Source organism: Falco punctatus, assembly GCF_963210335.1.
Source record: "Falco punctatus genome assembly, chromosome: 5".
NCBI classification, from domain to species: domain Eukaryota; kingdom Metazoa; phylum Chordata; class Aves; order Falconiformes; family Falconidae; genus Falco; species Falco punctatus.
Genome location: NC_137584.1, coordinates 86,484,899 through 86,687,478, shown reverse-complemented (window position 1 = coordinate 86,687,478; position 202,580 = coordinate 86,484,899). Strand labels below are relative to the sequence as shown.

The 202,580-nt window shown below is 44.5% G+C and overlaps 3 protein-coding genes and 1 long non-coding RNA gene across 7 annotated transcripts; 2 read left to right on the top strand and 2 right to left on the bottom strand.

Moving 5' to 3' along the window:
- Window positions 1-1,456: 1,456 nt before the first annotated feature.
- Window positions 1,457-5,497, bottom strand: COX20 (cytochrome c oxidase assembly factor COX20). The gene is made up of 4 exons (XM_080390490.1): window positions 5,199-5,497; window positions 2,996-3,110; window positions 2,799-2,862; window positions 1,457-2,218 (listed from the first exon to the last, which is right to left on the bottom strand). The coding sequence occupies exons 1-4, from the start codon at window positions 5,229-5,231 to the stop codon at window positions 2,077-2,079; spliced, it is 354 nt and encodes a 117-aa protein (XP_080246616.1). The 5' UTR covers window positions 5,232-5,497; the 3' UTR covers window positions 1,457-2,076.
- Window positions 5,498-27,314: 21,817 nt separating this feature from the next.
- Window positions 27,315-82,112, bottom strand: DESI2 (desumoylating isopeptidase 2). 3 transcript variants are annotated; one of them, XM_080390487.1, is made up of 6 exons: window positions 42,741-82,112; window positions 36,048-36,158; window positions 35,734-35,806; window positions 33,712-33,805; window positions 32,861-33,002; window positions 27,315-30,981 (listed from the first exon to the last, which is right to left on the bottom strand). In XM_080390487.1, the coding sequence occupies exons 2-6, from the start codon at window positions 36,108-36,110 to the stop codon at window positions 30,748-30,750; spliced, it is 606 nt and encodes a 201-aa protein (XP_080246613.1). In that variant the 5' UTR covers window positions 36,111-36,158; window positions 42,741-82,112; the 3' UTR covers window positions 27,315-30,747. The 3 variants fall into 3 exon arrangements, with proteins under 3 accessions (XP_080246613.1, XP_080246614.1, XP_080246615.1); XM_080390488.1 differs by lacking the exon at window positions 36,048-36,158; XM_080390489.1 differs by lacking the exon at window positions 42,741-82,112 and having other exon boundaries at window positions 35,918-36,789.
- A 180-nt stretch (window positions 82,113-82,292) lies between these two features.
- On the top strand, window positions 82,293-122,843 carry ADSS2 (adenylosuccinate synthase 2). Of its 2 annotated transcripts, XM_080390479.1 has the most exons (13): window positions 82,293-82,599; window positions 101,571-101,673; window positions 104,146-104,214; window positions 104,958-105,008; window positions 107,213-107,279; window positions 109,675-109,782; window positions 110,069-110,150; window positions 111,967-112,093; window positions 114,839-114,993; window positions 115,397-115,521; window positions 116,570-116,667; window positions 121,160-121,309; window positions 122,068-122,843. In XM_080390479.1, exons 1-13 carry the CDS (start codon window positions 82,432-82,434, stop codon window positions 122,118-122,120), a joined length of 1,356 nt encoding a protein of 451 aa, XP_080246605.1. In that variant the 5' UTR covers window positions 82,293-82,431; the 3' UTR covers window positions 122,121-122,843. The 2 variants fall into 2 exon arrangements, with proteins under 2 accessions (XP_080246605.1, XP_080246606.1); XM_080390480.1 differs by lacking the exons at window positions 82,293-82,599; window positions 101,571-101,673; window positions 104,146-104,214; window positions 104,958-105,008; window positions 107,213-107,279 and adding an exon at window positions 108,655-108,805.
- Window positions 122,844-168,379: 45,536 nt separating this feature from the next.
- On the top strand, window positions 168,380-201,599 carry LOC308065042. Its single transcript, XR_013928632.1, has 2 exons — window positions 168,380-183,663; window positions 186,211-201,599. It is a non-coding gene; the product is annotated as an uncharacterized lncRNA (long non-coding RNA).
- Window positions 201,600-202,580: the final 981 nt, after the last annotated feature.

The window sequence follows — 202,580 nt, the reverse complement described above, 5'->3', positions numbered from 1 at the left end:
CTTTACACTTTGCACAGTGGAGCAGAAGTATTAGATCAGTTATCTGTGCAATGCAGATACATCTGGCATGTCAAAGTTACTGGCCAGAATTGCTAATACTGTAGTTAAGCTGCTGTTGAGCTAATATCCTTAAATGCAGTAGCTTAAACCAACACCAAACAACACCGGAGAGTTATGCTGCAGTTTTCCCCAGATTTTTTAAATTTACAGAATCTCACGATGCTTCTCCTTTTTTCTCATCAGTCACAGTACTTGTGCATTTTGAAGGGTGCCATTATGTGCATGCTGACTTCTTTCCTGTCAGTACAAAACAGCATTCTCTTCTTTCTCTACAACTGCTCTTTGCCAAAGAGTAAATTTTCATCTGCCTGCTTTTGTTTCCTAAACTCCCCGGCTGAACTATGACCTCGCAGCCAAAAGACCCCCTGCTTAGGTTGCAGTTCCTTTTCTTAGGTCAGATAGGAAAGAACTCAACCATGTATTAAAATAGGCCATTGCTAAGTCCTGGTTTGTGGCTCGCTCCGTTCCCCACTGCTGCTCCAAGGTCTTTACGAGGCAACAGCTCCCACCCCAAAGGGAAGGAGCCTCCCCCCACCCCCAGCACAGAACCAGGGGAAACATTTTGCTCTTCAGATTTAAGTTAGCTAACTGTTAACTTCTGAGTTTAGACTTTGCAGTGAGGACAGGAAGTGTTTCACTGCACTAGTTCAGGTTTTCTGGAGTCTTTACACGTAAAATTATTAAAATGAACGGCCTCCATAAAAATCTTTTTTTATTGTTTTCTCCAGAAGAAACGAAAGGAAGAGGGGGAAAAAAGGAAACAGAGTGTACAGGTTTGTTTTCCTCTTGTAAGAGGCTAATCCACAGAGGGTAAAAGTTTAATTATCTCAGTGTAAATAGCATGTTTGTTTAATGCTTTCAAGTATATTTCCAAATTAAATAAGTAGAGCAACGCTGCTGTTCACAACTGGATTCCCAAACCTCCCCACACCAACCTGAGTTAACAACAGATCACAAACTCCCTCAGACAAAGTATAAGGTGGGGGGAAAGGACTCTTTTTGCTCAGTGAATGCCTGACCAAAAAGTGCTTACAGCATAATACACTATAAATCATTTTGTGAAAACAATAAATACATTGTGTCACGGATGTAAACAGAAGCAAGGAATGTTACACCCATCACTCATCTTTTTACCAATATGCAATTAGATCTAACACTGTATTTCCAAGTAAGATGGTTTCCTTAAAAAAAGTACCACTATATAATTTCAACTGAACGTGTACCGTGAAATATACAAGTAGAATATGCCTTTTTTAATTTAAAACCCCACAAAACCTATTGACCATCAGTACTTACAAAAAATACTAAAAAAAATTATTACTCCACCAATTGTAAAGCAATGCCCTAAACAGAAGCACAAGATTTTTAATCGAGTAAAAAGATCAGTTACATACCTTAGATTGCTTCTGAAATTTGGTTTTATTCTTGGTTTCACACAGAACAAAGATGGAAATCCTTCAACTTCACAGTGTATACACATTATCTGAAGTTATTTTGCAGCTGAAATCTCACAAAGGCTACTGATATCACCCATCTTGCACAAACAAAGAATTCACCTACTGTTCAAATATTCCTGGTTTTACAAACAGCACAATTAACAGTAGCACTGAAGGATCCATTTACTCAAGACAACAGCTGATAAAAATACTTCTCTGTATTTGAATGAGATCTAATTAGAACTTTGCTAAAACGAACCATTCAGTTTATAATGGAAGTTAACACAGTCCCAAAACACTGTCATTAATCCTCCGAGTGCCTGCAATACACCCCATCGGTTCCCAAATGTGTGTGGTAGGAGGTAATTTCTCACTGTGTACATAGTCATACACATACACGAAAAAAAGGCAAGCTTGTACACCGACTTCACAGATTTGCTATGAATTTCTTGCTTGGATTTGCTAGGAAAACCAGCATGATTTATCAGGTTCAGGCACCTCACCCATTCACAGGGAAGACTGCCATTCTTGGACCACCTTCTCCCACGGCTGTATTAGCCCACAATTCCTCCATAGCAGGCTATGAATCACTTCTTTCATTGCCGGTTTGTTTTCTTTCTGGATCAAGAGAACTGCCTTCAAATAAAATTTTGTTTCTCATTCCTTCTTTAAGCACTCTTTGGCGGATCCTCTGTTGGGCCAAATTGTACCTGCAGTAAAACCTAGAGGAGGGGATGAAAAGAAAACATAATTCCCTGCTTAATACGTGACAAATCAGAGTTACTCAGCCAGCTGAAAAGTTGAAACCACATATAATAACGGTAGTAAAAGTCATTATGAAATGATGCACCATGAAAATACTTGGCTAACTGCTATTTCTTTAAGGCAAACATTACGCAGCCACTGAGGAGCAAGATATACAAGCCCAATGGAAAATGCTAATTTCTGCAATATGGAAATTAATTTAATGACCTTGTAGTATGCTGCCTTTATAATTAGGACAGAAGGATGGCATATGTGAAGGAAAAAAGAAAGAATTAAGAAAGACTGAAGTAACTGGGTGGCTTGACCTCTTAGGATTCAAGAAACAATAGCAAGTTTTTTTTAAAAAAATAACAAAAATTCAAAGACATTGAACTCTCTTCCTTTAAAAAAATAAATATGTGGGGGAGAAGGAAGAGGATGCTTTGCTAGGCAAGATTTTTATGGAGTTTCTAAAACACTGTGAAAGGTCACACGGGGATCACATTGTACAAAGCAGCCAACATAGGCCTGTGAAAATTCAAGAAGAGTTTTACATACCAGTATCCTAACATTGTGCAAATAAAGCCACCAACTGCAAAGTCACAAGATCTTCTAACTCTACCTGAAAGAAAAACAAAAATCCTCAGAAAAAACCTTGGATGACTTCCCATTATTAACAAAACCTAACAGCGCATACAAATTAATTTTTCCTTGCAGAAATATATATATAAAAACTAGAAGGAGTAAGTACTTACTGGTTGCTAAAAAATGTCCAAGACCCACAACTAAAGATCCCAGGGATCCATAGAGCACTGACTCTCGTGCACATGGGACGCTTTTGACATCAAGAAATCCTAGGAGTTTAAAGGACTGTAAGAAAAAAAACACACCATAGATTTAAAAAATTGCTTTTGTAGAAGTCTACGATACCAACTCCACAGTAAAACTGACTCGTTGTCTGAGGACTCAGAAATAATCACTTGAGGATTTCCTACTTCCAGGGTTATATCTGAGGAAAAGGGAACATACGCAGCTGCGTCAGGAATAGTTTCCAAAGAGTTAACTATTGATTTAGGCAACACCATTTTGTACAAACCTGTTGATCCATCCTTTCTATTGAATATTATAAAGGAACAATTTCATTTTTTCTTTTACATTCCCCCAAAAAGGAATGGAGAAAACCTTTAAGAATCCAGGATCTTTATTCAAAGCCAACAGACATCACAACAAACAGGCAAGGTTACAATCAATTATGCCATTAGTTATGCCACATAATTTTAGTACCTGAAAAGGTAAATGTGCTTGGGGAAAAAAAAAAGCAAAGTTACTGGAGATTGTTCAAGTAGCAGAGAACCTTATACTGAACACTGAATAAAAACATTTATAAACCAGTAATTTTTAGCCTAATCCTACGTATAGGCAGGGGCTGTACACAGAAATTCTTCTATATACAACAGATAAGGTTTAAATGAACCTACCAGTAAAAATTATTTGAACTATTTCACACTCTGTCGCACATCTGTGACCTACCCTAGCTTGCATCTATCAGTTTTCTATTTAATTTTCAAATGGAAATTACATGTGGCATTCATAAACCCAAACGTGAACTGACAAACATGTTTTTCATTTCAGAAGTGCCTACGCTGGCTCCAGCATCATCTAAATCTTCTAACTTGGAATACAACTCTTATTTCCCACCTGACACATCCTTGCAAATGCACCTTGGTGCCACAAGCAGGAGTGAGAAACTACATACAGAAAAGCCTCAAGATAACATTGGTCAGGGTTAATGTGGCTACACTGTAGTAACATCTGCACATCTTTCTGCTATTAATTCGCTAGGGCATGAAAATTCATCTACATTCTATCGCGTTTAAACCCTTAGACCATTAAATACCACATGTGCAACTGTGCCAACTGAATCCTTGTGTAAGATGCTTTTAAAATGGTTTTATTTTTTCTTGGTAAAGCTACGTACTTGGACAAAGTATATTTTGAAGATGAAGTATGATAGTTAACTATCTGTGGAGGGCTGATGGCTCTGTGAAGACACTGTGAGAGGTCTGACTGGTAATGGGGATGGCAAGCATCTGACAACAGCTGGATTTGTATGCAAGCACGGAAATCCCCATCAACAATTTTATCCATGTTCCCTATGGACACCCATCAGCTGTTTCCACATAATCCCCGCGTACAAGTGAGACAAACAGGATTTGGTCTAATCTCCTAATGAGTAATTTCAAGTACTCTCATATGGAAGAAGTCATTTGATATGTTGCTGTTGTTGGCTAAGAAGGTATCCCTGCTACATCCATGCAGCATGAGGCAGCCTTTTAAAATAGTATTTCACCTGTTGCTATACTTGAAATCACTGATTGCGACGCTAACTGCTGCCGTGATATAGGCTCAAGCGCCATGGCAGTGTTTCAGCCTGGAGAAAGCCTTGAGGAGGGTCTGTGGGGAAACGTGCACACACACACCCCTTCACTTGGCCCTGCGTGGGTTTCTGTGTGCTCTTCCCGTTATTTCTTCTGGAGAAGAAAAACCCTGCGGGGCTTCAAGACTGGTGTGCGAGAGCCCCTGTTCTCCTCAGCGCTGCTGGCGCCACCGACACGCGTGGGCGCGGGGAGCTCCTCCTCCTCCTCCTCCTCTTCTTCCTCCTCCCGGCGCCCGGCAGCGCTTCAGCGGGGCGCTCAAGGAAACCTTCAAACGCGTGGAGACCCCCACGCACGGCCACCCCCCTGCGCCTGGGGGGCTCCAGACCCGGCCCTGCCGCCTCCCGCCGCCCGCGCTCCCTCAGCCGCCCGCCCGCCCGCAGCCGGCCCGGCCTGAGGGGCTGCTGGCGGGGCGCAGGGGCAGCGCTCCGTAGAGGAGGGAGGGCTACGGCCACGTTCGGGGCGAGAAGGGCCCTCGCCGCACTGCCCCCCCCGCCCAGTACATCCATCCAGCCGCCGTTACCTTCCTCGGCTCAGAGTCGCCCTCGCCCGCCATGATGCGACAGCGCCTTTCCCGGCCCGCGCCCCCTCCCCCGCCGCGCACCAGCAAGGCCGGACTACGGCCGCGTAGAGAAGGCACGGGGAGCGGCCGCTCTAGCCGCCCCGGCCCGCCCCATCTCTATGGTGCCCGCGGGGCGGGGAGGGAGGGGGACGGCCGAGCGTGCCGGCGCCATTTTAGGTCTAGCGCTGAGATTCCAGCAAAATCCTTTGTTCAGTGAAATGGGTCACGGAGCAGGGCGCGCGCACGCACGCACGCACGCCGGGGCGGGAGGGGGAGGGGGGATGAGGAGGAGGAGGCGGGAGCGGGCGGGCGCTGGCGCTCAGCCCGGCCACCCCCACCGCTCCGGCCGGGCCCCTGTCTGGCCCAGGCCCTGCCGTGCGTGGGGGGCTGTTTGCTGTGGGGGGGCTGTGGGGGGCAGCCCCGGCACCCTGAGAGGCCGGTGCCGTGTCACTCGTGTCCTTTATGCGTGGGGGCCACAGGCGGCCTGCACAGGCCTCCCTGCTGGTTTCAGGCCGCAGCGCCCCGCCGCGGGACGCAGAGAAGGTTAAAAGCAGCTCCCTGCGCTGTGGTGTGCCATAAATCCCCGAAGAGAGGCCCTGCCTGGTGGCCTAGGCCCCGGCCAGTCTGAGCCGAGTTATTAAAAGCTAAAAGAGTAATAACACGACTAGGAGACGTAAATGCACTCAGTGAGTAGCCCTCAGTGGCAGAGGGAGGTGGTGGGTCCTTCCCCTGGGGGTAGCCAGCCAGCGCTGCACGGCGTGGCAGGTGGGGTCTCCAGGAAGGTGCTGGAATGGGGTGAAGAAAAGGGCATGTGCAGCTGGGAGAAGGCGTCCTGGTGGCAGGGAGAAGGAGACAGAGGAAGAATGATTTCAAAAGCAAGTGCCCTTGAGGATGGTTCGGTGCGGGATGTCTGCAACTAAATTAGAGAAAACCCTAGTGGGTTTGTTACCGAAATCTCAGAATGAAGAACTTATCGACACCAATGTGATGTAGATAAGCAGACACTTCTTTATTGATGGCTGGGTGCGTGAGTGAGGCCTCTCACGATCAACGCACACCATGGTTCAAAATCATGCACCTTATATAGAACTTATTCATGCATATTCATTAAATATTCATGCAGAATCATGATATTTCCTGAAAATCATTAACATACTCTCCTCCCATATCCAATTCTGCGCAGTAAAGGTTAGAAAGGTCTAGAAATGGGTCTGGGGTATTATTCGGGTGGGTGGTACGTGAGTCAGTGGTCGTGATACTCCCTGCCGGAATTACCTTTCACTTAAGGTAACTGTTTCTTTGCAGGTAACTATGAGTTGCTTCACTTGACTCTCCCCAGTTCACATTAATTCTCATTTTGACATTTTAGTACATTCTCCTAGGTTACATATAAACAATCATCTTGAATCTTAAGTCCGTTATCTAAGTTCTAAACATTCCTACTAGGTGATTCTGACCAAATCCTTCGGCCTCGGTACGGGGTTATACAGAGGATTTCATAGCAGCTACTGCTGTACAAATAGAAGTTTCATTAAAATATTTCTTATAACTCTATATTCCTATTAAAATAACTGTGTAAAATCAAATGTGGTTAATTAATTCTAACTTATTAGCAAATCTGTGACAGGTTCAGTGAGGGTAAGTCCTGTGCTAAATCAGGTAGACATCCTGAAAATGGTCCCTGAGACACATAATTGTACCTGTAGTGATATCTAAAGAGGTAAATAGTGCTAAGTAACATAGGACAGAGTTTTATAGTTCTGCAAGATACTGTAACAATAATTTTGCTGCAGGAAAACAAGTGCCTACCTGCTGAGTAGTTAAATTTAGAAACTTTTCTATCTTAGCAGTGAAGTGTAACAGGGATGAGAAATGCTCTTTGGTTTAAAAAATGGTATGTCTCAAAACAGCGTTACTTTCCTAGGGGAAATGAGATCTCTCCAGACCTTGCTAAATATTATTTTTGTATGAGGTGTGATTTTTTTTAATCCTGTGGTCTTTTTCACAAAACAAAATTTAGGCCTATCTTGGGTTTTTTTTCTGTCATTATGTGTTTTCAGGATGTTGGAAACAATCTGCTTTTACACATAATCAATTTTCATGTATCATGAGTTGAAAAGTGCTACTGTACATTTACAGAAGCTATTTTAAATTTCTGTTGGATTAGAAACAAGTCTCAATCCTTCCAACAGTCCCAATCTAGCACCATTTTATCATCTTTGTGGACTTTGCAGGCAATGCTCAGAATTCATGGAACACTGATTTATTATGTTTACTACCCATTTTTAAAAGATCAGTGAACATTGCTTGAACTGTGAGTAGTTTAGCCTGTTAAATATATATTATATATGTAGTGCTGCAAACGCAGGATGTTTGCTATAATACGTGAAAACCAAAATTGTTGGCATGATCTTTCTGTGGAAAATTTTGTAATGTCTCTTCTTATCTTAGTTGGCCCCCAAAAATGTAATAGCATTTTATTAAGCAATGATAAACTTTGATGACTATAGTGAGAAATCCCAAGAGCATACTGATATGCCTGCCATTAACAAGGCCACAGTGGTGAAAAGTAGACACTGCTTTTACTGCCGATGAGGTGGCTTGGCCTGCAGAAGTTTGTGTTTTTAAGGAGAAGAATGGAAAGATCTTTTTTTGCTTTGAAACAGGAAATTGATTTTAGAATGAAGGTGCTGGAGAGCAGAGCACACAAACTGAGCATCTTCTGGCTGGTAGTCAAGAATAGGCTAAGGAGAAGTGTGTGGTTTTCCCTACGTGTCAGTTATCCCTTTTCCAAATACCTGATCCATGCAAATTACACAGAAATATCCATTGACAATAAATGTATCATTCTAATTTTTTCGTCTTCTCTTTGGTACTCATTGATCTGCTTTATTGCTGCACCTCACAGTTCTGCTTCATCTGTTTTAGCAGTTGCTCTAAAGGTAGTAACTGTTACCCTTGGAGGAACTGGAAGCATGCAGAGGGCTGCTTGGCAGTGCTTGGGAGCAGTGCAGACACTTGAGCTGGAGCCTCCCTAGCTTAAAAGCGGAGGGGCCACTGGCACAACACTTTAGGATAGCCTGAAGTGTGTGGCTGGCTTTCCTTCATGGCCTGTAGGGACCTGAGATGTTGGGGTGTTGGGGGGCTTGGGGCGATGTCCTCAGGCTCTTGAGGAGGGCAGGGCTCTTGAAGCAGGGGCCTCGTACTTCTGCTTTTCTCCTGATGTGTTTTGAAAGCTCTGGACGTAGGATGTTCCTTTTCACATGCAGGATTTGAATAAAAATGCAGATAACTAATTCTAGCTAGCTAAAATGCAGGTTTTAGCCTGGTAGCTGATGAAGTGGGATGAGGCTCTGCGGGCATGCGGTACTGTTCCATGTATGAGGGTGGTAGTACAGGGAATGCGCCTGCTGCCTTGCCAGCATGATTTGCTACAAGGGCTGGACCAACCTTTGGTTAAACCCTTGGTACAGCTGGCCCAGCAGAGGCACATCTTGGAGCATCTCTGTTGTATCCCATCAGTGTGTCCTACAGGGAAGGTGGCTGAGCAAGAGCCCTGGCCTACGTGCCTTTGGCCATTGACAGGGACACTGCGCTGTTTCTGGAAGCTGGGCACCTTGTGTATACCTTTGGGATTGCTGCCTTGGTTTTCTGATGCTAAAGGACATGACTGATACAGAAAGATCTTTCCGTAATGACATTATCTGGAGCTGCAGACCCTTGGAGAAGCTGCCTATGCACGCTCAGTTTTCCCCATCGCAAAGTGGTGACTGACACTCGCTCTCAGTGGTTTGAACTTTCCCTATATTTATGCAGTCCTTGTTTTTATTAGTGGTGATCAAAAGGGTGTAGCATCCTTCGATGGGAAGCTGCATGCCTGTCCACTCCATCCTGAAATTGCCAGCTTGGGAACGGTTTGGATTGGTCTTTGGCAGCAATCCTTTTTCTGTCCCATCACCCTTCACCTCCATGTTTAAAGGTCAGGCCAGGCAAAACTCTTGTCAGTCCAGCAGTGAGAAAGAGGTGACCGCGTACAGGACATGGAGCAGTGGGCAAAAGGCGCTCGTGTCACAACAGCGCAGAAGGGAACCTGGCTGGCTGGCTGACTTGTCCAGTGCTTATTTCCTTCATCACACAGAGCACTTTCATGAGGAATCTGAACCTATGTGCAAGGATCTCATCACTTGTGAAACAGTTCAGGCTGTACTCCCTAGAAGGAGCAAGCCATCACACAAACACGGAATTTCCTACCTTTAGCAGTTACTCCTAGACCACGTAGCTTTGTGGAGAAGCAAGGACCTGAAAAAGGTGTGACAGCCTGTCCTAAGAAATACATTTAACAGGCAGTATGGATGATAACCACTTCAGATTGATGGCTACCACAGACTTTCCAGATAATAAGCCTCCAGTGAGATGAATTAATCTCCCCAGGGGTTGCGTGCTCTGCCCGGGTAGGTTGTGAAGGCAGTCCTGGTCTGTCTGTAGCAGTTGTAACTGGCAAGTAGGGGCTGCTCTGTCTGTCAGTATCGAACCACTCTCAGCTTTGCCTTTCAGCTTAAAATGTTCCAGACTGGGCTCCCGGCACCAGCAGCAGTCCCAGCCTTCCTCTTCTTTGCTGGGCCATCCTGCCTTCTCCTTTGTACCACCAGCTCTGCCACCTGATGCAGCTGAAAAGTAACGCTACACAAGAAGCTGTTTCCCGGCCAGTGTGAGGGGAGAAATGCTGATCTTTCAAGAGCAGTGCAGAGTGAGATCAAGTGCTGCAAGAAATTGCTCTGCTGAAGATGTTGTTTGCTAGGTACCAGGCTGTTAGGTTCCTGGGCTAGTAGTTGAGGCATGGCGCAAGACAAATTTTGGAGATGTCCACAGAGTATTTTTTATCTGTCTTCATGGTCACCCTGAAGCTACTTAAATAGCAGCCCAGCAATTGCTTGTGGTGATCATGTGCTGTTGCGTAAGCTGTGAAAGCAAGGGGGACACAGAATTGCCAGGAGGAGGATGGTTATTCCACACATGTCCTCAAGTTGTCATGAGGGTGTTTGTCCTCCAGGAGAGGAACATTGTGTTACTGGATGCAGGTGTGTAGGAATTACATATTTTGATAGTTTTGCGGCGTTAAATGGTTATTTTGATGGCTTTAGAGACTGCGCAGTAGGTTATGTCTGAGTAAGCACCCTTGTGGGGCCGGGGCAGGCAGGAGTGTGTGCAGGCTGCTGTTGCCAAGGCAGTCAGCAAGCATGCTTGTGCAACTGAATAAAAAAAAATTACTTTTTTCCCCCCCAAGCATTAATGCTAATGCAAATTAAATTTCAACTGCAAGACAGTTTTATTCTAGGTTTGCTTCGCTGATGGTTTCTGTGGGCTGACTTTTGCCTAACTTATTCCTAACTGCCTGTACAAATGATCGTTTCAGCTGGAAAATGTAAGAGATGTTAATTCAACATACTCTTCTAAAAGCTGAGGGAACAAGGGCAGGCTTCTAACGGCTTTATTTCTTCTGCCAGATCTTTAAATCTGTTTATCTTAGTCAGGCACTTGATTCAAAAAGGAGGAGGGGTTTGTCTTAAAAAAAGAGGCTTTGTCTTAAAAAAAGAGGCTATGAAACATAAGGGTTTATAATTGTAGCTATTCTGTTAAATGTAGAGCTACATTTAGAATTTCCTGACTTATTAGCAGCAATTGGACTTAACATGCTTCTAACTAAAAATAGAACAGTTTTTCTTAATGTACTGAAATTTTTGATATATTACAAATTACTTGTATTTTATCTTTAAAGTGTGTCTTAAATGTGTTAGTGGCAAATACTGACAGATAACTATGCTTTCTTGTACATCACTGTAATTCACTTCAAGCAGATGATGGTAGTATTTATTTCTGCCATTTTTTGGTCCACTTTTTAAGTTGCAACTGTGTAAGAGGTAGAACTTGTTTTCTGTAACAGAGGACATGAGGAGATTCATGCTGTTTCTGAAACAAGTCTGAATAATAATGGCCTAGAAACCATGGGGTTATAGAAACACGAGTGTGGAGGGGAGCTCTTCTCTTGCCTCAAAGCTACTTTACTTAGGCCTGTTTCATTCCTAACATGTTTATCTTTGTTTTAAAACTTCCCCTTCCATTTCATGTCTTAATTTTTCAAAATACAGTAGCTGTCTTGAGGTTTCTATCACGAACGGTGTGGAGGACAGTTATGAACTCTGAGCCTCGAGTTCCATGTGTGTCGTATGAATGTGTCAGGCTTTATTAATTCCTGGGAGAAAATGGGAGACCAGAATGAGTAAGATATTTGTATGGTAATTGTTTCTTTTGGGATATGATTTCTGAGAATTCGTAATGAACCAAACAGGGTTGCATCAATAAGAAATTTAGACATAAGCTGTTTAAACACGCACACGACAGAACTAGAAAATTCATTGGAGGGGAGGGGAAATAAAGTCTCTTGAAGGCTTTTAAATGGTCAGGTGCCCTCTCATGCCCTCAGCACAAGTTGCTGGGGGCTGCAAGGGTATTCTGAGGAAGTATCATGGTGTGCTTCTTATGTCCTTACGCTTTTTCCTATAATCCAACACTAGCTAGATTAACTTTTTGCATTACTTGCTGTGGCTCTTGCATTTTTACCAAGATTAGGCTAAAGCCCAGATAAAGGAAAGAATATTAATATTTCTTTAATGTACTATGATCTGGACAGCTGGTTCATTTTTACCACAGACAGTGATAGAATATAATGATATCACTGAACTGAAGGGTAAAAGAGAAGTGGTGTGCCAGGAGCCACTTTGATGATGTGTTTTGCATGCAGTGTGCCGTTAAAGTAGATTTATAATTAGCAGCATAACAGGGAAAGAAGAGTCACATTGAAGGAGCAGAGCATATCAGTGTAGACACCCCAATCAGGCAACTGGAGAGGATGTTCAGAAATGATGCCATGTATCCACTAGAAAGAAAGTATGGGGCATCAGGTAGATCTCATTATATCTTGGGGGTTTGGGTTTTTTTTTTCTTCCTTTTTTTTTCTTTCTTCTTTTTTTTTGGGGGGGAGCAGGAGGTTAAGGGGCTGGGGTTTTTATTTTAATTTTATAATCAAGTACTGAACACTTTAGAGTAGGTTTTGCTGACTTATCCCCACCTCACTTTGTCTGGTGACACGACTGTCCACTAGCACCCTGCCAGATGCAAGGTGTGAGGTAACAGTATACTCCTAAGACAGCTGCCGTCCAAAATACATGGAAAGCTTCAGACAAGTCAGGGTGTGGTTTTTTGTCATGCTGCAAAGGCTGGTTTCAGTATGTTAGGGCAGGATCTCCTGTGCAAAATAGTGCACCTTTGGCAAGGGGCAAGGGAAAGAAAGCTTTTGGTTTCAGAAGGATCTCGTAACAGCCAGTCTGCAAGGCTGAGATTTGAGAGATCAAAGCCAAGCACAGCATACTATTTCAAATCGGTTGTTCCAGATTTGCAGGCACCTCAGGTGTCCTGCTTTGGTGTCCAGATTTGTTGGCAAGGATTCAAGGTTTTTCCTGTTCGTGACAGGGATGACTTCATGTCTTGCACACTGAGAGTGTTGATTTAACATATAAATATTTCTGTACCTGGTGTGGTTTCTGCTGCTTTCTGAGAAGGATCAGATATCAAAAATACTTTGTGTCTTGTTGCTTGTGTTTTCGAATCCAGTATTTTTTGCTCTTTTCCTGGTGCCACACTGTGACCTGGCCTGAAGGCTGAGTCCGCCTGTTGGTAACTGGCTACCGAGGGCTACAACCTTCTGTCATAGTTGGGTTTTGGAGGATCCTAGTTTCTCCCTAAAACATCAGGTGCTGGGCTAAAGTCACGTACATCTACGAATTAACTCTATAGAGCACCTGTTGCAAGACAGCCAGCAGAATTTGGTGGGGGGCAGAAGCCGAGCTCTGTTGTTTTGGAAGATAGTAGGGCAGCTGGAGCTCTCTGGGCTGCTGGGGGAGTTGTTCCCGGGTGGACCAGGGGGATTTGTGTGCACCTTCTGCACTGAACTGTTTGTTAATTATTGTCCCCCTCCATGTGCCCAGTGGTGCTGCTGAGGAAACCTTCAGGAGTCTCCCTTAGTGGCGAACCCACTGCTGTTATCCTCACCAGTGAGATAGCTAGCTGCTCCCTGAATTCAATTTCTGGCCTCCTGGGCATGGGCATCTATTTGGTGGCTACTGGTCTATGCAGAAAGGTTTCTTTATTGATGCTGGTAATCCTATTGTCCCATACATTTTCCCATTCTGATAGTTTTATTTTGCCAGTATGTCAGACTTGTGCCTTCTTGGTACCTCTGTGGGAGCAGAGACTAAACATGTGCTTAATTACCTCACTTGTAAACTGTTTAAAATTCTTAGAGAGCTGGATATAATTGATGTCTAATAGATTAGATTTTCTGGTCTGCTGAAGCTAAAATAGCCTAACACAAGCCAGAGGTAGCTGGTGAGCTATTCTTCAGTCCTGGGGAAGTCGGTGTTGGCAGGAAGCTTCAACGACAAGCTTCACGGACCTGGTGCTTCAGAGAGGGGCCATTTCTGAGGTGAGGAAGGGAAAGGAGTGCTTATTTTGATGAACAATCCTTCAGAGTGCTAACTTGGGATTACGATAGTATAATTCTCAATAATAGTGTCAGTTCCATCCGATTCCCACCTCGTCCTCGCGCTCGGGAGCGATAACGTATGTTCCCGTATTTTATGGTTTCCTTTTTACGTTTGTTTACCTCCTGTGAGGGTACTTTAAAGTCGTCGATCAAGATGATCGTTGCGATACAGCAGTTTTTCTTAAATTCCCCATCTTTTTTAACTGCTTGTAATGAATATTAAGAAAACTAATGCTGTTCCAAGGGTTTGGGGTTTGGGTTTTTTTCCAACCTAACTTCAGGCAATCCTCAGATTTATTTGTAACATATTAGAGGTCTCTGTAAAATCTTATCTATAACTGGCATAATTATCTGCTCAGAAGAGAAAGACCAATCTTATCTTGTGGCAAAAGAGCAATGCCTAAGAACTTCAGGCATTACGCTGTTATTTTTAAGTCAAATCATGGAACAATACCCAAACCCTCACTGTTTCATTTATTAGGTCTTTCTCCAAAGAATGCAGAGCTGCTGTGCACTCAGAGGAGTAGAATTTAAGCATTTTGATTTTATTTAAAGCTCAGTAACCATCAGCTCCTTAGTTACTAGGGGTGTGTCTGCTAAGAGCAGTCTGTCACCTGTCACTGGGCTTGTGAGTGACTGTGATTTCAGATCCAGAGTTAAGACAGGTAATTAATGAAATCGTGCAGGCTTCAGTTGAGAAAAGTGCTAATTTTTGATATTGTTATCCACAAGAGTGCTGCTTTTTCAGTTAATTTCACATTCTTATGCAATTTCAATCTATAGTTACGAAGAATGACATATGGACCAATTTTAGCTCATTTGCAGAGGTGTCTGAACGTCCCTACAAACTGTCCAGAATCTGTGAATGTATATAAATGCTGGTTAAACTTATTTTTTTTTCATAATTAATACAGCTTAGTTCCTGGAAACTTTCTAGAATCCATTTTGATGCACATACACTGATATTTCACCAAAACACTAAGCTCCCTATTTCCTTAAAGCTTACTTGTAACTTGAAATTTACTGAGGTTATTAGTTTGATTTTGGGGGAAAAAAAGAGGCCAGAGTACAGACACTGAATTTTTACAAGTGCTAAAACATCATGTAATCAGTGAAGAATAGCATCATTAAATAAAACAACAAAACCTGTTTTCTTGTCCAGAAAGATAGGAAATTGTTATTGGGCCTCTAGCCCAACAACAACGAAGTTACCATATTTAATGGCACTATAAACTCAGGAAAAATAGGGCTGGAAGGGATCCCAAGGTGTCACTTTGTCCAAAATTGCGTAGGAAATAGGAACTAGATGAAAACCGCACACAAATCCTTTCTGCCTTTAGCATCCTTCTTGCAATGTAACACCTTCAGGTCGTCATTGCGAATGAATGCTTCCACAAAATACTGATGTGAAGGGAACATTAAATGACAGGTATTTAATTTTTAGTACCTGTATATTATCCTGTTGGTGCAGCCTGCTTTTGAATCCAGTGAACACGTCTGATCAGAGTAAATCAAACATCGGGGAGGGCTGGGATTTGGAGAGACAGGTACCTTACCCTGTATGTCTTCTGTCGGGAGTCAGGCTGGTCGGGACTGCCCGCATGGAGTGGGAGCCTGAGCAGTCTTGAGCGAAATAGTTGGCAGAGCCCCAAGAAGTGACATCTCTTTTGGGTTTTAGAGCCACAGTAGAGCAGCTGTCACTGTGTTCCCTTCTCTCCTGGGGAGGTGCTGCTGGCTGCTGTGTTGGTCTCCCCTCTGCCTTCCAAGCCCAGTATTTGCTACAGCTTTTGTAGATTCCTGGGAGATCCTGGTGCTAGCGGAGCTATGGCCGCCTATGCTGCATTTGCCTCTGGCCTTACCGTGTGCAGTGTGGAAGCTGAACACGTATTTGGCTGTCTCCCCGCAAAAGGGTGGCCCCTGGACAACAAGCAGAGTGCCAACATTCCCGACAGCCTCTGAATTGCCCTGGTGAGGAAGCAAGACTCTTTCTTCCCCAGTTGGCTTGGGACCCACCATCCCGTCCTCACGGGCTGTGTGTCCTTTTGGGCTTTCCTTGTGTCACCACCTGGCTGGGGGCTTTCACAACCATCCCGAGAGCCCTGAGGACCATCCCATGTTTCTCCAGAGCTCCGGGTAACCTGCTCTCGCTAGCTTTGAGTGTGCTAGCCTGTTAGAGGGAAGGAGGTAGCCACGATGACTTGTGTATTCCACCTTGTAGAAAGCAGTGGTGGAAGACTGCGTTTGTGTTGCTTTGTGAAGAGGTGACAGGAAAGGGGAAGGAGCTGGTGTGTGATCTGCTTAAATGCTCCTTTAAAAGGAGTTGGTGGGAAGTGGGGTGGTTGGAGGGAAGCTTGGTAAAGGCTCTGCAGGCAACAGCCACAGATGGGAAATTTGATAAAGGTTAGGGAGGTCAGAGGTGGAGCTGGTGGCTCCTGTCCTGGAGGGTTTGAAGGAATCTTCTCAGCAAGAAACGTCCTCCACCCCCTCCATGATCAAAAGCTTTCTGTCTTTGCCCCGTTTCAGCTCTCTGGAGAGATCACCTATCCTTCCACTGACAGCTTCACGACCATACATGCCCCATGCTCCCTCCCCAGCAGGGTCCCAACAGGCAGACCTCCTCTGTCCCAGAAACTCTCTCTCCTGTAGGAAAAAGCACTGAGTCATGCCGCTATCTTTCTTCACCTTTGTCTTCCGTGGGCAGGTTATGGGCAGCTGGTCATCCAGGGCCAGGAGAGGCCATCACCAACCCTTGGGCCGTGTCCTCTGCGCCCTTCCAGTCCCCCAAAGAACACAAGTACTAGGAAAGTGGGCAGCTCTAGGCAAAGATCAGACATGTAGTTACAGAAACAGGTCAGCGAAAGTGTCCAAACACCACAAAGGCTTCTTGTTGCCACCATGCTGTTCTCACTCCATCCCAGCAGTGCTGAGCACCCCCTACACATCTCCTCATTGACCTGCCATGGTTGGAAGGTAGTACACCATTGCTAAGTTGATCAGATCAGAAATACTCTGAAATTTCACTGCCTTTTTGAAGGTCCCTTCCTGCTTCAGAAACTATTTTAAAACCATATTCGGAATTTCCCAGGCTGCTTGCCAGCAGATACTGACCAAGGATGTTCCATCTGGGGGAAAATTCTTCCAGTTATTGGAAGCAAAGGTGTTCTCACCTACGTGTTGCCCTCAGACAGAGGAAGTGAATGCATGAGTCAGGTTAAAAAAAAAGTAAAATGCCTCTATTGTTTTATCACTCGTCAGGATACATGGATTTCATATGTGTCATTTGCTTGACTCACCTGCAGCAGTTCTGGGTGTGTATACCTGCCAGTCCCAGCCTCTTCTCACATTGCTGGGGATGCTCAAGTCATCACAGCTATAGGGCGGCAGAGGCACGGCAGCATCAGTGAACTGGAAGAAAACTTTGGTGTTGCAAGAGAAAGCTACCGAGAAAAACTCGGTGGTGCTGTCAGAAGGCCCTGCTATTGTGATTCGGGATGCAGTTCAGTTATTGCTGTGGGATTAAATTGCATTTTGTCAATGTCCCAGACAATTTCCAGTTAACAAGTTGCACTAGATGCTCTTTACAAGGCGGGGTGGGGGGTGATTTTCCTGTACTTTGTGTGCCGCTATTGGAAAAGAACACTGGGAACCAATTCTGAAACTCATTGTCTCCACTCCCATATGACTGTGGGTCAAGCAAATTCTAGACTGAAAATGTGTTTGCAAGTTGATGTGTATGGCTGAACAGAAGTAAGAGAGACCAGCTGTGAGCAATCTGGGAGTCAAACATGAGCATTCCTATCCTCATCTGAAGGTTTGACTCTGAGGGGCAACTAGAGGCTTTGACAGCAAAGAAGAATGTAGGGACTGGCGCCCTGAGCAGCCAGCGTTGCTGCCTCTGCTGGGGTGGGCCCCCCACGTGCCCAGCTGTCCTTACACTGCTCTTCTCCACTTTTCTTCGTGTGGCTGTCCAAGGCTTTACTCAGCGGGTCCTTACAAGGCAGGTAGACTCTCCTCTAGGGTTTCCTTGCGTCCCTCTCGTCTTCTGTCCAGGCTCCTGCCTTGTCTTCTCAACATCAGCTTAACTTCTGACCAAACTTCCTCCTTAAATCCTTGGTTTGATGCAAAACCTGGCTTCTCTGATTGCTGTCCAAGACCTTTATTTACTATGGGACTCATCTCCTGGCTCTGTTCTGGCCCTAACCATTTAGGCAGCACCCTGGCACTGTATTTTTCCTAGCAGCTCCCAAGTGCTAAGCCATGGCTGGGCCAGCTGGAGCACGAAGCCATGCAAGCTCATCAGGAAATGAGCTGATCCCTCAGGGAACGTAACCCATGTGGGCGAGGGGGTTTCAGAGGAAGGAGGTGGAGTACTCTGAGACAAATTATTCATCCAGGAAGAAAGGTGGTAGGCTGGAAAGCTGATTTCCTCACATCAGCCTCTACCTTCCCTGGCAAGGCTCCGAAGAGCATCTGAGCCTCTTCTGACATGAGCTGGGAGGAAGGGTGAGGAGGAAATCTGTGGAAGGCTGCCTGATGGAGATCTTATTCAATCCTGCCAATCCTGTCCATGCCAAACAAGTTCCTTTCAACTATGTGTGTGTCCTTATTCCCATTACAGTACTAAATCAGCTGGAAAAGCACCTTGTGTTTGGCTGGCTGAACCGAGAGAGACCCAGCGCCGCTCTGTAGGCAGCTGGACTGTGCCCTGACTGCCCAGCAGCTTCAGCCTGAAGAACCCCAGCCACAGCTCCCCTCTGCACATTTAATCACTGCCTTGTATGCCATATAATGCATCCTTCTTTTGCTGTCTCATTTATGGAGTGACCATCATGTTTCTTTCAGCTAATTAATCACTTTATTGATAGGCTAAGTATACACGTAAATTCAAGTCATTGGCAATACCATGTGTCTGTTCACTCTGCATCTTCAAATGCCACAGTGAGGCTCCTGAGCTACACGTTTCTTCCACGAAATACCGTGTCTGTCTTCTGAGGGGCTTTGTTTCTCCTTTGATGGACTATAGACCATCACGTTCTGCTGCTTAATTTAACATCTAATTGCTTGTTAGTTGTACTGTAAAGTCCTTTATGACTTTGTTACATGGTTGCAGTAATTAGTGTTTATATTCCCGAGGCCTGCGTAGCAGCGCTTTAATGCTGCATAAGGAGATGAAACACTCTGCAACAGTACAAATTGCTCCCAGGATTTTTAATTTTACATCCTCCAAGTTTTGTAGAGCCTTCCTGTGAGAGTCTCTGCAGAAACGGGGTCATGGGTAATCCAGTATAGTCATTTTGAGTGGATTTCGCAGCAGAGATGCAGAAGTATATTTATGGGAGGCCTCTGAGATCGTGGAGCTTTCGCTGCACCGAGGAACACGGGGACTTTTCAAGAACGATCACTTGTTTGTTATCGCTACGACCGGCTGTCATTTGCAGGGCGTGAACAAAAGTGTTTGATTTGATTGCCTTCAGCATTTCTGTATTCTTGACTACATTTTTGTGCAATGTTGGACCAACTTCCAGAAACATCCAAATTCATGCTAAAAATGAATTCCACCCTGCTAACATCTGTTTCCAGATGTTTTCTCTGATCTGCCTGATTATTACCCAGTGGGGAGACTTCCCACTGAAGTTCTTCCACTGAAGCGATTCCCTGCAGGTGCTCACGCTGTGTTGGGTTGACCAGGCACAGGGCACGGTCCACACATCTGGGCTGCTGCTGTCCTGGTTTCAGCTGGGACGGGGGTTAAACCACGACAGCCGCCTTTCCAGGAGCCGCGAGTGGCTGCGGTGGCGGTGGGCACAACTTGTCCTCACACCACCCGTCCTGAGCCTTGGCCCCAGGCCTCCACTGTGCTACCCAGCCTGGGCTGTGGCATTTCTCTCATCAGGCTAAAATGCCTTTATATTCTGGTGGACTCTTTCCAAATGAAACTTGATCGAGGAATTAATAGTATGGAGGGAGAGTTAAGCTTTTTAAGTTTTGCATGGGTTTCTGCCAATGATTCCACCAGAGGCCGGCTCGCTTTGTTGCTGCAGAGCTTTGCGAGGCGTGACTTTGGTTTATTCAAAAATACATGTATTTCTGAGAGCAGCTTACATAAAAGCTGGCTCATCCAGACTTTGTCTTCATACAAGGCTGATTTTTGACCACTCGGTGGCCATGTCATATGTGAGAGCAGACACTGAATGAGGTGTCCCCCGTTCAGGATGTGGGTAAGAGGGACAGGCAGCCTAGCAGTGACCACCCCTGTCTCTAACCCACCATTGCTGCCTTTACCCTTTCCACTCAAGGCGCATCGTCTTCTTGCAGCCTCTTGGAGATCTTACCACATGATCATCCATTGCTGCTACTTCTGCAGGCTTGCCTTTCGTAGAGCAAACGATAGATTTCAGCCCTCAGAGATGGCAACAGCGTGGCCTCTTGTACCCACCTGTACGGAGCTAGTGGGACCTGGAAGTCCCTGCTCCTTCCTCCTCCTCCTCTCCCCTGCCTGGGGCTTGGCAGGCGACGCAGCACGCGCTGCCCGCAGCTTGCCTTGGGGGTACCTGCAACTTCTCTGAAACTGTTTTTACGCAGGGCAATACAGCGACGAGTCCCTTTACTCTCATTAGAGCAAACCCAATCTGTTAGCTTTAATCTGGGAAGTCATTTTCATAACATGATTTCTGCAGCAGCCAGTTTCTATGGGAACTAAGAAATGACTCGCGGTGCATACAGGACAGACTGCTGACCTGCTTGTCCTTCCCTGGCCCATGCAGCTGGGCTTCCCTCCACTGTCACGGGCACCACACTGCTTATTGCTGTCAGATGGACAGGCCTGGGCTCGGAGGCTTCAGATTGTTCCAGCAGCACCCTCCGAGGGCAGCGCCTTTCTGGGCTGTCAGCCGTCCCCCTCAGCCTGCCTCAGGGCAGCTGGTCCTGCAGCCGGGGGAGGAGGGCAGAGGGAGGAAGGGTGCTGAGATGTCTTCACCCCCTCCCGCCACTGTGATGTTCCCAGGCCCTAGCAGCAATGGAAGGATTTGTGCTGTGCTTTGAATGTACGTGTGCCCCTTCCTTTTTGGACTCTACGTGACATGTTTTACTCACTCCTTTATTCCACTGCTCCTAGCATACTCCTATAGGTTAAACAAGTATATTTAGAATACCAGTCCTACATGTGTTGCACTTAATTTACAAATATTCTTGGAATTCTTCCTAACTCCCACCAGAAATATCTGCTCTGGCTAAGTCTCGTCAGCTTGCCTGCTGGCATTTCCAGGTTAAGGTTCCGTTACCAGATTCTCTTTAAATGCACCAGGAGCAAACGCACCGTTGCACCTTTTGAGGCCAGCTTTGAAGAGTGAAGCTGTTGGAGCAGCGTAAGCATCAGCCTGTGCCTGTGGTGTGTCTTCGTTGAGATGTCCTGCCTGGAAAGTGCTCTTTTGCAGCCACAGACCGTGAAGGGATCGGCAAGAAGAAGGAGCTGCGCTCTTGTTGGGAGTTGTGACTGGGGTGTCCCAGCACTGTTATTCCAGCACTAAATGCGGTGGTGCCAAGTGGGTGCTTCCTTGGAAGCAGCCATGGGTTGACTCCAGCATTTCCATAATCCAGACTTTGACTTGTATCAGGAGAATTAACACCTGGCACCAGGTGATATTTTTTTAATTGGATCGTGGACTTCCTTGAGCTTTCAGCAGCCAGGCAGCTGTTGATGAGATGCTCTTTCTCTGGGTGGCTTTTGGAGTCAACTAGCCTCGAAGGTAAGCTCTTCCAGCCAGCCAGGAGCAGCCACCCCCACTGTCTCAGCCTGTCTGCCCGTGGCTCCTGCTTTGCCTAGCTACCCGAGCTGGACGTGCCTCAGGTGCCTGCGGTCTCTGAACCCAGTCCCTGTGCCCACAGGAGGAACGAGTGCCTTGAGCCTCTCCTTTAGCCCCGTGGTGGCTGAGCTCTCCCATCCCCACAGCCAGGGGTTTACTACAGAAAAATCAGTTTCTACCTTTACTCTTGTTCCAAGCCTCGTACAAGCACGGCGAGGCAAGCACAACTCCAGCTTTTTGTTTAAATGGGAATACTGCATTATGCAAACATCAGAAGAGCCCTTGCTTTCCTCACGAAGCATAAAAGCCAGGCCGTTCATTTCTGCTGCTTGTCTAAGTGAACCGCGTTATTGACTGAGTGCCTTAAGCATGGCCCTGTACTAAAACCTGCAGTAGAGCCTTACCAATCCCACCCCACCTCATCCCATCCCACTCCTTCCCATTCTGTCCCATTCCATCACATCGCACCCCATCGTGTCCCATCCTACCCGGTCCTGTCCCCTCCCGTCCCACCCTGTCCTGTCCCATCCCATCCCATCTTGTCGCATCCCATCCCATCCTGTCCAATTCCATCCCACCCCATTCCATCTCTTCTCATTCTGTCCCGTCCCACCCAATCCTGTCCCATCGCATCCCGTCCCACCCTACCCCATACCATCCTGTCCCATCCCACCCCACTCCACCCCATCCCATCCCTTCCCACATCCCCCTCCCTCCCGAGGCAGGTGGCTCTGAAGGAGCCACAAACCCTGTCACACTCTGCCATGACTAGAGGTTTTGTCTGTGCAGTTGGGTGGGGAGAGGAGACTTGTCCGACCACTGACAGCCACCGTTTTACATTTAAAAGCAGCTTTAGCCCTTGGTCTGAGTGTCCCCATGCTGAAAGGTCACTTAGCCCTGGAATAATTGCAGGGGGGGCTTTCAAAGTCAGAGGAAGGGGACGTCATGGGGAGGGGGGAACCGAGATGGAGCCCTCGAAATCCTTTGCTGGGTCTCCAGGAGCCTGTTCTGCTCATCGGTGTGTGGCTCTGGCTCGGGCCCCGGGCAGGGTGCGCTGTGCCTGCTGCAGCACCCCCATGGCCGGGGCTAACCCCGTGGGCAGCGTGTCCCTCCAGCTCTTGGCCCAAAGGCGCCCAAAGGCAGGGTGGTGTTGGGAAAGGAGCACCGAGAGAGCTTCTGCGGGCTGCTTGGACGGGAGGGCACAGGGTTCTGTAGTCTGCAGTCATTGTGGAGGGGTGGTGTCATCAGCTTCCACAGTTAGGCTGGGAGAGCTGTTAATTGAGTCCTTTGGCCCCTCCAGCTGCCGGCGGACGGGGGGTTTCTAATATTTCTCAAAATCAAGCTGGCAGTCACTACAAGTGTGCTTTTAGGGTAAGGTTGTTTTTTTTCCAAAGCCAAAAGATTAAAATTTATGAAGGTGATCAGCTGAGAAGTAACCTACATAACACTTTTCTCCAGCTTGCAGATATGGCTTAAAGGCAACAGCAACAGCCGGCTCGGAAAGATGGCATGAAGTCACCATGGAGCCTGCAAGGGGGAACAGACCCGAGCTGTTCCAGGCAAACGCTGCAGAGGTCACCGCTGGTGGGCACTGAACAGCAGCCCCTGCCTGGGGGGTCGCTGCTACCTCAAGACATTCTTAGTAACCCCCCCAGAAGCTGAAGAACTCTAGATTGGTCGTGACAGTCAGGGAAGCGTCAAGACCTGCAGGGCTACCTGGTCTGCAGGTAAGAGGTCCCCAGAGACCACGTAGGAAGTTGAATGTCTGTAGAGGACAGAGTGAGGGAGAAAAGGTGACTGAGCTACACACAGGCTATGCCACAGGCCAGGGCTGGGGAGGTGCCTAGTCTAGCTCCGTACGGATTCCTGTTGGTACTTGGCTGCATTCTGTGGTATTGGTGTATTATCAGTCGTTACACATCAGTATATTTAGTGTAAATGTAGATGATGTCTTTCGGTTCTCATTTGAAGATAACCTCGGCGACATTAGCATCAGCCGTTACACCTTTGAAGCGCGACCTGGAGAGGTGCTCGAGGCTGCTCGTCTCTCCGAAGGATGCATCGCATCATCCGTACCCTCTGAAGGCGCGGGGCGAGCGCGGCATCCCCATGCGTGTGCCGCAGCGTGGCTGTTTCACTGGGGGAGCGCTTGTGATGGGAGCAGAGGCAGCTCGAGGCCACAGAGACTCTCCTTCTCCTCTTCACAGGCACGGGCTCGTTAAGGCTCCTGGAAGGGCAAAGCAGCTTAAAGCGATGGCAGAGATGAGGGCATCCTCACAAGCTGGGAACTCCCCGAGGTGTTTCTCTGCCCTGGACTCCGAAGTACTGGAGCTGAGAGCCACCCCGAGCGGCCCCCGCTCAGCCGGCCGCCCTAATGCGCTTTTACTGAACTTCCCAGGTCTCGCTTTGACTTAAAAAAATAATTGACCTTCCCAGTTGCATTTGAGCCAGCTACGTAGCCATCAGCTCTTGCTGGCCTTCACTTCTCAGATGATATTTGCTTAATGGCATGTGAATTAATTTGTTGGAAGTTGACGCTTCACTGCAGGATTAGTTAGTGCCTCTAACACAGGGCTGGTGCACAAAATTTAAGATGCATAGCATCTTGGGGGGTGTGTGTGTGAGGGAAGCAGGGAGATTCCAGTGCTCTTGGAAATCTTCACTTTTAGGATGCGATGACTGGAGTAATGAATGAGCTGAAGTACAGAAGAAAAATAAACTCAATTCCAGCTATTTAAAGGCTCAGCAATTCCTTCCAGGCAAAAAACAAGCAGCTATTGTGTGGCTGTGCTGAGAGGGCTGGGGGGAGGCACACTTTCCCACAGGCAAATTAGGAATGGGAAAAGCAGAACAAAGCCCGCAAGGCTCCGAAGCCCGAGTAGGGAACACAAGCCATTTTCTGTTCGACATGATTTGTGTTGTCATTAGGTGGGTTTAATGGGGCTTTATTCTTATTCTGGGAGGAAAGCCCTGGCTTTGCTTGAGCTAACAGTAATGACCGTTCAGACCTGGGAAACGTGAGGGAGCCAGCCAAAACCGCATTCGCCATGTCACTCAGGCGCTCGCTGGGAATGGGGGGGGGTCTCCTCCTCCTGCCCCCCGTCCCTTCCTGGTGCTGGAGGTTGGCCAAGTTTCACTAGAGCCTGATAAAAACCTGACTGTGCCCCATTTGGCAGGGGGGTGCTGACTGACGTCATTGATCTCGCTGTAAAGGAAGACCCTATCGGCCATCAGCCGCGCTGGGACCAGACCCCAATGCCCCTCTGCTGCCCCCAGTCACCTGGGGCAGAAGCCGAGGCCGGCATCGTGGCTGTGGGAAGGGCTTTTCTCATCTGAGAAGGATTGGGCCCCTTCCTACCCCTCCTTCCAAGTTATCCCCAGCACAGAACGGTTCAGCGACACGGTTGCGGCTTCTTGAAGCGCAGTATTTGGGAACCTTGTGTCAGGCTGCGCAACAGTGAAAGGGGATGGAGATAAGATCTCTTTTCAGGCAACCTTTTTTAAGAGTTGAAACCCACAAGCTTAGTCTGAACAGCCCCTGTAGGGCACGCGTAAAGCCCCTCTTTCACCTGCCTGCCTTCACTCGGAAGACACGGACGGAGATTCCCCTCCTCTCACGGCCGTGGGCTGGAAGCACACACAGGGAGGCAGCAAGCGCAGCGGGCCGGCTGCTTTGAGGCTTCCAGGACTGACAAACCACGCGAAGGAGAACAGAACCACCGGCCACCCATCGCCCAGCTGTGGAAGGAGTGGGATTACCTTCGCGCTGCTTGTCCTGGGCTGCTGCTCAGAGCTGGGCAGGGACGGAGAGCCGGGCTGGTGGGAGTAACGTCCCACTCTAAGGAAACCGGGGGTACACGTAGTCCTCTGTCACCCCCAAAGCGGTGTCAGCGCGGGAACCTTACGCTCCTTTATGGTCCTGGTTCACTTTGTGATAAGCTCATTTCAGCAGAGCAGATCACATGAGAAATATGGGATTCCTTACTCCAGCCCAGCAGGAATTGGGAGCTGGTGGTGGAGTACAGCTGCTTCCCTGAAGCGATGCCATGGCTCCCTGAGAAGTTGTTACATTGGAGAGTTTGAAGATTTTTTTATGATCTCATTTAGATCCAACCAAAGGGAATCAGAGAATGCCGGGAACCATCCAATACCCATTTTCATTGCGTTATTTCAAGCACTGTGAAAGAAAACATTAATTTTGGAGGAGTGATATGACTAAGGTGCCTTTAGCTGTAAAAAACCTTTGCTCATTGAGAAGCTGTTCCGATGACAAATTTGCCACATAAGCCCTGCAAGCCTGATGAAATGTCATTTTCTAAACCCTTTTTATTTGAAACATTTCTGTTTTCTTCAAGAATGGTTCAATTAAACTGGGCTACGCACCCACTAACAAACAATGCACTGTATAGTTTTTGTGTGTCTATCTCCCTCCCAGAAGTGGACAGGCACTCAGCCATCAGATGCCCAAACTGAGTTTTTCTGGTCATCATTAACCTTAATTGATGAACTCTGTCAAATTTTTCAGGAACTTCAAGAGGGTAGAAGTTCCTCCAACTCTCTTGCAGCTTTGCTAGTGATTAGGGTCCACTAGCAGTCGGAAAAGGGAACGCACCTGTTATCTTGGCAGCTTCTCCATCGGGTCCTGTCCCACCTTCATTAGCAGCACACAGGGGGACGCCAGGCTCCGCACACCAAGCGAGCACGTCCCCTCCCAGCTGCGGGGCGAGAGGGGCAGAGACCCCAGCTCTGACAGCCACAGGGCACTGCTCCCACCTGTCAGTGCCCTGAAGGTGCACAGAACTCGCCTGTTAAAGCACCTGCACCCACCTGCGTTTTGCAAAGTCCGCAGCCACCACCGCCGGGTGCCGGCAGAGCCCATCCTCGGGGGATGCTGCCAGCTCTGCCCGAGCTGGGGGTGCTTGGGGAACCTGCTCTGCAGCTGCCAGTGAGGAGCAGCCAGCACAGCAATGCTGCCCAGAGCGACCACAGCTTCCAGCAGAGGTGCCACCGCCCCACAGAACTGCACGGGGCAGGGGGGTCAGGCTGCAACCCAGCCGCTGAGCTGCCCCCTGAACTGAAATAGCTCGGCAGCTTTTTAACGGAACAGCCGCCTGGCTCAGCGCTGGGCTGTGCCACCCGCAGCAGGCGCAGGTAGCAGTGGCCGAGGCCGGGGTTGCTGCTGGTACTTTACGTAGCCTGGGTACTCCTGCTCTGCTCAAAGGAACTGGCGAGGTGCAGACGTTACAGACTGCCCGTGCCTCGTAGCCTGCGTTGGCAGCAGGTGAAGCAGCCAAGGTCGGGCTTTCGAGCAAATCCGTAGAAGGTGGCACGGAATATCTGCACCGCATCCAAGGCGCAGCTGGGTGTCTCGATACCCCAGCCACTGCAGGCAGCACACCACACCTGAAAACGTTTTGAATTTAGTCTGTTAAAAACTGAGGCTTTTAATAATGCCTCAGACAAACCAAACTGCAGCTCTTGATGCTCATGTCAGAAGACAATAAGAATATTATGTCAGAATAAGCCTGTAATTTAGCTAGTTTCCTTATCCAAGGAAACCCTCAGATAGTTTACTGCTCTTTGAAAGCATCTTTCAAACCTACCGATCAGCCTGGGAGGCACTGGCAGTGCAAGCTGTAGGCACCAGGGCAGTAACACACACAGCCAACTGTCTGGTTTTTTTTTTATAAAAGTATTTTTAATAAACTGATGGATTTAAGTTTAAGATGCTAGACAACTTGTTGCCATGTACAGGTAACAAAAGTCAAAATTCTTTGAATTTTATACAAATACTATGTAGTACAGTAAACTTGAATACAAGTTTACAAAAAATGCATCAGTGAATATTCAGCTTGTAACCAACTTCCAACAGTGAAAATTACCATGTATCAATAGTGATCAGAATTGCATTGCAAATTTTAGAAGTAATGCAACTATGTTTTTACCAAGCCACTCTGAAGTTACTGGTGCACACTGACAGTACATTGGATTTTTTTTGGCTTGCTGAACAGAAAATGGCATTTAAATAAAATGAGTTAAACAACATAATATGTATCAAAAGTACTATCTTACAGAAAATTAAAGAAGAATGAGAAAGTAAACAGAGCAGAACCCTGAAGTAGTGATATTTTTCTACCCGTTTTGATGGAAAAGACTCCACAGGTGTCCAGCCTTCTCACAGCATTTTGGAGTGTTCTAGTCCTAGCACAGTGTGGTTGTTAGTAGACTAAAGTAATCCCTGCTTGGCAGTAATGCTGGTGAAAGGTAACTTGCTCTATTGCTAACAAATCGGAGTAACCACTGGCAGGGTGACTTCTTGGAGGCATCCAGTGGAGGCTGAGTTGACAGCACGCGATTGAAGTTACGGTACCGCCTGCTTTGACACGATACCCAACAGCCTTCAGGGTTCAGGTGTCAGTTTCCTCACAGGATTTACAGATGTATGGTTTTGAAACAAACAAAAAATAATAATTACGGAGCATAAGACAGTATTTTCACCTGTACAGCTACCAATAAAATGAACGTTTGTTACAAACTTTCCAGTCTGCTTTATAAAAAATAGTCTCAGTTTTACTTCTAAATAAAAACTGTGCTGTGATCTGTCACGTTCTTGCATTGTACATGCTGTAGTTGTGTGTGTTAATGAAGGTGTAGAGATTTGTGACCTAGCGCTCTGGATGTATCACAAGCCTAAAAAGCTGATTTTGGTACATAAAAGTTAGGTAGCAATGAAAAGTCATTCTATTTATTTTTTCCTAAAACTTAGGAAAAGCTACAGTACATTGCTAGATCAGTGGCCTCAACCCTGAGCTGAAATAAAGGACCTGCCTTGGCCAAGAGACTTAGTCACATTACTACCACAGCTGCACGGCAGAGACAAAATAACCTGTCCGTGGCCTGTTGTCTGAGCTGTAAGTAGTGTGAGATGCAGTTCTGTAATGCTTGAGAGTTGACTGGAGACCACCATGTTCATTTTCACTACAGGAAAAAAGAAGAACTCAAAAATTCAGAGAGTCAAGTGAAAAACCACTCGACAGGGAGAGTCAGCATGTCCAGCTTCTGGAGACCACAGAACGGAGCCAGCGGGAGGCTTGTCAGTCCTAGGTGTTTCCCACTTGGTAGATTATTAAAACACGTACCAAACTGCAGTTAAAGAGACTTCTGCTGCTACCCCGCTCTTTCCAGAAAGAGTCTCACATGATTTTTCCACCCCTCCCAGAACCAAGCGCCTCTCTCTCTGTACCTACACTGCATCACAGAAGATGAGCAAAAACTGAACAGACTGTCTGACAAAGGATTCAACCCAACCGCCAGCAGAAAAACTTCCACTCGTTCCCAACATGAGTTGGAGCTGGCGATCGCTATGAATTCATATCACGACATAGCCTACTGCACTTCCCTGGAGGGTCCCATGGCACCGACTACCCGTGGCTGGGAGCATCCGTAACGCGAGGCGTTCTCGCCTCCTAAGAGGACTTTTTTTCCTTTTAAACAGCAGAAACCGTAGAGTCAGTGTTTAATTTCATGGAAAAACTAAACCTGGCAACAGACTGAAAATAAAGCTTGTAAAAATCAGTTATACTTGTAGTAATGCACACTTCTTTGTGAGCTGGTCGTGTTATGGATGGCGTGGCTTTTGGTAGTTTAAGGCAGCAAGTCTTACAAAATACACAAGCTCACCTCCCTCATGTTTGTGCTACTGTATCCTTATGTGCACAATAGAACCTCACTAATTTACACTAATGACTGGAAGAACCATTAATTCTCTTGGTAAATGAACAAGAATAAGGCATTCCATTATATATTCTGATCACTAATTATAATTTAGCTCTAATTATAATCTACCAGCAAACATACTTCTGTGTTTTAGAAAATAATCTCTCTTACCTTCAGATATAATTACGTGTGCAGATTAGTGGGTTCTGCTGTGTAAACACGCAGGTGCATAAGCAATTTTCAGGTTTTTCTTCATTACATCTGACAAGAAAGTTACTGCCACAGATAGAGACTGTGGGAAAATAAATTAGGATTTCTCTGTAATTTGTGCAGATATGCACAACTGGGCAGTAATTTATAGCTCAAAAAAAAAAAAAAAAAAAGGCATGAATGTTTACAAACTCAAATGAAGCAAAATCAGCAGCAGAAAGCAAGGCCATTCCCCAACCATAAACGGCTTGTATTACACTATTCCAAACTATATGAAACAACAACAACAAAAAAAAAAACCCCGAACAAAAAAACCCACAAAAAACTAGTACTAAGTTGTATATACAAATTTGAAATCAGGGAAAGCAAATAGTGGAAAAGTTGTTGATGCTTCTAACAGAAGATATTCACGCATCTAAATCCTGGTTGAAGTAGACTGTAAATACAGCCAGGAGACAGGATGCAAACTACATGGCTGAGTTAAAAAAAAAAAAAAAAAAAAAAAAAGAAAAAGAAAAAGAAAAAAAGGGATCGATGTGCATTGTAAGATAGAAATTTCCCTTCGTATGTGCAAAAATCCACAGTTTCGTTAATGTAGAGGTCATACTTCTAGTAACAGATCTCAGACAAAAGCAGTCTCCCTACATCCTGGAATCTACCTGTTTACATCAGCCACTTTAAGTGCACAGTACCCTGTTCACATATATAGTAATCAGCAGTTTCTGGCATTTCTCAGAAATTTAACGTTCACCTGCCTTAAATCTTGAAAACAAAGGGGAGAGTTCATCCAGGGCATCATACCACTGCTTTTGAGTTATACCAACAGTTAAACCAAATTCTCTCTTCTTCCATGGTGGTAGGAGTCCTTACAGGACTTGTAAACAGCAGTACACAATACTGTAAACAAATAATTTAAGTTCTGCTTTATACAAGATGTTAAGTTAACCCAGGTCTACCAGACAGGTGAAAATGAAAAGGGTGGCTTCACACAAAATCCTTCCCTTTTCTCCCAGCAATTCTTTTCACTACAGAAATAATCCTGAGCTGAAACAGGGGTTGATGAGAGCCTTTTTTGCATATTAAAACAACATTCTAGAGTCAGCTCTCATGTTCTGTCAGGAAGTCAACTGCTGGAGAGATTAATCTGAAGTATTTCAAACCATTTGTTACTTTGGAGGAGGACTTATAATTTGGTGTGGCGTCCAGTTCTAGCCCCAGATGCCGAGCTTGCCAAGGAAGCCGATGCTGCGGCATCCTCAGCCTCCTCCAGCTCGTCGTGTAGCTCCTGGCTAACGCTGGACTGGAGGGCTGCGGGAGTCAGCCACTCCTTCGGCAGGCAGCTCTGGAGGAACGGTATGCAAGAGCTGAAGTAGGCAAGGCGATTCACCCACCGCGGAATCTCTTTTCCGCACAGAATCTAAGGGGGAAAGGGAAAAAGAAAGGATTAATTTGTCTTCTAGACTCAGCAGTAACACAACTACAGCAGTGTAAATGAAAAGCAAAGGCCGCAGCAGCCTTACGATCTCCGTATCACCAAGGCATGTCAGGAAGCACTTGAGTAAATTGCGCCAAGACAACTTTCTCCATCAGTAAAAGCAGCATCCCAAGTCACGCAAGGAGGCTTGTTGTCCACTGTGAGAGTTTGACACATGGTTCTACGCTTTTTTTAGAAGCCCTGAACAGCCCAACCACCTCACTCTTTTTGAATAACTTCTACAAAAGGCAGAGACACGAGTTAAGGAGCGCTTTCTATTCCCTGCTAATTCCTCAGAAACAGAAACAGCAGGAGAAACCTCACCCTTACAAAAAAGCACCCCGAAATCAAGTGGTCAAAAAGACATCATCAGTGCTCCAGTTAGGTGGAGCTACACACACAGCTGAGGCCATTTACTGTGACGACCTCTGAGGGCTTTGCACAAGACATCGCTGTCTTGCAGCACACGGGCCAAGCACACACGTTTAGGTTCACGGCCACACGAGAAGCTATACAATGCCAAGCTGGCTGCAACTCCTCTGAGATATATAAAGCTGCATTAAATACTTGTTTTTACTGTACATCAGTCAATTAAATGGTTTCGTTGCCACTGTTCAAGGAGTGAGCTGTTCTACCTAACTACCTCCATATTCACTTCTGGTATTACTTACTCCAGTGGAAATCTGGAGAACACCATAGCTAAAGGGGACACTACTCTGCTGTAACTGAGCAGCATTTAACTTGTAGTCATATCCCTGTATTATAGTCAATTTGAACACTAAATAGGACAAGACATAAAACAGAAACAACATGACCATGCAGTTGAGAAGTACAGCAAAAACCTGGCCACAGAGGCCAGATTTCACGCCAGCTGCAAGCTCTGCCGGTGTCTCACCCTACTTACTCGTACCAGCATTACACATGAATCATCACCTTGATACAATGTTCCAGTACCACTGCAAGATCTCACAGTCTACGCAAAATACAGTCTACACAATAAGTATGCCATTAACTATTTTGAAAACAAAACCAAACCCCAAATAATTAAACGTTATGGAAGTTGGAAGTTCAGCACGGAAAAAATAGCTATCCCTTTTTTTGGAGTCCTTCAACAAAACATTAGAATAAATTCTGACAAGCACAGGTTGCCAACCACTGAAAAAACTGCCATTCCCCTCTTTGTCCTGGGTCACTTGTTCCTGACCCTATCCCTTGTGTTGACACACATGTGCACGATCAGGCATTCAATTTTATCGGTAAACTGATCATGTTCAAATAAAGCTGAGGGGAAAAGCAAAGCCCATTCAACTCCAGGGTCACATCCAGCACGACCACTCGGGTATCTACATGACCAGCACACAGAGCAATAACTTGACAAAAGCCTCTCAAGGAGATTAACGTCGGCTGTGAAACTTCAATGCCTTCGTTATTCTTTAACAGTAGGTCATAACTTAAAAATTCTTTTCAGTGTGATGGTTCTGTGGGGAAATACTGATAAAAATAACACGTGGTTCTATCTTCAGTAGTGATCTCTGGAGCACCTGAAACTATTTTAAAATCCTGTTAATACTCTATTTACTAGGTCTCTCAATTAAGAATGCACCCCTGCTCAAACACAAACTATATATGACAATGATATTTAGCATTTTTGGCAGCAAAATCTTGTGCTTTGGACATAAACACAAATAAAACCTGAAAAAGGGTGACATTTGCCCAAGGTAACAGAGATGGGAAGTTGGAAATTAGGCCAATCATTCCAAAGGGCAGGAAGGAGATGACGCTCTGTAGCCACCTGGGAAGCACCTTTCTATAGTTTGTTTACCTCAGATAAAGCTGAAGAGAAGTGATTGCAGTTTTTGTGCATTAGGTGATAAGCATTTCCTTTGAATTCCTTTCCAAGCTCTTCTACTATTTTTTCTATATCATCTTCCATAAAATCCGTGCTGCCTAGAACCACAGCCTCTCTAGAAGAGAAACAGAGAGTAGAAGGTGATCAGGCTCCCGTGATATAAGTGGGTTACTGTTCATACATTGCTCAAAAGTCACCCCGCTGTGGATGGTGAGATCTTTTTGCCCTCCCAGAATAAAACAGATTCTTTCTATTCCATTTTATGGCACCAATTTCATCTTTATCATGAGAGATTATTTCCTTGCCAATTGTCCACCTGTAGCTCACTTCAATTTTTTGCATCTTAACTCTGACAAACGCTGGATGCAATTTTCCCCTCTTCTCCAAAGGATATTGTTTCTAAGAGACAGCTGAGAACAGGTAAGAGCTCATAATGCAGGGAAGGCAATCTCACCGAGAAAGCAGAAAACAGACATGGGGAAACCTTGGAGAACAACATTTTCCTGCTTTTTCTTGGAATAAAAATTTCACTACCTTGAAAAAGTTACCCCATTGTATATACTGTATGAATAACACAAGCTAGCCACGTAGTTTGTACACATTTAAGGAATGTAATAGTAGGCTAAAAAGAACATTCTTTGCTGTAGACACTTTGCTGTGTCATCACCTCTGTCCATCGTTCACTGCTAAGTAAAGAAACCACAGTAATTTCTCAGAAAGTCAGGAATCCTGTAGTATCATTCAACACATCTATCCTCAAAAATAAAGGCAACAAGTTGTCTTTTTAATATCCCTTCTCAAAAACAAGAAAATACATCTCTTACTTAAATTTAAATGTTTCTCCTAGCTCAGAAGCATTTCCTGGTGAAATTTCAAATATTCCAGAAAATGGGTATGGATGACCACCATAGGCAAATTCTGAAAGAGAAAGCTCAGATTTAACAGCAATGGCATACACCACAGTAAAGAACACCTGATGTCACTGACTGCAAGGTCACTTCACAGGGATCTCAAGCTAGGAAGCAGACATCTTATTTTTGTAGGTAACAAACGCAAGGAGCTGGAAACAAATAGTTTTGTTAAGTTACTAGTCAACCTGAGTAAAAACTGACAGGAAGTTTCCTGTATCAGTGTACAGGTTTAACTTGAATAACTTTACGCTAAGTATATATTGTTTTCATTGCGTAAGCGAGGATTTCCAACTTAAATTGTAAATCCTACCGATGTTCTTTACACATGCTCGTCTTTATAAGTCCACTTATAGATTTATAAATTAGGGATTCAAAGGACTGCACCCTTAAAGGTCTGATGGTGCTTCTATTTGGTGCGTACTACAGTTGTAAGTGTGGCAGCGAACAGTGGCCTAATAGTTGTGGGGTTTTTTAATTTCTTGATTTGCAAGAGTTCAACTGTCCTGAGTTGTTCACTATAACATGAAAGTAAACCGGTGCATCTGCTGGCATAAGCGCTTACACTCCCTGAGAATATCATGGTGTGCTTTAGCTTCCTTCTGTGTCTGCAAGATAACACAGCACGCCTCACCCAGAGCGCAATAAAAAGCTTAAAACATGACTTCACACTTCCTTTCCTCAAAACTCGTAACACGTCATCCAAGTCTAGCATTCGGTTTTGTAGATAATCTTTTTTACAACAGGTTAATAAAGTTTGATGTGCTTTGAAAAATGCAAGTCATTGTTCTCGCAGGGGTATGACCTGCTGTACGCAAAAGCTGCTATAATCTGAGCCGGAAGGGAGGCACATGTATTTGGCACAGCTCGAGAACTGGGTTTCAGGCACAGCACTATTAAGAGTCAGGTCTTTCTGGTTTGGATTAAAAGAAATCCAAAAAGGTATTAACAATAAGCATTGTATTTTGTCAATGCCTTGCTTTGGTAACACTTGCAAACCCAGTTACAATGTGACCATTATGAAACATCCCTATGTTTCAAAACTATAAAATTACATAAAAACTTTTTTTTATATTATATATATATAAACTCAAAATGATTTGTTTTGACTCCAAAACCAAAAACTATGCACTGTGGCCTCTGGATTTCATGGCATGCCTTTTGCCGCTTCCCCACACCTCCAAACACATTCAAAAAAAAACCCCAAAAACCAAACCCCAAACCTGAGGTAGATTTTTCTTCTTTAAATGGACTACTTTTAGCAACACCATCACCTCAGAGCATCGTTATACTGCTAGGCAGGCACACCTCAGACCTGAGCCTGTGCTACAGCGTGCTCAGAAACACCTCGTGAGAGCAAGAAGGATGCCTGAACAGATCAGGAAGCTGCATTCCCAAAGCACAACCTATTTAGCAAAATCAGAGTGTATTACTGCATTTATGACAGGTGTACCTTTTGTAAGCAGTATGCACGAGATGCCTTTTAAAGAAACTGTCTCTTTAAAACAAACCAACCTACCAGTAAGGCACAGATTGTTTTTCCTGCGCATCATGCACTTCTGGTGCAAGTTAACTACAGAAACAATAGTCTGTTGCAGAGAGGCACCTAGGTGCTGGCAGAACACCGAGGAAGCGTGATTCAACCATGCTTACACGAAGCATACATTTGTTTTAACAACAGACATTACAAAAACTAAAATAAAGATTTCTATGCCTAGCTGAATAAATCGCACACTTGTTCATAGCTGCACAGCTTTATACAAGGATGCAAGACAGCTACCGGATTATTCATACCCAAGGTTTTTTCCAGAGGCAGAAGAGATAAGAAAACTGATGAGCAGGCTTCAGAAGTCAAGTCTTCTCTCACTACCTGAAAAATGTTTTTTAAATAACAGCATTCCCAGAACAAAGAGTAAGTTACAGTTTTGTCGTACTTACCTCGGCCGTACACCTCTATACCTGAATGGAACACGCCAATTCCAAGGGAAGAAGTATATTCATTCATCCAATACTAAATGGAAAGAAGAAAACAAGGACTCTGCTTAGTTTCCAATACAGATCTGTCTTCTGATAGCAGACTGGCACAGAATTTGTCCCCCACCTTAAAAGCATAAAACCCTACCGCAAAGTGAAATGGCACAACCCATTTATTGGGAACAGAACATGCCGTACTGCACGCAGTGAATTAATTCCATTAGGTTCTGCTCCAGTGTTTTAGTGCTGTCGATGTCCGTCAGCCAAGGACACTGTACCTGGGAGAAATCCCGATCCAACTCTTGATTTGTCAACAAGTTACAGGTTGTAAAGTTTTCCATTAGGTGGAACACATTCTAGAATCAACTGCAGTAATTCTGCAGGAGTGCCTATTTTTTTAAAAAAATAATAATCAGGATGTAGGACTGTAATATACACACACCAACACTCATTTATAGCCACGATGACACTTTTGTTTATCACCAGGTGAGCATGAGGCACATTCAGAGATATATGATGGACTGAAATTACCTTAGTGTACTTTGTCATATAATACTCGGTGGTGACCATACAAGGGACTAAGCTCTCTCCAGGCTCCTGATGTATGTCTCGCCATACATCAGGTATAAAAGTCTTTTGCATAGGTCTAACACCCGTTTCTAATTACCACCAGTATTGTAGCCAACAGATAATAGTTGTGTCTCAAAAGGAAACCAAGAAGCAATCTTCAAAAAAAAAATAATTAAAAAAGGTGGGTGTTGGGGGGGAACCTTTCCATAGTAATTTCTCTTTTTCTTTTTCAAAAGTAGCAGCAAGTGCCTACCAGGTTCTATCACCCTCAAGGCCTTAAAGATGCACAGAGTCCTGGAAAGGGAAAACCTCAAAATTACTGTCTTTCCTTGGCTACAGTAGCACCCTCAAAGTATCAGTGTCTAGCAGTAACAACTCTCAAGTGACACATAATTTAAAAAGGAATGTCAAACAAAAGCTTTTTTTTAAAAAAAAAGAAAGAAAGAAGGAAAGAAAGAAAGAAAGAAACCTTAGTAGTTTTTCTTACTAGCCAACTTAAAAATCCAAGGAAAACATTATTTCATCAGTTACTCCAGCAGTGGGATTTTTCCTTCCAGGTCATCTGGCCCCAAAGGGCACCACTGTGACCTTCTGCCATGCAGGCTTCCAAGTCAGCTGGCAGGCAGGATACGGACTGAAGCAGCACCCCCAGCAAATTAATATTTGTTTAGCAAACGGGAAGAAAAAGAAGCCATCTTCACAGCCTGTTGGCATAATAAGTGCTTTCTGATGTGAAGTCACCATTAAACCAGCCTAACCGATGACAAAAATGTAAAAGGTTACAGGTGTCACGCTTTGTTAAGACATGCTAGCTGGAGTTCCTGCATAATTTACAAGGCCATTACAAACACTGTGGCATATAATGTGCATTTCTGAAAGCTAGTTTTCTCCCAATAAAAATGATACACTCAACTTTGGACTGAGAAGCTATTCATGAAGATCACTACAAGTTAAACGGCAAAAAGGAGCAAGTCAGGCCAAAAGTTACAAATTGAGTATGTTTGGCTTTTGCCATCATCCTTCTTTTAAGTATCATCAAACCTAAAATAAATAGTCCCCCAAATTCAGTTACCAGCAGGTGCCAAACATCAGCACATTATTTTTCAAGCTCGACGTTCACAATTGTGTGAGCAGGCACGGCACACAAATGACTATCTGGGTAACAAGATGTTGAGGATTTGATGTTCTCTTCTATAGACAAGTTATTTGTCGGCAATTTTGCCAACATGAATTCACAGAAGATGGATTTTGCTCCTTGTGTTTATATAAAGTTAAGGCTCCTTGAGATCTGCGGATAAATCTTGCTTGCGATTAAACTTTACCCTTTGCTTTAGTTTCTGGCTTTGTCAGTGCGTTGCTGTGTCAGCCACTGGGCTATGGATGACTCCACGAAATCATCACCTTAGTCTATTCAAAGGGCTTAGCAGTTCTTTCCTTCCTCCCCCCAGAAAAGGGAAGAGTTAGTCCATATCAAGCAGCTACATCCAGAAATAACACTGGGTTAGATTTACTCTGTACAGACAGACACAGAACAGGGATAAAGCAAGAGGAGGGGAAGCAAGGAGAATGATGTTAAGACTATGCAACTAACTTTGGGGGTTTGTGAGCATAAAAATAATCACAAAAAACCAAACAAACAAAAAAAAAGGATTCTGCTCAATGAAGTAAACTCAAAGCCCCCAGGAAAATGGAAGAACTACTTCAGCATAAGCCTGTTTCAGTTCTGAAGCCAGTCCTATCCCACACTTTACCAGCTGACCATTTCAAAATAGTTTCAGGTTTATATTTATAGTCAAAACCGTAGGCACATTCAGCATACAGCTTGCCAGCACAGGAAGAAAGTATGTTTGCCTAATGAGAAGGTGTATCCAAATGAACCTAATCTAGAACTGAGCTAAACAGTGTCCCTGGTGCTCTACTGTTTCATCTCCTGGACACCCATTTGGCCAGAAAACTCTGGGTCTGGCCTCTGAATTCCAAATAATCTACATACCATATATGCATCGGATTTGTAATGCCAAGCAAGGTTATCGCTGCTCTCAGAAAATGGAACAAAAGTTACACAAGATATCCCTTAAGCAGTAAAAGTAATAAAGCCTGGTTTGCTACTAGGCAAAGAGAAAAAAAATTATTGATGCTCCTCCTCTCTCATGAAACCGAATGCAAGGTATAGGGAGAGGACAGAAAAGTGGGTCACCAACCCTCCTCATGGATCCGTACAGCAGCAGACGACCGGGATGGAAAGCTGCTCTGACAAGGTGTTGGGCAAGACCAGCGCTGTTCAAGTACGCGCTCCTCCTTACTGCTGCCACCTACACACCGGGCTCACCAGCCTACCAAAACAAACGTTCGCGGCTTTGGAAGAAGTGCCTAAAGCGAGGTGGCACTTCACTTAGAATTTCCAGTAAGAACCGAGCAGGTTAATTGAAGATAAAAGAATTTCAATAAGGCAGAATTACTTTCCCCCTGGGAACAGTAATTATATCTAATTATTACTTAATCTGGATCAGCTATTGGAAGGTTGGTCACATTTTTTCATTGAACAAAATGCCTTATCTCGCTGAAGAAAGAAATGCAGGACAAATGCAACTTAAAAATGTGCTGAATTTGGCTACAGCTGAAAAGATTGTATATGACATACAATATAAAGATTGCAAATTAAAAGACATCTGTATAGCTCACTGGTTTGGTAACATGCTGTAAGTTCCAGAATCCCAAGCTGATCCCAAAAGCTACATCCTTGCTTCCATTACACAAACTGGATTCCCTTCATTTCTGCCATTGTAGAAGGCACAGAAGCAGCACAATCCCATATACTCAGGATTTTGCAGTAAGTCAGTCTTGTAAAACAGGAATTCATGTTTAATGCAACTATCAGAAGGAAAATATTAGAGAAGTATTTTTCTATGTGCACAGTAAAGTCATGCCGCTGAAATGAAAGAAAAAACACTAATCCCAGTGCTTCAAAAATATCTTCGTGACTTTCTTCAGAGCTTGCATTTATGTTAATATTTTGGATTGTTATAGCCTTATTTGACAAGGGAAAAAACAGGATGCTACTTTGGGCACAGGAAAACTAGACTCCTAAAAATAGTAGTTAAAACGAAACTACAAAGTACTCTGGCTCTCAAGACACAATATATCAAAGTCTTCACCCTACTCTTTCAATGATCATAAAAGATTTTCAAAGGCATGAACTGCAGCGCATAAATATGCCCTTAAGCTTCTCTCACTTCGTAAAGCCACCAGTACTTGAAAGTCCACTTTCTTGCGCAACACACATCCACACACCCCCCCCCCCTCCTCGCCCTTTGGTATGATCAAAGAATTTTGCTTTTTCAAGTGCTAAGGACATTGGAAGGGTATATGCTCCAAAACCAACGAACTTCAGTCCTGTAAGGAGTTTCAAGAGTAGCAAGGTCGCCTGGTATTCCCCTGCATACCTAAGCAGCTGCCTGGGAAATGAAGCTACAGCTAGCACTCGGGTTAAAATAAAGCTGTTCATACGACTGTTGCAATTATAGTAGTGTTGATTCTGTCAACCAGGTGACCAACAGCGGTCTCTTGTTCCAAAAGAGAAACAAAAAACCTCGGTCCCAAACCTGAACTACAGAAAACCCCCAAATGCACCACCAAGCAACACGGAATGTCAGAAGCAAAGAGTAAACCTGCTAGTGCCTCAATACACAGTTGACAGGATTCGATGAACACAGAATTTTACTGTTACGAAGCTGTTAAGAAAGATGCTTCCCTTCTCCCCCCTACACCACAGCATCAGTGACTTCAGCAGGCTGTCTGCATGCGGTAATGTAACTGCTGTGCAACATGAAAGCGAGGCCTGAGTTTAAGCTCCTGGTTCAAACAAGTTTAAAGTGGACTGAGACATTGTTTAGCGAAGAGTTCAAGGCAGGACACACAGTGACAGTGCCTTTCAGACCCTGTGGGAACCTCGGTTTCTCTTTCCAGTTTAAGGAAATCTTGTCCTCTGATGGTCAAATAATGTAGACATTGTCACAAAACAACACACACAGCCAAAGCAGGAAATAGAAACATTCTGCTCCGTGGCCTCAGCTTACACTACACATAATTTGTCGTGATGTACAGCTTCAACAAATACCACAACTGCAGACCAATGCACAAAAAGCCAGCCTTCCATGTGATCAAACATCTGCAAATAAACATGTTGCTTGCTTCTTTTGGAGAGCAAGTTCCTTCCACAGATGGTGGCTTTAGAAACTATGCTACTTCTTGACGTAGGCAGAGCCCCACTAATCGCAATGGGACACCCATCATGTCCTCAGGAAAAGTATGACACTTGTTTTTATGAGCGCAACCTTCCCATTGCTTCCCCCTACCCCCCTTCCCTCCTGTCAACTGTCAGCCTTCCCAGAATGGTTGGAGTAAAACTGATCGCAGCAATTCAACTCTGGAGGAAAAAAGGAGGATATGGGCTGCAGCAAAGAAACCTAAGGAGTAAGAGACGAAGGAGAACCGTGTGAATGAAGGAGTAGAACATTACAAGGGAAAAAGAAAAGGAGTGCTGAAGTCACACCCCACTGATGCTATCACCACAGTGAGAATGGAGGCTCTCATGGAGGCCATGGCATTGCTTTCCAGGCAGATGCTTACACAGGAGACGGTCCATTCTGTCACGTTCTTACAGCCTGCCTGTGCACTGGGCCCAGGCGACACTTTGCAGAGCTAAGCACATCTTCGTGAGAACACTGGGGCTTCCATCTTAGTGAGTCACAAGTGCATCAAGCCTTGACTTCAAAGATACTATCTTATGTAAGAGTCCTGAAACTGAAGTCCTACTTCCTCCTCTGTACAAATATTTATAGTTAATATATGTAAAACCATCTCTTTTCATGCTGAAAGAGCTTCTCTGATGCATATTTTTGAACTGTAGTCCAGAGAAGTCATACATATGCATGCGACAGAGCATCCTTCCCTCTTTAGGTCTAGTATAAATAAGGCACACTGGCTTTGTCATATCAGCATCACATACGAGCTCAACCAGGTGAGCAAAGACCCCTTCCCCCAGCCGGCCCCTCAGAAAACAAAATCGAAGTGAATACACTGCTCCTGTCTCCAGTCTCCCCTCATTCTCTACAATGAAGGGAAAACAACGTAGAAGTAACAGGTTATATTTGCTGGAGATAGAACCTGGAAACAAAAGGGAGGTGGCAGGGAGAAATCCTTTGACAGGGCCATTGATCTCTATGATAAACATTAGGATGAAAGACAATAATGACAAGAATCAGGCTGGTTCATATAATCTCATATATAATTTTAGTTTCAAGCCACACTGCTCCCTATTGATTGCTATCAAATATTCTAGCGCTTGAGCCTGAGTACTCCCAAGCAAACAAGCTGCATTTTCTCTGTGCCAGCAGTCACTGACTCTACACTATATGCCTTCACCCTTTTAAAACACCAAAAGTTCACTTGAAAATGGTGGTGGCAGGAAAGCCTACCCAAAATAAGCCAAGTAACACAAACACAGCTACCTGAAGCTAGCTGTCAATCTTCCCATCCCTCCACCCGTAGGCTCAAAACGTGGTCAGAGAACTGGTGCTACTCGCTCTCATTTCCAGAGATTGAAACGCATTAACAGATAATATTTTCTTAATATTACTTATCCGCACCTCCTGTTCTACGCAGGGACTTACACCTCATTTGTTACCATGGCACTTGAGCAGCTTCCAGCTGAAGGTAAGAAAATACAACAGTTGCTGTAGGTGTCACAGCAAGATTACCCAGAAGGGAGGGAAGGTGAGCTCGAAGGACGACAAACCAAGTGGGAGCCATCCCTTTATTTCTAAGTCGCAGCCATACCAGAACTGTTCAAAAATTCAACGTTACCGACACAGCACTAAAAATCTCTTATTCCTACAGAGACTCTGGTTACCCCCAACTACTATCCTGCTGGAAAAGCAACCGTTTTCAGGGTGTTCAGCTGCAGGAAAGGCAGCTGCCGCCCTGCCCGCTGCGCTGGGCCCCGGGGCAGTCCCAGAGGAAGGCGAGGGGCCGGGGGACACTCGTCAGGGGCACAGGGGCAGGGGAAGAGCTTCCCCTGCCGCCAGGGACAGCAGGTCTACCCGTCACTGGCAAGCCGACGCCGCAGCAAACTTTTGCTGCGGGTCACAAGTCTGTGGGCACCGACGGGCCCCCCCGCGCTCTCGCCCTCGCCCCCCGCCCTGGCTGCGCTATTGCCCCGCTCCGCCGCCCCCACGGCGCCAGCTCACGCGTGGGCTGGCAGGGGACGGGCAGGGAGAGCCCCGTTTGCCCCCCGCCCCCCAGCAGTAGCCGCCGGGCGGGCAGCCGGGACCCCCGCCCGCACCCACCGCCAAGCTGCGGGGCCCCCGCTGCCGGCCCGCGGCGCCGGGCCGGGCGCTCACCATGTCGTACACGTTGAGGATCACCAGCTGGTTCGCCATCGCCGGCGGCCCGCGGGCGCCCCCCGCCCGCTCGGTCGCTCCGGCTGCGGCGACGCTGCTCAGGCCGGCGGCGGGGCGCTGGGCACCCCCGGGGGCCGCTTCCTCCTCGTCCTGCCTGTTGCTGCGGGGCGGCGGGGGGCGGCGGGCACCATGGAGCCGCCGCCGCGGAGGGACGGGGCCTCGCCCCCGGGGGCCGCGCTCAGCCCGCGGCCGGGGGGAACGGGCGCGGGCCCCACCCCGCTGGGGACGGCGCTGCCGGGAGCGGCGAGCGGCGCCTCACGCCCTGCCTGGCACTGCCGCCGCGGCCGGGGCGGCGGGACGGCCCGGCGGCCCCTCCAATGGGCGCAAAATGGAGCCGCTGGAGCCCGCCCCCGGCTTCTATGAGGCGCGGGCGGCCGGGACTGCGGCTCCCGGCGGGCAGCGCGGCAGCTCCCGGCATGCTGAGCGGCGGCTCCCGGCATGCTGAGCGGCGCCCGGGCCGGCCCGCACAGCCGTGGCGTGGGACGGGGCGAGGTCCCCGGTGGGCATCGCGCCGCCTCCCGGCTCCGCCCCGGGGGGGTGAGGTGGTCGGAGGGGAGCGGCTGGGCCGGCGGGTGAGGCCTGGCGGGCGGCACGTCTAGCGGAGGCCGGGCCCAGGCCCCGGGATCAGGCGCCGGGCCCGGCCCCCAGGCCCTGGAACCAGGCTTCAGGCACCGGGACCAGGCCCTGGAACCAGGCCTCGGGTCCCAAGCCTAGGTGCCGGGACAGGCCCTAGGTCCCGGAGCCAGGCCTTAGGCCCCAGGCCCAGGCACCGGAGCAAGCACCGCCACGCCTTCACACCTGCCAGCCTGCGGCCGGCAGCCCTCTTTGATGCTGAACATGACACGTGTATGTTACGACTCCAGGCACCCAGTGGTGGGAAGGGCTGTGTTTTTTGAACTGCGTTGGTATTGGTGAAAATTATAACTGGGAAAACTCACCTAACCAAATGACAGATCAGAGCGCTGACGTTGGTTTATTGCACTGCTGGGTGCATGGAGGTTTTTTCTCCTGACATGCACACTGAGCTACTCAAGGGTGTGCAGCGTATGCAAGAGTATTTGTATATTCATAGCACATAACATACTCATTTTCATTCACACACAGGGTTGGTTACAAGTTTCTTGCTTCTAATGCAAATTAGTACATGTTCTCAGACAGCTTAAGCTTTTTATTGACTACATATGCTCCCCAAGTGGAGGTTTGCCTCCCTGGGGACTATTGGGAGTTGGAGGAGGTCACTGTCTCCCAGTGCCACAATTACCTTTCCCCTACTTTTTGCTGAGCCCATTCTTCATGGTGTGCTTCCAGCAGCCCATCTATCTTGTGGGGGGCACTTCCTTTCAAAGTTACCCTCTTGGACAAAGGATTTATCAGTGCTTAGCAAAGCACTTAGCAGGATACACAAAAATATTTGTATTTTGAATTAACCATTAGCAACCACTTTGTTTCAATTGTCTCAAACTTGTAACAATACATTTTATTGATTCTTCCCTTCACCAGTTGATGTCACTTCCCCTTTTTGAGGCTGTGAGATTTGGTGACTTGGGGGTTTAGACAATGTGGGGAGCAGCCTCCAGCACTGCCATTTTATGTATCTGTTCAGTGGAGAGCAGGAATTTGAGCTAGCGTTACAGAAGTAATGTTCAAGCCTTTCAGACCTGCATACAGCCTGCATGTGGATACTGGTGGATGCGTGGCCATTTCTAAGACTGCAAACACCTCTGAGAGTAACCTTGTTGTACAACCTGGTGGTAATGTAACCTCAATATAACCCTGTCAAGCAATAGCAAACCAAAAATCCAGCTGGTGAAAGCTTCAGCAAGAGAAAAGATGCTTTCTCTCTTCCAGCAGATTCAATTTTATAAGGGTGGTGACTGCCCCTTTATAGAACTTTAAAAAAAAGGGTGCAGTTCACAACAGGCTGTGGGTGCACCCTGGAGAGGAAGGTGCTGCAGGAAGGAGGATGTACCACCCCAGGGGTATTCTGGTTTTCACTGTCCTTACATGCTGCAGATGTTTAGATGTTCAATGTTTAGCCCCTCTTTCTCAGCTAAAAGTCCTTTTGGCTCCTGAGCTCTGCACCCCTGGGCTCTGTTTTGTGTGAGAACAGCTTTGTCCCTCCAGCACAGCTGATGCAGGCAGCTAAAAAAAGCATCGGTTTATTTCCTGCTCTGGGGAGTGGTCCTTGGTTAGAGGAGATAAATACTGTTTCAGTAACATCCCAGAGGTTTGGCTGCTGGTTGTCAGAATATGAAATTCCAACACCTGAGAGACTGATATGTATGAACCTGTGGATCACCTTAGCCACAGAACTTCTGGCACTAATGCCTTGCTTTGCCAGTGAAACAGTAAACCTGTGGGCAGGGTGTCCGTAACTTCTTTGGGTCGTGCTCTTCATCTGATCCTTTGTCTGGCAGCTAGGAAACAAACTGGTAGTTATTAAGCCAAGAAGTTTTGTGGGGAAAAGTGCCTTCTGCATCAGGGAATGCTGGTTTAAATTGCACGGGTCAAAAACCTTACCCAAAAAGGCAAGGACTCCATTTCCAGCTAACAGCATGCTTTAACTGGAAAAGAGAAATCCAGAGTTTTGGAACGACTTCTGGTGAATCACTTATTCTTCATTCTGTCCTGTTTGTTGCCTGCCTACAAGATGCACTGTGAAGAAAAAGGAGAGAAAAGCATAACTTCTAGCCTGTAGGGACAGGCAAGAGAGATAAAATTTGTATTATATGAATAAAGCTGAAGAACAAAGCCTCAGAGTGTCATTTATTTGACTTAAAAATTCAATGTTGGCATTTAACTATTAGACTGACTACACAGGGTAGTAGTAACACAATACTATGGCTCTGACTTCCTCAGTGATGCAGTTTATCTTTCCATGCGGTTGTCTGCAGAAGACAGGAAAATCCTTCTTTTGAGCAAAAAGACTGTGACTAGCTAGGTGTCGGAAGCAACGTCAGGCATGCATGAATATTGCAGAAAATTATGCCTTATACGGTATGTTTTATAGCAGTTTGCAATTATCCCAGTAGTTTGGAGACTGAGAAAATACAGTATGGGGATACTCCAAGGTACACACCGAGATCAGTTTGGCAATTCGGTAGGTTGTGAACAGTCAGTAGTGGGCACTTGCCACAGAAGAAGTATAACGTGTGTAGCCAAGGACTTCTGCCTTGTCAAACGGAAAGGCAAGCTGTGTGAGCCCTCAACATGAACACAGGAAATCTCAGAGAAGAACACAAACCAAAATCATTGCCTACCGACCTGTACTACATTTGCTTTATGGCACAACAGTCTCCTTGTACGGGAGAAATACGCTTGAAGAGCAGTTTGGTTTCTTGTCTTTATGGGAAATGACATCTCTTTAGTTTTCGAAGGGATATAAATAGGATTAGAGGAGCACCAATTTTCAGCCATAAAAGAGAACGGAGAGGAGACTGAGGCACCTTAGATTCACAGAAAGATGGAGAGCACCCCACACAGATGTTGCATACCTCCTGCGTGTCTCCTGCATTTGGCAATACCGGCGGCTAAGGTGGAACACAGATGTGCAAATGCTCCCGAAGGAGCCGGAGTGCTCTCACCTATCCTTCAGCCTGTGGGACCACGCTCTTTTAAGGGAAGGCTGCATTAACGTTCAGTAGAAACAGTGTTTTCACGGGAGGTGAAATTTCAAAGTTGAGTTCTGATTTTTTCTGGTTCCTGTCTTGGTACGAGCTGTACTGAGGTAGATGGGATATGAATCATGCGAAATGAATAGGTAGCAAATGATTAAAAATGCTGATGTATTCTTTGTGCCAGATTTCTACAGCTTTTATAATCTTTATGAAAATTTTCATAAACTTGTGAATATCAAATGAAGTGATTATGAGAAGCTCAATCATTTATTTACCAGTGGGGCTGTATTGAACTAATTTTAGGACATACAGAATGATTGCCGTTAACAGTATAAGCTTTACAAGGTATCTTAACTTGTGAGTAAGAAACTTCTGGCTAGAAGTGCAAAAATGTCTTCAGCTGGAATGAAAAAATGAGATTCAAGTAAGACACTTAACTGTTTTAACAAGTACTGTAACTCTGACATTTGTATGTTGAAGGAGAGAATAAGCTTGAGAGGATATATAATCCAAATATGTACTTTAAAGATAGAATTAATGTTTGTTAAGAAGTAAAACATAGTGTCAAGAAAATACCTTCAGGAATGTATAATATTTCCTCTGTGGACTGTGCTCCTCATTATGAGAACTGAATTGGCTGCAGCCCCTTGGATAGAGTAGAAATTCTGTGTGCATTTTTCTATCTGAAAATATATGCTAATATATTTTCATATATATAGCATATATATAATATGCTAATAGGTTAGGTACGTCAGCGAAAGCTGTGTGATGGTGAGGCTCACCCAAGCATGAGGCTCACCCAAGCATAAGGCTCACAACTAGCTTCTCTCTGTCTGGCTTGAAAGGTGCCTGTTAAAAGCTGTTAGCCACACTGACCTGCACTCGCAAATCAGTTAAAGTTGTATTCAGTAGCATGTCCTGTATATTTGAAACTACATACATTAATTGGTATTATAGAGATACTAAAAGTGCTTATAAAAACTTTAATAAACAATATTTCAGTGTCTAAAATGACATCGTATTTTGACAATTTGTTTTATGAACGGTCATTAGTATGACAGATAGTAAGACACTGGTATTTTAAGTCTTGCTCTAGTTCTCTTGAAAGGTGAATAATATTTATATGTTAGTAGTAGTATATTTGTAGCTGATGATGAGGATGACCAAAAAGATGAAGAGCATGCTGACTGAATAGAGCGTAATTCTAGGTTTACCTGACCCAAAATGAAATAGGATTAAAATACAATTACTTTTTAGATTCCTGCCTTATTTACTGAAGAATATCTCAGATTTCATACTAGCAGTACATTCACTTGGTACAGTAACTCATGACAATATATGTTTGGTTAATTATTAGGGATTTCTTTTAATCTGTATGGTCATAATGATTCAGAATCCAATAGGAATACTTAAATTGTTTGCCTTTTCAATCAGTGGCAATTGGCTTTTTCAGCCAATGGCAATTCCTTTGATTAGGGAACAAGAATAAAGCCTTGTCGTAGTAACGGGTGACTGTACTGGGGTCCTTAGAAGTTCATTTTGTTTATAAAGCTTTCCAGCTCCAGGTATCCTTTGTGCAGAGCACAGAAAATAAAATACCACAGAAGTTGGAATAACAAGCAGGTAGTATCCACTAGTTTACCAGGCTGAGGCCTGCAGATTGGGATCCAATAATATCTCTGAACGCTTTTTACCTAGTCAAGTAAGTGGTAAGGCTGGCTAAAGGCATTCTCTGAAGTTTCTGGGTATGTTGGAGAAGTGCTAAGGGGATGATGTTAAAATACTTTTTATTCCCATCCATGCAAATCCTCTTATTTTTACCAGGAGGCTGCAGAAACGTGATTTCTGCAATAGTAATAACGGCTAGAAACGAGCCTAAGCAATTGCAAGGGATGTGTCTAGCTCTGTGGATCTTGTAAGAAGACTTGCATTACAGCAAGTGAGGTTTGACAGGCTGGCAAACTTCCCGTTCACTTTCAGAGATTCTGGAGAAACTGCATCATTAAAAATGTATGGATAAATTCTTCTGCCTTTATCTGTGAATCTTCTGCACAGAACAAGATGGTATCTTGTCTTTATGCTTTTGTAATACCAAGTTTCTTTCACACAAATTTCAAATAATAATAAAACTATAAGAATAATTTAGTAGATTAAATAAAAATAATGTTTAGAAATGTCTGCTAGCTGTTACCTTTCAATTACACCATATGTACGGACTGCAAAGAATGCTTTCAAAACACAAAACCATAAAAAAGCCCTGTTAGCTTATTTTCACAGCTGAGAGCAAAACCAGAGAATCTTACGAAACTGGTCGGTGCCCAGAATCACCCATCCTTACATGTTTAATGAAAAATTGATAAGTAGATTAGAATTATTTAATTATTAACATTATTCAAAACCTTCTAAAGTTATAAGTAACAGGCAAAAATAAGTACATAGTCAAATTTTAATATATTTGCAGTTACAATTTTTTTTTCAGCAGTAAAGCCAACTTTTGTGAGCATTCAGGCATATGAATACACATTTTTTATGTGTCCTCTGCCTTGGAAAAAGCACTTTCTGCACGAGTCATCCCAGCAGTATCAGCAGGGCTTGCAGAGTTTAAAGAGGTAACGTCTCTCTGGGAAGATCAGGATCCAGGGGAGTATTTATGGCTTTGAGAGAGGTTAGAAAAAGTTTGAGAACTGTTCTCTTTATGGTAGGCTTAGCATAAGCAGGGAATGCTGCAAGAATTCCGGTGCATTAACCAGCCCTTACTCTTTTCCATCTGACCTCTGTGCTGGTGGTTCAAGCAAGCAGGTTTGAAAGCAGGAGAGGAGAAAAGCCAGAGCTCTCTCCTTTTTTTCAGGTTGTGAAATGTTACACTTGGTCATTTCAAGCGTAAGGTTGGCTAGTAGAAGCAAACCACCAGGAAATGTGAACATACCAGTTTATTTCATTGAATTCTTATTGGAATTTATCTATGTTCCCAAAATATATGGGATGTGGGGTAGTACACTGAATATTATACAGATCAATTTATTTAAAAAAATAAATTGGCATGGATAAAAAAGTTGAAGTATGAAATTGTTAATTTGAAGTGAAGACAAATACTCTTGAATAAAAGCAATATTCCCGTAAGTTCTTGTAAAACATAAGTTAGAACATTTTCAAAGATTTTCAGATAGCCTATGTTTATTCACAAATAGTATGGGGTTTTTTTTGTAAATGCCTCATTGTTTTCAGATTACATACTCAGTGTATATGTGTGGATTAGTCTGAAAATGAAAAAGTCAAGGATTCTCAGAAATTGTACCCTTATTTCTAAGTTAGAGCTAGGCAGAAGCAAAAATAGCAGTAGCACCCAAAGCCAAAGGATATCCTGAGTGAAAATATGTAAAAATATCAATGGGATGCTTTTAATGCATTTTTACCCCCCATCATTACATTTTACCACTTAAAAAAACCCAGACAATAACCTGTAGTTTCAATCTAATATCCTCACTGGGAACATAAATGGCATTACAACTAGTAGCCCAAATGATATAACTGTTTGAAGTGGGGTTTAACATCTGATACTGCTCATGCAGTCCTTCGTTCGTACTGTTCTGATGAAACACAAAACAGGATTTCTAATTCTGAACAGAAATAATAAGAGAGTTACTTGGTTTTGAACTTCAAAAAGCAATTAAACACAAATTAAACACAGATTCAGTGTGGTGCGTTTTTTATGTGCAAGTAGTGGCTGAAAATCAGTAATAGATTCTGCTACATAAATGTGTAACTGAGCATAAATCAAATACCCATGTGAACATAAATCATATAATTCAGTCTCTTGACAGAGCTATTAAGAAACTGCCAGTAATTTACCAAACACATTTATCAGTCCTTACAGTAGCTGTATTTCTACTAAAGTAGCTGTATCTCTCCTAAAGTCATCATCGTAGAGAACTTTCTGATCTTACAGTTGTAAGTCAGTCAGTATTCAGTTTACCCTGTTCCTCTATTGCACAGATCTCAAAGCTACTACTAGGCAGAAAAGACAAAATATAAAATAGATAGAGAACTTGACAGATGCCTCAGAATTTATTTCTGAAAATCATCAGAGATACTTTCCTCAGTCTGAAAGGGGCATGAAGATAATTATGGCCAAAGTCCTGGACAGGACAAAGCATTAGTTGTGTGGATATTACAGAACACAGACGCTTTTCCCATCCAGCTGCTTGAAGTTATAAACCCCAGACACCATGGTTCATACATGCTCTTTACATTCTTTCAACCTCATCACACTTGTGGGTTCCTGGCATGGCTTCCAACGGGAATCTGATCAATCAAACAGCAAAAATAGAAATGGGTTCCTTCCTCTGTGTTTCTCAAGATGTATTGTCTAGATGTACACGTCTACATTTGTACCATTGGTATGTGTATGTAAGCTCTGTTAGTCAGAAAATTGTCCTGTTATTATAGACAGAGAAGGCACACTAACATAAGATGTGAAGGCTTGCTTCTGCAGAAGAATGTATTTTAGGAAAAAAAGATGCATGCAAGCATTTCCTTGGCTAAATACAAGTATAAGAAAGGCTTGAGTAAGAGTTTTCTGTGCATTTTAGAAGTCATGTTATTTTCATAAAAAACTAGAAAAAAGGTCAGCCATGAGGAGCTGACTCTCACCTACACTAACGGGCCAAGGTAATGGTGATTGAAGAGGTTGTCTTAGTGGACAGATTTGGAAGAGGTTGGTAGTCCCGTACTCAAAGGATTTTGTTATTAAAAGATGCAGAAATTTAATTAAGGTTCCATTAAGAGAACAGTCTGCTGGCAGGAGAGCTGAGTCTGCTTTGCTTCTTCAAAAGTCTGCCATCAGGAGAGTGGGAAAAGCAGATTAATCTTCACACAGAATAATCTTTAACCTAATTGTGCAAGGCTAAAAAATGGCATGAAGTGAGCTGTCAGAGCTGTCAGAGCTCTAGCAGAGCTGACAGAGAGACCAAAATGCTTCAATTTGGATAGATAGTAAAGAATGGCTGCTTGGAGGAGGGCTCATACTGGAGAATATGATCTTCATGAACAGTGAGCTAAAAGCCTTTTCAATTTGCCTGTCTCAATAGATCTTCTGGATTCCTTTCTCCTGTTTACAAGAATGTTCCTCACTGGTAAGAGCAAGATTATAGTAAACCCACTAGCATCCACATCCAGGTAGATGAAAAGGATTTAAAAGGAAAAAAATATTGCAAGTTGGAAGTGTTCTGGTGTTCTGGACTGAAAGTCTCAGAAGATCCTGAAGCCAGAGTTGCTGAGGGAAAGTCAGACTGCTGAAGGCCAGCAAAACCACTTGGTCCTCATCCTACCTTACCTTGACCATCTCCTGTGAAAGGCAGGAAACTGGGGGAAATGTGTACACCGGCAGTTCTCACCATGCAACTGGGAACCAGTCTGATGCTGACCTGAAAGCCAAGCCTCCCCTGGAGCACAATATCAATAATATTATTGATACATAAGGCAAAAAGAGCAATACTGTGCAAAAAGAGCTCTCTTCACAGGGAGCCACATGGAGAGGACAAAGGGCAATGACCACAAGCTGCACTGGGAGAGGTTTCATCTTGATGTAGGAAAGAATTGGTTTACAATGAGAACAATCATTCAGTGGACACGGTAGGGTTCCCATCGCTGGAGGTGTTCAAGATGCGACTGGACACGGCACCAGATAATCTCATCTAGGCTCCTTTTCCCATGAAAGGTTGGACCAGATATTGTTTTGAGATTACTTCCAACCTGGGCTGATCTATGATTCTGTGATTTGAAACTATTCTACAAAGATATTTCAATTTATCTGGAGTTATACTTGTGATTAAGATTAGATTCTAGCAATGAGGAGGGTACCAAATAGGTCAGGCTTCTTAAAGATGAATTGATGCATAAAAGCAGCATTGTTTTTATTAGAACTATATTCTAATGGTAGGAGGATTCTAAACAGACATATGTAACTGTAATAATGAAACAGAATTCACCCTAAATTTAACTGTAGCTGCGTTTCTAGTATCAAGACCACAGACACTACTGAAAATGCTTATTGAATTGTAATGATGTTATTGCCCCTTGGAGCAAAAGCCCAGAGCTGGGGGTCTGTGAAACAATTTTATTTAGGTGGGAAATAAATGCTGTATGAGGTTGACCTAAACGCCAAGGAAACTAACGATAAATAGGATGTTCAAATGGAATCCTTTCCAAACTGGCATTGGTAAAAAAGCTGTCTCCGTCTTTGATGTGGAGAGGATTTGAGACAAATTTCTGTCTCTCTGAACAACACAATGGAGAGAAATTTTTGCCAAAATTTCAAGCCAGACACTCCAGCCTTGTAGGCAAGAAATAACTCATTCTTTGGCTTTATTTTTTAGGAGGGATGAACACAATTTTTGTTGCTTATTCTACTTCCACTGGCTTGAACCCACTTTTCTTCTGACAGCTTCCTGGTGTGTGTTTGCATTCTTTTAGTCCTCTAATCCCCCTCTGGCTTCCTGTCTAGCATTCTTCTTTGTGTTCCACTCTTCTGTGTTACAAGAGTTTCAATTATTCCTATTGTGGACCACAAAGAATGCTTTACTGCCTATTAAGTGATACCTTTGTCTTTCTTACAATATAATAACCAAAAATGCTGATAATATATTTTCAGCATGAAATTAGCCTTTTAAATCATTTTATGGTTAGACCAGTGCAGTATTGTCATATAAGCTTTATTCTATCCTGTCAATGCTTTACCATGCCCTGTCCCTGCCCAAGATACGGTAATGCAAGAATATGAAGTAAGATAACAATAGATTTTATTCACGCTATCACCAGTTGTTTCTAAATATACATTTTCATGCCTGTGATTTCCATATTTTATCCAATGTAGAGTTTTTACTTTGTTCAAGCACCATGGGCCAAGACTTTTATACAGACAACCTGCCTGTTAAAAATAATAATAATAATAATAAAAACCCCAAACCCCTACAGATTAAAAATGTGAATTTTAAATGTGCATCATTTGGAAGTATGTGGTACATGAAATGGCATCATGCTTCAGTATATTTGATTTACTTGTCTTTAGGAGCTAATTGTGTTTGTCAGGTTGCAAATGAGTAAGTAGGATCATGTGCAAACCTCCTGCGTAGCCGTATATGTATACATAGAAGCGTGTCAGAGGAGGTGTATTTGGTCTGGCTGAGCCCCGCAGCAGCCCCCACAGTGCTGTGCTGTGCACTGGGAGCCAGGAAGGTGCTGATAACACCCCAGGGTTCTGGCTGCTGCTGAGCGGTGCTGGCACAGCATCGAGGCTGCCTCTCCAGCATTGCCCCCTCACCAGTAGGTGGGGGCAGGCAAGTTCTTGGGAGGGGCCAGGGCCAGGGCAGCTGACCATCTTCATCATCCTCCCTTGCTAATCGATGATATGGACCCGCTGTTCTTGTTCACCATTTCTTTTTCAATACCAGGGCAATTACTCTGTTTGTTGTTTGTGTCCCTATCTCAACCATGGTGTCCTCAGATGCAGTTTGGGTCCCTGAGTCAACCACAGTCCTCTGAGAGTACTGAACTGCGGCTTGATGGGTGCAGGCCAGGACCCAGTACAGCGCTGGAAGCTGCTGGTTTTCACTGGGGTAGGCAGGGCACCCTTTTATCAGGTGCCGTGTCAGTGTGCCAGGGTTGCTTGGCTGTTCAGGTGTAAAGTCCCAGGTTATGGGTGGCGATAACCATCCTGGAAATCTGCCCAAATCCTTCCACACACCCTGCCACGCCGGGACCGGCCACCTCAGGGCACATTTCAAAATTGCCTCACCCAGAAGCTGTCATCTCTTACACCAGGACAAGACCAAATTCCACAAAACCCATAACGGGCCAACGGTAGTAATTAAACAGCTCATATAAGGATGACCAAGGACCTCAGGAGCCTGCATAACAAAACCACCCACAGCAGTCCTGGGCAGGGAGAGGGAGATGTATTCCATCATCTTCTCCATAAGATAGCTCCCCAGCAAAGCCATCAGTGCCAGGGCAAAGCACGTAGTCATTGTTTGTACCAGCACGTTCCCCAGTTCCTTCATCCTCCCCACAAAATAGCTCCCCCAGCACAAGCACCTTGCTCTCCCCAGCCAGAGAATCAACGCCAGGGCAAAGCACATAGCCATTATTTCTATTAACATGTTCCCAAGCTTAGCAAACCAGAGAGAAGCAGTTCAGCCAGCAAATTCCATGACTCACACAGGAGCTTGCTGCTTAATAACTACTGTAGCTATAGTACACTTAATATAAAATGCCGTTGTCTCGTGTCCCTGAAAGAAACGTGCACCAAAAAGAACTGTGGTGGGCTGACCTTGGCTGGACACCAGGTGCCCACCAAACCGTTCTGTCACTCCCCTCCTCAGCAGAATGGGGGGCGGGCAGGGGGAGAAAATAAGATGAAAAAAAAACCTTTGTGGGTCAAAATAAAGGCAGTTTAATGAAGCAATAGCAAAGGAAAACAAAAGATGTGATTCTCTACTTGCCATCAACAGGTGATGTTTGGCCACTTCCCGGGAAGCAGGGCTTCAGTACGTGTAGCGGTTGCTCTGGAAGACAAATGTCATAAATAACAACTGCCCCACCCCCCCCTCCCTGCTCCTTTCTTTTAGCTTTTATAACTGAGCAGAAGTCATATGGTACAGAATGTCCCTTTGGACAATTTGGGTCAGCCAGGCCCAATACAATCTCCACCCCTTATTCCATACCATTTGCGTCATGCTTAGGTTGCACGTAACTTGATACATATATGTATCTTCTAACCCTTCTATTGTATTTAATTCTGATTACTGAAATTCCTCTTACCACCACTTACAACTTAAACTACATACCTAAACCATCTTTATAGCCAACATACAGCTTTATACATGCTCATTAACTCCTACCCTTTGTCCTTTAACAGACAGATATTACTTTTTCATTCCATGAGCTTCCTCTGCTTCTTCAGATGTTCACAAAAGGCTGTGACTTTGGCCCATCTGTCAGTATGGGTACTCGGGGCAGGAGAAGCAGCATGTTTGATGGTTGGGCACCAGCACTGGCTTCGTCTGGGTCATCATTCCGTTGTATGGCTCCTTGTGAATCTCACTCTTTGTTGGCTCGGGTCACTCCTGCTACATTACTTTCTACAACATACAACTCACATCACAGATTATTTCTCCCCCGAGGTGAAATCTCCTTGAGGCACACACCGAGTCTCCCCTTCCTTCCGCATTAGCCACCAAGTACACTCAGGTCCTTGAGCAAAGACAATCCCACAAATGAGTTTGCCTGTTCCCATGGGACGGGGACCTTACCTCCCCCCACAGTACGCAGTTTTGTTTGGGCAGGGACGGTTAGGAGATCCTCTGCTCCGCTCTGGTGAGACCCCACCTGGAGAACTGTGTCCAGCTCTGGGGGCACCAACATAAGGGCATGGACCTGTTGGAGTGGGTCCAGAGGAGGGACATGAAGATGGTCAGAGAGCTGCAGCACCTCTCCTGTGAAGACAGGCTCAGAGAGTTGGAGTTGTTCAGCCTGGAGAAGAGAAGCTCCAGGAGCACCTTATAACAGCCCCCCAGTATCTAAGTGGGGGGACAAGAAAGCTGGAGAGGGATGTTTTACAAGGGTATGTAGTGACAGGACAAAGGAGAGTGGCTTTAAACTGAAAGAGGGTAGATTTAGATTAGGTCCTAGGAAGAAATTCTTTATTGTGAGGGCGGTGAGGCTCTGGCACAGGCTGCCCAGAGCAGCTGTGGATGCCCCATCCCTGGCAGTGTCCAAGGCCAGGCTGGACGGGGCTGGGAGCAACCTGGTCTAGTGGCAGGTGTCCCTGCCCATGGCGGGGGGTTGGAGCTTGAGGATCTTTAATGTCCCTTTCAAGCCAAACCACTCTATGATTCTATGATTTCAACCTGCCAGTCTTCTCCATGCCTTAAAAACATAAGCAGCAAGTCTTTCTTTGAACTAGTTTGAACTTCCTTATGTTACTAAACATCAGCTTTACAATGACACTGATTTCTAAAGACCCGTAGCAAACTATTGCTATCAGCAGTATCCGGAACTAGTAACTAAAAATTTCAGTCCCCAGGTTCTTTACACTGTTCATTTAACAGCACAATGGGTGAAGCTGCAGCAAATGCCCATTAGCCGGTTGGGATCAGGTACAGATAATGCTTTTGCAGATATTTCAGAGAGTAATCTGAAGTAAGCAAAAAAACATTTGAATAGTTTTCTGTAACAATTCAATCAAGCTATTCTGGTAGAGAATACTTACAATACTTGTTCACTTTAAGTTTGTAAGTACTGTGCCTGTACTGTAACAAGAGAGAAAGATGGTAGGAACATTAATATCAGAGCAGCCTCATTTTATATTAAGTGATATATATTCAAGATATATACCTCAAAAAAACTCAGTTTCATGGCAGTATGTCCAAAATGACTAGTCTTCTTTGGGCTGTTAGTGCAGTGTCTTTCCCAGGTATTTTGTAGGTAGTGGAATTATGTTTTTCACAGACTACGTCTACAGGTCTAAAAGACACAAAACAATCTGTATAAATTATCTTCATTTAATACTTAAGCAGGGCACAAATTTGTAAATGATTTTTCATTGTTCTACACTTGAAGAATTATCATTATTTGTACAACAATTTTCCATCTATTATTTTGATATTCTGAACACTAATCACAAAAACCCCTTTCTCAGTAATTTCAGGATGTTACGGAATTTTCTAAGGATATGCATTTTTAAAGAAAATATGAAAAAGCTGGCTTTGGGGATGAATTTTAGGCTAGTTTCAATTTAATTCTAAAGGTAAAAGACATCTATTGGTTATGCTTTTACTTCCCTGAACTCTTTGATATGTCAGAAAACTTGGTACAAGAATGAAGTCTGAGTTACTAATGCTGCAGTTCCAATCATGGGTGTAAACAGTGCAGAGTTACAGGAAAATAAGGCTGAACAAATCACAGACGATCATCTTCTCCATCCCGCTGCCCCAAGACAGGGTAGAGGATACCTACATTACGCTGGCTTTCTCAGGGATGATAATGAGAATTGATAATATTATGGAAAGTTGGATATTTTATTTTATTTTTTTAAATAATTTGCTGGATTTTTTTCCTCAGGAGTTCTAAGCTATATAAATCTGTACATAATTCTAAAAGATAAGCAATCAAATTATTTTTATGCAGTTACACAGCAAAAGAAACATTTTATAAATTTAATAAGTGATATATATGAGGCTAAGAATACCACTATATTAACATCTATTTCAACTAGTTACCCAGAAGTAAACGAGTGATTAAAACTTACCTCTCAATATCCGTAGGCCTTCCTGGAGGGCAGCCAGCATAAGATACCAGAAAAAATGACAAACTTGAGTTTACCCAGGAAACGTTCCAGAAATGAAACTTGTCCATGTGCTTTGTGAAGTCTGGTCGCTGCTAATGGGCACGACGGCCACTGCAACGGTTCTGCACGCTGCTTCAGTGCCGCGGCTGCCATCCTCTCCCCAGGCAGCTTCCTACCTTACTCACCTTGGACACCTTTTCATCACTACGGTGCTGTTCCTCTCTTCCACATTTCTACTTAGACAACGTTTATATTTTATAAAATCATTTCACATGATTTTAATTAATTGGAAGGATATGAATTGGAGTGAAATCCTCATGGCAGTGCATCAGGATTTGCTTATAAGAATCTAAGAAGCATTATTACTGTAATTATTTTTTTTTTAAATTACCTTATCAAGCTACAGTGCCTACCTGATGCTGTAACTTACATGCATTTTCAAAGATGCTAGGCTGCAGTTCAACTGAAATAACACTGCTGTTAATTCTCTACAAAAAAATCCCTCCCACAAACCAGGAATTTTTGTTAGAATTTATTTTGAAATAAGTCAGTAACAGCAAAGAAATGAAAGGCAGCAATACCAAGGTCATTTCATTTGGAGGCAAGAGGCACTTATCATTGTTATTACTATTATTTCTTATTTTATTACTACATCACCTACAGTGTCAGGGTCCCATTTTACTCTCACTGTACTAATGCAGGTATCGTTGTGGTATTGCAGGTGGATGTTTGAGGGACTCTGAGAGCTGGTCCTGGCAGTCAGTGATTTTTAAGTGCTTATTGATTCCAGAGAAAATGTTGACTTTATTAGACCTCCTGGTTACTTTTTGGTAACACAGCAGCTATCCAAGGACAGACTACATCATTCAATCTTAGTTTCAGGACTAATATTCTTGGAATGCTAGAATAAATACTGCTTTGGGAGGATGGATTAATGGTTGCTATGAAATGGGTCTTTACAGATAAACACAAGTGCAATTAAAGTGAAATAGCAAACACAGGTTAGAAAATGTGAAAAGATAAAAGATAGATTTTTTTTTAGTTTGCAGAGAAAGCACATTGTGAAGTGCAGAAAAGTCAAGTTTGGGTGGGAGGTTGATCACTGTTGGAGATTTGGGCTTATTACTGAACCCATTAACAGGTGCGTTATCATCTGGAATTGGGAAGATGGAAGTAAGCAGAATTACAGACATCCTACCTGAATTCACTTTTTGCAGAACTCTGGCTTGTGTTGAGATAAGATGAGCCCCAAACCAGAATACTTAGCTGCTTGCTTTTATCATAGTTTTCCATAAAGAGATCGATTTCAGAAATTCATCGGTCCTTGCAAACAGTACTGAGGACAGCTGATTGTATTTCCCATCTTGATACAAGATTCTGAAATGGCAAGGTTTGTTCGCTAGCATTTTTAGCACTCCGTGAAGGAGAATATTAGAGTTGAATTAGAAGCTTGATTCAAAACTTGTAAAGATCAACAATTTCTGACAAAAGACTAATCAGGCTACTTTTTCCTTTGATGCAGAGCTTACTGATCATGTCATCAGATTAACAAAAAGACCTTTCTCCTTGAATCCTGGGCTAAAATCAGCTGCACGAATTCTGTAACTTGCCAAGAAGCAATCGATGTTGACCGATTTGGATGGAGTTAAAAAGGGGTGGAATGGCATATGCACACAGACGTTTTGAGGATCCTGCCACCATTACAGGTACGAGCTGATACAGAAAGAGAAACTGAACGGTGTGCTGAGGGGAGGGAGCAGAGAGGAGGAAGTCTGAAGTAATCAAACATGCTTAAATGAAGGGCTCAAAGATGGATTCACATCACAAGAGTGACTACGGAAGTTACCTGCCTGAAAACAACCAGATTTGACTGCCTTGGAATGCTTGAGCAAAACTCGAGTGGAATTATCTCCAAAACTGCAAGTAATAATTTCTGCTCACAAAGTAGGCTTGGTAAATTTGCTGATCTGAGTTAGAAGGAGGCGGAGGAATATGTGTGCTAATTCTGGGCATCCAGTCCCTTACAGTCCTTCTCCTCAAGTGCATAGAGCAAACTGAAAATTTGTATTTGCTTTTTTATGCATCACTGTTACTATCAATGGTGTAGGTGATTACCGTTGTAGCTAAAGAGAAGTACAGTATTCCCTGCCAAGACTTGGGATCTTTGGAGGTGGGGATGCAAGATGTAGGGCCTGCCAATGACAGATTTAATGATAAGATTGCTTCATTCATTGGCAGTGAGATTCTTATTGGGTCATAGTTGGCAGAAGAATCCAGAAGTCTACAGGACATATACCAGAGTATAAAGTCTGTGCTAATTTTTGAAGAAGGCTTTAAAATCATCTGGTATCCTAAAGCAATGGTGGACTTCAACAAAATGAAGAAGCCATTAACAATGTCTGATGGTTCCCGGTAAACGAATGAATAACTGGATAAAAAAAAAGGAATGAACCCTGGTGTAGGAGCCTCAAAGCCAGATTTTAACGTGGGTTGCAGTACTGCTAATTCAAAGATGAAGTCAAAGAAGAATGGCCATTTGGGGTGTTTAGCTTTCTTCATGGATCATTTGCCAAGATCTTTGGCTGGATTCTCCACCTAACTGAAAATGTAAAAATCTTGGCTTGCATGGAAAGCAAAAGAAGTTATTCAAAACAAAACACAATACAGAATCTGAGCTCGTTACCAAATGTCAGACCAATTTAAAAGGACACTCGAGACTGGCAACATAACTTCTAAAATATAATGAGTGTAATTATGGGAACAAATAAAGGAAAGCTGATAGTAAAGCATACAAATCACAGTAGTTAGGACTACTAGGCATCTACTTTTGCTTTCTGAGTATCTCAGGACATTTTAATTACGTCTGGATTCTTCTGAATAAAGAACTAAATTTAGTTAACTAAAGCATTTTAGCTCTAAGGTGACTAATTTGTGATACACAAAGGTTTGAAGCATCTGAAATAACAGGGAGCTGTAATTAATTTTAAACGTAAGGATGAGGTCTGACAACCCATGCATCTGTGGAATAACATTCTCCTGACTAGTCTATCTGATACATTCATCTGTTCTCAAAATAATGCTTCAAAGGAGAGTGAACACAAACACACCTTCACCTCACAGAGAGTAATTTGGCCATTGTGTACTGGTGAAACCATACCTTTCTAATTCCTGCAGCATACCTGATGGAACACTTAAGCCTGACATTAAATTACATTAATTTTCTTGTGCAGAATTGCAAGCATTACAAAAATGTTGAAGGCAATGGCCACTTTCTTTTATCAAACATGAAACAAATGGATTTCTCAGGCATCACACTGCAAAATTTTTCTGTCACTTACCAGATTATTTTTGTGATCCTAAAACCACCTTAGTATTTCTACATTCCTTTTGAACAAAGGGTATTAGAACTAGACACAAATATATCAGTCTCAGCTTTATCAACACTATGCACCAAAGCAAACTGATCTTCTTAGTTCTTATTCATATTCTCTAATACATACAAAACTCCTGTTCGGTCCTTTGCCAGAGCACTGTACTACCTGTTGAGGTGCTTATTTTAACAGTAGCTGAAGTCACCTCCTTCAAAGAATGAGCATGGTGGTACATTTTACCCGCTTCTCGGGACTGCTCTATGACCTCAGGAATTCCCGTTAGGCCATGGTGTTTTGAGTAATGAGTTGGGTGGTTAAGCATCCCTTGAGTGTACCAGCAACTCTTGCATGACTAAGGTGGGTAATGGCACTGTCTGTACCAGGAACTCTGTCGACCAGTGAAAGTGGGGGACGAGAACAGGGACAATCAGGTATTCCCCAGCCCTGGGACATTCCTCACCTGGGTCGTAGCCTGAGTGAAACAGTACCATTGTTATTGGAACTTTGAAAAATTACCTACTGGTTGCAGCCAGGATGGAATTTTAGAGATGACTAAAGCCAATCACCTTGTGACCTTATAAACTGCTGTCCTAAGTGCGACCCTTTGAGCTCTCCTGGACCTCAGTGGGCTGCAACCAGCATCTCCCTCTGAGTGGAATGCTGCTCAGAGGTCGAGAACTCCTGAGTTTGTGAGATTAGGAGGACCGTTGCTGAAAGGTGACGATGGGGCCTGGGCTAATACCCCTGCTCCCTGAGGCTCAGCCCTTCGCCTATTGAGGAATGCAGTGGCATTCAATGTAGTTCACTGAACTCAAGGGGAACTTGTAACAGGTATACCTTTGTACATTGGTACATATATTTCTATAGATTGATTCCTTTGTGCTTGTGTGCATGTGTGTGTGAATTGATTTAGGTACTCATAATACGTATTGTATAAGTATTACCATTTAGAATCCATAGTTAAATCACTTTTGTACTTGAAGTAAATCCTATTGATCTACTTTGTAAATGTTAAATTAGTCATAGATTAAGCTCAGCTAAAATCTTATGATCTACCTTAAACTATGAATAAACCTGAGACATCCTTTAGATATAAACTGTTGTTTGAGGATAATTTTGACCTAGCCACACCTAAACTCTAGGAAGAGTTTAGAAAGCAAGGGGGTCCACTCTGAACCTCATGACTCAACGGGAGGGTCTCCCTTACTCTTTTGTCCTACTCTTTATACGTCCTCCATTAGACAAAACCCATTGACCGGGTCTGAGACTAAGATTAGACCTAGCAGCACCCAAACTCTATCAGGATTTTAGAAAGCAAGGGGGTGTCTACGCTGAACCTCGACTCAACAGGAGAGCCTCCCTTACCTGTTTTCATCTTTGGTCTCTGTGTAAATCATTCTAACTCGATTCTAATTTGGTCTTCCTTGGTATGTTTTATCCATGTGATCAGTAATAGAGTGAACCTTTTCATCGAGCTTTGTGAAGTTGCACTCCCACAAATTCATATTAAAATCATTTCGCTTATACCATTGATGGTGATTCTTGAAGTGACCTAACCTAAACCACTCATTCCAACAATGAGGTGGCTCAGTCATGTGCCACACAGTAATCTGTTGTATATCTTTCTAGGAGAAATAACTCTTAGTTTATTTGTGGAATGTAAGGTTCAGGTTCTAGAAAGGCACTATGATGGTATTTGCAAAAAGGCTTACCAAATGAGAGAAGACATTTTTTAACCTTCAGTAAGCTATCAATTTGTTATTAAATCACTTATATACAAAAGACAACAGCATCTTCCTTGTCAAAGGGACATGTACATTTCTGATAAAAGGTGGTTGATAGTATGGAAGAAGGTCAGAACTATCTCCTGAGTAACAAGAGTATCAACAACACTTTCAGAAGTGTTGAATAAACCTGTATGCATATCTAAAACAAAAGTGAGGGTAAGAGAGCTAGGATTGATCTCCAACCCTAGATCCTCATCAGTGAATGTAACCTTGGGATGTAGGCTTGTTCAACAGCTATGTCTTCACCCAGGAAAATATAAATGCTGAAAAGCATGTCAGCTGGAACATTCAGAGTGAAAAGAAACTTCAGAATGAATCTATGTATTAGGTAAAATGTGCCCATTTTTTCTGTCAATAGGACCCTTATAAACCCCTTGTAACAGGATTACCCATTTTATAAATACTTTATTTGCTTTCCCTAACGTGACTCATGTCCATTGTGGGCTGCATGTGGTCCTTCTTGAAGTACTACAGCAACAAGCAGTATTAAGTGTATTACATAATTTATGTAAGAACCGTCAGGGCAGTTAGTATAGTACTGCTGGAACTTTTAATTCCTACTTATCAAAACTACATTATCAGCTCAACATCTACTGTATAAACTGTCTGATACTCACAATGCCTTTGTACAGCTGGCTTCTAAAGTATAGTCAGATTGCTGGTAAAATATAAATGTCTAAAAGAGAATAAAACATAACAGTAATCTAGTTGTCCTGGCTTTGGCTGGGATAGAGTTAATTTTCTTCCTAGTAGCTGCTGCAGGGCTGTGTTTTGGGTTTAGTATGAGAATAATGTTGGTAAGACACTGATGGTTTAGCTGTTGCTAAGTAGTGCTTACCCTAAATCCAGGACTGTCCAGTTTCCCATGTTCTGCCAGTGAGCAGGTGCACGAGATGCCGGGAGGGAGCAGGGCCAGGACAGGTGACCCCAGCTAGCCAAAGGGATGTTCCATACCACAGAACGTCGTGCTCGGTATATAAACGGGGGGGGACTTGGCCGGGAGCCACCGATCGCTGCTGGGGGACTGGCTGGGCGTTGGTCAGTGGGCGGTGAGCAACTGCATTGTGCATCGCTTGGGTTTCTTCAGTTTTATTCCTCTGTCTCCCTCTCCTTTTCATTACAATTTTTATAATTATTGTTGTTATTATTATATTCTACTTTATTTCAATTGTTAAACTGTTCTTATCTCAACCCATGAGTTTTACCTTTTTCCGATTCTCCTCCCCGTCCCACTGGGGGCATGGGGGCAATGACCAAGCAGATGCCTGCTACTTTAGTTTGCAAGCTGGGGTTAAACCACAACAGTCCTTTTTGGCACCCAACGTGGTGCTTGAAGGGTTGAGATCATGACAGATCTGACCAGAGTGTGTTAAAACAAATTTGTTAGAAGCATTCATTGTATTGGTTTAATAGTCACTGGTCACACTGTTGATCCGTTGGCTCTCAGAGTTGTGGCACTTGGCTTCAGTTGCATTATGTGACACCTTACTAGCAGCACGTGTTCCCTGTTGCAGTGTTTACTGCCTTTGGGGCCTGGGCTAAGGTTCTTGTTTATTGTACGTTGTAATAATGACTTGTGATATGACAGAATTAGTAATTGTGAAACTCATCTGGTATGTGCCCTCAGTGCTGCTGTCACCTCTGTGCTTCGGGAGCCATCTATTGGGAATTATCAATAATTGCACCTTTTACCTTTGCTCCTTCGGGAGCCAACCTATGGTGGGAACATCCTCCCACATCTTCCCCTTCTCCTCCAGGCTAATTACAGTAGCGTTAGTTAATTCTGAAAATTTTGAATATCCTCGGGATGCCCAGAGCAATAGAGCCTGGCCCTATTGCTAGGAACCTGCGTGTTGCTGAATGCGGTTCAGATCTTGTTTAGGGTTAAGCAACTATCTGTGCCTACTTGAACCCTCGTGACGGGCACTGCAGCTATTCAGACCCCAGCGACAGACAGTGCAGCTTCTCCAACCCCTGCGACACACACTGCAGCTACTCCAGCCCCTGCAACAGGCACTGCAGCTACTCCAGCCCCTGAGACAGGCACTGCAGCTACTCACACCCCAACAATGTGTGATGCAGAGGACCAGCCCATGTTGGTATCACTCGCCTCTATATGCAAGAAGAAAATGGACATGAAGAACAGCTTGTTTAGTAGAGGATGAAGCAGGGCTGCCACAAGAACTGGAGGAAGAAGCAGAAGAAGAGGTAACCACTCAACCCCTAACCCTGAGTGAGCTGCAGGATATGCAAAAAAGATTTTAGCTGTTGTCCAGGTGAGCACATTATCACCTGGCTGCTCCTATGCTGGGATAATGGGGCTGGTGGTTTGGAATTAGAAGGTAGGGAAGCCAACCAGATGGGACCATTTTCTAGGGAAAGAGGCACTGGCAAGGCAATTGGAAGAGGGACACAAGTCCTCAGCCTCTGGAGGTGACTTCTGTCAAAAGTGAAAGAAAGGTATCCCTTCAAGGGAGATGTTATATGTCACCCGGACAAGTCAGAAAGCGGTATCCAGTACCTGAGAGAACTAGCTGTGCTAGAGGTGATTTATTATAACCTGAAAAATGTGTAGTTACCCACAGATCCAGACGAAGTCCAATGCACACAACCCACGCTGTGGAAACTTGTACAGAGCACACCATCGTCGTATGCCAACTCATTGGCAGTAATGACCTGGAAAGACAAAGCAGCACCGATGGTGAATGAAGTGGCTCACCAACTCTGGCAATATGAATCATGGAATCATGTAATGGTTTGGGTTGGAAGGGACCTTAAAGACCATCTAGCTCCAACCCCCCGCCATGGGCAGGGACACCTGCCACTAGACCAGGTTGCTCCCAGCCCTGTCCAGCCTGGCCTTGGACACTGCCAGGGATGGGGCATCCACGGCTTCTCTGGGCAGCCTGTGCCAGCACCTCACCACCCCCACAGTAAAGAATTTCTTCCTAGGACCTAATCTAAATCTACCCACTTTCTGTTTAAAGCCACTCTCCCTTGCCCTGTCACTACATACCCTTGTAAAAATTCCCTCTCCAGCTTTCTTGTCATCCCTGTTAGGTACCGGGGGGGCTGTTATAAGGTGCCCCCGGAGCCTTCTCTTCTCCAGGCTGAATTAACCCCAGCTCTCCCAGCCTGTCTTCACAGGAGAGGTGCTGCAGCTCTCTGACCATCTTCATGGCCCTCCTTTGGACTTGCTCCAACAGGTCCATGCCCTTATGTTGCGGGCCCCAGAGCTGAACTCAGTACTCCAGGTGGGGTCTCACCAGAGCAGAGTAGAGGGAGAGCATCACCTCCCTCGACTTGCTGGCCACACTTCTTTTGATGCAGCTCAGGATACGGCTGGCTTCCTGGGCTGCGAGTGCACATCGCTTTCATTGATGGCTTCCTTACAGAGATCAGCAATCTGTGTGGTCCTCCCAGTTATAGCTACATTGCATACTGTCACTTTATTAGAATATACATGGATATGAACACAGCTCTAGTAGCTCCAATACGTCAAGTCCTGAGTGAGTTTGAAACTTAAGGAGTTTCCTTGATGAACATTCCTAGGAAACACAGAGTGTGGATAATGCAAGAAATTATTTTTGTCACTTTTCAATTAATAGCAGCAGCACAGCTTTCCAACATTACTTCCTTAACTTCAGTTGGCATACCACTCATTCATTAAATACATATAACATTTAATAATTATAAAAGTTAATAGTATAATAATAATGTATCTGACAGGGTGCAAAAGGCCAGCGTGTCTGAAGAAGATGACTTGTTCAAATACCAAGGCCCAAACAGTCCTGTTTCACTATATCAGGATACAGCAGGGCTGACAGAAACTTAAAAATCTAAAAATACAGCTCAGTATAAAGCAGACCTGGGAGAAGTATAAGCTTTCTAGTTTTGGCTTCTGGAGAAAACATGATGCAGGACAGAACCCATTCCTATTCTTACAGACTGTTTTGAGTTTCCTGAGAAGCTGCTGCTGAGTTTCAGAGGGGATTTAAGAAGCCTCAGAGCCTCTCACTGTTTACCAAATACTGAGCAAAACCATTGAGTCTGTCCAAGGTTCCAAAAGCAAATGAAGCTGGTAGCTCAGTTAAGATTAGTCTTGGTTTTTTTTCTCTCATTTCACTGGAAAATATGTTTCCTGAGAAACTGAGTTTGAAATTTCAGTTGTCATACCTTGTCTAGTGATAATTATCCTGTCCAGTCTGACTAGAATTTGAATTAGTCTATAGGCTCAGTGCTTTCAAGAAGGATGCTAAGGAGACACTTGCATATAATTATTGGCTACAAGTTGTTTCACCCCAAACTTACTTCAGTGTTATTCTGTCAACAGCTGTATTAACTTCCAGACTCACCTCAGTAAATGAAATACTTGGAAAGACAAAAATGATGTAATTTCTGTTCTTGTAGATGTGAATGGAAGTGCCACTAGCTTCAATAAAAGGTGATCCTGCAAAATAACCAGGAATATGTGACATGATTCAGATGAATCAACAGAATCTCTTCCTTATTTGGAAGAAAAAAGACTGTTTATATATGAAGTGATTTTATTTTCTCTTACTAGATTATTCTGCATTTCAGTAATCTAAAAAAGCAGCAGTTAGTAAGATAGCAAAAGTAATACCAGAACTCACACCGTTAAAAATTAATTGAAATTGGCAGAATGCATATGTTGCCATTTCGGGGGGTGGGGTGAGTTATTTAAGCTCTGCTGTGAAAAATACGATAGAAAAACCCCCATCTCTGGTTACAGCCACTTTTGATCTGGAGTGTTGCTACGTTGCCATCCGGTGGTAATATGGAAAAGTACAATAGATAGCGACCGAGGGAGAGTAAACTGCACCTACGCGAACAGTACTACCCACCCCAGCAAAAGTCATACTTGTTTCTTGCAGTGTAATACATAGCGTTGATTACATGCTGGGAGTAAACTCTTTAAAGTCACAAAATATTAATGAACTTATTATAACTGGCGTGAAGAAAGTGTGTAAAATGGGAATGGGTCCGATGACCAGTACGCTGCAGGAAAGGTCTGCAGTTGAGAACTACTTGTAAAATGTAAACCCAGAGTCGTTCTTGCTACCCCATGACAAAATTAAGAAGCTCTGATGCATTTGGATTAGCTTCATGGAAGGCCTACATGGGATAAAATTTTACAGATCACAAAACTTGTGACAAGTACCTTTGCTACACCTAACTCCTGGTATGTTCACATCACTATTATTTACTGGTTTGTACTATTTCCTCAAGAACTCACAATCAAATAAAAACTGTGAATTTTTGTCACTTCTGACCTGTAGTGTTTTCAGGGCACAATGCAAAATATGGTGAATAATACATACCCTTAAAAAGGAAAAGAAGTCATTGAAAAGAAGTAAAGTGCAGTAAATGGTGATAAAAGCAGAGCAACTCACAGTATGAGAGTCCTTATATTTGTTCTAATATTTGCTGATCCAAAATACTAGAAATAACAGTGCATAAGGGTTTCATCAGGGGCTCCAGCACAGAAAAAATAGGAATTGAAGAGGATGGCACTGCCTCAGAAAGCTCTTCAAATGTCAGGTTTGTCTGGACACATGAATTGCCTTTTTGTGACTGTTCAGACTCACCAAAATCTTACCACAATCCTTTTTTTTTTTATTTCTAAGAAAACTGACGATAGTTGCTTGTGAAAAGAAAGAAATGAATTCATCCTTTGGAATCCTATGGTATTCTTAAGAAAAAAATCTATGAACGTCACCAGACGGTGGAAGCTGTAGTATGAGGAGGCTCTGGGACCCTTTCCCTTTTCCCTCACGTTCCAACCATTTCCTTGATATCTTATTTCCAACACAGAACATGCAAACCCCCAGTCAAAGCATGACTGTAATATAAGCAAGTATTTAAACAAGGATTAATACTTTGGGTATTATTTGATCACATACATTTAGAACCATATTACTACTGCCATTGCCCTACTATTGCTCACCAAGGGTACAGTTAACTGTTGATTCACAGAAAATGCTGAATTCTTCAGCAACAGGTGAAAAAAAATGTCTAAAATGTGGTATTTTGCACAAATACCTGAACTTTATCCTAAACAATCTAGCAGGGACACTGGAAGCGGTTTAATTGAACCTGAATTATATTCTGCCTGAGCTACCTCACTTCTTCTTTGAAATTGCACCTGAAATATCAGCACATAAAGGAAAAATGTGCAGCCCCCACTTTAGAAGTCTAGAGAAGGGTGAATATTATCTATCCAAGATTTTTTTCTAAATGAGGATGAGGTGTTTGACACAATGCCTCATACAGGTCCTGAACTTCCAGGAACAGCATACCTGAATGGGGGGATATGCTGAACTTCGAGTGGATACCTACAACTCCACAATTAAAGACTCAAAGACTATTCATTACAGTAAAAGTTTTAGGTGATTTTTGACCTTGCTTTCTACTCCATGAGCTTCTGTAGATATAAAGTAGAACAATTACATGCAGTGAGTTTTTTAGGACTGACAGAAAGGCCTACGTATGTTGAAGTACTGTGGTGAATGAAACAAAGGGCAGCTGTCTCAATGATGACAAGCTGTCTTCAAAGAAAAGGAAAAATGGCAAAATTATTACTGAAGCACACAGTTATGTCAAAGCAGAAAAAAAGATGCTCAGACATGGGCCTCTTATCAACAGCTCTCATCATGGCCCTACTCATCAACAGCTGCTTGCAGAGTCAGAAGTGTATCAATTTTAAATAGCATTCCACACACAAAAAAAACCCACACCAAAATCATACCCTAATTTTGGATGCTCCTGAGAATATTACTTCTCTTTTTTTCAAATAGGTATGAAGAACAGGTTCCTGTTCCAAATTCCAAAACAGCCTGCCAAGTATCTGAGATCTCTGTTTAAGTAAAATAAAGGTTATTATTAATTATATTTTTGGCCAGCTAGTGTAAGGCAGTTTATTATAACATTTCTCTTTTGAAATTCTGAAGTTGGAATAAACTTTGATATTATAAAATAAATTTTCAGACAATGACATACTATTAAAATCATATTTACTCAATCTATTCATTTCAGATACACAACACCAGGCTAATAGTTTAGCCAAGGTCAGTTTTCTCTGCATTCTTTCCATAGCAGCAGATAGGAAACAAACCCACTTTCCTAACATCTAGTTATCTAACAACAAAAATACCTTCACAATACATTTAATATTTCTACCTTTACCTTCTGTTTCATTTTAATCTTGAAGATAGTAATGGATGTTAAAAAAATTAAAAGATACAATGATGGCAACTTGAAATAATAATTTAAAAAATTAAAATAAATTGTGGTACCATGCATGCATACCTCATGGCAGATACTGTACCAAGGACTAATTACTTTCTGCCACTTGTTTAGGTCAGAAACCTATTCCTAACAAAATGTATTGTACATATTAATACCTACATGTATCCATGTGGAATAATCTCTTAAATGAATCTCCATGCAGTTCAGAGATCTGTCTGTATAAATCAGCTTGTACGTTTTAGGTCTAAATTAAACCAGTAAATAGACATCCATGTTTATCACATACCATGACTTTCATAATGCTTTTGCTTAAACCTTTTTCCAACAGTTTGCTATGCAGGTGCATGAGGAAATCTGAAAAGAGACTTCTGTCTACTGATCAGTTAGAATTTTTAAATATAATTTTCACCAAGTGTAAAATTTGACTGAATCACTAAAAATTGCTGATTATTCTATCCCTATGAAATAGACAGTAGGCTTTACCTCACTCATTAGACCTGTGTTACTGCTGCAGTATTGAGAGAAAAGCTTGCAAATTTATTTTTCCTAACAAAGTAAAAGGAAATAAGTAAAGATGTGTGCAAGCAGTATATTTCAGTAAGACACTGCACTTTCAACTGGTTGATTTTTACAAGGCATGCATTTTAATTTTTTTCTTAAGTGGCATCATTTCAGCGTACTTGTGATGGAATAATTGCAGTGTGATTCAGCTCGGAAGCATCTGCACTTTCAAGATCATATATCCACAAAATTAACTTCTAACAAGTAAAAAGAGACACAAGTTGATAGTTTTTTAACAAACACTAATATTCTATTACTGTGATAGCATTTCTTCTTGTGACAACACATAACGTAACAATATTAACTTAGGCAATGCATGTGCTGCAAGCTACTCTTGTACTCTGATGTGAACAGGCAACAACTGAGGAAAGCAGCACCTCCTTTCTCAGAAATAAAGGGAGAAAGGGTAAGAATTTATGCAGAAGGATTTTTTGTCCTCTGATGCTGTCATACTTCCCTCAGAAGCCCTTCCTCAGTCTCTCTCCATTCTTGTAGGCTATGCAGCTATATGCAGCCTGTTCTGCTGCAGCACAGGAAGAGGGGTCATTTACTGCTGAAAGAAAACAGAACTTATTTTTTGTCAAGGAAATGTTACAAAGCTGTTATTTAAATGCGCATCATGTATGCTTCCATGACTGGCACATTGCTGACATACTGCTCTTTCAGTCAGGAAGCAGGCAACCACCTGGTATTTCCATCTTATGGTACAGGCAAGGAAATAATCATTCAGTGAGGCAGACTCAACACCTTTACCACAAAGAATAATGGTGTGAGGATGTGCACAGAGACAGTTACCATAAAGCATCTGACATGCTGCAAGTTTACATCCTACAGTTCACATCCTGCAGTTTCCTATTCATCTGCTCAACTCAAAATGCCAAGATTTGCAATCCATCCTTAGAATAGGGCAAGCTGAGTAATCATACAGCTGCTTGCTCAGAGGTGGCTGAGTGGAAGAACTTGCGCAGGGAGAATACAAGCTTGCTTCCACAGCTGTGAAGTTCAATCATTTTTAGCAGACTGCGAACTACTTATTAATCCAGTTTGTTAGCAAGAACACTTTTTTAATTATTTAAAGCTTTAATATTTCCCCACATCACCGCAATCTCTCTCACAGGCAAAAAGGGGGTGAGGCAGGAAATAACTTATGTAATAATTTCTTTGTATTAAATTTGGCAGATGCTACGAAGTATGGAATTTTATAAACAAGACGATACTAGTTTACTGTACCAATGGAATGTTTAATCAGATTCACTGTATGCCACACACATTTTAAAAATCTCAAGCAAGTACATTGATTCAAAGAAATGAATAATAGGTTGGTCTGCCAAAATCTGCCATTAATCAGCCTGAATTTATGTCAAAATCGTTTTCCATAAAAATGAGAAAAAAAATTGCAGAAGAGCTAAATTAAGATACAAGGCCAAAGAACACATTCAAACTTAAATTTACTTGGCTTTCACTTATGGAGAGTGGATCTGTTCTACAAAACCAATAAATTAAATATTACTTTAAATTATCGTTAAAAATCTTGCTATTAAATAAAACTATTTTATGTGATTTAAATCAATCTGCTTGTATGAGATGTGTATACAGTGTCTGAAATAATGTTTTTAACATGCTGGATTTGGTTGTTCCACTGAATAAATACTTTAATATTTAAAGAGAGATCCATATTTGCTGACGTTTCTCATTTAAAACCATACACTTAGCAACTTTCATAGGCTTTTTTATAACATAGCCTCTCACTTACCAAACATATGTACTATCTAAAGAAAACACGTTTTCTGAAAATTTCACCTTATTTAAAGTTACCAGATTAAAAAAAACAGTTTGCAAGGAAATATACCTGCTCTACCAGAGTGCACAATACAGACCCTGTGTTGTGCCCTATAGAAGGAGAAAATTCCCCTCCCCAATAAGGGAGACGTGCCCCTCTGTAACGACATGACAGGGAACAAAGTGCTGCTTGTGTTAGAATTAGAGCTTCTGAGTCTTCTGCACTCTTGCTGCAGCTGGAATGGGTAAAGTGCAAGGGCGAGGGAAAGGCAGGGAAACTGCTGTATCTTGGATGCCAGATATAGAATTAGGATTGCGTAAAATCAAGCCCCATTAAACATCCTGGATGAAATGTTAGTTCTGATGAAGTCAATGCTAAAACATCCACTGCCTTCAAAAGCAGTCAAGGATTCATCCATCAGTTTAAGCAGAAAAAAGAAGCTGTAGACGAGGATCAGAGTTTATAATATGGAAGCATGTTTTAATCACCAGTCAAGAAAAATGTTAAAAATCTACCGATTATCTTCAAATTTGCTGAAAAAATGCCGTATGACTACAAAACTAAATCTGCAGTTTTCAAGCACATTACACAAGTAATTCTAACCAGTGTGACTGAAGTAGAAGAAAAAAGTCTGATCTATGGTTCTTCTAGGATGAGAGAGATTGCTGCTATTAATGCTGTCTTTGGCTTCCTGTCAATCATGTTTTGTTTAAGCTTGGTAACTGTACTCAGTGCATTCCTTCCAGCAAAACAAAACAAAAAAAGCAATTAAGTGCTCCTTTCTGCAGCAGTATCTGGGAAATGTGGGAAGACAGTCTCAGGCAATATTAACACTAATCAAAAGAGAGAACACGCAAGAAAGTTTACCCTGGGGTTGATAGGAAAAAATCCGAGCAAGGAGCTTACTAGTTTACTATAAAATAAACATAGAACACTTGCATGGCTTTGAAGGCAAACACATGATGCATTACACTGGAGTTATCAGAGGGGTTCAAAAACTGAAAAAGAAAGCTACTGGTATTTATTTCTATTACGTTTAGAGAAACATGACTTTGTATACACATTTCATAAGCAAAAGTATGCCATTAAAAGTATTCCTGACTAGCATTATAGATGTTTTCTTCCTAAATAAATAAAGCAAGCCAAACACTGGCAAACTCCATGGATGACAGGAGCAGAATACAAGTTGCTATTTTCACCTAAAACCTACCAGGTTTATTCAGAAAATCTACAGAACTTTTTCAGTAGTCTCACAACCATCAGACTTTTTCCTTCCTTTTTCTTAGTGCTTCTGAGTATAAGGTGATCATAACTCTGGTAGGGCTTCCTAGGCTGACAGCCAGCAGTGTTCCTGTCTGGTTTTATTATGTTAAGATACATGCTTTTATGTGTCACTACTCATTTTTTCTTGGCCTGTCTATCACACTTTAAGAGCATGCCCTCTCCTTCCACACAAGTGGCACCTTCTGTTCAATTGTTTAAAATTCCTATTTGTTTGAGCAGATGTTTTTTAGCTGCAACTTCATCTGACATAGCCTTCTTCAGAGACGCTAGAGCGTGCAGGGGGATATGCTTACATTCTAATGTTTAAAAATCATTACTGAGCAGGATAAACACATGTATATAGACAAAAAAAAAACCAAAACAAGTCTCTGCCTCATTTTTCTCCCTTCTCATGAGCATTCTTTGGAATCCTGCAACAGCATCCAAGATATTTTTATTTCTACAATTGACTCCTTTCAAGAAACATGTACTTCTGGCCCCTGCAATCAAAATCCCCCTGCATTGTACAGTACATAGGAGGTTCTTCAATAACCTTCAGACCTGTTAGATGTACCTCCCAGATTTGTCTCTTTTCTTTTTTTAATCTACTGCTCATGAGCTACCTTCTGCAATTCTGTTTTGAACCACTGATTTACTTTGGGCAATGGCTGGCTGTGTTTTTGTTCTGTGCTACATCTGAATCCACATGTCAATATCCTTTATTTTTACCCCTGTACTAAAGTACAAAAGCTCCTCTTTTCACCTTCTATGGATTTTAATTCAATATACCAGCAAAGGAGTTCTCAGTTTGACCCATACCTATATATACACATGCAATATCCAGCATTATCAAAAAATCATATATTCCAAACTGTCAGGGTTTTCATTTATTCACAATAGATCATTAAAACTATCATACCTGTTAGAAAAAGTTCCTATTATATATTTCAAAAAATATTTATGTAGAAAAAAACCCTTACCTGTCTGTTTGTAAAGCTGCTGTCACATACCACGTGAAACAATTAGAATGATCAGAAGCAGGCAGATACTGCTCTTCATCCTCAAATGTCTAGAAGGCAGAAATATGTTTTCCTTTGATACACCATTTTTCCTAGTGTTATTGGCTTATGTTTTACTTGTGTCAATGTATACATCTATACAGTGCTTTATTACTTACAGAAAAAGCTTTGATTTGTTAATAGTCCAACTGAATTAAGTGAGACTATTTATGAACACACAAGCATGCTTGAGAACTCAAGGTCCTAAAGCCTTGGTGAATAACCACATCTGTAGGTTAGGACTCAGCACAGCACAGCACTTGCTACCTCTTGTTGAACCAGTAGTTGAAAATTCAAACAGCTGAAGCTATTCTGGAATGGCTTAAGAGATACTGGTAGGAAATTGAAATATTAAAGGTGACAAGAGAGCTTGAACACATGAGCAGATTTAGGATTATTTAGATATAATGAATGAGGTGAAACACAGATGCGAGAGAACTAAGGTTTTGCACTGGGAAAGGGTCATAGGAGAAGGAGGGAGTTTGAGAACATGAACAAATAGGCAACAACTGGTTTTGATGTTCATGAAATAGGTTGCAGCAATCCCATCTGGTAAGAGAAAACATGAAATTAAGAGAGGTTTTTTACATGAAATGTTTGTTTTGTTTTGTTTTTAATGCCTGTATATTAGATCCTTTCTGAACAGGATGCACTGCATTTACGCAGTTTATGTAAGTTTCTGTGCCATCTTAAATGGAGGTATAAATGGGGACATAGACCAAATATTATTCTCTTCTTTATAACAGTCTTATTTAATTAACAGATTCAACATGATATTGCAAACTTTCTTAATCTCTTTAACAGATACTATAGTTCCTTCTGGTCAGTGTTCACAATAAGGATTCAGCATGAGCTTCTTCAGACCCAAACCCAATTACAATTCAGATACCAAAATAACAATTACATTCCTGACAAAATACTGAAAAGATGCTAATTAGTCAAATCCCAAGTTTTTTTGTGGTAAACATGGTGGAAATCTGTGACAATATCCACATAATTAGTGCTGTTCCAGTATGCCAGACAGGAAATACTATTATTGCAAACCCATTTAAGTATCAAGAGTTCTGCTTAGTAAGAAAATTAATAATGTCTGCACAACAGTTTCTTATCTCCCGTTTAATGCAATAAGTAAAATCTGTTAACATCGTCCTGTACTTTTTTTAAGCTTTAATCATACTACAGAATTTGGTATAAAACCACTCAATGGCCATTACAAACTACTGTGAGAAAGCTGAGGTCTTTTTACAGCTATATATGATAAACAGCTGCCTTTTGTCCCCAGAGAAGATATGGGATGCAGATAGGTTTGTAAAGCAAGCAGAGTAACTGGATGTTAAAGGGATAACTGTAAAATATTTACTATTTCAATAAAATAAAAGAGGCTATCAGAAATCTCACAATTCATTGATTCATTGAACCATCTCAACACTAGTTAAACTCTGTTCTTCCTTGGAAGTTTTCCATCACAACCTTTAAAGATGGGTTATTTTGTAGATAGCATATTCAGTTCTGGAGCTCCATTTCCCGACAGACTGTGGATGCTGTGAGAGACATCTGCATCCAAACCATCACAAGTACACAATGATCAGACCACAATTAATTTTCTCACAATTTATTTTCACAGCTTACCTTGGTCTTTACTTTTGGTTTTACTCTGTAAGTCCTGCAAATGGACAGTTCAGTGTTGCTTTCAGTGAACTAAAATTATTTAAAAATAAACACCACACATAACACAAATGTTTAACACTACTTAAACTGAGATATGTGCATCTTAGAATCTATTTAAATCTCAAAAATCCAGGATTTCAGGATCTTCTTCATAAGTTTCTGCAAGAGAAAACCTCCACATTTCTATTAAACAGAGTATACAATCTAGCAGTTCAGCACTCAAGTGACAGACAAACCACCTCTCTAAGACTGGAATGATTATAGTTTTAGGGCATTATTTATAAGCACACTGGATCAAATTAAAAAAAAAAAAAAGAATGTGAGAGAAACTTGAGCCTAAAAGTATGTAAAATATTCATTAAGCTTTTGGGTCAAGTTTATCTTACATGTATGTGAGACAACCTAGCTACAGTGTCAGTGACACTCTGGGGAACTGGGAGATGGGTGTCACTCACCAGCTATATAAACAAGCTGCTCAGTGACAGACAACTCGCAGGGCACATTGCCCAGCCCCTGAGCTCTCCAGGAATGCGGTATGGGGCATTCTAGAGGCCTGCACATCCTGATCACCTGCCTTTAAGGTCACACTTCACCCCACTCACCGGTTTAGTCTCATCCTATCTTGTCCCAAAACATCAGATAGGATTAGTAGCAAAACAAATTCAGGCTGTATAAGGACTTGGGTATTATGGGTTACAGGTTAACACAGACAAAAGTCTTTATTCTAACCTGTATTTAAAACCCAAATATAATCTTCATTGATTCTTACCTACAGTCCCTGTGGCACTTTCAAGAGGTGGTGAACTCAGGGTGCTGTTTTCAAACAGATAAAGCTGATATAAGCTGGGGCTACTGTGCTCCCCTTCCTTGAGCTGACACTTTTGCAATGACCCAGATAAGGGAACTGTTTTAACCAAAAAACAGACCTAGGAAAAAGGAAAAGCCTTCAGAAAATTCAAGATCTTTCTTAGTCAAATATTGTGTGTTATTTGGTGTCCTGTTTTAATGAATAAAAACAACAAAAAGTATTCATGCCTTCACTGGGGGGATGTGTGTTATTTGTTTGTTTCCTTTACATAGTGCTTCGTTCTCCCTGACCCAGAGAGACGTATTCTGAGAAACATATAAATCTATAAAGTCCTGCAAAAAATTAATCACCCAATATCTATCACATATGCATTCTATTAAACTTTTAATGGCTGATACTGTCAAAGGCTGAGAAACATATAAATCTATAAAGTCCTGCAAAAAATTAATCACCCAACATCTATCACACATGCATTCTATTAAACTTTTAATGGCTGATACTGCCAAAGGCTAAGATGGAGACAGAACACAATCTTTGTACACACTTGACATATTGTAACACTAAGGAACAGGGAACTTACACCTTCATTGGAGGGCAAGCTGCAGCTCGGATCACAAGAAGCAAATTCTGGGGGGACACAGTAATAAAAGCTAATTTGTATCAAGTATGTCCATTATCATATTTAACATATTACAGGTATGTATTTAAATTACAGTATCATATATACAGAAAACTCCATTTAATTTCTGCTCTGTAAAGACAGCAATTCATTTGCTATTCTTTTAGAGAACAGAATATGCAGATCTGAAGAACTCAAAAGATTTTTTAACCCTTTTTTCAGTATTATTACAGAAAGTAGTTGTTTTTGCAAATCATAGTTTACAAATCTCATTTCCAAGCAACGGATTTAGCTTTAAAACTTTTCAGCAACAATATTTTATTTTCCTGTATATCTCCAGTCTTGTCAGCTGCTACTTTATTGACACTTGCATGTAAAAACCACACTTCTGTAAACTGTCAATAAAATTTCAAAAGTATCCCGTATTATCTTCTCTCCCACTGAATTCAAAATCTTGCTATTGTGGAGGTGTTTATGATTTTTTAAGTTCTTACCTTTTATCTTCTGCAGTACGTACATCAGGAAATTCCCACTCAATAAATGAAGTTCCTTCATATTCTAGATATAACTAACCAAACAATTGAAAACACTTGCTAGTGTGCAAATATGTCAGTTGTGACAACATATACAAATACTACTTTATAATGTCCTTAATCTCATTTTTATCACGATAAAAAGATTAATTAATTTAACAAAAATAATTAAGGGACATTTTAACTGGAAAAACTAATTTTAAAACAGTAGTAACAGGCAACAAGCAGGTATCAATTACATTGGCACACTGCTTCAATAAAATTATGTATGTCCTGACTGTATGATGATTTCTACTCCTCCTCAGCTAAATGGACAGCATTCTGGAGAGTTTGAAGTGCTACAGATGCCAACTGTGCCTGGCACAGTGAATACTAGACTTCTTTTTGACGATGGCATTATCAAGATCCAATATTTTTTGTGCGTCACTTTACACCTTAATATCAAATTAAACCACAAAAATGCTCTAAAGATGCTGTGAATAATCAGGACGTAACACTTACCTTTTACTGAATGTTTTACCGAGAGTAATGTCACAAATTTCAACATTCTATGGTTTGACACAGTTCCGTAGGACACCAATGGCCCACAGACCACTTTTCTACAACCACTGTTCTAGAGTAGATGGGACCTCAGTGTAAAATACCTGAGTATTACATCATTGTCACAGGCAGAACCAATTTTAACCGAAAACTCATACCATGGGCGATGTGCCCTGACATTTTCATTATCAAGGGTTAGTTATACCACACATTCTACACTAAAATCTGTACTTTCCCTGAAACTCAGAAATCACTTGCAGTAGAAAAAACAGTATCAGAAAAATATTAAAATCATTTAGTAGTCCTTCAACACAATTAAGAAGTATTGATAATGAGAAAAAAATAGCACTCTGTGACCCATCGGCCATGTCAAGCATTCGCTAATAGTCCAGTTGGCTTTCTTGCTTGTTACAGCATCTTCCTTTCATTCATGCTCACCCTTGATTTTCTGAACTACTGAAGTTCTTACCAAAATTCTCCTCTAAACTACTTTGTGTGTCATTTTTTTAAATACATAAAAATATGTGAGACACTTCATGAGAATAATTGAAAACATACAGATGTAACAACTCCACATATCTCTTTCAACACATCTGAATGAAATGCAGATCACACACTGCTTCCCTTCCCTGTTATTAAAAATTCCTGAGCCTTTTGCTGTTTATTGGGAGGCAAGCAATGCAGTCATGAGAAAAGCCTGAATGTACCCAAATTACAGTGAAACTTGTGATAATTGTAACTGCCTCAGTTCTTTATATCCAGTCAATAACATCGAACAATTCAGAAGACAAGACAACCTAAACTTTATCAGTGTACACTTCTACCATGGGTTCAGTTTTACAAAGTCAGTCCCATGTACTGGCTTGCTAATGCCAGAAAAAGCACTGGCGCTTTGTGCCACCTCTAAACGCCCACCTGACCTCTCACAGAGCAGATTCAACTTGCTCAAATGGCAAAAAAAGTTAATACAGTCCATAGACCTTGGAGGAAAAAAACCAGCACTGTAACATTGCATGCTCTTGCTGGTTTTCTTGCTTACAGTAAATAACAAAAATAAGTGCAATTGGGAGTTTCTGCACAGTTTTATTCTAAACTCTTATACTACAGCAAATGCCTGGTTTTGACAAGGGGCATTAGACACCAGTTGTGCTTGTACTTTGGTCAAGAGTTACCATGTTTTAGAGCTATACTACAAATACAGTTAGTGAATCATGTCAACAAAGAGTATTTAATGTCTTTTAAAGTATTAGAATGAAAGCCTCCATTTAGTTTGCAAAGAAAAGGCGCTGGAGGAATGATGGACCCATAATACCATATATTAAAAAAAAAATCTAACCCTTGCAGTACCGATCAGTATTGATTAGCTTGATCTTCATTAAATACTTACAGGTTTTCTGAAAGTGAAGAATGGTTTTCTTCACTGGTTCAATACCTATCAAGAAAACATGAATCTCAAGTGTCTTTTACAATAAATAAAAATAGCAGAACAATGGATTTGTGTGCCTAAGACTCTTTGGGAAGTGACGTTCCACTAATACTGCATTGCTAGGACACTAAAACAGGCTCAAATTTGTTTTGAGATTTGAGGAAATATTTGTATTGGCAATGGTGGGGTGTTAATATGATTCAGCTATACTGGAAAATCATATCCTGAAACATTAATCTAGACCATTGTTTGGGGAGTCATGAGATGATCGAGGGCCTCAGATGCGAGTGAACTAAAATGAAGTTTGCCATTGTGTCAGCAAGACGAGAAATTTGACTTTGGCAGCTCCTTGTGGCTTTTAGTGACTTCCCACCAGCTCTGTGCAGTGACACAGAAATCATGGCTGTGCTTTTTTTAGCACAATCAGACACAAATATTAATACTATGGACTCAACAGAATCTTTAAGGAACTCTTGGCTCTTTGAAGTGTATACACACAATGGCCTCCTATCGTTTGCCACTACTCAACATCTTTGTACTGAACTACTTTGTCACAGCATCTCTTTGCACCGACGGTCAGGATTTAGGTATTTTAAGATGTTTTTTTTTTAAAATGTTCTCTGCCAACTTTGTGTTTAATTTTCTGTTATGTATCTCCCTAGCTTTACAAGGCACAGTTAAACATTTCTCCAGTGTCTTTTACAGATCCTCAAAATCTTGGTCAAAGTAAAACCCGAAGGAGTGAAGAAACGTTTAGAATCAAACTCTGCAACTTACTAGACAGCTGCAGATTGTCACTGCTCCGTGACTCAGGTTTTTGAACAGCTGTCTTAGCAATAATTACATCATTCAGATTTATGTCTTTTTAATAGCTACTTTTAAAAAAATATCTTCCCCCAGGGGTGTTGATTCTGTGAAGCAGGAAAGAATGAAAACAACCACTGAGACATCAGCTCTACCTCTAAACCCTCAAGTATGCATGATGAAGGCATGTCTCTGCAACGGGTTTTTTCCATTTATTTGTTTTTCCCCTCATGAATAAGCTTGGGGCCATGTTCTGGTGTCTCTGGAGAAAATGGCCTCCTTCCTTTAGCCCCTGGTTCTGCAAACACGGATCTATATTCTTATCATTGTCAGCAAAAGGAGCTGCATAGGCAAAGCTACGATATACTGCAAGCACACGTTGGCACGTGTGACAGGAGCCACAGGTCATGCCTTGCCCACGGGAGATGTAACCCGAGGGGAAGAGGGGAGACACCCCGCACAGGGACCTGCAGGCTGGCTTCAGGCGAGCTGCGGGGACACCTGTAGCGCCTCAGGCCGTGGGCTGCTGCGTCCCAGAGAGCCAGGCCTGGGGAACGGTCACAGGGTCCGCCGCCACCGGACCCAAGGCCGCAGCTTGAGTCCCGTTCTGAGCGGAGGCCAGACGCGAGGCACAAAGGCCTCCCCTCACGGCTCCCCTCCGTGCCCCTCGCCCCCTGCTCCACCTCCACACACCGCAGGCGCCACCCAGAGCCAGCGGCGCCCGGTGGAGCGTCTCGGCCGCTCCTCCGCAGCCTCCCGGTGCCCGGTCCCCGGCCACGGGCCAAGCGGCCAGCACCCGGTCCTGTCACAGGTGCGGCCGCCGAAGGACTACGCTCCCCAGCATGCACCGCGCTCGGCTCCGCGCGGCGGCCTGCGCGGGAAAGGCCGCGCAGTATGCTGGGTAGTGTAGTCCGGGCTGTGAGGCGCGGGGGCGCGGCGCAGGGGCGAGGGCGGCAAGGGCCCGCCGGGAGCGGCGGCGGCCCCGGTGTTCCGCGGGGGAGCGGGGCGGGGTTGCCCCTGAGGGGAAGGGGTCTGTCCGGCGGGGAAGGCCGCGCTGGCGGGGCCGGTAGGCGGCGGCACCTGGACGCGGCAGCACCGCCCGCCCGGGAGGAGGCGGAGGGAGCGGAGCCCCCGCGCGCTGCCGCATGTGCCCGGAGCGGAGCCGGAGCGGGCAGCGCGAGCCATGGCGGAGCATGGCGCCCCGGCGCCCGCCATCCCCAACGGCGAGTGCATCGCCCGCCGCCCCGGCAACAAGGTGACTGTCGTGCTGGGGGCCCAGTGGGGCGACGAAGGGAAAGGCAAGGTGGTGGACCTGCTGGCGCAGGACGCCGACATCGTCTGCAGGTGCCAGGTGAGGAAGGCGAGCCGGGGCGCGGGGGAGGCCGCGGGTGTCACCTTGAGGCGGGCGCCGCCGCCGCCCGCTCGTTCTCGCCCCGCTTCTCCGCCGAGCGCCCGCCGCCACGCAGGGTTGGGCGCCCGCTCCGCTCCGCGGGGGAGGCGGCGGGGCTGCCGCCGCGCAGGGCGGGCTGCGGGGCAGCGAAGCCCCCCCCGGCGGGGCAGGAGCCCCCGGCCAGCGCCCCGCCGCCGGGCTCTGCAGTCCTCCCGCGCCTCCTTTGTCCCCGTCCCGGCGCCGGGGCGGGGAGGAGGAAGGCGCCCTCGCCGCCGAGAGCCGGCCTCCGGCAGCGGGAATGCGCCCGGGGTCGCGTCCTCCCCCTCAGGGCCGCCACGGACGCGGTCTTTGTCTGGGGGGCGCCGGGCAGGGGCCGCGCTGGGCGCCCCCCCGCAGCACCGGTGCCGGGCCGGACCCCGCGGCGGCGGCGTGGCCTGAACCCCGCCTGCGCGCTGCTCGGCCCCGCGGGGTGCGGGCCCGGCCGAAACCGGCGGCGCGCGTGAGGGCATGCCTGCGGGCCGCAGCGGCGCGGTGCTCTGCAGCTCAGACTCGCTTTTAAAGGCTCGCCTGCCCTTGCCTCGGGATCGTTCTTGTGTCAATGAAATCCCACCTTTTTTTTTTTTTTTTAATTATTATTCTCTGTTATGGAGGCCTTATTCCAGCCAAAAAAAGTGCGGCTAGCCTGCAGGCACATTACTCTTAAATGCCTAGGTTAAAACAACCCAGGTCTGAGGAGGTGTTTTTCTTAACATTTCTAGTGTCGTAATTCTGTAGAGCACAACATCATGAACTACAACTATGTACGTTTTTTTCTTGCATGAACTACAACCATGTACGTTTTTTTCTTGAAGTTAAGAGAGACTGCAGTGTAAAATGCCTACAGCACATGCAGACTTCGTGTAAGTGTTGTTATCTGTATGCTTTTGTTGAATGCACAAATTAAAGTTGCTGTTGGGTGTTTTGGAAGAGCGTACCATTTCCCAAAGAGTGCAAACGCTGTATTATCTAACAAAAACTGCACATAAAGCTGGTGTCGGTTGCAAGCCAGTCAGTTGCAAAGCTGACAAATCAAAAACTTGAACTTCAGAGACTTGGATTTTGAAGCAAACATGTTCTTAAATAGCTGTTTTTGCAGATGAATTACTTTTCCCCACGTATCTTTTTTTTTTAAAAAAGTAATAAAATCTGATGTGGTGCTGTGGCATGGTTGCCTGGCTTTGTGGGTTATAGAACATGGTGACTCAGTTTGTTCTTTACAACTTTGTTCTGGAAACTTTGAAGGGCATCTAGGTGAGAGTGAGCCTGTTTAATGCTAAGACTTTTTGGTGGAGAGGGAGAGGCAGACAGGGATTTTTTGTGTGCATGTGTTTTAATGTATTTGTTACTACTTTTGAATCAGCTGGGTAGAGGATCAAGAAAAGGAAAAAAATATGATGTTACCTCAGGCTTGAATTGCATGGCCAGTTCTGCCATTTCTAACAGTGTGTTGCTTCTGCTGAAGGAAGGAGTTCATCTGTCTTCCCTTTCCTGTTGATGGCTGTGCTGTGTGGGTCTCCTCCCATGCTCTGACTCTGGCACTTCGACACTTCTGTAGGTTGATTTAAATCATCAAAATGGCAGGGAACTATTTTTCGTTGGATTTACCTTCTAACCATTTTAATAAATAAACCTGAATTTTATTGGCTCAGAGGACCTTGATGAACAGAGGAGCCCAGAACAGAGTAAGCACAAAGAACAGTCTCTCAGAATGAGGGGAGAAAATAGGAATATTCTCTTTCAGTGGTACTGGTAAAACCATCTCACTGTGTTTGCAAGCATATTCTTGATGTTTTTGTTACTGCTGGTAAATTAGAGTATGACCCTTCTGCTGGGAAGAAAGGTTGTTACACACTTAATCAGCTGCTTGCTAACACCAGCTTTCTGTAATTGGAGCTTCTGATTCTTATTTCACCATTATACTCTTATTCATTCTAGGATGGTTCTTTCTGTTCGTCATGCCACTGAGCTGCTAGAATGCCTGTGGATGAGATCAAATATTTCTAGCGTGTTCTTGTGAAAAATTTATTAGTACAACTGTTTTCTTGGAGGACTTGGGAAGCTGTAGTAGCAGGTCTAAGGTGTTGTGGAAACTTGCGTTATATTGCAGTGAAACACTCTAGTGTGGCTTTCATATCCTTGGTTCTGTGCAGATGCAGAGCGTAAAAATGATGCTGTCCCAGAAGCAGGAACTATCACTTTTTTTGCATTGACTGTAAAGACATTGCAAGAAATTGTACTCAAATTTATGGCCATACCTTCTTGCCTTCTAGGTAGCGGGTGACTACATACAACTAATGACTTCAGTCACTTGTTGGACTAGCTGACTGGCATCTGGAATGAGATGCATACCTAGGTATAATTAGCTGAACGAGTGTGTTAGAAAATAAGTTGTATTATGGCTCTACTTTTTCTAAATAACTTCCCTCCAAAATATTTTATCTTGGGTCTAGAGGTTTTTTGAAAGGAAGAAGCCCTGCGCTCAGAGCAAGGGAATGCTATTTTCTTTTCAGGAGACAGATTCACATTTATCAGAAGTAGCAGTATGGTTTCAAAAACAACTGTTTGAAGAGACTAAAACTAAAATACATCCATGGGCTGTGTGTATGTAGTTGCTAATGCATGAGGAGACTGCTAGTACAGAGGGTTCAGTCGCAGTTAATGCAAATATATCTACATGACAGGCAGACTATGTACTGGTTCTTCTGCTGTTAAATTTGAATTGGTCTTCATTTACATCTAGGAGGTATCTGGTAAAATTATACTATTGATAAAACAAATGCATTGGTGAAACTTTTGCACTTAAACCTACATCTGGTTTTCAGTGGCTTACAGAGCAAAGTCTGTTTACCTGCTATTACATAAATCATAGTCCAGACAGTAAAACAGAGCAAGAATTGGTTTGAGATTCAGGAGTAGTTGCCAGAAAAACTGTGTTTTTGTGGGTTTTGATTGACGTGGTTTCCTCTTAGTAAGCAGCTAGCCTCGCTGCCATCAAACCTGGCAATTTTTAGAAGTATACATTGCTTTTTTGTCAATTCCACAGGTAATGGAAAGTTAAAGGAGAACATTTCTTGTTCTGAATATGGGATTTTCTACCACTGCAGAATGCAAGCAAATTGGGGAATTTAATTACCAGTGTTAAATTTGTTAGTGGATATGGAATGGCAAAGTAATGCAAGCAAATTATTTTGGGTAATAATTTTATCAAAATAAACACAGTACCAAAATATACTGTGTATCTCTTCTGTTAATGCTACCCCTTCCACCCAATCTACCAGTGTATGCAATACAGCAAAAAAAAAATGTAATGTCTGCACTGCGTGATTCTGTTCTCATTGACTCATTTAATCACCAGATTTTTGGTCACTTCCTGTTCTTACTATTGGAGGTAGCTGACTTATTCAGAGCATGTAATTCACATGGGTGAATAAGATTTCTTAAGTCTTGAAATGATTTTTAAGCCATGCTCCCTGTACTGAAGAATCCTATTTTTCTGCTTCTTCAGTTCTGTTGCACATCTTGTTACTACTTCAAAACAGAATTGCAGCTTCTTACCACATCTTCTCACCCGATTTCAGTGTGGCCTGCCGGTGACTTCCCGTCGCCGCGCTGCCTGCTGTGGGGCACGTGGTTGTACTCCTGAACCGCTAAGGTCTGCTAATTGCAGCGTGTGGATTCATCATACTCCCTTTTCCTTTTCTTTCCCCCAAACAACAGTGTGTACAGTGATGCCACTGCTGATCACTTGATGTGTGGCAGTTGTAGTGCAGTAGTTAGTACAGAAGTGTTCAGTGTGCTGATTCTTGGGGTTAAGCAGTTAAAATTGATCAGCTGATAACTGCCTAAGTCAGACGAAGGCTGCTAATACCTCTAGTACTCTGTATATAGCCACTTTTTTTTACTATTTAAACTGGAATTTTCTTATCTTCCATCCACCAAGCTCACTTTTTTCTTGTTCTAAATATTCTCTTTTGAAAATGGGTTTCAGTCAAGAGCCTTTGCAGGCCATGCAGAATTATGAAGAGCAGAATCAGTAGCTGATTTTTTTAGCTGATTAGACATTTGATAGGTGAGGTCTAGCTAGAGCTCTAATTTTTTTTTTTTAAGTGCTGGGTGCACTTTTGGACCTTGTTGTGGTTGGCAGCGTGCCAATAATGTGCTCTGGTGAGGAAAGAGAGGTCAGTAAAATGAGTTCTTTGGCCTGCCCCATCAGTGAGTCATATGCTTTGCAGGCATGCTTTAGAGCATCACTGACAGGTGATCTCTTGTTATTGTAAACAATCACACAATGTCTGAATTATTTCAAGCAGAAAAACAGTTGAAATCTGATTTTTCCAGTGCATAAAGTTTATACCATTAACAAAGGAGATCTTAATAGTACCAAAGAACAAGTTACACCTTGATCTACTAGTGGCTTATTATTGTTCTTTCAATGTTACTGTTACTACAAAAGCTTACTGTGGTTGTTTGGTTAAGATGCAGTACCCTATAGCAGCTTATTCAGATTGCAAATATTTTATTTCTACTGTACAACCTCATGCATTTGGAAGATGTTCTCTGTAAATATTCCCAAAGTCACTTTTTGTTTTTCATCTCCTTAAATATTCTTGTGAAATGTAGCAAACATTGGGTGGGGTTTTGTGCACTGAAGTGATGTAGTGCTGGGTCAGTCTGTGCCTTCAACATTTTTCTTGTTCCTTATCTGACTGCCTCACTTGATCTCTTTTTTAGGGATAGATTGATCTTTATTCTGGACTTGGATAATGAATCCTGTTCCTTACCTAACGTATGTAGCCATTGCAACAGTATAGGGTGCGCAGATTAGGTGAAACTGAGGCAAAACCAGCACTAAAGAGTTTTTCCAAATATTGTCTCTCAATAGCAGTTCCACAGAGCAAGTTCTGGCATACAGAGAAATGTATGGATTTTTTTTTTTTTTGAGATTAATAGATTTAAGTAAAGTTAGTTTTCTTCTATTTGTTAGGAGAAAACAGATGAATGTGTAAAACATGATGTGTTTATTCTGTTATATGCTGTCCCAGACTATGCTCTTGATCTTGTTCTGGTGCAACAGTTCTTGTAGTACATGTTAACAAATTTCTGAAGTCTAGCCAAAATTCTAGAAACTTTTATGAAGTGTGTAACATGATGGCTCCTTGAGCTAGGTTTAGATCTTACAAACATGAATGGATTGTCAAGGAAGATTACTGCTAGCTGCTGGATGTTGTTTACGCTTAAATCCAGGAGTGGGTTATACAGTAGAGTTTGTTAGCTGCTTGAGCGGGGAGAAAGCAAGAAACTAATCACAAAATCTGGATGTGAGAGAATAAATTCATTATCAAAACCCTGATTATTTTTAAAAATTATTTCTTTAAAGGGGGATGCTTTGTAATTTGAAGTTCAAAATTGATTTTTGGCAATATGTATTGAAATAAGAAGCAAATAGCCTAGTAATTGCAGAGCTGTGTCTAGTTAGGGTGTACCACAGGGGTTCAGAGATATCTCTTCACTAGACTGATCAACTTTCCAGAAGTGTGTTCAGCATTCCTAGGGTCTGATTGTGGCAAGAAGGAGCCTTTCTTAACATTTTCTGTAAGTAATGGTGGTATCCAATTTTCTTGATGTATTTTTGACTTTTCATCTAAGAGTTAAAATGAAATGTTTACAGCCATATGATGCCAAAGCAACATTGACTTGCTTCTTGCCCAACTTGGCAGTCACTTGTATAGCTAGCTTAGAAACAACAGTGGTTGCCCTGAGCTAAAAATGAATGCTGGAATGTAGTAGCAATAAAAGTAAACTGTAGAAAAAATTATGCACACACACATCTGATGGGGAGAGTTGAAAGGATTATATGGCTTCTTCCTTATTGTAGCATGAGATAACATCTCTTTAAACTAGACAACTAATTTCTATTCTAGAGGATGTAACTTGAAAGACTTCTTTGCTCTACCCTGAGGCATCATATTTTTGAGATAGACAACTTGGCACGATCACGTCGTAAGAAAAGGCATGATTGTCATTGTAGACTTTTCGGGTAGATAGTTCTCTTAAATGCATATGTCAGTATTTCAGGGCGGCTTTAAATACTTTTGTATTTACTATCAGTATAGAGAGCCATTCACAACATGCTTTTAGTAGTAATTTCAGTCTAATTTCCTAATGAATCTTTTTTTTTCCCCATGCACCTCCTCTGTTAGGTAAAGTTGCAGTAATGTGGACCAGTCTCAGCAGTTATGGGAGTGCTGCTGTAGGTGAGGCATCAGGGTTTGAACTGCTGTCTTGTATTGATGTGTTCAAAAAAGATTTAACTGTTCTGGATATTATATTAACCTCTAGTTTGCCCTTGAATAATGAAGATACGCTGTGGAAATAAAATGCCTCTTTTCAATGTGCATAAATTTAAAATGGAGAAAGATACGCTGTTGTTCCTCCATCTTAGTTTCAAATGCATTGTATTTTTTATGTCTTCCTGCAGTGATCTCTTGGTTGCATGTTATACTTAGATATGTACACATGCCTTATACTTAAGCGTACACTTCCTTGGCTAGCACACATGGCACACATTTATTCTTGCTCTTTGTGCTCTATACAAATGTTTTAAAAAGTAGAGAATGTCTTGCTGTCCTTTTTTTTTTTTTTTTTTTTTTGTAACGAGTCGTCATATTTTTGCTTTCAGTTTATGAACAAACAACTCTGCTTTCCTTTTGGTTTTGCTGATTATTCAAGTTGGTACATTAATGTTTTGTATTAGACTGTTTGCACTTTTTTCTAAAAAGAAAAAAAAAAAAAGAAGGGAAAACCCCAAAGTTTGAAGCTAGAATGAATTTAAGAGTGAGGGTCTTTTCAGTCGGTGATGGATATATTAAGTGTCTACCTTTTTCCTGGAGGAGTCCCATGTGCCAGGAAAATGGAAGAACTGCAAATCCTCCTCCCTTAAGCTGGGAGGATAAGCAGTCTAGACCTTTGCATACTTTTCAGGTAAATCGGCGAGATTGGCTGCAAAGCCAGAAGCATGGAACTTTTCTAAGAAAACTCACCAGAGGAAGAAGTTCTGGTACAGGATTTCTGTATAAGCATTTGAGTATGGCTTTGTATAATTTTCAGAGTCTTTTTGGAAAATGAGATTCCATGCTTCCTCAATTGTTGGCTTTACTTGGCTTCAGATGAGGTCTTAAGTTAGCAGGCATTGCATATAAAACATACTGGAGCTTGGAACTCCTAGTTTGATTTTCTTTTTTTTTTATTTTAAATTTTTATGTCCTTGTTACATTAATATTGTTGAAGTATATTTATGGAAAGCCAAATAAGTTATTGTTAAATAAATTAACTACTTAAGGAACATTCTGGTTGTACCTTTATATTTAGCAGAACCCAAACAAACGAAAACCCTAGGTGGTGGTTATTTCAACCTCAGCGTTTTGTTAGCTGAGTTTTGGTCGTAGCTGGTTAAGCACTGTAAACCTTAATTCAGCAAGAAAATACTCTTTGTCTAACAAGAGCATCCCTCTTTAATCCTCGACAATAAAGATCATGATGCAAACAGGTTGGTGAAGTCATCAATTAGACTTTCTGAAGACAGGCATAAGCATTACTATTTTGTCAAGTGAACTTCATTAAATTATCAAGATTCTGCCATAACTCCAAAAAAGATTGGTTCTTATTTGTCCAGTGAATCAGCTGAATACACAAATGTTGCCTGAGGGCTCTTGACTAGTACAGCAATGCAATTCCAGAAGAAAAATTGCTATTTAATATTATTATGAGTGCTCCTTTTCCTTGCTTTATACACAATTTGAAAGCTGCTCTGCATGGACAGAATGTAACAAGCTACAGAGCTCTTGTGCTGCTGGAAGGTTCAAAGTGAGACAGCTTGTCTTGCTTCAAGGTTGTTCATACATTCTTTTGAGTTTACCAGTTTGGCTCCAGAATACATCTTTATAAGAGTTACACTTCTCAAAATTGTTTCAGTCTTCAGACCTATAAGAAAAAAAATAATCGTAGAGCTGTCAGGTACTTGCATTAATATTGTTGCTAGTTCTATCCAATTCTTTACCTAAAATACTTCAGCTTTTAAATACTTTAACTGCCAGCTATAGAATGCAAGAGAAATTAAGCCATTTTGCATGGATGGGGGAAGTGCTGAAATTACATACCTTAAATTACTGTAGATGTCCTATTAGAAATACTGATCAGTCAATATGTTTAAAATGTAATCCTCTTTGATACTATTGATTAGCATTCAGTGTGTTTTCCAGTGCTGCTGTTGCAACCATGGTGTAGTATTGTGGTAACCGGTGTGCTTGTGTCACCTGTGTGGGTGTGTTTGTGCTAAGTGTTGCCTTCCAGTGCTTTGGTAGCGTTTTTTGGCTAGTAGGAGTCACTTACTTGATTTATTGAAATTTCAAGCTTGTTCCCAGTAAAACATCAGCTAGCAGATAATGACTTCTTTCCTTTCAAATTAATGTTTTCAAGCACTTGAAACTATTGCAAAAAGGGTGTTTCCTAAGAATATTTATCAATACTTGCAGATGCCTTTGCTATCTTATGCCCCCTCTGTGTGTGTGTAACTGATTCTGTTCACGTTTGCCAGGGTAGGTTGTTCTAGAATAGTATCTTGTTCTGTGTGTAGTACTGACCGACCTATCTGAATTGAATATATGGATACAGATTCTTGGGTGTGGTGCTTACAGTGAGAAGGATTTTTAGGCCACTTAATCTTCTTTAGCATGCTGAAGACACCACCCCACCCCCTACCCCCCTTCTCTTTTTGTTCGCTGTTACAAAAAAAATCGTCTCTGTGCAGTTAACCACTGTAAAAGGCATATTTCAAAAGTGGTATTTCATAGGGAATGTTTTTTTGGAATGAGGCTTCTAGAAAGGGGGTGAGTACGTTAAAGGGGGTTTTGTTTCCAGGACTGCTGTCATTCTAACAGTACTTGTGTGATAATTTGTCTATTAGTATGTACCTTTGTGTCAGAGTCCTGTATGCTTAGCTGTTCTACATGTTTAATAGCTTGGATATTTCAAGATTACCAGCTAGTGGTCAGGGGTCATATGCTTTTTCAAGGAAGTGATTGAAACATACCCCACAAAATGGGAATAATGGCTTTTAAAAAAGCTTATGCATTTAGTTATCTTACAAAAACAGGTATTGCTTGAAGTATTATAGATTGGTAATGATCTTATGCCTGATCCTAATGTCTTTGTTCCACTTAATGACTTAAAATACTCTAAAATAATAGTATAATTTAATATTGTCAGGATCATGAAAGGAGAAAAAAAGCTACTGTGTCTTACTAGGATTTTAAATTGTTCATCCATCAGAACATCAAGCTAAAAAGTCCCTAAGCTAAGTCCATATACTGAAATCATAGAATGGTTTGGGTTGGAAGGGACCTTAAAGACCATCTAGCTCCAACCCCCCGCCATGGGCAGGGACACCTGCCACTAGACCAGGTTGCTCCCAGCCCTGTCCAGCCTGGCCTTGGACACTACCAGGGACGGGGCATCCACGGCTTCTCTGGGCAGCCTGTGCCAGCACCTCACCACCCCCACAGTAAAGAATTTCTTCCGAGTATCTAATCTAAATCTACCCACTTTCTGTTTAAAGCCATTCTCCGATACCACATACCCTTGTAAAACATCCCTCTCCAGATTTCTTGTCCCCCCTGTTAGGTACTGGGGGGCTGCTATAAGGTGTCCCTGGAGGCTTCTCTTCTCCAGGCTGAACACCCCCAGTTCCCTTCTGTGGGAACCTGCCTTCACAGGAGAGGTGCGTCATCTTTGTGGCCTCCTCTGGACTCCAGCAGGTCCATGTCCTTTTTGCATTGGGACACACAACATAGGTTCATGCTTGTTGTTCATGATGACTTTCACACTTTGATTCCAATGCAACAGGCACCCACTTTTGAGCTGGATATGTGCAGAAGTTTTAATAAAAAAACCCAACAAACCAACCAAACCCAACCCAACAAAACCCCCAACAAATTAACAACTCTTTAAATAAAGAGTACTAAGAAACTTCCATGGCTGAGGTGTCTTTTGGTTTGTTTTTGCATCAAAGCTATGATTAAAGCAGCTCTCTAAGATGACTAGTTTCATAATACCACAAATGATTTGAACTGGTGGTGTTGGGGAAGAAAATAGGTGTTTTGTTCTCACCACTTCGAGCAAGCTCATGTTTTTCCCTGTTATCAGCAGTAATGTTCAGTGTCACCTGGTGGCAGTTAGTCCTTCAGCATTGCTGGCAGCAGTGTAGGCAGCAGCTGGTAATCTGAAAACTGGAGACCGAATTCAAGCATGAAACCGACCACCCTAACTTTGGTGTGTGGTTTCAAAGTTTTGAGTGACAACAGTGGGCCTAGGTATTGACTACAAGGCAAAATCAAAAGTTAAAGAAGGACAACACTGTATTACTTTGTATTATGACGTTCATGCTCCTGGCGGTTGAAGAGTTGGGGAAATTCATTTAGAGGCGCAATCACAGAACGGTCAGGGTTGGAAGGGACCTCTGCAGATCATCTAGTCCAACCCCCTGCTAAAGCAGGGTCTCCTCGGTCAGGTTGCACAGTCGCATCCAGGTGGGTTCTGAATGTCTCCAGAGAAGGAGACTGCACAGCCTCTCTGGGCAGCCTGTACCAGTGCTCTGGCACCCTCACAGTAAATTAGGTTTTCCTCATATTCAGATGGAACTTCTTGTGTTGCAGTTTGTGCATGTCACCCCTTGTCCTGTCACTTGGCACTATTGAAGAGCTTGGTCCTATCCTCCTGACACTCACCCTTGAGATATTTGTAGACATTGATAAGATCCCTTCTCAGTCTTCTCCAGGCTGAACAGGCCCAGCTCCCTCAGCCTCTCCTCATGAGGCAGATGCTCCAGCCCCCTCATCACCTCCGTAGCCCTCCGCCGGACCCTGCCCAGCAGTTCCCAGTCTCCCTTGACCTGGGGAGCCCAGCCCTGGACACGGCGCCCCAGGTGCGGCCTCCCCAGGGCAGAGCCGAGGGGCAGGATCACCTCCCTGCACCTGCTGGCCACGCTCCCCCTCACGCACCCCGGGGTCCCGCTGGCCCCTCGGCCACCAGGGCTCACTGCTGGCTCACGGGCGACTTGCTGCCCACCAGAACCCCCAGGTCCCCTCCGCAGAGCTGCCCCCCAGCAGGGCAGCCCCAGCCCGTACCGGTGCGTGGGGCTGCTCCTCCCCAGGGGCAGGACCCTGCTCTTGCCTGTGCTGAACCCCACGAGGTTCCTCTCCGCCAGCTCTCCAGCCTGCCCAGGCCTTGCTGAAGGGCAGCGCAGCCTGAGGGTGTATCGGCCGCTCCCCCCGGCTTCGTGTCACCTGCCCACGTGCTGAGGGCACGCTCTGTCCCTGCGTCCCGGTCACTGATGGGCAAGTTGAACAGGACCGGACCCAGCACTGACCCCTGGGGAACACTGTGGGCCACAGGCCTCCAGCTGGACTCTGCGCTGCTGGTCACAACCCTCTGGGCTCTGCCCTTCAGCCCGGTCTCAGTCCACCTCGCTGTCCCCTCATCCAGCCCGCGCTGCCTGAGCTTACCTACGAGGATGTTATGGGAGACAGTGTCAAGAGCCTTGCTGAGGTCAAGGTAGGCACCATCCACTGCTCTCCCCTCATCTGCCCAACCAGTCCTGCCATCATAGAAGGCTTTTAGGTTGGTCAGGCATGGTTTCCTCTTGGTGAATCCACGTTAACTCTTCCTGATGACCTTCTTTTCCTCCACATGCTTAGAGATGACCTCCAGGATGAGCTGTTCCATCACCTTTCCAGGGATGCTGGGGAGGCTGACCAGCCTGTAGTTTCCTGGGTCCTCCTTCTTGCCCCTTTTTGAAGCTTGCATTGACACCGGCTTCCCTCCAGTCCACAGGCACCTGTCTTGTTCTCCATGACCTTTCAAAGATGATGGAGGGTGTCTCGGCAAAAACATCTGCCCATTCCCTCAGCACTCGGGGGTGCATCCCATCGGGGCCCGTGGATTTATGGTGTCAGGTTTGCTGGAGTGACCTCTAACCTGAACCTCCTAGACCAGGGGGAAGTGTTCCTTTCTCCAGACTCCTCTCTTGCCTCCAGGGTCTGGGAAGCCTGAGGGCTGGCCATGGCAGTAAAGACCAAAGCAAAGGTGGCATTCAGTAACTCCACTTCCCCTGTATCCGTCATCAGCAGGGCACCCATACTCACTCTTTTCCCACTGATGTACTTGAAGAAGCCCTTCTTGTCCTTGCCCTCCCTCACCAGATTTAACTCCAGATGGATCTTAGCCTTCCTTAACTCCCCCTTGCATGTTCTGACAACGCTCCTATGTTCTTCCTGAGTGGCCTGTCTCTTTTTCCATGTCCCGTAAACTCCCTTCTTCTGAGTTTTGCCAGAAGCTCCTGCTCATCCATGCAGGCCTCCTGCCCCCTTTGCTTGATTTCTTACTCATGGGGATGCACCGATCTTGAGCTTGGAGGAAGTGATGCTTGAGTATTAGTCTTGGTTGGACTCCCCTGCCTTCTAGAGCCCTAACCCATGGGATTCCTCCAAGTAGGGCCTTAAAGAAAGCGTTTAACATTGTAATTTGGTAAAGCTCTGGGCTGCTGAAAGGGCTGATCCTTTGGTCACCAAAGAATCCTTAGGGAGAAAATGGGGAACTGTTCCAAATACTGTGTTGAAAGATATGAGGAGAAAAAATAGTGCAAGGAAAGGAGAAAGGACAAACTGAATGCTTTTAACTTTTTAAAATTTACCTCAAAATACAGTGCTAAGAAGATTGCTGACTTCTGAAAACCCAATTTTGGAAACCTCAGAGGATGCTAAAACTGCAGTGCTGTGCCTTGATAGAAATGCACAGAGGGATGGTGCTATACCTAAGGAAAGTATGCTTGAGACCTCAGAAGCAGCAAGTTTCTGCTAGCTTCTGGATGGGAGTACAGTGTGGTGTTGCTGGTTCTTACTGCTCCAAGGGAGGCTGCTTTATTGCTAGATGGAGAATCTGGTTTATGTTCTGTTCTGTAGCAAGGCATGTGCTTATTTTTCCTATGTACTGTTTTCTGTGATGAAATGAGCCCAAGTCAGCAAGCTGGTTTCTAATGTAAAGAAAACCTAAAGAGAAATTGTTTGGCTTTTTTTTTTCTTCTTTTTTTTTTTTTTTCCTAAATAGCATGCTTTCTTCTAAGTGAGCCTTATTAGAAATTTAGGGAGAAAATAATTTATATTCTTACCTAAATAGCCTGCCTGGTAATAACCAAATTAGAGAGATATTTCAGTATCAAATAAGCAAAAGTTAAGCATTATGCATATTAAATTTATGAAGTGCTTGGTCTCTGGTGTAAAATTAACAAGAACAGTTTTTTTTTTCCTAACAATTTCCAACAATATACTTCCAGTTCACAGTATTTGAATGGTAGGTGATGCAGACTTTTGGGCAATAAACACCTGGTTTTCTGTTGTTTGTTGTCTGACTTTGTCTCCTTGGTATGTTTCAGGGATGATGCTGTACTAAAAAAATTTTCAGGTAACTAGCAGATACCTTTTGGTATGACTTCCAGAACGAAAAGAAAATAAAAGATATTGGGATAGTCTAGAGTGTCTGTTGAAATGGGAAGCTTATGGCATGTAAGGATTCTGCTGTGTGTATCCAAACTTGAAGGACATGCGCAGGCATATACTTAAGTATGCAAAAAGCAATTTATCTTCGCCGTGGTAAATATATGTATAAGAAAATAATATACACAGGTTTTGGTAATATAAATATCAGAATTACTTTTCAGTGATTAATGTTTAGAGTGTTATGAATTTTTAATTATTTTTAAAGTTACATTTTTTCTTAAGAGCTGTTTAAACTGATAGGAGGTTTGGGCAGGAGAGGGGAGAAAGGTTCTTAAATGACTGTTAAGAGAGGCAGTCTTCAAAATTTTGGTTCTGCTGTTCTGGCAGATCTGAGGGTTGACAATGCTGTATCTGATATTGTAACAACTTGTGAGATGCAGCAGTGAAAGACTTTCACAGAAATGTTTTTAGGAAGCAATTAAGGAAACAAGTGGGTGTTTGTGTGTGTGTGTGTGTTTTGGTTTTTTTTCTTGATAATATGTAAGACAAGTGGGGTTAGACGACTTTTAAAACAGCTGTATCAGAGCATGGAAACCATGGAAGCAGAGGGAGTGAACAGAAGACTTCATGAAGAAGGCTCAGTAGGTTTGTGTTTAGCAGGTACTTGGACCTTGAAAGCTCTCTTCTGGTCCTGCCTTACAACTGTCTACACTGAACTGATTTTTATTGTCTTCCGCAAGTTTAATGTACCTAAAAATTGCTAAAAGGCTCTTTCTTTTATTTTTTTTCCCCTCTCCTTAAAAGGGCTTTCCTGCTTGTCTTTTGCATTAGGTATTTGTTGTTTGCTATATTTCATAAAGCCTCTTCAGCATAATTTTGGAACTAAATATTGCATTGCAATACCAAGCGAGTAAAGTCTTGAGTGTGTTAGATATTCCTGTGTCATGCTACTTTGTCTTATTGATTACCTTTCCCTTAAATTTGTTTTGGTTTTTTTTGTTTTTTTTTTTTTTTAATCTGCATGATACTACTTTGGCAAAGCCAGCCGTGCCTTGGCTGCCTGACCTCCTTCACAGCCTGCATTCTGACTTTTGGAGGGGCTTTCTCTGCTGCTGTTCTGCAGAATGGAAAGAAAGCATCCCAGTGAAGAAGCTCTTTGTTGAGAGTGCCACTGGTGCCGCCTTGTACCTCTCGTGTAGGAAGTAATCTTTTCCCCACCTCAGTCCTTTTGTGCAATCCATCTATTTGTAGCTGTATCCAGAATTGCCTTGCCCTAGTGTGTTGGCCATGGCACACTTCTTGGCTCAGTTGAAGGAAATCTTGCGGTTGTGCAGGGAGAAAGGGAAAAGGAGCCACTGCTACATGCACATGGTGTAGTCTAGACTGAGCGGGAGAATCTTTTGGTCTTGCTGCGCACTTGGCCTGTTTATTTGTGTTGGCCCAAGGTAGGTGTTTCAGTTTTCACGTGGCTGGGAGAGAACTCCTGTAGCTTGGGTACCTAGAAGGTTACCGAGATATGGTAGACTGATTACTGTATTTAGTTAACTAGGGAGTACTGCCAACCTCAAGAAATGACTTGTATATCTTAATTTCCCTCTGGCAAAAGCTTTACACAATGTATTGAAGATCATTTGAGCATGAACTTTGTTTAACTACTAGTGAAAAGAAATTCCACAGTTAGTTCTCCATTAATAATGTTTAAACATTTGAATCAAAGCAGTGTTAGCTTGAATGACCTAACTGGTCCCATTTGGTTTAGTGTGATGAGGGAGGAGGAGTGAGAAATCCAGATGGAAAGTACCGAAGCCAGGAGTGACTTCATCAGTTTATGCCTTGAATTATGCCCAGAAGCAATAGTTGCCTACATGAGGAATATCTTGGCATTACCGTCAATTTCTGGAGGAGGAAAAAACCCCAAACCCCACAAACCAAACTCAGACCCCATAACTTAACAACCAGCCACCTCTCCGCCCCAGCACCACTAGAACTCTGAGTTCAGGTTTCTGTAATTACAGTTGTTTACCAAACCTGTGTTGTGCAATGTCTGAGCACACAACATGTGTACACTTCACTGCTAGCTCACTGTAAGTGTACGGTGTGAACCATTCTTTTAATGTATTACAATTCCTAGCTGTGTAACTATACACTTGCACTTCTGCACTTGGGGTAGAGGTTACCTGTAAATCAACAGCAGAATTTTGAAAATTGAATTAATGAGATGTTGTTGTTTTAATGCTGTCCTAAAATACAGTTTGAAATTAAAAATATTTTTCAGTTGACATCCAAAACAGAGGCTGGGGACTGACCTAACATTCTACCAGACTACTGCTATCAGTAGCACTTTTGGGACTGAATCTTTTCATGTCATAGGCATCATAATAATAAAAACAACTAAATTCTGAGATTCAAATTTAGGCCTCATCTGTAAAGAAGCATTTGGAAACTTTGGTATTATTATGGCCCTAGAGTCTGTTCAGATGGTGATTCATCACATGTAATGTCAAGTTTTCTACTTCAGTCTCTAGCAAAATCCCTTGAAGTATTACTACTCACAGTAAACATGCAGAAGTATATTTAACTAGCTTGCTTCTAGATAAAGTATGAGCAGTGCTGTATGTGTAGTTCAAGGTTTAAAAGGTAAAATGCCATTTTCATTGTCAGCCACGGGGCATTTTTCAATGAGCACAGAGCCAACACAACTCAGCAGTGCAAGGGGAAATCTTTGTGATTTGGTGACACCACCAAAAACCAGCAGCTATGTTCTCATGATTAACAGTGTGAGCATGCATGCTGTACACCTTACTCAAGCAGATGCGACTGCTGAACTTCAGGTTAGCATGTCTGAACGGCACCAGTAGCTTGGCAGACTTTAAGAGACTAAGAATTTATTGTTAATCATGATTTAATGTCTACAGTGGCCAATTTTTCTTTATTTGATGTTCATGACAGTAGAAAAAAAAATTAAATAAATTGAGAAGCAAAACAAGAAAGTAAATCATCCAGTTAGTAGAGGATTTGAAATTAATAGTCATGTACTAATCTTATTGTTGCTTATGGGTTAGTCCAGTTTGTTTATGCTGCAGTGGGAGAGTTTTGACTTGTCTTCCCATTTGTAAATTACTACTACCTCAGTACTTCACTGTTGTACTTAGACCTACTTACTGAATCTTAAAGCACTTCAGTGTTCATATTTGTATAGACTGATATTACCAGTGGATCTAACAGAAAGGAATGATTTGAAGGAATCTGATGAGGATGAAGGTAACTACCACTTTCAGCAGATGCACTTGCCTGTAAATACTACTTTAGTACATAACTCTTCTTTCTTCCCCAAGAAAAGTTTTGCTTAGATTCTCAAACAGTAAATAGAAACCCAATGTCTTTTCTTACTAAAAAAAGCTTGTATGTATGTAACTTAGTAGTTCTTGGAATATTATCTAGTTTCAGAGTAACTTGCAGTAGCTCAGGACTGTCAGCATTGCATTTCAGAAATAGTTGTAAATGATCTACCTGGTAAAGTAGTTATCATCCTTTTAAATCAAAGATACAACTGTAGAGTTGGTAGACGGCTAAACAGTTGTTCTTAACAGCTGCTGTTGAGTAGGAGGGTTAGAGGGGAGGAGGAGGAAGGTTATTCCTGAAGTATTATTTTCTTGAAAGAATAAACTTGAAAAACTTGCTTTATTTATGCAATCAATATGTTTCATGTGTTGTGAAGTGAAAATTTGGCATTCTCTGATTAAGTCAGATCGTTTTCAGTGAAAACAATCTGCATGCGGAAATCTTTAAAACTTTTGTCAGGGTACTATTCAGTACATGGAAAGACTCCACATTGTATTACTAAATCAGTTAAGCTTTTCTTCAATTTGGACATTTCCCTTGTGTGAAGGTTTATTAGTCTTCCCTCTGTTGCCAAAGGGGGTGGAATGGCTGTAAGTCCTCAAATAAATAATGCTGAAATCACAAGGATTTTCCTTGCTAACTTCACTGAGATTAGGCTTTTACCTGTGTTTTTGTATACTGGCACAAATGTTTGATATGTATGAATATTCTTTATTTGTAATGTCAGATATGTGGTATATATTGCATTCATGCTTGGTAAATGTTGTAGAAGTAGTGAGCAGCTGTTGAGTCCCTTGCTTAGAAAAGATCTTTGTGCTACATTATTCTGAAATATTTCAGATTTGTAATTCCATAATTAGTATTTGATACAGTTTCTTTTTTCTTCTTCTGTTCATGTAGTGCCTTTCTTCCATTTGTCTTGTGCTGAAAGAAGGCTTAGATTAGAAGTCTTAAGGTTTTCCTTCTATGAAGCAGTTTGTTTGGTGCAAGGTGTCTGCGAAGGATGCTCCTGTAGTTATGACAAACAGAACCATATTTTATGTAACCTTGTCTTGCACAAATGCCTTGGTCACAAGAGAGTGTAAGCTTATTTTCATAAGTACAACGAACGAGAATTGGGGATATTTGGTAAATATTTTGTAATCTTTTTAGCTTCGTAAGCCTATCTTGACCCTCTTTAGGACTTGGTCACAGGCTTCTTTTTGTATTTTGGACATATTTCACAGTTTAACAAATCTCTTAATACTCTCTTTGTGGTAATGAAAAAAGCTAGAAATGTGAAATGTTATTTTGATGTAAATAGTTTCTGGTAACTTACGAAAACCAGAATCATCTTAGTTCCCTCTAGATTCACTCTTTAACAGCATGTTTCAGATACAAATTACTTGCTATTACAGACCTTTCTTACTGCTGAGGAGGTATAGAATGAGCAAGTTAACTTTGCTGTTTATTGTTCATAGAAAACCACTTGAAAGGCTGAACCCAAAATTCAGAACAACAAACTTTCATGTTGCCAAACAGCTAGACTTATCTTTCCCAATAACTACATGGTTTTATATACTCAAGTTTAACTGGTGGGTGGTTTTTTTTCTTTGCCAAGGTTGCAGTTCCACTTTGAATACTTACTCTCCATAACTGCAATAGGAAACTAGTAAAACTGATGATGGCTTTTAGAAATGTTTGCATGTTCTAGAATATTTATGCTCCTGTCTAGTAATTTTTAGAAAATTTTAATCTTATTCCAAGTTTTTGTACCTTTGGTGAACCAAAATACTGTCCAAAGTCTATGTGACATACAGTACTGATGTTGAAATTGTTGGGTTTGACAAAACAAGTTTGGCTGATTTCCTGGGAGAAGGAGATCTCTGAAAGATCGTTTTTCAGCAACAGAAATGAAAGCTGCAGAACTGGAGCTGGAACCAGTTTATTCCATCTCTATACCGTGTGTTCATTTGTCCTTAGTATCAAAAACTATTAACTTTTTTTTTCTCCCCACCCCCCCAGGGAGGCAATAATGCAGGGCATACAGTTGTTGTGGATTCTGTGGAGTATGACTTTCATCTTCTGCCAAGTGGGATCATCAATCCAAAAGTCACTGCATTCATTGGTAAGTGGGACATCTCTAAAAGATAGACAATACTGTAGTGACAGACTTCTGACATTGAAAAAACAAAATATATCTGAGGACATACAGGATCAGGATTTTTCTTCCTCAAATTCTCACAGGCCTGCACTGCTCTACTATCTTCTTACTGTTTTCTTAATTCAGTTGTGAAGTTTGTGTCATAAAGGTTTCTTTTATTGTCTTGGATAGTTCATCTTTGTTCTTCCCTGTCCTGTCAGTGCGAACAGCTAGCTGCTCAGCTTGTCTTCATTCTCCCAATCCCTCTTGTTTTTTCTACTGATCATTTCTTTTATTCTCAGGATGCCTCCTCTCTGTTATAATCTTCAGCCCTGCTAAGTAGCTACCAGTACTTTTTGAAACATATATTTTTCCTTCCTTTTCCATTGGATTGTGAAATGAATGCTGACTCCAAAAGACTTCTGCGCTATACAGTTCTTACCAAGAAGTCCTCTAAGGAGAGTACATTAGGTGGTTTAGGGCAGTGGCAGTGCTATGTCAGGATCTGTGATTTGTTTGCTTCCTGAAAGGGGGTTTAGATTGTCCTGTCTGTTATCCCTACAAGCCTACTTACCCCCCTCCCTGTCTTGGAATCTTGTTTGCAATCCTATGGTTTTTTTCTTTGGATTGCTTCTATGACCAGCCTACTTAATAATGCTGTGTAGCCCTGAAAATTTCCTTCTAAAAGTGAAGGTAAATATAAAACATGTCCACACAGCGTTATAACTATCCATGTACTTGTGTGCTGTTCCACAAGCATGACTGATCAGCACTTTTCATCCTGCTTTTCTGATACCCAGAACTCCTGCCCCTGACTTAGTGGGCTTCTCCAAATCAGGACTTCATTGCCCTGCTCTTCCTGTCACTTCTTCCTGGATATGTGACTGCTCTGAGCCTGTAGTCTTGCCTCTCAGCTTGGTTACATGTGCCAAGACAAGACAAATGGTCATTGACACGTTTACTAAGTGTAGCAGCTGAAGAGCTTGCTAGTTACTTGATTCGTAAACAGTGCTTGCTGAATTCTTGGGTCCAGCTTGTAGTGACTCTATGCTTGCAGTCAGCATTAACTCTACTTGATGGAAATTGGTGGTGAATTGCCTCTTTTCTGCTGTTATGTTGTGTCTTAGAGTGGGATAGTTTTGGGTCAACTTGCCCTGCCTAATACTTCTACAGAAGTTGAGCCAGTGAGTGTGGGAATAGATTTCCTCTGATGAAGGGGAGGTTGGGATGTTAACTGCTTCTCGTTTTGAGGGCTGTGGCTAATACTACTTCTGTTCTCTCTTGATGTGGTAGTGTATTATGTTTCTTTAAAAGGTCATTGCTTAAAAACAGTAAAAAAGGATGCCCATTTGCCATGTTTTGTTTGGTGAACTCGGAACTGAGTAGGAAAGTCACCATCCTTTAAAAATACAGTGGGCAGGAGAGGGCTTTTTACAAATTCTCTTTGTCTGTAGATGCCATCTCTTGGTCTTATCTGTTCTGAAGTTTGTTCTAGGTTCTTTTAGGTCTGCCTTGTGTTCAAAAACTTTTTTGGGAAAAAAAGAATTATCTGGCTTAGGATTCTACTGAAAAGGTTTATAGATTGGGTGGGGTGAGGGGGTAGGGCAAGGGCAAAATGATTGGAGTGTTATGATAGATTATTACTATTGATTAGGACTGTACTGTGAAGGTTATAGTGAAGAAGTCTTTTGTATTTTGGTGTTTAGAATGCTTTTATTTATGTGAAATTAAGGGATACGCAAATAGTTCCAGATGTCAGGTCCCTCGATTCTTTAGCTAGATGTTATCATGCCAGTTGCTTTGGATGTACTGATTTACTGAGTTTGGTATGACCTTAAGATGGTTCAGTTTTGTGATATGAAACGGCTCCTTAGGTAATCAGCGATGCCAGTTAATTGCATGAGCTAGTAGTCATCTTCTGAGCAATGTGACAGCTGTAGGAAAGTGAGCTTGCTTTTGATAGAGCTTTCCCCCCCCCTTTTTTTTTGCTAGTCTCTTAACAAACTCAGCTCTATATACAGAATATTCTTGTCTATTTACAGCAGAAGAGTGCCTGAGGGGATGCTGGTGTTTATAACGATGATAGAAGTGTGCTATGCTTTTAAAAAACAATAGGGTTATTAAAATGAAGTACAAAGAGGGAAGTTAATTTTAAGCACCAGGAAGAGGAAGTTGCATTCCAGACTGTTCCACAGTGCTGTTACTGTTTGTGCTGATCTAAATGGAAAGTTTCTTGAGTTTAGGAAAAAGATTCAGTGCATGTAGTTAGAAATACATACTTTAGGTGTAAATTAGTCTTTTACAGACAAATTCCTAAGAATAAAAATTGCGGTGTCTTTAAAGTTTTAAAATTTAAATAAAATATTCTGCATACAAAACAAGAAGTGTCTTTGAATTGTTTGGAATATTTTTTTCCATGCCTAACATAATTAACTTTTATGTAATGGTTTTCTTCAGGAAATGGTGTTGTAATTCATTTGCCAGGACTCTTTGAAGAAGCTGAAAAAAACTTAAAGAAAGGAAAAGGTGAGAAAATTTTAAGATACTACTCTTAAAATAGTTCGTGGCACCCACCTCAGAAGATTTAGATAGAGGATACCTTTGTAGCAGTTATATACAATGCGTTTTTCCAGAAATCCATTTAGCTGCTGGTTTCTGACAGGAGTTTCACTAGAAGTCCCAGGGCCCTCATGGGAAGACAGACAAAAGGAGTCCCTACAGTTTCAGAAGACAACATGTTCTAAATATGAATTATCTGCAGACATTTTTCTTTGCTTGAAGTAGTGAATTTAAGAAGTTAAACAATTTGTTGAAGCATGTTATCTGCTCATAGTCGTCTTACCTCTTAGAACATTAGTGTACAGTTTGATACGCGTTAATGTAAACAAATGCTGTGGTAATCACTTCTTGATTCTGAACTCAGTTTTTGGATACTATCTGTTATGTCTATGGCCATACTTGGCAGCAGTCTACTATAAGTGAGGTAAAGCAGTGGTCTAGGTTATTAAAAACCCAAAAAGCTAGTAATTGATTGCTGGAATTGAGGAACTAGTAGAATAGCTAGAATTCTTCTCCAAAATAAGCCTGACTTTCTCAACTGTGTAGACTGATGCCAAGTTTTAATTATTGAAATCTACTTTTTTACCTCTGGCACATGATTGTTCAATCTTTAAATTGATTGAAGACTAAACATGAGAAGTATTTATTCTTTATACATCAGAAGACAAAAATGCTATATAGCACATAATTATTTCGTTTTGTCTTTTAAGGGCTAGAAGGCTGGGAAAAAAGACTAATAATTTCTGACAGGGCTCATATTGGTAAGTTCCTGTTTGTGGTTTAGTTTTTTGTTGTTTTTTTTTGTTGTTGTTAATCTTTGTTTTCTCTGAACTTTCCGTAGCAGTAAAAATTACAGTTTTTGGCCATGTCTGTATATAGACATGGACTTTTCTTTGGATTAAGTCTCTATATGCTGCTTTGGTTTATTGAAGATCCTAGAAAAAAAATCGTTCACTGCTCAGGACCTTCCCAGGTTTCTATTCTGGGAACTCTTTAATCCTATTCCTTCAGCATACCCTAGTCAGGAAAGCAGGTTCACTTTCCAAGCCTAAGGTGAGAGGTGCAAAGCAGTCAAAAGCGGTCCAGAAGTTAATTAACTGAAGGATTCATTTCCCCCTTTGGTGTAAAAGTAGCGTTGTTTACTGCAACTTCTCTGCTGGGAAACCATGTGATGGGGTGTGACTTAAACTAGAAGGCTCCCTACCCAGTAAATTGCCATGTACTCCAGTAAGGAGAATTCTTGGGAAGGACTCCGTAAGGGTGGAGAGAACAGCAGCGCTCTCCTGGGGAGCTCAGCAGTCAAGCGTTGATGCAGCCTATATGTTCCAGGCAAGTCTGCAGTTCAGAGCCTAGAGTAAAATAGTGTTTAGAGTCCAAACCACCAACACAGAGCTTCAGAGGCTCTTCCTGTGTCACTTCTAGGACATATTTATTATGTAAATTCATCCTTTAAATTAGATCTGTAGATACTGTAACATAATGGTTACATAGCCCTTTTCCTAATACTTGGGGTTTATTGCTGCTGTGGTAGTCATTTCCTGAAGATGCAGACTTTTAGACCTGCCAGATAAAAGCTTGCAACACCGGAAAAAAGAATTTGCTTTTGGTTTTGCTTCTTGGGTTTGTTTTTTTTTTTTACCAATCTGGATTATGTTCTTTCAGCATAAATACTTTTTTACTTTGGAGAAGGTGCTGAGTTTGAAATAGCTGAGTAACTGTTCTTGAGTTAACTGCAATCCTTTCTCTTAATAGAATCACAGTAGGTGAATTACTTGGAAATGACTGGGATTATTAGAAAAAACTGTTCTGCGATGATTATATTGCAATGGCAATACTGTAAAGTTTTCATAACTAAACAGGTCCAGAGTAAGAAGGACCAGTTACTGTCACCCATAACCATTCAGCCTCTTAACAGAAATGAGCTTTCAGAATGCTTTTGTTTAGAAAGCTTTGGTAACAGTCCGGAGATCTGTTGCCCTGATAAATAGGCCTCCGCTAAAATGGGTATTGGCAGGCTGTGAATGATTAGTCTAACAAAAGATCAACCAAAAATGGGTTCAAGCTGCTGGGGATAATCTAATCCTTTAAATTATGGGGATGTGTGGAAATAAACAGAAAAATAAATTGGTAAGGCAAACATGGAAAACCACTCCTGTTCTAGAGGGACTAGAGTACTTGTTAAATGAGTCTGTTTCTTGCAAGTTTTCAGTCTTTCCTGTGTGATGGATAGTTTAGTTGTTTAACTTACAGAATGTAGTATTTAAGAAAAATAAGCTGGCTTCTGTTAACCTGCAAACTGTTGCCCCACTGTTTGTATTTGAGGAGTCTTGTCAGGTTTTTTTTTTTTTTTTTTTTCTTTTATGTCAGATGAAGACTTGTTGCAAGGAGTACTTTGAATAATCTTTGTCATTAATAGTATGTAATGCTTTAAAAAAAATCATTGATGCTTGTGAAGATGTTTTCTGTTTATGTAACAGACAATGATGGCAGCTCTTATATTTCCAAATATATTTTAATTGATGTTGTCTAAAACATAAAATGGTTGAAGAAAGCTTGAGAATGTTTACTGAAAGTTCCCAGCTTAAAGTTCAGCATGTGACATTTTTTATTATAACCTGTTTTCCATGTTTTTTTCAACCACATGTTTTCTTTGTTGTCCTCTATACATTCTTTTGGGCCACTACAAAGCTGAAATGGCTTAGTTATTCTGTGGGAGGTACATACACAGTCTGCAAGTAGTCTACAAAATGATTAAAAAAAAAAAGTCCCTGAAAAACATTAGATCTCTTCCCTGTGAAGAAAATGTAAAAGAGGAGAAAAAAGATGTCATTTTATTTGTTTCTCCAGTGTGTATATTTTTGTTTTCCACATTGATGAACAGGGCTAGAACTGATTTGAAGAAATTGTTACTGATATGGTAATTTGTATCTCACAAATTTTGTATTTGTTGTTTTTATTTTCATAGTATTTGATTTCCACCAGGCTGCTGATGGCATCCAAGAACAACAGAGGCAAGAACAAGCAGGAAAGAAGTAAGTAGTTTTATTTTGTCAAACATCAAATAGTTTATTACATAAAACCATATGACTTAATACATTAGATTTATGTTATTTGTCATCAAGTTTAAAAAAGTATTCTTTATCCTGATAACTCTTTAATGTGGAATATGCAGGGATTATTTCCTAGACTTTTGTTCTCCAGTGGCTAGCAAAAGATTATATTCTTAATGAAAGGGTTATATCTTGATATTTTGCCTTATGAAAAAGTTCCTAGTTCTTAATTTGCTTTATAAAAAGGTTTCCTGCTTCCTAATGTTTTGTTTACTGGAAGTATATTTTTCTGTAAAAATATATTTCTGTTTACAAAGATTGAAGGACCTTTTGTCATCTCCAAGTAACTTAAAAGGTCTGATATGACTGGTTTGGTATCTCATGAGGCTTTGTTGTCAGAGGTGTATGTAAATGCTCACGTTGTCTACTACATGCTGCTGCTGACTTTCTGAAGCTTTTGAAACTTCTAGAAACTAGCTGCCTTGTTTCTAACTTGTGGTTTCCAAGTAGCTCACTGGTTCTTGAGGATGGGAAAGAAGCTGGCAGAATTAACTGTGACATATCTGCAGCTGGAAAGTAATGCAGCACTATAGACTTCTGAGATACCAGTAAACTCGGTCTCTCTTCTTGGAAGTTTGTCTGTGCAGATGAAAAGTAACTCAGTCTTCCTCACTGAGACCTGTAAAAGGTATCCAAGGCAATAACCTTTGAAGAGGATGTCTGATATTGGCATATCTTGCTTCACACAGGTTGCTACTGAGTGGTAATTTGTCAGTTATTCTTGCAGTGGGTCATTTTTGCATTTGACTGTCCTGTACCAGCTGTCTTGTTACCTGTTATTTCAGGTATTAAAAAGTAAACAGGAAGAATATACATCCATCCATATATATATAATATATATATTTGGAACAGTATACTTTTTTTTTTGAGCCAGTATATGTATATCAGCTATTCTTGAATGTTTATGGAGCGCAAGCTAAAACTGCTGTATGACAATATCTGCAATTAAAAACACAGCTACTTTGAGAAGGAACCATGCTACTAGTTAGTATTAAAGATTGCAAAGGAAAACCCAATGAAGAAATAACCAGTTCTCTCCAATTAATTTGTTTTAAAGAAACCCAGAACACAAAATTGCAATCAAAACTAAAAAACTTAAGTCACTCTTAAAAGTGCTGCATTTCTTTCTGTGAGGTTCTTGAAATTTGGCCACGATCATACAGTTTTCAAGTTCGTTAAAACTGCTGATGGGTTGAAAGTACTAAGTTATCTATTTCTTCCTAAATTCTGAGGCTATTTAAGTGACTGTCGTGGGGGAAGTACTACAGACTGGCTGAGAACAGCCTGTCATAAACGTATTATCCAAAGACATGTCGCCTGTTTGTTTGGGGTGTGATGAGGAATTGAAATAGCCTGCTAGCATGCCTTAACTGGAGATTTGACTGCATAGCAAGTTTGGTATTAAAACTCTTCTGTGTTTAACAGTTCAAAGTTGATCATTATAAATAGTAAGTTTATTTTTTATTTTAACTGAATGCTTTTATCTATTCAAATATAGCTCTAAACCAGTCACAAGTAAGGCTCATGTAGCTTCCCTTGCAGAAAGGTTATAGAAAAGGTGATCTAATATGGTATATTATGCTTATACAGTTGTTGTAACTTCTATAAATACAGTCTTCTGACAGCTCAACTCTTTTTTGAATTGGCATGTCTTAATGAAACAAAATAAATGGAAACCAGTTCTTCACTAAAAACATTCTCTGTGAAGGGTATGAATTGTGGTGGAGGCTGGAGTCAGTTGTTTAAGCCACAGTGTCCTGGTCTGATTAAATGATAATATGTGATGCAAAGTTAATTAGAATGTCTTTCTTTTCGGACTGGAGGCAAACATCACTTCCTGAGATTACTCAGTATTGAATGTATTTGGAAGAATTTGGTTTTTTCCAATATTATTGTTTTGAATTTTGCTTTATGGAGGACTTTCTTTAGGTCTTCAGGACAATTTTTTAGGAAGGTGTTTAGTTAGTTTTAATTCATAATACTGAAGGATGCTGTCTTGGCATTCAGTTCCTTAAGTGTAGAAGTTGAGAATTGTATAGAAATAAATGTATGAGAGTTCACTAAAGTATGGGAAGTTACTGGTTTAAAAACAGAAGTATGTAGCAAATAAATATATTAATGTCTATAAACAATAATGTTCTGAAACTAAGTTGCATACTAAAAGTATCTTGTGTTTTAAATGCTTAAAACAAGGTTCTAAATTAAAACAATATTCTAAAATAACAGCATTTCATTTTATGCTAAGGATGTATTAGCTTTAAAGAAGAAACACCTTTGTTTTATATCAAGAATAACTGCTGTTGTTATCTCTTGAAAGTTTGGGAACTACCAAAAAAGGAATCGGTCCAGTATATTCTTCAAAAGCAGCTCGAAGTGGACTCAGAATGTGTGATCTTGTTTCTGATTTTGATGAATTTTCTGAGAGGTAATTTCTGGTTTTTAATGCACAGTTGTAAGCTTGGTTTTCGGTTTCTGGGTAGTACCCTGTGTAAGCAATTATATCTGGTTGCTGTTGCTTTTAAAATGAAAATTTTAAAATATCTTTGTAATTAAATTATCTATTTCTAATTACTAGAATATTTTATTCTTTAAGAATGTTTAATTACTTGCATAGCTGGTAGCTTCTGCAGTTACATAGCTAGTAAAACCTGAGGTTGGTGGGGGCTTGAGGAGGAGAACAAAAACCTTAGTGAAGCATTTTTGCCTTCCAGGTTCAAAGTGTTAGCCAATCAGTACAAGGCGATATATCCTACCTTAGAGATAGATATTGAAGGGGAATTGAAAAAGCTCAAGGTAAGCCTGCTTCTGTCTGTTAAATGATATAATCACTGTGTGCTGCTGTTGGTACATAAATCTCTCGGTGACTGATGCTCGTGCTTGTGTTAGGAGTTAAAACACAGTACATATCGTGGGAAATTGGTATGGATCACTTTTAAAGAGTCTACTCGCATCCTTAAAGGCACTTTTGACCCCACTTTATGCAGCATTTCAAAACTTTGTTTCAAGAGAAATATTGTAAACTTTAAGGAACAGGCTTGTAAGGGGAGAATTGTATTTGACTTCTGCTTGCTCAAATGTACCAGCTAGAAATAAAGAACTCGAAATTGTAATTGGGGAAGGTGATTTTCATTGTAAAGCAGAATATTCATTCCTTGTGTCAAAACTTAAGAACTGAAGTAAATTATTAATCTAAGTAATAAGCCTTAAAGGAAAGAAACCCCACTGTCTAACAACATAGAAAAATGTAAGTTGATAGCAGCAGAACTAATGAAGCCTGATTGCCAGCAATCACAATAGTCTTGTGATTAATTATGAATTCTGGTTTGATGTTTTCCCTGCAATTGGGACAGTTGTGAGATTTCTTAGTATTAATTCTCTAATGCCTAGTAGTGTAGTTTTTGCAGTGCACCAAGGTTCTTAATTGAAAAAAACTGTCAGGTGTCCTACCCCTACCCACCTTTTTTGTTCATGCATTTTATAGTAACTTAACTGTAGGAGATATATTTTTTTTTTTCTTACTGCTTATAAAACTTCAACCAAATCTGACAGATTTTTTTAAAACCATTGAGGTATGTGTGGAACACGGGAGGGTGTGCAGTTACATGTTTAGTTCTTTCAGAAAATCAGGCCAAAGAAATAATCCTTCTTGTATCTTTAGTTGCCACTAAATTCAATTTACCAGCTCTGGAATGGAGTATGTGGGTGTTCTTAACACTTCTGATTGTCTTACTTTAAATAATATCTGTTACACGTTGAGTTGTAGTATTTTTATCAATACATAGACCGAAAAATTGGTTACAGTTGAGGGTTTTATAATGCTTTATATTTTACTTAATACACATTAGGATTACACAATATCTGAAACTCATTGTTAGGATGGAAACAACATTTATTTGTAGCTTGAGGAGAATTACTTGTATGTAGTGTTTGTTTTATGCTAATGCACCTGATTAAATTCTGAAAGACAAAGCATTATATTTAATGTGAAGTGAATCATTAGAATAAGAACTTCCATATGTTCTCACGGGGAAAAAAAGCTGTGTACCAAGTGTTAATCTGAACATTACTGGCTTCTCACATCCAGCTGCTTGGCGGCACTCAGGTGCTTGGCCCTTAATTCCAATAAGTAACTTTTTACTTCTACTTACAAACATACCCGTGTATATATCACAGATTAATGCTGCTTTACAATTGTGTGCATTTGTTGGCTTCAGATGGCCAGGAGTAGAACTCCCCACATGCTCATTTTGGGGGAGAAATTTTGAACATTTGGAAATTAAATACTGAATACAGTAAAGTATTGTGATTATACTCAAGCATGAATATTTCTAAAGCATTTCAGAAGTCTGGATTTTATTTCTTTATTCTTTTTTTCCCCCCTTTTTTCCTCTTTTTTCTTTCTTTCCTCATAGGAAGAGCATACATGTCTAATGTTCTTCCTTCCTTCCCTTGTTCGCATATTATGGCATATTTAGCATTTTTTTTGTGTTTGCTTTTCCTTTTCAAAAGGAATGAGAATATTGTTGTGAGGGAGCACTAGCACTTGTGTATTGTGGCTGGCTTTATCATAATGGAATTATACTATACAATAGTCTTTTGTATTATTCAGGGCTGCATGGAAAAAATAAAACCAATGGTAAGGGATGGTGTTTATTTCATGTATGAAGCTTTACACGGACCACCAAAGAAGATCTTAGTAGAAGGTGCAAATGCAGCACTGCTGGACATAGATTTTGGTATGTATAACCTTTTTGAGACACATATCGCTATATACTTATGTTGTGAAAGAGGAACACTAAACAGACTTCTGTGCTAACTGTTTCAGTGGCAGAAATGTTTTGTGTTTTGGAAGAACAGTGCTCTCTATGACTAGCAAATAATTGCAGGAGGGGGAAGTTTATAATTACATTCTTTTGAAAAGCTTTAGACTCTGCGAAGATTAATTATTTGAATGACAGTATGGATCAGGTGACTATTCTTCAGTAGTGTGTAGTTTTACTTCAATGTCTATAAATTGCATATGAAATAACTCTGTCGTATGTATGTCTATGGAGAGCTTTCAGAGGCAAGGTAAATATGCAAAAATACTTGTTGACTTTCCGAGAGTCAGCTTGCCTTCCCCTCCCCCCGCCCCCCAACCCTTTATATAACACTTAAGTTTTCCATTGTTTCCTGATGGAAGATGCTGGTGATTGGGATTGGTAATGAGGCAAGAGTGAAAAGATGATCTCCATCAATTTGAAATTATAAATGGTGCACTTATTCTTAAAACACTGTAATTTTGCTAATAAAGTCAGTAGATTTTTGATAGAAACAGCTTTTTAAATGAGATTATGTTTATTTTATTGTAAATTGTTATACCTATGTATAGGCATAAGTGACCTATATGATTGGCTTCTGCATTTTGTCACGTTTTTCTTCAGTCTCACTAGCCTTGTAAGTGCATCATTTTTGTTGTTGGAAAGATGCTTAAGCCTGTAATGACTAAGGTCAAACAAACATAAAATTGGCACGTGCTTTGCTCTCAGCTGATGAGTTCTGATATTGGGGCATTTTCAAACATGCTGAGTTTGAAAACCTCTTCTTTTAAGAGGAAGGTGCGTCTTGAGACTAATCACTGTAAGTGTAAGCACCAAATTCTCCTGTGATAATCTGAATATTGGAAGAAACTTCCTTTTTCAACAAGTCAAAAAAAAAAAAAGAAAAAAAAAAAGGAAAGAAGTCTCCAGATATGCTTGTTATAGGGAAATGTTTGATGCAAAACTGAGATATTTGCAAAGACCTTAAGGGGTGTTGTTTTTTGTAAGTAGGGAGGATTTTGGGTTTCATAAAGTACAGGAAATGCAAACAGTCTGGAACTCCTCAGGTACATCTATAATATGTACAGTTTTCTCCTGCCTTTGCTGTGAGACCCAGAGAGAGAGAGAGTATCTGCTCTCCTTAGGTAGATACCATCGGTGGATTGGACACTTGGGTTAACAACAAACGAGGTGTGGTAAAAAAGATTTGACAGTGGTTATTGGGCAATTTTTTGTGCCTTTGTGCACAGAAGTCTTCATACAGCGGTGTGAGTTTTATCAGTGTGTGTCTGTGGGCAGTGAGGATGGTAAATCCCCAGCCTTGCAGTCCATCCCGCTTTTCTAGAGTGTGTAATGAAGCTGGCCTGTGTGTATGTCGGCGGGGTGGGGGTGCAGGTGTGTGGTCTTTTTAAATACTGAGTGAGGATAAACCAGTATCAATATACCAGGCTGGGAGGTGAAAATGAGTAAAAATTGTTTCATTGACTCTGTGAAATCCGTGAGCTGTATTTACCTGTCAGCAAAGAAAAGCTCAACTACTGTGTCCTAAGAAAGATAAAGACTAATTAGTGCTTGCAGAGTGCTGTTATGTATCACCTGTAAGCCCATGTCTTTCTCTTGGGAAATGTGCGTTAAGCAAAAGAAGCTAAAGATACCTGAAGCTGGTCTGCAAAACCTCACCAAACTGTGAAGGATTTTGACTTTCAAAAGTTGTCTGTATTGTTTTCAGTTCCATTTCTCTTGGTTGTTCCTCTCTTACCCATCTGACCCTTATACCGAAAGGGGAAGGGGGGGAAGTCTGAAGCATAGGTAAAAGTCTGTCACTTAATGTAGTTACTCTGTGGCTGAATTTGTTCAGAATACAAATCAACTAAGGACTAGCATGCTCAGTTTCATCTACTGTTTTTTTTGGTTTTTTTTTTGTTTTTTTTTTTTTTTTTAAGTAAAAGTATAAACCTAAGGATTTTGAGATGTTTAACTATTTTACCTTTGCTGTCCAGGATGCTTTTTAGATAAGGGCTGAATATTTAACTAGACAAGAACTCTCACCACTAACGAACTAGGCTATATTCCAGGAGTCTTTTTATTCTTTAATTTTCTTTGATTGTGGAAATAATTTTTTTTCATCTGATTATGTAAGCAAAATAATTATTTTCCAGAATTCTACATTTCTTCGCAGTTTCTTATCTTTATAATGTGCTGCCCAGTATGTAGAGCTTGTATTTTATTTTTTCTCCCAAAATAAGAAATGCTAATCCTGTATTTTCCAACTTCTTGATACCATTTTTTGAAGAGTTTCCCTTAAAATTTTCACATTGTTCTATTAGTGAATATATTTTACATAAGATAGCAAGGCATGGTTTTCTGGTGTCTTATTCCAATTTTTGACTTATGGTCATTCAGCGTTGTTATGTACTCAACTTCTGCCTCTGTACCAGTTGAAGTAAGCAGTAAGTTTTTTACCTTTTTCAATAAAGAAGGATCAGACTATGTACATACAAAGCTACAAGCTCATTAAATATGTTCTTGACCTCAAAATACATTTATTGTGGTTTTGTTTTGTTTTTTAGTGTTGTAAAACCTAGGTAAGTGCAATGCAAGTACTGTTCCTCACCAGGTTAGATATTTTTTTAAGTAGTTTACAACCAGTGTTTTATTATTTAAACCCAATTTTTTCAATAGGCACATATCCTTTTGTGACTTCATCAAACTGCACAGTTGGAGGTGTGTGTACAGGTCTGGGCATGCCACCACAGAATGTTGGGGAGGTGTATGGAGTTGTGAAAGCATATACAACAAGAGTTGGAATTGGTGCCTTTCCTACGGAACAAAATAACGTGAGTATCATCAGCCCTAGATGTGACCTTTAACTGGGCGAAATAACTCGGTGTGTCTGTTGACTGTTAAATCAGCGTTACTGGTTAAATGCAAGTAGATGACAGTGTGTTTGGATGTCTCGTTCTTCTGGTTCTAGACTGAGCTTAAATGACTGCCAAATCTGGCAGTTTCTCAGACCTTCCTATGGAATAGAAGGCTAGAGCAGGAGCAAAGTTTGAGGGATTTGCTCTTGAATTAGAAATGGCATTTTGTATTTCTGTTTTCATCCCAATGGGCAACTTTGTGAAAAACTGGTAATTTTAAGGTTATTTACGATATTGTAAAATGTTATTAGGTGTACAGCTGCATCATGTATTGCAAATAATAAAAAAAGGCTTATGTAATTGTATTGCTCTTTGTTAGGAAATTGGAGAATTGCTGCAAACGAGAGGTAAAGAGTTTGGTGTTACTACTGGTAGAAAGAGAAGATGTGGCTGGCTGGACCTTGTGTTACTCCGATATGCCTACATGATTAATGGATTTACTGCGTGAGTTATTTTGACAGCTTGCTGGCAACTTGACGTAAAATCATAAAATGCTACAGAGTGCTGTAAATTGTACATATACTCATTAGTAACATTCAGACTATTAGTACTGATTTGTTGATTGTTTTGGAATTTTGATAAATTAGCTGTCCCTTATTTTTCCTAGCATTAAGTGGTTTTATATTTGACACTTTGATACTCATAATTTTTTCTGTCTTTTACTTGTAGCGCATTGTTATTTCTCATTTAAAAATGATCTAAGAAGCACTTACATATCTTAGTACTTGATGCTTCAAGCTACCCCAACAACTGCTATCGCACCAAACCTCAACCAAATCAAATGCATTAAAAGGGTCTTAAGACCTGATACAGTTTGAGGGGTTTTATTTTGTTAGTTTTGGTACAGATGGGAGCCCATCAGTATCTTCAGCAGCATCTGTAAATGTAGAAAATTTGGATATGGCTTTGGGATTTTAATTAAAATGAGAATAGGTGTCTGAAAAAAACCTGGTATAAAATTTCTAGTAGATCAAACTGTATATACATGCCTGACTTAAATTTTCTTGTTTTTCTTGTTGCTTGTGTTTTTTATTTAAAATAGGATGCAGCCAGGTATTTACAGAGCCAGTGTTTGATTATTTTGCTGCCTTCAGTGGCAGAGGACAGGAACAGACAGCAACAGGCATCATGCTATGAAACAGTCTCAAATGTATGGCCATAAAGTATCTTGGCAGCACCCTGACCGATTAAAATTCTAACACTTAAAGCTATAGACCAGTCACTTTAATTGGATAATACATGTTCTTTGGATTTTGTCATTTTATTATAGTACTAGATCTTAAGGATGGAACAAAAAGGCTGGTTTAAGTTGGTGTTTTTTTTTTTTTTTTTTTTTAAAGTCACACCAGATAAATAGATTAGTGCCATATGAGCTGTTTCTCTAAGGAAAGACAATTAATTGCAATATGCAGGAATCAATTTTCCTTTTGGTAATTTTACAGATTGATGAGAGTTGTTGAATTTGTTTAACCAAAGTAATGTTTTTTTATAGATTGGCGCTTACCAAATTGGATATCTTGGATGTATTTCCAGAAATAAAAGTTGGTGTTGCATACAAACTAGATGGTGAAATCATACCTCATTTTCCTGGTAAGACTGCTTGTTTAACAATTTCAGATTTTCGTGAAATGTAATTGGATACCAAAATGCATTTGACCTGTAAGATTTATGACAGGAATGTGTTACTTCAGCATCAAGCCATTAATGTCTTCCCAGGTGCACCAGAGGCACCCTGTACCACACCTGTACCTGCACCCTAAAGACACCTGTACAAAGCATTGTCATTTGTCTACTGGAAAAATGCACAATGCTATATAAAACTTCTTAAACGTGGATGTTGTTCGTGCTTTATCCCTTTCCTTTAATACATACTGCATTACCTTCAAGCTAAATTGGAAGCTTGTTTCACACTAAAAACCCAGTCTTTCATTCCCACTACTGTATTCATGCCCTCTTCTAGCAGGACAAGTCTCCATTTAAGCGTGCAGTGAACCACACGAGAGAATGGATACCCTTAAAAAGCCAGGTTTTTCCCTACCTGTATTATTTTCCTAACAGTTCGGTTCCCTGAACAGAGCACAGAGCAGCCAAAAACCTGTTAGACCTATGCAATGGAAAAGAGGGAAAAGGGAGGGTGAGGAATGAGCAATTAGTTTCGGTGAAAACAAAACTATTTTCTAATGTAGGACCATCATACGTCCTCTTAGCATTATAGAAACTATAGCTCCCGAGACGAACGATGGTTGTTTTAGTGATAAGTTTTATCTGAAAAATGTACCTGCGTGTTAAACTATTCAGGTACACAAAACATTTTTCCATCTTTTTTCAGTTTGCTACAGTAGAAATACTTCAGAAAAAGGAAGAATATTAACCAGTACTAAAGATCAGGATTTCTAATTTTTCTAATGTGCACATGGATACCTGTTTCCATTCTAATTACTACCTCGGGGTTTGATGCTGGTCGCAGGTTACAATTTTCCATATGATATCATCAGCTGAGAACCTTTTGTGGTTGAGGAGATCAACTGTAGTAATCAGATGCAACTCACAGCAGGATTTATGGAGTATAAAGATTTAATTGTGGGTGAAGAAATAAGTGATGATCTGCCAGTAGTCCCTGAAAATAGCACATAGCTGTTAGAGAAATTCATAAGGCATTAACAAAAAAAATCTTCTGTTTCTCCATGTGCTTGGGGGAGTTCTCTAAAGTTTGTCCTTCAGTATCTTCCAACAAAAGTGCCAGTGACAGTCTGAATGCATACTGAATGACATGGCATGCACTTTTATTCAAGTTTGTGCCAAACCAGGGAATGCTTTTCCCTTTAGAAGACTCAGATATTCCCTGATTGATGCCCTTCTCAAAATATTAAGGACATTTGTGTGTACGTCAGATGGCTTCTGAACATAATGTGATTATTCAAGATTGCATCTTGAACTGAGAGCTACTCAAATGCTTTATCTGTAGCCCTGTCATCTAACCTGGGGGCTATTTGGACTGTGGTGCTCAAGCCAGGAGGACCTTCTTTGGCAGTCCATCACTAAAGATGACAAAAACAGGTGGCCGTGTTTTCCAGTATTTAAGACCTCAGTGATTACTTCCTTCCTGGCCCCTCATTCATTGTGTCTCTCAGATGGGACCAGAATGTTGTTGTTAAAACTCCTGCGGGCAGGCTTTGCTCCCTGTATATGCCCAGGTGACAGGTAGCTGACCTTTGGTCACAGCAGTGCAACGTGGCTCACCTGCTGGACTGTATTTTTCTTTACTGTATGAACAATTAAGAATTCTAGTAGAAATTTAGTAGAAACTGGTGTCTTTGCTGTTGACATGCTGTCTTCCTTAAGTGTCAGGAAGGAGTTTGAGCTGAACTTCTGGTAAGCTGGAAGATGTTGTCTCTCTCAGTGCCTCTGTGTTCCACACCTCTCTCCCTGCTATACTCCTCAACATTTGGCAGGATTTTCAGCACATATGCTTCAGGTTACTTATACCCCTACCCCGGCATAAAAAAACAAAAGGTAACTCTTCCCACTTTGTGTTTTGCAGACCATTAGATTATTTCCGCTGTCTACATCTCTGCATTCTGTGCACTTGAATAATTTTTTTTTTGTTTGTTTTAAACTTGCCACTTCGACATTTTGAATTTAATTTAGAAGAGATCTAGTCTGGCAGTCTCTCGCTGGCAGGGTATTTCTTTCTCTCTCCCTTCCCTTCTCTTGGAGATGTTAGTGATTTATCCTTGTGAAATGACTGTCTCTAAATTAGAAACACACACAGTGCCCACCATCTTGGGGGAAGAAAGTGCCAAATTTCATATATTGTTCCTTTTTCCACCTGGATCAGAGAATCATACGAGTCTCAGGTTTTTTTAGCTTAGATTTCTGTGGGCATTTCTTCATCTCCTGTTAAAGAAGAACTGAAAATGTCTTGTAAATTTATAGCGGACTTCAGTTGGTAATATTGAGGCTGTAGTCTTGCTGTGGAGCTGGCCAATATCTCCATTTCTGTTTAGTCCTAGGAGTTTATGAAAGAAAGATAGAACTCCCTGCTGGCTCTGAGCTTATCAGTTTAAAAGGAATGTGAAAGCCATGGTCTAGTCCTACTGATGTCCTCTGTCCAAGTTCAGGCATCAGTTGATCTCAGCACAGACAGACACTCAGGAGACTTTGAAAACAGATCCTTAGGAAATGGGGAGATTATTTTGGAGAAGCTTTACTTCATGCTTGCTTGTTGTTTTTTTGTTGTTGTTTTTTTTTTTTTTTTTTTTTTTTTTTTTATCTTGTGCTCTTTCCCTGGCCTTCTACTCTAGAACAAGAAGCTAGGCCCCACTGTGCTTGATGCACCTTTGGTCTGACCTATATGACTTTTTATGTTCAGTTTCTGGAAGTTGCTGGAAGATCTTTGTCTTACAATGATATCAAGATCCCAAATTTCAGCTATTCTTTTTCAGCTGGAAGTAACATCACATTTTTCCCTCTCCAAATTATAGCACCAGACTATCAGATACCATTATATCGGTTTTCTCCGTTATCTTAATTCAGCTGTTAATAAGGAATATTGCAGAAAGCCTAAAAGATAAATCATTGGTGCCTGCATGTGTTACTACACTGAACTCAGTTTATGGCTTGTCTTTACCACACAGCACCTATTATCACACCTGCTGGAGTAAAATGAGAGAATAATTTGAAACATCAAGAAATGTATCCCTTCTTTTTCTTCCTCTCTTTTTGGAAAGTAAAGAATTGAACTAATACAGAGTAATGGAAGATTGCAGACAAACTTGGACCATTCAATTCTAAGTGCTTTCAGTTTTCTCCCACCTAGCTTTAGCAGAGAGGCTTCAAAGTAAAAATCCCTGTGGACCTCCAAGATTAGATGTTCAATCACATTCCCTCTTCAGAAAGAGGGAGGCTGGCATCGTACTCTAGACCATCTGTGCTTTAGTCTGTGATTAGTTTGTGGTTTTGTCCTTTGAATATAGCTATTCTATTTTGGAGGTCACCTGGACAGCAGACAACACTTAGTTGTTGCTGATGATGACATTAAAGAAAATGCTTATCCTTAGCCTCTGCAACCCAACATCCTTAATGTGCCTGTCTGTCTGTCCTGATTAAAATCAGTATTGATTCAGGATCATTTGCCTTAACCTGTGAACATCTCAGTCCAAAATTTCTGTGTTTCTTTGCTGTTGCAGGCTTTGAAGCCAGTATAGTCCGCTTTCACCCTCACTCAAAATGCCTAGTTCATAAAGGCTGTCCTTATCACATTGCTGCTGTTGAACTCTCACCTGCACCAGGAAAGATTATGCAGTATGCTGAGCCTGAGTTTGTTTGCTACACACACATTGGAAGGGGATTAGCTGTGGTTTTGTATTCGCACCTCTACTGTGCCTCTTGCACCTAAACCCTTCTCCTGGGTTGACTAGTGGTCTTTACAGGAGTGACTTGTTATGTAGGCTCCGTGTCTCAGATCATTAATTACACTGCCTTTGGCAGAACCCTGTCTTTTTCAGGAAGGCAAGGATGCCTGACACAACAAAAAAATTGTTTTTTTTCAATGTATTTTGACCATTGTCAGGCTTAAGGCTTTTGTTTTGCTGCCCAGTGTTGTTCCAAGACTAATGTTCAGATAATTACTGGAATGGTTCAATTCCAGAGCAATGTGCCTAGCACCTTTCCCAGTACTTGGAATCATCACAGGATTCAGAGTTAATGGACGGACAGCATTGTAGCAAGCTACTAAATGAAGGAAAAAATGGAATATACTTACTGCTTCTATTCTGGGAAATAATTGAAACAGTTACTGAATTTTGCTTTCAGATCATCAAATTCCCTCATGAAGGGGGAGCTGGATCTTGGTATTTGTTCAGGGGAAAAGAAAAAAAAAATCAACATTTTTGGGAATTACTTTTCCTGAAAAGTTTTCTGGACTGAAAATATTGTGGTTTAAGCTGCTGGTTTCAGTGCTGGTATAATCTTACGAGTAAACCTCTTTGTATAAGGAAAGAATAAAACGCTTTACAGTTGTGTGTTTGGTGGTAGAGAATATATAATCTTTGTGGATGTTTTGCGTTCCTGTTTTTCTCAGCTAACCAGGAAGTCTTAAATAAAGTAGAGGTTCAGTATGAGACACTCCCAGGATGGGATACGGACATATCAAATGCAAGGACGTTTAATGAGCTGCCTGTAAATGCACAAAATTATGTTCGCTTTATAGAGATGGAGTTGGGTGTTCCTGGTAAGTAAACCAGATTTTTTTTGTCATTGTTTTGTTTTGTTCCTGCTCCATGAAACCTGTCTTGCACTGTATCTTAATGAATGCTCAAAATACTTAAAACTTGTTTGTCACTGTGTTTATTCTGATGTACCTAGTGATATTTGTAACTACTGTTTTACTTTTTATCTATTTAGCAATTGAATTGAAAATGTTAATGTTATAATATTGCATTCTTTCTTTGGCTTATAGTTATTGTTCAGCTGAGATTTTTATAACTTTCTTAATTGTTTTTCAGATTGGTTATAATAGGGGTTTAAGTCTACTGTCATTATATTATAACCCATTCCAGTGCGACTGCTGGTCTATTAATGTGATTAAATATTTGTGACAGTGAGAGGTCCTGAACTAACACATTTCTCTTATGCTTCCTAATAAAGACGATCCTGTGATTCCATCCAAAGCTAGGAGTTAAGAGATGATGGGGATCTTCACTTTTCTGATAGTTTCTATGTATCTTTTTTTTCCCTACGATCTGGAAAACTGATTTATTTATTATGGCAGCTTCAGGACTGTTTCTGCTTTTCAAAGTTATCAATGCTTTCTTACTCTGAGAGTAACAGACAGTTATAATTTCTTAATGTACTAATAGTATATGCTGTGGTTTTCTTCAGACTGTGGTACTTAAGATCTTAAGCACTTAAGTTTATATCTGATCTTAAGATACGATCTGGTCTTGCTTTGTATTACTTATAATAAAAGTTTGCTTTTCTCTCCTGCAGTTAAATGGATTGGAGTAGGGAAATCCAGGGAATCAATGATCCAGCTGTTTTAAAGATTTCAGATGCATGGAAGAAAGCACACTCCTCAAAAGACTGCTCATTCTTAAATGCATTAGTAGCCCGCAAAGCAAAGATGTTGGAAAGATAGATTTTTGCATGGAAAGAAATGCTAGAGTTGATACCCCCAAATCAGTTGCTACTTCTGAAAGACTTTAACATGAACCTCTATCAATTCTTGTTCAACTGCAATTTCCAGGACACTTGTCGTTGTTGTTCAAGGTGCCATCAGATTTTTTTTTCTTTACATAATATTTACTTCATAATGTAATTCCTGTTTGAAAATCTAAGGTAGCATTACTTTCATGACTGTTTGTCTTTGTTATCCTCTCTCTGCTTTTGGCGGTGTTACTTCCCTGAAATTTTAGACAGTAAAAATAATGCAGTTTTGCACAGATAGTTTTACATCCTCATTATTTGTATTCCTAGAGCTGTTGTATTCTTAATGGCTGCTCTTGTGAGTGATTAAAGAGGGGGGATTCTGATTTTATAATGCTATAAATGCTGTCTAAATTATTGTGTGATCTGTTTTTTAAAAAAAGATGTGATGCCAAGTTGTTAAGAATGTCCAGGTTTTTTTAGCTGTATAACACAGAAAACTTACTCTTTGTAACTCACAGAGGACACTCAAGCGTTTACCAGGAAGTGTGCGCAGAAAGTTAGAAAATTGATTGTAAAAAGTTCCATTTGCGATTATTAAAGAACCGTTCTGATTTTGAGTTAAAGGTTTTATAATGTTACTTTTTTTTTTTTCCTGGTGTTTTAAAAACCCTGTACTTCTCTGCTTCCAAGGCGCATATCTCAAACTGTTTCTCTAATTAAATGAGGTTATATTTATATTTGGTAAGAAATCTAACATTTTGATGCCCTTTTAAATTCCTTTCTGCATAGCAAATAGAAGGTCTTCCTTTGCAAAAGAGGCAAAGCACAGACACTTCCATAATTATAAATTAAGGATGCTTTAGAAATAACATTTAAAGTATTCAACGTATTTGATTTAGATCTAGGGAAAATAACAAGTATTCACCTCAAGACATCTGACATATTTTGCCTTATTAGTGTCAGGGAATGTTCTAGAATTATTTTATTTTATAACTATTACTATATATTCCAAAGAATCTGATCTCTTTTGGCAGCAACCCAATAATTACATATTTCTTTTCCAGATGTTTTGAGAATGAATTTGTTTTTACACACTATACTACGGTAGTCATTGGCTTCCTTTTGACTTAAAATAAAACTTACTTTGTTTCCTAAAAACAAGTTTTTATCAGGGTGGAGCAGTAGTTTTAGATTTAGTTTGGTAGATTTCTGCTATGCAGGTGAATATAATCAGCTTTTAACGCAAAATAAAAGTTATGAGGCCTTCCAGAATATTTCTTGGCTAACCAGGTGTTGCCCGAAATAGATTTGTTGGATCGATGCTGCTGTTGAGGTGTTCAGCACTGTGTTTGTGTCCTCAATTGAAATAAAATAAAATTGCAGATCATAAGAGGAGGAACAGGAGGGTTGAAGGATATTTAAGGAGCATTTTCTGTTGAATTGTTCGTATGTGACAGAGCAGTTAGCAAGGTGTGTATTTTACTTGTGTAGTATGTGGAAAGGGGAGGATACCACAGAATGCTGGAAAATTGGCAAATACATTGAGAGACCTTTGTATCAGCATTGCATGTGAAGATCATTCTCAGCATAAAAACCCAAACAATTTCATACTCTTTTCTGGAGGGGATGAGGGTCTGGTTTTGCTGTCAGCCTTGCAGTCCAGGAGAGAACCATCCCATCCCTCCCTAGCTAAGGGACATCTTGACTTAAAAATCTCTTCCTAATTCTCTGATGAAGAGAAGGAGGGCTATAACTGTATGAAACATAAATTCCAATGTTAATTTAGAAGGAAAAAAACAATATTACTATTTTCTAGGGATGGAGGGAATTGAGCTTGCAACTTGAACAATATGTAATAGTTACTAAGTATTCTTGCCTTCCTGTAGCTGTAGGAGGCACCGCAGGGGTTTGTGGTGTCAGTGAAACTTGACAGCCAAGGGCTGGGGCCTAGCTGGTTCAAGGGGTGAGTAAATAAATAAGTAAATTAATAAATGAGAGCACGCTTGCCTTCAACAGTGAGTGAGTAAATGAGGGCTTACTATGTAGTTGTGTTTCACTTCTCCCAAGCAGAGACTTTCAAGTTCAAGGCCTGTTTCAATTCTTCCACGGTTGTAACTCCACTGTACAAACCACCCTGGTTTTTTGATGGAGGAATTCATATTCCCAGATGCAGCGGGATTTCTAATCAGTGTAGCTGGAGCCTAACATAATACAAAGTATTTGTGCAGTTAAAGAAGCAAAACAGAATTGTCTTGGATGCAAGTGTGATTTATATTCTGTTATTTTCTTTTAAATTCAGCTGAGTGTTTGGTTTTTTTGATTCTTCCACTCGACTGCAGGCCTGAAAAGCTGAGAACATCCTCCTACCAGTACTTGTCCAGATAATATATGGTCCAGGATCTGTTGGTGTATATTTACTCCCATGACCTGGAATGAAGAATTTTTCTCTTTGAATTTCAGGAGTTTAAACTTGGCATCTGTAAAGCTTATTATGTTGTCCCTGAATGCCAGTTTTGCCTAAGTTTTCCTGGAGTGAGTTCTTGGACTGGTACACAACACCTCCCTGGTGTCAGCAAACGGTTACAGAATGGTTATACCCTACCAAATTCCCCCCTCCCCCAGTGCTTTTGGTACCCCTTTATTTCATTTGTACATATGGGGAAATAGGCTGGGATGTGTTATCACTGATCTGAATGTTGTGGAAACAAATATTAAAAGCTGTGGAGATCATTTCAAGTGCTGCATGCTCCACTCTTGGAACCATGCTATGTGCAGCTGTGGAAGCAAGGAGGAAGAAGAGATCAGCAACCTACCACCAAACTACCAGTGTGTTTAGCAGGGGCAAAGTTAAATGGCTTTGAAGGCACTTGCAGTTTTTCCTCTAGCCAAAATACACTGTTCTGCCTGTTTTTTCACCTCTTCATTAGTCAGGAGCCTGTTGGCCTCAAAAGGACTTGTCACACTTATTGGTGAAAGGCCTTTGGTTGTCTGTCACAGGCCAGTAGTGAACTGTAATAAAAGAACAAACCGTTACACTTCAAGGACAAGCATGTATGTCTCGGGCCCTTCATGTATACTCCCTTCCTCTCCGAAGTCTCCTCTGTTGCTAGCATGTAAGGAGAGAGGATGGCAGCACAGGACAGTAGTTGAAATTGATTCTCCTGCAAGTGTCCCCTCCCTGATGGCATGTTTTCAGGAGGCACGGGTACCTGTTAGACCTGACAAGGCTGACGACAGACAAGGTATTTCTATCTCGTGCTATTCTTGCTGCCACTGAAATATTTATGAGGCTGATTCTCCTAGGCTTGTGCTTAATAGCCCTTATGTCCCTACGGTTTAGCGAGCCTCCTTTGCTAACTAGAAGGGGAAGCGAGGGGCACTTCTGCTGCTTAGTCTTGCCATTTGTATTCCACGTGTAATTGGGTTTTGGCATGCAGCTAATGGACAAAACCTTCAGATAAAGTGGCAGGCAGATAATGTTGATGCATGACAGCTGCTTTTGTCTATCATCATCCTGGAATCCTGAAAATCTGCTTTCTAATAGAAGATCATAGTTTCCTTTTGCTGTCGCAGCCAGCTCCCTTAATGAAACATAAGCAAAGATTTGACTGGTTTAGAAAAAGTAAAAGGCAAAGTAGCTGGGAATGAGTTGTTCCTTATCTTCAACCTGGTGAGTTTTCTCCTGCCCATACTGTTCCTAGTTTCTGAAACTGTGGAACTTAACAAACCCGGTGATAAAGTAACGACGCACACTCCTTTTGGTGCCTGGCAGCTTCACCTGCCTAAGGCAGACAGCTGTGTGTGTATATGCGTACATGCAGATGATGTGTTCTTTGCAGAGACTTAGTTTTACACTGTTCTGTGTTGGTCTGAGTGTTACAATTCATTTGACATGTCATCTTGAAAATACTTTGCAATAAATATACATTCAAATATCATCCATTCAACTTTAAACAGATAATGTTGAGTCCTAATCTTCACTGCTGCTTCAAACTATTAAATCAAGTGTATCAAAGCAATGAATTTTCTTGCACTGTGTTAGTGCCTTTCAATGGCTAATCAGTTTGTGCATACATCCAGGTACTTACTCTTTAGGTCTTTTGATATACACTACTGGCATTATCTACAAGTGTTTCAGTAACCATTTTTAGGTAACAGCTACAGGAGTACAAATAGTTTGCCTTGTTCTCATTCATCAGTTGCCTTCTGCGTATTACAGAGGGAGCTGGGGTACCTGAGTGTTGGTAGTGGAGAGAGGGTATGGCTTTGGGGGACAGCTGGCAGCTTGTATTTGGAGAAAGTGAGATGACTGTCCACTTTTTTTTTTTCTCCATGCAGTTCAGGACTAGTTTGTTTGCAGCAGAGTGAACCTCCCTGGCTCATCTTCTGTGCCCCTCTTGACAGGAAAACCAGCATGGATTACTCGTGTTGAGATACAGCAAGTCATACGCTGCTTTATGTGAAGTTTGATTGTACCAGTTGCTGGTGGTAGTCTTCGTTATTTTAATACGCACGTACTCTCTGAGAGCTGAAGTGTCAAAGTCGGGTTGGAACAGAGTTTCAGCTTTGTAGTTTACTGGAGCCAGTTGCAGTTTTCTGAAAGGTCTAGGCAAAAAGCATAAATCATTCTGTAATCTCATGCTGACATATGGTATGTAAATACCATGATCCACCCAAAGGGTAGCCAACATTATAAATGTACTTTCTAATCTCCTGCTGAAATGAGCACTCAGTATAATGCATCTGTAATCTAATAGATATTAACAGCCTGAGAATGTACACTAAGACCTTAATAATTCAGTATTGTTCGATTGGCTCCATCTGACTTGTAATTAGCACGATAAGAACTGTGCCTCTTGCAGTTGAGCAACTATAACTGCATTAGTTTAATATTACTAGTATTTTTAGAACCTTGACTTCCCAACAGAAATCACCTATGATTTTAATTTTTTTAAAAAAATTAAATGTATTTTGATGTTTATGTGCCATATAACAGGTTTTCGGGGGGGGGGGGGGGGGGGGGAAACAGCTGCTTGTTTTGTTTTTTTTTTTTAACAACAATTTCCATTGTAGATTCTCACATAGTAAATTCAGGTCATGCAGCCCTCCTGGTATGACCAAAAACTTTTGGATGTAGCTTTGGTTTACGCTGCCTGGATTCTCTTGCTCCTCTTTTAGGCCAAAGTCATAAAAAATCATTAGAAGTTGTTGCAGCATTGCCCACAACAGGCATAAAAGGGAAGGGCTTATTCCACTGGTTGTAGGGATTTATTTTGATGCACGAGCCTACCCTGGAGCTCCTCCGGATGCGTGTGCCTCATGCATTCGTCCCAGTGCCTGGGATAGAAAACACTGATACCCTTTCAAGGAGGAACAACTGAGCTGATGAAGGAAGAAACAGAGGATAGTGAAGGTGCAAGCAGGAGACTATAGAAGGCAGGAATCCCACCCAAGCTGTGGAAAAGCAATTATTTTTCTGTAGCAGTTATGGAAAAGAAATATTTTTGTCCTAGTATAGAGTCTACAAGTATATAAGGGAGTGACACTGACAGCAAGGCAGAGTCTTGCATCTTTTGCCAAAACGTGAGTTTGTGCAGATGAATGCAGGTTTTGGGTTTTTTTTTTCTTTCTTCTCAAATTTAAGAAATAAAAGCAGGGCAGACTCCTCCACTCCCACCCACCCTCCAAGCACATTTCTAAAATGTGAAGGCTCTTGAGCAGATTTTTTTTTATAAAGTAACTGGTAGCCTCGCCTGTGTGCGTGCTGTGTGGTTCAAGAGGCTTACCCTGGTGGCAAGGTTGGTGCAGGATCTATAAACTTCCTTAGTTTCTTTGTGGGGTACGGCATGGCAAATTCCTACAAACTGATATAGAATGTTTTTGTTTGTTTGTTTCTGGTTTGTTAAGGAGCTTCTGATGGACCTAAAATAACTTGCTTACATGGCTTGAATGTATTATTTTCCATTTTGGTAGCAAAATCTGCTATGGAATAGCATACCTATTAGAAATCCCCCAGGAGGAAAAGAACCAGTATATGCATATAAAAGTAGATGTTCTACAGAACGTTACATTTTGCAGAGCTATGGGAGTTTCTGGAATGAGCTGCACAGTGTTAGTGACAGGTCTTGGAGCAGAAACAAATGCAAGAACCGGTTAACTTGTTTAAACAGTATTTTATAATTCAGGACAACAGCGTGCTGTGCCATGATTCAAAGCAGAATTTCTTTGCAGACTGATTCATTATCAGTGGGTCTGATGGTCTGTTCATTTGTCACAATTAAGTAATAGTTCATTCTACCTCCCAAGGAATGAAATTTGGCTACTGTGTATAAAACACTGACTCACCAGTATTTGGAAAACAAAATAGATGTTTTCTGTATTCTGTTGCCCGTCAGAATCGGTGAATTATGTTTTGGCTACTCCATGGCAACTACTTCACCGTAGTGTGAATTAATATCGCAGCTCCAGGAGTTTGATGTTAAAATTGGTTCTCAGCAGAGATCTTAGTCAGACGTTCTGAATAGTGTCATGACACAGCTGTCTTAGAAACTCCTTCAATACATCCACAGTTGGATGTGGTTTTTTCCCCTTCCTAAGACTAAGACCATTGCATCTTCCACTTAGTTGTAGAGCACGATGTAAAAATTCCTTATCCGATTCAGTCTACAAAAGAATGTATTTTCATGCTTTAGATAATTTCAGTCAATCTTGGAAAATGTAGCTATACAACATACAAAAGTGACAACTCCAACACTCACACACAATATGAGCTGTTGAGAATCGCTGTTATATTTACCAACATTTCCATATCCCTGTCAGCCAGTTCTGCACAACTGTTGTCCTCATCATAGTCAGCAGCACCAACAGAGCTTCCTCTCTCCCCAACTCCTCCCCAGGGTGATTCTTCTTCTCCAGTTTTACCCTTAGCGTGGCTTCAGCGGGAAGCGTTCCTCATCCCTCATCTCTGGGAGATGGGGGACATCGCATCTTCCATCCTCCAGCTGGGATCAGGGATTCAGGTTGCCAACCCAGCTGCCTGAGGTTGTGGTAGACCCAGTTGCTGCTGACACCGAATTGACAAGAGTTCTTCCACACCTTGGGTTGCTCACCTGCCTCCTGGTGTATACTTCGAAGGCCCTCAGGTCAGAATTTAGCTTCCATCCTAGATACAACCAGGAATATTTCTAAAATTTGCCATTTGAATGCCTAGGTTACAACCTTCTCTTGCAACTTTCTGCGTAAAACTGTAGTTACAAGTTGCAGAAGCTTTTGAGACATGATGTGTTAAAACCCACCTGATAGTGCTGTGAACCGAAGCGGTTTTGGTCTGAACAGACAAGGGGTGTAAAGCCCAGTGGGATGGAGAGAGCCCAAGGTGGAGGCCAAACGCTTCGTGTCGGGGCCTGCAGGGAGGCTGTGGCGGGAAAGGGAAAGCAACCCATCCAAATGCTACAGCCGTACAGTTAAAATTGCTGGGCCATCTGTAATCTACCTGCTTGTGCTAAATAATAATCAGCCGCTAAAAAAAAAACCCTGGTCTTGTTCTTGAAGCTTATCAAACTTAACCCACTGAAAAATGGTATTTTTTTTTTTTTTAAGGATTAAATCCGTTCTGCTTTTGAAAACTGATACCCACACCAATAAAGCTTATTTAAGTGGCATTTCTGCTTACAGATTGCAGACTGGGGCTGCAACGTGAGCTCACCTTTCCTGGTTCAGGCGGTGGGGTTACAGGCTTAGATGAACCATGGAATGAAGATCAGGAGAGGCAAAGCTCCCTTCCCCTTGCTAAGCTGGTGCAAGCAAGTCCCTCTGCCTCACTGAGCCTGGCTTTGTGACGGCTCCTGCTTTCCTTACTGGCACTGGCAGAGCTGTGCAAGTGCGTTTCTGAGCGCAGTTTGAACCGATTTACTAGCAGTGTTGCAGTTGACTATACACAATAAAACAGAGTGGTGCTGTGCTGAAGGTGGGGGTCTAAGGCGACTTAAGAGCTACACAGGGGAGGGGAAAATCTAATTATGAGCAGATCACCTGGAAACTTGTGCCTGTGCACACCCAAGGCACCGTCCCCGGTGGTGAATTAGACTGTCACGTCTGCTGGTCCTCGGGTTGCATGCTCCTCAAGTTACTCCTAGATCGGAGTGTGGTAGCATCTCCTGAGCGCGGTGGCGTTAAAAGAAGAAAATCAAAATGTGAGAAAACAAAAAAGATCTGACACAGCGGGGAGTCCAGGGTTGGGTCTTTTAAGGGTAAACCTTTTCCTGATGTTTTATTTGGCGTCTTCTCTAGTGCCTCTTACTTGCTGCAGACAGAAGGTAAAGCTCTCTCTAACCTTTCTGGAATTAGAAACGTAGGTGTAATTTGAGTCTGGATTTTTTTATGCACCCTTCTGTCATATGAGCTGCGACCTACATCTTGGCAACGAAATGGGGAGACGTCAGGAGAGGCGAGGTGGGGTGGGGAAGAAGGAAGAGCTTTGCTTCTGAGAGACACAGCCCTGCAGCCAGGAGGGACCGTGAGGGGCCTCGAGCCACTGGTGCCTATGGTGGGAGGAGGGTGTCTGCCTTGGGTGATCCAGACAAACACCTGACCTCCTACCCTGAGACCTGACAGCCTCTCCCATGATCTGCTTCAGCGTTTCACCCTTGGAAAGTTTCTCCTACCATCCACTGGGATCCCTCCTGCTGCAATTTAAGCTTGCTGCTGGTGGTCTGTTTGCTACGGGGAGGGAGGACAGATTATTCCCTTTTCCTCTGCAGCAGGATTTTGGGTATTTGCTACATCCCAGTTGTTTTTTCCTCAGGCTGATAAGTTCTCAGAAGCTCTGCCTGGAGATCATTTTTAGAGATCTCCAAGGCTGGCTGTTTGGGTTTTTTTTCTCTTGTCACTGGGGAGCTGAGACCCAAAAACTGTCACAGTTCGTTCACTGATGCGGTGCTGAGTGGAGGGGATGGGTGACATCGTGTATCTCGCATCAGGAAATCTAGTTACGGATTTTAGTATGATATTTCCCATCTTTCCAATGGCATAGCTTTGCTGATTCATATTTTGGTTCATTTTGCATTTGCTCTATTGATATGTTTTTTGCTTACGCGTAGGAACTTGCCCACAGCCTTACAGCACTGCAGCCTATTTTTCTCAGACCATTTCTCCCATTCGTTAAGATAGTTTTGAACTCTTACCCTGCTTTCTAACATACTTTCAGTTCCTCTCAGCTTTGCATCACCTGCACGTTTATGAAGTACACTATCTCATCACTGACTTCAGTGAAAAACTGGAGTTGTATGGAAGCAGGACCCGCTCACTGAATACATTTTGCTGTTTTGATCGTAAACCACTTTCCAGAGTGTGATTTCCCCCTCCCCCCCCGACCAATTCTGCACCTACGCCAAGGCAGTTTTATCTAGACCACATTCCTTTGTTTGCTTATGGAAACATCCTGCAAGTCTGAACATACCACCACTTGAGCTGATACGGGCAGCTTGCTAACGCTTGTCAAGAAAACATCCTGATCTTCACCTTGAGGTTCCTGAGCCTTGTGCCAAACCAGTTGGCCTTGCTCAACAGGCAGAAAGCGAAGCAGTGAAAGATAAGCGAAGAGGTGCCTGCAGGTTCAGTAGGCCAGGGAGCAGCGGGGTGCCACCAGGGAGGGGGTGACACTCAACCACAATGCGTAACTTCATGCCTGGCCAGCATCAGGGCCTGGCCGAAGCTTGGAGGTGGTGACTGCTGCTTCCCAGTAGAAGAAAGGTTAAGTTTGCCCGTTGAATAAAGAATTGGGAGGCAAATACCAACGTTTTCATTAATTTCTAGCTAATCATAATTTAATCATGACTAATGAATAAGACTAAGGTGATCTTAGGTAATCTTTAATCAGATTGTGTTTTTGTGCCAGTGGTGTTGTGTGTGAGAACACCCTGAGCATTCTTGTTCAGTCAACTGCAGTTCATTAATTAATGTGGATGACAGCTCCGCATAGTGCATCACTGAGAAGCACTTCCAGGACGGACATACATGTCTCACACGTGTTCTCTCTTGCTCAGCTCCGTATCAAGCTGCCTCCACAGCAGGATGGAAAGATTTCCTTCATGTTGACCACCCTGTTCATCCCAGGTTCTGGCCATCCTTGTGGGATCCCAGTTTGGCCCTCATCCAGAAACAGGCGACGACGGTCTGATCCAGCCCTGGTGTTCTGCAACCCTTTGAACTGTTTTCTCCCCTCAGACCAAAAGGTGCCAACCGCAGTAATCTTGGCACAGGTGGAAACTTGCCCCTGGAGGAGCAGCCTGCATGGGAGGCAGGAGGTGGTGGTGGCAGAGGGCATGTGCCCGAGCTGGCCCTGGGCTTTGCTGGGCTGGCAGTCTGGAGGAGGAAGAGCAGTTTGCAAATTCAGTGCAGTCGGTAAGGGAGAAATAAAGACACAGTAAATACAGAAACCTGCAAAGTTATGTTGATGGTTGTTCTTGAGGGCAGAGCTGGAATTTGAAAGCCCCTTGGCTGCGATGGCCGTGGTCTGTGGCCAGTTGCAGGCGATTGGGAGAATTCTTTCCTTATTGTAAGAAACCCAAAACCATTCCTGTTACCTTTTTCTTAAAGAAAGGAAAAATTGAGATTTGCCTCTTTCATCCAGCTAACCCCCCCCTAGAAGTTTCTGCGCTTGCACTGAAGCTCCCACTACACGTTTCCCTTCAGATGCTACACTCTGTGAAGGCTTTTGGGACGGAGGCAGCTGGAGGGCTGCAGGCTGGGGCAAGCCCAAAGCCAGCACCTCTGGCACCTGAGAGCTGCCGTCCCCGTCCCGCGCTGGGCACAGCTCGCGTTTGGGGGAGACAAAGGGAGCTGAGCCTGAGCTGCGCTGAGGCTGTACTTGCCGGAAGAAACCTAACAATTCTTATTTACCAAATTGACAAAATCCTATCATTGCAATTAAGGGGATATGTAATTAACTGTGTCTTAATTACAGCAGCTGCCACTTCATCTGAATGCAGCAATTTGCGGAGAAACCGGGGGAGATGCTTTAAATTCATGTGTGTAAACAGCGCAAGCACAAACAGCGTGGTGTGCGTGGCTCCTGGGGCTGCGATGCCCTGCCCTGGGGTCTGGCGTGCAAGGCATTTGCACCCCTTGCTGCTGCAGCTGTCCCCAGCTTCCCCGACTCATTTCCCGGGAGCTGCTGTGGACTTCCAGAGTGGCTGAGTTTTCCCTACCGAGGTGCTCAGAAGGTGATGGTGTTTGCGGAGCCCCCAGGGTACAGACCAGCTGGGTTTCGCCACCTTTCCAGCCTGCCTCAGCAGCTGCCCGCTCCCACTTCCTACCCGGAAGGACTTGGTGACTGGACGTGCTGGTTTAGGGTGGAGAGTTGTGATGGGATAGACATGGCTTTCCATACCTGGAGAGACAGCACGAGCTTACCTGTTCTTCTAAGGTAGGAGCCATGGGTGCTTAGTAGGTAGGAAGAGGGTGCTGGTCTACTGAGACCTCCTTCCAGCTCTGCTCCCCAACAGCATCTCCTCCTGGAGATCGTGATGAGGACCCATGTTATCGCTCCGTGCCTCAGCTCACCCACCAGTAACGGGCTCAGAGAATTCACCTGACCTCAGCACACGGCATCCGTGCCTGGGGTACAGCTTGCAGATACTGCCCTCGGCCCGAAGGCACTTACTGCTGAGCTGCAGCTTGGGAGGAGCCGTGGAGCCCCCTCCCCACCCCTGCTAATAGATAGGATTGATGCTACAAAGGCTTAGGGCTGCGCCGACTGAAGTTGGTAGACGTCATTTGGGCTCCATCGTTCAGCTGTATCGATGTTTCACACATGAAATAAAGCTCCTACCAAGGCAGCACAGGAAGGATAGGCTGCTCCGTACCAGCAACGCTCCTCGGTTTCCTAACTGAAACCTAAACTATTTTCCCACTCTTGCAATACTGTGTGGCATCAAAAAAGACTGGCTTATTAATGTGCCCATCAAGACTTTGAAAAGATGGGATGACATCCCATCACTAAATGATGGCACAAGCTCCCACAGATGCTGGTGCAACCAGCGTTTCACCAGCCACTGCTCCTCAGGTGTCACAAGCTATCGGCACTGTGTCTCCTCAGGTGTCACGCTGCAGGCCTCTGCACTGCAGCTAATGGCACTCAGAGGAAAAGAAAAACGCAGTTAAAACTTGTTAAAACTTGTCGATATTAATCTTTTAAAAAGCACTTAGTCCTTGCAGGCTTACAGGCTGAATGAGGCTTCAGGCAAAACTTTGGAAGTACGTTTCTCTTCCCGTCTTCTTTGGGATGGAGCGCTACCCACACGGTGGTTTTAATACCGGTTGTATTTGCATGGATACATGCGCTTTGTTGCATTGACCTTTGCATTTTGCTGTCCACTTGTGAAAGTTAAAATAATAGAATATTCTGACTCAGTTATTTCCATAGTGTTACTGGCTGTGGTGTTACTGGCTGTGCGTTGGCTGTGGTCTTAGCAGGGGAAATTGAAGAAAAAAATAGAATTCAGTAAAAAAATAGAAGAACACAAAGCAGCCTTTCAATTTGTTTAACCAAAGTGGAGCACCTAGGCAGGAGTGATGTAATTTCCAGAGCTGCCGTGCACTTCAGCTTTCACTGACGTCGTTTGTGGGCTCCAGTATGAGTGCCAGGCATCTGTCTTTTGGTAACAGGATTTGGAAACACCGCTCCAAGGTTCCCATTGCCATCCAAGTGTCCTTAGCAACGAGCACAAAAGAAATGTGGAAAATATCAGACAGCGGAAGAATGTTTTTTTCTCCAAGTTCCCCATCTGACAGGTGCAGGGTTTCATCCCGCCCTACTGACACAACCATCTTCACAGGGTGTGTAAAATGCTGTCAGCACGGCACCTACCAGAGATGTCCCCCGACCCTGCCGTAGGCTGGGTGATTTACGTTTGCTCTCCCACTCATAAACCTGGAGGGACAAACCCGCGGTTGGTCATTCTTAGGCAGCTGATACATGAGCATCTGTTCCACAGTTAATTTTTTTTTTTTTTGACACCAAGGTGTGTGACAGCAGCGAATATCCGGCACCCAGGAGAGGTGGTGTGGTGGTCCTCCCTAGCCAGCCCAGCTTGTTCCAGCAGCTGAGATCCCTGGATTAGAGGGACTTGCGGGTTTTTGCTACCACCTCCCCTCTGACCTGCAGCCCCTCGCTGCAGGAGGCAGGCAGGGTCTGCTGGCTCTAGGGAATCGCTGGGTGTGAACAAAGAACCGCGAGGAACTGGAATGAGATCACCAAATTCATTTGATTTATTTGGCATTTGAGCGGAGGTCTTCTGGGTGAAAGTGAGTGCATTAACCCACTGTGGGAGTTAATTCCTTGCCTAGTCATTATTCAGGTGTCATTAAAGTATGCATTGTGCTGGAGGTCAAATCAGATTACTTTAAAGAATTTGGAATGGGAAAAATGCTGGCGTTTTTTTCATCAGCCTAAGTGTTTGGTTATCTCAGTGTTTAGCTATTTATATTGTGCCTGTCACTGTGGCATGTCACTGTATAAACAAAGGGATGCTCTAAATCTCTTATTATTTTAATGGCATTAATGGTTCTTCAGCTGGGGGTGGGGGAAGAAAATAATTTCCCCCTGGAAGCTACTGGCATAAAGTGGTTTAAGGTAAACAGCAGCTCTGGGAAAACTGCTCTTACAGGCTCACACAGGCAGCATGGTCCCCCAGCTCCACCAGGGCTGGCACGGTGGGTGCCCCTCGCACCTGGAGGTGCTGCTGCCCCTGCCCTCGCTGCCCTCTCTCCCGCCGCTGCAAGCAGGGCTGCCCCGCCGGAGCGAAACCACTCAGCAGGTGACAGCCTGGATCTGTTCAACACTTCCAAGAGAGAAAGAGGAGCAGCACCGTGTGCCTCCCGGCTCTCGCGCACAAGTGTAACTTTGAGCAGAGCTCTCCTCTGCAGAGGTAAGCTGGGCGCCGTGTTCAAATCATACGCTCTGGCACCAGGGGGGAAAAACAACACATGGGCTGGATCAAGGAGTATTCTTTTCTTGGCGGTTCACAAAGATACAACTTGTAATTGCAGATCCAGACATATGCTGCCCTTATCACAGAAAAGAAAAATCTTAGGATAATAGCTGCAGGCTGGAGGGGGATCAGCGAGGCAGAAGCAGGAGCAAAGGAGGGGTGCAAGAAGTCAGCTCCCACCCTGGAGAAAGCCGTCTGGCTTTCTGGTTGTGGCAACAAGGGGAAAAGACCCAGAAACTGGAAGCAACTTGCAAAACAGATCAAATTGGTCTGTAAATGTAAAATCAGATGATGGTTCCCCGTGGAGACATGTGATGGCTGGGGAGGATGTCTAAATACAGAGAGCACTTTAGTGCTGGGGGCTGGTGCTCAGGGAAACTTGGTGTGAGGGACAGAGAGGAAAGGCGGAGAGCACCGCGGCTGGCTGCAGCGGGGGGGACAGGCAAAAGGACCCTCCTGAGGCTGAAAGAGGCATCCATAGATTTGGATCAGTGGGGTTTTGTTCAGCCTTGTTTCATGTGGAAACAGTCCTTCCATGAGCTCCCTCCAGATGACCCCAGACTTTCTGACCAGCTTGATGAAGGTGATGTTCTCAAGACATTCAGTCCCTGCAGATTGCTTCCTTTGTGCAAACAAGCAGCCGAGAAGAAAACACAACCCAGGGCCTGCCCAGGTGCGGCGTTAGCCACATGCCACGAAGGGAAGGGTTTGTGAGCACCGCGGCTGCAGGTCTGGGCCTTCTGTGGTGCAAGACGGAGAAACTGCTAGAGGGAGCGCATTAGGCAAGGGGTAATCCAGGCGCAGGACACGCAGTCATAGGGAACCAAGCTTCATGTATTCACCTGCACAGCAGTACCTATTTGCAATTAGTTTCAAATGGAATCTGCAGTTCCCATGAATTTCTCCATCGTGGCACTGAAAGGCAGCCGAGGACTTTGGAATCCACGAAGGGATGTGTGCCCTGAGCACAGGTCTCAACGCAAAGCCCAGGCTCGGGGAGCTTAGGGGACCTGCGGGATGTGCTGGGCTGCAGCGGCCGGTCAGCGTGGGGGAGCGGCGCCGAGGGGCACAAACCCGAAAGCAGAAGTTGCTCCGAGCTCCCTCCTGCCGACTTCAGCACTCCTCGCGTGTGCGGGGCTGGGGCAGGCTGGAGGTCCTCCTGAGGCACTTCCAGCCCCACTGGCTGTGAATCCCACACAGGGCTGAAGCAGCCTGTGTCCCAAACGTTGCTGTTCCTGGCCAGTAACGCAGGGAGCAGAGGCCACCAAACACCAGACAAGGATCCAAGCTGCATCGTTCACGTTTCCACCCAGTGCACGGGGGGCTGGCTCTGCGTGTTAGAGGGACAAATTGTTTTAATTATTTCTGGTTTTTAAGCAATATTCTATATTGTTTCTCTGTTTCTAAATACCCTGGTCCAGGTCTTATCTTCACCCTGCAGCAAGGGATCGGGGAAGCACAGCATAAGGTCAGATTCCCGAGGAGGAAATTATTTGGTCCATGGAGTCCTAGTAGTGAAAAGCACTTTGTGCTGTGTCAGGGATGGTCCCGCTCTTGCACTCACCTGGATTTCACCCAAGGCAGATCCATGCCCTCATCGGGAGCGAGAACCATCTCGCAGCTGTGTGCTTCTGTACACTGAAACACGCAAAGCCGGGGGCAGTCACCTACTGGGGTGCCAGGCGTTCAGGTACTGGGGCAGCCTGGAAAAGTGTCCCTTGTGGCCGCTTTATCCTTCTCCCCAGATTCACCTGGACCAGCCCCTGGTTGCCTACTGCTTCACTGGCCTTACGCCTCCAGTACAGGATACCGGCAGGAGTCTCTCCCAGTCCTAGCAACTTCTTTCCTGTGGTGGCACTTGGGGCTGACCCACAGGCGGTAGGATGGGAGGCTGGTGATCCAGCCCATCTCTTTGGGCCAGGACCCCTAACTGCTGAGCAGCGTGGCTTTGCTTTGCTTTTCCTGGCAGCACAGACTCACTTTATGAGGGGAACAGGGATGATTGCGCTCCTAGGGCGCTGCGCCTGCCTGCCCCAGGTCCCCAGGTCAGCAGCCTGTAGTGACTGCGGGAGAGCAGGACTGGGAGACGCTGCCCTGTTCTCTCGTAGGGGTGAGGCTGCCCGAGAGGGACCTGAACGCCCTTGGTGCGGGCTGGGTGTGCCTGTGGGTACGTGGAAGCCAGGGTCCTGCTGACAGCCTGCCCTGCACCATTGTTGAACCGTTTCTTTTTGTTTTCAGTGTTAAAGGATATTACAAAAGAATGACACTGGGGTTGCAAATTTAACCTTTGATGGAGCCCGTTTAACACCTCGGTGGATGCTGCTTACCTCTTGTTCTCCAGCGGCGGCAGTACCCAGCAATATCTTTTAAAAGACAACTGGGGCAGAAGTGATGCTTATGCTGTGAAATAGGTCAGACGTGATGCGACACCTTATCCGTTTAGCTGTGAACCCCACCATTGCTACTCAGCCTCTCTATTGATTTTCTGATGGTTTTAAAATGCTCCTGAAACCTTTGCCTGTCGCCTGATATAATTGCATTAAGGAATAAGCACGGGTCCTACGTCCTTTCGGCTTGGAGGAGCCAGTTATTGTTTCTCCTCTCTGTAGCTCAGGAAAAGAGCGCGGGCCATCTTAACGCACAGATGGCCTGTGATTTACATCAGGAGCCGTGGGGTTAGGGACTGTCCCAGCAGAGAGAGCTCACCAGCCTTTCTTTTATTGCGCTGTCTGCGAATGATGGGGAGTCCAAATCCCGGCCACCTGTGGCCGTTCAACATCCAGCGGTGCTTTTTGCAGGACTAACACCCACGTCCTGAGCATGTTCGAGGCAGGGGGGGGGAGTCTGCAGGTGGGAACACGCTCCAGCTTCCTAAATCCTGCTTCCTGACTGAACTGCAAGAAAGAGACATTCTCTCCTTTCTACCCTGAGTTTTCCCGTAATGTTATTAAACCGTAGGCAATCAAACAGTTACTGCGTATTGCCCCAGAGCTGGGAGCATTTCCACTGTGAATTCAGGAGATCCAAACATGTCATTTCAGTTTGTGAAGTGCCTGGGAATGGCGCTGACTGCCTTGAGAAGAGCTCTTCAGTTCTGCAGGCATTTTTATGAGGCTGTAAAATGCCCCCGAGTCTGCTAAAGGCTGAAATATTAGGAAAAAAAAAAGAAAAAAAAGAAGAAAAAAAAGAAAAAGAAAAAAAATTGAATGCACTTTCAGGCTTCTCCTTAAATCATTGGATTCATGTGGAAGATTTAAGCATCCACACAGGAGCTGAACTGCTGGGGAGGAGGCTGGGCTCTGACAACAGCCATGGTGCAGCCGTGTTATGAGTAGGTGCTTTGTGGCGTAGGGTGGAAATGTCTGGAAGAGACACCAACCACGCTCGGGCTTGTTCTTCCCCTAATTGCATGACTTTTATTGAAGAATACACAGAATGAGCACTTAAAATTAGACTCTGAGAGCTCTTGCTTAAATGAAGAGACTGTCAATATTTGCAGAGCGATGCTTGGGCTCACCCAGACGGTATCCGAGTACATTGCACTTGAATGGCTGAATACATGGAGCACTCTTCCTTTTCTCTGCTTAATGAAAAACAAAATGGAGACAGCCTGATTTTGTTTGTCGGATTCATTGCGTACACGTTTTTTCCAGATGCCCCCAAACTTGGACTTTTCAGCAACTACTTCAAATAGCAGACTCAGCACAATGGCATGTACTGGCCTAAGATTATATGAAACACAAAACAAAAGCTTTTTTTTTTCCTCCAAATGTTGTAGGTTTTTACTTCTTTAATCTCACTTTCTCTCCGGGTTGTTAGATGAAATAGCCAGAGCAGACATCGACTGGTTCTGGGAGCAGAGCAGGAGTGCGTTGCCTGGAGGCTCGATTGAATTGTAATGCGGTGTGATCTTGCCAGGATGGCTAGGTAAAGCATCCCATGCATCCCATACAACACACTCGTTTCTTGCACTTTTATCACTAAGAAGTCATAATTTTGAAGCTGGTGGGCATTACCGTCCCAGGTGGCTCGCATCTCTTTGTGAATTTTTTATTTTGCTTTGCTGCAATAGCAGGACAGGGGAGCCTGGTCCGAGGCAATTTCACGCTTCTCAGGTAGGGCCAAACTCGATCGGATCTGTGGTGCTGCAAGCTCAAAGTATCCACACTGAAGGCTTCTTCCTTCTAATCCTTCCGTGCTCAAAGCATTCCTTAGCCACCCCTGACCTCTGATCCCCTTGGTATCTCTGGCTTTTGCAGGCAGCTAGCTGCCCTCCCTTGCAAAACCTTCCCTGCCTCAGCCTCCCAGGCGGCAGGGATGCCGATGCTCCCCTCAGCGGGTAGCACGTCTTGCACTCCACAGCAGCTTCCCTGCCCCATTGCACCCAGCACCATGCACGCACCCTGCTGGGTCCCTCCACTGGAAACAGCAAGAGCATGGGCACAGTTCACACAGCAGCACGTCCCACCACTTCCATCTAGATCTCCAATTAATAAAACTCTTCCAAGCCTCCACATACTTTATAAAGCAGGGTGAATGTTATTATCTTCCCCACACAGCTGGAGAAACTACAGCTCAGACGCTTGCTACAAGTCTCCTGTCACACGAGGATCTTGGTTTCCATTTTCCTGAACCCATGTCCTGGCCATGGCACCACGATGCTCTCACTGGTTCCCCCATTCCTTCACGCAGCAGGTCCCTGAACACGAGGAGATGTTCCCCACCCCGGCAGCTCTTGCTAGCCCATCCCTGAGGTCAGGGGATACAATTTCCAACTCTGATTTCCTGGAACAAACCAACCATAAAAACAGAAGTATCTGACAAATTTGGTCTGGCACAGACTGTTCAGTGCAAATCTTAATGCAAATAAGAGAAATGTCAGTGCTAAAAGAAAAAGAGTATTTAGGAAAAAAAAAATATCAAAAAATCTTGTGCTGTTTTGTGGCATTTGTGCATAAAATAATGAGACCAAATATATCACCATTGGATTTGAGCCAGGTAAGTTCATAACGTTTAATCCAGCTGGTAGATCATGACTCCCTTCATTATTTAAAGCAATGCTGTGGGAAAAGACACACAGCAAAGCTAACAAGATGGTGCTTGAGCTGCCATACTCCTGGCAGCCGAACAAATGCAGCATGCGTTTTCTCACACCAGCAGGGAGAGGAAAGGAAAACGTGGAGCTAACGAGGAGCCCGGCAGCCCCTCACCGCGCAGGCTGAGCCTCACCCACTACCATCGCCCCTGCAGCACCCACTGCCATCGCCCTGCAGCACCCACTGCCATCGCCCTGCAGCACCCACTGCCATCGCCCCGCAGCACCCACTGCCATCGCCCCTGCAGCACCCACTGCCATCGCCCCGCAGCACCCACTGCCATCGCCCCCACAGCACCCACTGCCATCGCCCCACAGCACCCACTGCCATCGCCCCCGCAGCACCCACTGCCATCGCCCCCGCAGCACCCACTGCCATCGCCCCACAGCACCCACTGCCATCGCCCCCGCAGCACCCACTGCCATCGCCCCACAGCACCCACTGCCATCGCCCCACAGCACCCACTGCCATCGCCCCCGCAGCACCCACTGCCATCGCCCCACAGCACCCACTGCCATCGCCCCGCAGCACCCACTGCCATCGCCCCACAGCACCCACTGCCATCGCCCCTGCGGTCTGGCTCTGCTGTCTGCAGGGACAGTGCTTCCCTGCTCATCCTGACCACAGCCCTGCGGCTGGTGTGGGGATGTGACACCCCGCCAGGGGAAGGCTGTGCTGGAGCGGAGCTGGGATCTCCCTCCCACAACACCGGGAGACAGGCGTCAAGCACCCGCCTCGCAATGCTTCCCCTAACATGCTCTGTGGCCGCTCAGGGATGGAGCCAGAGGGGGTAACTTTGCACAGACCCAGCGCTTCAGTGACTTATTTTCTTCTCCCAGTTTGCCCAGTCTCCCACGCAAACTTTCTGGTGATGGACATCGGTGTGGAGATCACGTCTTGCTTGCATCCTCTTGCAACACTCTCAGCCGTCATCTCCTCTCCTGGCATCCCTGCCCCGCCTGCACTTCTGCCTCCTCCCTGGTGCCTCCTCCGCCACTCAGCTGGAGAGCTCTCCCAGCTTTGGGCACTGTTGGTTTGGGGATGATGGTCGATAGCCCCCCCGCCACGCGTCTCCCTTGATGCGGTCCCCCTGCCCGTCCTGCAGGACCCCCTCGCAGGAGCTGCTGGACGTTGCCCCAGGACTACTGGCATGTCCCCGTCCCCAAAGATCCTCCAGCAGCATCCAGCTCAGGAAGGTGCCGTGCTGCCTTGTGCTTCAGGTGATGTTTTTCAGGCCACGGGTCCAGCAGGGCTCCATGGCGGGGAGGACACGAGAGCCCTGCATAAGTCGGGCTGTACAGCTTGGCTCCGAGGTGGCCACGTGTGCGTGTCTGCATCTCCCTGTGTAATTGTGGGGAGACTGATGGGGGTGCAACATCATCAGCACGCATGACTCTGCCTCTTCTCCATACTCAGGTCTTTCAGCTTTTCTTCTCCTGTTTTGGAAGCGACTTTCTGTGGAACAAATAAAAGGACCCTCTTGCTTCATTGCTCATGATATATAGCTGCTAGGGCAAGGCACTTTTTGTTTTTCTAGGTAAAATTAAAAAAGATATCCTGGTCATGACATTTGTTTTCCCTCTGAGGTTCGTTTTCCAGGAATGTTGATTCTTGTCTCAGAGAGCTCATTGGGCACCTCGGAGAGCGTGGCACTTGTCAGCGTGGTCCTTAATTGATGCATCAACAGGGCGGTTGCATCTCTCAAGCATCTCCCAAATCTGTGAGATACACAGATATAAACCAAGGCTGGAGGCACAACCAAAAGTAGAAAAATATGATTAAGTAACATCCTTGCAAATCAATTTTCACCTGCTTTTTTCCTCCTCTGTCTCAATCTGACAAGCTCCTCTGTCATCCATCTAGGCTTCCAAGAGCAAAAGCAGGGCAAGGCAAACATTACCTTCTATGGTGGGAAAACAAACTGACCCCTCTTTGTATTGTAGCTGATTTTTTCCAGTTCTTCTTCACACAAAACAAAGAATACAACATTATCCACGCACATTTGCACATCAGCATCTGAGTCTTGGAGCTCAAACAGGAGGGGACAAAGAGCCAGAAAGAGAAGTAGCTTTGTTTCAGCAGAGGGATGGAGGGTGAAGGACAAGAGAGGTAAAAAAGCCCATGAACACCCAGGAACAGGTGTGATGCTTTCACTCAGCGCTCAGGCTGCCTGGGGATGGTTTCCTCGGAGGGTAAACACTGACTGCCCGTGGGCTGAGCTGGGGAGGCCATCATCTTGGGCAATGACTTTGGGTGGAGGGGGCAGAGACCAGTCCAGGACCATGGGGAGAGCGGGAGGGGCAGTGGGACGGTGCCTGCTCAGGGGATGCTGAGCGGCAGAGCCCCACGGCTGGGCACCAGCTCCGGCACTGGTTGCTGCTGGTTCTGCAGCTCTGCTGCTTTTGAAGCAATTTGGGGGGGCCTGCCAGGCTGCCCCTTTCCTCAAGCTCCCAAATATCCAAAGACACCCCACTTTGAGCCCCCCCAGGATAACTGGCAAACCCTCTCGCTTGCTTGGCAGGGAAGCGCATCTCACAGGTACCGTCCAGAGGCGAGCGGGTGCCCCAACGCTGGTGCTGACCCCTCTGCAAAGAGCACCGGCCCCTTTCCTGCCCAGCAGGTCTTGTTTAGAGCCCCTCGCCCAGGAGGAAGGGCGAATACCCGCCCGCTGAGCCCAGCCGCAGCCGGGGAGCACCCTCCCTTGCTGCCGCCTGCTGCGCCGCATCCCTCTCTGCTTCCAGCCAGCACGGAACCCCTCCTCTTCCTTGCCTCCTTGCCCTGTCCTCCCTCCATCTCCTCATTCCTAGTGTCAACAAACCCAACGCCATCGGTCGTTCCCCCAAAGCCGTGGGTTTGGAAAGGCTGGCCTTTCCGGAGGCCCCATGTGAAGCGGCACCGACAGCCTCGCCGTGGGCTCCCACCGGCACGGCGGGGTGACACACGTGCCAGAGGAGGGGAGCGGGGTGGCTGCCGCGGCGTCGCCTCCGCGGTCCCTGCGCGGTTACACGCACGCGGCTTTTCTGCTGCTCTAAGGCCACCTTTGGGTTCTTCTGGAAGGAACCCACCGGCTCGTGCTCTCCGGGAGACAAGGAGAGGGATAGGGACAGGGACAGGGTTGGGGACAGAGACAGGGACAGGGATAGGGACAGGGATGGGGATAGGGACAGAGACAGGGACAGGGTCAGAGACAGGGACAAGGATGGGGACTGAGACAGGGACACAGGCAGGGATAGGGATAGGACAGAGACAAGGATAGAAACAGGGATAGGGATGGGGACAGAAGTAGGGGTAGGGATGGGGACAGAGACAGGGACAGGAATAGGGATGGGGACAGAAGCAGGGACAGGGGTGGGGACAGAGACAGGGACAGGAATAGGGATGGCGACAGGGACAAGGGTGGCACAGGGAAGCCCATAATAAGCACATGAGGTGCTACCAAACCAGAGAGGAAAGGCAAGAGGCCTCCGCAGCTCCTCGCAGCCACCTCCCAGGGCCGACATTGGTACAATTTTTATTTTTGGAGGTGGACTGAGTGTCCAGCAGCCACCCAAGCACATGCTGTCCCACTGTCCCTCCAGAGAAACGCATGGTGCCCTGTGGGGTCAGACACCCCTCCCTCCACCCCTCCCTCTCTCCACCTCTCCCTCCCTCCCCCCCCTGGCCTAGGGGACCATGCTGGGAGGGAGGCTGGGGCCCGATCCTGGGTGGCCCACCCTGCCCATCCCCCGGGCGATTTTGTGGGGTGGGGAGGACTCGCTTTGCTGGGGGGGAGGGGGGCAGCCCCGTGCAGCGCTGGGTGCGGGGGGGCGGCAGAGCAGCCCCAGCATCCCCGGGGCGTACGGCGATGCACGATCCCGTTTATTCATTTCTGGTCCATCTCCGTGGCAGGGGCGCAGCGCCAAGGGCCGTCCCTGCGCCCACCCCGCCGCCCCCTGCCCCGGGGGTGTGTGTGAGAGCTTCTTCCCCCCGCCCAGCACCGCGGGGTCACCCCCCCCGCCTCATCACCCCCCCGCAGGGCACCGGGCAGCCGAGCGGGCAGGGGGGGGTGGTGACACAGGGGACCCTCGGGTGGGGTGGGGGGCTGCGGGCGGCCCCCCCGGCCGCCACTAGGGGTCTCTCGCCGCTCACGGTTGGCGGCCCCGGGCGCTGAGCGGGGCCGGGCGGGGGCCGGGGGGAGCCGCCGCCTCCATCCCCCTTCGCCCCCCGGCACCGGGCAGCGGCTGCGCTGCTCAGCGCGGGGATCGGCCCGGGGGGCAGCCGGGCGGGGGGCGCCGGGGTGTGCGTTAACGTGGTTTCGGTGTTCTCTGGCTATTTCCACTCCGGTATCACACCGGGGGCGGGGGGGGGGCTGCCCAGGCGGTCTCACGGAGGCCCCCGCCGGTGCCGCCTGCCCCGCCCGCCCCCGGGGCTGCGCATCCAGGGGGGGCATCAAAGCCACGGCCGGGCCAAAAGGCCGTTTCACGGGCTCGTTTTTGAGCAGCGATGAGTCCAAACTCTCTAAACTGAGCGACAATCGAGAGTGCTGGAGGTGGTGGTTTTTTTTTTTTCTTTTTTCTTTCTTTTTTTCTCTTTTTTCTCCCCCCCCCTTCTCTTCCCCCAGAGACTCTGGGTTTTGTTTCAGAAACTTCCTAGGCGTAGGAGCTGGCTGCAAAGGTTGAACCAGATCTATTCCAAGTTTTATCTGCCTCACAAAAGTCATTTTGGCAGCCAGGGAACCGACAAGACCTGAATCCAAAACCCAGCAGAAGTTCCCCGTTCGAAACTTTCGAGCAGGAAAATGTCTAGCACTTCAAAACAATGTAGGCTTTCATCTGAAGCTCTTTTGCAAACTTACGACGCGGTAAAAAGTTCTTGGCTGGAGCCCCGGCGAGCCGCGGCGCACGCTGCCGCCGAGCCCCCCACCCCGCAGCCAGCCGAAGGGCCGGCCAGGGTGGGCAACAACTGGCCCCCAGCGCCTGTTTGTGTGTGGCAGCGGCACAGAGAGCTGTGACAAGCAGCTGAATGAAGGAAATGCTTTTCCTACCGGAGTAGTTCGACGAGTGCATCTGAGGCCATTCCTCTTCTCCCTTTCTAGTTTGACATTTTCCTGGCCCCGTGTGCTAATGGAAACCGTCCTAAACTAGCAGGTATCACCTGCCCCTGCAGGGAAGCAGCATCTCCCTCTCCCAGTCCTTGCCACCAGTGAAAATTTCTGGAACTGAGTGAGAAAGCTGAGTTAAAAGGCTTTATCTTGCACCGGTAACGCTGCTGCAAGAACGTGGTACAGATTGGTGAGAACCCGTTACAAAACTGCCGTTCAGCACGAAATCGAGTGGCTTGAGGATCACGAAATCAAGTTTCTCGAGCATCATAACGTGTCCCCGTGTTGCCCTCCTGACCGCCCTGACAGGGGGCTTTCCTTTCCCACCAGGCAGCGATTGCCAGGGGAGGGAACCGATAGCTGAGGAAAGCGGGATCAGCCCTAGTGCAGGCAGGGCTTGCGCGCCACCGGTTCCCCTTCAAAAAAATATTCCTTTTACTTGCGATTTCAATTGCAGCTGCCGTTTGAACTGCAGCCCCCCTTCCCCCCTGTGGTGCACCACGCACCACTGTAGAACGACAGGACGTGTGTCCCCCGCCTGAGTACAATCTGAGGGGGGGTGCTGCCTTGCACCCCACCAAAAATGGCCCCATCACCTGGCTGTGGGGAGGGAAACCGGCTTCTCTGGGAGCTGTGGGTGCAATAATTCACTGAAGTACCAGTTAGCGGAAAACTTCAGGGTATCCCAGAAGGCTGCAAAACCAAAAAAAAGGTGGTTAGGTAAAGAATAACGTTGCAAAGAACAGGACCGGAGGGTGTTGGCTATGTATTGGACCACGGAGCCGAGGGTACGCGGTGGCCATCGGTCAGAAGACTCCGGCTGTGTGGGGGCATCAGTGACACCTGGAAGCTGTCTGGCTCCGTGCGAGCGGCTCTCCGAGCGGCCCCAGCAAAACCGATGATGAAAACCAACATTAACTTTCAGCATACGTACTCTGTGACTGGCTGGACACAGCAGCTCTTAGAAGAACGCTCTTGAGCTTAGTAACAGCGTTTACCCAGGGAACAGAGCACCCTAAAGCGTGACCTGGTGGTGGAAGGGATGGTAGGGGGGCTGGCACACCCAGGGCTGCCAGCGCTGAGGCTGAGGGACCCTCATGTTTTTTCTAACGGTGTATCTACCTGCTGACCTGTTCCAGGTGAAGCACACTAAGACATTTACATCAGCATTTTTGGGGAGATGTTTCTTATCTTGGCCTGAGAAGCCTTGCCTGCACCCGTTTTCAGCTGTCCGTCTAATAGTGTCCTGCTACAGAATTCAGATTTAAAAGCAGGAAAACTGCATGGACAGATGACCCAGCACCTTTCTGGAAGCACGATCAAGGCAGACACGTAACTTCTTTGATGACTTTTTATACTTAAGTGCTTTTCTCCTCTGCTTTATTTCTGAGTTCACGTCAACAGAGCTTTCTTATTTATCTGCTTCCACCGTGATGGCTCCTATCAGGGCTGCTATTTAATTATTTTCCTGTAATATGCATCTGGAAACATTGTATTTTCTTTCCTCTTAATTGCAGCACATGTGATTTTGTTTTCTTGCTATCCAGCTGGATCATGCTTTTTTATAGATGGAGATTTACTGAAGTGAGAATCCTTTTTCCAATTAAATGCTCTCAGTTTAAGAAATCATTCTCATTTTACGTGCAAAAGGAACTTGAAGCTGATCCAGGCAATACAATGTGATCGATGTTTCCTCCTGGGTGAGGTGGGTTTTTTCAAAGTTGTTTGTGTTGTGTCGGGGATAGAGCACTGCGTACTCAAAAGATTGGTCATAAATAATGAGCACACAGAAGTCTTGGCCACCGGCTGAAATGAGAACAGAGCACAAGCCCACAGCTCATCCGGAGGCCAAGCATCACCCTCAGCATCTGCTCCAAGGTGTTGGCACTCACAGTGGATTTGTGATTTCCAGGGAGGGCACTCCTGGGCATGGGGTGGGTTGATGCTCTGCCCACACTGAAAAGCAGAGTTCGCTTTTAAGGCAAAGAAATCCCTTTAATAAAGTAATTTGGGGAGACAACACAGATTTATGGATGATGAAGCCGCTCTTTTTTTACTTGAAGCTTTTCTTTGAGACCTGTACCTGGACAGCAAGCACTGAAGATGAACTATTAACTCAATCATTCTTCAGTGAGATGATGTTGCATTTTTTTTTTTTTTTCTTCTTTCTGAAGGATACATTTAAAGGGCAACTTGTTTGCATAACATTTTCATATCCTCAGTCTTGAAAAGCCTTAAGGAGCCAGGACTATGACCTGAAATCTAATATTCTTGCCTTTTGCCGGGGCAGAGGGCAGGGGGAAATGCCATTTAAAAATGTCTCAATTCTCTGTGTAAAAGAGTGTTGTGTAAACTGGGAAAGACAGTCGATGAAGGGTTAAAATAGTAAATAGCGTTACAGTTTGGGGTTTTTTTTTATTGCTTTACCCCAGGCATTTACTGTGGATTCTCAATGTGAAATGCGGTGGAATTATTGTGAAGACATGTTGTTTAAATATTAAACATTAATGTTCTTCTTTTGATGGTGAAGCCAGTATTAAACCCGTTAATTTTTCATTAAAGCACCTAAAGCCAAATTTGTTTAAACTCTCAGTTTGCTGTCATCTTCTAATAGAAAACACCAAGTAAAAGCCACACAGACCTGACAATAAATAGGAGCGAAATGTGGGAGCCAGCTCCAGGCTTCCTCGCAGGGCGGAGGGGAGATGAAGGGGAAGGGAGAAGCAGCAGGAGGGGAAGGAAGAAGAAAAGCAGCTCTGGGAAGAGAGGATGAGGGAGGAAAAGATGAGCATGTACAGAGCAACAGGAAAGCGTTGGTAAGTATTAAACACAGCAGTACGGTGACGGGGGCCGGCGTGACTTCTGCTCAGCAAAAGGCGTCCGCACGCATCGGGTGGGAGACGGGTCGCGCCGGGGATGCCACGTGCTCCTGCGGACGAGCCACCGTGGGTGGGCGAGGGACGTGGGGCTTCTGAGCTAGAGCTGGTGCCCTCGCAGCGTTGCTGGGGGAGCTAAAGGCAGTGATACTTCACCGGCCGAGTTTGGCCCCAGGTGCGACAATATTTTGTCTCAGTGTGATGGCGAGATGTCAGCTGGCTCCTGCTCGCCATGCCCGATGACGTCGAGGGCTGCACCTGTAAAATCACATCCAGGTGGGAGCCTGTACCTTCACCGCTGTTTTGCGATCACCGTCGAGAAAAATAACTCCCAGGAGGTGTTTGTGTGTGATCCTTTGGAGCATAAATGATTTTAAGCTGTGGTTGGCGGGTACGGTAGTGGCTGGGCAGGGAGATGGAGTAGGAAGCGCTGGATGAGGCTGCATTTGCCAAGCAAGGAGAAGGATTTTACAGTAATTGAGATGTGAAATGCTGAGAGTCTTGACAAGAGTTTTAGCTGTACAGATGGGTAAGGAAGGCCATATCTCAGAGATGTTATGCAGAAAGAATCTGCAAGCAGCAGAGAGCGGGCTTGGATGTGAGCCCGGGGGAGGCACCCGCGGCAGCCGCTGCCCAGGTGACTCCACGGAGCGAAAGTGTGGATCAACGCATGGAGGGATGGGTGGAGGGGTGGGTGGAGGGACCGGGTTGTTCAGAGCTATCAGAAACAGGGATCTGCAAGAGGGAGAGGTAAAAGATGGGCAGCCGTGTTTTAACCTTGCTTTTGGCTGTTTGTCCATGCAAAGCTGGGAGACCTCAGGTTTTGATAGGGGTAGGAGAAGGTGTTCTGTAAAGCCCTAGATCTAGGAGACAAAATAAGACATCCTCATGGCTGACAAAGGACTAGCACCATGCCCTTCATCCACCGGGGTTTCCAGCTACACAGAAGACCAACAAGCAATCTGTTAATATTTAATACATGGCATTTTAGTAGAAATAATAGGGAGAACAAGCCTGTATTTAACTTCGGTCATTGGACTGTTCTTGCTAAACACCACTTTTCCATTGTTTTAACCAATCCAATTAACCATGAGGGAAAAGTCCCATTTGATTTAATAAGGATGACATTGACAAGGACTTATAGACATTTTATAGAATGACTACAAAACCTGGGCGGTCCTGATACACGGGTGGCCTAAGCTGAGCTATTGGCACACAAGCACTGAAGTCAACAGGGTGACCGGGGCTGCTGCGGCAGTGGGATACGGTCCAGCCAGCTGATGGGCATCGAGCGCGCAGCACTCTTTTCTGTTGGATTGTACAGGGCAGCCCCAAAACCATCATCTCTGCTGCTAGTCCTATTTTTTCACCTGAATTATTCAAGCCCTTTCCTGGAAGGGCCACCTCTGTGTGTTCCTCTCCTTTGCCCTGTCCTTCTCTTCCTCCCTGTTTTCCTTCCCTCTCTCCCTTATGTGACCAGCTCATTTGCAACATTACTGTTGCAGTCCCACCGAGATTCATTTTCACTTTTTTATTGAAAAATCAAAATCTTTGGAATTAAAAGCTCCCAATATTGAATTTTCAATAGCAGGTGAAAATTACGCTCTGCATGACGATGAGGAGAAGGATGCACTGAGCTGGGAGCGTGGTGACATGGGCGCCAGTGGGCTCACGTTTGACCCACACGAGACAACTGGGGCAAGTATTTAAAGAAAAGGGAAAAATGAAAGTTGTGTGGGAGGCACAGCGGAGAACATGGGGGAAGGAAGTTTTCCACTCAGGGCAGGGGTGGTAGGAGGAGGAATTTTCCTGCTGTTCCATTGCAAAGTCAGCAGCAGGGTGCAGAGGTTTTGGGTGATTTGTGGAAAAGCTTTGGGGGCTTGAGGGTTCCCTTTAGGGGAGAAGCAGCTTCATAGGTGCTGCTCTGGCTGCTCCCAGCTGTCCTTCCTGGGGTCCTCGTGCCTGCAGGTGCCTTGCTGTGCCCTGGTGCGTGGTGAGCGGTGGGCCGGTGGGTTGTGGCAGCGAGGGGTGGACCCCTCTGTTGTGGCAAATGCAGCGAAGCAGCCGAGGCTGTTTTCTTTACGAAACCTTCCGCCACTGAAATAATGCAGATGCAGCAGCAGCATGGCCAGCTTCACTGGCACCCGGCATTCCTTTAATTACCATCCAGCCTTGCTCCAAGCGGGGTTAAGCAAGGCCACGGTGACACTGCCAGTACACGCTGTGACTGCTCGCCCAGGCTCCCACCAAGGTATTTGCATCTTGCACTTTTCTGGGAGTGTCCTCCTTTCCTTGCCGGGTCCTTTGTGGCTGCCTGGATGTGTGCCCCAGCAAGAGGTGTGTTTCGCAGAGTGGCCACCCTGGGAGCCACGTGCCGAGAGAGCAGCCCCCTGCCTGCCAGGCGGTGGGTTGGGGACCCCTGATGCAGGGCGGTCAGCTGCCTTTGCCAGAGGTCGGGCATCACTCTGGGCGTGCAATGGCTCACGCTAACCAAGGTCAACCCCTTCCCTGGCTGGTGTTTCTTTAGGTTTATTTTTGGTACAAGTTTCTTTTTCAGCCAGGTGATTCAGACCCTCACCTTGTTTTTCATCTGGTGTGGCAGGACACGCAGAATTTGGGCTGGATGGTGTGGGGTGGCACGCTCAGAGCTGCTGAGATGCTGCTGGGGGGATGGTTAGCAAGCGGCGAAGAGCAGCTGAGGTGGTTCCCTTATGCCTTCAACCACATCACAAAGAGTTTTCCCACCACATCTCCAGGAGCACACTCCTGCTCAAACACCATTTCGTTTGCTGCTAAGTTGTTGTCACAGATGGAGACTTTGAAGATGAAGTAAATCACATAGGTCTCAGTTTCCAACTTGTGAGATACTCCAAAATTAGTTCAGAGGAGCTATGGTCTGATTCTCCTGCTGCCACCTGCCCAGAGCCCAGCCCTCATCCCTGCAAAGTCAGGGGGACTTTTGCTGTTGGCATCGGCTGTCCCAGGTATAAAGCAGGACAAGGCAGGGAAAACAAAATGCCGAGCAAATCCCTCAGTTTGCAAAGCGGTGGATAGCCCAAGAGTCTCAGCCACATTATCCATGTGGGAGCCCTCGCCAGCCTGGAAGGAGCTACCAGGGATGCCCCAGCCCCAGAACAAGCAGCCAAGCTCTGCAAGCTCTGTCTGGCCCCCTTGGGCTGGACACCCCAGGGTGGCATCAGCTGTGAGCCCTGCCCTATGTGAGGAGATGACAGGAGGAAATCAATTAGCAAGAAAAGCGTTGTTTGAAAATATCGTTGTGGCTCCCTCCCTCCCACCGGCCGCGGCTCCTTTCCCAGTCGGCCCCAGGGAAAGCAACTGGCGGCAGCCCGTGAGGCGTGCCGCAGATGGATGGTGTGTCACGGGCACAGCTGGACGGATCTGGCACGCAGGTGTTGGTCCGGTGCCTGCCAGCTGCCCGGCCGCCCCCAGATATTTGTGCCTGAAGGATGAAAGGGGAGAGGAGTCTCCATCCTCACTTGGAGCGCAGCGAGGGAGGCAGCCGTGCTGGGGGGAGCACGGGGAAGGCAGCAAACCCTTCCCACAAAAATCCTTGGGGTTGGATTGCCCAGCCGGTGAGGGCATGGGGGGTTCCAGGGCTGGAGGCAGCAGCTGCTGCCTTGCAAACCAGGCAAGCTCCGGCAGCCCCGCCAGCACTGCTGGTCCCATCCCACGGCCATGGCTGACCGCGACCGTGGGGGAACCCTCCGCAGAAGGTCCCCTCCTGCCCTGCCCATGGTGGATGTGGGCAGTCTCAGCACTGGAGAAAGCCATCTCCTAATTCAGGTGGCCCTGCTGCTGTTCCAGAGGGGTCCTGAGCCAGATGCCATCGTGAGAGACAGAGGAATCAATCATGGATATAAAAGTTGGCAGTTGCTTAGGTACAAAATGATCACAACCTCATTTTAGGAAGGGGGGTGGGGGGAGAAAGAAAAGTTGAAACCCAGTACTAATTAGTGACATTTGGCCGTTAGGTTGCTAGAGATTATGGGCTGAATAATCTGTGAAAGAGAACAAGAAAAGTGTTAATGGGTATTGCTGAAAGATGTTTCCTTAAATGCCCCAATTCCTAAACTCAAAGGCTTCAGAGGTTATGCCCAACCTGATCAGAAGAAGGGAATAAACCTAACTGAAGTTATATGTATATATCCCTGAGGAATATCTGTTTGTGAGGGTTGTGTGTGGAGTGTGCGTACGTACGTATGCTTGCACACCCATACAAACGGAGATGGAAATCTGCTAGTAAGGAGTAAGACGCTGCTGAGTCTTGCCTGGACAGCAGACGTGCGCACTGATGGTCTCCAGGCATGGCCAACAGGAGAGGTGGGATCCATGGTTTCCTTCCAACCTTTGGCACTTCCACATTGATCATTATGTGTCTGGCAGTCTCAGGGTTTTTGTTAGGTGGACATGCACACGCCAGCAGAAGAAGGGGAAGTGGGTTGCAACAACTATTGCCTAGAAGCAAGCAACAGCATAAAATTGGTAAAATAAAAAAAATGACGGCCTAGTATGATACGAAGTTACAGTTAAAAGCAATTAATGTGGTTTTTTAAAATCATATTAGTAGCGCAGGAAATCTGAATAACAGTGTGTTGCTAAATGGAAATTATAAACTGTCAGTCAAACATTATACAAAAAGGCTTTGCAATCAGTAACTATTCCTCTTGTGCATTTGGGAATGAACACACACTGTATTTGCATCCCAAGAAGGTGACAGTGACAAGGATGCCCAGCTTCCCAGCCCCACGTTGGCTGTGGCTCCACAGGGCTCCAGGGTGGTGCAGAGTTCCAGGGAGCAGTCAGGGCTTTGGCCAAACTCCCTGGCAGGTGCTGCTGCCATCGCAGAGTCTCCAGACCCATCTCCTGTGACAGGCTGCACAAGCACTCGCCCCCCTGCCCAGGACCACTCCTGTCGCCCACCCCACTTTGCCTATTTTGTCAAGCCAGGCTCGCACAGACCTGCTGGGGGGGTGTCCCTGGTGACATCAGGGGGGTCCCTGCTTTGGAGGGCTGTCCACCCTGCTCCTCCTGTCTTGCCTGGATGAAACCCACCACATCCCCTGCAACGGGACACGTTTCCCTGGACCAGCTGACCCTGCATAAGGTAAGGCTGCCCTCACCAAACGCCGTTTGAAGGCTGCCTTTTGAGAGTGGCGCTGCTTTTACTGTCAGTCATCACATCAATGGGACTTTCACTGCAGGTTTTTTCCCATAGTGCAGCTCGGATAATAAACAATTACGACAGAGGCTTCAATGACTTCCATTACAGACTCAACTTTAATCAACATCTGCAAGAATCTCTCAAGATGATGTTTATTATCCATTTCCTGCACAAGAAGATGCTCAGTTGGCTTCCATCGAGTTAGCAAGCCAAGGCTGGTCTCATTTGTAGCTTTATTGGTTACTCCTTCTCCCTTTAAAGAGGCTGTTGGAGCTTCCTGATTTCTCATAAGCTATTAATGGAAATTACAAAGAAACTTAAGTTTGGTTGGTTGACTCCTAACCGTTAGACAAAATTAGCTTGCCTCAGCCGTGAACCCGCTGTGCCTCCTGTAGGACCGCCGCGCTCTTAACACCCCGCATGTGCTGCCTCAGTACACACAAATATGCCGGTACTGAGCCGAGCGCTTATACATCATCTTTCCATCGCTCTGCCCAGCCTGTGATGCTCACGTGTGACCTATCCCCACCCCCCACCCCCTGCACTGCAGAAAGTTGGGAGATGTATGGTACCTGGCAGCGTGCCGTTAGGGGCTCAGCCGGGCTGTGCAGCGATAGTGCTTTGCCCTTCCCGAAGGATACGGGCTGCCTTCCTTCAAGGGGGCTGTTGGATATGTTCAGATTGCTTTCGTTTATTTTTCTTGATGGAAAGGGTGTTGTTTTTTTTTAATTGCTAAGCCACTTCTTCCGTCCCGCAGGAAGCTGGATTAAAGCAAGTTACTCCAGAGTTTAGCACCAGAAGTGCTGGTCTGCTGATTGCATAGATTTACTCCTGATTAGCAAAATGACATGAGATAATAAAGAATTATTTTCTTGCCTTGCTCTGCCCTGCTTTGCCTTGCCTTCCCGGTGAGGGCAGGACAGATGTGTGCGATCCAGAAATGCTGACTCCCACAGTAAGTGCAACCCGGGGACGTGAAGGTAAGGTCTTTGAAGGGAAGAAACCCAAGGGCAGGCTTTCCCAGTGGCACGGTGAGAGCAGCAAGGCTGGAGGGGAGACCCTGCAGTGACGTGCTTGGGGCATGGGGTCCCCCACCGTCCTTGGCACCGGGTGAAGGGGAGTCTGCGTGGCCCAGGGACAAGGCAAAGAGCAGTGCCCTGGCACCAGCACCGTGCCAGGGACAGAGGCACTGGGGCACACGCGTGGGGGGGATGATGGGGTACAGCACGTCTTCGTTTGCAGCCCAACTCCCTGCGAGCTGCCTAAGACACCCAGTGCACAGTGACAGGCAGGCAGCACAGCTGTGGCCAAAGCCACCCCTTCACACCGCGTTGGGGAGAGCTTGGTGGTGGGGCTTGAAAATACGGATGCTTTGCTGAAGGGAGGCAGGGATCAGGGGGGATGGAGAAGGCAGTTTTACCCCCTGCTGGGACAGGGAGGGTGAGCTGCACCCCCCAGGAGGGAAGCCAGTGATGGCTTGGAGCAGCCTGGAACCGACACCAGCCCCCGTGGTCAGATGGGCGGGTGGCAGCTCGGTCTTATCATTTCAAAGCATTTACGGCTGCAGGTTGGTGCAGCGTGCTCTGAGCTAATGCTGCTGTTGCAAAATCAGTGTTTTTCTCTGAAAATCACTCACACGGGAAGTTTCCATCCTGCTTGAGCTCAAGGGCTTTGATGGTGCAGACGGGGCATCTCTGTGGGGGCTCCCCATGATCTCCTGCAGTCACTCTGACGTAGCCAGAAGTGGGTTGTGCCCACGCGGGGTTAAAGCCACTGCAACAGGGTGGCACCCCAGCCCTTTGCCCCTCTGCATCGGGGTGCCGGGAAGCCCATGCTTTCCCATGCCACAGGCAAGATCCTGTTGCAAGACCTCCTTGCAAAGAGGACTAGGCTCAGGGCCCCTCAGAGGGCTGTGTGGGAGGGCTGAGTGCCTTGGACTCAGTTTTGCTCCTGGATGGAGTCGGGATGCAGCCGAGGGCCAGCTTGGTTGTTACATCCTCTCCCCAGGGGTTTCTTTGGGATGGCAGCCAGGGTGCGGGAACAGCATCCAGAGCTTTATTCTGGCTTTTGCAAAATTACATTTTGCAAAATTCAGTTCAACCTCAGTGTTGAAGGGGGTTAGAAAAAAACCCCAAACATCCCACGTAGCTAACTACAGCAACTGTACAACTGTGGCATTGGACCCCCCAATGCCTACCATGTGGTTCCCCAGGGAGGGCTGACCTCAGCCATGGGCTGGGGGCTGCTGGGCGGCCCCTCTGCGGGTGCCTGGTGGGCTGCAGCCTTCCTTGCTCCTGCACGCGTGACGGTTTTGAGGGTCCCAAGTGTCCCCACCAAGGGGAAGGGGCTCCTGTGTTGGCCCTGTGGGCACATGCTGAAGGGGAGAGGGGCTGCAGTGCTGTGGGGCTGCCCGGCAGGGTGGTGCTGTGGATCTCGCTGGTCTTGCTGGTGATGCTGGAATGAACACCCCTCACCGGCCACATCCCGGGTGCTGCTTCGGGTCTCTGCTGGAGGGGCGGCTGGGCACAGTGAGTGACCTACATCTCCTATGAGCCTTCCCCATGCAGGCGGGCGGACAGGGGAGAAACCGCACATTTTAATAACAGCACGAGAAGTTTGGTGTTACCACATGACCCCTTGCTTTCCTCAGTGAGAAAGCTGGTGCCGAGCCACCCTGCTGTGGTGTGCAGGGTGGGAGCCCTGCTGGATCTAGTGGGATCCATCCCCAGGGCCTCAGCAGCTGTGGGATTGCGCCCAGGGCGTTTAGCATCACTGCCCGCTTTGGAAAGGCCCCTTGGATTAGTCCGGTAGGGAAGATTAGGAACAAAATTCCGTGTTTCCTTCTGCTCATTTATAATGTTTCTGCTGTGTCGAGAGCGGCGATTTGTTACGGTGAACAAATAGGGTTCCTCAAAGCTCATCGGGAGAGGGGTCTCTGCGGAGAGGAGTCTCCCCTCTCCCCTCCTAGCTCCGAAGGGTGCCCCCGCCAGATCTGGGAGAGGCAGATACTGGGGGATTAGCGTGCGGCGCTGGAAGGGCTGCAGCCGGAGGGGAGGCTTGGCACGGCCGCCTGGATGAGAGCTCGCAACAATGGCGAGCTGCAGCCTGCCAAATCTCAACACAGCAGGCAAGGCTAGGCTCAGCTCTAGCTAAACGGGAGCCGTGTAGGACCCTCCATTTTGGAAGAGCGCTAGCAAGGTCTGGCACTTGGAATTCTTGGCATCCACAAGTGTCTTCGCTCTTTCTTATCCCCTCCTGTTCCCAGTAGATTTTGCATCCTTTACAATGGATAAATTATACATGCAGAGTTTACTCTCCTACCCGAGCTTCGAGAATACCCCAGTGCCAGCCAAGGGAGCTGGTGCATGGGGGAATAGCCAGGAATGTTTAAAATAGTCTGGCCATGTGACTTTAGGGATTGGAAAAGAAAAAAAAAAGAAAAAAAAAAGAAAAAAAAAAGAAAAAAAAAAGAAAAAACCCTACAACACCCTTTCCCCCAGTGCTTTAAATGCAAATGAACTTTTTTATTTTTTCACGGGAGAGAGTCATGCACTGGTGATCTGTGCGCCAGTCACGAGCCAGCAGCTCTGGTTTCCCTCCTGGCTGCAGCAGCGGCTGCGCTGGGCCCTGGGGCAGGGTTGGAGCATGGCTGCATCCAGCCTGGGCCCGGAGAGCGGGAAGGTGGCAGAGCGCTCCCGTCCCTCCCTCTTTGGCTGGCGCTGAATGATGAAAACCGAGGGCGGGTGTACCTGGGCTTGTACATACAGCTTGTTCTGTGTCGGCTCTTTGTAGGGAGAAAAACCAGCCGTGAAAAGGGAGATGCAGGCGATGCAGAGCCCAGGTTGGGCAGGGAACCAGCTGGGAAAAGTGGGGTGCTCGGCCACACGTACTCCTCCTTACCAGGCTGCCCCCTTCACCTGCCCCTACATCCCCCTACCCACCGTGGTACCCACCGTGGTACCCACCGTCCCCTCCCGCCGTTCCTGACCCTGGGAAGCCCTGTCCACCCGGGGCCGGGGCCAGGGCCCGGGCTCCCCGATCCTCCAGCAGCTCCCCACATCCAGGGGTGACGCTGCCGCCCGCCCCGGTGCTGGGGGGCAGAGGGGCAGCAGTATTAACCCAGCTTTTAATGACGGCTACCGGCTTGTACTACAAGCATCTGAGTCTCATTTGAATTCAAGCAACTTTAAGCTCTTTTGGCAGTATAAAAGGGCCTGAAAGTGGATTCCAGTCACATGTGCGCTTGCTTTTAGACTCCAGCGCGGTGCCAGCGTGATGTAAAGGGGCCTCCGTGAGCCGGAGAATCAGGCCCTGCATATTTTACACTCTTTTATAGCTTACTGTGACTCTGCTTATCTCTAACAGTTAAAAACCGAGTGCCAATGGTCTACACGCTGGATACGTATCATGCAAAACCAAATATAGCACGGCTCAAGAACACTCTTTGCATAATGTACATATGTATTTCATTTATTTTTGTAAAAATTCTGCTTAAGCATATGGAAGGGAAGGAGTGATAACACTGCCTAGAGGCAGATATAATGTGGTCAGGCAATGTGCAAGCTTCCTCACACAGCTCGAGGAATGTGCCTGAGTTTGAAGTTGTTACATGAGTCCTGGACAATTCTTGAGCGGGGAGAAGCAAGTAGGTCATACAGATGACTTTGTGACAAGGGTCTTCCTTCACATCAGATGGCAAAAAGCCTCCAAATGCATTTCACCTGGGGCTTCTGTTTTCTAACCCAGAACTATGGATGTGCAAGACTCTTGCTGAAAATAACCATGTAGATCCATATTTAGGAGCCTGCATGCATGAATTTTTCTTCAAACTTTTGGCTTGCCACATCGACGCTGTCCTACCAGTAATTCTACAAACCCTCTGGCTTACATTGCATAGCACAACCACTACCGCCAATCACAAAAAAAAAAAAAAAAAAAAGACACTAACAGAAAAAATAACCACATTTAATAAAATTTAAAGCTCTTTGTCCTCCTTGGGCAGGGACAGGCAGACAGGACTGACCCCAGTGCCTGGCCCTGAGAGATGCTGGACTCCTGCCAGTGCTTCAAACAAGAGCTGTGCTTTGTTCATCTTGAAGTGTGCCTCTGTCTGTGCTGCCTTTTCCTACTTCCCTTCTATGCAGACGAAATTGCATTTTTAAAAAACAGAGTGGCTGCTGCTAGAGATTGGGGTAAACCACACGTCGGCTTTGACTCGTGCATTCAGCCCCTTGCCGCGGCGGTGGGGTTGATGGGACCTGTTTGACATTGCATCGCACGTATCAGCTTCTGGATGCTTGGCCACAGCTAACCCCGAGCCTTCTGGGGCCCTTGGCCAAACCTTGGCCTCACTGTGCTGAGGGGATCTCCCTGTCCTGCCACCACTCCCAGCCAGCAGGAAAGCTGGGAACCCTGAACCAGCCAGCCTCCCTCTTCCCCTTTACTGATCCTTGCTGGATTTACCCCAGATTTTTTACAGGTGCAAACGACAGGCAAACCAAATGCGTTACTGTGAGCTGCTGTTCGCACATGTGGCAGCGTGTGAGGCATTTTGAAGCTGGCATGCAGAAGGCAGCTGCTCTACTAGGGGCCACGCGGTCCCGGGGCTGATCTTCCAAGCTGGTTGCACCTCGGGTGGGGAAGATGCTCAGACACAATCTTGAGTTTAAGTTCATCTTGTTAAGGAAAACGCCAAAGCACGTATTCAGCTGTAGGTGGATAATTCAGTGTAATTCATCTAAAAGGGGTGCTTTCCTAAACAGGGACCATGAGAACACACCTAAGGCAAGCTGAAGCCGCTGGGCTTTACTTCTGAGCAACCGAAGCACCAGGATCGGGGTCTAAACAGCTTGGTGGAGAAGGGAGGGATGGAGAAAGAGAGATTCCAGTGGCACCGATGCGTGGCTACTTACGGACACAGGCGCAAGTTTGACTCACGGTCGTGGTGGATTTGTGTAGATTTTAGCTAATGGGCTTTGTTTCAGAAAGTGGGGATCCTTGGGCACAGCATTGCCTTGCTAGCACACAAAAGAGATTGTTCTGTAGAAGGAATTAGAAAGCCTGGTCTGAGTGAGAGGAGGCTGGGGCAGAGAAATTTGAAGAGGACAAAGAGCCATCAGGGTACAAACACACGTAACAGAGGCAGCAGCATCCAACAAGATACCTTTCCTGTGTCGTGCTCTCCCTGTCTATCCTGAGCCAAATCTTCATCTTTTTTTTTTTTTTTTTTTTTTTTTTTTTTTTTGGCTGGTACAAAGTGATTTGCTTAATATAGTCTTATGCAGCTGTAACTGAGAACAAAATTAGATCCTGGTGTGCTAATTGGGGCCCTGACCCAGAGGAGCAGTTAAGCATACGCTTAAGATGAAGTATGAGAGCCACTCCACCCGAGTTGCTGAGTGTATGCAGAAGCTTTAGGTTAAGCATCATTTCAAGTACCTGGAGCACACAATGCACAAGAGCCGGTATCTTACCTCCTCCCACTTCTGCTTAGATTCCTCAAACCTCCAAACATTTTCACATTCAACTAGTGAGTGTTTTGCAGGGAACTATTATCATTTTCCTACCTTCCTTGGAGGAAAATTGCCCTGCAAATTAAGGGGTGAATTTCATTTTGGGAGAACTGCAAGACTAGAGACAGAGACATCTCTCCTTCACTGACCTTCATCCCCATCACAGTGGGTGTTCTTGGTTGCTCCTGCAATGGAGGAATCAGAGAGAGGTGTTTGTAGGAAAGCCCGTGGATCACTGGCTTGCAGATTGTACAAAACAGGAGGACTGGATTTTAATTTAAACTAATAATTTGGAGGGAAGCAATAAAACAGAAAAGCATGTGAAGATTTACTTGCCCAAACTCCTCTGAAATGTCTCCTATTTTTAGAATGCTCTGCAAATGCTTTCATGCAAATGTACACACACGTATACATACGTATGTATATCTCTGTTATGTAAATTGACTCTGGCTTCTTATTCACTGTGTTAACGAGCTTTGAAAAGGCTTTGGCATTTCCTTTTCTGTGAAGGGATTTTTGTTTTTAAAGAAATAATTAAACCTGCATATCATAAAGGTACCTTTAAAGCAGCCAGACTCACATAGCTGTATTCAAGCTAAATACGATCTGGTTGTGCCAGCAGTCCCCTGAAGTACTTCCCTGACTACTAACAAACTTTTAATCACTCGCTTAAAGCTGATGCTGAAGTACCTGGCTGGAGCGAGGCATTATCCAGGGATCTGGGGTGTTTGGTTGGTACCTGGGGAGCCAGGCGCTTGAGGGGGTGGTATGGGGGAAGTACGAGAGGTTGGCTTAATCTCCCCAACCTGCCAAAAAGCACAGATCTGGCTGGTGGGGCACCTTCCCCTAACTTCACTGTGGTCATACCGAGCCTTGTGTCCTTGGCATGCCCGGGGTCCTGCAGCCCCATCCCCAGTGATGGCACTGGGCAGGTGGCTCTGGGTGTGCGGGGAGCGCAGAACCTCCCTCGCCGGGTGCGTCTTCTGGAATAAAAATTCTGTTCTTCAAGTCTCCGTATGAGTCTCCAGCCTGCTGGCAGTGAGTCAGGAGATGACTACCATGAACCCCTTCAGTGCAACACTACCTCTTATAGAGTCATCAAAACCCAGAGGGAAGCCAAGAATTCCTGAGGCTGGATTGCAACGCAGAATGTCCAGTAAGCAAAGATGCACATTACACGTATGCCTAAAATGGAAACACGAGCTTGTGCTTGCTTCTACAGCTTCAAAGGCAGCAGCTAGCAAATCCTCTCGGAAGCCCAACTGCTAGTCCCAGCAGAGAGCCCACCACACTGGCGGAGAACAAAGGTGAGTAGCAGGTCCCAGCCTGCAGGTGCTGGAGCATCTGCAGAGCAGCAGCCAGATTGGGCTGTACACCAGAGGATATCTGCAAAGTGCTTGGGTCCTACCGCATCTGTAAGAGGACTAAAACATGCAGCAGTCAGAAAACACGTCGGCAAATCAGTTTGTTGTTTTTTGGGTTTTTTTTTCTTTTTTTCCCCCTGTAAGTAGAAGAATGTTTTTTGGTAGCAGCTTCTGCCCGTGTCTGTCATCGCCTGCTTTGCGTGACTCCCCTTTCCGCATTAAGCTGTCTGTACTGAATGCCAAAGGGAAGGAAGCGGGATTATTTTACACCCAAGTTGGATATCCCCTAAAAAAGGGAGCACCCTGTTGTGCCAGCTAGTGGTTTCCATATAGTGGCAATGCATAGAAAACAGACACTGACTTTGAAAAGTAAAACCCTCCGGGGAGTCACTGCTCTCCCTAAGGAAATACTATTTACTGTGCACCCACTTTATTTGTTCCAGGGACGTTTCTAACCCCTTGCCTGGATTCTAATGCAGTTCAGGTTGTCACATCACACCAAGCTGTGAGCTGCTTTAGCCGATAGGAACAACAGGCTCGAAGGGTTGGCTTTTGTTGGTTAGAAATATTGTTTATTGAGGAAGATTAATGAAGGAGCAGCCAGTGTGGAGCAGCCAGGTAACGGAGGCAGAGCACTGACGTCCCTTCTCCTGGCACACCAGGATTACCCCCCGCTCTCCATTTCCACTGGGGTCTCAGCGCTGAGCTCCAGCCAGAGAGGTGAAACAGAGCAGCTTCCCTGTTGCCAGCATTCCCTGAATATTCATCTCTCCTGCTCAAAAAGGAAAAGAAATACAAGGAAAGAAAAAGAAAGCAAGCCTCACATTTCCCGTGGCATCTCAAGCTGGGGGGAAAGGCCGAGATAAATGGATACTTTCAAGGTCATTAGCGTGTGGAGCTCACAGTTTGTATCACCCTGCCAGAGCTCGGCTTGGAGAGGTTATAAATGTTTTTCGTCTGGAGCGGGGAGCTTATTGTTGGAGTTTGGATCCTCTGCTTGGCTGACAGTGAAAAATCCAAATTCTGGTGGAGCAGGGCCCCCCTCCCCGCCTGGAGGTCTTTTGTCTATTCATCTGGAGCAGAATCCCCAGAGAATTAGATGTGCGGTCGAAGATATTGCGATGCCTCGCCGCTGCGGTTGCCACCACCACCTCCACCACCACCGAGCAGCTAACCTTCCTGGCAGCCCACCAAAAGAGACACGGGATCAAGTGTTGTTTGCTCTCCAAGAAAATTACCTCAAAATGATGTCCAGTCCCCTCCAGCCAGCAGCACTATGGTCTGTGGAGAAGAGACAGGGAAAGGGACAGCGTGAGCAACCCAGGGTGTGGGGCAAGGCATCATCTCCGGACCCTGGCAGGATGCAGATTTTGGGGGTACCCTACGGTGAGGCAGCAATGTGCATTTTGCAGCATGGCAGCAGCTGAGCCCACCTGCTGACACGCAGGTGTCTTCTCCTCGCCCCCGCTCCCAGCCCTGCCGAAAGTCACTGCTTTTTGCCATGCATTTGTCCCAGTTAATAACCCCTGCAGCTGGCTCTTTTCCACGCTACCCGGGGTTTGGAAGTGCAGAGGCACAGGCACGGTGGAGGCGAAACCCAGCCTCTGAAGGGGGAGCTCACCCTGCCTGGCCATCAACATCTCTTCTGCTTTTTCCCATTGCTTTGCCACTCGGCAGTGATGCTGGGCACGGGGAAGGTGTGTGCAAGTGCAGCATCCGCAAAGGCAGGCATCCTTCAGTGTCGTTACCCTGCCTTGAAGGCTGCTGTGTGATGATGCTATGTAAGACCAGAGTTCTTCCTTCAAAATCAGGTCCTCTCCATTCACCCAGGCGTGGGCTGGATTTGCTCGGTGGATCAACGCTGCTGCTCCTGGCATCTCAGGCCCCACGGGTTCCAGGGCACTCAGAAATGGTGCAGATAAATTGCCATTTGGGGTCAAAGCCACAGACTGAAATGGGTAGAAAATTCCAGCTATTTGGTGCTCAGTCAGCCCAGATGTTTTATAGCCTCTGGTGGAATATGAGTAGATGTATTTCACAGCGGTAAAGGTCAAAGATGGACTCTAAAATAAGTGGAGCCAGCATTTTTGATGGGTCTCAGATTAGAGGAATATTTACTGGCAGATAATATCTGCAGAACAAAAACTTCTCACTCAGCAAAGGGAGAAGAGTTTCAGCAGTGGCTGGGACCTGCAGGAGCCATCAGGTCTCCCAAACCTCAGGCTGGCACGGAGGGTCCAAAGGGATTTTGCTCTCTTCTTCCAGGGCAGCAAAAGCACCCTGATAAAGGGAGCCAAGCCCCTCTGCTGAAGGGACTCCCTTGGTGGCTGACCACAGGGATTTCTGTTCATCATTTCCAGGCCGTGACTCCAAAGCACAGAGAACCTGGGAGCTGCAGCCTCCGGGATCTCCATTGCTTCTCCTTCCCTTACCCTCAGCAAGCCCATGGGTCTGGCTCGCCTGCTGCCTGCACTGGCTGGGTGGCTGTGGGGAGATGTCTTTCCAAGCCCTTTCTCCCTTCCACCTCCAGAAGCAAAATCCCAAGAGCCTCTGAAAAGCTGCTGCTCTGTAGGGATGCTTCAGCACAGAGCAACTACCATTTATTCCCACTTATTCACAGCAGGCTCTGCAGGACAGCTGGACTGAGCTGAGATTTAACTGCTCGGTATAGGCCCATTTTGCTACTGAATTTATCCCCAGGATAATCTTCTGTGGAAGTTTTAGTTTATATGAAGATCCATCCCCAAGCATATATAAACTAGGGGCTGCAATAATGCAATCTGAAAGCGGACAGGGCATGAATTAGCAGTGCTCTTCCGGAGATATTTCTGAAATGGCACACAGAAATACTGAGAGCAGATGTTATATTGCTTTTAGAGGACAAAAATGGGTCAGACCTTATAGCAGAGTTTGCAACCACCACGTAGTCTCTGCTGTCCTATATTTCTCAGGATGAGAGTAGGGAACACTAACTCTCCTGCTCCAGGTGTCCCGAACCCCTGGAACAGTTTCTCTCCTGAAATGTTACTGAGGCGGTGCTGGTGTGTGCGAGAGGAAGGTCTGCCTTCCCGTCTGTCGTCTTCAGAAAAATAAGCTGTCTCCACATCTGAATCAGACAAAAGTAGAACGATCAGCCCAGATGTCACCATCCTAAGAACGAGAGTCTGGGGAGCAAACGGATCCCAGGAAGCATAGGACGAAGCCCAGGTGGCTGTGAGTGCTCTGGATGTGGTGTTACACCACGGCCAGGGGCTGGAGGAAGAGGAGGGAGACCCAGGAGATGCGTTCAACACCAGGCATGTAGCACAGACCTGGCAGCCAGAGCAGGAGCCGTGCTGGGGCTGGAAACTGGGGACCGAGTGGCAGGTTGCGCCTGTACCCTGGGCAGGGCTGACCTTGGCTAAGGTGGAACGGACGGATAGCCACGAGGCACCGGCAGGACCTCCCCGACAGACAGACCAGCCTGAAATGTGAGGCCTCCGGATGGGAGCCAGATCATCTGCCATCGCCTTGTCAGTGTCCTGGGATGACCTGGATGCTGAACCACTTCAGGCTGACTTGATGGCTGGAGAGCCTGTAGCTCCTCGGACAAAGAGCTTACCGTCACCTTAACCCATTCGGTTTGGCTAGCAGAAAACTGCAGTTCTGTGGTTTTTGTTTTTTTTTTAAATTGATCTTTTTTTCAAGTAGTAATTTCCTGTTATGGAGGGTCTTCCTGAAAAATTGCCTTCAAGTCATCTGATGCTTGTTGGTAAGTGAGGCTTCCCCGGGTAGCAGTGGTTAAAAGACGCACTCGTGTTCTCTGCATATTGCCGAGGTCTGTGCGGCTCTGTGCTGACTGCAGGCAGTAACAAGTCCGCCTGTGGCGGTGGTAGCAGGAGAGTTATAGGAAAGAGAAAAAGTATGTGAGAGCAGCATATCTGTGATTCCTGCCAGCAGGCCCCCAGGACAGCAGAAAGCAGGCAGTGACACTTTAACTCCACCAAAGACATCAGCAAAAGCCCCCCTGCCTCCCCATGCAGTCCAGCCTTCAGCTTCAGCATCCCCATCACGAAAGCAACTGGGACAGGAGGGCTGCGCTCCACAGGCGTGGCAGAAATCCCAGTCAAGGTCTAAGAGAGAGGCCACCCAGCTCCTTGAGTGCCTGCAATGCCAGGGCAGGGCTGCTGGGATGGCCAGCCCTGATGGGGCTTCCCCTGGTGCTGGGGGTCACAGCCCTGTGGCTCCTGGCTTCCTTGTATGCTAAGGAGGGATGAGCATCTCCAGAGCAACCAGGGAGACAAGGGCAGGAACGCACGTCAGCTCTGACCACGCAGGCCATCAGTCCAAACAGGCTATCACACCCAAAATCATGTCAGGGGATTTACCAGCACCAGTGGAAACCTTGCCAGCTCTCGTGCTTTAAATATACTCACCTAAAATATCCTAGCAAGGTACCCAGTCAGAAAAAGGCCCAAAAGTGGCCAAAAGCGTACCAAGGCAGCCAGCAGCACAAAACAGTTCAGCCATTCAAAGCCAGTCGTTTTTCACATCAGTCCTTGATTAACCGGCACTTAAATTAAGTTTTGTTTGTTTGTTCTTCTGGGATTAGCTGTTTCCTTTGAAAGAAAACAAGCCCCTCAAAAGATAAATGAAGAAGACACGCAGCAAATGTCCACCCCCCCTCTGCTTTTTTTGAAAGGCTCGGAGGACTGTGGACCCTTCTGTGTTTCCACCTGCCTGAGACTGCAGCAGGAGCTCTGTGGGTGCACGAAGTGGCAACAGAGTCACTGCTACGTCGGACCACGGCGAGGGTGTCGGCGTAGCCGGGCTTTGGTGGCTGATAATGTAGCAGGCAGGAGGTTTTGGGTCTTCCCCTTACCCTGAAGCACCATCCCAGGGAGGTGATGCCAGGCTCTGAGGGCTCTGGTGGAACAAAGGTTGGATGCGCTGCCCATCTCAGTGAGAGAAACAGAAATTAAACTTCATGAACTTGAACAAAAGACTAATCTCTGTGAAGGGAGAGGGGAGGGGAAGAGAGAGGAACCACAGACAATTAGTACTCTACACGCTCTGACAGAGTCATTAATGAGGGATAATATCCAATTAAGGAGGAGGATGGGAAATCTGGGGAATGCCTGTATATATTCCAGTAAATTGCTCATGGCTCCTCCCTATTCCCATCCCCAACTTTGACGATTGTCTAAACAGGAAAGAAATGTTCAAGTGAAATCCAGTTGATGGAAATATTTGGAGCCCACAGGTAGGTGGCTCGCTGTCCAGATGTCCTGGGAGCGTGTCCCCGCTCACATGCCTCATCAGAGATGCTCACATTGAAGGGTGCACGAGGGGGAGCCTAAAAGGTTCTGGCAATGATTTAACTCAATTAAAGTCCGTGGGAGGGTTCAGCTTCACATCATGAAGCAAACACAGGATGAGTAACTGATATAAAACTGAAAGGCACTCTACTTGTCTTTTGTCTTTTGGATGGCAGAAGGTGGATAATACTCCTGTGCTGACAGGGTAAGGCTGGAGCTGGGCAGACTCTTGTAAAGCGTTACGAGTTTTTTGTTGTCAAAAAGGTCATCAGCAGCTTGGAAATGCAGATTTCCTTCCAGCAGGAAGTCTTTTTTTTTTTTTTTAAAAAAAAACTTTCTCCCCATCTCAGCATTTCTTTAAATGGAACTGTTAGTCCCGTTGATGTGACCTAAATCAGCAATGTCCTGCATAAGAAAGAGAAATAACTCACAGTCCCCAGTGCTTCAGGAACACTTGCCTGGATTGACAGAGAGAAAGAGTCTGTTTCCAAAGAGTCTCCTACAAAAATAGCTGGTAGCAGTTTCCAGAAGTTTGAATTGTCTGGGTTTGGGGTCTTTGAGGTTTTGGGGGTTTTGGAAGGTAGGGTTTTTTTTCTGGGTAATTTTATTTTTGAGGCAAAACCGTCAAAACATTTGTTATGCCAGCAGTGTTGTTTTTAAGTTAGCACCTGCCTTAAAGTGATTCGCAAAGTAGCTTTGGGAGTAAAGCTTGATTTGTTTAAACCTTTTGGATATTGGGGTGGGGGGTGGGGGGGGTGGGTGGGGCGGGGGCCTGGAAGAACTCCTAAGGCTTTTCCAGACCTTTAGAGCTTTTCTGAAAACAATTAAGACCCTTTTCCCCTGAAGCTTTACCACTAAACTCTCTCCCCAGCATTGCTATAAGGAACAGAGACCTTTACATGTCTGCATTTACAGATGGGCTTCAAACAGCGTAATCACTGGGGTTTTCAGTGGTCTGAAGAATGGGACTTCACTTGCTCTCCTCTCGCTGTCACTGCTTTTCTCCATATATATGTGTGTATATATATATATATATATTTAATCCCTCTCAGCCCCAGTGGATACAACCAGGGGTTATTGCATCAGTGAACGTTACAGATCCCATTTTTTCCCAGGGCAGGGCCCTTAGTGTGCACAAAGGCACAATGCAGGGAAGATTAATATCAGCTTCTGCTTTGCCATTCCAAGCCCCTGCTAACTGTAAATAATATTTTAGCAAAGATCTTGATGCATCATGATCTATTGTGTTGCAGCGATGATGCTGCTTGTTATGTCTTTAGCAGTGATTTATCATCCTCTGCAATGACACAAATCACGGATGGCTCATGACACTCCAGGATGTATGATCTCTTAGTGGTGGCAGTGATGAATTCTGCGCTTAGATCATAACATTTTGAAACCTGGGATGTGGAGCTGATCCTTTGCTTTTTACTTCTAAAAGGTACCTAAAGCAATAAAATCCTCTCTTTGTTAACAATACGTCAAGTAGCACATCTCCCCCTTTCATGACAGCTCGATACGGTTAATTTTGGCTAAGCCTCGAAGGGTTATCAGGCAACTCCAGATTACTCATTCCTTTTGCTTTTCCCCTACTACCTCCTAACCTTTAATGTCCTCCTCCTGCATTCTGGTCCCAGGGACATATTTTGAAATTCTGCTGCATGTATAATGAGTATAAAATGTTCCTCTAGGAGCTGGAGAAAGCTCAGATGTTTGGGTACAGTAGGCCCATTCCGACACAACAAGCCTACGCTCAAGCTGTGATCCCAACAGAGAAGAAAGCGTTTCAGGTCTGAGCTGCTCTCATCCAGTGAGCTACTGCCGTATCAGCTCTGCTCCGAGGAAGTGGAAGTACTTCTTTTATTTATTTTTATCCTGTGGCATCGAAACACTCCAGGTAAGAGAGGACAGAACGGGGAGGGGGGTGTTGAAGGTTCTCGTTCTTCACTTCTGGGTTCCTGCTGCCGAGACAACGTGTGTCTCTTTTAGGCAACACGTAAATTATTGTGAGAATGCAGGTTTTCTGGCTTGAGCATTGACAAAATAGACGTGAATGTCAAAGACAAAAAAGAAAAAAAAAAAAAGATAAAGAAGAAGGGAAAAAAAAGAAAATCCCAAACAAATTGCAGGGGGCCGAATGCTGCCCTCGGTGATGAGCACCTGAGGAGCTGCTCTGGGTGTAGTGGGGGGGTCCTTTAGGCTGCCTTTGCCTTGGGTATGGCTGGAAACCTGGGGCTGAGGGCTCACTCCAGCAGCGAGCACTCCCCCAGCTCAGGCTGAAGTACTGGGACCCCCGGCCTCACCCCCCCTTGCTCTGCCTCTTCCCAGAAGCAATGGGGAAATCAGCTGCCCCTTCCCCACCGCTCCCTCGCCTCCCCCAGGGAGGGCTGGGACAGGCAGCTGGCCATGCCAGCCGTAAGGCACTGCTGGTGCCCAAAAGCAAGGGTCCCTGGCCGCTGCTTCCTCGGCGCTGGGACTGTGAGGCAGTGATGGTGTCTTACAGCCTCAGGGGTGCTGGGGGGGTTCTCTGTGGGGCGATGGTGTGCGCCCCTGGCACCCCTCTATCTGGGGAGGAGCTGGGGCAGGCGAGGGCATCCCCTTCGAGGGGTGCAGGACACCCCGGCAGGGTGGCTGGGGCACCCTGTGCCCCTCAGCCTCCCCGTCAAAGCCTGGAGGCTCCAAGGTGGCTCGTCACCACTGGATGGAGCAAAAGAGGTGGGCGAAGAAAGCCGAGGGAGCCTCCAGGGATGCTGAGCTGGCTGCCTGCCCTGGCCCTGGCCACGGCTCGGCTTCCAGGGAAGCCGTTAATAACTCGGAGCCTGCTTTCCCCTCTGCTAGCAGGGACGGGGCCCCTCGGGGTGCCCCCCTGCCGCTCGCTGCCCAGCCTGCTGGCCCACCAGCCCCCCTCTGCCACAGCTGCTGCCGGCGGGTGCCAGCTCCCCAGGTGCTCCACCGGCCACAGGCGCCCCGATGGCCAAGAAGTCCTCGGTGGAGGGACCTGCACCATCACATTTGCTCTGCCGCAGCAGCAGACTGTCTCAGGGCAGGCTGGGGCTGGGGTCCAGGATTTGTGCTACCCCTCTTGCGACTTCTTCCTGGCTGCAGGAGATGGGCAGGGTGCTTGCTGACGCCAGGAATGATGCTCAGCGCAGCAGCAGGGTGCTCGCTACCAGCCCTGTGCAGTGGTCCAGGCAGCTGGAGATGCACAAATGGTCACGTCGTGAAAGGACATTTCCTATAATTTCAGGGTAGTGCTGGAGCCTGGGGGGGTGGCTCCCGCCCTGCAAAGTGGGAAAAGCATGGCAGGGTGCCACGGGCAGCAGCGGCACCCAGGGGTGGCCAGGGTGAGGGAGCGGGATGTAGGCACAGCACCCCAAAGCGATGGCTGCTCAGGTCTGCTCAGAGGATTTCGGTGCTTGCATCCAGCCCATCCTTGCCACACACAGCTATCCTGGTTTCTTCAAAGCTGTGACATGGTCAGACTCAGTGGCATTTTGCTGATAACACCATAGTGTTATAAAATCTCAGAGAGCTGACGTTTTTTCCTATTCCTTCCATCAAGGAACAGAAGCCCTAAGCCAGTCAATTAATGTAAGAAATCATTTCACAAGAGAAAAGGGCCCTATTTAAGGAAGGAGCTTTTTTTCTAAAACTTAGCAAAACAAGAACTGTAATTATCAGCCTGAGACAGCCAAGCATCATGGAAAATTTTACCTCAAGTGGTGAATGTTCAGCCAAGTTAGGATATAACAAAGCAAGATTTTAGAATAGAAGATCTTGGGCAATCCTGCTTATAGTCTTCAGCGCTCATTAGTGCCTGTGTTTTCTGTAACACTGTAATTTGTTCTATAATGCGATATCGTGACATGATATTGCTGCGGTAAGCAGTGTTGTCCACTAAGAAGAGAGGTATACTGAGCAAGAAAGAAATGTGTCATCATACACACTTTTTAGGCTACACGCTCTGGAGTGGTCAGCTATAAAAACATGTAGCAGCCTTTCACACTGAAGCCTTTCTTATTACTAGTCTTAAACATCCAGATCCAGGGAGGGAAACATTTCCTGGTGGCTTGCAAGGACGAGAGAAACCCTTTGAGATACACCTTCTCATGGTATCACACATCTTCAGTTCCCAGTGCATAAACATGGTTGTCACTGAAATTCTTAACAGTGGGGATTTTACACATACAATAAATTTATCACATATAGTGCTCTGTAAATATAAATATGTATTTGAAACTGAGAGAGCTGCACCAAGACCAACCTTATATCTTTTAGTATGTAACACTTTACAATGTACTTCTCACTATTTTATATTCTTTCTTTCCAATAAACATATTTCCATATCTCGTATTTCACCAAGTATTTTTAACTTAACCTGTTGAAAATGTTGTAAGAAGGACTGTGCAACTAACCGGGTTAACTAGAGTGTGTATTGAAAGTATGACTTATTGGATTTGATAAAGAATTAAAATGAGTTAGACTGACCAAAACCAGGCAGGAATTAAAAAAGAAAATCTAAAAATGATTTGATTCAGGTAAAGAAAATGAAACATCTTCCTAAGCCAAAACAATTAGAATAAAATAATTACAATTAAACATATTTATGAAAGTCAGGGGATGTACAAGCTGGGATGACAGAATGGGAGAAGCAGCGCTCCTGTGAGCCAGTCTCACAGCAGCCAGGGCAGTTTTGTTAACGTGGAGGGCTCAGGTTTAATTTTCGATATTCTCGTGCCCAGAAGAGATGTGAAGCCGTGCCACAGTCCTGCTCAGACAACAGCCTGCACACAGGACTGCAGGTCTCATTGAAGCTGAGTCTCCTCATCCTCGGCCACTGCTCTAACCACTGTGCTATTGAATAAGAGGGATTGCCTTGTCCTTGATTTTATAGGAAGCCTTCCCTTTTTTAACAGGTGCCTGAATCTTCTGACTATGCTAAAACAGCTAGCAATGGAAATTATGGGACTGGTTTGTCTACCATGTTCTGATGTATTTCTTTCAGCTGAAAGTCTCTGGCAAAATTGACTTGAATTTGCAAATATGTTTGAGCTGCCCTGAAATATCATCTATGGAAGCACCTGGCATTTTCCAAAATATGATATGGTGATGATGATGATCAGAGTAATGATAACAGCTGTTATTATTCAGGTAACTCTACCAGTATTTTCTTCTTTTACATCACTTTTTTTACTGCTTCCTATTTCTTCACCTACCTGCAGCATATTATTTTACATAACATTTTCCTACTTACTTTGCTTCTCCCTTTCCACTGCCATACGTGATGGTGCCCTCGTGGGTTTATATATCCTCAGGTGCACGGCCCCATGACTTCTTTTTGTATTGCCTGGGCCAAATCCTTCACAGCGTTACTCCAGTTTCCCTCAGGTATGATGCCAATGAAATCAAGTTACATCAACAGAGTTGTGCAACTGCGGAAAAAGCAGAACCCTTATCTGTATAATACCTTGATACATATATATATATATATATATACGGGGGGTTTGGGTTTGTTTTTTTTTTTTTGGTAATGCTTTTCTCAGCACATATCTTTATTTACAGTTCCCTTTTTTTATTTCTCTGCACCTCATTTTACAAACCTGGCTTCTTTACATTCGGTAGCCATCACTGTGATCTATCTGATCTAGACAGCTGTGCCGAGACAGGGGATTTTGAAATATTACTGTAAAAAACTGGAAGCTTTTTGCCACACTTGTATTCATTTTAGTGGTTATCACTGTAACAGTTAACAAAAGACACAAAGACATCCATACCCAAAACACAGCATATGAAGATTTAATTTTTTTTTTTTTAAATGGCACATACATTTAAATAGCTCCTACTTTTCCCATTTGGCAAGGCCATTGTTGTGGCTAATGTATGTATTTCTGAAAACAATGATACATTTCCAATAGTATCTTCCACGATTTTTTTTCAATGAGCAATAAAGGAGGTTGAGGTGGGATGTGTTTTATCCCACCACATTATATCATTCCTCTTTTTCCTCTTTGTTGGATGGCAATCAGGAACCCTCATGCCAAGCTTGGGAAGCAACAGCATCTGGCTCCTTGGCAGATTCTGCAGGCGGTCTTGTTGCCAGCCTTTAAGCTGTGTCTGGGTCTGCTGCATGGTTTGGCTGCAGATGGGCTCTCTGGGTTGCCTTGTGCTTATGGGTGCCAGTTTTGGCTTACCTTTGATTCTGAGGACTTTACTCATTTTTATTCATTTGTGAATAAGGACCCATCCAAATGCTTCATGAAACCAATATCAGAGTGTACCGATATTTAAAATGAAAAGGGAAGGAGGCTGTTTCCCTTCCCCCTCCCCTCCCCAGGATGAAACATTATAATAGCATCTGCAAATGGATCTGGATCTATCAGTATTTCCATTATAAATCAGAGGCTTAGAGCTTAGCCATGAATATTCCTCCCAGATTGAAATGCAATGCCGCCGCTTGTATCAAAACAGCACCGAAGGTTTGTTCAGACCACCTAGGCATTCCCACACTCACCCTTCCTTCAAGGGGGATCATTTTGAAGATGTGACAATCTAACATTGCGTGTATGTCCAAAAACATCTGCGCGACAAGCAAAGCCTTCTTGCTGATGCTTCTGGACACTGAGGTTCAATACAGGTTTGGAGCCACTGACAGAGACAGTGCCTAGGCCTGGAAGAAAAGCTTCAAATCAGAGCCTCGGTGGACACCGAGGGAGCTGTGGCTGCAAACGCAGCCCTGCTGCCTCCCCGACCTGCAGACCTCGCAGGCTGGCAGGGTGCAGCAGGGAAGCGCTGTACCTGCCTCCTGCTTCAGCACCTGCTCTCAGCTCCTGCCACGCTAGAGGTGTTGCTGGTGAGACCCAGTTCAGCCACCCTTCTGCCTGGATTTGGGCACCCAAACATCCTCCTGGCAGGAGCTGCATCTCCCGGAGGGGATGGGGGGAGAGCGGGGCGCGGGGAGGCTGTGCTCCCTAATCGGAGGTGTCAGGCTGTTGTCGGGGGGGAGCCAAGTGCCTCTGCCCAGCCAGCAACTGTGGATACGGCTCAGCACAGATGGCTGGGGGGGGCCTGCCCAATTACCAAATTAAGCCTTCAAAACACAATGTGACTCCTAGCATTTTGGAAGGAACCTTTCTGGACCCTGGACCCCGGACCCCTGTGCCTGCACCACCACATGCCCAGCCGGACCAGGAACGGCTTCTTTTGGTCATCTTAGGATGGGTGCCTTTGGGGCAGCTTGATTTTTTGGGAAGCAACATTCCTGCTGAGCCAGGACCTGAGTGAGGACCTGGAGTCCCAGAGAAGTGGGTGGGATGGGGCTGGAGGGAGCGGGGGAGCCTGAGAAGCTTGTTGGCGCCTTATCAGAGTGTACATACGGTGATATAGGTGATGGTGCTTGGGGACAGGAGCGCTTCCCCCACCTACGATGGGCCCTTTTGGTAATGCTGGATAACTGGGCAATGCTGGGTCACAGCTGTCCGTGCTGATTCCCAACATGACCCTGTTTCCCTGCTGGGTGCTTCTAAGTGAGCAAAGCAGCTTCCGAGCAGCCAGCCAGGCACCGAAGACAATGCACAGCAAAACCTCTCCTAATTACAACAGGCTCCACAGGCAGGAGTTCCAGTACCGATAACAACAAAAGAAAATTAAAGAAAAACCCACTTTTTCAAAAGGATATTTCTATTTTTCTCTTTGCTACACATGATGCAAAATATCACCGCACAAAATTGTATCCCTGTATACATGGTGAAGGAGTCACGTCAGTGACACATACTGTTACACGACATCCATCTAAACATAATGCAACATTCAAAGCAGCAGTGTTCTGGTGTCCCTTGCTTTCTTTTTTAAACCTGTCTTTTCTGCATTTAAGATAAAGATTTCTTTCCATATTTCCCTGCAGTCTATAAACAGTCTCTGCACATGATTTATAACAATCTTTCTTGTGCAGTCTCTTCCAAGATTCATCTTTTCACAATCCTTTGTAACAATTTGTCTCACAATCTTATGTTCTTGCAGTCTTTCTTAAATGAATCAAGGCAGGATGTCAAATACGTTGATCTAATAGCCGGTGCCTTTCTACCCCCCACCCCCCCACCCCCTTCTCGTTAGCAACGTGGGGAAAAAAGTTAAATCACAACAAAATTGTTACAGATTCTCTTTTGCAGATTATTTAGGGAGGGGAAGCAATTCACCTTTAAAACGAGTGATGCTCCCTGTTGGGTGAAAGACTGGAGCACTTGTGCAGTAACAAGTATGGGAGGAAGCTACATGCATTTGATGAAATTACCTGCTTTTTAAATTAAAGCGCTTCTAAGTTTCAAATGTCAGGTCACATTTTTGCATGTAGGTCAGAACCTTGTCTAAAGTTTTGGGTTTTTTTTTCTGTAGGCTGGTAAGAGTGCATGTTACAGATCAAAACCAAAATAATAACCAAATAATCAGTTAGGTTCCTTAAGGTGAACCTCTCCTCTCTCCTGCATGAGTAGTAAGAGAATACACAAGGAAATCACACACTAGCATTAAAAATAATGTTAAATAAGCTAAAAAAAAAGTAGTTAATATTTATCTCCAAGAAAGACTTCAGCACGATGAAGACTGAGCGTCCAAATAACAGAATAAGTTAAGTGCTGAAAAACAGGACTGGTGAATATTTGCTGTAATTCTGTTTGAATTCTCATTTCATGCTGTGTCTTCTGGATGTTTCCTTAAGGAAGTGAGGGTTGACTATTGTTGGAGTGGTTGGTTGCTCTTTGTAATGTCTTTATTCACATAAAACCCACAAATGTTTATGTGTTTGCGGTGGTATTTCCTTGTTTACTGTTCTCTTTGACAAATTTCACCTACCCAGAGGGAAACAGAAGGGGTACTGTGTGGTTTAGGTGATCAGCTCAATACTATGAGGGGTGAACGGCAAATTGGAAGCTGTCAACTCAAACAGCTCATAAATAAGGCACAAGATGAAAATCGTGAGTCTGAACCATTGACAGCCAAAAGCAAAAATATACCAAAACCTTCACGGATATGCTCAATGCAGTTCCAGCTGGTCCATCAATCATTCACCAACAGAAGTGCTACAACCATGGCAAATAATATTGAAACAAACAGTATTACTGTTGCTAGCTGTTGTGTGTGACTTCTGTCTCACAGAGGAGGGTTAGGCAGGGATCTCCTGCCCTGAATTTTGAGCATGTCAGAGGTGCTGCACAGAGGTGCGTACCGGCCCACGCTGCGTGCCCAGAGTCACCTCTTCCATCTCGGCTCGTTGCTACATGAGCATAAAAGTACAGGATTCAGTTGTTGCCCCTGGTGGTGTGCTGTGGATCTAGGCACAACGGTTGAGAAAGGCATCTTTATTGCTGTCTCGCTGTCCAGTTTCTAGTGGGCCAAGGAGCACTGCACAAAAGCTGTCATCCCACTTGGCTCTCATCGCTCTCAGTTTTGGCACCAACAGCTGAAGCCAAGGACTGAGTGTGCACAGGGGATGGATCCTGCTCTGAAAGCTTGCAGGGCAGGGCTGAGGCATGTTGGAAGAGCAACGCGAGATGCCTGCACACCTCCTTCTTGCACGGTGGTGTTCTCTGGATAAAGAAGGGAATTATGATTCCTGGGGGCTAAGGGCTCTTTTAACAATTTTGCCATTCTCACTGAGGGTTTGGGAAGGTGGTCAGGTTTAAAAGCTATACGCCAGGAAAGGGCACTTCTGGAGCAGATTGGTCTTTGGACTACAAACAGCCCCTTGACATTTTGTCCACAGGTAATTTTTTTAAGGAAAATTTGGAGAAGGCCTGTATCAGAAATTTTATTCCTTCTTTAGTTTGATTTGCAAGCCGTGCTTTGCCCTGCTTTGAACAGCCATCTGTAGAGCATTTAAACAAACACCTTCTTACATTTTTTGTTGGGCCTATCTTTTCATTTTCCTTCTGTGGCATTTTACCTGCAAACTTAAGGCTCTTGCCATTTGCCAAGACACATCCTCAGCTCCTCACTGGGCAACAACGCATGCACACATGAGCAGCAGCTGCTCCTTTATGTGCCTGGAACAAGCAAAACTTGGAAAGTCAGAAGAGCCGTGTAGTGCAGCCCGATGTATGCAGAACCGGGGTATTTGCTGCACAGCAAGCCAGCTATGTACGCGTTGGCCCTGCAAAATGGCAGAAGCCCTACGTGCTTCCTATGCCTGCCCGTTTCACTCTGCTTTCCAGCTAGGGCAAGGCAGCCCACCGTGCATCAAGTCTCTGCTGTGCCCCCCAGCTGTCCTGCCCAAGGAACGGAGGCAGAGGACAAATCCTCTGCTCTGGCCCCAGTTCTTGAAGCAGAGAAGAGCACGAGTAAAACAATTGAAGTAAATCTTCAGGATTCAAAAACTGTTGGTTTTGGTTTGGTTCCCCCCACCCCCCCTCCATTTTTTACTGTGTAAGCTGTCTTGGTTTTATTTTCCACAGGTTTGGCAAACATTTTGCTTTTACAGCTCCAGCTTTGCCCAGTCACTGGGCTGTATATAGGCTTTGCTTAGCTTTTGACTTGCATGCTAAACAAGAATTAGGAAATAAAAGAGATATTATTAGGGTTTGGACTTTCTGGTTTTGGAGTCACCAGGAGCTTTGTTGTCCACTCCTGGTGGAGGAGGATGGAGAGCAGACTGCCTCCTGTTAACATGGTAACCTGGTAAGTTTGCTCTTGAACCCCAAACCAGGTACGTACTGCCCATCTGACCTCTTCCCCTGCCTTGCTTTCAGTCTTTTGCAAGAAAAACCCTTCCATTACATTCAACAGCAGCAGGACAGGGTCCAGGATGTTTAAATCCTTGACACTTTCTGTTATTTCCTGACAATACCCAATTCATCGGGCCAAGATTTGAATACACATCTTCCTTGCACCATTTCACAAAAGGCTTGGATCCCAAGAATAGGAGAAACCGCTGCAATACAACAAGGACATATAAATATGAATGTCAAACTGCCCCGTCAATGAAACGCTTTAAAATGCAGGGAGTGCCATGGTGCAGTGGGCCACAGAAACACAATGAAATGATAATGAGGACAAGCGGAGATGAAGACCACCCACCAGTAGTTTTATGACTGTGACTTGGAACGACAGTTCTCAGTGGGGCCATTGCGACTGGATGCCATTGTCATTTTTAGCACTTGCTAAAGTAGCAATTGTGCATGGACATTTCAACTGTTGCCTCTGACAAACAGCAGCCAGACTATTTATGAACAACCCCTAGCACCATTCTTGTGTGTTTGGCTGTGTCTGTAGGTAGGAGAGAATGGAAGACTGCTACTTTGTTCTGACAGGTTTTCCCATAGTCACTGTCTGCTACTCCTTGCATACACTTAATTTTCTGAGGAAGAGAAATGATTTACGCTGGGTCCTTCCTAGCCAGCTCTCCAGCGTTAATCTTCTCTTACGTAAGCTGCTGCCCCACTCAAGCTGTGGTCTCTTTCATGCTCTGTCACGTTTACCCTCCTTTCCTAGGAAAACCCCCAACATTCAGAATTAGGGTGTCAGAGTAAACTCTTCTAGGGCTTGGTTGTACCCTTAAGACAAAACTTGGGTTTGGGAGGAATGAAGAAGCGGAGGGAAAGACGAGGCACCAGTACATTCCTGATATGTTGGTTTACCCTGGCAGGGAGGTGCGTGTGCTGGATCAGAGCATCTCTCAGCTGTCCTGGCTTAGGTTTCTGCCCCTCCATCCCTAAACCCTGCCACTAGTTTTCTCAGCAACTCTCACCAACACCTGACCTCTAGCACAGGGGGTGCAAACAGGGTGTAGGAGAATTTTCTCCCACCCAACTTCCATGTCAGAAACAGTTGACTCAAGATTTAGGCAAGCAACAAGTCTTCAAAACAATCATCCAAATGCAGATCTTTTCCGTTTTGTAACTCTGCTAGAAAATTACCAAGTCACATTGAAAAAGCGCAGCCTTTTAGGTTTGCTCACTGTTCCATAAGTACCTGTAGATTTCACAGCACCCTACCAGCTTGCCTTTAAGCCTTATTGTATTAAGAAATTCATCCGAAAAGCAGCTGATAACTAATATATTCTTAATCCTTCACTCTTTAGACCCTGTCATAAAATGTGTAGCTGAGAGAGGCTGTTTACATTAATGCACCACTATACCAGGTCATCGCTCCCAAAGCTTTCATTGTGGGATGCCACTGAAAGGTGCCACCTTCACAGCCAAGAAATGCCTGATTTATCCATTAGGCATTCCCTGAGCTGTCATTTAAAGTGAGCATGATTGTTTTTTTTTTAAATTTTTTATGTTTTACCAAGAAGATGGCTATAGCATGGCTCAGAAAATAAGCACTCATGTTATTCTCACTGGCCTGTGCAGAAAACTATGTTTAATTTGCATGCACATGATGATGGAGTAAGCTGACTTGGAGCGAGCTGTTGGTAACAGGGTGCTTCTGGATGGTCAGATTTAAAGGACTGCAGGAGCACTGGGAGGTCTCCAGCATGGACCAAAGCATTGCTCTCCTGGGTGCTGTTCCAGGTGTTGTATAACCTCTTTATAAAAAGATGTGGAGTTAGGTATCCATCCCTGAAAAAAGGGATGTAAAAAACCCAGAGCTAGAGAGGGAGAAGGAGGGGAAGAGGGATGCATGGCAAACAGAAATGCACAGCTGAAGGTGCAAGCAGACATGTACAGCACACCCAGCTTATTAACCACTGTGGAGGTCATTGCCCATTCAGGCCTGGTTTTATCTCACCAAAGCTTTGGGATCAGACCTGAGGCACCTCCCTGAGGCATACCTTAGGTAACCTGTGTAGTCAATGGAAAGATAGACTGGAGAGCAGCAATTTAATACAACAGTTCAATAAACCTCAGATAACAGTGTCTTCTGGAGCTATCCATCACTTTCTGTCCAACCTTGAAATGTGGGGTCCTATACTGTCACGACAGCACAGATATAGAGCAGGCAGCCAATTTCCCTGGCTCAGGAAGCTTCTTATCAAAATCTTCGTGAGACTGACAATCACAAAATACGTAGTGAGAAGCTGAGTGGAGCAGGAGCTCCTGGAGCAGCTTGCAGGTAGGTGGTGATGATGGCTCTGCAGGAGAGGTATGCTATGTCTCTGTGATTCCCCCATACAGGTCCTGTGCTGGGCCAATAGCTTAGGACTGGCAGCAGAGCTCTTGAGCCAGAGGACTGTGTAATCCAGCCTTCTGTTTCTGAAGGTCAGAGACCCAGAAAGGCCTGCACCATGAAGTTGTGCAGACCAGCTGCATGTCCAACCCAATCTCATCCCACTATGGAGCAGAGGGGCCCCTGGATGGCAGATGCCATCTTCTGCCTGAGCACCTCCTCCTCCTCATCTCAGCTTCCCAAGGCACAAGGTAGATAAGGGGGTGCCCAGTGATTCTCTGCCATGAACATGATTCTGGTTTCTAGATTTTGGGTGGGAAACTGTGCAATGCAACTTTCCAGCTATAAAGCTGCTGGATCTACAATGGCCATAGAAGTGATTGAGAATAGCATGGGAAACTGGAATTTCCCCTCACTCTCTGTCCTTGAACTCACCACTCCTTGCACCGTCCCGTGATTTCTCCGAAATTTTAACCCATGAGTACTTTGGTTTGCAGTGGAAATGTGGTGCAGGTATATGGTAGTGGTCTTACTACCTCATGGGATATTTGCTGTTGTGTAGAAACAAGAAGAGTCATCTCACAGAAAGTTCAGCAGAATACGCTTGGCAATAGTATTGACATTCTTTGCCAGGCATGAATCCTCCAACTGATGTTTCCAGATCTCAGAGCCTCCGCTTCCTTTTCTGCCTGGTTAGTTAAAAGCTTCTCTATGGTGCTAGCCTAAGTGGGAGCTCAGAAACTTGCAAACATGCGTCAAGGACACCCAGCAAGACCTCATGGTGTGGGCTGTCTGGTGTCTCCGTTTGACAGATTTCCCAGTCGAGGCACATGTTGGTGAAGCACCGTGTCCAGCAGCGTGCAGGAAAATTTCTGGTAGAACTGAGGAAGGAACTCGGTGACTCTGACTTGAAGTTCTCTGCCTTAACCCTCGCTCCTCCTTCCCCTTCTGTCTTCTTCCTGAATCCCCATTCTTCTTAATGCCCCAACGTAGAGCTTCAATAGGCCTTATCATATGAAAAAGAGGACCCTTGCGGCTGGAGAAATGCTGTATGTTTAAATTCAGCCTAGCTGTGAGAACAGTCAACAAGAAATGGGATTACAAACAGTCAAGCAAGTTCACACATGTTAGTTATGTCCAAAGAGAGTTGCTGTCCTTTGTTACAGCGTGCTCTGCTCATCTGTGCAGCTGTGCATCTGGCCTTTTGTTTCTCTACCTATTCTCATAGGTGACTGTTGTAATGAGGAATGACAGAGCTGAGGAGCTGATGAGCAGAAACTTCCCGGATCGAGTGAAGCGTGGGACTCGCATGAATAAGGCACTTGAAGCAAGGGAATCTGGAAAGATATTCAAACCCATATGAATACATAAATATTATGAGCAACACTATCATATGTCAGCTCCGCTTTCAAGCAGACCTCTGTACGCATTCAGCCTCACATTGGACCCTCTAGGAAATCTCTCCTGTTTATTCTGCGTGCGTCCAGACACCGTGGTGGACACTACATGGTAGCTCGTTTGAGCACCTGATCACCAGTGTATGGCTGGTCCCTTCTCTGGACTGTGCTGAGCTTCTCCCCGGTCCGTACAGCTTGTTCTCCGTGCCAAGCAGAGACCAAGCCACCCAGTGCAGTATTTTTCAAACTCTGCGGCTCATCTCTAAATGGTGGGTTTGATACTTTGTAGGGGAGACTGGAGCCTGGCTGCCAAGGAGTGTTTATTTTTGTGTTCTTGCCTAATCATTGTCACAGATGATTCAGCAAGAGCAGAACTGCCACTCTGCCTGAAAAAAAAAATCTGCCAGAGCTTGCTCTTGTTCAATTTGGAGTGGAAACGAACACAAATATATAAAAAGCCATCCTTGTGCTCCCAGAGGGTACTTTTCTGCATTCTGAGGGAGGAATATTGAGCTAAAATTGGAGAAACTGCACAGGTATAAACATTATTACCATAATTAATGGCTTATGTAAACGAGGAATAATGTTGTCTGGGGGATGTTTTGCTCTCTGCAAAAACCCAGAGACCTAACAGGTACCTGCAATTCCACGTCTTGATGTTATTTAGCCAATTTTCTCCTGCCACGAGGAGGTCAACAGTCATGTACCTTCTGTGTTGGACACTGTCAAGCCTTGTTTACTGTCATTAGAATGTCCCAGGAGAAAGCTGGTGAGTTTTTGGCAGTTTGTGGCAGAGGAGAGAGCTACAGCTGCAGAGCAGTTGTTGTCATAACACCTATTCATCATTATCCCTCCCTTCATGAATCACCTCCTGATAACCAACCCCTCTTTGTTTACATCCATCACATCTAGAAAACCTGCACTTGCTTCCAGGAATCACATCTCTACCTGGGAAAACTCTGGCTGGTTTTGTGCCAGTATTTCTTCCCCAAACCCAGAAAATTCTCGAAGTCTCCCTGCTGAGAGAACAGGGACAGCTTTTCAAATGTTTTGTTCACTTCCACTTAAAATTCAACCAGAGTATCTAAATTAGGAATGCTGCTACATTCCAGCTCAGAAAGCTGCAGCGCTCTGTTACAAAGAGGGGCTCCATCTCCTCCTCGTCATCCAGAACCCCGTCTTTCTGGATCGTCTGGGCCGTTCGCCTAGGTGGAGAGCTCGGTAGGGGGCCCGTGTTGTACCCTTCCTTCTGTGTCTGGTACAGCGTGGAGCACCATGTCAGCGACGCACTAATACACAAGAATAATCAGCTCATCAAATCAGCTTCATTAGTTGGAGCTCGAGAGCACAGCTCCGCTGCCCAGCCCTGCAGACACGCAGCCTGCCTCACCGCTCCATCTGCTGCAGCCGAGCAGGAGGGGTCTGCCCATTCGGCTGTTCACGCAGAAGTGCAAAAGCCCGGGACACCGGGGGTACTTCGAACATGTGCCATGTTCCTGCCTGACACATGTCACCAGGGGACCGCTGCTCCTCCTCTGTCTCTCGTACGTAAGACCAAATCCAGCTCCAGAGCACCAGCGATGAAGCCGCTAGAGTGAGGTTTTAAGGCCACTAATGATTTTCCTGATTTTTTTTGGGGGGGAGGGGAGTGGGGTCTGGTCCAAAATGTTTGCCTTCCATCCCTATTGCAACGTGGACTCCCAGAGGCCACCCTGTGCTGCTGATGGGTGGCCCCGCAGTGGGGACCCTCGCTGGGAGTGGGGAGAGGTGGCAGGGCAGAGGCTGCTGGAAGGTGGCTCGTCCCCACAGCAGGCTCAGGGCTCTGTGGTCCCTGTATTTCGATAGCAGAGGAAGGAGCGGGACACCAGCAGGTCACGAGTTTCACAGTTTCGTTCACTGCTTGGAATTTCTGAGCGAGAGTATTTATGGATAGCTCTGGAGTTATTTTTATGGGAATGACTCTGTAACTAAGCACTTCAGAAAAAAAATCAGGCCACCGTGTAGATGAAAAGGCAGGTGGAGAGGGCTTCGCTTGAGCGTATCCAGCTCGGAAATGGATGGGTGTCAGCATCTAGCAGGCGCTTGCCACGAAAACCCCTAGGGCCAGTTATCTTCACAAATGCTCTTCTTCAAACAATGATGAATAATAAACACATGTATAAATCTCTCAGTCTTTGGTATTGCCAAGGGTCTGTGCAGAAGTATCTGTTGCTTACACTCAAGTTCTCTCTCTCTCTTTCTCTCTGTGTATTTTTAGCATGGATGGAGATATAGTCTCAGAAAATGTAATGACATGTGACATGCAGGATTCATATGTATCTAGGCAGTATGGGAATGTACCATGTAGGAGGAGATGTAACATACTGCTTGGCTTCTAATACCCATTACTTAAGCATAATAAGGCGCATTATGGAAGCAGATAAGGGGGCTCCCCATTGTGCCTAAGTGTTAGAAGACATATGTTTATCCCGTACCTGTATTCTCCCTTTGCTTTATGTCATTACATTAAAGTCAATTAGTTCAATATTGACTGAAGGTTTGCACTGGCTTGTCAAAAATGCTCCAGGTGTTTGCCTTTAGAACGTGATCAGTTTTCAAAAGAAAACAATGATCAACCTGATTCTGCCACTAACAAGTACCTGCTAAATGAGTCCAATCGGATACCAAAGCAATGCTATGGCAAATCGTCTAATGTTCAGGAGAATTTCTTTGCTGATTTTAACAGTGTTCTGTCCTAGAATTACCTTTGTAACTGTAACAAGATACGACAGTGAAGTTTTGCCTTGTAAGTGGTTCTAACAAAATATTTTTCGAAAAAAAATAGCATGTTTAAGGAAGCATTTAATGTCCATGCCATCTCTGCCACTGGGAGAAAGTGTCTCAAACAGAAGGGATCAGCTTCTTCCCTCCCTGGTTTTCACATTGCAACCTAGTTTTAACAGGAGCTGTAGCCTGCAAATGGATACAGAAAAGGGCTGGCAAAGGATCTTAATATCATAGTTCAAGCAAAAACGCCTATTTTCCTAACCAAGGTTTGAATTGCATTGTAAAGATAGACACTGGAACGGTTGACAGCTTTAACAAGAAAACTGCGACTGCAATCCTAGTGCAAACCATACATCTTGTGAGATCAAGTGGAATGCTCTGTACAGATGCCAAAAAGAGCTGAATTTTTAAAGCCTGTTTTTTTATTAGTAGTTAATGGTGTATATTTAGCACTGAAAAGATCATTTGACAGCACATCAGTCTTGCCAGATATGTGAGTAAAAGGAAACTCAAAACCCCACGTTTGTGTGGGGTCTTTTTCGTCGGAAATTATAGAAGGAACCAACCTACTGGATTGCGAACTCTGCTGAACTAGATGGAAAGACTGCCATTGATTTCCATGGACTTTAGATCAACCATAAGGAGAGGAAGCAAAATGCATGCTAGGATGTTTCCTTGGTTATTTGCCTGTCCTTTTAAATGCTATATGTGACATTTTAAAGTTCAGGTGTTAAAAAAGGAATGATAGCTTCATGAAGGGTTTGTCAGTGAACTGCAGAGTTTAGAAGGCTGTTAAAAATATGAATATAAATGTCTCTGTGCATACACACTACAGGGACAGAATTTAATTTAGCTGGAGCTGGTGGTACCTGACACTTTCTGCTATGAGAGCCTGTTTTCAGTTTTCTATAACTTTGCCAAGTTTTAACCATTCAGTGTCTACCTCACACTGAATATTTTGCATCTCTTGATTCCACCAGCAAGGTGATGAAAAGCTACCCAGTACTGCAGAATGGAGAAGGCAACCAGGGGATCTGGCCACACGGGAGAGGGAGTAAGTGACAGCGAGAGAAGCATGCGGGTGGACAAAGGAGGGGACAAAGTGAAGTGGAAGGTAAATCAGATGGGAGCAGCCAGACATAAGAGAGAGTGATGGGGTGGGGTGAAGGGCTAGGCCAGCAGGAGATGCAGCCTGGGAGGGAAACACAGGAAAGGGTGAGGAATAAAAGACCCCCAAAGCAATCTAAGCAGTAAATCCTTGAATCATGCATTCATCTTCTTTAGTTGTTCTTTTTTTTTTTTTTTTCCTTTCCTTTTTTCCCCAGGCTAAAGAAAATGATTTATGCAGCACCAAGCATAAGGGGGCCCCATCTCCACTGGCTGGTAAGCATTGCTGTGAGGAACACAACTGCCACAACAGCAAAGAAAGGAGAAGATGCCTGTTGTCATTTCAAAAGCCCTGGAAGTGACTCACTGGTCAGACTGCTCCTAAGAAGAGTTGCTTATTGCAACTGTTTGCTTTCTTTTCCCATTAAGACTGCAGTTTTTATATTCATTTTCCAAGCACTAGGAAGAGGCTGCAGTACCTCAGAAGAAGGCAGAAGAGCTGAGAGGGGAAAGGGAGGGCAAGGGCAGAGAGGGGACAAACAAAGACACACAGTGAGGAGGGAGACAAATCACAGATGAGGAAAGATGAGGAAGGAGATGCAGAGAGGGAAGAAACCCCCAGATGGGGGGCAAAAAAACAGATGATAAAACCTCTCAGCACTTGTAACTCTACCCCAATATATGTATATGTTCCCTGTGCAAACATTTCTTCCCAGAGACACAATCTCCTGGTTACAGGGATGAGTGCAGCATCCGTAGGAAGAACAGCTGGAGAGGTAGATGGTTAAATGCTGATACATCGAAGGATGTACCCCTGCACACCACACTGGCTAAAATGCTTGAGGAAAATCCCGATTCCTGTGTTCTCTCACTCTCCAGCTGCTAGGTTTAAAGCCTGATTTCCAGGAAAGCAGCACCCATTTCCTTGCCCACTGACCATGGGACCAGAAGCCAGCCCCACCTAGGGCAGGGTGAAAGTTTCCCACGTTGAGGTCCTGTGGCACATTGCATACCACATCTGTTTTGTGGAGCTGTTTACGTGAGGTCCCTCTCCTCAAGCAGCTTGCCTCTGCATTTGGCCCTGGTGCACAGATTAATGATAAGATTTTGCTTGTGGTAGCTGCTGGGAGACAGCATATTAGCAAGGAGGTGTCCCTCATGCTCTAATGGCATGTAGCCATTGGAGGCATTTGTGTAAGGGAAGTTATTTTGGAAGTGCAAGGAACTGCACAATTCCAGCACAAATGTTTCCAGGAGGTGTTGCTCTTCCTGCATCTTTTTTGAAGGGGAGAAGGGGAAAGGTAGACGTTTTCAGCCAGCCCCATTAGTTTTGCAAATGAATTTTCTAAGAAACGCAGCCTTCTCCACGCAGCATGAATTTGGCACACAGTGTGCACCAAGTTCACGGGCATGCCCCTGTTCATAGCTGCCTGGCAAGGAATTAGGGCAAAAAAAGAGAAACACATGAAAATCCCACCCCGGATTTGTCAATAAATAGGTTATTTGGAGTCTTTGCTAATCATTTTCTCTAATGGATCTGTCACCCAGCCTTAATGGCATTGTCTCTCTGTGTGGCCACCGTAGGAAAAAACTTGTTTTGTTCTATTTTTTCCTGTTCAGAAATTATCCACACACATTCCCTAAACATTTGACGGGTCTTAGAGTGTGAAGCTTTTCCAAATGGCTGCAGAAGCCTTTCTGAGGCTAATTTATCTGTGTGAATATTTATTTCCCAGGCATGACACCATTCCCCTGATGGACGCAATCACCTGTGGCAGTCAGGATGCTTTGCGTGACAGGACCCTAAGCGATGACCAAGAGAAGAAGATACAGATGTATGGGTGGAACGGAGGAAGGAGGCCAGGCAGGGTGACTGCTGTGCTTTAAACACCCTCAGTTGTGAACAGGTCATGGCTTCTCCCGCTTGTCTCTCTTTTCCCTTCACAGATAGGCTGGTGGCTAGAACCCCCACTACCCCAACCTTGGTAAGTAAATAAGGTCCCTAACACCAGCAGAGGGAATCAGTAGTTTTTATTCACTAAAATATGCGTGTTTTTTTTTTTTTTTTTTAAAAGCCGTAGTCACACAGCTGTAGTCTGGACTCCCACGTTTCAGCTGTTCCCTCTGTCCACAGGCAGAAGTAATGCGTCACTTTCCGAATTGTTTCTTTAAAAAAAAAAAAAAAATATCAGTTAATCAACAGCAATGGTAATGCCGAGTAGAAACGGTCAGCTCAGCTCCAGCCAGGAGAGACAGCATCGCCCCTGTGACTGATAGCAGGTGATAGCTGGGAGGCTCACCGTTGTTTACAGCATGAACTGTCCCCCCTCAGTGCCAGAGGAAGGATGCTGTCCCCCCTCCCCCCTCCCCCAGCACCTCCACAGCACACCAGGCCCCCAGCAGGTGCCTGGGCACCCAATAGAACCGACTTAAAATTTAAGGGAGGTTCAAAAGACAGCACGTTGAAGCGGGCTGCCACGGGCCCCCTGAGCCGCAGCCTGGCTGCAGACAGGGCAGGAAAATGTTGCGTTCCCCGGCAAGACGCACAGGATTTCCTGCAGCGGGTCAAGAAAACATACCTTCCCATTGTCCCCGCCATGTCACGGGGAGTCCTTCGGGGACACTGTCAGCTCCTACCCTGGCAACCAAGGAAAACAAGGAAGGTTGTTCGGCATTTTACGCAAAGCTGCTGCCTGCCTCCCTCACCAGAAAGGCCTGGCACCGGGAGAGGCGGCCTTCCTCATGGCCGCTAACGAACGTCCCCCGCCGGCCGTTGGTTGGCGGCAGAGGTGGAAAATCTGTGGCAGCCCAAGGGGGAAAAAAAAGCTGCATTTAAGACAAACAAATGTTTGTGGGGGAGGCAGGGAGGAGCGGACACCCGCCAGCTCTTCCAGGTCCAGCGCTGACTCCTGGCCTCAGCAGGGCCAAGGCCGGGTGGGCAGTGGGGGCTCGGGGCAGTGCGCTTCGGGCCAGGGCCAGGCCTGGCTGTGGCATGGGGGTGTCTGGTGATGGTGGTCTGCCCGAGGGGCCTGGGGACAGCCCAGCAGGCCATCTCGCCACCCTGCAGCATGCCCCAGGGCCGGGCTCGGTAGCCTCCATTAGCCCATGGGTTAACTGTAGAGCAGGCTTCATATTGCCCTGGCCTGGTGTTCAGTGTATTCGCTGCTATTGTTATTTTTTTCCTCCTCTAGAGTTGCTTTAACATCAGAAGAACAGTCACCAAGAAGAAACTGCAGTCTTACATTCCTGCAAGGCCTAGGGACTGAGTCTTTTAATGGGTGTTCAACACCCAGAAACACTACATGTCATGCTGGACCTTGGAGACGTGGCACAGACCTTGCCAGCATCCATCTCCGAAGTACTCCCAGTCCAGGGCTGCTGGCGCAGGCTGGGAGCTGACCTGCCTTGGAGGCCCGTCATGGACATCAGGAAAGTCTCAGCTTTGACGCTTCTGGCATGGCACACCTCCAGGATTAAAGGCACTATTTGCTTCCTTTAATGCTTTCATGACCTGTGTTTGTTTTCTGTCATAACACCAGCCCAGCAAGTGCAAGATGAGACAGAGTGCCTGAAAGGCAGTGGCAGATTGTAAGAAACTGAGCATTTTACTATGGCATAAAGCAAAGAAATTCTCACTTGGTCCCTATGAAATCAGGACATCTCAAAATACACACAGAAAAAGTGTAAATCAACTTATTGTTAAAAGCAACACAGATGTGGTTTTGTTTTCATACTGATTGCAAGAAAATCTCTGAGAGGATTCTAACTAAAAAAATAAAATCAAATCAAACCATAAGAGCTGAAAAACACACCCCCACTGCATAGGATGTAACCTCTGGGCTCAAGTAATGATGCTTCAGTTTCTGGCTAAAATACAGATTTTGTCTCCAGTCTTGAAAAGTCAGCCTGTCCTACATTTCAGTGCCCCCTAGAATACCAGAATTGGGTTTTGTTGAATGATACTGGTTATTTGCTTGATTAAGGATTGTTAATAAACCCCTGCATAACACAAAGGTGAAAATACTTAAAATACAGCTCTCGAGATAGAAGTGCATATAGGCCACGCTCCTCGGCTTCAGAAGTGCCCCTGCCACCAAACCGGGTGCAGACCTGCACTGCCACGAACCAGAGCTGTGTCCAGAGCCAGTGTTAGTGTTTGGCAGGGTCCACGGGCTGTATCGTGTAGAAAGCTGCCCATTCCAAGAAAGGGAAAAAAGGACACATATAAAGAGATTTAAAACCTATTTTACTGTTGGATCAAAAAAAAGAGCTGAAGAGTGTTTGTCTAGGAAGGGAGAACATGTGTCTTTAAATTTATCATAGATAAATGGGCAGAGGGAATAGCAGCCAAGATTTCCTTGTCTGAGAGGCTGAAGCTAATACTGTCATCTGTGGTTAAGACCCATTTGTCAAACAGAGTATGCTGAGAATAAAGAAAATCAAGTCTCCCTTCCCTTTTTAATTTGACTTAATTAGCCATAATTCCCCTTACTGAAATAAAGGCATTTCCGATTGCAGGACACGTTTCTGTGCCCTTACTTTCGCTAACGCAAATACATAGCTCCGCATGCAGCGAAAGCAAAAGCCGAACAAATGTGCTGCAAAAACAAGATGCTTCACTACACTCACCTCCTTCCTTGGGAGAGGAGGACAGAACAAACAACACGTGGCAGATGTTAGCCACACAGTTCAGTGCCCTACTGGGAGGCATGCAAATACTATCGTGATACGCGGGCTGGGAGAAGCTACATAGGAGAAAACAGCACACTTGTTGTATGTATGTCAGATTTGCCCCTCCATAGCTAGGAGGAGGCATGCACTCATAGCATGGCACGGAGTACATAACGCAATTATAATTGGGTGCAATATGTTCACAGCATTTAAAAAAACGTTGTCTTAAAAAACTGAGTGCCACGTTCAGATGGCTTAAATTCCCCATGAGCCCTTGTGCCTACTGCTTCCTACTGGCTGCTTCTGGTCCTTCAGCGGTGCCCAGCCAAGAGGAAACTTCAGGGCACAGATGGAGTTCAGGCTAGACAGTCCATAACCTTCACTGGATCCCGCTGGCATCCTGTGGTGCGAAACCTGCATCCCAGAATTACTTGGAGCAGTCGTCCTCCTGAACCCGATGAGCGCACTTGCCTAAAATAGTCACTTGCAAAGGTGTGGCGAGGCCAGCCTCGGGGCTCGCAGAATTGCTGAGGGGGACTGTGAGCCTCAGAATATCCTTGTAATTCATCTGTAATGTTAAACTTTAAATAACTGCCTTCCTCTTTCACTCCTTTCTACCTCGGCTAAGAAATGCGACACACACTGTGTAAAGGGACTGTCACCAGCTGTTAATAAGAAAGCAGCTTTAGCTTCTCTCCGCTTCTCTTGTTCACACGTAGACAGTGTTGGAAATCAGTGAAAACGGGTGTAGCCCCTCTGCTACCGCCACCGCCACCTCCCACAAAGAGAGCAAGTGAGAAAGGGAAGAGGAAAGGTTGAAGAAATGGGCTGACCTACTTAGGTACTGCGAAGGACGAGCATGCGGGCTCTGAGTGCTGGGATGGCTGCGCGCATTTGTTCTGGGCACCTACTGTTACCCTGGCATTCCTCCAAACAAATGGCTTTACACCCAATTCCAAAACAGCTCCTTCCTCCTCCTCTTCAAAATATGCCCTCCCCACCGTGCACGCTCTCCCTGTGATCCTTGCCGCCTTGGTTTTAAAACGGCCGCTTCCCTGAGCAGGCAGCCAGCCCCTGTCTTCTCACCCACCTGTTAATACCTGGCCTCCTGTTTGTCACATGGCAGCTCTGGGCTCTCGACCAGGATCCCCCCCCTGCTCCTGTGCCGCAGCCACTGCTTCCGGCATGGGCCACCTGTCCCTCCTGTCTCAGCTGAGAAAGGACAGGACCTAACTGCAGGGTAGGTGGCTGTCAGCGAGTGGACCCGGCTTGCAAGGAGTGGTTTCCAGAAGCAGGAAGGAGAGAGGAGGCAGGTCTCCTTGCTCTCAGGAGCCCTGACTCAGACCCCTTCCCGTGTGTCGCACGCCACCCCCTCCCCTCCGCTGGCTCCGAGCCCCCGAGTGGCATCACTCGAACCCTGTGAGTTAGCCAGCCTGAAAATTATACCCACTGGGATCTGGCCAGTTTGCAAAGCCTAATATCAGCGATTGCAAGGTGGGATCAACGCATTCAGGCGACACAAAGATTGCATTATAAACCCTTTTGGATTTAGATGGCAAATGATCCTTTTGCTCTTCAGACGGTATTTCTGGCAATTCAGAGCAGTTACAATTGCTCGTCAGAACAACCAAAAGTGCTTCCCTGGCAGCACGGCATATCTTACTGAGAGACTGGAAGAACCTTCTTTGGTTTCTATATAAAACCCACTGATGACTCATATAGGACTCAGAAATTATCTTAGTTAAGAGATAAATGGGAAGATACACTGCAGATCTAGAGAGCGAAGCTTGAGTCACAGAGCTGGAACTGGGATCAGAAGGCAAACTTCCCCCAAGTTTGGGGTCTTAGGGAGACAAAGAGGGATTTGTTGGCAGTTGTCATGCAAGCATCACGTTCGGCATTTGTCCTTTCTCTTTTCCTTCCCACTTGCTCACTGGATGTGTTTTGCAATACAAACGGTCTCATAGCTCCTTTTGTCTACTCCCTGTACCACCTTTTGTCTTGTTTCACACCAGTGATGTCTCGGAGGGAATTAAAAGAGGTTCCAATGAGTTCTGCAATGCTGCATAAGCTTTGGTCCCTTATCAAAGACTACGTAGTGACGGTACACACACAAACTGCAGTGAAAGGTCATTACTAAGGGTGCCAAAACCAAGTGCTGAGAAGCTACAAAAGGCCGCTGCTAAGTTGGCTTGCAGAGCTCCAGTTTGGCCCCTCTGTGCGTACACACGTTGCGGCAGTCTTTAATTACATGAGCATAATCCTGCACTGTTTGTCCCACAGAGTCCCTGCCTCATCCAGCTCATGGAGCAGGTGGTCTCACTTAATGAGCAGCTATTTGTATTGGGTCTGTGCTCAGTGCAAGACCCTGTGCCTTGTTCACTGACCACTGTTCAGACCCCGATGTGAAGATGGAGCGATTCTGTTTCCTGCAGACTCTTCTAGTGTACTTATCCCTGTTGTACCAGTGAGGTTCATTTTCACAACACCTTTCCGAGATGAGGGCGCAGAATTATTCCTGTTTATAGATGGTGGATCACACAGGGAGGTGAGAAGGGTCCAGTTCTTCGAGGTGACACCTGTGGGGCTCCTGGGCTTTCTGTGCTTCACACATTGGCTCCCGCCTGCAGGTGGGAGATCAGGACTTCCACACCAAAGACTGTAGTAGGTGATGTCAATATCCACTGTGGAAAATATGCTTTCTATGGTTTGCCTTATGTCATGTAGGATCTTCTGGAGCCTTCCAGGATTTCCTTCATATACAAATATTTGCCAGAAATAATAGTGGGAAAGAGATTTTCTCAGAAAAACTTTTACAGCTCTTGCACACTACTTATCCAAAACAGCTAATATTAAAATATTCATTTCTCTAGCAGTCATTTAATATACTCTTCAGTTATTTGTAGATTGGAAAGGACTTTCACATCTTCATTTGATACTGATATGTTGCCCCACTTCTTTCCAAGTAGAACAAAAATACGCACTGAGTTATTTCTGCATCATTAACAACGTTGGCATCACCCCCACCAATAATAGGCTGATGCCAGTTCCTTTTGATTTGACTATATTAAATAAATCGTTCTTGACCTTCTCAGTCTGCTGCTTCCCCTGCTCTTTGAACCTGCTTTGTTTTTGCAAAAATGTGTATGCCTCTGGTTTGGTCTCTCTTGCCCTTCCATTTGCATTTTTTTCCCCCTAAGCTGTGGCTCCTCTTTGCCTTGCAAACAGGAGGAGCTGTCAGACTCAAATCTGCCCTTTTTCTTAATTGTGAAAGCTTGACCTCTTGACCTTATGACTTGAGTGTTCTTACACACCTTTCTTGGTGTCTTTGCAAATTTTTGCTCCCAGTTTTCCTCCAGTTTCTTATCACCCTGAGGTATTAGCCCTTCTCAAGTGTCAAGTATGCGTACCACTGGGGTTACTGTCTTTGCTGTAGTTAAGTGCAGTCAGGTCACGAAAAATGTCCCTAAGCAGCCACCAACTTCCAGTTCATCATACACACCGTAACGAAGTCCAAACTGGAATTTCCTCATGCTGGCTGCCGTGTCTCTTGTGTCAAAGAGGTCTCATCTACAGTGCTCTCTCGTGAACACATTTCTCCAAATTGGAAATCCATTGGGATCCCCCATAACAGTACAGTTCTTTCCAGACGCTGTAGGAAAATGACTAAGAAATGTACTCTGCTGGTCATACTCGTTCTTCCTCGTGCTTTGACCTATTCCGTCTCCTGTCCTCTAAATGATTTATGCCCCCACCTCTCTGCTCCCTATTTTTGCCTTCTCATTTCTCTTGCTTTTTAGACTTCACACTTACTTAGCCCAGGCTCCTTACCTCACTACATCCAGTCTTTCCCTGACAGTTTGCACTCTGATTTATGGTCTGCATTTCTTTCCTCATACTGTCCAACAGGCCTAGTTAAGATTTCCTGAGCTTTCTGTCCAGTCCTGGTGCTCCTCTGCATCTCTGTGTTGGCACTTTTCCTTCTTGTTCCCAGGCCATCCTCTACAACTGCTTCCTTACCACATTTGTCTTCCTTTCCCAGTTCGGTTCTTTGCCCCTCCCAGTCTAATCATCCCCCTGGAACCCAGCCTTCCTCCTGTCCTGGCTCCACAGTTGATCCCGTTGTCTGCCCCCAGATCCTCGGGGGCTCATTTCAATTCTCTGTTGCTTCCAGCCACCGGCTTCCATTCCCAGCCTACTTGTCCAGATAATCCCAATCCCAGCTGATCTTGCTCTCCTAGTTGCGGTGTCAACAGACCCCTTGTTTAATTTTTTCCATCCCTTTTCCCATCCTCATTCCACTTGCTGTCTCCTCTGCATCCGAAGCCTCCAACTTAAACAGCCCCTCCCAGGAGTGTCCCAGAGGCAGCAAGTTGACTGAGCAGAAAGTACTCAAGGTTCTGTGATCTGCAGTCCTGATTCCCTGGTCATCCGCATCAGAGACCTCAACAGAGCCTCTGTCTGCCCCTCTGGAAGCCAGTTGAGTGGCAACCTGATGAATACCCACCTACTAGAGTTTGTACATGCTTGCAGGTCCACCAGCATGAACATAACCCAAGGGTACCATGCAGATATAGCCTTGTACGTGGCAGATATGGCCCCTCTTCTCAGTGCTGGCTCTAACTCAGCCTGGAGCAGCTATTACAGGGAAAGGCTGGCTTCTCTCCCGTAACGCTGGCCTCAGGCATGCTCTGTTATTTCACGGAGAGGTACATGTTCGGTCCCTATTGTCTCTTGGAGATAATGATGAGATGGAGCATGCTTCATGACGGTGGTATTCTTGGGGGTTTTATCTGTTAACATCCATAGAGTCTCCACTGCGCAGCTATGAAGTGAGATTTTTTTTTCCCCCAAAAAGCATGCATTGGCCAAATTAGGTGGATTTTCAGAAAGATGGTACAAGGCATAGCCTTGAACTTGAGTCCAATCCCCTGCCAGATTTCAAGCCCTGCTTCGAAGCATGGGAATGCTACAATGGATCCAAGAAAAAGTTGCCAGAACATTTAAATTTGGGCAAAACAACATATTTTTCACAAACCTCATTCTTGGAAAGGCCAAAGCTGATGGATCAGAAATTAAAAAAAAAAAAAGAAAAAAAAAAAAAGGAAAAAAAATCAACCTGAACGATATGGTAAATTAAATTCAAATTGTTAATGTTAAGCAGAGGTGTATGCTGCCAAACCCATGGTCTCATAATACAAAGCTGTGGACAGTTTTTATCATAAACATCAGCCCCAAATCACTTGTAATCATTATTAACTCCCCTTTAATTATTTTGTATGCTTCTGTCTTTCCCTGTTGTTTACAAGTTAAAGTGGATTTTCATGCATCCTAAAAGATCTTGTAAGGCCAACACTTAGCATTAAAATATACGATAGAAATAGATACCGTGCTCTTACTTTCAAAAACCAAAATCAAAATTACAAAAAATAAAAAATAAGACTGGGAATTTGCTGTTTTTCATTCCACCAGCACACCCCACAAATGTCAGATTTCTTAGCTGTACAATCAATAAGTGAGGTGTAGAAAATCACTAAATATTTTTCATCCCCTTCTGAGTAAACATACAAACAGTGACTTATTTTCATGGAAATGCACAGGAGTGTCTCCTTGGCTCCAAAATTAATTGCCACATCCAAGACAGCTAAAAATGAAAAATTTTGAATATGAAAAAGTTTTATGGGAACCAGTTTTGTGCAGACACCGGAGGGCCCATTATCACTCAGTAGTCACTAACTGAAAGCTCCCAGCTCTTAAAATAAGTGTCACCAGTGACAGCATTACAAACGTGTCACTGTATCTTTCCTATCACGATACAGGGTGTTATTGTTTGGTGCCTTGCTGTAGATGTTGTACAGCCAGAACTTCTTTGACCTGAAAGTGGCTTTTCCTGTGCAGAGAACTGAATTTTAATTTCTGATTTACTAGCTACAGCTTTTTGCTCTTGTCGGAGTGACTCTTCTTCCTCAACACAAAGCATGCATTCAAATATCTTTTTGAGAGTTGTCTCCTCTGGCTTCTTCAGGGCAGCAGAACCACTTATTTTCCTTCACAAGATGGCTGAGCTCCGTGGAAACCCTATTAAATGGTTTTAGAATCAACATGAAATAACGTAGAAATCATCTGTGGAAAATTGCAAAGGGTGGAAACGATGTTGTCATATATTAGCAATGCTCAAAAATAAAATAAAATAGCTCCACAGGGCTTTTACAATATTTGTAGAGTGGCACATCTCCAAAGCACACTCAGTAAGGACAGGGTGCTTTTGGAAAGCTGATTTGCATGCACCCAGGCATGCAAGCACATACACACACACACAGGCTGCAGGCACAGAGCTATTTTGCTGGCTTGGAAGAAGTCAAGTGTTGGAGGACACTAGTCAATGAGCTGCTGCGTGCTGCCAGGGTGAATAGCGTTTCTCAATTTTTCTGTTCTGGAGGTGGGTCACAGCTGGGAAGAGCAGTCCTGGACTGCCCTCTGCTCCCCCAGTGCTCCCCAGCAGCGCAGGCGGGACGAGGATGGCCAGGACCAGCACCCACTGCGGGGACACGGCTCAAGAAGGTGCCAGCAACACACCTGGGGCTTGTGTTGGCTGCTGGGAGAGGACAGCAGTGGATGAAATGAGCCCTAGGCCAAAACTGGTTGGGAAGAGCTTTAATCAAAGGATATTTATGAAAATTCAGGAAACTGGGTATCATACCTAGCAGAGCCATCCCAACATTTCCGAGGGTGGTGCTTGCTGATGGCAATCTCCATACATCGATGTGGTGTGCCCCGCTTGCCTCTCATTATGCTTATATCAGACTTTCAGTGAGGGAAATTACAGTCACAACCAGCTTAGTTACTCATTTTCTCCCTGGCCCCCTTAGCACGAGTAATGAGCATGCTGAGGCTCTGAAACGGGTAGACAAAAGATGACAGCATTTTCTGAGATTTATATGGCACATAAATATTTAGCATTTTGATTTATGCTGTGTTGATGCTATTTGTCAATTGCCTTATTAAAACCCAGAAACTTGGAGAGAACGTCGTAGATGGGAGACAGGAGAGGAAAGTCTTCCCTCTGATGTCGGAAATCAGGAAGAGTCAGAGGTCTGTGTGTTATGGGAAGAGGGAACCGGTCTGTTGTGCCTCTGATGGCTGTGGAAGCTGCTGTTCTGCTTTCTGTTCACAGCCCAAGGGATCGCAAAGGATCCGCTCCTTTTAATAGGCAGACAGAGCTGTACAAAACCCATCCACATAGAACCTGGTGGATCAGGAGTTGTGCTTCTTTTTCCTCCCCCGTCCCCAACATAGCTGCAAGGAAGCCAAAGTGCCAGTGAAGGCAAGGGTGAGCTCAGCTGCACACCAGTTGCCAAGAGGGTGAGTGTGCCTGTGTGCATGGAGCTGAGTCAGGGTGAGGGCATCTTTCCCTGGGAAAGTGCAGCGAGATCGTAGCCCCAGAAAGTTTGCGGTGGTTTTGTACTCAGTAGCCACTGTCGCACTCATCTCTGCATATTTTAAAAATGACAGGCAGTTTGGGCATCTGCTTACATCAATATTCTGTAAATACAAGGATAAATTGGTAGCCCAAAACAGTGAGAAAGCTTTGCATAGGTTCTGTTTTGAATGCTATTTATTACACAGCATGATATACACAGAACTCTTATTCATGTCAGTGGGAGTTTTATGCAAACATGGAAAGCAGAATGTGGCTCAAAATTGTAACTTGATTTGCTGTAGACAGGCCTTTCTGCATGCAAGGCTGCGAAGGCAAGTTCTCCTCTTCACACAAAAAAAGGTGCAAACCTGTTACCTAAGCCCAGTGTAATAAGGAGGCTGTGGTAAAGTGCATAAAGGTCCTGCTGCCTGCCGTGATTTTACACCGATTTGCCCATCACCAACAGGAACGAAGAGAAAGAGAGAAGAGAGCAATACTGGAAAATATGCATAGCTAAAATGTTTTCCAAAGGAATTTGGTTATATTCAAATTTGCAGCTGATTGCTTTTAAGGGATAAGTGTATTTCTAGAGATGGGATATTATTATGGGAAGATGGTAAATTCTCTGTAGATAACGATGTACTTGGATTGCTGGTAAAAAAGCAATTTCTATCCCTCTGGCATCACCTAACCTAAAATGACTGACCTGAATAAGCGTAGGTTTATGGGTTTATAGATTTACTCTTTTGCTAGGTGTTTTGCTTTGTTTCTCAAAATAGTGTTAAGAAGACCTGCCTTCCTGACAACATGAAATTGTAAAAAATAATGATTTCCCCCCCGTCCCTGCGGATATCTTATCTAAATGTCTTCTTGCCCTAAGAATTAGAAATCATCTTATTTATACTGGCCTTCTTGCCCACTAGCACTCTGACTTTTGGATGGTACCATAGTGACGCTCAAGTCTGAAATTTCAGGAAAGGATATACCTTGGGTGTACCTTAGAGTAGCCAGATTTTATTACGTATTGAAACAAGTGACCACAGGATTTGTGTAACTTGGGAGTCCACAGAGGAAGAAACACCATCCATGGGAAAACCCAGACACTTTGACAATACGGCATTAGTACCGTATAGCGTTCCAGCACTGATAAAGATCTGCCACTGAAGGCTTGGACGTATTTATCACCCAGAACTCCTTCTGTGATCATAACTGCTACAAATAAACTCCTGCAGAGCACACAGGCTTTGCACAGAACAGACTTTTTTCCCTTATTTTTTTGCTTAGAATAATGACGGTCTCCCTTCACAAGCAAGATTTACCCAAGACATTTTTGAAGAAAATGTAGAGGAAGGAATCCCTAAAAAATCGTATATCAAATGCTTAATTAACACACTTGGGCTGTAAATGCAGATATGTACTATAAGGAAAAAAATAGTCTCCTATGTTGAGTCTATTTCATATTCAATTCGGAAATTCTAAGCTAAGGCAAAGTTTTCAAGATATTTCAAAATATACTTGAAAGATTCAGCCTTCGAGCTCTGTGAACCTTAACTCTGCCCACTACTGATGGCAGTATGCCCTATGTATCGCTAAAGAGAGAAGTATACCCTGTATACCTACTGCTGAGGACACCACCTATTCGAGGTATCACGGGACACCAGGGCTGACAAAACCTTTCTAATTACAGCAAACTGCCTCCTAGATTTGCACTTGGCAACATCATGTGTATCATATGTGGGCCGACTGGCCAGCTGGTGGCTTTGCAGAAAAGGATCTGGGGGAGCTGGTGGACACCAAGCTGAACATGACCCAGCCATGTGCCCCTCCAGCAAAGGTGGTTGATGATACCCTGGACTGCATTAGGAGGAGTGTTGCCATCAGGTCAGGGGAGGTGGTCCTGCCTCTGCTCAGCACTGGTGAGGCCACACCTGGAGTGCTGTGTCCAGGTCTGGGCTCCCCAGTGTAATAGAGGGATGGAGTTATTGGAGATGGTCAAGCAAATGGCCATAAAGATGATTAAGGGACTGGAGTAAATCTCCCATCACAAAAGGCTGAAAGAGCTCGGACAGTTCAGCCAGGAGAAGAGAAGGCTCAGAGGGGGTCTCATCAACATATACAAATATATGAAGGGAGGGTGTAAAGAAGATGGAGCCAGGTTATTTCCAGTGGTGTCCAGCGACAGGACCAAAGGCAATGGACACAAACTGAAACACGGGTGGTTCTGTCTGAACATCAGGACGCACTTTTTCACTGTGAGGGTGATCACGCACCAGCACAGGTTGCCCAGAGATGTTGTGGAGTCTCCATCCAAGATACTGGATTGATATTTTGAGATACTCAAAAGCTGTCTGGACACAGTCCTGGGCAACCAGCTGCAGGTGATGCTGCTTGAGCAGGGAGGTCGGACAAGATGACATCCAGAGGTCCCTTCCAACCTCAACTGTTCTGTGATTCAGTGATACTATCAAATATCCTGAGAGGCAAATATAAGCCTACTGACTAGAGGTGTCCTTTCCACAGATCCCTTTCTTTCCAGATACCTCTAGGCATTGTGTACCATGCTGAAAGCAACTTCGCTTTGTCAAATACCTGACCTTGCAACTAAACCACTGTCCTGGTTTTACCTTTTAGACAAATACTGACCAAGCAGTCTAGCATTTATAAACCTCTAAACGAATTGGAAAGATTTTGATCTTTCATGTTGTAAAGAGAGTATATGCATGCTATAAGGACACCTATCGCAACTCCTGATGGAATTAGCTTTGATCCCAGAGTTGTCTTTTATTATGGTAGAATATAGGCGAAAAGTTAGTGTGTGGGGTATCACTCATTTTTTAAAATGTCTACTGCTTGCTTTTTTAAAACCTTTGCTTTCCATTTCAAAATCTTGACTTGAAAAAAAAGTCTTAATTTAAAATGTCAGGGGTTTTTTGCAGTATTTGATCTGTTTTTGCTAATTCATCTTCATTTTCTGACCAGAAATAACTAATTTAACTAGTACTGCTATTTATTTTAGTAACTGATTTAGAACTGGTGCAACCTGGTGGGGCTGCTTGTGCCAACGGCATGACGGTTATGTCTGCAGCAGAAAACCTGGCATCACTGCTTGTCCTGAGGAGTAAGGAATCCAATTTGGAAAACAGTAGCTTTTCTAACCTCTACCCACAAATCCAGCCTCTTGCACATATTAAATCCCATTCGTTTTAGAGATGACCTGGAAATGAGCCAGTCCTGTCCCTGCAGCACCATGTGTACTAGCAGGTCTGACCCACAGAAGAATTTGCTGGGGAAGCATCATGTGGCTGCTGAGAAGGGGGAAATGGAGAAACCAGGGTGGGACAAGTATCCCAGGGATGGAGAAAAAGGGGCATGAGGGGGGCACCGTGAGGAGGGGAAGCTCTCCCCCTGCACCAACCAAGCTTTCACCTCTGTGTGCATGTGTCCTGTGAGTGATTTTCAGTGCACGTAGCATTCCTCATTCAAATCTCTCACTGAGGCAAGTCATTGCCAAAAAGACCCCCCCCCCACCCCCCCCCAGGAGACTTCAGTCCTTCCTCACATCATATATTAGCACCTCAGATCTCCTGCATTACTGCTCAGACTAAATGTGCATTTAAAAAGAAAGAAAGAAAAAAAAAAAAAAAAGAAAAAAACAAAACCCACACATTGCAATCTTCCTGTGAAAAAGAATCACAAACATGCGGATAACACCCCAGCCCCGGCTGTCGGGAAGCAGTCTCCATTTGGGGGGGTTTGCAAACTCGTCCTCTCCGTGGTGGCCGAGCCACCTCAGTGCACAGGCAGTGGAGCGTGTGGAGCCCACTGAGGAGCGCGGCCCTTCTCCTGGTGTCACCGCTACAATAGCCGGCTCGTTAAATAACTGCAGCACTTGGAGATACACCGAGTGCTCAGTGACCCTCATAATTTCTCATTTCTTCCCTCGGATGGAGTGGTCGACAAGTTGTGCTTATGGTAGTAGTCTGAAAGATGTAGGAGCGCTCGGATGATCTCTGCAAGATGTGCTTTCACTTACCCATGTGCATCTCTTTGTTTCTGAATTTAAAATGTGGTACATCTGAGTGAGGAGAGCTAGGTTTCTATGCAGGCTGCTGCTTTTTCAGCTCAGAAGTAAAAGATGTCAAAATATGCTTTTTGAAGAAACCTGCTCAGAGGCAGGAGGTTTTCTCTAATGATCAGAAAAGCTCAGAATGACCAAATTGAAGTACAAATCCCAGAATGGTGGGGAGGAGGGTATCATTATTTTTTACAGATGGCATGTCTGAGCAGCGTTTGGCTTTGGTTCCTGGACCAACACAGCATGTTCTTGCTGCTGGTAGTGGCAAATCCAGCTTACTAGGGGATGGGGGTGCTGCAAGACACTCCTAAAGGCTCCCTGGGATTACTGCAGCCCTGCCTCACTTGGGGTCACGGGGCCTCTTCTCCAACCTCAAATCTGCAAGTGTCAGAGTTAATAGGAAACACTGAAGGGGGCATGGA

Coding starts and splice junctions, on each gene's coding strand:
- COX20 (XM_080390490.1), bottom strand. CDS start 5,231: ATGGCGGGCGAGGGCGACTCTGAGCCGAGGAAG. Junction 3,111..5,198: donor GCGACTCTGAGCCGAGGAAG/GTAACGGCGGCT, acceptor TTTTTCTTACAG/TCCTTTAAACTCCTAGGATT. Junction 2,219..2,798: donor TGCACAATGTTAGGATACTG/GTATGTAAAACT, acceptor CCCCTCCTCTAG/GTTTTACTGCAGGTACAATT.
- DESI2 (XM_080390487.1), bottom strand. CDS start 36,110: ATGGAAAACTTTACAACCTGTAACTTGTTGACAAATCAAGAGTTGGAT. Junction 35,807..36,047: donor TGGATCGGGATTTCTCCCAG/GTACAGTGTCCT, acceptor CTTTCCATTTAG/TATTGGATGAATGAATATAC. Junction 30,982..32,860: donor TCTCTTCAGCTTTATCTGAG/GTAAACAAACTA, acceptor TTTCCCCCTTAG/ATTCTGTGCGGAAAAGAGAT.
- ADSS2 (XM_080390479.1), top strand. CDS start 82,432: ATGGCGGAGCATGGCGCCCCGGCGCCCGCCATCCCCAACGGCGAGTGC. Junction 109,783..110,068: donor TTTGATGAATTTTCTGAGAG/GTAATTTCTGGT, acceptor TTTGCCTTCCAG/GTTCAAAGTGTTAGCCAATC. Junction 112,094..114,838: donor ACTGCTGGACATAGATTTTG/GTATGTATAACC, acceptor TTTTTTCAATAG/GCACATATCCTTTTGTGACT.